The sequence below is a fragment of the Manacus candei genome, unplaced genomic scaffold (genome assembly GCF_025592945.1).
Source record: "Manacus candei isolate 608988 ecotype Guabito, Panama unplaced genomic scaffold, ASM2559294v1 h1tg000050l, whole genome shotgun sequence".
In the NCBI taxonomy this organism is placed as follows: Eukaryota; Metazoa; Chordata; class Aves; order Passeriformes; family Pipridae; genus Manacus; species Manacus candei.
Genome location: NW_026138098.1, coordinates 6,627,791 through 6,909,530, shown reverse-complemented (window position 1 = coordinate 6,909,530; position 281,740 = coordinate 6,627,791). Strand labels below are relative to the sequence as shown.

The 281,740-nt window shown below is 46.3% G+C and overlaps 3 protein-coding genes and 2 long non-coding RNA genes across 6 annotated transcripts; 3 read left to right on the top strand and 2 right to left on the bottom strand.

Annotated features, from left to right (window-relative positions):
- The first annotated feature begins 2,946 nt into the window (after positions 1–2,946).
- BNIP3 (BCL2 interacting protein 3) lies at positions 2,947–10,141 on the top strand. The gene is made up of 6 exons (XM_051801233.1): positions 2,947–3,084; positions 5,458–5,641; positions 6,309–6,393; positions 7,966–8,072; positions 8,179–8,328; positions 9,222–10,141. The coding sequence occupies exons 1-6, from the start codon at positions 3,048–3,050 to the stop codon at positions 9,271–9,273; spliced, it is 615 nt and encodes a 204-aa protein (XP_051657193.1). The 5' UTR covers positions 2,947–3,047; the 3' UTR covers positions 9,274–10,141.
- Positions 10,142–10,980: 839 nt separating this feature from the next.
- Positions 10,981–34,105, bottom strand: PPP2R2D (protein phosphatase 2 regulatory subunit Bdelta). 2 transcript variants are annotated; one of them, XM_051801184.1, is made up of 10 exons: positions 33,953–34,105; positions 33,622–33,720; positions 22,910–23,007; positions 20,591–20,756; positions 19,534–19,646; positions 16,836–17,013; positions 15,531–15,695; positions 14,084–14,253; positions 13,910–14,001; positions 10,981–12,926 (listed from the first exon to the last, which is right to left on the bottom strand). In XM_051801184.1, the coding sequence occupies exons 1-10, from the start codon at positions 33,957–33,959 to the stop codon at positions 12,647–12,649; spliced, it is 1,368 nt and encodes a 455-aa protein (XP_051657144.1). In that variant the 5' UTR covers positions 33,960–34,105; the 3' UTR covers positions 10,981–12,646. The 2 variants fall into 2 exon arrangements, with proteins under 2 accessions (XP_051657144.1, XP_051657145.1); XM_051801185.1 differs by lacking the exons at positions 19,534–19,646; positions 22,910–23,007; positions 33,622–33,720; positions 33,953–34,105.
- Positions 34,106–34,199: 94 nt separating this feature from the next.
- LOC127477215 (uncharacterized) lies at positions 34,200–36,143 on the top strand. The gene is made up of 2 exons (XR_007906890.1): positions 34,200–34,325; positions 35,062–36,143. It is a non-coding gene; the product is annotated as an uncharacterized LOC127477215 (long non-coding RNA).
- A 64,076-nt stretch (positions 36,144–100,219) lies between these two features.
- On the bottom strand, positions 100,220–194,316 carry LOC127477217 (uncharacterized). Its single transcript, XR_007906892.1, has 3 exons — positions 194,249–194,316; positions 121,288–121,324; positions 100,220–100,275 (listed from the first exon to the last, which is right to left on the bottom strand). It is a non-coding gene; the product is annotated as an uncharacterized LOC127477217 (long non-coding RNA).
- Positions 194,317–202,663: 8,347 nt separating this feature from the next.
- TCERG1L (transcription elongation regulator 1 like) lies at positions 202,664–263,315 on the top strand. The gene is made up of 13 exons (XM_051801162.1): positions 202,664–202,982; positions 204,305–204,451; positions 205,296–205,476; positions 213,961–214,116; positions 238,946–239,071; positions 243,325–243,419; positions 244,562–244,650; positions 245,971–246,125; positions 252,519–252,588; positions 255,026–255,161; positions 258,112–258,201; positions 260,248–260,366; positions 262,426–263,315. The coding sequence occupies exons 1-13, from the start codon at positions 202,719–202,721 to the stop codon at positions 262,580–262,582; spliced, it is 1,785 nt and encodes a 594-aa protein (XP_051657122.1). The 5' UTR covers positions 202,664–202,718; the 3' UTR covers positions 262,583–263,315.
- Positions 263,316–281,740: the final 18,425 nt, after the last annotated feature.

The following is a 281,740-nucleotide window of genomic DNA, read 5'->3' as shown; positions in this document are numbered from 1 at the left end:
CTGCAATCGCAGCAGTTGTGCCAGAAGCAGGTCTGGGTTTGGTTTTTTTCTTTAACTCTCCAAATGGAAAAAAATCATAGAATCGTGGAATCCCAGACTGCTTTGAGCTGGAAGGGACCTTAAAGCTCATTTCATCCCATCCCCTGCCATGGGCAGGGACACCTTCCATTAGACCACTTTGCTCCTCACATCAACAGCCTGGATAAGCAGAAGCAGCTCAGAAAGGACTAGAGAGCAGCTGGGTGGTTAATGATGAACTCCATTCCAAGAAATGCACAGCATAAAATATCCGTATGGTTCAATTTCCAGAGGCAGCAGGAAGGTTAATGACTAACCCCTTGGTGGCAGGGAAAAAAACAGATGGAGACAGGTAGTTCTCAGATTCCAGCAGGGATCAACCTGTGACCAATTCTCACCTTGTCAACCAGCCCAGAACACTGAGTGCCACGTCCAGTCCTTCCTTGGACATCTCCAGGGATGGGGACTCCACCACCTCCCTGGGCAACCCCTTCCAATGTCTGACCACCCTTTCCATGGAGAAATTCCTTCTGATGTCCAACCTGAACCTCCCCTGGCATGGCTTGAGGCTGTTTCCTCTTGTCCTGTCCCTTGTTCCCTGGGAGCAGAGCCCAACCCCCACCTGGCTCCCCACTCCTGTCAGGGAGTTGTAGGCACATTCTCCCAAATGAGTCCTGAAATCCCCTGTCTTATACCGTATCCATTCAAATGTGGGATGGATTACTTTAATTTTTATCTACAAGAAACCAAAGAAACTTCAATCAATATTATCCACTTCTAAACTAATGTAAGTTTATCATCAGTTTGGGATTATAAACAGCTTTTGTGCAATGCCTGACACACCCGTCCCTCACAACTGGACCAAGCTGCCCTGTCAGGCCAAACCCTTAGGCTGAAAACCGAACCAAAGTTGAAGCTGTGTGAGTAGCAAGTGTGACTTGGTACCCAAATTATTGTCTTCGTTAGTCCATGGAGGAGGCGGGTCACTGTCCCTGTTTTAAAAGGAATTAATCAACAAATGATTGGTCTGGTGACATACAGGAAACAAAATTAGAGTCCCAGATGGGCAGAGGATCACAGTGTAATGCATCAATAACTTTTCAAAGGCTTCCTCCAACACAATCTTCAATTTTCCCTGATCACAGCACGAGGTGTTTCTGTTAGTAACAAAAACCTTTTACCATAAAGCTTTATATGAAAATAAAAGCATTTCTCCAATGACTAATGAAAGAGAAGCTGTGGCTGCCCCATCCCTGGAAGTGTTCAAGGCCAGGTTGGATGGGGCTTGGAGCAACCTGGTCTAGTGGAAGATGTCTCTGCCATAGGCAGGGAGGTGGAACTAGATGGGCTTTAAGGTCCCTTGCAACCCAAACCAGTCTGGGATTCTGTGTTTCCATGATCCTATGACCCCCTTATTGCTCCTGAGCCTTGCAGCCCTTCATCATGTGAACACAGAATTTCTGTTCCTCTCACATCCCAGTTAGGGCCAACGAGGAGGAGAGGAACACCCTCCTGGAAGGGTGAACTGGCTGTTCTTCCCTGAGGGAAGGCTTCCTGGATTCCCTGCCCTGGTGGGCAGCAGAGAGCAGCAGAGTGCTGTGGGATGAGCTCCAGTGCTCTTCTGTCACCCCGTGGAGCAGGAGCATAAATAAACACACCAACACAGGGAACCTGCTTCTCGTGCAGTTGTTTAATTACAGTTGGCATTTTGTTCTGCCACGAACAATTTTTTATTAAGTTTCTGAGTAGAACAGAATTGATTTTTTAATCATGCAAATGAAATACAAATTTCTTGGCAGATTTCCTGGGCCTGGACACAAGGAAGATAATTTAGGCACTGGCACGCTCAGAGAGGCTGGTGGCTGAAGTGCAGCCTGTTCCAGGCTCTGCCACCCTCCATGGAACCAAGTTCTTCCTCATGTTGAGGTGGAACTTGTTGTGGTTTAATTTATGGGCTTAAAGTGCCAGGAGGCCAGACTGAGGTGCGGGAAATAGTATGTTAAGGATGGACTAAAAGCTGTAGAACTGGCCCTGAAAACTTCTTCATGGGCCAAAGCATTCCTCCTCTTTGTGCAATGATGCATTGGCTGTGCAGATACAACGCACGAATCAATAACAGCCTGACCTTGTCCTTCTGGGGATGTTATAAGCCAATATTCCTCACTGTCACAGTAATTCACTGACCATTCACGTGTATTTCACGTGGAAAGGCACGAATGACAACAATTCCAGCCTGAAGAAACTGCCTGCATGCTCTCATCAACTTAATAGCATTTTGGCTAAATAAAATCAGATTTTATGTGTTTGTCTTTATAAAATCCCAGCAGTAGATCAGTATCTGCTTTCAAATGACGAGTCTTTCCTAAGTGGTTCCCTCTGTGGAGAACCCCGGTGGCACTGCAGAACCAATTAAAGAGAAAAAGGAGAAGGAATTCTTATTAATTATTAATTTTCTTGGGGCGTCCTGTGCAGGGCTGAGTTGGACTTCATAATTCTTGTGGGTCCCTTCCAACTCAGGGTACTCTGTGATTCTGTGACTATCTATTACCGTGATTATCATCTATTTAGGCCACGTGCCATTTGCTGTCGGGGGCTGGTTTAGCGGTCAGAAGTTGTGATTTTGCAACCAGACGTGTTTCCTAAGAAATCCCATCAGCGTCCGTGTGCCCTGTGTGAGGCGCCGTGCAGGGGCCCGACAGCGGGCGGGCGGTGTGTGGCACTGGGCAGGCAGTGAGTGGGATAACACGGCATTCCCTGCCGGAATCATCCCTGCTGGTCCCTGTTCTCCCCCAGAGCAGTCCCCGCTCTCCCCGGGACCCCCCCGCCATCATGGCGGCCCGAGGGGCTCTGGGGGTCGGGAGGGAGCGCGCGCCCCGCCCCGCCGCGCCGACCAATGGGAGGGCGGTGCGGCGTGACGTCATGCCGAGACGCGCGGCAGGCGCGCGGCGGGCGGTGCCGCGGTCAGACCGTGTCCGTCCGCCGCGTCCGCAGCACCACCCGCACAGCGCGTGTCGCTCCGCCCCGCAGCAATGTCGCGACAGAGCCCGCAGGAGGAGAACCTGCAGGGTAAGGGCCGGGCCGGGGCTGGCTCGGCGGGAACGCGCAGGGCCGCGGGCGGGGGAACGCTGCATTGCCGGTCACGGCCCGGGCACTGCGAGTTGGGGCCGCGCGGGGCCTTTCAAGGTCGCGATATTCACGATATGCGGTGGTTGAGGTACGAGGTGTGTGCGCTGCGGTACATCCCCCCACAGGGAGCCGTCCGGGCTTTGGGGAGGCCGGGCCCGTCACAGGGATCGGGGTTTGATCGGGCTGGAAACATCTGGGGCGGGCTGAAATTCCCGGGAAAGGGGCAGGTCCGGGCGGCCACTGACACGGGATCGTAGCGGGGATTTTAACGGGGCATCGCCAGCCCTCTGCTGAATTTGGCTTCAGGCTCTGAAATCTTAACAAAATTAGGGTTTCCAGGGCTGATCAGATACTTGTTAATGCTGGCCTGTGCTCCCAGAGTGTCCTGGGCTGGAATATGGGATAAACCCACTCCAGAGCCCTTCCCCGTGACTCACCTGCCCAGTTCCCATCACCTGGCGTGTGCTTTGGTCTGCTTGTGTTTCCAGCTTCGTAAAAACACAGGCTCTTTTATCTCTAAGTGATGATATCACAGCACAGCCTCACTCTGGGGAGTGTCCAGAGGAAGAGGGAAAAGAGGGAAACGTGTGAAGCACATCCACTGTGCTCCAGCTGTTACAATTCCAGTGCTCTCCCTGTTTTATCCTCCATTCCCAGCACTGTACCCAGTAAGATTTCAGCAGATAATCCTGATTTGAGCTCCAGTGGTTGTGGTTGTTCTTTGGTAACAACTTGAGCTCCCTTGAATTTCGGGGGAAAGGGTAGGGAAGGGTTTGTCTGGCTCCAGACACACCCCCAGGCATGTCACGTGGAGGGGAAAATTCCCAAACAAACCCAAACAACAACAAACCAGCTGTCAGGGAGGAGGGCTTTTGAAGAAAAACTTGGTGACCCACAGTGTGTTTATTCAGCAAGGTTTTGGTGTTTTGGCTGTTCAGGTGATGATCTTTGGATCCTCGGGTTGTTTGTGCAGATGAGGCACTTTGGCTTTGTGCTATTTCCCTGTAATTCCTGGGCCCTTAGTCTTTTCACGACCAGGATATCTGTGGTACCTTTGCTCGTCTGATATTCCTGTTCCATGCTGGATCCCTGCACTGGCTGCTCCCCTCCTGCATTCCTGTAACTGTTCTCTTTGCCATGGAATCCCAGGATGGGTTGAGTATGAAGGGACCTTGAAGACCATCCACTTCCAGCTGTTGTGGTTTTACACCCTGAGTTCTGTCCCAGGGAGCAGGAACAGCCCAAAGCCCACTATCTCTGTCTCTCCCTTTCCATAGCTATTCCTTAGACATCCTTCCTGCTGTGCTCCCCAGAATTCAGGGAGTTCCCCCTGTCCTCCTCCTGTCCTTGCTGCTGCTCCCTGGGCACTGCTGGGCCTGGCCCACATGTGTTCCACGGCACAATTCCATGGGCACTTCTGTAATTCAGGTATTTTCTGTCCTCTGAGCTCGTTCATGGGGAGATGGAGGGACAGGACAATGGAGTGGCTTCCCACTGTCAGAGGGCAGGGCTACATGAGATACTGGGGAGGAATTCTTGGCTTTGAGGGTGCTGAAGCCTTGGCTCAGGTTGCCCAGAGAAGCTGTGGCTGCCCCATCCCTGGAAGTGTCCCAGGCCAGGTTGGACAGGACTTGGAGCAACCCGGGCTAGTGGAAGGTGTCCCTGCTCATGGCAGGGAGTGGAACTGGATGGGCTTTAAGGTCCCTTCCTACCCAAACCAGTCTGGGATTCTGTAAGAGAGGGAACAGCCCCAGGCCCTGCAGGGAGCTGGTCCCTGCCTAGGAGGGAGTTGTTATTGCCTCCCTGAGGAAAACAAAGCCCACGTGACAGTGTTAAATATACTGTGAGGAGCAGACACATGCCAGGCCTTGCCACGCACCCGCTGTTGCTTCACAGCAACACCTACAAACAGCACTGGGAAAGGCTGAACAAAACAGTCCCTGGGCTCTGCAGCCCAAAATAATTTCAATAAGTGAAAAAATGAGCTTTGGCAGCAAAAGACCTTGAGATTATTTTGTTTGGCTGCCACCTATGGTAAGCAATAAAAATGAAATATAACCCAAAATAAAAGATCTTCAGCTGCAGAGGGAGACAGAATGCACTGAACAGCTGCTCCCCAGCCCTGTGAGCCTCCCCAGCTCGCTCCCAGCTCCCCTGCTCTCTGGCATTCCATGGTGTTTATGAGCAGGGAGGCAGGGCTGGCACTGTGTGTCCCTGTGCTGTCACCCTGGGCAGGAGCACCAGGGTTGGTGCTCCCAGGTCCCCCCCAAACCCCTCCGGTCACTCGGGCTCAGTTTTCCTTCTGCCGAGCAGGGTCCTGGGTGGAACTGCACTTCAGCAGCAACGGGAATGGCAGTGGGAGCTCTGCCTCCTCGGGGAGCCAGGAGCAAGTGCCAGCCTCCCTCTCCATCCACAACGGGGACATGGAGAAGATCCTGCTGGATGCCCAGCACGAGTCAGGCAGGAGCAGCTCCAGGGAGAGCTCCCACTGTGACAGGTGAGCAGGGCTTTGCTGGGCACAGGGAAGGTCATGGACAAGGGCACCTGGTGTCCCAGGCACAGACAAACACAGAAATGTCCATGTGTGTGTATTTACATGTGTCCATGTGTGTGTATTTACATGTGTCCATGTATTTACATGTGTCCATGTGTGTACACAGAGGGAGGTTTCCTGTCTAAAGGTTGGTATTTAAATGTTAGGACACAGGGTGGTGCCTGGGGCAGGGAAAGGGGACAAAGTGCACAAAACAGATTTCCAGGAGTGTCACACAACAACTCAGCCCTGGGGCAGGTGGTCAGACAGTGTCAGTAATTCATTGACTGCATTTTGGTGGAAATTCCAGGACTCAACCAGACAGTGGGATGCAGAGCTGCTTGGTCTCACCTGGCTTGTTTGGATTGAATTCAAACCCCTCTGATACCCCTTGTTTGCTGCCCATTGTTATGGTGTAAGTGCTCTGGGGAGCAGGAATCTGGGCAGAGTGTTGGAAATCAAAGAAAATTGACTGTGATGGGTTGTGGCACCCACTGACAGATCCCTTAGGTCGTGGTCAGGGCACTTGGGGACAACGTGCACATCACTGCCCTGAGTGGCTGTTGGTGCAGGAACTGTGTCATGGAAAACTTAATGATCCTTCCTTCCCTTTGCTTCTGTTTTCCTCCAGCCCTCCTCGTTCCCAGACCCCTCAGGACAGTCACAGAGCTCTGGAGATAGAGAGTCACAGCAGTGGGGAAAAGAACAGCTTCCAGGTAAAAACCTCACCTTGCTTTGGGAGAGGGAAATTCTCACTCTCAGAGGATGTTGGAAAAGAACAGCGAGAGCTGCTGAAGCAGAGACTTCCATAACTCAGAATAACTTGGGAGATCCAGGGTGGGAGTGTTTGTTCCTGACTTTTGTGGATATTTTGGTTTGGTTTTTTCAATCTGTAACTGATTTTTCAGAAGGATTTCCCCTCCCCCTTTGGCTGCCAGCTGGGTACATTTCCTGCACCCCCCACAAAAAAATTGTGTTTAAATGCACCTTCACCAGTTTATTAGGAATGAAAAAGCAGCATCAAGAATTTCTGGAGTTGTTTAAATGTGGCAGCCAATAACAGACAACTTCCAAGCCCTGCCATGGGATTCCAGGTTTTTTAACACCTGGTACTTAACCTGAATGCTGCTTTGGAAAACTCAGTTATTTCTGATTTCATTTGGTATGTTTGTTTATACACTTGCAAGGAGAGTGAGTAAATATGTTTGAGACAAGAGTGGAGGAAAGCTTGCATACATGAACCATAACAGGCTGAAATCTGAAGTCTGCAGTGTAATAAATTAGCTTTTAATATGAAAAACATAAATTACAAAACATTTTGAGGAGGGAAGTATTTAAAGGAAGTGAATTTCCCCATCATCTCTGCAGCTCCTGCAGGAGTCCAAGGACCCACCTTTAGGTAGCTAAAAATGGTACTGAAAATGATTATTTTTATTTTGTATTTTCAGAAACACCCCTCAGCTGTTTCAAGATCATTATTTAGATTGAAAACAAAAAATCCCAAGTTAGAAAGCCATCAGAATTCCAGCTGCCTGGGCAGTTTTATTTCGATCCTCTGTGTGTGTGTGTGTGTGTGCATCAAGAGCTGTCTGAATTCTGGGAGCAGGATCTATTTTTATCTCCAGGCCTTGGCTGCATGGAATGGAGCTGTGCTGAGCCAGGAGCTCTGCTCTTACTCAGCGTTTTTGCTGGGATTCACCTGACAGCAAAGCCATGTTTTTTGAGGATTTATTCCCTGCACAGGTGTGAGCACAGCCCTGGGTGCCACCTGGCCACCTAGGATGGCCCCAAAGCCAGGAAGATTCACACGACTGGAATTATTCCCTTGTAGGAGCTTGACAAGGAGCTTCAGTGGCACCTGCCCAGCTCTGAGCATGGGCAGGAAAACCCTCTGCCCAGGGTCCATCAGACTTGGGAGCTTGGAAAAGGCAGGAAACCCATCTGCCCAGTGTCCATCAGACCTGGGGATATTTTCGATCCCGTGTGTGAGGATTAAATGCAGGGCTCTGGCATTTCACTGCCAGGGCAGCCTTTACTTGATCAGATATGGGATATGGATATGGGATATGGAACATGGTCTTTGCCATTCACATCCCACTCTGGGATGGATCTCCCTGCTCCCCATCTTGCTCTGGGATCTGAATACTTCGATAGAAGTGGAATGGGAATGGATAGGAGGGCTGAGTGTCAGAGCGGACCTAGGGAATGGTCCTGGAAGCAGAGCAGGAGCTTTGGCAGCTCGCAGCTGCCCTGTGTCCAAGCACTGTTTGATGGTGTATCTGTTCCAGTCCGAGGAGGATTTCCTGGAGAGGAGGAGGGAGGTGGAGCGGCTGCTGCGGCGGAACGCGGACTGGATCTGGGACTGGTCCAGCCGGCCTGAGAACATCCCCCCCAAGTGAGTGCTGGCACAGCCCCTGCGTGGGCCTCCTGCAGCTTTTCCTGCCCCAGGCCTGAGCACAGATCTCTCACTGCTGGGCCTGTGCTTTCCTCCCCAATCCCAGGGAATTCCTCTTCAAGCACCCCCGGCGCACAGCCACCCTCAGCATGAGGAACACCAGTGTCATGAAGAAGGGGGGGATATTCTCTGCAGAATTCCTGAAGGTTTTCCTCCCATCCCTGCTGCTTTCTCACCTGCTGGCCATTGGACTGGGGTAAGGTTCAATTTAAAAAAAAAGTAGATTTTTTTTTTACCTGTTTTCTGTCAGGCCTGATTCAGATTCCCAATTCCCTCTTTGTCCAAGAGAGGAGTAACTTTTTCTCTGAAGGGGGGACAGATGGTTATTCAGGAAGTGCTTCCTGCCTCTGGTATTGCTGGATGGTTCCAAGTTTTCCTTTGCTTTCCTCACTAGTTGGGAATTTCTCAAAACAATTAAGGGGCAGCGAAACGAGTTTTGTACATTTGTACTTGGCTCCACTGGAGATGAGACCTTTAATCTCACAACTATTGGCAAAGGGCAAAAATAGTATTTGATAGATTTTAAGGTTCCACTGACACCTGAAAGGGATGGGAGACACAAAAAAAAATGAGGACTTGGGGTTTTTTTATGATTTGGGGTTTAGAAAGAGCTCCAGGACACAGAAACTGACCCTTACCAAGGAAGTTGAGGGTGAGGGGTGAAGGAGGTGGAGGGACAGAGGGAACTCTGCCCAAATCTCCCATGGTCCCCACAGTGTCCCCGGCATTGTTCAGGATGGGGAGGGCACAGGTTTTCTTCCTGCACAAAGTCAGGATCTCAGTCACATAATCCTGTAAAAGGAACATCAAACTCACTCAGTCCTTCTAAAATGAACCTGTAACTGTCAGAGACAATTAAAGCATGATGGAAGTTTGGGGCTAAGTGCTGGGCCCTAGAGCTGGGGAGTGGTACCAGACCAGGGTCAGTCACTGGGGTGAGGACTGAGCTCCAGAGCAGTTGATTTCCCTGCTTAACCTGCTGGGAATTCCAGAGGCATTGACCTGGTGAGGGGGGTGTTTCTTTTGTGCTGTACTTTGTGTCAGTGACTCGCAGCCCTCGCTGACCTGACCGTGTGTTCCCACCCCCAGGATTTACATCGGGAGGCGCCTGACGACCACAGCTTCCAGCAGCTCGTTTTAGGGCACCCGGAATCCTGGGATGGGAGCGGAGCAGACTCACCTGGAGCGCAGGAGGTGCAGAGCCGGGAGGGGGAGCTGGTCGTGGCACCGTCGTCGTGTGTGTCCTGTCCGTGTCCTGTTTTAGTTTAGTCTAACGAGTGAGAAGGGCTCCCGTGTCATATAGAGCCGCCTGGATCAATCCCTTCTGGATCAATCCCCTCAGCACGTGGCAGATGCTGTAACGTCCCTTAGTGCTTTGTAGTGAAGTACCTGAGAATTAGAGCTACTCAGTGTTTAAATCAATCCCAGCTTTAACCAGCCCTTGGGAGGGGTGAGTGTCCATCCTGCCCCTCGTGCCTGTGGGTGGGAATGTTGCCACTGCTCCTGCAGTCCTGACAGGGAGGGATCAGCCCAAACAACGTGTGGCCTTATGGACTGATACGGGAATTCCGAGGAGCTGTTCCCTGCCCTGGGGCAGCTTCTCCTCAGGTAGATGTTGCTTAGTTCACTTTGGTGTGAGGTGTGAAGTGTTGAGACACAGAGGGAAGAGATGAGCACGTGGGTAAAAGTCCATCAGTTTGTCCTAGTTCAGAGGTAGAGTTTGGATTTAGTGCCTAATAAAGAGCTGCTTTTGCCAGGACATTTATTTAACCCCATCACTGGTTCCCAGCTGTACCTACCGCAGGCTGGCGCTTCACAGGCTTTATCTGTCAAGTAGTAAATCTGCACCCAACACCCCAGCCCTGGGCACATGTTCCCAGGGTGGCTTCTCCTTGGTTTTTACTGATGCAATGCCTTTTCCTTCAGTGATTTTACCTTATTTAATGAGAAAATGAATGTTTGCCAAAATACCATGTTTTATATATTTAAATAAAAAGGTTCCTGGTGAACTCAGTTTCCTCGTTCCTTTTTCTCTACCAGTGAAAGGGGCTGACAAGGCTCTTTGCCTCCAGACACGAGTTTCACACTGGTCACTTCACAACTGACACAAAAATCAGAAGTTTCTATAGAAACAGCTTCAGACCAGTCTTGCACGTGGCTCTGCTGTCAGCAGGCAACCCCCCCACCCCTGGCCCTGCTGGCTCCTCCCTGCTCAGGCACAGAGGGCTCAGAGGTACTTACACATTTCATGCTTCCTCGTTCTTCATTCATCTAGATTTTAATTAAAATTTCATGGTATAATTATCACTGAGGGGCTGAGCCCACTCAGTCCTGGATCTGCAGTGAGTGAATGCAGTTCCAAAGCTCTGGCATGGGGGGCTCTGCTTGAAGCCACTGGGCTGAAACAGAACCCGGGACTGGCCAAGGTTGGGAGGGACCTTAAAGCCCACCTGGTTCCAATCCCCATGCCCTTCTACCATCCACCAGACCAGGCTGCTCCACTGGGCAGCAATTCTATCAATCTGACACTAAGATCTGGTTTAAGGTAAAATGAAAAGGATAAAATTCCATGAATAGTCAAAAACTATTTAATTGAAAGTGGTACAAGCAAACAGAATTGGAATAGGAGATTCCATCATATCCTTCTTCCCTTTACTCACATTCCACTTGTATTTGCTGAAAAAACAGATCCAGCCCAGCCAGCACTGCTGTGTCCTGGAGCAGGGGAAGCAGCCCTGGCCCCTCCACACCAACCATCCCAACTTGAAACGCACCCTCAGTTGGCCCATCCAGCCAATTCCCTCACACACAAAGGAAACATCATCAAAACACAGGGAGCACAGCCAGGTAAACATTTAAAATTTATTAAACTTTTTGGTCAAAAGAACTGAACAATTATGTACAACCCCACGGATCGGCTCGAGCAGGCATTGGGAACGCGGTCGGATTAACGGCTCAGACCCCCCCGTTCCACATCTCAGGAGTTCCAAAGTGTCACAACCAAGTACAGTATAGGACTGAGTGAATTGAACCTTTCTCTGTAGAACCTCAGGGTTTGTCCTTCCCACCTTCCGGGGACCCTCTGGCTCAGGGGTGGTACCGGGAGGGGTGGGATGGCCATGGTTTGCTCTTGGGAGCGTAACACACCTTCCTTCCAGGGAAAATGGAGTGTAAACCACACTTGGGGCTGCCTGGGGGAAGCTGGGGGCTCTGGGAAAACATTCCCAGGCTGCAGGCACATGGCAGAGGGCAGGCTCTGGCCGTTCGGGGCTGCTGGACGTGCCTGCGGCTCGTCCGGGGGAGGGGGATGTGATTTAGGCCTCTTTGGAAGAAAGAAAACAAAGAAAAAGTACCTAAGGCTTAAAACAAGTTGGGCAGGAGAGTCCCAGCAGCTGCTGTCACACCAGCTGTGCTCGGGGTGTCCAACATCTGCCCTGGGCACAACCTGGGCCCGGTCTGGAACTGCAGGGGACACACAAGGTACTGTGCCAAACACTTAAAATAAACTGTTCCCTTCATGACAAGAACTTAAAAGGTTAAAAACCATAATGCACGTCAGTTCTGCCTCTGGCTGAGGGGGGGATGCACCACAGAAGCTGCATTTTTATCCTCAGGGCAGAGAAGTGTCGATGTTTCGGTTCCCTCCGTGCAAGGCCGACACTTGGTTAAGGCTGTGGATGTTTCTAGGACCCTTTCCATCTCCTACTCGGCACACACAGAGCCTTGGACAACAAATCCAGTGCAACTCCAACTCTATGACAATGCCATGGAAACTCTAAATTTAGAATCTGAAATACTACACAAAAAAGTTCGTATTAGTCTGCCAAAAACTCGGTGTTTTGGGGCAAACCCTGTCAGAGGTGCCACCAGGACTGTTCTGCACCAGCTCAGGACATGCAATACAAAAAGAAGACTGAATACATCCCTTCAGCTTTAAAAACACGTTTGATAGGCTGTTATTTATTAAGTGGTTTACACCAGAAGGTGTGGTTATAGATACAGTTGGTGAGTAAATAGTCATGGACACCTGCCTAGAACCCAACTCAAGCCCTACCTAAGTGATCAAGGTCAGACCCTGCGCTGGCTCCAGGCCTGAGGAATGTGTACAGGCATCAAGCACAAGAAATGTTCTGAAAGGCCCAAATATTACAGCAGAGAGAGCGAGAAATTACACTTTTATGACAACCTTTTCTTCTCGGGTGTTAAATTTTTTGGTCTATAAACTGGAAAGAAGGCTCAGACGTCAATAAATACATTTGTTTTGTGTTGGCCTCACTGAGCACTGTCCATCAATTCTGCCTGGGGAGGCTCCTCCCCGAAAGCCGCCGGGCGCTCCCCCCCCACCGAAGGCAGAACCACTCCAGGGACTCAAAGCCAGGCCAGATCCTCTCCGTTAGCTCAAGGGAAGTAAGTGCATCAATGTTCTTCACTGGTAGGACAACAAGGCCTTCTGTTACAGATAAACAACTGAGCTGAACTATGCGAGACGAGACTCTGTCCACGGGCAGCCATCCCTAGTTAATCTTGTCCTGGAATAAATACAAGTTATTGGTGGCAGCTACGGCGATGAAGTTCTCCGTGGGGTGCCATGCTGTGTGGAGAATCTTCTTGTTGAAGTCCAGACTGTCAACGCTTATTTCGTCCTTCTTCCTCTTCCCCCCTGTGCACACTTTGCGTGGCTTTAGGATGGCACGGGATTTGCTGCTCTCCCTGGAGGCCTCGAGAGTCGTGTCCCGGCGCGTGTTCCGGTCAAACATCCTGAAGAAGTTGTTGTAAGATCCAGTCATGATTGTACTGGTGAAGAGCAGAAGAAAGGTAGATCTTGTCAGGTCTCCAGAAATAATATTCCCCCCTCCTCTCTCACACATGAGGTCACTGTCAGGCCAAGCTCATGGCCAGTCCATTACACTCTGCCAGATGGACACCTCTGCTCAATTCCTCTGGGACTGCAGCACTGCTCCCACTGCACCACTTCCTCTTCCAGGTGTTGCCCTGCTCTCCCCATCCTGCCACTGGCAGTTGGCTGCAGTTTAATTCTTTGTTCATCTTTACAGGAGCAAAGCAGGTTTTCCTAGTGCGACTTCATCCCCTTATCCCACAGCAACAAAACCGACAGACTGCTTTGGACTGGAAGGGACCTTAAAGACCAACCATGGGCAGGGACACCTTCCACTAGCCCAGGTTGCTCCAAGCCCCATCCAACCTGGCCTTGAACACTTCCAGGGATGGGGCAGCCACAGCTTCTCTGGGCAACCTGTGCCGGGGCCTCACCACCCTCACAGGGAAGGATTCCTTCCCAATATCCCATCTGACCCTGCCCTCTGGCATTGGGAGGCCATTCCCCCTTGTCCAGTCACTCCAAGCCCTTGTAAATAGTCTCTCTCCTTCTTTCCTGCCAGCTCCTTCAGGCCCTGGAAGGCTACAATTAGGTCACCCCAAAGCTTCTCTCTTCCAGCCTGATCAATCCCAATTCTCTCAGCCTTTCCTCACAGCAGAGCTGCTCCATCCCTCTGATCATCCTGGTGCCTCCTCTGGACTCGCTCCAGCGGCTCCATGTCCTTCCTGTGCTGGGCCCCAGAGCTGGAGGCAGCTCTGCAGGTGGAGTCTCACAGAGCAGAGGGGCAGAAATCCCACTGCCAAATTTGTTTGTGTAAACCTAGTGCTCCAGTGGGATTTCTCCCCTCAGTAACTCGGAGCCACCTGCAGCCTCATTCTGAGTAACCAACTTTGGAAGCCCAACTCCTGATGCTGAGGGAACCCCAGCCCCTTTTCCTCACCTGTCCAAACCGTTCCAGCAGCACTCGAACTTGTCGAAGATGCAGTCGTTCTCGTACAGGGAGCACAGTTTGCTGCGGAGGTACTCGTGCACCTTGGGGACACGAAATGGGGGTTGGACACAGAAGCAGAGGAAAATGGGGAAAAGGGATGGTTCAGAAGAGGTGAACATGTACCTGATAGGTCTCTACAGGCCTGTTCTCCATGTTGAGGTCCCACACCTTGACAGACAGGTAGTCCCTTGTCATCATGTATCGCCCGTTGTGGCTGAATTTCACATCGGATATCGATGATATTATTTCTGAAAAAAATGACCTGCTGCTAGGATCTTCAGGTTCCTCAAAAACTGCAGAGAGAAGACACAGTTCCAGGTGAAACCAACACCAGGGCTTACAGCTTCTAACATTTTTCAGTATCAGAAAATTTTAAATCAATTACTAGTTTCTTTTTGAAGAAAATAGATACTTTTGAAGAAAATAGATACTTTTTAGCAATACTCTTTTTTAAAGCACTGTTGTGCTCTAGGCCATCAGACTGACCATGTGCATCTCCAACACTCAACTACAGCACAGCTCCAGCAAAGCACAACTCACAGGTCTTGGGGATCAGCCAGAGGAAAAAGGTTAAAACCAGCACGTTGGTACAGTAAACACCACACCTGATCTGCACATCCCATGGAAGAGGAGCAGATGGGAACAGCAGCATCCCAAACACAAGGAGAGTATGGGCAGTGTACTACTTCTCTTTAGACCTGAACCAACACTGTTCTAAACACCCCACTGAAATGTGAGCAGCTACACTTGGAACATTTTGTGTGGGTTTAGAGAGCAGATCAAGACACGTTGTTTAAATCCAAGAGTCAACCTCTGGAATCAGCATTTCCTGACCCAGGCTACCCAGAACTTGCTCTTTTTTGACAGACCCCTTGTAACAGGAGGTGACTGAGTCACAAGCAGCTAAAAATAAAGTGCATTTAAGTGATTTAACGCAACACTGAACTGAATCAATGAAGTGGCCTCGCATTCTCCGCTTCCTATTGCACAAATACTTCCTTCCAGCACCAAGAAACCTCTCTCTGCACTGCAGGAAGCTGACCTGAAACTGTCAGTGTGTCAACCCACAGGGCTGATAAACCACAGCTCTTGCAGGAGGGAACAGGGAACACACAGCTGTGTACAGGGCAGGGAACAGGGATCCTTAGGACTTCCACAGCAATGCCGTCCTTCCTCACTTAGACGAGTTTTCATGGCTCAGCAGCCTAAGGAACATTCACCTTGAACCCCTGGCCACCTGCAGTGTATATCCCAAGGACTAATCCCAGTTTCTAACACCCAAAGGTGGATGAACTGCTCTGAACCGGCCTGTGATGAGCAGATAATTTAAGAGGCACCAAAGCTGAGCGTGGCCAGAAGAAAGGTGTTGTTGGTGCCCAAAGCACTTTCTCCCATCAGTTTATGAGGCAAAAATGGGCAAAGAGGAGCAGAGCCAGGTGGTCCATTGCCTCCTGCCCCCCTTGTGCCCGGTGGTGGCCTAGAACGAGACAAGGCACCCGTTCTGTCCCCGACCCCGGCGTGGCCCAGCAGGACCCGGGTGCCCCCCGTGCAGGGTGTGTGTGTCACTCACACTTGGAGTGGCGGTCGCAGAGGGCCGAGGAGCGCATGTCGCACAGGCGGATGGTGCCCTTGCTGCTGCTGTACACGAACACGTTGCACTGCTGCGGGTGGAACTCGGCCGCCGTGATCACCTCCGTCAGCTCCTCCATGTTGGCCGGCTTGATGTCCACGATGTCTGGGACGGCTGGTAAAGGCAGGGAACGGCTCGCATTTGACCCCTTCCGGCAGGGAATTGGTGACAAGTGTTGGAAATGCCATGGCAGGAGCTTTAACTTCTGCCGTGTGCAAGGCACACGAAGTAAAGTGGAGCCTAGAGAAGTCTGGATTTCACAGATCACAGAATCCCAGAATGGTCTGGGTTGGAAGGGGGACCAGGTTGTTCCAAGCCCTGTCCAACCTGGCCTTGAACAATTCCAGGGATGGGACAGCCACAGCTTCTCTGGGCAACCTGTGCCAGGGCCTCACCACCCTCCCAGGGAAGGATTTCTTCCCAATATCCCACCTATCCCACTGCCAGAGGGCAGTGGGAAGCCATTCCCCTTTTGTCTATCATCACACACTCCTGTAAAAAGTCCCTCTCCATCTTTCTCCATCTGAAATCTAAGACCTGGACAATTTTAGACTCTCAGATTCACAGAATATCCCACAAGGATCATCAAAGTCCAAAAAGTCCTCTCAAGCCTCCTTCTTAATGCTTCCTATTGAACACCAAACATACCTCATCTCTTTACCCAGAACTTTAGAAAACGACCTAAAACTTTACAAGATTACCTCTTTAGAAGACAGTACTTCTGTAACTTTTGTTTTACTGCAGATTTGTTGATGTAAAACACAGTTAGTTTTGGACACACAGGTTTGCAAAAAGATCTGAAAATTCTTTCTGCAGTTAATGAAATCATGTGACATGGAAAAATATTGAAATCTGTTTTTTTTTAAGAGAAGTGTCACTTGGTTAAGAGACCTTAAACTTTGGAAACAAGTAACACAGTAAGAAAAGATCTGGTTTTCAAGTCTGGCAACTCTCATTTAAGTTGACTGATCTTCACAAATTAAGGATGCTCCTGCAATTCCTCAGTTTCTCCTTAGAACACACTCTGTGGTATTTTACTGATGGCTTTCTATTGGAAGCACACTTGCCCTCAGGAATGACTGATCTTTCCAACACCTGCTTTCACTGCATTACACCTCCACACTTACAAATCCTGTTTGAATCCCTGGATTCAAACACCCACTCTAATTAATACCATTAAAGCGATTCTCTCAAACACAGCCAGCTGAGCTGTACCAGGTGTGCCCCGAAGACACCAAAGGATACTAAAACTCCTGTTTGTGATTTCCAGGTGCCAGAGGTTGATCCGGAGGTCATCTGCAGACAGGTACGTGGCGTAGTCGCTGTTGACGGAGATGGAGTTGATGTGGTACGTGTGCGCGTTCGCAAATATCCTGCGGGGACTCGCCTCCACCATCAGGTCCATGGGCTTCAGGGTTGGCACCTGCACAGAGAAACGCCACTCACTGTGGGCAGAGAACTCATTCCTGATCCACAAGAGATTAATGAGAGTCACCAAATCGTTTAGGTTAGAGAAGACCTTCAAGACTGAGTCCATTTCCCCAGCACTGCCAAGGCCACCAATAACCCGTGTCCCCAAGTGCCACATCCACACACCTTTTAAATCTCTCCAGGGATGGGGACTCCACCACTGCCCTGGGCAGCTGTGCCAGGCCTGGACAACCTTTTGGGGAAGAAATTTTTTGTAACATCCAACCTGACTCTCCCCTGGCACAGCTTGAGGCTGTTTCCTCTCATCCTGTTCCCTGGCAGCAGAGCCTGCACCCCCCCTCCAGCTCCCCCCTCCTGTCAGGGAGTTGCAGAGAGTGAGAAGGTCCCCCCTGAGCCTCCTTTTCTCCAGGCTGAGCCCCCCCAGCTCCCTCAGCCAATCCTGGTGCTCCAGACCCTTCCTCAGCTCTGTTCCTTTCCCTGGCCATGCTCCAGCCCCTCAATGTCTCTCCTGTCCGAGGGGCCCAGAACTGCCCCCAGCACTGGAGGTGCCCCAGCAGTGCCAGCACAGGGACAGTCCCTGCCCTGGGCCTGTGACACACCATGGCTGGCACTGGGGCCATTGGCTTCTTGCCCACCTGGGCACATCTGGGCTCATGTCCAGCTGCTGTCACCAGCACCCCCAAGGCCTTTTCCAGCTTTCCAGCCCCTCTGCCCCAGCCTGGAGTGTTCCATGGGGTTAGTGTGACCCAAGGGCAGGACCCGACACTTGCCCTTGTTTTCCCTCATCCCACAGATCCAGCCTGTCCAGACCCCTCTGCAGTGCTTCCTGCCCTCCAGCAGATCAATATCCCACCCACCACGGTGTCCTCTGCGAACTGACTGAGCACTCCTTGTCCAGATCATCAATAAAATCTTAAACACCACTGGCCCCAACACTGAGCCCTGGGAACCCACAGGTGTGTTTAATTAATTGATGGCAATTAGTTAATTGCACACCACAGATTTCTGTATTGATTTAGTGACTAAACAACTTAGAAAACTACTGAGCAAGAAAAATAATGAAAGAGCATATGGATGCTGACTTTGGATACTGCTGACAGGAAACCTCAGGCACCGACTTCTGCATCAGTCACCTGTCAAACCCAGCCCTTTGTGCCTCACCCAACAGGACAAGGGGTGTGTTTGTAACAATATCTAACGGTTAGAGAAACAAGCCCTTAGAAATGTCCCCAGATCTCAGAGGGGTGCTCAGGACATTGGCAAGAACATTTCTCAAAGAAATCCCCAATTTGTTCCTGAACAGTCAGCACAAATTCAGAGACACCTGGGTGTCCTGCTGCCACAACCAGCTGAGCTCAGGGTGCCAGGGTTTGGCAGAGCCAGGCCTAACCTGCCCTCAAGCTGCTCCTCAGTGCCCAGCACTGAGCAGGGCTGTCCCAGCACAACCCCAAGTGGCATCATCCAGCTAAGGACCAGGTCTGACAGTGTCCTGGATAACCCATCTGCCTGGAGCCAGAGACCAGATCATCCCAGAGCTCCCTCACTGCTTCCCTGGGTTTGTATCTCCAGGCTGTTTACATCCAACTAATGATTACAATGAATCCATTACTTTTTATCAGACCATGTCCTATCTCACTACGCCAGTGCTCCCAGCCTGGCTGTGACATCACAGTGCACTAATGGGAAAAATCAGGAATGGTATTTGGAAATGCCACGGTCTCAGTATTGCTTCTCCTCCATGTCCCCCACTTAATAAAACATGGGGACCATATTTCTGTAACAAAACTTGCCATCAAAGCCCCCAAAGCCCAGGCTACACTGGCTCTCTAAACCCACATGGAAGAAGCTCTAGGTGAGGTTTTTCCTCCTCCCAACTGTTGCTCAGACTTGGCTCACTCCATCATCCCTTCTCCCAAGCTGCAGTGCCTGGCAGGGCTGCAGCTCAGCCCTCACTTCCAGTCCCAGAGAAGCAGCAAGTTCAGACGAGTGACTACAAGTGTAAGGGTGGCCCTGGCTCTGAGAGCAGGGAGAGCCCCAGTTCTGTTCCTGTTTATGGTGACAGCAACATAGAACCCAAATAAAAACCCCAACTCTGCATGTTTCATTTCCTGAGCTCCTGATCTAAGCGATCCCAAGTTAGGAGCACTGCCCACTACAGCATGATGTCCAAGACTACTCCAGTGCACTTTAGGTTATCCAAATACTTCAGCTTTGCCTCTAACAAACACACCTTCTACCCAACCACAGAATATCCAGCACCCTGTTCCAATTTTTGAGTCTTGTTCCTAGAAACACAATATTATAACCATGAAAGTTTCCATCAAGCTTTCCAGAGGGATCTTATTTAATAGTTTATATATATATATATATATATAAAAAATGAAGTGTCTTCATTTTTTCTAAAGTTTTCAATGACCCTGACCCAAACATCATTTTTAACCTGCACATTTCAGTTTGGGAGCACAAAGGTAGAGAAGTACATGCAAAAAAATATGTAAAGTCAGAGACGTACCCGTAGTTCTTTGATTCTGACAGGATCCCTAAGTCTTCCATCTTCATCTTTTAAATTATAACCTTCGGCTCTTTTATCCCTTTCACTTATTTTCCATAATTTAATAGTTTTATCTAAAACCAAAAATTCACAGGCTTGAGAATGAGTTCAATTCAAAATAAAAACCTTAAGTAGGGAGTGAGCAGAGTGGACACTATTGACCTGTCTGGGTTTCCCCTGCTTGCAGCAGAAAGGACCCTGGCAGAGTTCTTTACCCTGATGGAGCTCTTTGTCCCCAACGGGATGCGCAGTTCGAATAAAATCCAAAGTTGTGCCTGAGCAATAAGACCTGTGCCTCCCAATCACCCAAAGGACCCTTCACAGGGGGCTTTCACACACCAATTACCCAAGTTCCCCACTAAGCCCTGTATGATTATCTGAAGTACATTAACAGACCAGTGCTAAGGACAAAACCCAACAAACCCATGGGTACACATTTGTTTCACCCATGAGTGAGATCTCTGGCTAACTGAAACCAAATCTCTCCTCCCTAAACTCCTGCAGAGCTTTAAAGCATTTAAGATGACAAAGTTTAAAGAATGCTTTAAGTTTATTAAGACATATCAAAGTAAATGATTTTAATTTCAAGTTCCAGCAGACGGAAGTCACTCCTGCTTTTAAAAGTTTATGATGACCTCACATAAAGTCTTTTAAATACAGGGCAAAAAGTGATCCAAACTGTGAGGAACAAGCACCTTCCTCTGAAAATAAGAGCAAACTTTTCCACAGAATAGTTTAGGTTGAGAAAGACCTTTAGGATCATGGAGTTCAACTGTTCCCCCAGCACCAACCCAAGTCCCCAGTTCTACATTTCCACTTACAGATGCTCCATGATGCACTAAAACAGAATACACTCAATACTCACACAGACCTCACACCCAACATTACAATCAAAACATATTTTGCAAATAAAGACATTAAAACAACCCCAAAAAACTTCAGAAAACCCCCAAGTGGGTCACAGCTGAGACAATATTCCAGTGACAAAGTCTTTTGTGTAAAAAGAAAGGGTCCTTACCATTTGTAGACAGCAGGAAATGAGCAGCATTCTGTTGTGGTAACCACCTAATTTTATTAATTTTTTCTTCGATTTCTAGACTTTTCAAGTAGTCAAACTCAGGCTCGTGACTCTGGAAGGTACTGTAAACATTATATTCTCCCCGAGAGAGAGGACGGGTTTTACTCTGCAAGAGAACAGAGCATTTCTTCAGGCTGATGTCACTGGGGGCACAAATTAGTGTCTAGAAATTGTCCAACAGAAAGTCCACTTCTACAACAGATGGTGAATTTTACATTTTCACTCTGATACTGTACCAGTTTAGCATCAATACAGTGCACACAACCTTCCTCTTCCAAAATGCAGCTTTATTTATAAATATCTGTGTACCCTTCAGGCTTTGTTATCCTTCTCTGTGGATGTGGGAGCAAGGAACAGAGAGCAAAGTTCCAAGTGTCCACAGATTTGCATTATCAGATTTGAGGCAACTTGTTATCAGGCTTTTCAAGTAGGTTAATGTTCATTATTGGCTCATGTTGGAGAACAGCCCCACTGGTGTTGAGTTTTCCCCTGCAGTGTCTCACAAGTTTCCACATTTCCTCAATGCACCGTTTCAGTTGATTCTGAGACTTTAAATGATTTTACTCCCTACAGGTCATTCGACTTTTAAGAATTTTGAAGAGGACCCTCTCAACTGACCCCATCCAGCAGCTCCCCGCCCTTGGAGAGAGCTGCCTTTGCTGGCACTGGTGCTTTCCCTCTCTACTCACACATCAGGTTGGAATAATTGGCTGCTTGCAAGTGAAATCAAGTCATCTGAGCCCAGGGCATGATGCACAGCATTCCAGTGTGCCTTCCCAAATCCAAGTGTCTGGGGAATTGTATAACCACCCTAAGCTGACATTAACCTGGTTAACCTAGTCTTAAATTCACATTGGGTAAAAATATTGTTGTTATATTTGAAGATTATACACTTTAGATTTTTCCTGCAGTTTTGCACATGACAAGAGAAACGTCCCTCATGCCCAACCCTTCCCTCAGTTTCCACGTGCTCCCAAGGAGACAGCTGAATCTTCCTGTGTACTTGGGGTTTGGTTTTCCCCACCCTCTGAGGAAGTGAGGTGACAAGTGGGTTCTGCCTTATGGAACAACTGAGCCCTGGCAGCTGAGAGCCACCCCATAATAGTCCCACTACACACAACATCAGTCCTGAGCAGGGGGCACTTCTGACCTTCTCCCTGGGCCTTAGTTAAGTCTGTACCCAGAGTAAATGATGGATGAGCCCTGAGCTGCCTGGGTGCAGACGGGTAACATTTCAGCACAGTTTTCATTTCACAGCTCCAGAGCCCTCCCAGTACAACCAGTACAGCACCTCTGGGAAAAGGGGTTATGAACAGCACCACAGTGAGCATGAAAGGCAAAATACTGGCGAGGTGTTCATTAACTGAGCATTATTTGAGCCACACAAGGAAGGCAGAGGGATTCTGCCGGGAAAACAACACACAGACTTGTAATATTCATGCACAGACCAGCTGAATTAAAATTCCACAATCCATTCTGGTATTTCTGGTCCAGGAAAAGGCTCAAAACCAAAGGCTCAATCTCTCATCAACTCTGATGCAAATGACAGGATAACCATGCTCTTTGGTGGGGGGACAGAACTGCCAAGTGGAATACTGACTTTTTAAAGAACACAATCCCAGACACAACCATTATTTTCCAGCACTTCATGCACGTTTCCAACCCCTGTTGTTGCTCTGGGTATCCAAGCTCAGGGATGTGACAGCAGGATGAAGGTAGAGGAATGTTACAGCACTGCCACACAGCTGAGCTGTGAACTGCAGGAGGGACAATCCTCCCACCCTCCCAACTGGAAACACTCAGGGGTTTCTGGAGAAGTGGCTGCTCCCACTGGTTTTGAGTCATAGGACCCTAAATCAATTTTTAACCACCTTATCCCATTATCCTTGCAGCTTATTTTATAAACTTTTCTTACATCCTCTCCAAAGCACTGTGATGTATCTCAGCTCAGCCTGACCCAGTGGAAGGTTCAGGAAAAGTCCACAGGCAATCCTGCAAAGTGACACTGAGCACGCCAGGTATACACAAAGAAACCACCTGGATTTTTGGAACTTTTTTTTTGAAGAAGGGAGGAACCCCCATCAAATGAACCCACCGAGTGCAGCACAGGGCACACATTTAGAAACTTGGCTAACTTGGAGTTTTCTGAGAAAACTCTCCATTTGAAGCATTTAAACCTCAGGGCATGAACAGGTGAAGTGAGACTGTGCAACACAAGAACGGTGTAGTAACAGCACTTTTGTTTTTTGAGTCACTGACCTCTTGTTCCCTTTGAAATATAACCACTCTGCCACCTTTGTCTCCTGTTGCAAGAAGATCACCAGAGTAATTAAATTCAACTGTTGAAATTATATCAGCTGTAAAGAGAACAGAAATAAAACAGCACTGTAATGTGGAAAGCAAATCAAGGAGTTTCAAGACTTGAACACAAAACAAAATTACAACTTATACTAATGCAATGACACAATTCTTCATTTACATCCCTAAATTAAGCCACATTCCAAATCCTAACATGATTTTATTGACAAGCTAAAACACTTACTCATCTCAGTGTAAGCTTTGGGGCCTTCAGCCAAAGTGTTTGTTCTACTGTGGACATAATGCTGCCATATCCATGGACATATGTGTGCTCCAAGCTCCCCAAAGTGGGAATCCTCTCCAAAGTGATCCATGTGTGGTGTTCCCTTGCATTGATCCAGGTGAGGCTGAGGCTCACCTGCCTCTCCTGGAGCCGAGCACTCATGGAGTTAGTTCAGGAGCCTGGAATGGGCAGCTCCCCTCTGTCAAAGGGGGGGGAATAGAAGGAGAATTCTTCCAGTGGAGCTTCCTGAACCAGCTCCATGCAGAAGCATCAGCAAAGATACAAGAAACCAGGAGAGCAAAGGAAAAGCCCTCTGGACCTCCAGCTCCAACTGCCTGCAGTGCCCTCAGACTTGGCCTTAAGAGCCCCCAGGTTTATCCCACTGCAGCCACAACTCCAATCAGGAGGTGGCAATAAAGAACTAATCAAACAACCCGAAGCCAAGGAGCAGGAGATAAGGAGCTGGAAATGTCTGTCCCAGGGCTGGGGCAGATGGTAACAAAGCCAACAAAGCACTCAGCAAACACTGTTCCTGCTGGGCCTGCTCACATCAAATATTGCTTTTATGATGCAGATATCAAAACTCTAAGGTTTGAAGAGTATGACAGCAATTAGTTCCAGAGTGTGCAATTGGAGACTTGCTGAAAACCCCTTTTCTGTATTGATTTTGATGTTCTATCTTCGAAATTCCTTTCAATAACGCCCCACTCTCACGAGGAAGGTGATTAGAAACCCTAACCAGTATTCTCAATATATAATTCATTTTTCATCTTTTATTAACAGATGACCTTAAAAGTTTTCTCCTAGGGCATAGGGATAATGATTTACCTTCTTGGATTAAAAAATTTATTTAGAATGAATAAATGAATGAGTAAATATCATCTTTTTACAGATTTATCCCAGCCTTCAATATTGCATTACTAACCTGCTTCTGGACATGTCTAGTTTTGTAGTCACCTTTCTTTAAAGGAAATTATCACTCAATTACCAGTTGTTACCAATTATATACAGGGATTTCAGGAGACACCATGGAAAAGTAGAGAATCAAGGAAAAAGAAACGAACTGATGAGGTAAACAACACACACTGAAATAGCCTGTCACCAACATGCTCTAGGAAACAGGGACATGGGGAGGGCACAGCAAGACAAAAACAGAAACTTCCTTCAAATATTTTCTAAGTTAAAAAATTGGAATACGAGGAATCACCTTTTTCAACATCACTGTACTTGTTTTATATCTAAAAGTATTAATTCAAACCAGTTTTCCCTCTAGCTGAGTTTAACTGAAGCAGATCAATCCCTAAATCATTCCACCCGCTGCCCTCAGCACTCTACCACCTCAAAGCAGGTAAAATAAAAAAATTAAAAGCACAAGACTAGAAGTAAAGCCCAGAATGAATTCCAAACCCATCAGTGTTCTTCTTGACACTTTACCCACCTACATTTGCTCTTTATTTCCAAGTCAGCTTAGAACTTTTAGGAAAGAACAAAGCAAACCTCTGCAGGTTCTTCATCATCACATTAACTTTTGGATTTTTAAAGGTTTTTATTAGATGTTGTAACTTTTTCTTACATGTACAAGCACCAATGTTATTTCTCTGTCTTATTTTCAGCCTTTTTTACATGCCAGCAAAATAATTCCCAATGAAACACAGGAAAGGATGAGCCAAGCCAAGACATCATGATATTTGCTCAAGGACAGCATCCAAAGTTCTCTTCTCAGGTACAGACACCTTGGTGACAGTGATATTCTAGAAACAGAGGTCTGTCCAACTTTCCCTCCAGTTGTTCCCGTGGGGCTGCGACTGTGCTCCAGAAGTATCCATGTAAATCCTCCTCCTGTACCTGTGGAGAGCAGCAAGCCCTGTGGCTTTACAGTAAGATATTAGGCTGGTAATATTTCTTTCCAGACATGAAAAATTCATGTTTAGCCTCACTTCTGGAAATGAGTTCCATCTTGGTTACATTCTGCATCCAGAGCAGAAACTCCAAGCTGGTTTCAAAGGTGGTGTATTAAAAGGATTGCTACATTGTGACCCTGCAGCATCCCCAAATTTAAGAGCACAGAGCACTTCTATGGGTAGGAAACACCCTCCCGACACACTAGAGGCCTACAAATACTCATCTCCACAGTAATATGGTGGAGCCATTCCCTGACCCAGAGAAATGCTGTGAGCCCTGAGGGATGTGTCCAAGTTCAGGGTAAGTGTTCAAGCCTTTCACCATCCCTGTGAGTGTGAACCTCCCTACAGCAATCCCTGTCAGAATTCTGGGAAGTTTAGAACCTCCAAAGCCTCCTGAGCTGGCTCTGCTGGGGGTGAAGAGGGCTGGGATGGCAGAGACCAGCTTTTATTAGGATTTGGAGATGACAGCAAGCTTATACCTGCAAACTAACTGAATTCCCCCAGGATTCCTCATGGGATTTCTGACACTGGTATCAGCACCCGGGCTCTGTTTGAGGTAATGGAGAATGCAAAAGGATCCACACCAGCCACATTAGGGGCCTAAAATTAGCTCCCATGAACTTTTCCTCTCTCAGCTGGCCATGCACTGCTGCTCTGGTGAAAACCCAAACCTGAAAACACAGAATCACTTCATGGCTCACTCAGGAGAGAAGGAATTTGCAGCTGCAGCTCATGCTCAGGACTAACACGAGACACGAGGAGCATCAGCTCCTCTCATCCTTCAGAGCTGTTCAAAGCCTTTTGCCAGGAGCCCTCTCCTCAGACTGAACAGGGAACCACTCCCTGCTCTCTATCATCATCTAAAAAGGAGGCTGCTCCAACTTCCAGGGGATTTTAACCTAGAATCTTCCAAGTACGTAATGGACAATGCCACTTTATGTTCAGCACACAAACAAACAATGCACATCTGCTAACCTGGCTCCTGTCCCACCTCTTGAAAAGGAGTTTAATACACAGCCCCTTCTTCGTGATCCATCCTAGAGATCCAAAGCATGGACTGCTCTAAGGCTGAAGGAACTCGCAGCAGCAGCTCATGCTTTGAGAGGAAATGGCTGGATTGGAAGGCAGATGGCTGGCATGGACTGCCAGGGACACTGCCAGTGGGAATGAGCACAGAGGGAATATTTCTGTGCCTGCAATCAAGCTCAAAGGTGACACACCTTTCATCCAGCACCCTGTTGTCATACAGCACTGGAGTTATCCTGTGGACAAAGCAGTGAGAGACACTGTGTGGTCTCCTACAGTGGATGGGAACGAAGCAGAGACTGCAGAAGGGGTCAGTGCAGTTCTGTGCTCCTAAATCAACCTGGAAAGCAGACATTGGGATGTCCCTGGAATACTGTGTTGAGCTGTGGAGGAATAGGACTCTTTTGCAGCAGGCAGTGACAACAGACCATTCTGAGGGACCACAGGTGACAAATGGGGGTAGTCAAGAACAGCAAGGAACTGCCACTTCAGAGTAACTCAGCAAAGAATCACCAAAAAAAAAATGCAGCAAATAAGATTAGTGAAAAAAAAATAGAGATACCCTTTAAAGGGAGCAGATTATCACAGAGAATGAAAAAGTTTAGAAACCAGCGCCTGCTAAAGAGCAAATCATAGAAAAAACGTTTTAAAACCCAAAATCCTATTGGAGCTCAAGTTCTAGACTCATGGGGCCTCAGAACTGCTGGTACTGAGTTACAGTAACTGTACTCCCCAAACATTCCCTGGGTATCCCGCTGCACTGGAAGGCTCCAGGGTGGGCAGAGGGAAGTGTGACAGTTCTCCAGCTGGGATGGCTGCAGTCACCACACTAGGGGAGCACTCCAAGCCACTGGCAGGCACCCTGCTCCCAACAGACCCTTCCTCTTCCTCCTTGTCCTGCGGCAGGCAGGCAATCCTGGAATTTCAGTCCCAGCAGGATTCTGACTCCAGCACTGAATTCCATGATTCAACCTCTCCCTCCTTCCTGTACCTGTCACTGACTTGCTTCCAGGTGAACAAGGGTTCTCCACTTGAACTGTGGCTGCCAGGACAGTCAGTGGAACAGAGTGGTGTTACCCTGCAGTGGGGATGGACTCAGACTGGTATTGCTGCTATTGCTCTGAAAATATGTCCTAAAATACTCTTTTTTAACAGTTGGTAGAAATTAGAACTGTACTGAAACGTGAGCTGAACTTTTCAGCTACCAATAACCACTGATAATCTATGTATACATAGAAGTTACTCAAAATCACCCGTTTTTCAGAATACGCCACTTTAATACACAATTTTTACATTCCACTTTTAGGATTTCTTTGAAGAGTTAAGACAGGAGTGAGATGTACCAGAAGTCAGGACAATAAACCAAAGGGGTACAGTTTTGCTCAGATCAAACTTCTCTGAACTTACACTGCTAAACACTCTGCCAACCTAAAGCATCCATAAGGTCTAACAACGTTTTATGCCCTAATACTCAATCCGCTTGCAAAATGGCTTGAATTGCCTTCAACTGAACCTGGTAGGGTTTAGCTGAGTCCAAAATAACTCTGCTTTTGGAACTAATTTAAATCACTGAACAGATTTAAGGTTAAGCAAGGGCAGGAGCAGGGCACCCTGGCCGCTCCTCAGCGGCTCGGCCGGCACCGGCCAGCCTGGAAGCAGAAGCTGTCTGAGGTCAGAGCTGCTGCTGACAGGCTGTGGCAAACTCCAAACATCTTGTTTGGAGTTCTCTGGGAAAGCCTGCCAGCTCCTGTGTGTCCTGGATGGCTGGAGCAGAGCCACTTGGCTCCTCTGAGGAGTGCTCAGGCCATTCTGCTCCGAGCACTGGAACACGGGGGAAAAGCAGCAGCACAAGGTGCCACAGTGTTCCCAAGGCCTGCTCCAGAGCCTGCCCAGCAAACCCAACACTGAACCCTCCTTCTAGGATGCAGCAGCACCTCAGAGTTCCATCTTGTAAAAGACAAGATTCCTTCCCTCATTTAGTTAAATTTGCGTTTTCTTGCCAATGGAAGCAGACTGTGACTTGGTACTGGAAGTCCTTTAAATTACATCCTCAAAGACTGTCTCCACTGAGTTCAGAGTGCACAGAGTTGCCTGGATGTGTCAGTACAAAGCAAGCAAGGAAAGCATAAAGGAAGCACAGCAAGAAAAGGGAGCAGTAAAGCCAGAGTTCAGTGAGACAGATGTAAGTGTTCCCTTCCTGCCTGCAGAGGAGTGTGTTCCCTTGCTGTGCCTTCCTTACAAGTCATGAGAAATTAGGGAAATTGTTTCTAATATTCATGACATAATTCAGGATTCTCTGTCCAAACCTATTGCCTCAGTACTATCTTTTAACCTCCAGAATAGTAATTTCAGTAAGCTTTCTCCTACTGGAAGTATATTTAATTAATTCATGCTATTGTTAGTTTTTCCTAAGAAGCTCATTGTCATGCTGTTCATCGTACTTCTAGTAGGAGTTCAGAAAGGTCTTAAAATGATGGGAGAATCAAATTTTCCTTCCACTTGCAGCTTTCACCCCTTCCTGTCCCTTAAAAAAAAGCTTTTTGTCATTTTTGATTAAGCTTTTCCCCCAGATGTTAAAACACTCCCCAAGCGGCCCAAGCATGAGGATGCACATGGGGACTATACCCAACATTTCCCAGGTGCACAGGTTCCCCAGGCTGCTGCCAAGCATTTATCATTCATCAGCTGGGTGTTCTGAAGCTCCACATTTTCATGAAAACATAATCACAGAATCCCAGTCTGGTCTGGGTTGGAAGGGACCTTAAAGACCATCCAGTCCCACCCCCTGCCATGGGCAGGGACACCTTCCACCAGCCCAGGTTGCTCCAAACCCTGTCCAACCCGGCCTGGGACACTTCCAGGGATGGGGCAGCCGCAGCTTCTCTGGGCAACCTGTGCCAGGGCCTCACCACCCTCACAGCCAAGAATTTCTTCCCAATATCCCATCTAACCCTGTCCTCTGGCAGTTTAAAGCCAAGTAATTTATCTTCTCTTGTAGCCTAGTGGTTGTTTAGTCTTTTAAAAGACCTTTTAATCTGTTCTTTAATGTCCCACTTCCCATCTTTCACTGGTGCCGAGGATGTTTTCCCCCTTAATTCCCATAAACCTCCACCTGTGTAGTTTTCTGACAAGGCTGTCCTAACATTTTATGTGTCAGAGTCAGGAAAGAAATGCTAAATCCAAAAGCTCTGGGAAAGCTTCAACAGCCAAAAAAAGGCATTTCTGAACCCCTTCCAACTGCCTCCAAGGTCTCCACCTGGACCATAAACTCCTCCTTTCCTTTACAAAAAAGACAGATATCACTGTCCCAACCCTCACAATGCTGAACATTTCTGTACTTACATGCACAGTCCCCCCCTCCTGTCCCTGCAGTTCCATTAACCCATCATCTGCACATGCCAGAAAAACCACAAAAATCAAACTGTGATCCCATGGTAAAGATCACAGCTGGAAATTCATTGCACGTGAGCAGGCAGGACACATCCTGTGCTCCACAGAAAACTGAATGACAACACTCACATGACCACTTCAACAAATCCTGAGGATCACCTGGAGCTTTTTTTTTTAAGCATGGCTATTTACTTGTAAATCTAGAAACTTCCCAAAGTTCCCTCCTGTTGCATTTCTCACAAAACACACCTGTTCTTACTAGTTCCCAGAGTTATGGACATGTTACTGTACAGTAAGACAGTGGAATTTACTTTCCAGTGCCACAACACCCTGGGGCTTCTGTTGTCTGACACCACTGGAATTCAAAAGAACACTTATTAAATACCGATTATCTACTGGCTGAGCACAGTTTTAGGTAATAGGGTGTTGTGGAACTTGGGGTGAAGACAAATTCTTGGTCCATGGGTTGTACGAAACCTCTGGAATAACATGGCCTGCCTGAAGTGCTGACTCTGCTTTCTCCAGCTGGAACCCAACACGTGCTCAGGGCAAAACTGTTTGTGAAATACTATCATGGAATAGTTTGGATTGGGAGGCACCTCAAAACTCATCTCCGTCCACTCCCTGCCACGAGCAGGAACACCTTCCACTATCCCAGGTTGCTCCAAGCCCCGTCCAACCAGGCCTTGGACACTTCCAGGGATGGGGCAGCCACAGCTTCTCTGGCAAACTCAAAACGAGGGGAGGGCAAAGATCATCTGAAGTCCTGCTTATGGCAGACCACTGGTTTTTAAGGAAAAATCCAAACCACAGCTTAGAGCCCATCTTCTGCCCCCCTCCAGCATGAAGTGACTCCAGAGACAACCAGAAAGGAGACAGTACACATGGCTCAATAATGGAGTCATTAGTCCCAAATTTTCCAGTTCATACAGAAAAAAGATGATCTTAAAGCTGACCAGAACCAGGTGTCATAGAGCTGCACCTCTACTGGAATAGTTTTTCTAAAGGCAAGAAATCATGCCAGAATTCCCTTTCAAAACAGTGGGAACAGGCCAGTTAAATTCCTGAACAACACATGAGAACATTTTAAACCACTGATTTACAAAGACAATCTAACAGTAAGAGCATTTCTAAATCACTGGTATCTGCACTTGAGAACAGGTTCAGGATTACAGGCCAATATATTTTTATTAGATTGTGGTTGTCTTTGCTCCTGGTGTTCTGCTTTCTGGCAAAGTGCTGAGGTGACCCAGCACCCCATGGGCTGCAAAAGCAGAGTTTGCTGAACTGAGGATAACAAGAGATCTCTCACTTTATCAGGGCTGACAATACCAGTCACTATATGAAGAATTAAAAAACAAAACAAAACACAACAAATTCAACACTGAAAACATGAAAGAGATAAGGTCTCAGGCAGTATTTGTATTCCACATTTAGAAAGGTCCTTCCTGCAGAAAGAGGCAATCCAAGAATCACAAATTGCACAGGCTATCAGTGTGGGGTTTGGAGCCACGTGGTTTATACTAACAACACTATTACAACACATCTCAAATTACCTTTGTTTTTAAATTATGCTTATTGCCATCCTCAATATTAAATGTTTCACTCAACATCTGTTTTATTCTCCAGTCCTCCTCCATGAATCCAACCAAAGTTTTCTGCTTTAGAAAACTCACAGTCAATACTTTAGAAAGTCCACATTCAGTAAGTGATGGATTTTCCTGCTCTCTGAACACTGCCCTTCCCTTCACTGACACAGAGCCTGTCCAGAGTTCAGGGATCTCCTCCTGAACAAAAGGAACACAGACACACAAGACAAAGATGAGAATGTGATTTTCTGTATTAATGACCCAGTTAGGAAAATCCTGAAAATGGAGCTGGCAGCTGCCAATCTAATACAGCCACTTGTCACAGTATTTTTATTAAGCAACACACCTGAGAAATGACTACTCAATATAAAATGTATGTTAGACCTGCCCTGTAAAGGAAGTGATGTTTGGGTAAAGCTGCCTGAGCACCAGGCTTTGGAGTTTCAGCTACTGAATGACCCTTCTGTGAGGAGATTTAGCAAGACAGGCTGCATGGAATAGGTTGGACATGCTGGCATTTTCCTCTAGAGAGCTTAAAAACTGAACAAAAATTGACAGAAACAGAAAGTTTTCACTATCACAAAAACTTAGGTGAAATCCCAAGGCCATTTCAAGGCAACAGCTGCCCATCAAGCAGGTTTGGATGTGCAGTTTGGTAAGAGAAGATTGAAAAAACGGTAATGAGGAAATATGTCCATAACTGGAGCCAAAATTCCAGCAGTGTTATTTGCACACTTGCTGCATCCCGCTGAATTAAATTCGGGCAATTATAAGAAAATAAACTGTTTATTTTCATTATCGAGCTCCAACTTCAAGGCAAAAAGTATGGGGAAGGGAAAGGCCACAATCCAAAATAAAAACAAGGAGTCACAAAAACTGCAAATAGTTTTGGTATTCCCACAGGAAAACCAAACTCTAGCACCAATTCTGCAAAAACACAGGTTCTGCACGATTCCTGGAGCCTTCCTGCTCTGCACAAATCCACATTGCTCAGGAATTGCTCCTGGGAAGGGACCCCAGGAGCCAGATGCCCCCAGGAGCATTTCCTTAGCAACTTCTAGTCACACAGATGACAGATCCCAAGAAAAAAGGACCATCTGACAAACATAAAAGCTACTTAAATATATTTCCATAAGAATTCTGGGAGCTTCAGAGCAATAGTAAAAGCTACAAAATATATTTAGGGGGGGAAAAAAAAAAGAGAAGAAAACAACTGAGTCTAGTTTCTCAAGCAGTTTTCCAGTCAATTCCTCCCATGGCTATTATTTTAAATGGAATGCCAAACAAGTGGCATGAAAATGAAAACACTGTCAGCATAATTCCCCAGTAGCAGACAGAAGGGAAAAATATTTACTGCATCCAGTAAAAAAAAAAATCCCAAACCCAAGCTGAACACACACAGCCCTGAAAGTCTGTTCACACTTTAGAAAGGAGCAGTGCCAGCCTGGACAGTTTGAACACAGGAAATTTAGGGAAAAAAAGGAACTTTCTCATCAAAGTCAAGCAAAATGCCCCCTTGGTTCTGCACTACAGAGAAACACTTTTCCCAATTAAAACATTTCTTGTTTTCTACTCTGTCCAAAACACACCACACTCAGAAAGTTTCAGAGAAATGCGAAGGTGTGCCCTTTTTCCCTGCTTAATATCCCTATTTATAGCTCTCAAACGTTAACAAGTGGGAATAAAATCTCTCCACAGCTGCAGGAAGCCTTTAAACTGCACTTTTTAATGCAGCACAAATGACAGAGCTGCACTCTCTGTGCGTCAGAGCAAAACTTGACAAGCCTGACAGACTCCACTGGGAATTTTTCCCCCCTCTCCCTGTGTTTTATCACTGTCAGTACCTTTTCTCTCGAGCCCAGAACTGTGTCCAGTTCTGGGCTCCTCACTACAAGAAAGACAGGGAGCTACTGGAGAGGGTCCAGCAGAGGCCAGAGAGATGATCTGGGGTTTGGAGCATCTCTCTGATGAGCAGAGATTGCAGGAACTGGGCCTGGTTAGCCCAGAGAAGAGAAGGCTGAGGGGATCTCATCAATCCACACAAATATCTCCAAGGGGTGTCAGGATGGTCCCACACTCTGTTCAGTGCTGCCCAGGGACAGGACGAGGTGCAATGGCCATAAACTAAAACACAACAAGTTCCACCTCAACACGAGGAAGAACTTCTTTCCATGGAGGTGGCAGAGCCTGAAACAACTGCCCGGGGAGGGTGTGGAGTCTCCCTCTCCGAGGACATTCCAACCCCACCTGGACTCGTTCCTGTATTACCTGCTCCAGGTGACCCTGCCTGGGCAGGGAGATGGACTGGGTGACCCCCAGAAGTCCCTTCCAACCCTAATAATTCTGGGATTAGCAGAAAAGCCCCGGAGGAAGGCGCCGTGAGTTGTGTGTGATGCTCTAAAGGTGGGATGAGAGGCTCGCTTAGTCACGGCCCACCCCCGGCCCGGCCGGGAGCACTCGGGGTGTTCGCGCCCCCCTCACCTTCCGCCACGTCCTCGTCGATCGCCCCCTTCACCTGCGAGAAGCACCACTGCAACTCGTTGCTGCTGCCGCCGCCGTCGCCTCCAGCTCTCGCCACCCCTGCGGAGGGAAGGGGAGAGGGCGATGAGGGAGGGAAGAAGGGAGGGTGGGGAGCCCGCGCCGCCCCCGGTCCGGCCCGGCGCCCTCAGGGCCGCCGCGCTCCCGCATCCCCCCCGGTACCGCCCGGCGCGGCCCGGCCTGCGCCCGGCTCCCGCGGCCGCGCGGAGCGCACCCGCAGCCCATGGCGGAGCCCAGCCCAGAGCCGAAGGCGCGGCCGAGCGCGGACACCGACCTGCCATGGCGGGGGGAGCCGCGGGAGCGGGGCCGGGCGCGGGGCCGGGAGCGGGACGGAGCCGCCCGGAGCCGCGGGAGGGTTCGCGGTTTCAAAATGGCGCCCATTGCCGGGCGGCCCGGCCGTGACGTCACCGCCGGCTCCCCTCGGGGAGGGCGGGCCGGGCCGGGAGCCGGGGGCGCTTCCCGGCGCTGTCCCGGAGGGATCGGGGCACGATGGAGGGCGGCCGGAGCAGGAGGAGGGGGACCAGGACCAGGAGCAGGTGGCGCTGCGGCCGCGGAGTCGCTCCCCGGGCGGCAGCGGGGACTCCACGCGCGCCGCTCCGAACGCGCCTTTACGTGAAGGGACGGGGCGGGATCGCCCCGGCTGGGGGGTAACGCTGTGCTTCCCGATTTACTTCTGCTCCCTCCGGGAGGGGTTAATGGGGATGGCTCCTAAAAAAAAAGAGAAGGTGCTTCTGTCTGGTTTGCGCTCTCGGCGAGCGCCGGACCCGTGGCGAAGGAAGGGCGGGCAGCGGGGGCTCACGGGGGCGGCCGTGCCCTGGGACACATTTAACACAGAACCACAAAACCAGTGGGCTTGGAAAAGACCTCCAAGATCATCGAATCCAACCTGCGACCCATCACCCAGGTGTTTAAACCAGCGGCAGGTACTGCCCCTTCCCGGATTCTGGAGAGCTCCAGAGACACACTCCTGTCTCATAAACTGAATATTCCCGGTGCTCCCTTTATTTCAACCTCTTCCACCGACTGCTGTTTTCAAAGCACACATACTGGAAGCTGTGCAGAGGCGATTTTTGTCCCTAAATCCCAAAGAGCAGAAAGAAATCAAAATGAATTTTTTTTTTTTCCCAAACCCCTATGTTGATGTATTTTTGACCTCAAAGTCCCCTCAGAAAGTGTTACAACTTAATGAACTCTAAAGCCCCAAATCCTAGGGAAGGGCCAAGCACTTGGAAAGGTAACAGGGCTGCGTTGTTATGGCTTAAATCCAAGGTAGTTTCCAAAATAGTGTTGGTCATAGGAAATACAAGGAAAGGGGTTGATGAACAAACACCATTAATTGTGATCTTGAACATAGATGAGTAAAGAATATCTGCTTTCTTACAGAGCGAGAGTCATGTTCGTGATAAATCGAACTGTCTGCAGGGATCTTTGTCTCTCACTGAACAGAATTCCACCTGTAGGTTCCTTGGGATCTCTCTGCAGAAGGACTGCGGTCTAACACTGCCCAAGTTCAGGATAGTTCTCTCATAGATGTCTCTACTCTGGGCTGGTAGTCTCTCCCCAACACCTTAGATCCAGAAATACATTTGACTCAAGTTTTCTGTATTTAATTTCTTGGTGTGACGTCTGTGCCCATTTAGGAATTCATTACTTGATTTGTGTTTATTCTTTATGCAGTGTGTTGTGTATTTAAGAATTTAAATGAAATTATTTTCGGCCTTGTCTCTTGGATGTCTCCTCTGTAGCTATAGGAGAGTCATCTTTTAAGGCAAGGGGTATTAACTGTGGTTCATTTGTTATCTGGTCTCTGCTCTTCATAGAGAACTTAGGGAGCAAGTTTTGTGCTTGGAAAACTACTTTCCTGTTGAAAGTTTTGCTGTTTATTATCTGATTGACTTGCAGATTCAGCCATACTGATTATCCATCCATATCCATATAGAAAAGTCATGTTATACGTGCAACATAATTCTGTGGGTACCCAAAAATGGAGAGTATTTCATTACTGGAAATCCAAACTGTATTTATTTTATTTTTAAGGGAACTCAGACTTGAAGTTTTTATTTTTGAAGATTTTATTACTTTGTGTTAATGACAGAATCATTAAAAATAATGAGGTTTATGCATGCTATGAGGTGTAGCTGAGCTGCAGCCTTGGCCTTGGGCCTTGAAATCTTATTTCATCTTGAGCTCAACGCTGTCTGTGTTCTCTTACAAGAGGGGAGGTTTGATGTCACACTGTTGGCCTGTGTCTGCTTCAGTTTTGATGACAGCTCCTAGTCATGAATCAGGTTTATGACTGGAACTTCTAGGAATTCTTTAATGAGAAACATCATTTTAAAAGTAAATAAAAACCCAGTGGAAGCTCAATATTCTTACCAGCATTTTTGCGTGTGTCGTGTTGCCGTGATGGTGAGCTATGTGTGTAATGGTGGAGTTCTAAAAATAAATATAACTGTTGTCCTCTCTTGTGTCTGTTTTGGGTGTTTTCAGCCTTCCAGGGAGTGACTGGGAGGGCAGAGGAGAGCTTATGCCTCACGGGTACAGCTGAAGTCGATCCATGGGAGCTGCAAACACAGAATCCAGGTTAAACTAAGGAAAGGGCCAGGTGAGCCCTGCAGGTCCCTCCCAGGGAAATGGTTGGAGTCTGTGATATACACTCAGTCTTAATTCTTACCTTAGTGTTTCTGTGGGTGGGGAGGATTTTTTTCCCCCTTTTTTTGAGCACTAACATGTGCTTTTGGAGTGAACCGGATACCTTTATATGCCATACGCTCATGTAAATTAATGAGTATGTACAATCTCAGTGAGAATCAAAATGCCAACAAAGGTAAATTGTTTTGAGGATATTCTGCTTATTTGAAACCTGAAGTTAAAATAGCTGATAATTAAGTTAGTCTCTTGAAATGGGTATGTGCATTTGTGCATTTTCTAATTTATGCAATTATGAGCAGCATCTTTTTTAAAGTGTTGTTATGTTCTTGTGGAGCACTTTAAAAAAAAGATTCATATGCAGAATGCACCGGCTGTCATGGATTATATTCAAATAAGAGGTTAATTAAAGTGAAGAAACTAGTTTGTTTAGATGGGATATTGGGAAGAAATCCTTCCCTGTGAGGGTGGGGAGGCCCTGGCACAGGTTGCCCAGAGAAGCTGTGGCTGCCCCATCCCTGGAAGTATCCAAGGCCAGGTTGGATGGGGCTTGGATCAACCTGGGATAGTGGTCTGTGATTTTGTCTAAGGTTCTTCCCAATATCCCATCTAACCCTGCCCTCTGGCAGTGGGAAGCCATTCCCCCTTGTCCTGTCACTCCAGGCCCTTGTAAATAGTCTTTCTCTGTGTTTCCTGTCGGCTCCTTCAGGCACTGGGAGGCCACAATTAGGTCACCCCAAAGCTTCTCTTCTCCAGGCTGATCAATCCCAATTCTCTCAGCCTTTCCTCACAGCAGAGCTGCTCCATCCCTCTGATCATCTTGGTGCCTCCTCTGGACTCGCTCCAGCGGCTCCATGTCCTTCCTGGGCTGGGCCCCAGAGCTGGAGGCAGCTCTGTAGGTGGGGTCTCACCTGAGTGGGGCAGAAGGGCAGAATCCCCCCTTCCCTGCTGCCCACGCTATGGGATCGGCACAGGGGTGGGTTCTGGGATAAGAGTGCTGGGAAAGCTTCCATTGGAGTGCTGGGAAAGCTTTCCCTGCTCAGCTCTGGGTGCGCGGGGGGCCCAGGCAGAGGGTGTTGTGCAAGGGGTGGGACGGGGGTGGGTCTGATGCTTTCGTAGGATTCCCAGAACTGAGGCACGGAGTGACTGTTCCCAGTTCAATGGGTCAGTGCCGTGTACTCAGGAATTGCACTAAAGGAAAGTGACGTTCTGCTCTTGCCACACTTTGCGAGAAAAGCTCCTGAGAGCGAAGTTTCCAAATGTGCTCTGGAAATAGGATCCCCCCGCGGGCAGCTGCTCCGTGCCCCCCTCGTGTGCTGGGGGAGGTGCTGCCAACCTCGCAGCAGTTGTTCCTCAGCGTATTTTCCGTTCTCTGTTCAGGATTCACAGAGCCCCGAGCTCGGCCAGTGGTCTCTCACTGCTATTGCTCTGCAAACAGAGCGTGCTGGAAGGGTAACTGCAAAAAACACGAGGCAAGCTGTGGAAATAGCACTTATGCTAAAGGAGAGTATGGCTGGTGGGCTCATAGAGCCAGGTTTCATTAACAGATAACAATCACACGCATATCACATGCTAATTGACATCAAAACACCTGATTATTCTTAGGTGAGAAGCGCAACAAAGTTTTTTTCCCATGGAATTTTTGTCAGTCTTCCAAACTTCTGAGAAAACCTGTGGTTTGGCAGTCAGTGGGCTGCCTTATTAGCCCTGTATTCAGCCATTTTATCTGTATTTTTTACAGTGTGTATCCCTATCGTGTATAAGCATATTCTTTCCCTTATGGTGTATAAACATCCCCTGGACTTTGTGTTGCCCCCACCCCAGTGTGTGGTACCTGCTCATACACCCGTCCCAGCACCGAGAGCACAGACCCCGCTCTCTCTCTGCAATATTGTCCTTTAAACTCTCTTTTTACATACCAAGGACTCCTTGCATCCAAGCCCCTCAGTAAAGTCCCTTTTTCATGTCCAAAAATGTCTTAAACCTGGTGGTGGAGCTTTTCCCTTGGCTCTCTGGTCTTCTGAGGTGCCAGTCCTCTGGCAGCGCCATCACCTTCCTGCCTGCCACCAGCCTGTCCTGTGCAGAGCTCCCTGTGATGTGCAGCCCCCTCTGCCAGCCTGGCCCTAGCTGATCCATGACTCTGGAAAAGGGAGCTCTTCCAGGAAGGACCTTTTTCCTGGAGCATTGCATGTGTGTGTTCTGGATAGCTCCTGTATGAGGAGACGGGAGGGATGAGGGCACGTGCTCTGCTCTCTATTTCTGGCTGCAGAGGCACAGTGTGCCCTGTTGGTCACATTTGTTGTCCTGCTTTCCTGGTGGCATTTCCAGGTGTTCCACACAGTTGTCAGAGAGGTCAGAGTGTGAGAAGGGAGGAATCACAGAGCACTTTGACAGCCCTGGTGAACATACCCCGGGAATGTCAGTTTTAGACATCTGAAAGCAGTGACGCTTTTTTTCCTCCCAAAATAGAAACAAAAGAAACTCTTTGATAGCTGAATCACCTCCTGACTGAAGAAAGTGTCTGTTCTATTGTGTTCTCCATGCTGTGATCCAGTAATTGCTCTCTGGCTTTATAAGGAAAGATCTTGAGCACTCTCAACACTCCAGGCAACTTCTCCGCACTCGGGAAGCACTTCTGTAGAAATCAGTTGTGTCAGAAATGTTGCTGCTTGCAGAGGATATTGGGAATGGTCCTTTCATAAGCCTGGCTAAGGAGCCACGAGAACTGCGGATTTGGGAATGGTTTTGCCTGTCACTCAGCCCAAGCCAGGGATCACATCTCGTTTGGTGCAGTAAGTCGCTGTTCCACAGAGCAGTAGTTGGTAGTGGCTGAGGTGAGGTTTGCACATTACTCCTGGTTTGGCCCAATTTGTGGAGACTGGGAAAATAACGAGTGACTTTCCCTTTCCTCCTCTCAGGCACCTTTAGCATATTGCAGGCAGCTTTGCCAGCTTGGCTGGCAGGAGTTTTGACTAATGCTCTACCCTTCTTGTTTTGTTTTGTAATTTCAGTCCGCATGGACTCAAGGCTGGTCGTTGGCATCTTTATTTCATTTCATTCTGTGTTTGCTGTAGCCCTACACCACCCCCAGCACATCCTAGTCTCCCTTTCTAGCAGGTTCCTCCTCCTGCATGGAATCCTTCTGCTGTTTGCCTTCATCCCACAGCCTCTGGTTGTGCCTTGGCAGCCAAACCCTCGTCCGAAAGTGAACAACCCGGTTTCTCCACGTGCCACTGTCAGCAGTGTCAAAACTCTGCCTGTTTCCCCCATCACTCCAATACAGGTTGTTGGGACCCTTCACAGAGGCCTGATTTTCAGCTTCTTCCTTCAAAAATGATGTCCTTTCTGTGAATCCTCTTTCCTGGCTCCTACCCACAGTATGACTCTACAGAAATACTGTGGTTGGTGGTGATGGGTAACAGTTGCTTTGGATTCTCCTTGGAGGTGGGTTACGACTCAGGAACATTCAGCAAAGTCTTCTTATGCCAATTCTTTGTGGGTTTTGCAGCTGTTTTTGCTCTTTCTTCTGATCAATTTGGCTCATACAAATAATTTTAAGGCATAAAGAACATGAAGTCTGGTTCTGGATGTGCTCTACTGGAATGTAATGAGGTGGTAATCACTTCAGTCAGAGCCACCCTTAATTTTTAGCACTGAGATAGAATCACAGAATCATTTGGATTGGAAAAACCTGATGGCTTAAAACACCATCCTTAAAACACCTCCCCTCCATGCCCTTCCCATGCACAGTTTTCCATGTTACTGAACACTGTGGGGGCTTGTGGTTTATTTGCCTGAAAGCTGGGAATTCTGTCTTGTTTCCAATCAGATTCATCTCAGTTAAAGGTTATTATTGCCTTTTTCACAAGTGGTTTGCTGCTCTGTCCTGCTGAGCCCAGTCCGTGCCAGTTTGCTGCAGGGCTGGTTCATGGCATCACAGAGGTTCCACCTACTTCTTTCCCAATGGGAATTGCTGTTGGAAGGAACCAAGTGTGCCATTGTAATCCTTCACATTAAAAGGGGAGCCAAATGTTTTCTATCTTGTTACTGTAATAACATAAATCTCTGCCTTCTCACATGCTGTGCTATCTGATTTTGGTTTCTCCCAGTTTCTCCCAGCTTCCCCCAACACAGAGTGTGTCTTCCCTAAGCAGACTTTGTTTTGGGGACAGTGGATGTGACTTCTCTGTGCCATGCTGTCCATCCAGAGAAGGACCTTCATGCTGTTCTAACACCCCTGCAGCAATGAACTATGAATATCTTGCCAAAGGATTCATTTTCCAGTTACCTTTAAAGGGAACTTGTATTATAAATGAATGGAATTGCTCATCCTTCTGCTTCTCTTGGATTAAAATGAAATTATCTTGATCTCAAGTTGGAGAGAACGGCTGTCAGGCACAGCAGAGGGTGACTCATATCTGTGACAGCAAGATTTCTGTTCACTGACACTTCCCTAAATGTCAAAGTCTCATTCCCACCCCACTGCAGCTGCTCTGCTCTCCAACTTCAATTAAAAGTTCGGAATAATTCCAAACATTTCTGGGTTTGTCCAGCCTCACCCAGATTTTAATTGCAACCTGTGCGTTTTTCCTTTGGAGAAGAAAAGTTATAAACCTGTCCCAGCAGAGCTGTGAGTCACTGCCTGGGCAAGGTGTGCCTGCAGGGACTGCACTCCCTGGACTCTCCCTCAGTCCTCACCCATGAGGAACAGGGTGGACATCCAGGACTTGTTCCCAAACTGTGTCCTCCTGCATGAAACCAATGTGGATGCTTAAGGTGGGATGAAAAGAGAAAGAAACACTGCTCTTTGTAAAGGAAATGTTTGAATTCTAATGTGAACACTCCAGTTAGGAAAACATCTATTTATTTCATAGAATCATGGAATATCCTGAGCTGGAAGGGACCCACAAGAACCATCAGTCCAATCCTGGCCCTGCACAGGACAGTCCAACAATCCCACCCTGTCCCTGAGAGCGTTGTCCAAACACTCCTTGAGCTCTGGCAGCCTTGGGGCCGTGACCACTGCCCTGGGGAGCCTGTTCAGTGCCCCAGAACCCTCCGGGGGAAGAACCTTTTCCTGAAATCCCCTCTAACCCTCTCTTGGCACTGCTCCAGCCATTCCCTGGGTCCTGTAACTGGTCACAGGGAGCAGAGATTGGAGCTGCCCCTCTGCTGCCCCTCAGAGGAAGCTGCAGACACCGAGGAGTCTCCCCTCAGTTTGGATCAACTGCAAGGAGAAGCCCTCAGACCTGTGTGTGGGATCCACAGAAACGCAGGGAATGGAACTTTTTCTTGATGCAGCTTTTCTAATTTGAGATAGCAGAGGCTTGAGTGAAGACTATTTTATTACCATGCTGATTGCAGAATGTAATTTCAGGAGGGTCAAAGGACCAAAGGACCATATGGGCCAAAATCTGGGCTTAAAAATAAATGGGATTAACAAGCCCTTTCACACTCCTTGTTGGCTGCTGCAGGAAATGCACATCCCAGCAGCAGTGCCATAATACACCCTTGGGGTGCTCTGCTCACCAGGCTTTGGCTTTGTAAAAGTGTTCAGCAAAACTGGATAGGACAAGAGGGAATGGCCTTAAGCTGAAGGAGGGCAGGGTTAGATGGGATATTGGGAAAAAATCCTTCCCTGTGAGGGTGGTGAGGCCCTGGCACAAGTTGCCTAGAGAAACTGTGGCTGCCCCATCCCTGGAAATGTCCAAGACCAGGTTGGATGGGGCTTGGAGAAACTTGGGATAGTGAAAAGTGTCCCTACCCATGAAAGGGTGTGGACTGAGCTGAGCTTTAAGGTCCCTTCCAACCCAAACCATTCTGGGATTGATGATTCCATAAATGAAATATTGAAACTTTTTCACAGCAAGGTGAGTGTGCTGCCTACCCTTTGTCCAACAGGGTGCTGGTAAATTTGGTTGGCGTCCAGACCCATCATCCGCTTAAAATGTTGTTTGGGTTTTTTTTTTTGTTTGTTTGTTTGGTTTTTTTTTTTTTTTTTTTTTTTCAGTAAGCTTTAGAAGTATATTTGAAATAAAAAAAGAGTGTTTTAGCTGTAGTGAAATAATGGAGAAAATTCAGTGTTGAAGCAAGTAGCACTAACATATGGTGAAGCTAAATTGGGTTGGAAGGCTCAAAAAGAATCCTTGAGCTGTTGGTGGATGTTGGTAGCAGAATATGTTACTACAGGCTCCACAGAGTGAAATCTTAAGGATTGTAGAACTCTTCTATCCCCAACCTGTGTGCTCTGTGCCCCTTGTAGCAATAATGGTGTGTGAAGTGAGTGAATTCCAAACCAGGGGCAGCTGCCATGTGTATTTCAGATATTTTTATTGCCCCACTGGGGCACTCCAGGATGGTCAGTGGAGACAGAGCCGTTCCCTCTGGACAGGGAAGTATGTTGGGACAGACAGGCTGTGTGGGACAGGAAGGCTGTGTGGGACAGGCTGTGTGGGACAGCTCTGTGACACCGAGAGCTGTGGCACTGAGGGTGCTTTGTGCTCCAGCCTTGTGTCCCACAGAGAGCTGCTGTCCCTGGGCATGAGCTGGTGCCACAGCAGCTGAAGCCATCAATGCTCCCCAGTGATGCCAGGGAGGTTGGGGCACAGCTGTGTATCCTCCTGGAGCCCTCCTAAGTCCCTATTATCCAAAATACATGTGCAGTCATCCAGAAGTTTGCTACAAGCTTCACACACATATTGCAGGTCTTCCAGAATGTGAAACAAGTTTCTATCAAAAAGAGAACAGGAATGTTGTTGATTATAGTTACAATTTGAGCTGTAAAACGTGGGAGGAAATAGACTCACAAGCCTTAGACGTGTCCTGGGCTCCAACTGCTGTGGAACAACCCTGGGAGTGCTCCTGGGAGTCATGCTGTGTGTTGTGCTCAGGCACAGCCAAAGGCAGGAGCATGAGCAGGAACAGGGGCTATCCTGGCTGGAGAGACCCACAGCTCATCACAGGTCCTGAGCTGCACAGCAGGAGCCCTAAAATGTTCATCTGCCAGAACATGGAATATCCCAGGTAATCTCAGCGAGGTTGGAGAACTGTCACTGTAGTGTTGTTATGTGGTGACCACTTCTATTAGTGGTGAAATGTTCCTGCCTGAGCTGCTCAGCTGAAGGAGGATCCATTAGCTCTGTCCTGCAGTGCTGACAGGAGCTATGTCCTCAGGGAACAGCACGAGCTGTTAAACACAGGCTGGCACTGGGACGGGAGCCAGGGCAAACAGCACTGCAGAAAACAGCACACATGTGCTGAGAATTTGGTTCAGTTATTTCCACTGCCCTGTATTCCTTGCACAAGCTTATGAAGTGTTTGCAGCCACTTCCCGCCTGAGGATTGCTGATGGAAATGGAATATACTCTTAAAGATCACAAGTTTTATTATGCAAGTTGTCTCTACTGTTAAACTCTTTTAAGTCATAATTGCAATGTGAAGCCTTTTCTGTTGATTCACTTACATTTGAATGTCATAAAAGCTACCAGCTAAGGCATACCCATAAAAAAATCCTATTGATGTTGTTGTTTAGTTGTATTACAAGCCCTGGCTGGTTACCTGGGCAGATACAGTCAGAGAGCTGGGCTGTGATTGGAGTCACTGAGTTCCAGTTCATTTCTCTTAGCTAGTTTGCTTTGCTGGCATCCACATGGGGTTACACTCCAGAGGGGATGTACATCTTAGCTGTACCTTCAACTTATTGCAGTGTTGCAGCACACACATGGTTAATAATTTTAAACTTTACTGATTTTTGCACAGTGTTTCCAAGTTTTAACCTTTCCTCTTTATCCCCAGGTCAATATTTTTGTCAGAACTCTCTTGGAGTCTGAGCTACTGGAACCTTCTCCTTGGTGGTGAGCAGGGCAAGCAAACATCCAGGGTTCTGGTGTGGAGGGGCTGCGAGGGTGAAGGGCGTGGGGAGTGTTGGTTTGGTGTTGTGATGCACCATCAGTGGGATGGTATGAGCTGTGCATGTGTCAAGTCCTGCTGCTGGGGCTGCCTCAGGCTGTACAACACTGTTAAAGGTTGTGCAAACACTTCACAGCTTCTCTGCACTCAGCACACCCAAACCAGGCATCACACTCCTCATTTTACAAATCTCCTCTTGTTATCTGAGGCATGTTATAAATATAAATTCTTGAAGCATCCCAAGAAAACCCCAAATCCCTCTGGAGGGCTCCAGCCCCAACCATGGGCACAGGGGAGCAGAGAATCCCTAATTGACAGTTTGTAGAGATGGAGAGAAAGCAAAGAGCAATTCCAAATTAAACTCGATTGACAAACATCACTCATCAACATGGCTCAGGGTACAGCTTTCCAGCACTCAATGGGAAGGTGTTTTCCAGGGCCTTGAACTGAGCTGATTTCACTGACTGTTTTTCACTGGCTGTTTTTCACTGGCTGTTTTTCACTGCCTTTCCCAGGCTTGGGAGCCCAGGACTCTCTGCTCCCCTGTGCCTGTGCTTGGGGCTGGAATGCACAAGTACTGGGTCTCCATCCCAAATTCAGCACTGGGTTTCAGGTACTCTGATATAAACTGGAAGAGAAGGTGTTTTCCCTCTAATCAAAGGAAAGTTGTTCTCTCCAGGGATTCTGAAGATGTGGGAGGCAGTGGGGAGAGTTGAGATTACTAAGCCACTGCACCAAAGTCTCTTTATGGCAGAAATTTTTTTATAGGAAATTGAGCTTCTTGAAAGTCAGAGAAGGGAAACTTTGAAGTTAGAAGCCATGTAATGCATGTGAGAACAGGTGCTGACCTGGGGAAGAAGGTGCTTTTAGGGACACCTTGCAGAAACAGTCACAGCAATGAGAGGGGTTTCTCTAGAAACCTGGGAGTGCTGCTTCTGCCTGAGAAATCCGAAGGGAATTACTGTTTCTGCTGGAGAGATGGACTGGTGGGGTTGAAAAAGCTGCAATCTCCCACCTGGGCTGCTGAAAGCTTCTTGTTTCAGAGGAACTGGGTGAGTTTGATGCCTCTTTGTGAAGGCGCCTGCCTGCAAATGGCTTAGCAGCTCCTGGGGAGGTGGTGTAGCTCCTGCCTGTGTTCCTCTCCAGGAGAGCCTGTGGCTCTTTGGTAAGTGCCAGGAGGAGTGTGCTGAGATGTGGAGATGGTAGAACAAAATACCTGCCAGTTCATCAGCTTGAGAGTGCCCAGGGATGACAAGTATGGGTGGGACAGTGGAGGAGGTCTGGGCCACACCAGGATGTGCAGAACTGGGCAAATACCTGAAGTGCTGGGGGTGAGTTCTGGAGGGCCAGGCTGTCAATGGGGAGGGGTTGTTGTGTGACTGTAGATGTGCTGATGGTGGCTGGTGAGGGCTGGGATGACCTGAGATCCTGCTGTCAGCTCAGGGGCTGACCTTGTCCCTGCACCTTTCCCATGCTGCTGCAGTGCTTTGCCCTTGCCCTGGCTCTCAGGGACTGGCTATGGAGATTTATGCCTGTCCTTGTGTGGAGCATTTAGGCCATGGTAACAATATCCAAACTGCCGTGTACCCTGACAGGAACATGGATAGATGTGCATCCCAGCGTGCGTGTGCAATCACACAGAAAATGGAGCTGGCTGCTGGCAATTAGGATGTAATGCCAACAGATCCCTCCTCATTTGGGGCATTGTTTGGGTGCTTCCAATCAATTCAGTACTGCTTAGGATGAATAAATTATGGGCAGCACATTCTTAAACCTTATCTTTCACTGCACTGTGGCAAGAACGTTTTCAGTAAGGATGAAGTGTCATTGCTCTTCTGGGTCCATGGGCCAAGGCCAACGGGGTGAGGGACAGCAAAGCCAAGAGCTGGGTCCTGCCCTTGGGTCACAACAACCCAATGAACACTCCAGGCTGGGGCAGAGGGGCTGGAAAATTCCCAGTGGGAAAGGCCCTGGGGGTGCTGGTGACAGCAACTGGACACGAGCCCAGATGTGCCCAGATGGGCAAGAAGCCAATGGCCCCAGTGCCAGCCATGGTGTGTCACAGGCCCAGGGCAGGGACTGTCCCTGTGCTGGCACTGCTGGGGCACCTCCAGTGCTGGGGGCAGTTCTGGGCCCCTCAGACAGGAGAGACATTGAGGGGCTGGAGCATGTCCAGGGAAGGGAACGGAGCTGGGGAAGGGTCTGGAGCACCAGGAGCAACTGAGGGAGCTGGGGGGGCTCAGCCTGGAGAAAAGGAGGCTCAGGGGGGACCTTCTCACTCTCTGCAACTCCCTGACAGGAGGAGTGGAGCTGGGGGGGTGCAGGCTCTGCTGCCGGGGAACAAGGGACAGGATGAGAGGAAACGGCCTCAAGTTGTGCCAGGGGAGGTCCAGCCCTGGCAGCTGCCCAGGGCAGTGGTGGAGTCCCCATCCCTGGAGGGACTGAAAAGCTGTGTGGATGAGGCACTTGGGGATATGGGTTAGTGGTGGCCTTGGCAGCACTGGGGAACTCTTGGGCTTGATGACCTCAGAGGGCTTTTCCTAAATGACTTGGTGATTTTATGACTCTCAGGTTGTGCGTGTACACTGATGTCAGATCTGGCTCACCCTAGGGTTTGGGAAGCTCACACAGGCTGTCATCTACAGCTCTGATCAGGTAGTTTTAAATATTGATTAAAGTTATAAAGTTTGTATTTTGATTTATTTTGAGCTACTCAGCAATTACAAACTCACACAAATACCCACCCAGCAAATTTGATACTCAGTTGGTGCTTACAAAACCTTTTGGTTTTTTTCCTTTGCAATGCTGTAGTTTATCTTTAATTTGTATGTCACTGACTTTGACCTTTTGTCTGTGAGCTCTGGAGTTCCCTTAGCACTGCTGGGACACTGCTTAGAGCAATGTTTCCTGCATGCAACCTGCTTCCTGTCTTCTCCGGAATTAAACATTGAGGTAACTGTAAACACCAGAGTTTTTGTGCGAAGTTTAGCCCTTAGGCTTTCAAGTATTCAAATATACAGGATTTTCCTAAAGTGCTACTATTAATGTGTTTCAAATATTTGTTTTATTACACGGCACAATTGTTTGGTGCTCAACTATCGCAAGTTTCAGCTTTTTTTTTTTTATTTTTCTTTTTTTTTTAAAGATGGGAATGACTTTTGGTCTTTACTGTCCTGCTTACCTCCTCCTGACTGTGAGTGCTCCTGCTGGGAATATCTCGGTGGTTTCCCGTGTGCAGCAGTGCTCCCTGCTGTCCTGGGCTACTGCTGCAACGAGACATTAAAGCCCATCCAGTCCCACTCCCACCATGGGCAGGGATACCTTCCACTAGACCATGTTGCTCCAAGCCCCGTCCAGCCAGGCCTGGAACACTTCCAGGGATGGGGCAATCACAGCTGCTCTCTGTGTGGAAAGAGAAAGCGTTTGGAATGGGAAGGACTTTTCAAACTCTTTTAAATTTTTACGGTTTTTTTAACCCTATGGTGCTTAAAATGATGAATAAGAGATATAGAACCTCCAGATCTGGGGATAAAGGCAATGTAATGGCCATCACTGAAGTGGCTATTTCTGTGACTTTCCACCTCAACTGAAAATTACAGAAATCTCTATTTTTTCGCCTGCAACACGTCCCCACTTGGTGGCACCATTGTTCCTTATTACACCAGACTTACAACTGCGTTTCTATTCAGAAACTAAAACTTTTGGGGTCTCTCAGAAACAGCTTCAACACATGAATGAAAATAGGAACAAGTAGGATTTTTTTTTTTTTCAAATCACTACAAAATGATGGAGATTATCCTAATGGACCGGATTCTCTGGGTCATGGTTTTTCATCTTTCTTTAAAGTGAAAAATGTGTAAAACACAGGGAAATGTCTCTGAACCCGTTTCCAAGCATTCCCACACTCCGAGTCCGTGGGTAGAATACTGATAGAAGAGGAGTGTTTTGTATGGAAATGCTCCATCACAAGGTAAAGGTTAAGGATTCGTTTTGATACCCTGTAAGAGTGGAGGATTAATTGCTACCTCCTGATTCAGAAAATCCAGGGATGGTTTAATGACCACAGGATGGCAGAGAAGACAGACAGCATGGCTGGTTTAAAACAGAAATTCCCTAGGATATCCATTCATATTCCTTTTTTCCTCCCTGACTCTTCTCCTGTGTCCCTGTTTCTGTGTGTGCTGAGAGAGGGCTTGTCCCCACAGTGCCGTGTGTTCTCTGGGCACAAACCAGTCCCAGCTGCAGCTCCAGGCTCCAGCTTCCAGCTGATGGAGCCTGAATCGCCCCAGTGCCTGCTGGAGGTTGTCTTTGAACTCTGATTTGCAGCATTTTTGAGCTGTAAAGACATTTTCTCTTAAGGAGACATTGAAGTGAAGAAAACCCGTGATACACCCGTGAATGCCATGATGAGAAGCTGCAGTTCACAGTGGAGCCCTTCTCAAAGTAGGTGTGGAATTAAAGCCATAATAAAAGTACTGGGAGTCGTGACATTGATGACATTGTCTCTCTGTGACATCTCTGCCTCAAATCCTCTTTGTTTTTATTTCATGCCTCAGAAGATGGATAAAATGCTTCTGGCTGATACTGTGGAGGGGAGCCAAGTCCCCACCAAGGTCCAGGTGGATTTGGACCCTTTGTGGAGCAGGGAATGGCATCAGGTTAGTCTGACTCCTGGTGTTGCTGCCTGGGCTTGGCCTCCCTGCAGCCCCCTCCCCTCCCAGACTGGTTTGTGTTGGAAGGGACCTTAAAGCTCATCTCATTCCAACCCCTGCCATGGCCAGGGACATAGGGTGGGTTGGTTTGGGATTTTTTTCTTGGCAAGAGAACAAAAAAATCTAATTTAAAAATAAGGTACTGTGAGGGTGGTGAGGCCCTGGCACGGGTTGCCCAGAGAAGCTGTGGCTGCCCCATCCCTGGAAGTGTCCCAGGCCAGGCTGGATGGGGCTTGGAGCAACCTGGTCTACTGGAAGGTGTTGGAGTAGAGGTTGGAGCTGAATGATTTTTAAGGTCACTTCCAACCCAAACTATCCTGGGATTTGATGATTCATTCCCCAATCCCCCTTCCTGCAGGTGAGATGGGTTGGGGAGCACAGCCCTGAACAGGCAGGGGGGATGGTCGAGTGAGTTGCCCAAGGAAAGGATCAATAGCAGAGGGCAATCACTGATTTGTCTTGGATCCTGTTACTGGGGAACCCCTTGGCTCTGTAACCCTGTGTAGGGAGCTGCAGGCACCTCTGTATTAATCTCGCTTAAACTGCATCAGTTTAGCATTTTTTGTCCAAGCTGGCTGGAGTAAATTGGGTACTCGCTCCCCTAATTAACTATTGAATGGGAAGTGTCTGATCTGCAGAGATACAGAGGACTTGTTGCTCCTGGAGACACTGAGCTGAGTGATGAGTTTAGCATTGGGCTGATTCTTCCCAGGGACAGCCCTGTGCTGTGATTGACCCTTCAACACTGAGCATCGACCGCATGAATCAATGTGCTCTGAACGGCTTGTCCCAGTGTATTTGTCTTGCCAGCCCCGAGGTCTTGTAGGGCTTCCTGACACAGCACGTGGAGAGCTGTTCCTGGGAAAATCCATTCAGGAGACAAATGCAAGTCATAGATCCAGCTGTAGAAAGATCTGTAAGCAGCTGCATGCCCGTATTCAGGGCTCAGAGCATCTGTGCGATGCTCTTAGTTGTGTGGTTTAGGTTTAGATAAGCCCTGCAAGGAGAGGGAGTTGGATTTAATGATTCTTATGGGTCCCATCCAACTTGGGATGTTCTATGATTGTATTCCCTCTCCCAGTTTACCATCTCCCTCTTTCAATCACAGGATCACAGAATCATTAAGGTTGGAAAAGACCTTCCAGCCTATCGAGTCCAACCTGTGCCTGATCCTCACCTTGTCACCCAGCCCAGAACACTGAGTGCCATGTCCAGTCATTCCTTGGACACCTCCAGGGGTGGGGACTCCACCACCTGCCTGGGCAGCCCCTTCCAATGCCTGACCACTCTTTCAGTTAAAAAAATTTTCCCAATATCCAACCTGAACCTCACCTTGAGGCCATTTCCTCTTGTCCTATCTCTGCTTGCCTGGAAGAAGAGGCTGACCCCCAAACGACTCCTTCTTGTCTCCTGGGACCTCAGGATTCCTCCTGGGAATGATTTCCCTGCATGGGCTGGGGGGCTTGATGAGCTGAGCTGGGGGGTGTTTGCTTGAGAGGGATTTTGCTTCTTGCTGAGACAAACCTGAATTGAGCCATCAGGAATACTGGGCTCATTTGCAGAGCTGCCCCCTGGCCAAACCCGAGGGGATGGGGGGTGATTCCCCCTCTGTGCCAGCTGTGGGGTGGTTCAGCAGCCCCTTGTATGGCTGGGGGGTTCCCTGCCCCATTCCCACCTAGCCTTCCTTGGGAAACAGCGGCAGTGGGAAGTTTCCCTGTGCTAGCTGCAGTCCTGATAATGAAAAGTCCAGCTCAGCGCCTCCAGGCATCGGGAAACGTGCTGTAAACGGGAAATGCAGATTAATACATTTGGGGAGAAAGAGTTCTGATAAATCGAATGTAGGGAGGCAGTAAAGTGGCTGTTTCCACGATGCCCCCGACGGGCACCGCTGGCTCCGAGGCTGGTACCAACCCCGCGGGCAACAGAGGGCAGTGCTCCCGCACCGATGGAGATCCACATCCTCCATCCCACATTCCCCGACCTCTCGGGTTCGTTAGCAAACATGGGTTTGTCAGGTTTTTAATAAAAGAACAAAGACTCTTCTCAATCTGTTAACTGCCTGATGCTCTGGGGCACATTAAATGCACGGCCCCGGTCAGAGCTGCTGCCAGGGAGCCGGGCTGGGTTTAATGTTTGTTCCCTGCTCTGCAAAAAGCAGTAATAATAAGAAACCAATCAAGAAAAAAACATTTCCTTAAATTATTTTTTTAATTAGTAACTTACAAAACATTTCTTATTAAAAAGATTTGACCTCCATGAACGGGTTTTAGCTGCTTAGAATGAAACGACTGAGGAGTGACGAGTCTTCCCAGGCAGCTGTAATGAAATATTAATTGGATAAAAGCTTTAATATAGATTTTTAAAGCAGCTTTTTTCCTTTCAATATAACGTATTATAGCTGGAAACTGTTCTCATCCGCCACTGTAAGAGCAGATAAGAACCTGACTTTCTGCCGCTGTGGACATTTCCTACTGGTTCTTCAGTCATTATTTATAGGAGGAATTAAGAAAGAATTAGGAATGGAACAGGAGAGGAAATGCAAAAGACAAATCAGAGGAGAGAAATCAAATCAGAGAGAGGTTAGGTGTGATAAAGCAGAAGTGTTGGATGAGGAAATGAACTTGGGAGGATTTTGTATCCTCTGCTCTAAACAGAAAAATGCATAAACTCACTCCTGATTTGTTTCACATTGAAACACGTGAAAATCAGCCTTTTACTCCTGCACATGCAGTTTTAACCCTGGCTTTACCACTGGAGCCCTTCTGGATCACTTCAGGTCACAAAGCGTTCTGCAGTACTGGTGGTGAGTTCACAAGTCCCAGAGAGGTGTAGGAGCTAACTGGGGAGAAACATCAGTTCTAATTTAGGAGTTTTCTGGAAGGATCTGTACTTGAAGAATAACAGCAGCAGAGCTTGCAGAGAGGGTAGAGCTGCCTCTGAGCTGAGCCAGGAGTGCTCAGAGTGTTTGGGACACGACAACCCAACACAGCCTGCAGCTGTTCATTGTCATAGCTAAGGGTTCATGAGTTACCTCTAGGTCATAAAATCCTAGAATCTGAGAATGGTTTGGCTTGGAAGAGACCTTAAAGATCATCCAGTTCCACCCCCTGCCATGGGCAGGGACACCTTCCACTAGACCATGTTGCTCTGAGTTCCATCCAACCTGGCCTTGATTGATTTTGAGCCTGATTAACCATAACATCTATTGTTACAGTAGATTAATTAATGCAGGAAAATTTATAAATGAATTTTTATGCTTCATTTCCAAATAAACTGTTTGCAAGTGATCAAAGTAATCAGAGCAGTGGAGGCAATGGGGATGGACTCAACCTAATTGGCTGTCAGGCTCAGCATCCTGTACTGAAATGGAGAAGTCAGATTGGGCTAAAAGGGGGATGTTTTAATGAAGAAATACATATATGTGTCTTACCTAGGTAGGTAAATGTCCCATTTTTTGTAGGTAGGTACTTAATGTCCCATTGTTCTTATCTCCCCCTTCATCCAGACACTTCGGAGGAATAGGTACTGGAAAATAGAGATGAAGTGTTTGTTCTCCCAGCCCTTCCAGGCCCCCATGGCTGTGGGTGTGTCCTCAGCACAGACCCCTCCATATTCCCCTGCTCTCCACAGCCATTCTCGACTGGCTGTGGGTGTTTGCAGACAAGTGTCTGCTCCTGGCCCTACTGGGAAGAGGATGTGCTCAGAAATGTGATATTCCTGTCTCCCTGTTTGGCTCCCTCCCACTGCCCTTCCCTCCCAGAGGTGCTGGGTTGCATCATGGTCGGATCATGGTGGTGTCTTTCAATGGTCTGGTTGCTGAGGAGGAACTTTTTGTCTCATGAGCGACTTTTGGTGAATTTCTTCTTTAATCTTCTACTAATGTTCATTTGCTTCACGTTGAGAATCTCATTCTAACATTTAAATTTAGTTGATATTAACTGAGTGTATTAAGTTTTAGTGTTCTCCTGCTGTGCTGTCACTGCCTCTTTAATGTCTGTGCAATTGGGATTTGATTTTGTGGTCAGATTGTGACTGGGGTTTGATTTTTTGGTCAGATCCCAATTTTGGTTTGATATCGTGGTCAGGCCATGAATCTCCTGTGGTCTCTGGAGGAAGGGGTCAGGGTGGCCTTGGTGAGGGCTGTTCCCTGCTGTTGGCATCACAGGTGGCTGGGAACCCTCAAGCTGGGAATTGATTCTTATCCATCATTCCTTGCTTTTTCACTTTCTCCTCATTGCCAGTGTGGTGATATTTTCCATATACAACACTTCAAACCTTGTTAGCAATCAAGATGCAGCGAGACACGAAACCCAATATTTTGCTGCAACTCCAGTGTATAATTTTTCTTTTCATCTTCCAGCTCTGTAATGCTGTCAGAGAGTCGATCAAGTTTCTCCAGAAAGATTTTTTTTCTTTAGGAATTGGTGTTTATTTCATGCTATCATGCTGCTGGCTTGATTTGAGAGATTTGGGTTTTTTTCCCCTCTTAAAGTTCTCTCCAAATGGAGCATCCCCTGCTGAATAAATATCTGAGTGTGTTGCCCAAAGGGTTGTTGCTGGTTGTTGCTGCTCCTCAAGAATTTAAGCAGAAGAACTGTTGAAAAATCCTTAAAGAAATAAACCATTGGCTCATTAGGACAATCTTTTGCTCTGTGGCAGTTTCAGGAGAGAGAAGAACAGGCGTGTAGGCATAACCTGAGCTTTCTCCCAGGGGTGGAGGGGTTGTGTAAAGCCGGGACAAACACGAGCTGCTGCTTTGGATTCAGCTCCTGCGACTGTAAGAGGTGGTAATTTCCATCTTATATTAGTCCCTAATGAAGATATATCAAGGTGGCCTCAGTATTTCTGGTAATCATCTTTTTTAAAAATTACATTGACCTTTAGCGAGGTCAGGAATATCAGTTCTTGTCCTTGATGGGATGAACGGTGGCTGTGGTGCTGGTAGGACAGCCCTGGCAAGGAATGAGCATGATGCCTCCCTGCCCAGTTCTGACAGAGCATGCCACCTGAATATTCCTGAGGAGCTGGGAAGGGCAGATCCCCTGAGCAGGGTTGTTAAAACTAATGGAAAAGCACTGAGGTATGTGCTGGCCATGAGCTGGGGGACAGCTCTGAGGAGCACTCCGGAGCTGCTCTTCCCTGCTGGGGCAGCAGCTCTTTTTATGGAAAATCCTACTTTTGTGTCCTGACCCTGAGGTCCTTACCAGAAGTTTTGGGCTCCCTTTCCCACATGGAAGGCATCTGCCTAGTGCCCCAGCTGGATGTAAATGGTGTGATAAGGGCTGAGGTGCTCGTTCCTGCAGCTGCCCCAGGGATGGGATCATCCCACACCAGTCCAGTGCACCAGAAACTCTCACTCACAGCCTGATGGGGTGTTTGCTTTAGCATTGCCCTCTCCTCCAGCTGCTCAGGCTCTCATACACAAGCAGATGCCCTTTGGCTGATTTGTGCCTTCCCGGAGTTTTTCCAACAGAAAGATTAAAGTGAAGGATCAGTAGAGCCAAACATCCTAATAGAATTCCATGAAGGGACACCTTCCACCAGACCAGGTTGCTCAGAGCCCTGTCCAAACTGTGCTTTCCTGGATCTCCCCTGGGTATCCTGATCCCTGGCACTGCAGTGGCTGCCCAGGCCGGGCATCACTGTGGCTTCACAGCAGACACAGCCAACAATGCATTTAATCAGCCTTAAGAGTGTTCTGAGGGCAAAACTCAGTTATTTCCTCCTGTTCGGGGAGGATTGGGAAAATGTTTGGAGCCACTTACGTTTGAGACTGAATGGATTAAAGGTTTCACTTGTATTGATGGCATTTCCTTGGCACAGAGCTCGGCTGCCCAATTCAACACTGTTTTGCTGCATTTTTAAGCCAGTGTAAATTGGTGCTGCTTTTTTGCAGCCATATGCTCCATCCAGCTTCATCCTCCTCGCCCTGTTTAAATGTGCTTTCCATGAGTGTTTTTGCCTTCTGCAAAAGCACTTTAATATTTCTGTTTACTCTTTTGGAGACAAAATCAATATTTGTTAGATGCAATTATGAGGAATGATGGATGCGCTGTCAGTGGCATGAGAGTACGAAAAATAATATTATGGCACAGGCCTGCTCTTAATAAAAGCAGAGAGGAGATACAAACAGGCTGGCCTGAAAACCCCATCCCAAATAATGAGTGCTGGAATAAACAGGAAGCTTGTCAAGCGTTGGTTTAAATTGGAGTTGATTGTCTGCTGCGGGCTCTATCTGAACATTTGCTTAAATAAGAGTTGAGTTTGCTTGGGCTGTTTGTGCCCCTTTGGGTCTGTTTTGGTGACGTCCTGTGTGTGTCACACGTGGCTCTGCAGATCTCCACCACCTCCACCCTCCCCAGTGCCAGATGTCAGTGCTGGCTGGAGACCTGCTCCTGCTGCCAGACCCTTCAAATTCTTTCATTTTCCTTCCATTTTAGTCTTGGCTTAATTCTAGATGAGGTGGAGGCTTGTGGCATTGTCCTACTGTGACAAGCCATGCTTCCCACACTTCTTCTGGGTGACAAGGGACAGGATAAGAGGAAACGGCCTCAAGCTGTACCGGGGGAGGCTGGAGATTAGGGAAAATTCCTTCATGGAAAGACCTGTTCAGCCCTGGCACAGCTGCCCAGGCCAGGGGTGGAGTCCTCATCCCTGGAGGGATTTAAAAGCTGTGTGGATGTGGCTTTTGGGGACAGGGGTCAATGGCAGTGGTGGGGGAGCAGTTGAACTGGATGGTCTCAAGAGGCTTTTCCACCTGAGCCATTCTGTGATTCCGTGATTTACAGGTTATATTTTTACACTTGTAAGGGAAATCTGGCTCAACAGAATCAAAATTACAGAATGGTTCAGGTTGGAGAAGCCCTCTGGGACCACCAACTCCAACCATTCCCCAGCACTGCCAACCCAGCATTAACCATGTCCCCAAATCCCACAAGCTGCCTTCGGGCAGGGCTCGGTGCTGTCACTGCCCTCTGAGCCTGCAAACAGGGCACAAGAAGTGGGGCTAAGCCCTGACTGAGGAATGTTCTGCTCTCTGGCTGCTGCAAAAGCCTCTGGGAGTTTATGTAAGAATTGATGGGCTAATATTGCTGGCAGTGGAGATAAAGGACAGGGGCACAGCTCCGGGGGGGACACAGCCTAACAGGAGCCCAGAGATTCAGATTTATGAAGCTGCTGCTTTTACCTAATAGGTCATTTTTTCTCCTTATTCCTTTACTGCCTCAGAGATCTTGCCAAGAAGTGAAAGTCAGAACGTGGTTTTCCCAAGGAATTTTCCCAAGATGGGTGAGGGGATGGAGAAACTTAGCCCAGCTGTATCTTTGCAGGACCTGAACTTCATAGTGCTAGTTTGATTTGGTTTTTGTTTTTGGTTTGGTTTTTTTTTTTCCTTCTCTGTGTTCAAGGTTAAACTTTCACTAGAGAGAATTAGTTGGTAGGAGACAAAGAGCACTGCTCAGGAGGGGTAGGGAAGATAAATTTCACAAAAGATTTTCAGCTGCAGTACCTGAAGATAGATCAATATTTTCTATTTGCCTTAGCACTAAGCTTATTTTCCTTCATCACTGAAGAGATACTCACTTGTGCCTTCTACCAGAACATTAAACTGTTCTCTGCTGATAAATGGTTAAGAAAGACAAACAATAGCACTTTCCAGGAGCTGCTTTATCTTGCAGAACTACATCGGTCCTTTTGATAAACAGAAAACCCCACATTTCTGTCTTAACTTCAGGAGTCCCTGCTGGAGCTCAGCCTCTCTGACTTCCTGCTGGGGGAAAACCTTAAATTTGCACCATTTCTTGGAGCCTCTCAGTGTCATATCCCTGCCCCCTGCTTATCCTGCCTCTCTGGGAACACACTTTTATTTCCCAGCTCGCTCTGCCGCTGTGCACATGGACACAGGGATCTGGGGACAGCCTTGCTTGCAGGTATTTGTTTGTCCCTGCTATAGATCAGTGAGAGCTGTGGCTGTGAAGGTACAGAAAAGCTTAGTAAACCAATTTACCAGAGCTGGAATTAAGCCTTGTATGTGTTGACAAATGTAGAAGCTTAAGGCAAACTGAAAGGGAAAGAGAGCTCAGAATTTCTGATCCCCTCTGCTCTCTGATCCACTTTGTTGTCTGAAATTATGAATTATTAGTGCATAAGATGTAATATGCATTGGGAAGGGGGAGTGGCTTCCCACTGCCAGAGGGCAGGGTTAGATGGGATACTGGGAAGAAATCCTTCCCTGTGAGGGTGGTGAGGCCCTGGCACAGGTTGCCCAGAGAAGCTGTGGCTGCCCCATGCCTGGAAGCGTCCAAGGCCAGGTTGGACAGCGCTTGGAGCAACCTGGGCTAGTGGAAGGTATCCCTGTCCATGGCAGGGGTTGGAACAAGATGATTTTTAAAGTCCCTTCCAACCCAAGCCAGTCTGGGATTCTGTGATTCTTTGATAAGACAGCAGGGCATAATTCCAGCTCTTCCCAAAGCGATGCTCATCCTCCAACTGGGAGTCTCAAACTGGGAGAAGAGAGTGGATCAGATTTTGAACATGGGAGGACTGAGTATCATGAAGGGAAAACATCATAAAATGTTGGTTTCCAAGTTGTTCCTTGCAAGGTGGTGGAAGTTCAAGTGATAACAGAATGGTGGAGTAGTAAAGAGATTACCATAAGTTGTGAAGTATATATATATTGTGGTTTTTACTAAATTTCTGGATTTTTCTAAAGAAATCCACCTAAAGAGCCCCAGAGTTTAACTCCTCTGGGTCAGCAGCACATGACCCAGAGAGAAACTGAGCTGTAGAGCAAAGCAAATTAGTCATCTGGTTGAAAAATAAGTTCAAAACACTTGACCCAAAGCCACTTCGCTTTGCAAAGAATGTCAGGGAGCATTTGTCTGTCCTTGGTTTTAGGCTGTGTTTTTCATCTGCTAAAGCCAGGGGTAACAGGCTTTACCTGCCTCCTGCAGGATGTGCCGGGGGGCTATGGACAGGCCTGGCATCTTCAGAAGGTCACTGGACTTTGAAGAAATATTGGATCACCACCAGTCTATCGGTGCTCATGTCCCAGTTGCAGGGCTGTTAAAACACCTGCATTGGTATTGTCTGATCACCTCCAGAATTTATCTGTATGTAAACTGTGCTTCCAGCTCCCTTCTCAGCAAACATTGCACTTTCTTACTCAATTGTGTGCATGTTTCAAAAGCAAATCACATTTGTGTTTTTGTGCAGCTTTACAACCCTGACAGATGGAGGGCTGCACAGCCATAGGTAATAGTTTGCAAAGTAAAAGTGGTTTTTTTCCTGGAGAATGGCTTGTACCAAACAAGAGACAGGATTTAGGTACTTTTCAATGGCATTTGGCTCTTTAAACCTAATTTTGGTACGGAATTCTAGCTGATCTTCAGGTGCAGGAGCAGAACGTCATGGAAAGGTGGAACTGTGTTAATGACTTGGAGCTGCAGAGTGTTTGAAGGAACACGGTGGTGCTTGTTCAGCTGTGTCTAAGTAGTGACACATTTGTTGTCCCCTCATAGAACTTCACAGATCCATAATTACAGGATCAATTCATCATAGTTATCGTTGTCATCAATCTTTGCCAGCAACAACCAATGCAAACAGTCACTCGCAAGGGTTTTTTGGGGTTTTGTCTGGAGCTCTCACACACCAGGTGCAGTTCCACCAATATTCTCTCTTTTTGGCTGTTCTCCAGCCTTTGGAGCCTTGCCTTGCCTGTCTGCTCGGGGCTGTGCTCACTGCCCTCCTCCAGAGGTATGGGAGGAAGCCCAGCCTTGCTTTCTGTGGGCATGGAGTGAGATCTGGGGGTGAGTGAGAAGGTGCTGTGGTGACCCTGGGCAGTAATTCTGGTGAGCATTGAGAGCAGGGAGCCCAGCCCCCCCTCCAGTGTGGGTTAACAAAGGTACAGGTATGGAAATGGGCACCAGTTGGACACCAAAGGTTCCACATGGAACAGCTTCCATGGAGATGTGCCCCAGAACATCTTCCTGAGCTCAGCCTATAGCCAGGGAGGGAAGAGATGAGCAGGTTGGACACATTTCATATTATCCCGGAATGGTTTGGGTTGGAAGGGACCTTAAATCTATCCAGTGCCACCCCTTTCCATGGGCAGGGACACCTTCCACTACACCAGGTTGCTCCAAGTTCTGTCCAGCCTGGTCTTGGACACTTCCAGGGATGGGCAATCCACATCCCTGCCTCTCCTGAATAAAGTGGGGAGGTAGCGCAGACATGAAATAAAAATTCCAAGAGCTCTGTGTTGTGCTGTGTCCCGTGACCAGGCTCTGGTTCTTCAGAGTCAGGAGAGAAGAGGTGGCTGTGATGTAATAACGTTTTATTTTAATTAAAAAGTGTTTGGTGCCAGCCATGGCTCAGGTCCCGCGGCCTCCGAGAGGCAGCCGAGCACTGCACCACGAAATCCTGTTCTGTGCCACTGGAGCTGGTACAGACTGAGCAGTGCTGCAAACAGAGCTGCATTTCCCCAGGGGACTGGGAACAGATGGAGTTTACACGACTCAGGAAAACAGAAAGATGCAGACTTTGAGCTTGATCCAGCTTCGCTGAAGGCAGGGAGAGTTTTCTTTTGACTTCAGAGTGTGGCAGAGCAGGTCCTTTTCAGGCTGCTTGGGTTTGGTTTGATTTAGAAGAACAGATAATCTCTGCTGCCCATGCTCTGTGCTGTTCTCAGAGGTACCAAGCACTCACTAGTGTGTCTGTATGTGATGTATAAACTGTGTCCAGGAACATTTGAGTCTTAAATGAGGGTTGTTTTTGTTTGTTTGGTTTTTAAAGGGGAGTGATAATGATTGAAAGACTTAAAATCCCTTTGGATTCTGAGACAATCTTCATTTTTGTGATGCCAAGCGTTGTGTAGAGGCCTCTACTCCTCCAAAAGGAGAAGGAAGTGTAACTTGTCCAGTAGTGTAAAACTACTGGACTGCGCTGCCATGGAATATACAAATGCAGTATTTTGAATAAAAATGTGCATTCTTATAATCTGTTATGATTGGAGAGCTGTGCCCACATCCTGCCAGGGGAGAAAGAGTAGCGTTGGGCAGGAGATCAATGACCTAAATGTGTTTATTTTGGATAATGGCCAAATTAGTGGACAAAGCATTGTGAGGATGGGCCAGTCCATCCCAATCAATCTGTTATGGCAGCGTGGTTTGGAGACATCTCCCTCTCCCTCTCCCTCTCCCTCTCCCTCTCCCTCTCCCTCTCCCTCTCCCTCTCCCTCTCCCTCTCCCTCTCCCTCTCCCTCTCCCTCTCTCTCTTCCTTTCCTCTATTTACTAACATTTACCATTTCTCTTTCCAAGGCAATTCCTTAAACACTCGGGTGCCCTGAGCCTCCTGACCCTGTTTAGTGTAATCAGATAAACATTGATTGCACTGAACCTTACAGAGCCTCATGACTGAGAGTTCCAATGGTTAATTAACGATTGTTAATTGTTTTAACTGTGGAAGGATGGTTTGTTCCTCCCCAACCCTCATCCCTGCAGTGTGTGCCTAGTGCCAGGTCGGACCATGACAGGGGTCACACACGGTCCCCACTGGCACCATCCTCCCACCAAAAAACAGGGATTCAGTGCTTTTTGCATAGCAAAAAATAGGAATTTCCACTTCTCCAGGGGACTTTCATATCTGCTGATTTTATTCCTGTCATGGTCCTGCATGGTTCTGCATGACCATGAACAGCTTCCCTGGGGCATCTGCCTGAGCTCAGCCTGTGGCCAGGATGGAAGAAACCAGCAGCTTGGGCACCTTTCATGGAATCCTGGAATGGTTTGGGTTGGGAGGGACCTTAAATGTCATTTAGTCTCACCCCTTGCCATGGGCAGGGACACCTTCCACTAGCCCAGGTTGCTCCAACCTGGCCTTGAACACTTCCAGGGATGGGATACAAATAAAGAAATAAATATATAAATGCAAAATTCATGTCATTACATTCAGACAATATGCTTCAAAGGAACTGCTCCGTTTAGGGAAGTTATTTTTAAACACTATTAATTTCAGTTGTTGCTGCAAATGTTCTCTTGCACATCCAATTAAAAACCATGTTTTGTGTAATTTGTAATTTAAAAAAATCAATTTCAGCGACAAGTCTTTTATGTTTAGTATTTTAGTATCAGGTGTGAGGCTCTGAAAGTGAATCACAGGTAAAGCATAACATTAGGAATTGTAGTTTCTCAGGGCTTGGGGAGTTTTTCTGTGATCCACTTGAAGAGTTTTCCGGTGCAGCTGATACGAGGCAGAATTTATTAGAAATAAAGAGTGATGATAGTGCCATATCTGCAAGAAATATCACTGAGTCCTTAATTAATTTAAATTGTGGTGCAGTTGGAACTCAGAGAAAACAGATAAATAGAGTTTGAAAGAGTCATGATCTGAGGCAGATGAGTGAGGGTGCAGGGCAGGGCGGGTGGCACGCGTGGCTGCAGCTCAGCCCTGGGAGAGCTTGTCTTCCAAGTGCCACCTGGTTGGTCAGAGGATTTGTGGGACATCACGGGTGATGGGCACAGGCTGGGGGTGGATCACCCCCAGGAATAGTGAGGGGAGTCAGAAGTAGATTTCTTGGCTAAAATAAGGGGATTTATGTTGCTGCAGAGGCAGTGGAAGTTCATGATCAGAATTATGTTCGTCGTCATTAATACTGTTCAGGTGCCTTCCCGCTGCGGCAGGGAAAACTCACCCATCTACTGCTCACTGTTAGAATCAGGGAATGTTATAGGATGGAAAAGTCCTCAGTTCAACCATTCCCCAGCAGTGCAAAGGCCACCACTAACCCCTATTCACAAGTGCTACATCCACACTGCTTTTAAATCCCTCCAGCTATGGAGCCTCCACCCCTGCCCTGGGCAGCTGTGCCAGTGCTGGCAGCCCTTACCAGGAAAGAATTTTCCCCTAATGTCCAACCTAAACCTCCCCTGAACACTGGGCTGGAAATCTCTCAGCCAGCAGCTGAAGGCTACTTCCCTGAGATCACTCTGCTCTGCTGTGTCCTGTATCCCACTGGGAGGTGGGTGACAGGCAGGACCATGTCAGTGCAGAAGCCAAGGTGCCACTTTGATGGTCACCATCCCTCCCCTTTCCTTGGTCACCATCCCTCCCCTTTCTTTGGACACTGCTGAAATATGGGCAGGAAGTGTCTCAGGGTGAGGTACCTCTGCCAGGCCTGACCAATGGGTAAAACTGAATGTTTGATCCTGAACTCTGAGTGTGACTGTGGGCTCTGGGATCCACCAGGGACTTGGACTAAACCTCCTGCAGATCCCCAGGATGTGGAGCCTTCCCTCCCTAACCCTAACTCTGCTTACACAAGGATGTGAGACCATCACCAAGTGATACAGGTGGGATGTTACAGTAACCAGGGCACCTTATAGTGCTACTGAGGTGTCTGAGGAGCTGAAACATTTGCTTGTGTTGCCAGCACAATTCAACTTGCCATTAGCCCAGGGCTTCTCAGGTCCCAAACTGCTGAGGAGATGGCCAAACAGCTCTCCAGCACATGCCAGAAACACCACAGGTGGGAGGGAGAATGTGCTGTAGCACCGTTGTGCAGCAGTAATGTTCCCATATTTCACCCTTCCCAGACATCTCAAAATCTGCTGTCACTCAGGGCCAGCTTCCCAGCCTTCCTGGTTTTAACATCACACAAATATTTTTGTCACCTCTTCCATCAACTTAACAAAAAAAACGTCACAAGACTTTCAGTTTCTCCTTCCTTGCCTGATCTTTTTTGCAGGCTACACAAAGCAAATGTCTCCTCTCACTGCCAGGCTGTTCTTCATCCTGACTTTATCTCTCCCTGTGCAGAGCCTCTCCCCCTGCGCTCCCAGCTCCGTGGTGCTGCTGCAGTGACAGCTCCATCCTTCTCTTTTCCCCCCTCCTATTTATTCCAGAAGATGCAGAGACTTCTGTCACAGGGGGGAGAAAGGAAAAAGGTAATTGTGAGAGGAACAGAGCAGATTTTTCTCCTTGGTGTGAGCACTCACTCTTTTTTCCCCTGTTATTTGTATAAATTATCCATCCTTGCCCAGCCACTTTGCACCTCCAGTGTTGCCTTTACATCCTGAGGATGAAAATAGCTGAGTAAGGCTGGTCGATAAAGGATCTGAAAAAGGAATGTCAGTGGGAGTGTGGCTGCCCTATTTTTTTTGTTAATTAAAATGTGGGTGTTTCCTTCGTCTTCAGCACTCAGTGAGTTTGTTTCTTCTCTCCCAGAACACTGAACGGGTGGTGCTGCATGAATTTGTCTTGGAATGGGACTCTGAGCCAGGTAAAATCCACTGTCACCTCCTTCAGAGCCCCAGAGCCCCGAGAGTTGGGGTTGGCAGGGGCTGGGGGTCTCTGTCCCACCTGCTCCCAGCAGGTCACTCAGGGACCTGTCCAGGTGGTTGAGCATCTCCAAGGACAGAGCCCCACAACCTGTCCCTCTGTCCAACCATCCCCCCAGTAAAAAGGTGGGTTTTGGGTTCAACCAGACTTTCCTGTCTTTAATTCATGCCCTGTAGAGTAGGGCCTTACTCACCATGAGGCCCCTTTACTGTATGGGGTGGAGGATGTTTCTAGTCTAACTGCCAAAACTGCTCCTTAGTTAAAATACTGACATTAAAAATGAAATCTGGGGTCTGATCCCAAACCAGGTCACCCCTCCAGCCAGGGGGCACCTGGGGACCTTCAGTTAGATGGATCCTCAGATGACCCAGCACTCGATGGTGCATTGTAAAAGCTCTGTATTACAGATTTATTGCAGATTTGCTGTCACTTCAGCTCACTCGAGTTTCCATTTCAAGCAGTTGGTGCTGCAGATGGTTTTGCAGCTCCGGTTGCATCTCAAAGGGATCCCAGGTGGCTGAGAATCAGCTCAGTTCAGAGAGGCTTTGAACCCCTGATGTGCCCGGGATGCACTCAGTGCTGGGACTGATACACACATGCTCTTCTACTGATCTGGCAGTTTTTAATAGGTTTGGACCAGACTGGCACTTTTTGGGTATTTTTTCCTGAAAATATACCAAAAACCCCCACCCTATAATAAAAACAAAACCAGTTCTTTTTGTAAAATGTGAAGTGAATGGTAAAAGGTCACCCTGGGAGCTCAGGCAAACCTGTGTGAAGCTGTAAGTACTTTTCTAAGTCCCACTCCCAATCATGGGTGAGACCTCAGCAGGTTTCAGTGATGTGATGGATGTTCACATGGGCAATAAAAGTGTTCAGTCCCAGAGAAATTAATAATAAAGAAATAAAAGAAATAAAGACAAGACTTCCAAATGCAATTGGAAAAGCTGTGTTTCAAGTGAGAAACACATTTCTGGATAACAGGGTTGTAAAGAAGATTTTTTTCAGGTTTTCTTCTTGAATTATTCTCCACCTGTACCTGCAGATCCCTCCAAATCCCCAGGATCTGGTCTTGCTGGAGGCAGGTTTGGTTGGAACACACTCCAACCTCATCAGAGGTGCAGTTTCTGGTCTCTTCAGGAGCATAAATGTTTTATAGGTCCTTTGGACAGAGACAAGACTTTCCCCTTGGTTTCCTCTTGTTTTGCACCTCCCAGCCTTGGCACCTGACAGTTATGGCTGGTTCCCCCCCGTTCAGCAGAAGGAAACGTTCCATTTCTGCTCACTGGGGAGGAGGTTTCACTCCTGGGCTTTGGTGTGTTGAGGCAGCAGCTTCTGATGAGTCATTTCCTCACAGTGCTTTTACCAACACTTCAGGAAGTGTGACGGGAATTGTGTGTCTGCACAGGTCCTGGGGAGGGGGAGGAAACGTTTCACTGATGGGACAACATGTTGGAGTATCTTCTGAGAGTCAAAATCCCCGGCCTGCAAAGCACTGGTGCCAGGGCAGTTTGACAGTGCAGAGTTTCACAGGTATCAATTATATATCAAAGGTATCAATAACACAGTTATAAAACAATATAATCAGGTCTCTTAGACAACTCCCTTTGAAGAAAATGGCAATTTTAAACCTGGAGACTGGCAAAAATAATTAAACAGGTTATCTGGAAATCTAGAAAATGTACTGCACTACCAGGCTCGAAGAAATTCTGTCAAATGTCTGAAATTGTGCAGTTTTATCAGGTCAGGCCTCTTCTGTCACTTGGGGCAAAGGTTGGACTTGAGGATCTTTGGGGTCTTTTCCAACCTTAATGTTTCTGTGATTCAGTCATTTACATCTCAGAACAGAAGTGGAATTTTTGTGTGGAATTTTTTAGAGTTCTCTGACTGCTGGCTCTGCAGTCTGGGGTAAATCTCTTTGTGGTGTAATACTGGGAACTTCAGGATATTTTCTCTCAGTCCGTTGGACTCCCAAGGTAATTCTTGAATTGGAGTCAAGTGGCTGCAGCCCAGGTGGAGAAACCCTCCCGGGGCACAGGAGATGTCTCAGTAAAAACTCTTTTCTTTCACTGTTAATTCCTTCCTACTTTTCTAGTTCAGGTGCATCTGAAAAAGAGTTAGGAATTTCAATCTTGAGAAGGGTTTGAAAGGTGGAGGGTTCTGTGGTCGTTTGTGTCCCTGACATGGAGGCCTTGCTGAGGTGATCAAAAGGAAGGTCCTGCACAGGTGGTCACTGTGTGCTTGGAAAACCTGAAGAAAGGCTAAATTTCAACTGATTATAAAAACCAACCTCTAGTGAACTGAGGTCAGGGCCTTCTTCCTTTATGGTGGTTTTGCTCCTTTATTTAGAGAAGTTCTGTTGATTAGACATTTTACCACACAATATAATTATGTAAATGAATGCATAGTACCTGTGTTTAGATTAATATAATTTTCTTCTGCATACATTCGATTTTTCATTTCTTCCTTATTCTAAAACTAAACTTAGAAAGGAAACAAAGACTCCATAGAACGAAGATAACACTGAGCATCCTTCTAGCATGATGTGCTAAATCAGAGTTTAAAAAATTGTCTTTATTCTCCCATTTGTTAGATGACAAAACCTTCTCTTTGCTGCTGTGCCAGGGGAACAGACATTCGTTCCAGTAAGGTTTTATTCCTTGTGGCTCCAGATCAATGTATTATAAGATTTCTTAGAATAATGAGGAACGACTCTTAAATCCTCAGAAAAAGACAATATAGCAGCGAAAAAATAGCCACAGAAAATTGGCCAGAAGGGCAATTTCCAGCTAAGGGGAACATACATTAATCTCTGCTCTGAGAGTCAAGTGTTCTTGTTGCTGCTGGCGGGTTGTTCACTATTGCGTGTCCTTACAGTGTGTCAGTTTAATTCCCAGGCTTTTAAAAAGCTAAGGAGAAACCAAGTCAGTTCATAAATGTCATGAATTTAAGGTCATGGAGCAGGTAAGTTCAATTATTGCTGTTCCTACATCTCCCCCATATGCACGTGGGCTTGAATAAGGACACAGCTTTAAAAGAGACCAAACTAATTTGAGCAGAGAAAGAAATCAGGTTTCCAGAAAGCTCTGCAGGAGCTCTGCTTCCTCCTCCTCAGCCTCCTATAAAGCCAGTTATTATCAGCATTTGTTTATACCTCTGTAACACTTGTTCAGATTTTGGAACTGTCCACTTCAGGCACTTCACGAACACAAAAGAGAAACAGCATTTTGACAAAAACAGTTTAAAAGTTCCTGTGTTCTCTTTTGGAACCTTGATGATTTGATCCAGCTCTGCGGTCCCAGCACAGGAAGGACATGGAGTCGCTGGAGCGAGTCCAGAGGAGGCACCAGGATGATCAGAGGGATGGAGCAGCTCTGCTGTGAGGAAAGGCTGAGAGAACTGGGATTGTTCAGCCTGGAGAAGGGAAGCTTTGGGGTGACTTGATTGTGGCCTTCCAGGACCTGAAGGAGCCGACAAGAAACACAGAGAGAGACTATTTACATGGACCTGGAGGGACAGGACAGGGGGGAATGTCTTCCCACTTCCAGAGGGCAGGATTAGATGGGATATTGGGAAGGAATCCTTCCCTGTGAGGGTGGTGAGGCCCTGGCACAGGTTGCCCAGAGAAGCTGTGGCTGCCCCATCCCTGGAAGTTTTCAAAGCCAGGTTGGACAGGGCTTGGAGCAACCTGGGATAGTGGAAGATGTCCCTGCCCATGGCAGGGGGTGTTACTAGATGGGCCTTAAAATACCTTCCAACCCAAACCATTCCGGGATTCTGTGATTCTCTAAATTGATAATCATTGGATTTACTCATAGGGGGATTTTATCCAATGAAAAAATTCAAACAATGACTTCACAGAAACAAAACTCCTCCTCCACCCTCCTCCTTTCCTGAAATCATTTATCCAGCCCCTGACCCAGATCCCTGTTTGATAAGCTCCAGTCCCTCAGGTCTGTCACTGTTCCACAAAATAATCTTACACTTAAGAAGGACCAAGTCTGTTTATTCAAATTTTAAGATCATTCCTCTCATAAGGAACATTTGGACAAAACCTCATTCCTAGAAATCATTTCTTGTGGGAAAATGCCTGATTAAACCCGGAGACTTCCCCAAGCCAAGCACAGTTAGGACTGATTTGGACTCCGGTTACTTTTCAAAGTTGAGAGGTATTTTGAGTCTAATCCTTACAGTATTTACTCTCCATCTTATGAAAACGTTTACCCTGGGGAAGGCTTAACCCTGCAAGGCTTTGTGGAGTACTATGAGAGTAATTCTCCTTTTCACACTTCCTTAATAACCCAGGCAGCCATGCAGAAGAGCAGGATTATTCCAGACAGTTCCCAGGAAATGCCTGTACATGTTAATGAGGGGAAGGAGAGCACGAGCTGGAGTGCAGGAGACAGGAACCCTGAAAGGAGGCAGGAGAGGCCTTTGATTATGTAAAAGCACCTTGCACAGGACAGAACATGGAGCCTTTTCCACTCCAGGCAGAGGGTGGGCAGTGCAGTCCCAGTGAAGGGGGACTCTCCAGGTGTCAATAAATGTTCTGTGCCTGTGCAAGAGCTCCTGGGCACTGGGCAGGTGGCCCATGGGGGTTGTGAGAGGAGGCTGGACAATATCTGGGGGGAATGGTCCACCTCTTTGTGATCCCACTGAGAGCATGGGGCACTTTGGGGGATTTAAAGACCCTTTCAGTCACTTGTCCTGCTAATACCTCACTGAATTTTTCCTGTATTGTAGTTATGTGGAATCACAGAATCACTGAGGTTGGAAAAGACCTCCCAGACCATCAAGTCCAACCTGTGACTGATCCCCACCTTGTCAACCAGCCCAACCAGAAATCAATCCTCACACTTTATGTATTAGTAGCAAAATTTTAGTGGTGACACACATCAGTCCTAACCTGTCACAACACCTCTAGGATCTCCAATGTGCCTGACGGGATGATCCAGTGTTATTGAAAGATTCACTTTATTTTATTAAAAGAGGAATGAATTATATCAGATCACTTTGTCAAAGTGGTTACACTGTACTGAAGTATTTGAGTCCTAATTTGATATTTCATTCCCTACTTCAGACAGGATTATTACTAGTGGGACATTTTATGAGTAAAGATAAATTTGTAATAAACCACAGTCCCTACTTAAAACCTCATTATCCCCATCCTGTGCTTTCTCTGAAAAGCTGCAGATGAGCTTTTTGGCTTATAGGTGGAGAGGAAAATGGGATTTCTCTTGTCTCTTACACCTTGTACATCTCAGTTGGAACCCTCTGGATTTGGGGTGAGGAAGGACCAGTGGAAGGAGGGTGGAACCAGGTGGGGGTCAGGCTTTGTTCCCAGGGAACAATAGCAGGATGAGAGGAAACGACCTCAACCTGTGCCAGGGGAGGTTCAGGTTGGATATTGGGGAAAATTCCTTCCTAGAAAGGGCTGTCCAGCCCTGGCACAGCTGCCCAGGGCAGAGGCAGAGTCCCCATGCCTGGAGGGATTTAAAAGCAGTGTGGATGTGGCACTTGGGGACACGGGTTAGTGGCGGGCTGGCAGTGCTGGGGATGGTTGGACTGGATGGGCTCTGAGGCTTTCCAACCTCAACAATCCTGTGATTCTGTGAAATTCAATTTAGGAACAAAATTAAGCCTGAGCCCCAGTGGAGCTTGGTGACTCTCTTTGCAAAACCAGGAGCAGTCCAGGATGGGAATGCTCTGGACAGTGTCGGGAATGGGGCAGGATCAGCCCCACTCACCGTGCTTTGAGCAGGGCTTTGCAGTTCAGCCTGGGCTCAGCTCAGTCCCTGCACAGCCTGGGGTGGCTGTGGCCGACAGCTCACACTTCCTAGACCTTCTGGTAACCTGGACAGTTCTGTTTTTTGGCTGTTTTCCCCAGGTTCTAAATAAAGCTTTTCCATCCCCTGCTGACGGTGCTGGGAATGATGGTTCATGGCTGCACTGCTGGCACAGGTGCAGGACAGTGGTGCTGCCACCCCTCCTCAGCTCCCTTTGCTCTTCCTCTCCCTCTCACACCAACACTTGCCCCCACCCCGGGCCCTCCCCCCAAAAAGCTTTGGGGAGGGTTTCGCAGCTTTGGGGCCACTGCCACGGTGAGTTTGGGATCGTCCCTTTGTGCCAGCCCAGGAGCTGCTTTTCTGCTCCACCTCAGTTTCACAAGATCCTTTGACAATCTGTGAAAGGGAACTAAGGAAAACAGATTTGTGAAGCTTCCAGGCGCCGTCACACGGTGAGAGATGGGGAACTTTGTAGCACCTTTTATAATGAGGCCATTCCTGAAATGTGAAATCCTGGCACACGGAGACGGGGAGTGAGAACAAGTGGGAAACAAATTGTTGGCACAAACAATATTAGCAATTTTTGCTTCCATATGGCAGAGAAGAGGCATCTAGATATTGCTAGGTCCAGGTGAGGCAGCTTTCTCCCCTGGATTTGAGAGGGTTTGGTTACAGCCTGCAGGAATTACTGACGTGCTCTTTGGATTTAACACACTTTTCTGTACAGGGCTCTGAACAGGTAAGAAGTTAAAGGTTTTTCAATACCCCCTTCACCTGTGCTGTGCTCCACTGCCAATCACACTGCACTAATCTGGGTATGCTCCCTCTATGAGATCTGTTGGAGGTCTGGGAAATCCTCAGGCTAAATACCTGGCTCCGGCTGGATTGTGTTTGGAGCACTGTTCAAGGCAGGGTGGGGTTGGAAGGAAACTCAGTTGCAGGTGGGTGGGTTTTAATAAGGTTTGGCTTTGGGGGCAGGCTAGAAATAAGTGAGGATTGTACTTGGGTTGGGTTTGATGAGGTACAGTGGGGTGAGTGTGACAGGAAGCAGAGGTGGTCATTCTGGATCAAGTCTGGAATCAGATGGAGCTGAAGCCCTTTGGGGGTGCTCACTGATGCTGTGAGCAGCTGGGTAAGAGGAGCAGGGAGATGCCCTGTGGATGTGGATACGGACACCAAACCAGGCACTGGGGGAGTCTGGCAGGAGTCATTTCCTTGGGCACATCCCTGGGAGTCCTGCTGACTGCTGTGAGTACCTGAGTTATTTTTGCTCTGAAAAAGAGGTGTCTGCACTACTGTTCTCTTCTGCTTCCTGACTGCTGAGTTCCAAACTGTCTGAGCCTGATGTGATGATGGATGTGGGGATGTGGAAACCTCTCTTGGGGCTGGATTTTTAACAAAGCAAACTTTCTTTCTCTAAAACTCTCTACTTGTTTTGTGTTCAGCAACATTCACGTATCACAAGGGTCTGAAAACACAACAGAGTTTTAATTTAGTGAAAGAGAACCTCTCTCCTGAGCCCAGCACAGAAATGGCAGTTTTTTCCCTCTCTGTGGGGTTGGTGGCTCCCAGGGCACATGGTGATGCACAAGCCTGACCTGTGCCCTGTAAATGATAAATTAATGCTGAAAGGCTTTGCCTGGCGTTCCCTCACAGAGCTGGGTCAGTGACTGAAGCAGCCCTTGCTGAGCTGAGCAAATGGATCTGAGCTGTGCCAGAGGCTGCTTTCCCTTAATTAGATTGGGATCTTCCCATTAAATGGAGCTGGAGAGGCTTTGGAAGGCAGCAGTGTGTGGGTTATCACCTCTGTGACCCTCTTCACCCAGGCTGCTCTCACTAAGTGTTATTTACAGGCTGGGAACAAGAATTCCAGTATGTTGGCAAAACCCTGTTTCCTCCTTAAGCACACACAGAGTTAGTGGGGGTTTTGTTCTCTTTCAGGTGTCAGTCTGAAGGTGGTGATTTTACTTCTTTCCCAAACACAGGTTTTTTGAAAACCTGGCTTTTGGAGATAGAAAAATATGCCAGAATAAATATTTTTTTTCATAACTTGTCTGTACTTAGAACACAAATAAAGACTCTGTGGTTAAATCTGATTTTATGTACTGATTGATCTGATTCATGTTGAATCTGTGTTTTTATGTAACTCTTTCAATTCCCAACAAGATGATTCCTCTGGCTGCCTCTGAGCATCCACTGTGGTTAGTGCTGGGCAGGGTGAGCTCACCCCTCCTGCCTTTTGCCCACTCCTGAGCCCCAGAAGCTGCTTCCCAGTTTATCCTTTCAGTGTCTTTGCTTTCTTTCCTCTTTCACAGCTTTGATGCTGTTTCCTGTACTGAGTTACACTTGCTGCCTCTTGTAAAATGTGCTTCAGATTTGCTGTGCCAGAATTAAACTGCTAAAACTTGGTGTTCAGAATGTTGCTGTGGTGAGGCAAAACACTTGAGATCCCTGTCAGCTGCCTGAGCAGCAACTTCTCCTGGGAGTTACAGAATCATCATAGAATGGCCTGGGTTGGAAGGTACCTTAAAACCCATCCAGTCCCACCCCCTGGCATGGGCAGGAACACCTTCCACTAGACCAGGTTGCTCCAAGCCCCATCCAACCTGGCCTTGGACACTTCCAGGGATGGGGCAGCCACAGCTTTTCTGGGCAACCTGTGCTGGGGCCCCACCACCCTCACAGGGAAGGATTTCTTCTGTATAACTAATCTAAATTCCCCTCCTTCAGTTTGTACCCATGACTCCTTGTCCTGTCACTCCAGTTCCTGAGGAACAGTCCCTCTCTGGCTTGCCTGTAGCCCCTCCGGCTCCTGGAAGGTGCTCTAAGGTCTCCACATAACCTTCTCTTCTCTAGGCTGAACAATCCCAACTCTCTCAGCCTTTCCTCACAGCAGAGCTGTTCCATCTCTCTGATCATCCTGGTGCCTCCTCTGGACTCACTCCAACAGCTCCCTGTTCTTTTTTTGGGATCCCAGAGCTGGATGCAGAACTCCAGGTGGGGTCTCAGCAGAGCAGAGGGACAGAATCCCCTCCTCTAACCCTTCCTTTCCTGCTGTCTCTAGGGCAGGAGCCACTCCAGACTGGTGTTGTCCATATGTGAATCCCCTGAGCTCTCTGACTCTCTCTGAGAGCACTCAGGGCTAGTTTGTCCTATGTAGTCACTGCAGAGCTACATTATTTCAAGAATTAAAACCAAAACAATTGGGTAAAATAGTTTTTTTTTTCCTTTTGCTTAGAGACAAAAATTTTATTGCAGCAAATGGAACTGAAATCAATATACATGGAAATGACTTGCATTTGGGGACCCTGGGTATTGTTGATTTAATACTATTTATTTAACAGCTTAGCAAATGTGTGGTTTGTCTGTCTCGATAGATTTTGAAGAAAATGATAATGTTTTATAGTAAACAGTATAAAAATTCAAGCAAAGGCATCTTAATCAACTCCTATAAAAATTAAATGAGCAATTGAACATGTCATAAGCTCAAGTCTATTTTGTCATGCTACTCATATTAATGCTGCAGCTTCTTTTGTGATGGTCTCATTAATATTCATAAGGGCTTTAGTGCAGAAATGTGCCATCCTTCCTGGGGTTTCCTCCTTCTTTGGCTCCATCCAAAATTTAAACCTTCTCCAGCCACTTAGAGAAAGTCGATTATCTTCAGAAAGTCTGTTTAATGTAAGCAGAAGTGACCTCTCCTGGTACCCTGAATTTCAGTGTTATCCTGGATGCTCAACACAGAACAATTTTGCTATAGGAGGTAATAAAACTACTGATTTTTCCCTAAATTTGGGGAAAAATTTGGATTAATCAATCCAGTAGGTAATGGCAGCCAGGACTGGCCACCTGCCCTAATTTGAGTATATTTTTGCAAATGTACCCAGTATAATGTACAAGAAGCATTTGGGCAGGTGAAAAAGTGGTTGCCCATGGGTAGCTCACCTGGCTGGAATGGCAGGAGGTGGGAGCCCCCTCTGAGGGCAGGGTATGGAATGGGAGGGTTTGAAAGGGCAGAAAGCTGAGATTTAGTAGAATAAATGAGACTAGACCTGGTGGCCTTTAAGCTGGGAGCTGTAAGTGTTTGTGATGAAGTCCTTGAATTCTGGAAAGGGTCCTGATGGCATCAGCTCTGAAAATCAACTTTTAAAGCGTTGCCAGGAATGAGGGTTTATTTCCTCTTTTAGAGTGAGGAGGCAGGTTGGTGGCTCGTGCCTTCCCCTAGTGTGGATGACTTCTCGCTGAACATGAAATAAGCCTGAATAATATTTTCTTTCATGTATTTATTTTATTAAAGCCAAAAAGGTGTAGTGGAAAATCAAGTATCTGTCTTTGGAGAGATGCCTATCAAGGAGTTTGTAGCTGAAGGTCTCTCTTGCTCCATGGCACTGGTAATGCAGTGAATGACAAATCACGAATGAATAAATTTGCATTCATATTTATTAAAGGCAATCTTGAAATATCCCCAAGCAAGAGAGACTCATGAAAGAAATTAAGGTGACATTGGTAATCAAAGCAGAGACTGTGGGGTGGGAGGTGTCACTGCTGGGGGCAAACCTGACAACTTCAGTGCCATGTTTCTGTGCAAACCAGTGCCAGGACAAGGGGAATGGCTTTCAGCTGGAGGAGGAGAGATTTAGGTGGGATTTTGGAAAGAAATTCTTCCCTATGAGAGTGGTGAGGCCCCGGCACAAGTTGCCCAGAAAAGCTGTGGCTGCCCCATCCCTGGAAGTGTCCAGGGTTATGTTGGATGGGGCTTGGAGCAACCTGGGCTAGTGGAAGGTGTCCTTGCCCATGGCAGGGAGTGGGACGGGATGAGCCTTAAAGTCCCTTCCAACCCAAACTAATTTGTAATTCCATGAAAACACACACTAAGGGTGCTTGGAGCAGGCTTCTGATATTCCACTCCATCCACAGGGACAAGAGTGTGGCCTTTGTTGTTACTGTGAGTGTTGATGTGAGTTGTCTCTGCTGGGGAGGATCTCCCTCATTGCTCACTCACGGTGCTGTTCACTGAAATGAGTTTTTTCCAACATATAAACCAAAGCTGCTGTTCAGTTGAAGCTTGGGGGTATTTCTCATGCTCTGGGAAGAGCTGGGTGTCTGTCTACCTCTTGGTGCTGGCTGGGAGCATCTTCCCTCCTGAGGGTGCACAGGGGGCTGAGTGAGGCCAGGACATTCCTGGGCTCCTGGCAGTGCTGATGGGCTCAGAGCTGGAAGTTCCCAGCTGCTGTGGGCTGATAGCTTTAGTTATGTTTAGTCCTTGCCTGGAGTTTTGAGCAGAGTCTAATTTCTAGATTCAATCCTGGCTTGGTTTTGTACTCTGTAATGTTCCATGTTACTTGGATTAGCAGAATCTGCTGTGGCAGAAGGTAGATTCCTTAATGCTGCACTCAAACTGTGAAAGAAATTGTTCCATTGGATATTGAATATTTTCCAGGGTTGAAAGGAGACAGAGGGAAAGCCCAAGCCAGCTCAGGCTGAGGAGAGAATGGGCTGCATCATTCTCCCTTTTTTGCAGCTACTGAACTGTCTTTGTCAGAGATAATTTTTGTGGAGTGGTTCAGATTTTTACACCCCACCTCAGGCTGTGCTGTAATTCCTGTTCTCAGGAAAACCTGTGCTAAATCCTGTCTAACCACTATTGTACTGACATGGAGAGGGAATTGCACTGGGAATGAGAGTTTGGGGGTGAGTTCCTGGGTGTTTAATTGGCATGTATAGGGAATTACCTTTGCAGCCACAGAGTCACAAATTAGGTGTGAACCTCTGTCCCTCTCTAATAACTGGTGCGGGTAATGGCATCGAGGAGATGGGAATTGCACTTGGCAGCTTGGATTCAACATGTCTCTTCTACTTCCCCTTGGCTTTTATTTCCTCCTGCATTTGCCTTTATTGCTCATCCCAAATTCCCTCGGTACCGTGGGGAGGGAGGGGCAGTGCCTGGGGGAGTTTGTTAATGGAGAAGTTCTCAGGTGGTGGCAGTATAAGACATTGAATGGAATGGACTCCTATGCCAGGGATCCCTGGGCTCTCTGAACCCTGCATGCAGCTCCCCATTCCTCAGGGAACACAGGGCTGGTGTGTGCCTGGGGCAGGCACTGGTGCCACCTCACTGCACTGTCCATGTCAGGTGAAAGTGGCTGTGACTCTGAACTCAGTTCTCTTTTACTCTGGAAACCCATCATTTCTACCTGTTCACCCCTGGCAGTAGGTCAGGATCTAGGCTGGGCTCAGCTGCAGGTCCCTGAGTCACCAGGGACCAGGTCTGAGCAGTTACTCAAACCCTGAGGTGTGGAGCAACCTCAGGATTATCATGTCCCAGACAAATTTCAACCCTCCTGCAAAGTTACCTGAGCGTGGGGTGGAGCAGGTGTTGAATGCCAAACTCTGGGTAAGGGCAAGGTCATGAACAGGATTTAATATATTTAAATTGCAGGATTAGTGCTGTTTATTCCTGAATGCAAATCAGGATCCTTATCACAACCTGGTTTCTGTGCTGCTTTTATGAGGCATACTTATCTTCCTTACCTCCCCCTTGCATTTCAATTTTTAATTTACAAATTATGAAGCATTTTCCTCTTTGTTTCTATTCATCAGACTCAACTGACTGTTGTTCATCTACCTGTTTTCATTAACAGTTACCCACCACCACCCCTCACCTCTCTGAAACATTGTCCAGGTGCACAAAATGGATTTTGGAGCCATGGCCCTGGACAAAGGGTACAGCACTGTGACAGTGCCAAAGCCTTGGGGGTACAGAGGAGGAGCTAGGGGTCTCTGAACCACAAAACTAGATGTCCTAAGGGTAGGGAGAAAGTTCAAAATGTTATTTTCCCCCCAGATGGCAGGAGTTGTGTCTGGACTCAAGGGATGTGGATATTTCCAAAGGAAATTCCTTCTGGTCTTACGGAAGTGAGTATATCAGGCACTGCTCATGGGAAGAGCCTGAGAAAGATGCTGAGTCTGGAAGGTCTTCCCCGTGTAGTGGGGGGATCTTGGATCCAGAATAGATGTTGCTTGTGGAAAGACTTATGGAAGTGCAATAGCCATGGGGCTGTTTGGGAATGAAAGGATTTAAATGCCTCCTGTGGCAGCACTTTTCCCTCCTGAACCTCATTCTGTCTTCCCTGGAGCAAAGAGAGACACTTTCTAGTGTTGCTTCCTCAAGCCTGGGTGACTCAGCTGGTGGGAAATCAGGATCCTGAGCCAAAAAAACGTCATGAATTTAGAACTGAGCTGGTCTGTGGAGACTGAGAACATGGACCTGGAAATCCACAATCATCCTCATCCCCAGGGTGTGGAGTCCAGTGCTTTTGCTCTGAGCACAGGGAATGAATGGTCTGGAGTGGAAAGACTTCAGTAGAATTTATACCACTGGCTTGAGAGTTTTCTGTAGAGTTAACACATTAAGCAGACCAAGGTTTTCTCCTCTGCTGGGCACTGATGCCAACAGGGCATTTCCCAAAATTATGGCAGTCCTGGTGTATTGTGGAGCAGATAAAGAAGCAGATATATGTGGTCATAACAAAAACTGGGTGAGGAGTTAAGTATAAAGGCAGAACCAGCAAATCCACACAATCCCTGTCATTCCTGGTGACCTTCATGGCTGTGCTCCCACCAGGAGCTGGAGCCTCTGGAGTGCTCACCCTGGTGCCTGCTGGAGTATTTCTGGCTCTTAGTTTTGTCCCAATCCCTGAAAGGTCAATAAACTGCTCATTTATTTAGGAGCTGACGGTTCACTGAGCCGACAAATCTCACGTCGTTCGGTGCAGCAACACAACGGGGCTTCATCTGCTCTGACACCCCAGGTGCTCCTGCAGGGCTGGGCTGGGGCTCTGCAAGTAAAACTGATACCAGTTAATACCCTCTTAAGGGTAGCTGGACCTTTCCCCCCTTAATTTCCTTATTTTTCCATGTTGGCCCGATTCCAGTGCTGCAGTAGCTCCTGTTTCAGTCAAACTCTGGGACTTTTAGATGTCACTGGAATTGATTCACAGCCATTTCTCCAAAAATTCATCTTTTATGGTTGTCATGTGAGCAAAATCCAAATCAGCTATATTGATATGATCTATTTGATATATATTTACATATTAAAGTGAATATATGATTGATATGGTATTTATATGACATATATTGATATATGTGGTATTTGGACAATGCAGTCTGAAAAATGGAGAAAGGGATGGTGTTAATCTACCCAAAAAAATGCAGATATCTGACCTATTTTAGAGTCCTACCTCAAGATAATACCCCTGATTTTCTTCAGGTCATTAGGGATTCACCTGAAAAAAACAAAACAAAACAACAAAACCATGAAAAACACATGTGCTGTATGAAAATAATGGGAAGGACACTGGAGAGACCCATCCTGCCCCTGCATGTTGGTGCAGCTCCTTTGCTCAGGGGAATGACCAAAAATGGGGCCATGTTTTGGGTGACAGTGCCCCAGCCAGGGCTGCATCATTTGTTTAAAGCTGAATTTATTTAAATTGCCTGATTCTGTCACTGCAAGGGGGATCTCAGGTGATCTGCTCCCAGAACCAAACACAGCCAAGGCATCTCTTTGCTCCAGGCAGTTGTTGAACCACCCAGAGCCAACAGAGCTGCTGTTTAAAAACAAACCCTCAAACACAGATGGCCAGAGCTGCCTCACTTAAAGCACATCTCATTTTCCCACCGGCATTTTGGAGTTTAAATGCCACTGAACATATTGAGAATTGCAGAGGCATTAAAAATAAAAGATGTCTTTAAACTTGCAGCAAAAATAACTTGCAGAGAAATATTGTTAAAGATCATCAGCTCATTAAAAGAGATCTAGAAGGGAAATTTGAGCTTTGCACAGTGGAAAATAGGAGGAGAATGTGGTCAGAAGTTCTGTGATGGTTGTGGAAGGAGCTGTTATCTGTGGGGAGGGATGGGGCATTAAAGGTAGGACAGACAGCCTGGGATGTTTGCTATGGCTTTTAAAAATGGATTTCTGCCCAACTGGACACTCGATTTCCAGGCTGATGTAGAAACTCAATGCTCTTACCTTCGTCTTGGCAAGCAGGATTGATTGAGGAAAAAGTGAGAATATTTGAGTTAAGGTGTTTCATTTGTGGATTAAAAGTGCCCAAATACCAAAGCAACAAGAGGTAACAGAATCGAGTTACACAAAGATTGTCTCTTTAAAGGTTTAACTTGTTACACTTTAGAGCAAACTCTGAAGGATCAGAGGGTGTAGGGAAAACAAATCTAATTTTAAAATAGCAAAGACAAGCCAATAAAGCTGATCCTACCAAACAGTTTCAACAGTGGAATAAAATGCAGAACTGCTTTAACCAGTCTGAACACATGAAAAAAGCATGGATTAAATGTATGACCAGCAGTGGATCAAAGAGAAGTGGAATCAGTGGGATTTCTCATAAATTTCAGGAGGGTTTTCTGAAGGGAGGACAGAATTCCACATCTGACCCTCAGGAACTGCTGTGGGGTGACCGAGCGCTGGCTCAGGTTGCCCAGCGAGCTTGGGCAGCCTTTGTCCTTGGATCCCAAGGGTTCTTCCTAACCTCAGCCTGGAATCCTGTGGGGGCTGAGGGCCAGGACCTGCTGCATGGTGGGAATGATGCACTGCACCCGGTGTGGTGCTGTGGCTGCCTTGGTGACAGGCACAGGATCCCAGACTGGTTTGGGTTTTGAAGGGACCTGAAAGTCCACCCAATTCTAGCCCCTACCATGGTCAGGGACATCTTCCACTATCCCAGGTTGCTCCAAACCTGGTCCAACCTGGCTTTGGACACTTCCAGGGATGGGGCAGCCACAGCTTCTCTGGGCAACCTGTGCCAGGGCCTCACCACCCTCACAGGGTAGAATTCCTTCCTAATTGTGTCTGTTCCCTGGATGTTATGAAAACTGCATCCTGAAACAGCACCAAACACATTTGTGGTTCCAATTGCTCTTTTTTCAGTAACAACTTGTAAAAGACCTGACTCTTACACTTTCATAGTTGGCATTAAACTGCTGAATGGAGGAAAAGATTCCCTTGGTTAAAAAAATGAAGTGAAACATACCTGTTTGCCTTTGGAAGGTGACACTTGGAGCAAGCACAACCATTTCCTCCCTCCACCACGTTCCTGCCATTTCAAAATTTGCCCTTTTCAAAAATCCATCTAAAATCTCATATTTTTCTAGGTTTACCTAAAGTGCTGATTCTAACCTTCATCTGACCATGCTGTATTTGTTTGACTTGTGTGAACTAACACTTTTGCAAGTTTTTTTCACTGCTGTTGTGTACTTTGCATCTCAGCACAAGCCAACCTTAAGCATTTATACAAGTCCTTAAAAATACAAAAAGTCAGACTAAAGACTAAGCCAAAAACTGATCAATCTGTTACACCACTTAAAATCCTCTGTGGAGGGGAGATGAACAAAGCAGCACAGGGAATAACGGGATCCAGAGATGTGCTTTTCTAAAGAAAATAACTTGTCCACACCAGTAACTTCTTTTACAGAGTCTGGAGAATTACTAGTGTGAAAAATGAAGGATTATAATTTAACAGACAGAACTAATTGGACAAGGCAGGATGAGGACCCCTTACAGTGTTTTAATGATTCCCATCACTGGATGTGTGAATGGGAGCTGTTGCTTTGGTGCTGGAGGGTTTTGGGGCTGGTGGGAGCCACAAACAGATGTTGAGGGACAAAACTCTTCCTTGGGAGAGATGGAGCTGGAGGGGGGTACGTGTGGCTGGGGGAGATGCACAGACCTGCAGGGGCTGAGATTGCTGCTTTTTGGGGCACAGTGAGTAGGGTTTGTGGATGGAGGTAAAGAACCAAAGGAGGGGAAAGAGGTGGAAGGTTTGAGAAGTGGTACAAAGGTCTGTCATGTTGCTCTGAGGAGAAAGAAGTGGAGGGAGCAGGACTGAGAGGAGATGGAGATGCTGAACAGGCTGGAAATGAGAGACTGAGAAAGGCAGCTCCAGATGGAGGTAACACTGCCTGTTTGTGAGGGAGGGGAGCAGGACATCATGGTCCTGGTCTGAAGGCCGTGTGCTTGCAGCAGCCAGGGTTACATGGGCTGGGATCCTGAGCCTGTGTGGTGGACACTGTCTCTGACCAGGGACATTCCCCTCCTGCTTGAGGGAGATAAGTCTTTATCTGAGCTGAGGGGAAAGGAGACAGAACTATACTTCAAAACTGGTAATTATAAGGAGCTCAGATCCTAATAGGCCATAATAAGGAGGTCTGAGTGATAAATTGAAAGATAAATATTCATCAAAATGAAGTTAAACTCTTCTCTGAGCAACCTGATCTGGTGGAAGGTGTCCCTGCCCATGGCAGGGCAGGTGGAATGATGTGAGCTTTACTGTCCTTTCCAATCCAAACCATTCCATGATTCTATGATTAAAATATTCAGGTGTGTGAGGAGTCAGTTCTGTGTCCCCAGGCTGGAGGTTGGTCTGGCCTGGCCTTAGTCTGGACTGAGGAGCTACGGGTGGCTCTGAGCTCCTGGGACAACCTCAGGGCACGGCATGTCCTGGGGAAGGGACACATCCCCACATCCTTCCCCTCATGCTGAAGGGGCAGAAGGCTGTTTCTCCCCCTAAGGGCATTGCTCTTGTCCCCTTCCCTGCAGGATTCACACCCCTGATGCCGTGGGAGCAGAATAAAGAGCAGGCTGGATAGTCCAGGATAAAGGAGCACCAGGCCTTGCAGGACTGGGAACTCGTAGCTCTTGCAGTCAGTGCCAGCTGCCACTTCAGGAGCATCAAAAACACAAGAGAGGACACCAGAAAGTAGTTCAGCCTTTGAGCAGGTTTGTCCTTCAACCCACGCCCGGAGGGCTTTGCTCAGGCAAATGTGTGAACAAGGCCCCTGGGGCTGGTTGAAGGGCAGGTGAAGTGCACTTGCTGCTGAACCTCTGCTCCTGCAGTTGCTTTATGTAGAGGAAAACACTCATGTTGCAAATGCAAAATAAGGTTTTTATCAGACTGGGTACTTAAATACAGAAGTTCTAAATCTTTTTTTCTCAGGTCAGAAGGAAGTAATTCCTTCAGGTAGAAATAAATAAATAAATTAATAAAACCAAAAATCAGAAGGTGTCCTGTCTTATTCCAGAGATGGAGAGCTGATGCAGAATCTACCCTTGTCCTTTCACAGGTACAATGATTTACTTTTTTCCCAACATCATCTTTAATTTGAAGGCCAGGTTTACTCAGGCTTTTCACCTGCCCACTTCCCTGCCCAGATGTCACTTTATCCTGGAAAAAGGTATCCCACTATTTAGGTACACGTATGGCACATGCCATTGCTGCGGCAGGGAACAAGAGACAGGACAAGAGGAAACAACCTCAGGTTCCAAAAGAGGAGGTTTATTTACAATATTAGGAATAGAAAGGGCTGTCCAGCCCTGGCACAGCTGCCCAGGGCAGGGGTGGAGTCACCATCCCTGGAGGGATTTAAAGGTCAAGTGGATGTGGCACTTGGGGACAGGGGTTAGTGGTGGGAACTGTTGGACTCCATGTTCTGAGAGGGCTTTTCCAACCTAAACAACTCTGTGATTCAGTGACGTATTTCACAAGATTAGCTAGAAAATGAAGGACCAAAAAACCCCCTTTATTTATTTTGTTTGCTTCTGGCAGTGTTGCTGTTCTGTTTCTATGGAAATGAGAGGACTGGCAAAGGCTTTCAGGAACTCCTGGCTGTTGCTGTGCCACAGTGCTGGGTTTGTTTTTGCTGATGGGATGTTTTGCTTCTGTAGAATCTCACCAGCAACGTGCAACTGGGGAGGACATTTAGCTGGATCTGTCCTGTCTGAGGAAGCTTTTGTGCAGAGCTCCTCAGCTGTGGCGGGCACAACTTTGGGTTTGAGACAACAACAAGCTCCAAAAGCCTGTATGGCTGTGGTAACAGGGGTGGAAAATATATTATCTGAGTCTGGAGAATTCAAGAGAATCCCAGAATAACGTGGGTTGGAGGCACCTTAAAGCCCATCCAACTCCATCCCCTGCCATGAGCAGGGACGCCTTCCACTAGCCCAGGTTGCTCCAAGCAACCTGACCTTGGACACTTCCAGGGATGGGGCAGCCACAGCTTCTCTGGGCAACCTGTGCCAGGGCCTCCCCACCCTCACAGCCAAGAATTTCTTCCAAAACTCTATTCTAATCCTGCCCTCTCTCAGTTTAAAGTTTGAATTTAAAGTTTCAGTTCCCCCCTTTCAAATAAGAACTGTCCTCTTGCAAAGCTTGATGCTGCCAAAACAGTGATGTTGGTTAATCCAAAGATCTTCCTCTTCAGCTTTCAGGTGATTCTGCCTCAGTCCCTCCCCCAGCCTGTGCACAGAACTGTCCTTTTCTCCCCCAGGATTAGCAATTCTTCATGCAAATGGGGATTTAAAAATACCACTGTTTGTGCCAATACCCATATTTTGTCAACCATTGAAGGCTTGGATGAGCAGGTCAAATATCTGTGGCAGAGTTTGCATCCAATATGATTAGAGTTCAGTTAGAAACTGAGTGATACCCAGAACTGAAATAATACTTTGAATTCTGTGAGTGTTCCCTTGGCACCTGCTTGAAGCTGTTGTTCAAAACCAGAGAAATCATCACAATGGAAAGCTTTTCAGTAATATTAATTTTCCTCATTTGCACAATACAATTTCCTCTAAAACTAAGGATTTATTTTTCATACAAACAAACAAGAAAGGCTTTGCAGTGCACATTATGTTTGGATTTGCTAGAAAAAAAAATGAATTCCAGTAAACTATTGATTAGAAGATGGATAACTGACAAATCCAATACAAATACAATGTTTTAGAGCTTTACATGCCTCATTGAATTCTTTGGGATTTTTTTTTTTTTTTGCTGGGCATATTGGGTGTGATGCAGGACATTCTCCTCATTCCCAGAGGCCACCTGACCTGCACTGCCCTTCTCTTGAGCATGGTATGGAATTGATTGTCTTAAAACAGTTTATAAGTTCAGCCTAAGTTTCCAAGTGTATTCAGAATTGAGGTGCATGGAGGTAAACAAATAAAGCCAATAAACTTTCTTTCTGAGGACACTTCACAGAATTCTAGAATCATTAAGGTTGAAAAAGGCCTCCAAGGTCGAGTCTAGCCCGTGCCCAATCCCCACCTTGTCACCCAGCCCAGAGCTGCCTCCAGTCACTGAACAGATAATAAATTATTTCATATATAATAGTTTCACATTAATATTTTTTTTCCACACACAGTAAGTTATTTGCTGTTTTAGCAAATTTAGATGTCAGATAACTTGTTTCTCCTCCTGTTTTCCCCTGCTGAGCATGTGCTGTTTCTGCAGCCTGACATAGTCTCATTTTCACTTGGCTGTGGGATGTGCTTGCAAGGCAGAGACCCCCTTCAGCACTGATAAGGACTAACCCACGTCCCACATCTACACAACTTTTAAATCCCTCCAGGCATGGTGACTCCACCACTGCCCTGGGCAGCTGTGCCAGGGCAGGACAGCCCTTTCCATGAAGGAATTTTCCCTAATATTGAAAGTAAATCTCTCCTGGCACAGCTCGAGGTTGTTTTCCCTTATCCTGCCCCTTGTTCCCTGGGAGCAGAGCCTGACCCCGACCCTCACCTGGCTCCCCCCTCCTGTCAGGGGGTTGGAGACAGTGCTGAGGTTCCCCCCAAGTCTCTCCATCTCTGTGCTGAGGGTCATGGTCTAAGACTCGAACATCCATTAATTTTAATAAAAGATATAGTAGCATAACCTCTCCTGTGTTCAATTAAACAGTTATAACAACCATTTTACTCTTTCATAATCAGGCAAGTGTTTTTAAACTCTGTGTGCCAGGTAATCCAAAGACGTTCCAATACTGAGCTGTGTTGGTGTCAAGACAGAAATAAAAGAATAAAAACATCTGCTTAGAATTTTTCTTTTAATTGATCTTGGATGTGTTCTTTGGATCATTTATTCTTAATAGCTGTTTGATTACAAATGTTACTTGGTGTGTTGCCCCAGTAATGCACTGCTGGGTGGCACTTAACGGGGGATAAATGAGATACGGGATTATCCTGCTCTCTGTGAGTTTAGGGAGTTGTGCTGGGGTTTGCTTTATTTTTGTTGTTTGGTTTTTTTCCCCCTAGATTTCCCTGTCTTGTTTATTCTGTAATGCCTGTTGCCGTAATAGGAACCTTGGCTGTGTCAGGGCACAGCTGTCCGGTGAAGCCTCCGGGTTCTGAATACAAATGGTCACTCACCACTCCATCATCGATTTGCATGTGCAAACATCGATTTCCATATCAATGGACCAGAATCAGCTCTGGATTTCTGATGACTGATTTAAGTTGTAATTATTCAGAACAGAAGAGAAGGCGTGTGACTAGAAAATGCAGCTTGGTTTTGTGTGTGACTTCTCGAGTTTTACTGGCAGGTGCTTTCATGGAGATACTCTCAGGAAATGACTCAAACACAAAGATAAGCAGTACTTAGGGAATGCCTAATTAATAACTGCAATCATAATATTTTGGTCTAAATATTAACAGAAGCCTCACGAAAGGAATGCAGAGGCTGATTTTTAGGCTGACTTGGCTACAGGAAAACCAAATTTGTCAGAATAAAAACTTTCTGCAACAGCTTTGATTGTACCTAAAAAGTATTTAAACACAAAGTGGTGTTTGTGCATCAGTGAAACTGATGGTTAGTGCACCAAAATGGGAAATGGGTCAACCTGCAGCAGGACCAGGAGGGTAAAGGTGCTGTGAACAGTGGAGGGGGAGATGTGATTTCTGAACCAATGTTCTCCAAAGCCACGGCTGATCCAGGTTCCACTTTTCTTTTTTATTGCCTGTCCAGCTGTCATTACACTGAGGTAAAACTGAAAACAAGAGTCCTCTACCCATCCTTTGCTGACAGTGCTCCAGCCACTGAGCTGCCCATGTGGGATTTGGGAGCTGCTCCCTTTTCACCTCTCTCCACAGTCTCCATTTCAAGCTTTAATCTCATGTTATTAGGAGAATACTTTTTGTTTCATGTTTGTTGGGTGTCAAGAGAAACAGATTCGCATCCTGACAATCATTTCAAAAATACTCCTTGTGCTTCTGTAAAACAAATCCCTTTATTGCTGCTCCCAACATCCCTCAGTGGGCCTGGCTGGAGATATGATCTGTTCCCTCAAATAATAACACAATTTTAGTTGTAGCTCTTTAAGATGAAGCAATCTTTGTGGAATATCTGCTTTGAACAGCTGCAGCCTGAAGCACCACTCTATCCCCTTTCCTAGAGCTATGCTGGACAGTGTTTTGGGTTGCCTGTCTTGACAGGGATTTTATTCCGAAGGACGGGAGAACAAGCTCTGAATTTTGAGTCAGTTTTTAAACCTAGCTGATATTTCTTCCCCAGATCCCATATAAATGTCCCCTCCTTCGGCTTAAGGACATTATTGCCATTTAGAGCATATTTTTCTGAAAATTCCCTGTGCTCACAGTTGGTGCCTCACTGGTGAACAAAGTGTTTCTCTTCAGGAGAAGTTCCTCCTCTGTCCCATCAGGCTGTGGCAGCAGAACAGATCCAGGCACAGAGAGGTGCTGTGCAGGATGTTCTTTAATTATAAGTTAATTTCATTAATGGTTTAAGATGTTCTCCACAGACCTCCGAGGAACTGGAGTGCAAAGAGTTTTTCTGGGGACACTTGTTAGGGATTGTCATGGGCTTCAGATAGAGAAGATAATTATATTAGGATAATTTATTTATTTCCTTGCTAATCACAGGCAATTTGCCATGGTTTTAATAACTATGACTTGTCATTTCAGACCAAAGGAAGTAATGTAGAGGAACAGATAAGAACTTTATCTACTAATTCAGTATATCCCACGCCTATTATCTCCTTTGTGGCAGGACTTGTGTAATGTGAAGTGTTACAGTGTGAATAGGAGATTCCATGGAGCCATTAGAATTAATTTTCATAAACAGCTTTGTACTGAGCTTTTTGGGGGAAAAAAATCCTGGAGGAACAGGAACAAAAATTTTTGTGGTCCCAGTTTCAACCAGCATTTCTGAGTGGTCCAATAATAATAATAATAACAATAACAATAACAACAATAATAACAACAATGACAATAACAATAACAACAATAATAATAATTTTCTACTTCCACTTGTGTCTTCTCTAAAGAGCTTTGTGTGCATTGACATGGGACACACACTGTCCCTTATTCTGTTGATCTCATAGGCAACTTCACACAAACACACATGGAGAGACACACTTTTTTCCAGTTGAGTCTTAACATGGCTGTTTTGCATTAAGGTGGATGAAGAAGGGATAAGGAAATGAAGAGAAAAAATAGGAATTATTAAAAAATATTCCTACTGAATATCCCATCTAACCCTGCCCTCTGGCAATGGAAAGACATTCCCCCTTGTCCTGTCCCTCTATCCCTTGTAAATAGTCTCTCTCCATGTTTCTTGTTGGCCCCTTCAGGTCCTGAAAGGCCACAATTAGGTCACCCCAAGGCTTCTTTTCTCCAGGCTGAACAATCCCAACTCTCCCAGCCTTTCCTCCCAGCAGAGCTGCTCTATCCCTCTGATCACTCTGGTGCCTCCTCTGGACTCGCTCCAACAAGTCAGTGTGGTGGAGAATGGAGGAGGATGGGAAAATTTTGCTGTGTGTGACACCAGTGTGATCAGGATTAGTCCCTTCTCCAGCAGGCACGGAGTTGGAACTAATAGGAAGCAATGCCTTTCAGAAATGGATTAAATATGGAAAACAAAGAGGCAAAGTTAATTGAAAAGGAATGTGACAAATGAGCTTTTTAATGAGTTGGAAAGGCATTCTCACTTGCTATGTGGAAAAAAATAGAAGGAAAAAAGTATAATTTGCATTTTTCCAATCATGAGATATGAAGCACAATTCTGCAAATTCCTGAGGACAAACAGTGTCAGTTTTGGATTAGTGGGTGATGATACAATTGTTATTAAAAGTGTGCTTTGTGGGGCTGCACAGCAGATTTTCAGCCCAATATTCCTGCAGGTACTGTTATGCATATTGAGCAGCAAAGAAAACACGAAATCTGAATTTTTTTGCTTTCCTTTTTTTTTTTTTATTTCATAAAAACCCATTTTGCCCAGTGGTGTTCAGTGGCTGTTTCTGTGAGCAGCAAATACAATTATTTTGACTGCTATCACTGAAAAGCCACTAACAGGCTAAATTTGCATATGACACGGCACCCACTAGAAGTAATTTTGCATGTACTTATCAGACAATTAGGTGATTCTTGTGCTGAGCCAAACCAATATGAGGAGAATAAACTTTTAAGTGGTATTAAGACTGTGAGTAACGTGCTCGTTATTCCCTCAGCGTCTGATGTCCTTTCCATTCCAGTTCTGTGCAAATCTAGTGGCTGCAATAATTCCTGAAGAATTAGTTTTGTACAGTTTGTTCCAGGTTCCAGGTTGGCTCATTTTCCTCCTGGAACATCTGTGGCCCTCTCTGAATTTGCCCGAACATATTTTTCAAATTACAGCTGAAGAAATGCACGGCACGTAAATCTCGTTTGCATATTTCTCTGAATAATGTAGTAAGACCCTTAATTATGCATCCATGCAGATAACAGAACTAAATATAGAAACACTCCTCTGGAGGTTTATCCTGGTGAGGTGCCACTAAAATCAGTTACTTCTTAGCTGAGGATCTGCCCTGGAAATGATCAAATCTTCACATTTCAGAAGTAGGACTTTTGAAGCTTCCAGGAATATACCTGTAACTGGGTGGTTCTTGCAGGAGTTCAGCTGCTCCGTATCTTAGATCAGAGGGAAGTCTTGTTAATTCATCCCATCAATGGGACTTCTATGGAGAGTTTTCTGAGTTTTTGGGCACTGGAGCAGACTGTGGGGGATGAGCACTCCCTGGCACCACGGCCTCACTACCCCGCCCCACCCCACCTGATCTCATCCCATGCCCATTCCACCTCCCACTCCCTGCTCAAACACCTTGTCCTGCTCTGTGTGCAAAGGCACACAAGAGAAGGGACATCATTTCACATGCCCAAGGTCTCCATCAGTGTCTGTCCCAGCCAGTTTGTCACTATTTCTGTCTTTGAAAAAGTCACTGATTGGAACAGGGGGAGCCTAAACTTTGCTGAATGTTGACTGTCCTTGTATCTCCTGTGCTTTAAAGCCTTGAATCCACCTTTTTGGAATGAGAAGCAGCACTTTGACTCCCTTCAGTTAGTATTCTGTACCTTGAAGTCCCCACTCATCTCACATTGCTGTTCTGAGATGACATGGGGGAAGTGCTGAGATGTCAGGAGTAATTGCTTTTTTGTTAATGTGTGCCCAGCTCTCTTGTTGAGTAACTCAAAATTAAAATTTAAGCTTGCTTAGAGAACCAGGCTCCCAAGTATCCCAAACCCTCTCATTAAACCTGCATGCTGCCAACTGGAATAGCTTTTGGCAGGAATACGAATTCCACACAAGTCCAGTTTGGTTTTTCCCTTTCTAAGTGTTAAAATATAGATGTAGTTTGACATTAGTGTGGAAGATCCACGAGTAATATTGATGTTAGAAGGCAGCCAGGAAACAGGTCCTGCTGCTAAGAGGGTGAGTGGGTGGCCTTTATATTAATGTAATAAAATGTTGGCTTCATGTGTAATTTAAGATGAATGAATCACTGAGACTCACGACTCAGAGATAAACCTTCTGGTGTGGTTGGGTTGGGTTTGATTTGACCTTTCAAATGCAGTTCTACAGTTTGTAACCCAACACAAACGTTGCTCCTGGCACAGAGAGACGGCAGCAAAATATCCCTTTAAATAAAGATTTCAAGTTTTCAAACATCACTGTCATCCTGCCAGTTTAGAAGCAAACTGGGAACTGCTTCCTTTGAGAACACAAACCCACGTCAGGCATCCTGGCATCTCTGTGGGGGTGCTACCGGCTTTAAAGGCTGTTGCTGTGACTCAGGCTCCTGTTTCGGGATTCAGACAGTTTTTGGTGACCCTCTGCAGGCTCACAACTCTCCAAATGATTAGCAGCAAACCAGGAACAAATCTACCAAAATTCAGGCTTCTCAAAAATCACCTTCTAGTAAATCTAGGAATATATCACACAGATTTCTCATAGTACACACTCTTTGCCAGGCAATATTGCTCAAGTGAGGTGTCTGAGCTAGAAACCAGTTCATGCTTGGTGTTGCTGGGACATATGCTTGGATGTCTGGGACATGTGTTTGGATGTCTGGGGTGTGTTTGGGTGTCCTTCTTCAATATTCATTCCAAATCTTACATTTTTAGACCTCTCCTCCCTGCAATACCATTCTGAGCTGTCACAGAGAGAGGCCTGATCCCTGCAATATGTTCTGGTCAATGCTTCCCAAAAAAGTCAAATATTGTTGTGCTTTGGGTGTCTTTTTAGTTTCTTTTTAGTACAGACTTGTTGATAAGTATTTTTAGCAATAATGGAAAGATTTATAATTCACCAGCAGCTCAGCCCCTGCAAAACCACTTGCATGCTGTCCATCAGACCTGGATGTGGGCAGATCCCATAACTGAATCCTCTTGTCAAGGGGATTTAATGGGGAGCTTGTGGCTTGTAAACTGTAAGGCTATTGAGGGAAATTTCCTATAACTGTAAAACCTCAGTGTGTCAAGGCTACAGAGAAATTCCTGCTTAAAGCAGCTCCTGTCCCTCACTCCATCACCCCAGCCCTTACTGGGATCCAGCACTGCAACTGAAGCTGAGGCAAAGCACTGGCTCCTCTCCTGATCTGAGCAACTAACAAGAAATCTGGGTAAAATAAAAAAAATGAGAGATAAATGAGTGCCATCACTGGGTCAGGTCCTACTCCAGGCAAATCCATTATCCTGGGTGAACTGCATCGATCTGCCTCTGCTTGGGATGTGGCTTCCTGGGGCTTTATTGGTTTCTCCTCCCTCTGGTGAGCCTGGATTCTCTCAGCAGGATGAGCTGCAGATGGTTGTGCCCCACAACCCCCTGGGAATGCAGTAGGAGCAGCCCAGCCCTTTGAAGGAGACAGGATGTGTAACGTTATTTATTGAGAGCAAAGCACCGACGCCACTTCAAATAAACCTGGCAATCTACAAATGAAGCAAAGAACTCTGAGAATCAGCTGCTTTCTTATAAAATGAGTGTTTAGCCATTTATTATTTATAAATAATTAGGGGAACAAATTGCTTCTTAATCAGTTCAACTGCAAGTACTTTTCAAAGTAATTTTTTTTGCCATCAGAGCCTGAAGCGTGCAAGTTTTCCCTTATTCCCTCTGCCACGTTGTGTAAGACTTTTTATTTCCTGGGTGCTCTCTAGAAAGGAACAAGGTAATCTGAGCTCTGATAGCAGTTGTAGATGGAGCCCCAGGACTCTGCCCTCCTGTGCTCTGACTCATAATTTCACAGATTTGCTGAGGATTTAGTTGACTATCTCAGATCTTCATGAGGGATGTGGGTTGTCTGTTTTGCAGGAGGTAAAGATTAACACAGGAATTCGAAGTCTCATGTGTTAGAGTTATATGGACAATATACAGTGACTGCAGTGTTGAGTCCAAGTAACAATCAGCAGGAAAAGTCCTTCCTTGGGCCAGGGGAGGAAGCTGAGGTGGAACTTGGCCCCTGAAGGTCTCCTGTCTTCCTGCTGGCAGTGGAATGGGAGGTATCTGTGTGTGAGTCACCCTGGAGCAGGGAGGAGTATCAAGTTCATGAAGTCACAGAATGTTTAGGTTGGAAAAGCTCTCTGGGAACATCAACCACTCCCCTAGCACTGCCAAGGCCACCAATAACCCATGTCCCCAGGTGCTACATCCACACGGCTTTTAAATCCCTTCAGGGATGGGGACTCCACCACTGCCCTGGGCAGCTGTGCCAGGGCTGGACAGCCCTTTCCACAAAGACATTTTCCCCAACATCCAACCTGAACCTCCCCTGGCACAGCTTGAGGCTGTTTCCCCTTGTCCTGTCCCTTGTTCCCTGGGACCAGAGCCTGACCTCCCCCCAGCTCCCCCCTCCTGTCAGGGAGTTGCAGAGAGTGAGAAGGTTCCCCCTGAGCTTCCTTTTCTCCAGGCTGAGCCCCTCCAGCTCCTTCAGCTTCTCCTGATGCTCCAGACCCTTCTCCAACTCCATTCCCTTGTGTGCCTCGGGGGAATGTCCAGTGTGAGGTGGGGGAGGTCAATCCACACCCACAGCCGGTGCTGGTGGTGTGTGGTGGAGCTTTGAGCCCTTCCCTGCCAAGCTGGCTCATTCCCAGCTGCTAATAGTGAAATTATGGTGGGCTGAGCTCCTGCCCTGACAGACAAACACAGTTTCCATCCAATAAAGACAAATGACACACTTAAAGCAGTAATATGTACGAATTGCACCCACGCACCCCCGATCCTTCTGTGTCTACCTTGTAAAATTAAAGCTCTGCTTGTGTTACAATACTCAGGATGCACTTAGTGCTGGAAATCCTTGTGCTTAAGGCTCATCCATCTTCGCTGAGTCAAGCAGAGATTTGCAACGAGAGGTTTGGCTTGTGTTCTACAGAGTGCAGGTTTGTGCAAAGTCTGTAGTGAAATTACAAGTCAAAAGTACAAAGGTGATAAAAATCTGTTGAGAAAAATCCCATTAATAAAAGTAAAATAGAGATAATTTTGTTGATTTCTATGCAAAATCCTCCATATTTTTATAAGTGTGCTACATGGTTTTCGTTTCTTCATTGGACATGCCAGAGGGATCTCTGCTGGTATCAAACTTCTCCTCTGAAGTAGCTGCTTCCATGATTTGACACCTCATTTGTGAGCAGGATTATGGTGTAGTCAGTTCCTGGACACTCAGAAAGAGCATGGGCTCTACACGGTCAGGCATCTCCTCATGGGCAGTGGTGGCTGCCCATCCATCCCTGCTCACTCAGATTTTTGACTGTCCATGCATGTATTTGCTCCTCAGTGAACACTATCTTTGCTCCAGGTGGACCCCTGTGCCTGCAGCTCCAAGGGGTTTATTTTGGTTTCCGGACTCCCAGTCCACTCTGTCAGCCCCCAAAAGGTATTTTCCATCGAATTTATTCATTTGCAGAGGGAAATGAATGACTTGAAATGATCAAATTGTGCCTGTCAGTGGCCCAGTAATGAATTATTTTTCAAAGTTTGCCCTTGAAATTTCTTTTTGGTGCCTTACAGGCAGACCTGGGAATGCCAGGGACTTCGTAAAGAGCTCACAAGCAAACCCACCATTATCCAAGCAGCAGATGGTTTGCCAGGTCCCAGGGCTGGACAACTCACACAGCACCTTCGGTTCTGGTTTCTCAGGATATGTTTGAGCCTTTGGCAGAGCCGTGGGGAATGGAGGAGCTGCACATGCAAATCCCTCTGCAGCTCAGCCTTCTCCTGCAATTAGTCTTTGTTTGGGCTTTGCCCCTCTCTTGTCTTTAATAAAACATTTGGCCTGTGTGCTGTGCTTTCCCCTGGACAAGGCTCCGTGTCCTCTGGTGCTTTGGCTCTGCCGGAGGCACATTGGGAAGTTGGGAATTGGCTGCAGCTCCAGTGGCTCCTGATGTAGAAGCACCTCCCCCCTCCCCATCTCTGGCTGAGGGCTCAGTGTCTGTTTAAACTTTCATCAACATAAAACCAGCATGGTAAATTTGTAATAATCTGCATGTCATTAGCACATTTTAATTGTCAGGGCTTTGTGTACAAAAGGCTTCTGAGCACAGACATGTTTCAGTGTTGGATTTACGATGAACAGCCTTAAATATTGCATCTCGATTTAAGAATAGTTTTTATTTTAAATGACACATAATCCCCTGATGGTTCACCCAAGCAGGAGGAGAGTACAGGCCCATAAGACTGTGGTATGTCAGTTAAATGGATGATTTTGTACTACAGTGTATTTAGTTGTATAGATCAAATGTTTATTGAATGCCTGTAATGGACAGAAATAAAACTTGATTTAAAATACACAGATTTACAAGTGAAAAGATGGAGGAATCTCATAATTGGACTATTTTTTTTCTCTGCTGCTTTCTAGAATTGGAGTAATACAAGAACTGCCTTCAGCCATCAATTGTAATGTTATATGTGGTATAAGAACCGAGAAAAAAATAAGTGGCAAAGAAAATCAGGGTTTCTGGGCTGATGGCAGTAGCAGGTAAACCTTTGTGGTGTTTGGAGGCTGTGGTATCATCTCAGCTGCTTTCAAACACTCTACTTTTGCTTTTCCATATCAGAATCAAATCCCAAAGATTTTGCCTATAATACAATATCAGGAGAGAGACTCAGGGATGACACAGAGACAAAGGTGTCATCCCTGCAAAGAGTGGGACTCCAGCCCTGCCCTGGGCAGCCTGTGCCAGGCTGGACAGCCCTTTCCATGAAGGAATTTTCCTTAATATCCAACCTAAACCTCGCCTGGTATAACTTGAAGAGGTGACATCCTGTCCCTTGTTCCCTTGGAGCAGAGCCTGACCCCTGCTCTGGCTCCACCCTCCTGTCAGTTGTAGGGAGGATAAGGTGGGATGCTCAGAGGTAGAAATGTGGAAGACTGGGGAATTCAGCCTTCACAGGGGGAATATAAACTGTTTGAATTTAGCCCTGACTGAGAAGCAGGCCAGTTGAGTGTCACAAAGTGAGATACTTTCTGGAAACTGGGCGAGCAAGTCTAGGAACGTACGTCTTAAATGAGATTAAACCCACTATTTATCTCACAGATGCAAATGTGACAGGAATTATCTGACTGACTCTGGATTTGAATCTCTCAAGTCTGACATTCAGGTGCATGTCCTCTCCCTGTTTGAGACTGCATCATTCTCCTATTATAAATTTCTGACAGAAAGACTTCTCCTATCTACTTGATGGCTGCTTTGTGTGTTCTGATACTGAACTGGAATAGATGAATAGCTTTAATAAGATGCTGAATGTATCACTTGAAGGAGCCAAGTGATGGCAGATGAGGAGCACAGGGAAACTGGGAGAAAGGGCTTATCAGCTGCTAAGAGTAGACTGGGAGTGGAGTTGTAGAACAGAGGTGCAGGTGAACACAGACACCTGCACAAACCACCCCTGCTGTCCTGGAGAACAACGCTGTGCTGGTCACAGTGGCTGTGGGACCACTTTCCCTTGATAATATTGACCCATAATATCATGGAGTAGAGTAAAAATAACCTTTCTCAGGATGGTCTAAATATAATATTGATTGGAAAACAGCTCTTTGCTTCCAGGTAGGAAAACTGTAAGAAATTAATCTAGTAAAGGTAAACCATATTGAAAAGATGGCACTTTAAGATTTGGAATTACAGGACATCTAAAACTTGATTATTCCTTCCCAAAGCTTCAGGCTGATACTGAATACATTGCCTGTTGACTTCAAGGAAAAGAGAGTTCACCCCTGGTAGACATCCAGAATTTTATGTAATTAATGATCAATGTTTTATTAAAAATTATGGAATCCCAAGATGGTTTGGGTTGGAAGGGTCCTTAAAGCTCCTTTTATTCCAACCCTCTGCCATGGGCAGGGACGCCTCCCACTAGATATAAATATAAAGGAACTAAATGAAAATAAATACAGCTGGTAACAATTTCAAATAACTGATTGTTATTGCAAGATGTGCTCTTGAGCTACCCAAGATGTCAGCACCCTCCTGGGTCATGTTAGTGACTCTTTGAGCTGTTTGCAGCATTTAAACAGAATCTGGTGGGTCATTAATTGCCTTTGAGTGGATCCTTCTGCACTGCTGGAAGTAGAGATCAGCATCAGGGACCCCAAAATCCATAGTGTCCCTGGGAGCATCTAGATGGAGGCAGGAGCAGTTTCCAACACCCCACCTGAGGCCAAGAGAAACTTTGATCCTGCTTTAGTCTCCAAATATCAAACCAGTGAAATGAAGTCATGGTTTAGGCTGGCCCAAGAGGAAATCTGTTCAGGTTTCTTACAGTAAGAAAACAAATGTTGTATCTTTTTTTTTTTCTTCTCTTGTAGCATTTTAAGAAAAGAGGCAAATCAATGAAAGGAAATTCTGAGCTTAAGAACCATTAAAAAGCCCCAACAAACCCCCTGCAGCTTTCTCATTACTTTCTTAGTAATCCATTTTTTAATCAATTGTTGACCCTTAACCAAGATGTTTTTATATCTCCTTTAAACGTTTCCTCTGCCCGAGATATCTACTTCATGAATATGTTTCTGCTTCCTCTCTGTTCATCCCTCAAACAGGGGGAGTCTGTGGGGAATTTGGGCACTGCCACCCTCCCTGTGAGGGTGGTGAGGCCCTGGCACAGGTTGCCCTGAGAAGCTGTGGCTGCCCCATCCCTGGCAGGGGGTGGGATTGGATGGGCTTTAAGGTCCTTCCAGACCAAACCATTCCATGATTCTGTGATCCCATGGTTTGCTGGGGGGGTGTCTCTGTGTATCCTCATGATGTACATGAGGAAACAGGCTCAGGAAGCCCTTTCCTTGTGCCATAACATTTAATTCCCAGCCTGGGCCCCACACGGTGCTGAACACAGAAATTACTCTGAGGCCAGACCCGGGCACGGAGCACTGCAAGGTGACTGTGCACTTTTTGACTTTCCACCAGTCTGAGTTTTTGCTGGAAAAGTAATAATTTAAAGAATTTGAAGAGTATAATGCAGACGCTGAGGAATTTGAGCTGCCCATGTTGTGACTGATTACAGGTTCACTGGCAGTTCATGCTTTCACGGGCGATTTCATCCATGGCAATGGAATTGCAAGGACATAAAACTGCTGTGACAGGAGACTGAACCCCTTGTAAAAATGAGTGAACTTGACCAAAAAGCTGGTACATGTGGGTCAAAATCCTATCGAGCTTCGTCTGTTTCCTTTTCCCTTTAGAACATAATTGAAGTGGTTTTTTGTTGCTCCAAAATGGAAAGGTTTCAAAAAATATCTCCCTCTGGTGGGGATTAACCTCTTTATGCCACCTGGAAAAGGAGGAGGGAGTGGGTTTGGTTTGGATGGTGGGTGAGGTGGAGGGTGGTGAGCAGTCACACCCCCACAGTGCTGTGATGGTGGGATGTACCACGTGGAGTTCTTGTAAAATGGTGGGAGATCTCCATCCCAGGGGGCCGCTGAGGGATAGGTCAGAGGAGGGAGCTGGAGCTGCAGCTGGGCTCTGCTCTGCAGAGTCTGGCCAGAAATCCCACCCTGGGCTTGGGAACCATTTTCCAGAAACGTTTCACTGAGCTGAAGTGCTTTATGAAAACTTTTTACTTTGATGAATAAGCATTTTCTGATGGAAAAAGCACTTTGTGGGAAAATTCTTGATGAGAAATAATTTGCAGTGTTATTGAGTTCCTCCCTCAGAGCTTCCGTTCCCAGCTGGTCTCCATTGCCACTGTTCAGACATTCCCCTGAAACTGTTAGTGGTATTTTGAAAGAGAAAAAGAAAATTTAACCCATTTATGACTTAATTGAGAGCTGGCCAGTGTATAATATCACAAGTTATTATGTGTGCAAATGAGGGTCTATCCTGAGCCTTCACAGGGTGATGTTTGCTCTCTCTGTTAACGGCAACGCTGCTAAAAACAAGATAAATGAGGGGGGTGGAGGCAGGGGAGCCCCAGCCACCCATGTCTCCTCCAGCTGTGAAATGCTGGGTGCTCTTTTCTGTGCTCCACTTTCTGCCTTGGGTGGGATTTGGAAGGGAGGAGGTGATGATATTCCAAAGGAATCACCCAGGGCTGGCTGAGCCACACTGACAGCTCCAGTCGGCACCAAAAAGGGCTCCTGAGGGGATGGGAATTGAGGGCACTTCACTTTTTGTAGCAATATCAGCAAAATTTTAAAATAACCTTTGAGGTGGGGGAGCAGATCCCAGTGTGCTCCTGCAACACAGGAGAGCTGGAAAAGCCTTTCCTGTGGCAGGTGGGGCCCTGTCTGCAACTTAGAATAGGAAAATGCAGAAAAAAACCTTCCTTCTTGTGCCTGTGGCAATCTTAGCAAAATGGAATTATATATTCCCTTCATAAATATTATTGTTTTAAAGCTCTTTGTGCTTTAGGGCTGCTCCCCTTCCCACTGGAGTCTGTTATGGATAACCTTATTTGCGTACGGATTTTCACTTTCCCAGAATTAAAGCACCTTGAGAATAAAAGGAACAAAAGAGCAAAACAAATAGAAGCTGGAAGCAAAGCCAGAGGGGAGCTGAGCTGCCCTGATCACTCAACGTTCATGTTCTTTATTCTCCAGTTTGCTTTGGAGGCTGCCCGAGAGTTCCTGAATCCTGAAATTAAGCAAATAGTTCTTGGAAGTTGGTTATTGCATTCGAGTGGTTTCTAACTTGGTTCACCACCAGAGTCCCCTCTGTGTGGTGCTGGCTGAAGGACACACATCCAGGAGTCAGATTTACACACAAACTCTGGTGTTCTCTGGAGGATTTGGGAATATCACCCAGGGACACACACATGGCCAGGGCTGTGGATGCTGCCATGGCTGTGAGAGCTCAGACAGCAGCTCCCAGCCCACAGTAAGTGGATTAGAGAAAACACAACAGCTCTGACAATGAGATTCCTGAGATTCCCTGGGCCCTCAGAGATAGTGCAGATCCAACAGAGAGCACAAATCCTCCTGCTCCCCGTGTGATGTATCAGCTCCTGGTTGTTTGAACAGCTTGAGCTCACAGACGGTGTGAGGGTGTCCAGGGACCCGGGGGGTGGAGAGCCCAGGGAAGGGTTGGGGAGCTGGAGAACAGCACCTGCTGCTCGGGCCCAGCGTGCCCAACACACCTTCTGCTGCGCTGCCGGGGGTGCAGGCAACGCTCCAGGGGCTTTGCTTTGCCCCTTGCAGTGCCAAATGTGCTTGTTCCTCTCGTAAAACATGCTGAAAAATTTCCATTAGAAGCCTCAGTCTAAAAAATCCTCCACTGAAACATGGAGATGCAGTATTTTAGGGCATTACTTGCTTTCTGACAAGCTCTTCCCTGATAAATGGTGAGAAAACCCCACCACTTAAATCTCTTAAGAAATTCCTACTTAATTAGAGATACTTTGGGGATTCCTCGATGTTCAGCTGTGTGAGTGCATTAAGCCATTTGCACTGTTTTGTTGTATTAATGATACAACAAAGAAAATTACTTATAAACCCCCCTTTCTCTCGGCAAATATTCTGTAAGTGACAGGATGTGTTCAGGAGAAGGGAAGAGATGTAGTTAGAGGGGAAAAGCCTCACTCAGAGTGAGCCCATAAACTTTTCAGCAGGTTTAATAAAACATAATGTTGGCCTTTCAGTGAACTGATCACTCTTTGAGCTGTCACTTCTCTAGGGGCAGTTCAGTGTTTGCGTCAGGGATTATCTGGGCCTCCACACCACCACCACAATGTGCAAAGAATCACCAAAGCCAGCAATTCCAGTCCATGAAAGCTGTTTTCTCATGGCATTAAGAGCAGGATGTGTTATCTGGGTAGGAAAAGTGTAGAGGCAGCAGAAAGAGGAGCAGTTTGGGTGGTGGAGGTGGCTGAGCACTGCTGGTACCTCCCCTGCAAAACATTCACATGTGGGAGGGACGGAATTCCCCTGGATTTGATGAGTTTGTTTAAATTTGCTCCTTGCACAGCTCTCTAGTTGTTTATCCAGATAATATTGGTTTAAATAATCTCCCTGTCAGAGCTCAGTGTCCTGCCTAAATGTCTTTCCAAGTATCTGAATATTAAGACACACAGTTTCTTTGTATTTTTACCCAATCCATAGAAACACAATAAATGCTTTTGTCAAATCTTTCTACAGAACAAGCCTTCATCAAATATTAAGCATATAAAAGAAATCTCACTTCTATAAGAACAATGAGAAGACCCTGCTTTGGGATTTCCATGGTGGGGAATGCATGGTACAAACTGTATTGTACAGTTGGATTGCTTGTCGTGCTGCCACAGTTATGGAATGACTGGGAGAACCTGTTTTATGTGGTTGGCCAGATTTGAAAATGGATTTCATCCCCCCTCCTTTACAATCAGGCAAACAGAATGAAGGGTTCTCAGACCAGGGGCAGAGGAAGGCTGGAGGCTGGGTTAGATGGAACACGGGGTGGGTCCCCACAGCCAAGTGTCCAAACAGATCTCTTGGCTTCTGCTTTAAGAGCATTAGAAAGTGATGAGGTTTAATGTTACTGTTCAAATGAGCAAACTGGCACAGGATGTCCTGGGATGCTGTGACTGCCCCATCCCTGGAAGTGTCCAAGGCCAGGTTGGACAGGGCTTGGAGCAACCTGGAGTAGTGGAAGGTGTCCCTGCCCATGGCAGGGGATGAGACTGGATGAGCTTTAAGGTCCCTTCCAACCCAAATGAGTTTATGATTCTATGATAAACTCTTGAAATGCACCATGAAAATCAAGCTGCTTTCTAGGAAAGCAACTGTCTCACTGCAGGTGAGACACTGCACTTGAAATGTCTGGATGAAGAGAGTGGGATGGATCATGTCCGCATTCTACTGTGAGGGGGATATTTCTGTATCATGGGAGAGGTGATTCAGTTAAAGTTCATGCAGGTTTGTTCTCATTTCATGGTATTTACTGTCTGAAGATGAGGCAAGAAAATCATAATGTTCAGGGACATTGGAATGTGCAGCTGCCGAAATCCACGGCATTGAGCTCGCTCCTGTTTAATCCTGTGAGGAGTGTTTGATGAAGGAGGGAGGTGTGTATTGCTCTGTTGTACTGGCTTAGAGCTGTCCCCAGTGATTGTCTGTACACACAGACTCAGGAAACATCAATAGATCCAGAATGGCCCTCAATAATTCCTTATCTGTTTATCCTCCTGGTGCACTGTACCCTCACTAATTCCTCAGCCTCCAAATCTCTCCCACCGTCAGAAATATTGGAAAATCTATTTGTAAGAGCTTTCTTTTGGGAAAAAAATCTCAGAAGATCTTATACCAGTACTGATATGTTTTCCCTCAGAGTATACTAAAAAAAGAATTACTGTTTTTAGCAGGGAAAGCCCTTGAGCAGCCCAGCCCCATTTTGGGGACTGCAGGAGGGCCCCTTGGGCACTGTGGAACAAAGGAACTGATGGTGGGAGCTCATCCAGTGCATGGGCCTTCCCACTGAGCACTGCAAACCAGCCTGGAAAGGATAATACCTTCTGACTTGGTCTCTTGAAACAAGAAGACGTTGCCTGTGGGAGCAGAGGATGGAAAGCTGTTATGGGCATCTGAATTTTCTTGGCCTCAATGAGGGTGGAAGATCATGGAGTCATGGAATGGTTTGGGTTGGAAGGGACCTCAAAGCCCATCTCATTCCATCCCCTGCCATGGGCAGGGACACCTTCCACTAGCCCAGGTTGCTCCAAGCCCCGTACAACCTGGCCTTGGACACTTCCAGGGATGGGGCAGCCACAGCTTCTCTGGGCAACCTGTGCCAGGGCCTCCCCACCCTCACAGCCAAGAATTTCTTCCCAATATCCGATCTAACCCTGCTCTCTGGCATTGGGAAGCCATTTCCCCTTGTCCTGTCCCTCCATCCCTTGTTCCAAGTCCCTCCCTGGAGCCCCTTTAGGCCCTGGAAGGGGTTCTAATGTCTCCCTGGAGCCTTCTCTTCTCCAGGTGAACACCCCCAGCTCTCCCAGCTTGGCTCCAGAGCAGAGGGGCTTCAGCCCTTGGAGCATCTCTATGGTCTTCTCTGGACCTGCTCCAGTAGCTCCATGTCCTTATTTTGTTGGTGGCCTCAGAGCTGGATGCAGTTCAATGTTCTTAATCTGGGGTATTTTAGAAAAAATAAAGGAAATCTTGGAAAAAAGAAAGTAAATCAGTAAGTCTGGGCATCCATGGTTATGCTGAGCTATCCTGGTGTGCTTTGATGCCAAGTTTATAAACACTAGCTCATGATCCTTGGGTAAAAAATGTAATTTGAGATGAAATTATTATTATTAGCATTGATGAGTGTGACAGAGAGTGTTCTGGAACAGCAGCTGAAGCCAACACATCGTTATCCACAATGTCCATGTTTCATCTCTCCTTGGCAATAGTGAACTGTGTTTGCTCTTCAGATTGTAAGTATGAGATGTAATTTGAATTTTTAGGATTTATTAAAGTCAAAGAAAAAGACAGTGGTTTAGGAATCACTGAGAACACTGTTCTTAAGAGGGAGGAATTCACCTGAGCAGCAGATTAAACCTTCCAGGTGGAATTCATTTGTGGTCAGTCCAGAGGGTTATAAACAGCTTTGCTCTAAGATCTTAAGATTTCCAGAACAGAATTCCCATCACTGGTGAGCCCAGGGGAGAAGGCATGTGAGCAAAACACCACGGGTATCTCCTCTATCTGCCTGGGAGGCACAAGATCTACATTTGGAATGTGGACTGGAGCGTGTCCAGGGAAGGGAACAGAGCTGGGGAAGGGTCTGGAGCACCAGGAGCAGCTGAGGGAGCTGGGGGGGCTCAGCCTGGAGAAAAGGAGGCTCAGGGGGGACCTTCTCACTCTCTGCAACTCCTTGACAGGAGGGGGGAGCTGGGAGGGGTTCGGGCTCTGCTCACAGGGAACGAGGGATAGGACAAGGGGAAAGAGCTTCAAGCTGTGCCACGGAGGGTTCAGGTTGGATGTTGGGGAAAATGTCTTTGTGGAAAGGGCTGTCCAGCCCTGGCACAGCTGCCCAGGGCAGTGGTGGAGTCCCCACCCCTGAAGGGATTTAAAAGCCATGCGGATGTAGCACCTGGGGACATGGGTTATTGGAGGCCTTGGCAATGCTGGGAGTGGTTGGACTTGGTGATCTCAGAGGGCTTTTCCAACCTGAACAACTCTGTGATTTTCTGATTTGCCAGTCTGGGAGCTCTCCTGGCTCTGTGCAGGTTTCTCAGCCACCTCCCAACACATCTCCAGCAGAGCCTCCCTGATAATGAGCCCTGCAGCCAGTTTAGGCAGTTGAGCCAGTTCTCCACCCCAGTGCCTCGGGCCCTGCCCCAGGTGAACAGGACACCTTTGCTCTCCCAAAGTTCCTTTTCCCCTCCCCAAAATGGACCTTTTGCCCAGTTTTTCCCCCCTCAGATTGGGGAGGAGGGGGGGGGGCACCAGGAGCAGCACTGCCAGGAGCTTTGATGGCTCAGGCCTCTGCTGGGAGCTGAGCTGGCATTTTGCAGCATCTATTTCTAATGCTGGCCAAATCTAAATAGGTCCATTACAGTTCCATTGTGGTGAGAAGTGAATGACTTGGTTTAGAGCAAACAGAGTCCAAGATGCCTCCTTGGCATTGCCCCTGGAGTTGTGGAGGGAGGCTGGCTCTTCTTTCCCTGACAGAAGCTCTCGTGCTTGTGGGCAAATTAAACTGTTGTGAAAGAGAAATTAGTGTTAAACAGCACAGCCTGGGCCAGCTGAATTTGTACTTTTCACTGGTGACTTTTTTGTTTTGCACACAGGAAGGAAAATTTTCTGTAAGAATCAACATGAGAAGTTTTTTGTCAGTGGAAAAAACTTGACTATGGAGCACCCCAGGATATTGACTAATGAAAGTTTAGGTGCTTCTACTAATTTCTATAATATGTATATTTAAGTACTTACTAGATCCGCAGTAGTTACTGGAACTTGATGGCCTATGAAGGAAATAAAATATAAAGCTTTGACCACTCCTCAGAAGAGGAAAGTGGAAACATGGAATCTCTAGAAACAAATGTCTCTGTATTGTAAATGAAAATGTCTTTATTATAATAACAGGAAAACATTTTGGCATGTAATTGTAAAACATAGTATGTACAATATATACATTTGCATGTACATATGGACAATACAGTTAATTTATCTGATTCTGCTTCTTAAGGCAGTATCCCTCCAAATCTGCCAGCTCAGCTCCAGGGCTTTAATAGCAGGACATACCTTCCCTGGGTGTGAATGTGGTATAGGTTTGGTCATAGAATTGTGGAATGATTTGGGTTGTAAGGGACACACAGTCCTTGCACCCTCCTGTACAGCCACAAATTCCTTCAGGAATTTCCCCATGGGATCTCCTGCGGTGCTGTTCTTGCTCATGCTGGAATGCTTCAGAAAGTTAATTTATTTTCTTCCGTGGACGTTATCCATGTTTTGTAAATAAAAAATAAGGTACAGAAAGACTGAGATCAAAAGCATTAATTTCACACATTGTGACATGCCCCAGAGCAGCTTTTTCAGACAACATGGTACTATAATTACTCCCATATTTAATAATAGAAATTATAAAATACAGTACTGGAAGGGATATCAGGTCATGTAGTAATTCCTCTTGCCCTGGGTACAAGAAACCCTGGGATATCCAGGCAGGAAAAATGACTAAACTTATTTATCTAAAAGAATTATTTACAATCCCTTTTTTTAAGATTTGTGTACGATTTATTTTTTAAAATTATTTATTTAAAAGAATAAGTTCTGATATTAAAACTTAGGATGTAATTTCATCTTGGCTATGTCTTCGCTTCAAGCACCACACAGAAATTATATTCCAGAAGCTCCTTTCCCAGCTGTATTTAGAGCAATCTGTGATGTTGGGGTTTTTGCATGTGAGAGCTGAGCTGCCACATGATTGTGTCACTAATAAAAGCTCATCCATCCACAAAGGTTCCTTTAAAGTTCTCTGAAGTGAAGGCAGGAAGGAAAATCTGCACTGAGGGAAGTGTAGGCCTGATGCAAATGTATTTTTCATTCTAGCACCATTCTCACTAATGATTATGACACTGTTGTTCTTTCGGGGAGATAAAGCCTGACTGATACATAAATATCTTCCCTTTTTTGGGATAACTTTGATTCACAGCCACCAGACTTGCTGTTGCAGTTGTGCCACAGGCTTCAGTCCTTTTTTCCTCTCCTCCAAATTTTGCCAGTCACCAGGTTTTTTGGTGTGGACAGGACTGAGGGCTGGTGAGGAACTACTAGAAGACATTGAGGGGACAAGGGGGAATGGATTTAAGTTGAAAGAGGGTAGATTTAGATGGATATTGGGAAGGAATTCCTCCCTGGGAGGGTGGTGAGGCCCTGGCACAGGTTGCCCAGAGAAGCTGTGGCTGCCCCATCCCTGGAAGTGTCCAAGGCCAGGTTGGATGTGGCTTGGAGCAACCTGGTCTAGTGGAACATGTCCCTGCCCATGGCAGGGGGTGGAATGAGATAAGATTTCAGATTCCTTCCAACCCAAACCATTCCATAATCCATAAATCCTGTGCACCACTGAGCACTGCCATGGGGTGTCCGTGACCAGCTGGGCCAAGGAAGTTCTGCATTTCAAACTGACATTTGGTATTGAAGGGACTTTGGTTCCTGACAGCCAGGACACCAATTGTTCTTCAGAAATCTACCTAATTTATTTGAAACAATAAATGCACTACTGTTCTTGTAAGAAAGGCAAAGAAAAGATTTTGCAGACTAAGCAGAGCCCAGCACTTTATCTCAGGCTTTGTTTAAGGGAAGGGAAAAGCAGATTAATAGTCCAACGTTTGCTGCCTCTTTTGTGGTAAAGGCATAAATGCTATTTCAATTCTTTTAACTTATATAACTATCTATCTCTGTGCTGCCTGTGAAGCTGTGGTAAGTGCACATCTAAACTGACTGAAAGGGTTTTTTCAGGGAAGGTTGTTCATCATGAGATGTATCTGAGAGTCGGGGCAATGAGAGACTGCTGGGGAGGGATAATCAGTAGCAGACAGCAACAGAGCCATGGCCCTGGTTCTTGTACCTCTCTGCTGAGCATGTGGTGACTGTATGACCTGAAGTACAAAAAATGAAGTATCTACTTGTGAGCTAATAATTGGTACTTCTGAGAACCTGCCCTCGGTCAATCACAGAATTGTTAAGGTTGAAAAAGACCTGTAATAGCATCAAATCCAACGGTCAACTCAGCACCACATTATACCTTGTCCCCAAGTGCCACATCCATGCATGTTTTCAACACCTCCAGGGATGGCGACTCCACCACTGCCCCTTCAGTGGAAAATTTCCAGTGCTGTATTTACATTTTCAATTCTTTCCACGGTTATTAGTGACTGTTGCTCACTGTAGTAAAGTACTGTTTGCCTAAAGTAACACCAAATCAACAATTTCAAGGTGACACTGAGAGTCCAAAGCCAAAGTTAAAATGTTCAGGAATCTGCTCTCTGACTCAAAGACATCTATAATAACGTCCAAGACAGGTAAACGATGGGATTGCAATTCAGATGGTGAGCACACGTTTGGGAATGCCCAGGTCAGCAGGGCCTCTCTCAGGAGCAGAATGGTTTGAACGGGCAGGACAAATGAATCCAGTTGTTAATAAACCAAGACAATTGCAAAGGCAAAAGCGGCCAAAAGTGGCTACAGGATTTCTGTGAACTCCAATGAGGTGTTGGAAAGACGTCTAATAGACAAATGTCATCTTTGAGCAATTAAACCAGAATATAGTAAAGAGAAATTGTTGAGTAAAGAAAGTCCAATGATTTTTTTTTTCAAATGTTTAAACTTAAAAAAAAAATAATAATAAATGCATCAGTCATGGTAAAGGTGGTGTTTTACCCATCAGCTTCCACCCACCCTGCTGTGGGGCGGAGGGTTTGGGGAGTGAATTGTAAATCTGACACAAACCCCCTGTTTGCTGTTTGATCCTGTGATCACAAAGAAGAGGACTGACAGCACGAGCAAGTATTACAAGATGGTAACAACTCTGCTTTAATACATTTTTAATGCTGAAAAAGAGGTGGTGTGGAGCCAGTGGGAGATTTTACGAGGGAGTTTTAGTGCCTGTCGCTGTGGCAATAGGAAGTTATACCCTTCCTTGCACAGGTTAAGAATACTTTGCTGTGACTTACACCTGCATTTGCATTGCATTGATGGCATTTCCAAAGATCATAACATCAGCAGATAAGAGTTTTACTTCCATGGCAAAGATAAAATATAGTGTGTGAGTATATGTTTTAATGATATCGGTGTTAGCTCTGGTTATAGAAACAGCTGAACCAGTTTTACAGGCATGGAATCATGGAATGGTTTGGGTTGAAAGGGACCTCAAAGACCAGCTAGTTCCAAATCCCCTGCCATGGGCAGGGACACCTTTCAGAGGATCAAGCCCCATCCAACCCAGCCTTGGACACTTCCAGGGATGGGGCAGCCGCAACCTTTTGCTGAAGTTTTTGAAGCAGATGCTGCTTAAGGATATTTAAACACCAGTGATGTGGAAATACGGATCTGGAGAGATGGGAGAAATCAGTACTTTTTCTGGATAGAAACTCTGTAATCTTCATCCCTCAGACTGGGATCAGGGGTGTGTCCCATGGGAAGAGCCACTGCAGGGGTTTGGGAGGCCTCAGCTGGATGCAAAAGCTCATTTGGGGTTCCTGCCCTCACCAGGGCACTGAATCCCTTGGGAATACACAGTCTGGGCAGGTACTTGGTTCTGCCCTGTTTTTTGCAGATATTCAACATGCTGGAAAAACAAGGAGGAAAACAAAGTATACAATTGCAATATTAATTTTATTTCCTGTCCTGAACATTCTGTTTTTAGGAACAGAATGAGGAATTCACCCAACTGGAAAATAGACCAACATGAGGAGATACCTCTGCTTTTAGGAGTTAGCAGAAAAATCACAGTTTAAAATTCCTGTTTATTCATTGCACATATAGAGCTACGTGGGTTTTTCTTTCCATAAATTTATCTTGTTCACACTTCATTATTCTCAGAAACATAAATACAAGGAAGCAAAGGAAGAGCAGAAGTGGAATGCACCAAAAACTGCTGCTGAACCACATCTGAATTATGCAGCATCTCTTTAAAGGTTCATTAGCAGTTGTTACACACAGCAGTGGTTGGGCTCTATTTGCCAGCCCCACTCATCCACGGAGGCTGCACATCCTTCACTGGCTCTGTTTAACATGTATTTGAATAAAAACTGCACAAGGCACAGTCAACAATCCTGGAGCTAAAGCTGCTGCCAGAAATATCAAAGTACAAAGTTCAATGGGGTTTATTCCGAGACCTGGAATTGAGGGATCACAGAGCCATGGCCATGGAGTGATAGATCACAGACAGCAAGGAGTGATGGTGGCTGGAGATCCCCTTCTAGGGCAAAAAAGGGATTAAAATTTCACATACAGTGACGTTTTGTGGCCCTGCATATGTTGGAGACACATTTTTGTGGGCACTTGGGCAGTGGGGGATCCTTCCAAGCACAGGGACTCCCAAAACCTGAAGATTTCCAGAGATGGGAAAGTTCATAGAGTTATAGAAGTGCAGAAGACTCAGGTTGCAAGGGTCCTTAAAGCTCATCTTGTTCCACTCCCTGCCATGGGCAGGGACACCTTCCACTGGACCAGGCAGCTCCAAGCCCCTTCCAACCTGGCCTTGGTATTATTAGTGGTTGCTAATGAGTTCATACAAGGCAGGTTGCTCAAGTTCTTCCCATGGACAGTGAACTGGGTCTGTGGACATGGATCCTGCTTTCATCCTTTGCAAGTGCACAGAAAAGCCCCATCAGTGTAGTGGGATCCAATGGCTTTCCAGACCCCAGCAGTGGGACATAGAGTGTTACTATCACAACAGTTTAGGGAGAAACAAATTCCAAGCACTTTGTTTCACTCAGAGGAAACCTATTAGCTTCTCAGTAATAGGTGGAAATGAAATTTAAATCCCTGTAAAAGACAATTGCATAGTTAAAAATACATTTGGTACTTTGCAGGTTTTCTTTCATTATTCTGTTTAAGAAAAGAGCCAAAATGTGTCTCTGTGTGTGTGTATGTGTGTGTGTGTGTGTGTATGTGTGTGGTCTGAGCCTCCTACCAGCTCCACCAAAGCCAGTTTGCAGCACCTGAATGACATTTATTTCCTGCAGAAATATTATTTGTCTCTCATGCTCTGGAAAATGTAAATTTTCCATGTGTTTTATCCATTCAGAAGTGCACTCAACACTAAAAGCCAAAGAAATACCCAACCTTCCGTGGGCATGAGGAACAGTGTGGTGGGAATAACTTAGGAGCCAATGCCCTGAATCAGGGGAATGGAAGTTGGTGTCTCAACAAGAGGTGGTTGTGCTGCTTATTTGTCACAGATCCCCAGGAGGAAATTGGCCCTGAATTCCTTAAAAGTTTTTACATCTTCTCCATTCAAGAGACTGAATAAAAATTAGCAACCCACCAATATTTGGTTTTGATTTTCAATACAAACTCTCTTTTGCTGCTATTTAGAGGGTTAGATGTGATCCAGTGATTTTCTTCCTTTTGTGAATTTTCTGCCTTAGATGAAATAACTGTTGTTGGAAAAATTTCTCCTGGTTGGCTGCCAAATCCTGCACCAAATAACTAAACATTGATTTTTTTTTTTATTTCTCACAGATTATTCTGAGGGAGAGATGCTACTTTGTAGTGAATGTATGCAAAAGGGACAAAGGCATCTGTAACCATCAAAACAAGAGCAAATAAATGCTGGTTTAAGAGGTAGATTCCTGACGGATCTTTGTGAGCAGAAAAGCTGATGGAAGTACAGATAATGCCAATAACTGACAAAATGCTTGGCCTCTGCAGGAATCTGCAGCTCTGAGATCAGCTCTGTGTTTTGTAATAGAAATGGGAATTGTAAGAAGTATCCAAAAGCAGAATAAATTTCAAAATTCATTACAAAATCCATTGGCTTCATCTTTTTCCCCTTCTTTGCTCACCCTGGGGTTGCATTCCCAGTGCTGGGGAGGCTCTGCCCTGCCCTGGGGTAGGAAAAGATGGAAAAGCAAAGCAGCTCCATGCACAGAACTCCTTCCTTCCTTCTCCTCTCTCCTCTGCCGCTGCTCCATCACCAAAACATCCATCACAAATCTTCCAGGTTCCTCCCCAGTAAATAAAGACTGATGAGGCCCATTTCATTAATAACCTCCCATTGATTTATTGCTCTCTCTGATTGAGGGATTCATCTCTCTTTTTAGGAGAGAGGGATAGTTGTTTTTTTTCTTTAGAGAGATGGAAATACTCTGCCTTTTTTATCAGCAGTGGAAACAAGGTTTATTCCATTATTCCAGGAATATTCTGGTGTCCTGCACAGCAATTGCACACTGATTTTTTTAGCCACACTTGCATTTATAGTAATGTGATGGTTATTATTCCTAAAAATGAAAAGAGGTTCTTGGGAAAATAACACTTTAGGTACCTTTAGAATTGAAATGGAGGGTTTTCCCCGGGGGGGGCTGGTTCCTGCTTGGGAAGCACTATAGGATCACTAGAAATTTCCTGCAAAAGGCTCCTGCAGGGATTTCTGCTCCCTGGAGGTGAGGGTGAGGTTTTGTCTCCTAGAGCCTGAGCTACCTGAAAGTGCCCCGGGCAGCTTCTCCTGTGGACAGGGGGGAGTCAAGACACCTCTGAGGAGGAAACCGCATTGTTTCTAGAGCAAAGCCAATCCCAAAACTCCATGGGACTGTTCCTCTTTTGAGACAAATAAATGCACTCTAGATAACAACAACAGACTTTTCCCTTTGGCAGAGCGAGGACTGAACGTCACATGGGATACTGGGGAAAATTCCTTCACTGAAAGGCACAGCTGCCCAGGGTAGTGGTGGAGTCCCCATCCCTGGAGGGATTCAGAAGCCGTGTGGATGTGGCACCTGGGGACATATAATAATATATGCCATAAGCCTAAATAATTCCATGATTCTGTGACTCTCTGCTGAGTGCACTGCTGGGGCGCTTTAAGGATCTCCCATAAATAATCCCATTTCCCCCACACTCACTCACAGCCCAGTGACTGGAGCCAAGCTTTGTGCTCCAGGGGGAGACCCCAGTCCCACCTTGGCACCAAGGACTCTGCCAGAGGGTCTCCAGGCACTGGCAGGTGAGGGTCACCATAAGGGCAGCCTAGGGGTGGATGTGGTTCCTCTGTTATGCATTCCCAGCGGTTCTAGAGGCACATCCATGTCTGTCATAATCCCTCCACGCCTGAGAGTGTTTAAAATTCTGGATGAGGCTGGTGATACTCACACGTGAGGAAAGACAGTGTTTCATACCCCACCTTTGTTCCCCACATCCATCACAGCTGCGGAAACTTCCAGATTGCTCTTGACACCTGCTCTCCATCTGCTTTTCTCTTTCTTCTCGGGAAGGGTTGGAAAGCTCAGGAGCTGAGCGTGGCAAACTTAATTAAAGCCTGTGGTCTGACAATGTCTCTCTATCCCTCAGCTCTCAGATGAAACAATTCTTCCCAAACTGAAAGCACTTAAAAGTATTGTCTTTGTTCTCTTGTTCAGAAAGATGATAAAGGCCCCAAGTCCCCTCAGCTGCAGGAGGTGAAATTGTGTTTGGCTTATTTTCCTTTCTCAACAGCGCTGTATCATGTTCTTGAGAGTCTCTGCCTCTTTTCCGGGCGTGATCCCACGATCTCTCTGGGAATGTCTCATCACACGCAGCATATGCTGCAGCTCCTCCCCACCAGGGAGGGAGGCTGAGCTGAGAAGTGCTGGGCACAGGGTTAATAATAATTTAATGGGGCTCCTTCCTCAGGAGTGAGTGTGTTCCACCAGCTCCCCCTACTTGGGACTGGAACACCTCCCTCTGCCCTTAACGAGGGGCTTTGCTTCCAGCTATGGGGAGAGAAACATGAGGCTTTCCCTCCTCCAGGCTGGATGATGGAAAAATAAACAGAGCTGGATAAGGAAACCCAAAGGAGATGAGCTAAAGGCTGAAACCTAAAGAAGACAGGAAAAAAAAAGTGGGATAATAGCAAGGGAAGGGTTCTTTTCTAATTTTGGAAAGGGAAGAAAAACCCTCTCCACATCTCCTGGGCAGGAAGTGGAGGCACTCCAACAGGCTGGAGGAGGGAAAATCCCTCAGGACCTCTCTGGCTGTGGCAGTGGTCGAGGACAGGTCCTTATGGAGACTTTTATGGATTAAATAAGGACGTTTTGGGGAAGAAAGGACTGCTGGCACTACAGGCTGCTGTCCATGGTGCTCGGGCCGTGTTTCCATTCTCTTGACCTCCGGGAAGCGGAATTGCTCAGCAGCACGAGCCAAGTGTTCTGTGCTTTACTGCCTGGTAGTTTTAGGCAAGTAGTTTGAGTTTACTGCCGACTTTATTGGGAGATTTTGTTTCTCCTTGAAGTCACCCAGCTTTCCTTCTTTTTCTATTTCTTTCCCTTTTTTCTTTCCCTTTTTTTTCCCCTGCAGTTTTGCTTTTCATTTATCCTTGAATTGAATGAGATTTCCAGAACTGGGAAGATTCCGGGGCTAATCTGGAGAGCAGAACATGTTATATTTGGGTATGTAACTATTGAATATTACTGCTGAGACTGGGAAAAAGAAGAAAGGGAACACCACCTCTCACCTCGTTTCCCCTCTCTGGTTGCTTCTTTTTGAAACAGTTCCTTTTCTCTCTCTCCCAGTTTGGGTATAATACAAATATCTCCATGTACCACTTGAATAATGAGTATTTCATTAGCTAATTGTCATGGGAAAAGGGATTTTCCTCTGTAAACACAACACAACATTTACAAGTTCATCAGACACTTCTGAAATTATTTCTATGAAACACAAAGCAGCAGCAAATTTCTCTGGAGGTTCAACAAGGATCATTTCTGCCCCAGTGCTGAGGATGCAGTTGGGAACTGCAGTGGTTGTAACTGTGCCAAAATCTTTGTCCAAAAATGGAAAAGGTTTTCATAGAATCACAGAATTGTTCAGGCTGAAAGAGACCTTTGACATTGTCAAGTCCAACCATTTCCCAGCACTCCCAAGGCCGCTAACCCATGTCCCCAAGTGCCACATCCACAGGGCTTTTAAATCCCTCTAGGGATGGAGACTCCACCCTTGCCCTGGGCAGCTGTGCCAGGCCTGGACAGACCTTTCTAGGAAGGAATTTTCCCAATATCCAACCTGAACCTCCCCTGGCACAACTTGAGGATGTTTCCTCTTGCCCTCAGATGTTTTAAACGCCTGAGGGGACATGAAGATCCACTGAACTTTCATCCTCAGTTGAGGGAATGTTTCATTGGATCGTCTTGTTTAAACACAAATCTGGTGTGTTAGGAGTTCTGGATACTTAGAACACATGGAATTGACAGATTTTGAGAAGTAATTATAACCTTGGGCCCAAAAATATCTTACCCAGCTTTAGTGCACGATGCAGTTTTTTCTGAGGGACTAAATATATTTATTTCTAACAAGCTTCTGAACTAAAACAAGGGTCCCAAAGAAAGGCAGTTGCCCAAACTGGCACAGATTCACAGAATTTATGCCTTAATTCAGAATAACAGCTCCCAGAGCTCCTACACCCATCTCCTGCTGGGATCCCCACTGGTCAGGGATGCACAGGCTGGGCAGTGGGACACAGTCCGGGAGGCAACAACAGTCCTGGGGTGTGTGTAAAGATCCCTGAATTCTGAAAAACCTTGGCTCTGCACATAAGAGACAACAAAATGACCCAGAAAAGTTAAATTTAATCTCTACACTGGCACAGAGAAGGGTTGGGCAGCCAAAGCTGGCAAGATTTACTTGTAACTGAGACCTAATTGCTGCCACAGGTGCAGATTTAGGGGAGACCATGGGAAAAAGGATATGGGTGGGCTGAAGTGATTTTAAGCAGGTGACAGCTTTGCTCCTTGGCTCATCATGTGGAATAGCATTTGCTACTGTATCAATTAAAAGTGAAAGCCCTTTTCACCCGCTTTTTACCTCTTGGGTCAATCCGATCACAAAAGGAAAAATATGCTCAGGTCAGAAGACAACGTGGATAGACCTTGCTGGCTGTGATTTATTGTTTTAATTAAAAGCTTTTTAAGCTTTAATTAAAAAGGTACATCAGCACTCAGTATTCAAGAAAAATGCCTTCGTGTTTAGGTCAATTGAATACTGTAAAATATAATGAGATACATATTTCTAGTCTGCAGTTTCCCATGGAAAAAAAAAGCAATATACATAATTAAAAAGTAAATTCGAACTGATAGAAGGGAGCTGTTGGCAGGAAAATAAAAGCTTTGCTTTAAATTAACACCAGTAGAGAGGATGTTTTTTTTATTTCCTCACTGTAACATCCCTTAAAAATCCTGTGGTACAACTTGAGTTGGCTTCATGGATGTGCATCAAAGTCCATGTGCTAAACTAGGAGCAGGTCATTAGTTCTGATCCTAATGGTGCTTAGGACAGAGCAGGGAGTAAAACTGGGGAGTGACAAGCTGTGGCACAGAAATTGGGAAGCTTTTTGTAACGGGAATCATCCAAAGTGGGAGGTGTCCCTGCCCATGGCAGGGGGTGGAACTGGATGAGTTTCAAGGTCTCTTCCCACCCAAACCGTTCCATGATTCCATGAGTCTATGAAGTTGCTCATACCTCTCTTAGTGCCACCACTGTGGGGATGTCCCATGTGTCGTGTTCCCCCCACTTCTGGTGTCTTCCTGGCTCCTGGGGAGCTCGTTTACCTGATGCCCCCAGTTTTTGGTGTCTCCCATTCCCACTGGCTATGTCTCCCCATGGCTGGTGCAGGGAAGGTGCCATGTCATGTCCATCATGGCAGCCCCGTGTCTGTCTCACCCCTTGTCCTCCCAGTGTGACCCAGTGAAGGGGGTCTAAAACAGACACACTGAGCTTTGGGAACTGTCTGGAGACTGGAATTAGAACCGAATGCAGATAGTGGAATGAAACAACACTAAGCTGTTTACAAAGAAATTCCGTTTAGCTCTACATGCAAATCACATTCCAGATATCTAAAGGTGCAGGAGGCGTATTTTGGTCTGTATTCCCACTGAAGGCTGCAGAAAGAATCAAATATAACCTCTACCAGTTCTTTCGTGACTATCCATGCATTTACACTTCCCAAATGCTCTCTTTCTGCCCTTGCTTCTCCTGGTGCTCTCAGGGTCAGTACCTGGGAGAGGGCAACATCTGCATCAGCCACCGAGCGCTGAGCACCAGATGGGGACCAAACCTGCCCCCCCAGTACCCCTGTGCTGGCCATGACACTGGGTCAGGTCACTCCTGCTCAAATACAGAGCTGATCCTTGCCCACCTCAGCCCCAGGGAGGCAGTTCTGTGCTGGGATATCACTGGGGGAAGGCAGAGCTTGCCTGGATGCTCCAAAAAGGTGTCAGGGTGACCTGGGTTCGTCACATCTCACTTTTCATGCCCCACACCCAAGAGTGGGACATCAGTGGTGAAACACAGCCCAGCAAACAGCTGGGTAATGGCTCTGCTGCTCAAACCACATTTATGATAAGTGGTGGAAGATAAACATCAACGGCTGGTTGGCTCAACAGAAACATCGTGTTTTCATAGCTAAGCCCAAGGAAAGTAAAATAAGATTATATTTTCCTTTCACTTAAAAAACATGATCAGTGTCTGCAGCAGATTTCCAGTGTTGGGAGTTCAGTTATTAAGCCACAAGGGGCCATAAAATCTGCATCAATCTCTAATTCTTGTCTTGTTTATATACGTTCTTCAGAGCCATCATGAAATCCCAGTTTCTATGGGTTTACAGGGGGAAAACCTTTCAGTAAAGATCTAGATGCAGTGAGGGGAAACCATTTTTCAACTTGACTTTTTTTAAACTGGAATCAACCTTACAAAGGTCTATGGAGCAATTTATCAATTTGCTAAGAACAAAATATTTTGAAACCTTTTAGAAAACTCTTGAAAATTTAGAGAAAAAAATCACTTTAAAATGTTAATAATTAATATTTTTTTTTTATTTTTTGAATTTGCTAATAAACTATGAGTAGAGTTTTCTGTGCCTGTGGTTTTAGTGGTCCAGGGTTTTTACGGCCAGAGTCTTTGAAGTTCACATGTACAATTTGAAGGTCGGAGGAATCTGAGTGAAAAGCATTTCTAATTTATTTTATTTGTCATTTTCTTCTCTTAAAACTTTAATTTTTTTTCATGAAGGCATCATTAAGTGTCAACATTGTAAACAGTAAATAAAAGTGTTAAAGTTTATGAGGATTTGTTTAACCAAATGACTACTGTGGCAGTTTGAGCCACATTAGAAATCTAAAATCCAATTTTAGTTTTCCCCCACCCCTTCTCAACAATTTTTCCTAACACCAGAGAGAAACTTTCAGACCAGAGGCTTCTGTAGGGGAAGGGGGAAGTATATACATTTATTTACACAAATAAATACTATACAAACTAAAGGCAACTATATATATAAATTACATTTCTATCAGTCAGTCCTTTCAAGCCCCTCCTTTAACTTTAGTCCAGGAGCAGCCTTTAAGGCTGATATGTGACACAGTCTGCCATGGGAGTGTTCTGGGCTCCTGAACACTCCCTCCTCACCAGGTCCCAGCAGTTGTTTGTTGCAGTTTCTCCTCATGAAGTCCAAGAAGATAGCTTTGAGTCCTTGCTCTTCTGCTGCTGTGTGATTTCTCCCTCTCAGTGTCTCACCTCGGTTCATAGGCTGCTGCAGTGTAGCTTATCAAGTGTCTGTGTTCTGGAATCTTCATTCCTCCACATCAGTTCCCAGCTGCCCCCGGTCAGCTTCGGCAGGCAATTCCTGAGCTCTTGGCTCGCCTCCAGTTTCGCCTGGGATTCTTCTCCCAAGCACCAAACTGATTTATCAGCCCGTCCACTTGGCTCTGTTCAAATGCTGAGCCTTAAAATCCACCCCCCACCAGCCTAAATGTAGTGGGGTGGAAAAAAGCCCCCTAGCCTTGGCCACAGGCAGCTCGGTTCAGTTCTGCACTGTCCCAAGCATCCCGCAGCTGCCGGGGGGGGAAAGAAGGTCTGGCCTCCTCCCTCTTACCTCAGGTGCTGTGAATCTCTTCCTTCACAGCACACACTCCAAATGCTGACTAACTCTAGCCAAAGGCTGAATTGAGGGGTCGCAGGGCTCCACTCTCCCACCCCGAGGGGAAGAGAGGGAGCCCAGCCACCCCCTGGCCTTGTTCACCTACACGTAGCAGACACCAACAGCAAAACAACCAAGACAGAACTTGCCAACAGCTTCCAGTGCTGTGATATATGATTTTGAGCAGAAGTGAACGACATGAGTGGTGGTTGGCTCTCCAGGGAACACTGCCCTGGCACCCAACCACCTCTGAGCCCCCCCAGCCTCTTAGCGGGGGCAATTTCAAACTATGACACTACAAAGGCTCATTCTGATTTTTATTTGAATCAACACTCAAGCATTCCCTGTACTGCAGGTAAAATGGAGAGATTTCCTCCAAAACCAAGTTTTCTACAAAAATCTCCTCCTGTCAAGGTTAGTGCTGGGGGTGGGGGACTTTAAGCAGGGGAACATGGTTATTTGAAGTAGCTCTTGATTTCCTTCATTGTGTTCCAAGTGGCAGAAATACAGAGCATATAACAGCATAATTTTCATTTACATGTTTAAATTAGGAAGGAAAATCCTCTCACAGTTTTTCCCTGTGCTTTTGTTTGATGGAAAAGTCGTTCCTTAAGCAATCAATTCTTTCTGGACTCTGCAGCAAAATAACCTGGGACTGGAGGGCTGTGCTTGTCCAACACAGCTGAGAGTGATACCTGCATCAAGGAAGAACCAGCTGGAGCAAATGCAGAATGAAAGGCAGGGTTTAAAAGGAGTGAAGTTGAAGGGAGAAGGTGTTCTTTGAGGTCTTACTGGAGGTGGAGATCACTGGAGCTCTGGGGTCTGTGCTGATGGTCCAAGGTGCAGCTCTGGGGAACAGGTAGGTTTCCATGCATTAAAAAAAAATTTCTGATAATTTAAAAGCAAATAGTTTGAGAAGTGGGTGACCCAGCTACTTTTTGGTACAGAAAACCCTTGGAAATGTTTCAAAAAGCCCCTGTGTGGCTCAGCTTGGTGTGGTGGAACCAAGGCTGTGGCTGAGGGCTCTGTGACCTCTCTGAAGGTGCCTGTGACCCCACCCAGCTGCATCTGAGGGGCTGGAGCTGTGCTGCACATGGGGTGTTCACAGCACTTGTGAGGCTTGAGAGAAAGGGGAGGGATATGGAAAACTGGGCTGAGTGAGGGGTAAAAAGAGCCAGAGAGTGTTTGAAAGCTGTAGACTGAGTGAGATGGTGCTACTTGGCTCAGGTTGGGCTTTAACAAGGGGAGTCCCCTGCAGAAACACAGGGAATGGCAGGAGAGGAGGAGGGATATCAGGTGCTGTCCCAGGGGATCTGTGCAGCCAGAGGTGAGGGCTGCTGCTATCTCCCCAAAATGAGGGATTCCATTCTTTTTCATATATAAATATATTTGTTTGTTTTGTTTCCATACTGCACATGTGGTTGGTGTCCTGTCTGTTAATGCCATTTGCCCATACTGGTTTTACTGTGTAGCCTGACCAGAACATGATTTATTTAACCATATGCACAGGTTTTGGGGGGTTGGCTCCTCTACTTTGGTCCCCTGGAGAAGTGGGGCTGCTCATGTTATCAATCATCCCCCCAACCCTGAAGTCATCTCTGTTAGTCTGTATTTATTTTTTCTTTGTAGCCTCTTCCTCTCCTCTAGTTTATTGTCAGAGCCCCTGTTACCCCAAGGGGATTAATTTCCTTGTAGATTATCTGCCTAAGCTAAAATGAGACAACGGCTAAATTAACCACTCTTTATTTTACTGTTAATTGCCACTTGACCAGCTACTCCAAAATTACACTGCAGAGCTGCATAATGAAAGAATTCACAATTAAGAACAGAGTTTTTTTCTAATTTAAAATCAAACCAGTTTTTCTTGTTTGCATTAATGTGGCTTCACAGGAGCCACGAGGGGCTCTGGAAAGGTTGTGCTGGGGGAAGTGTTGGGTTCACCCTCCCCCTCCAGTTGCTTTTTATAATTTATTTTAGTCCTTTTATGTATTTTTTCAGTTTCTTGTATATTCTGGTTATGGGTGTATTTGGCACAAGGGTATTGACTGTTCCTGTTGGCAGCTCTGCCATTTATCAGCTGATTTCTGTTATCACCCACCCCTCACACGCTCCCTGAGTGTGTTTTAGCAAACACCCAGTGCTCCAGCTTGGCAAAATCCTTTTCTTCCTTCTCCACTGAGTAGGTCACTTTAACCTTTCCAGTTGTGAGGCTGCACTTACTATGCAGTTCACTCCTGCCAGGAGAACTCTTTGGGCCAGTGTTTTTCTTGCTTACATTTCTGTAAATTTAAAATGACTGCATGGGCTCAGCAATCCGTTCCTGTTTAGGGGCAAGTCAACTCAATTTTCCTCTTCTTACAAAGTGCCTGGGTCTCCAAGGCACACAGAAAAGCCGATGTAACAATCTTGTAAAGCTGAAGCTTGATTTTTTTTTTTTTTTCCTGAGGTCTTATTTAGCGTTGCAGTTCCCTGCAAAAATACTACACGTGAATTCTGCATAAAAACCCAGCAGGTGCTTCTGCTCTGCTTTGTCTCTCTTTACTGAGTTGTTATTGTTAGAAATTAATGTTTCTAGGATTTTTATGGAGGTCTGTGTTGTTGAGGGTCATGCAGCCCTTCCAGGATGACATTGCTGCCCTTCAAACAGGGTTTATGTTTTTTTTTTTAGTGTGCTGGGGTGGGTTGTAATTAGTACAAAGCCATCATAAAAAGAAACTGGTTCTAGTCAAAATCAGGGACTGTTGTACTCTTAGACGGTTCCTTGAGGTTGCTAGTCCTGCATCAGGACAGCTGGAGAGATACTGGGGAGATATGATTTCAGGTGGACTGACCTTGTGGTGTCATATACAAGCAAGTGTTAGAAATCCTGACTAAAAGCTGTCACTTACACCCAAGTCTGTTCCTGAGGGAGTATATCCATAGTTAACTTAAAACTGCAGAATGTGCCAAACCAGGCAGACATTGCTCAGGCTCTGCCACCAGCTGACTCTGCCAGGGTGATTAGGCTGAAGAGAGGATGGGGTGTGATGCTTTAACCCTGGTTGTGGCTGAGCACTTAGTCAACCATGACGAAGCCCTGCCTAACCTTGGACTGATGAAATCCCAGCCTACATTCTCCTCCTGATTTTCATTGTTGTCTCAAAAATCCAGCCAGGGACTGTTTGAGGATTGTATGAGCTTGGGCTCAGCTCAGAACAGGTCTGGGCCACACTGGGACTGCAGTGGCTTCATATAAACCCAGAGCTTAAGGAGTGAAGCTGCACCAATGCAGGGCTTGCCTGTGGAGTGGCAATGTCACATTCCACAGTGGTCTTGTGCCTGTTTCTGCAAAAATGAGGATGAAGTTGGAACAAACGGCAGCAGCTAAAATTAAGACAAGTTCCAACTCCTTGGCTGGTGGGTGCCCATGGCTGTTTCTAGGGAAACAGATAATAAGGTGGTGTATAAAGAGATTTTCTGAAATGCCCAAAGTTATTTGGAGCCCAGGACTACTGGGCTGTGCCCTGGGGGCTTGATGGCAGACTCTTTTCTGTTGGAAATCTGGTTACAAACTTATAGCTGGGATTTCCTGCACAGTGCTAAGATAAGCTGTGAACAAAATTTGAACTCTACTCCACTTGAATTATCTTTCAAATTGACATGATTTTGATGGTTTCTCCTGGTCTGATTTACTGTTCTTATTGTGTGCTTGTGGGGTTTTTTTGTCAAAAATTCACCAAATGTAGAGCAGGAGAACTTGCAGACCTTGTTTTAGCTCCCATCCCTCCCCAGGCATGAACTTCTTCTACCCCTGGGAAGGTGCCCAGGCAGGGTCTTTGTCATGGTCTCATGTTCCATATCTGAGGCTCAGGTGAGTGGCTGTTGATGCTGGAATGCTCAGTTGGAGCCCTGTCTAGGGGTGTCCTGCTGTTCTTTCAAGAAGCTCATTGTGTTTCTCTTCTGAAGAGACTAAATAACTTTTGTCTCTATTTTAGCCTGGGACATGAAAAAAAATTAATTACTTGGGCAACCCTTGTTTTACAGGGCAGGATACCACATTTGTTGTTGGGTGGGAGCTTTTGCTGGAGTTGAATTTGATTCTCCATGTAGTGGTTTAATTGGTATTCAAGTTTCAGAGGACTGAAGGTTGACACAAACAGATTTCAGAGCAGAGTGACAAGTGGGATTTCAGGTGGGTTGCAGAGCACAGGAGGGTGGGTTTTGGTAGCATGGACTGCCTGTGGTTGGAGTGTAGGTGGCACAGCCAGAGCTGCTCCTGGGCTTGTTTCTCCCAGTTCCCTTTGCCTTTATCCTTCCCAACAAACCTCACAACCGTAGGCTGAGGGATAACTTTGCATGCACACTTCTTGTTAAGCAAAGTTAAAAGCAGCTGTTGGATGTTTATTGAGGGGTTGTGTTTCCAATCACTCTCCTCTACCCTGTGTCAGTGTCACACAGCTACTTCTCTGATTTTATTCCATCTCTAGTCTGTCACACCATAAGGTGTCAGTGCGTCTTTCCCACCCTGTCCTTCTCTATCATCTCTATTGTTCCTCAGGGCTGGATCCTCTGATTTTGAACTGATCTGCTATTTGTTCTCCCTGCTCCTGTCTCCCACACTCCAGCATTCATTTCAGTGCCATCTTCCCTCACGTTTTCCTGCTGATGCTTATTTATGCAGATCATATTTGTCTGGGCAACAGCCACATTTCTGGTGCCACAGATCCTGCAGCAAAATGCAAAGGTACAATTTTTTCCTGCAACTGGTTATTTATTGTTTCCTCCTTGTTGGCAGCTTGTTCCTGGGGCAGCATAATTTTGCATACAAATGTATTTTTTTTTCTTTTTTTAAACCCAAAACTATATAATGTGGATTCACTAGAACTGCATTTTGCAGACTGAAGGCCTAAATAATGTTGTGATCTTGTTGTTCATCCCTGTTAATCCTCACGTGTCCTCCACTTCAGCTTTTCAGGGCAAAATGTCACTGATTTTTTTTCTCTGTATGCCCAGGTGGCTCCAGCCCTCCTGAGGGCTTGGGGTATCATAGTGGCTGATTTCGGGAGCAGGTGCTGGGGACAGAGTGAGGCATATATTCCACATTACATCTGTTGGCTGTGTGGAGCACAGACTTTCCTCCCACCAAAATCTCTCCTGCTTCCTTCTGTGCTCGCAGCAATAAAAGGAGTGTGGGCAAACTCCTGTCTGCCCAGCACCCCGTGGGAGTTCTGTCTGCTCATTTCTTTTTATCTGGGAGTAAGTACCCACCTCCTTATGTCCTTTCAACTGCAGCATCAAACTGCAGAAGTGAGTTAAAATCAGCTTCATCCATTAGGTCCTTGAAAAGCACTTAAGGGTTAACATCAAACTCTTACTACACTTGAGTGTGGGAGGGTTTTTAATGTGGTTGTTTTGCAGGCATATACTTCAGGGGAACAGCACAGAAAATACTCTGAACTATGAGTAAGAGCCAGTGATCACCAGGGTGATCTCCATCTGGTTTGCAAAGTAGTTCACGCTGCTGCTGGCCAGCAGAACTATTTTCAAGTGAATCACAGAATTGTGGAATGGTTTGGGTTGTGGAAGGGACCTTAAAGCTCATCTTGTTCCACCCCCTGCCATGGGCAGGGACACCTTCCACTATCCCAGGTTGCTCCAAGCCCCATCCAACCTGGCCTTGGACACTTCCAGGGATGGGGCAGCCACCACTTCTCTGGGCAAGCTGTGCCAGGGCCTCCCCACCCTCACAGGGAGGAATTTCATCCCAATATCCCACCTAACCCTGCCCTCTGGCAGTGTGAAACATGTGCTTCCAGTCCTCCCAGCAGGTCTCTGACACTCTGTGTTTGCTCGGAGGTGTTTAACTCAGGCCTCTAAAGTTGAGTTCCTGACAAATGGAGTTTGATTCCCTTGTTAAATGAAATGGAAGCATCAAACAAAGGCATCTGGGAGTCAGAACCTCTCAGGAGCTGGTCCACGTGTACAACAAATAGTAACAGATGTCCCTTCTGAGCTTGCTTTCAACATACACCAGCCTGGGTTTGCAACCACCTTGTTGTGACAGGAACTGGTGTATGAGAAGACTAATCTTTCAGTGAGATGGTGATTAAAGTACCTGGAGATGGTGGGGAAAATTGCCTGAGAAGTTTCAGCTGAACACATCTCACCCCTTGGGATCTGCCTGATTTACACCTGCTGGTTGCTGGGAGAGGGATCCCCACCCATCCTGTTATGGGAAAGGTGCCAGAGTCCTTTGAGCTGAGGAGAAGCAGAAGGAGAAAATATTGATGGAACAGCACAGGGAGTTTGGGGGTCCTGGTCCATTTAAATGTAAAATATCTTAAGAGTCCTGAAGAAAAAAAGGAGTGGCTGCTTCGTTTTTGTTTTGGAGTATATTTAAAGCTGGTTCTTACTAGTTAAGTCCACTTTCTGGCACCTGTGTATATTTAAGGAATCTGGCCCCAAGTTGTTACTCTGCCCTTTCCTCAAGAGTGGTCTCTCTGGCCCTGCTGAAAGGAAATATTCTGACTGATATGGGAACACAGGAGGAAAAACCTGTTCCCTGTATGAAGAAAGACTTTATTTCTTTAACTTCTCTCAGCTCCTACCCTGAGATTTATGTTATATAAACCCCCTAAACCTGCATATTCCAAGAGTGGCAGATCCTGAGTTCTGCCTGGTCCTGAGCTGGGGTGCAGGTGCTCCTCCATGGAGCTTTATTGAGATGTCCTTTGGCTGCAGCTCGAGCCACTGCTTGGATTTCCTGGATGTTTCACTGGACTGGGAATTGAGCTTATTTCTTGCTCGTGGGTTTTACAACTAAAGGACATAAAATAAGTATTTGCTGAAGTGCAGCCAAATGTTTTGCAGCTTCTATAACCCCCCTGGGTTGTGATTCTGTTGATAATTTCAGGTTCATTTCTTACTGTCCTTGTGCTGGAGAGCTCAGAGACCTCTTAGTAGTTTTTAAGCTTGAGCAGATGGCACAATAAGAGTGGCAATGGCAGTGAAACCCTTAAATCACGACAAAAAAAGTGGCAAATATTCTGAGCATTAATTTATACTGATTTATTTTCTACCTCAATCGTATTTAATTTTTGCCAGTGGTGAGAGGTTGTGTGTGGAGAGAAGAACATGCCTTGTAGTACAAAATCAAGTGTCAAGGGACAAAGGAACAGAGCCTGAATTATTTTGTACAACCACTTGATGAAGTCACTCTATTAAAAAGTGTTTCCTTCCCTATCAATTATTCAGTACTTCAGTAACCATGAGTCAAATGAGGTTTCCCACCAGAGCCAGACTACCACCATTCCCTCCTGAATCCATTCCAGGATGGTTCCTGATGGTTCATGGTGTCTCCTGGATGATCAGAAAGGTGCCATGTTTTATGTAGGCTGCTGTGGGATTCCTGCAGTGGGAAAGCCATTGACTGGCAAGTGCCATTCCATAATTCCTTTTGCCAGGGTGGATTCAGGTTGGACATCAGGGGGGATTTCTTCATGGAAAGGGTGGTCAGGCATTGGAAGGGGCTGCCCAGGGAGGTGGTGGAATCATCATCCCTGGAGATGTCCAGGGAATGACTGGACGTGGCACTCAGTGCTCTGGGCTGGGTGGCAAGGTGGGGATTGGGCACAGGGTGGACTCCATGGGCTGGGAGGGCTTTCCAACCCTAATGATTCTGGGATAAAATTATTGTGACTAATCCCATATGGCTCAATCCTGGAAAGCTCAGACTGTCCATGAAACCTGGGCTTGAGTCCTCCTCAGAGAGGGATCAGGTGTTGTGGAGGTAAGTTCCTGCCTCTTTCACAACCCCAGTGCTGTAACAGCCAATCCTCTGAATGCTCCCAGGAAAATTTGCTTTCTAGTAAAGATTCTGTAGAGACTTTCATATGCCAAAGCAGCTGCTGCTTAGTTCAAACCTCTGTAGTTTTTCCTCTTGGATATTTGATCACACAACCCTTTCTCACTGCTGTTGAGGTCAGTGAGAAGAGTAACACTGCCTGTCTTGTCTGTGAGACAATTTTGTGTCCAACAGCTATTCTGAAAAATATTGGATGAGAAACTTGTATGGGCTCCCTTCCCACAAAGATGTCAGGTCTGCCAGTATCCCTTCAGGGACTTTGTGTGTTCACTACCAGCACCCAACTGGGCACTGGCTGTGGAAAATCTGGGTTTGCAGGAGTGAATTAAAAACTTACTTTGCAGTAAATTCCATGGGGCAGAGGGCTCAGAAAGACATTTTCCAAATAATGGCATTGCAGCAGCTGAGCTCTGTAGCATCTGAGTGTGAAGGGTGGCTGCAGACAGTGCTGTGGAGAAGATCCCATCAGTGGGGGGCTCTGGTTCCTGTTCATTTATATCTGTTAGCACTGGGGTCAGAGCAAATAAATCATAGACTCCACAAGCTGCAATAAACACATTACCTAGGCAGAAACTACAACAGTGGGGTGGGCCATTACTGAAGATAAATTATCAAGCTCCACGGGTGAGTGCTAAAGCTCCTGAATCACAAGGGTGTTTTCTAAGTCAACACTTGAAAGGTAAAATTAAAGTCTTTCCAAAGACTTCATTCAAAACCTAATCTCAGCATTGCTGCTGCTGAGCTCTTGCCTAAAGATGAAAACCTCGATCTAAACAATGCTTGAAACTTGAGTCAACCCACTCACTGGGGAGGAGGCTGGAGCTGGAGTCCTGCTGAGCCTGAAATAGGGATGTGCTGGGATCCAGAGCCAGTCTGTAATTCACGTTAGCACAGCTCATCAGATGCTAATCCAACCATTCAGAGCTGCTGATCACATCCCTCTGGGACAGGGCTCTGCAGCCTGGACACCCCCACTTGAACTGCATTAATTCCAGATGGATGACTGAAGGTAATTGTTTAAGTGAAAAATGAAAAAAGGAGATGAAAAGGTTCTTACTTTCCAGGTGAGACAGAATGTATTCTTCTGGAAGAGAAAGCCAAGTGAGTGATGTCTGTGTGTGGATGTGCTTTGAGCAAGGAACAGGTCTCCAGTCTGTCCCTGAAATGCAGCAATAAGACACCATATAGTTACCACATCATTACAGTCATAAAGGAGGTGGAGGAAAGGCTTGGAGGGATGTGGCAGTGATGGACTGGGGATGACAACCCATGCTGTTTGCAGACCTGCTGCACACTAGGTGAAGCCTGTTCAACACAGAACAGAAACAACATAAAACTGAGATCTCAGGTCTTGTCTAACAAACAAGATAACAAAGTCCCACCAAATGAACCCCTCAGGAACTGTAAAAAACAAACAAAAACCCCACAAAACAAATGAGCCTTAGTATCATAAGGAACACATTGATGTCTCTCCAGGCAGGTGTTCTCTGCTTTTTATTTCTTACCTGTGATTTCTGAGCAAGACCCTCAGTGAGGCTTTAGTCTGATTAAGGAGGACTTAAACATTAAGGCAGTAAAAGTGCCTCTATTAATTTTAGAGAGCTTTACCTGGCAGGTTCCCTCAGATGTGGGTTTGTCCTGTTCAGCAGAAGCAGCCCTTCATGGCCTTTGCAGACTTTGTTCTTTAAATTGTTCATACAATAATGTCACTGGCTGCAGGAGGCACATCTTGCTTTGCTTTCTTTGTTTCTGTATTACCTCCCTCAGTGATGTTCAAGAAAGAAAATCACCCTATGGTGTGTAAATCTGTAATTGCAGGACACCAGAAAGGGTTTTGTCTAATTTTCCAAAAGAAAAAAGCACCTTTGAAATGCTGTTTAGACAGGACCCTTGAGGGCTGGTGGTGGCTTTAACTTTACACTTGATCCAACCCCACTGAAAAATAGAGGCTGTTTGGAGGTCGTTGCCAAATAATGTTCCTGTTGTAGTGGGGAAATAGACCTCTGACTAATGTGGCATTTCTTTGTGCATTTAAGTCACAAAAAAGCTCCCCTTCCTGAAAGGCTGCTCAGAAGAAGTCAAAATATTGTTCCTCTTTCCTGTAAATAAATGCTGTAGATTTGACAGCCGTCATGGACCTGACTCTAAATTTATTCTTTGTATACACAGTTTATCAAAAGGGGTTACAAACATCATTTTAAAACAATGTTTTGCTGCTCTCTGAAAATGCAATGTGTAAATAATATTTCCTGGAGCATTTCATTTATACTTTGGCTTTTGAATTCAGACTTTGGAAACCTCTCTCTGTTTTAATACACATTCATCTGACTGACCTGAATTACCTTTCCTTACTGACACTTTCTTTGAGACCACTGGAAATTGTGATGGATGCAGGGAGAGTTTCTGGGCTCTGGTCCATGTTTGGGGGTTGTATGACCTGGGAAAGCCTGGCTGTGTCTGCACAGGGGTGAAGTTCACATCCCTGCAGGGATTTAAAAGCCCTGTGGATGTGGCACTTGGGGACATGGGTTAGTGGTGGCCTTGACAGTGCTGGGGAAATGGTAGGACTTGATGATCTGAGAGGCTTTTCCAACCTCAGCAATTCTGGGATTCTCCAGGACTGTGCCCTTGACTAATAGAGGAGTTGCCCTTCTTTAGTTTGCTCAACCTTGACCATGTACTAAAGGTCTATGTTAAATATTCCTCTGGCTCTTCAGATTGTAGCAGATTCCCTGTTCCCTCTACGCCAGAATGTGGACAGGACTCTGCATTTGACACTGGCAGAACTATTTAACTTGGCTGCCTCGGAGCAGTTTTTGCATTAATCACATCTCTCCCTCCATTTCCTCGTGTTTATTCCTTTTTGCTGCCTAAATAATGTTAAAATACACTTGTGCCTCTCCTTCCCAGGAGCAGTGTATCCTCACAACTCTTATATAATGCAGTGGGAGCTAAAATTATCTGTGTGCTGCAGCAGCAGGGTGAGACTGAGGTCCAGCTGGAAATCCCTTGGGCCTGGAGGCAGTTCTGGAAATCAGCAATGTGCAGTGCCATGGTTTCCATGAGGGAAACACTGACCACTCTTGACAGGACATGCTGCTGCCCAGATTTCATAGCAAGGGAGATGTACGGATAGTTTTTTCTGAATTAGTCTAGCGAGAGTGGATTTATTTTCTTTCCTTTTGCACAGTAATCCAGCAGCTGCTCGTGTCTTCACAAGGAACTGGAGATGACAAGGGTGGTCCAGGAGGGGTTTTCCACATTGTCTGCAGTGGGCACTGTCCCCAGTGTACCCATGGCTGGGTACCAGCACGTACCCAGTGGCATCATGAGTCCTGTTGGTATGGCTGTGTCTTTACCAGGCCTCCATCAGGTGGGGAGGTGGCAGAAATAACAGGACAAATGGGAATTCCCATCATAAAAATCAAGTTTATAGATGGAAAAATATTTAGAAATGGAGGGTGGATATTCACGGTGCTCTCAGTGTCAGGTAACGTAGCTCAAGGCAGCTGCTTGCAAATCCTGTTTTGTTCCATGTTCCTCAGTTTCAGGTCTGTGTTTTTTTTCTGGTTAAGTTTATTTTGGGCAATATTTACCAACTCAGTGGGCAATAACAGCTTGTAGTCCTGTGGCTCTGTGGGATGGGGTTTAACTGCCCCTGGCAGGCATTTGCTTTTATTTACTGTGTCAGAAGCACGTTTGGTGCAGCAGTAACTGGCTGTTCTTTTGGGAAAGTGCAGCACTGATGTTAGAACACAGTTAGGTTTTTTCCTCACCTCCTGTGTTTGTATCTGTTCTTACCTGGATTTTATCCTAAATGAATGAAAGAGGCTAAATCTATTAAAATGAGATTCTATCAAATACAGTCAGGAGAGGGTTAGGTTGGATCTCAGGAAAAGGTTCTTCTGCCAGAGGGTAGTTGGGCACTGAATAGGCTCCCCAGGGCAGTGGTCACAGCCCCAAGGCTGCCAGAGCTCAAGGAGCATTTGGACAATGGTCTCAGGGATGGGGGGGGATTGTTGGGGTGTCCTGGGCAGGGCAGCTGGACAGGATGATCTTTGTGGGTCCCTTCCAACTCAGGAGATTCTGTAATTCTTATTTGGTGCCTTGACAGGAGAGGAGCTGTGTTTGAGCCTGACTGGGGCTCACTGGCTCCGTCCCCCACTGCTGAGGTGAGAGCAGAGACTGTGCTGTGCAGACACCTTGTGTTGTCCACCCCCCTGACTGAGTTCAGCTTGTTGTTAGAACTTTTTTTTTTTTTTTGTCCTATCTGCTTCCAAGAATGGGATCAAACTTTGGAGTTTTATTGGGGTTTTTTAGCACAGGAAGAAATAAAACCAATAAACCCCTCTATATTTCTCCCATAAACTTGCCACCTTCCAGTGGTGACTGGCTGGTAAAACTCAGGTAATAATTGTCAGGTTTGATTTTTCTCGTGCACTTACAGTGTCCCCATTTCATGGAAACAAATGGAAAGAGGAGTGAATGAGCAGTGGAGCAGTGAGGACAAAGCCATGGGGTCCCAAGGGCAGTGCAGTGGTTGTACTGTCACCAGGAGCTGACTGTCCCTGAGATGTGATGCCCAGAGCCACCATAAGTGGGGACTCTCCTGGGTCCTGGAGTTACTTCTGCAGCTCCAAAGATATTTCATCCTGTGTTTTCCAGCCTGTGCTGTTCCAGCCAGGCTGGAATCAATAACTCTGCTGCTGCCTCACATTTATTGCAGTTCTCCCCTGGCAGGGGATTTTGGGGGGGTGGTTTTGTTTTGATCACCTGCTGTTGATGTTCCTGGAAGTTCTGATGTTCCATTAACACTGACCTCTTTTTTCTTATGTGTTTTCCCTGTTGCCTCCTTGTGAGGTTCCACTGGCTTTGCAGCAGCTGGGTCTCCCCATCTGGCTGGTCCTGGGCAGCAAAGCAAACAGGCACCTGGGGCTTTGCTTCCTCCTCATGGTCTATTTTTCAGTCAGTTGAGCTCAACTTCCACCCTGTGGCACTACAATTACCCCTGGTTTAAACACCCCATCTACTTTCTTAATGAGAAAATAATTTCATCCTGTTTAAAATCACCTTTTCTCTACTGGTTAAGAGATGGAGGTAATGTGAACACTGAGGGTCAGGTGTGTGAGGGGACTCAAGGGATTTGACAGCATCAAGCAGTATTTTTTTTGGCCTGCAGGCTCTTGGCTGTTGTGAGGGAGTGAGGAGTGTTGGTGTTAAAAGTGATGGTGAGAGGAGAAAACATCTAATACAGAGACAAAATATCAAAGACTGGGACCACTTAGAGTAAATAAATGCTGGTAAAATAATATCTTTAACGTCTTTAATAGGATAATCCTAGTCATGGAAGTGCACATATATATATATATATATATACACCACACACACCCCTTATACCTCTTAAAATACCTTGAAAACTGTAGTTTGATAAACTGTGAGTGGGAGAGGGGGAATCTTCCAAGTGTATTTAAAGCCAGCCTTTATCAATATTGATCTGACTTCTGGCCTGGATCGCTTTCTTGGGATTTGTTTTTCCTTCTCTTAAAAGAAAAAAATGTAGCAGCTCAAGGAGCATTTGGCCTGTGGAAATGAGTTGTCTTTCTTTATACCCAGGCTGGCTTTATCTCAGACCAAATAAACATCTGTAAAGATGCTCTCACCAAGTTTTGGGGACCCTCCTGAGTGTTCCTGCCCTGCTGATGGGACAGAGGGTGACTGGGTCATGTATTTCCCCTGCCCAGGACACAGGGTTGGTGACAGTGCCATGTCACTCTTGGGGTGTCACTGCCATGTTTGAGTGCACCCACCTGCTTCTGCTGATCTGGGGTTTGTCTCATGGGACTAAAAATCAATTGTTTTATATTTTTAAGTCCTGTAATCTGCTACTTAATGTTATTTTTATTATGATGTCAATGTTTTGAAAGTCAGAAAGCACCTGCTTTCACTTGGGACAGGTGTTAGTGATGGCCTTGGCAGTGCTGGGGCAATGGTTGGACTCCATTATCTCAGAGGGCTTTCCCAATCTAAAAATTCTGTGATTCCGTGCTCTTTGAAGTTTCCCACACAGTCGTAGCACCTGTAGTAGATTTTAGGCCATTTTCCTGTGAAACCTTGTTATCAGGCTGTCCCAGCCCATCACGTTTATCAAGGGTTGTGTTCCCCAAAAGCCCTGGACAGAGCTGAGGTTTTATGGCCGTTTAGGTCCTTCTGCAAATCCCACTGCACATGGGAACATGCAAGAAATAAAACCCAGCTGCAGCATCTTCTCCAGAAAGCCTCCTCAGTGCTTTTTACAAGTGAGCTGGTTTACCTGTGGAATAAAATCCCTGCTGATGCAAAACAGCCTAGAGTGCCTCCAGTCTGAACCCAATTAGAGAGGAATTGGGAAGCACTTTCACCCAGCAGGTTAATGTGCTTCTCTTATTTCTGAATTACAAGCAAAATGTACTTCATTAGAGGTGCTCTTTTGCTTACTTCCCAGTGTTATTAACTGCTTGCTAAATCTTTCTTTCATTTGTTGATGTATTACACATAAAATGCAGAACAGCTCTCAGGCAACTCCTGAACATAGGCGAGCCCTGAACGTGTGGTACCTTGTTACCCAGGTTTTGGGTAATCTGAAATTCATACATTTGCCCTGAATCCAGAGTTCATACAGAAATTACATGTAATCCCAACGCTGGTTATCTGAATCCTTCAGCCATCCCTCAAGTCACACAGCTAATCAGGATCACTGGGATGCAGCCTTTAAGTATCCTAATTTTATTCAGTCAGGAAAAATATCACTTAAGAATAAAACCTGTCGCATGGCAAATCGTCTGGATCCTTTTAGTAGGGTTTAACATTATAATTCTCTCTTTTTTTAGCATTTTCCATTAGGATCAGTGGGAAGGATTTGACTTGTGCACTCATGGACACCCCTCCTCTGCAAGAAGTGGCAAAATCAAATCCATAGGTTTAAAAATCTGCTCTACAATTACATTTTCAGAAAGACCTATTGATTTTGAGGAGGATTTTGGTTTTTGGAAGCTGATGGCAATATGTGTTGTTAGGCACACATTATTCAAAGCTCAGCTTTGTTGAATGACAGTTCATTTCACAGTTTACTGCAATTTCTTGTGCATCTGTTCAGTGCCAGGGAGGGAGAAGAGAAAGAGGAGGACAGAGCTCTGAGCGCAGGGTAAACTGTCAGCTCACCACGAACACCCAGGAAAATATTTACAGAAAGCAAATCTCCGTCAGTGGCACTGTGCTCCTGGGGGGGGAAAGGGGGTAGGGTGAGCCCAGCACCCCAACCAGCCCTGCAGACAATGGCCTTCCCTGGGGGTGTTTTCTCTGGAGTAGGGGCTGGGGTTGGGGTGTAGGGATGTACAGGGGATGCAGCTGGGGCTTGAGCCCAGTCCACCCTGTCACTGCAAAAGGTCTTGTGGCCTCCTCTGGTTCCTTTGCAATCAATAGGAGCCAAGGTCTAGCTGTGCAGTGCCTGCAGACTCTGAATGTGGGAGAACTGCCTGCAGGAAAAGCGTCTGGGGCATTCCTTGTATTGATCCATCCTCCTGGAACGTGCATTCCATAGCAAGGCTTTCATGTGGCAGCAGCATGTTCTGGGTACCAAAAACGTGAAGGAAGACCTGAGGCATGTTTGCATCCTCCTGCTCAGTGATGGTGCAGCAGACTCAGAGTTCAGCTCACTCCTGTGGTTTCTCTCTTTGCCCTGGGGCTGGACATCTTCTGACCTTGGTCCTTCAGGCTGGAACCCCTCTGCTCTGGAGACAGGCTGGGACAGCTGGGGGTGTTCTCCTGGAGAAGAGAAGGCTCCAGGGAGACATTAGAGCCTCTTCCAGTGTCTAAAGGGGCTCCAGGAGAGCTGGAGAGAGACTTTGGAAAAGGGAGGGACATGACACAGGGAATGGCTTCCCAGTGCAAGAGGACAGGGTTAGATGGGATATTGGGAAGGAATTCTTGGCTGTGAGGGTGGTGAGGCCCTGGCACAGGTTGCCCAGAGAAACTGTGGCTGCCCCATCCCTGAAAGTGTCCAAGGCCAGCTTGGACGGGGCTTGGAGCAACCTGGGATAGTGTGAGATGTCCCTGCCCATGGCAGGGGGTGGAATGAGATCAAAGAATCACAGAATGCCTTGAGTTGGAAGGAGGGACCTTAAAGATCACCTAGTGCCTGGGGGCTGTTCTGTTTCCCATGTGCTTCAGCACTTTTATTTGGCAGCCTAGTGCTCTTTCCATGCCCCACAGCCTCTGTAGTGACAAAGTTCTGTCTTCTGGTTTCCCTATTGAGATTTGTTTTGTTTAGTATTCTTGACTCAAGTCTCATTAACATAATTTTCCCATCTTTCCTACCACACTTGCAGTCTGTGACAGAATTGTGCACGAGCAACTTCTTGGGAGGGATGGCACAGATGTAAAATTTGAGGTGGGTTATTCCCTCAACCAAGTGACTTGTGGTTTTATTTTGGCTTTTCTTTTCACCATCTACTTTCCTTTCTCTACCTCATTATTTTTGTTAAGGGGATATCCCGCCAGGCTGTGGTTTGCTAGGACCCCTGTGGGGTTGTTTGAGGCATCAGAAAACTGTCGGTGTGTCGTGTTTTCTCCCATCTTACCTGAATATTTGAAGTCCTGAGCTCAGTAATTCCTCTGGACACGTGGCTCCTGTCAGCTGCCAAGCACAGCACGTCTACACCATTGCAAAGTGTTCTCTTCAGCACGTTATTTAATCCAATTTGTGTTCTCTGTGCTTGAAAGGCAGTGATGGAAAGCAAAGAGCTGAATATTGGAATAACTCAGAGGCATCGCAGTCCACGTGTGCGTGGGGAAGCGGGAGGACTTTCCCATCTGGATTTTGCTGCTGTTCCTGTAATGATAATCCTTAACTGGGCTGATTATTCATTCTGAGATGTGGTTGTGGAGTGTACAATTTCCTACATGGCACTGAGTGAAGGACTTGACCTATTTAAATATGGGAAGGAAATACAGAAAATCATGGTGTGTTGTCCCATCCACCCAGGGATAGCCAGACTTCAAAAACTACTTCTGATTTGGGCTGTTCGTGTAGGGCTCCCCTGTACCTTGGACTGTCACACAGCACCAGAGCTGCACACCACCCCTGAACTCACCCTTCTTTTGCTACAGGGATCTCTGAGGAGCCAAACCTCTCTCCACAGAGATGTTCCCAAAGTTCTGCACAGGCTCCTCCAGCTGCTGCCGGGTGGGTCGGGGTCAATTCTGGTGATTTCCACAGCTTGTGTTTTAGATTACATTTGAGGTGCAGTTCTTTAGCTGTGTGACAGGACAAGGGGAAATGGCTTTAAACTAAGAGGGGTAATTTAGAGTAGATAACAGGAAGGAATTCTTCCCTGTGAGGGTAGTGAGGCCCTGGCACAGGTTGCCCAGAGAAGCTGTGGCTGCCCCATCCCTGGAAGCGTCCAACGCCAGGCTCGATGGGGCTTGGAGCAACCTGGGATTGTGGAAGGAGTCCCTGTCCATGGCAGGGGCTGGGACAGGATGAACTTTAAGATCCCTCCCAGCCCAAAGCAGTCGGGGATTGTGACATTCATATGAGGGTGTTAGATGTAATAACTCTGTCACAGGAAGCAAGAGGTGTAAAACTGTTTCCCCAGGCAAAGTAAAGATCCTGGTGGACTACAGCAGGTAGTGGAGTTGGAGGGATACAAGTCTTTGCCCACCTCATGCTCTCATTTTGTGAGTGATCACAGAATCACAGGCTGGTTTGGGTTGGAAGAGACCTTAAGGACCACCTAGGTCCAATTCTCCTTCCATGGGCAGTAATGTCAGTGCATAATCTGCATTGTGTGCTGATTTATGACTGAAAACTTCTAAAGGGAAATAAAATGGAAGTTTTTGAGGTTCTTTTGGGGAAGAAAAAAAAAACTGAGGAAAAAATGATTCTTAGTGAAGCTGATACCACATTGTTATTTTTTGAACTCCCAAACACAAAACTCACATATTTGCATAACTCTCTTCAGCTGCAGCAGCAACACAGGAAGGTGGCAAAGCTTCAACACTTGCATGTTGTATGACCTGTTCTATGGGAAGATCAGTTTCTCAGCACTTACAAGCAAATCTCTATGGAGAATTGGGAATATGTAAGTGAACATTTGTGTGGTGGAGATAGCTCAATCACATATGGGTGGGGACTCTGCTTGTGCATGACAGGAGGGAGAATTTTGAAATCACGTGTGTGTCAACAGATGGTTAAACCTGACACCAAATGGGAATTTCTTAGTGCAGAAACCACCAAGAACAATTTAAAAATCACATTTTCATGAAATAATCAAAAAAGCCCCTAAACTTTAATTCTGGATTATAAATTACCTAATTGAAGAGAGATTGTCTAATTTAAAATACTGTGACTTCAGGAGCTCTACAGAAGCTTGTGTTGGGCTGATCCCCAAGGGCACTAATGTGTTGAGGGTGGCACCAGCCGAGAGCCACCTCAGTACTTGAAATCACTTTGTTCGGGGTCTGAAAGCTGCAGACATTTATGAAGTGCCTGAGCTGTGCTTTTCCAGGTAGGAGCAGAGGTGGACTCATCCCTGTGCTGTGGGGCAGGAGCATCACCAGCCACTGCTGCCTCATCCTGGCTCAGCCCAGGAGGAAAATGGCTTGGAAAAACTCCACTTGAGAATCATAGAACAGCTTGGAAGGGACCTTAAAGACCATGTAGTTCCAACCCCTGCCATGGACTGGGGCACCTTCCACTAGACATGTACCCAAGGGAAGACAATCAGAACCGCCTGGGTTGGAAGGGACCTTAAAGACCATCTGGTTCCAACCTCCTGCCTGGTTCCTGTGTCAGTTCCAGAAGCCCTGAAGGCTGTTGGGTGCCTGTACAGCTGCTTTTGCAGCAGATGTGCCCAGGTATAATGATTTAATGTAATACAGTTGTTGCCCAGGGGCTGAGAGGACCACATCCAGCTCAGGCCATTGCATCAGGTGCAATTGTTTGAGCAGTTCCCCAAAGCCAGATGTGTCTGTGGGTCTGCTCCAGCTGTTCACCCTCTGGAGCAACTTCCCCGTGGTATACACCACCAGTGAGAGCTGGGGCAGGTGTGGGACTGGGGCAGGAGGCCTGTGGAAACAACTCTGGAAACAACCCAGTGTCACTGCCTGCGTCTGCATTGGAACGGGAATCATTGTTCTGCTCTGCACCCAAACAGCATTTAAAATACCACAATTATAATTTTTCAATGTTTGTGTTTGTTTTTTTTTTTCCCTACACTGGAAGTATAAAGATTAGTGCATAATTTTCACGGTGCATTGTAGCTTTTCCTTCTTTCCCAGTGCAGAACAAACCTGCTTTAAACCCAGCAAACACCAGCTGAAGGTTCGCATGGTTACACAGCCTAATTATAAACATTCAGTGTTCCAAAAGCACAGTGCAGTAAATAAATGTATGGCCCAGCTGAAGAATGGAGCATCCCTGAGAGTCAGATATTGAATTGGCTGCAAAGTAATTAAAAGCCAAGTATCCGTTCAAGTCTGCAATTTAACAGGAGTTTAGATTCTACTTTGGAAATTGGGATGGAGTTAAAGAGAACCCCCCGTGCAAAGAATAGCCATGAATATTCAGGTTTATGGAGTTAAAAAATGAGCAATTTCTGTTGAGAAGAGGAACAAAATGATTTCTTTTTAGTAATTTTCAAGGAGGAAAGGCTGCATTAAAGAAATAACTTGCATTGTCACTTCTGTCACAGTTTATTACTTGGGGGACATAGATGGGGACAGGCCTGAGCTGCCCCTCCTTAGAGCATGGGGAGCCTTTGAATCTATTAATTCATTAGCAAAAGTGCAGTGTAGCATCTCCCTGCTCTGTTGTTTACTTTGAGCAGCTAAAGTCCATTTTACTGCTGAATTACACTTGATGCTGGAGGAGGTATTCTCAAAATAGCCAATATTATCCACAAGAGACTGATAGGAGCTGATAAAATCCATTTTATTTATGGCATTTTCAGCTCTCTTGTCAGGATAATGTATTGCATCATCGGGGAACACTGGATTTAGTTTAACCTTGCTCTGAGAAGCTGATTTGCCTCGTACCTGTCCACTGAGCCACAGCTCCCAGCAACCATTCCCGAGACTATGATTTATGGGAAGCTTTCTGGGTCACAATAGCTGGGGCAAAATATTACATATTATGCCTCTTCTGGAAGTGTAACTAGGAAGACAACATCACTTATTTCAGCACTAACATGTGCATTCATTTCCAATTGGTTCAGGAGGGGCAGAGGGTGTTTAACTCTTGCCTGCTGAAGGTGGTTGTTGTTGCAGCCGATGTGTTGATGGTCCTGGAGTGAAACACCCTGGACAGACTGGATCCTCCACCCTCTGCTCTGCTGAGGAGTGAGTCTGGCACTTTAAAAGGAAATGTTTCAGATTAGGAATGGCTTGTAATCAAAATCCACTATACCCCCTTTTTAATTAAGAAGTGCTAATGGATGGTGTTGGCCAGACAAGACATTGCCCAAGCTGGTTTCTGGCTTTTCTGATGACTCAGGTCTGTTCCCTCACCCTGACCAGCCAGGTATGTGGATTCCTTCTAGGCTTGCTTCTGGAGGAACTCTGTGGGAGCATTCCCTCTTGAGAAAAGCCATGGGAAGCCATGAATCCATCTGCCTTGGACCTTGACCTGGTCAGTGCCCCTGGGATATCATCACTGTGGTGTGATGTTCATGGTGATGGAGGAGGTGGTACCACACTGAGTCTGGAGAGAGACCAGCTCCTCTGCTCCAGAGAAATTCCATCCCAGAACAATGCCCATGGATAACAGACTACAACCAACCACTGACTTGGGAGGTCAGTGCTGGTTTTACTGGGGATATTTCCTGGGTTTCCCTTCCTGGTTTTCTGCTCAGCTCTGTGCTTCCCAGGAGCAATGTTGGCATGGCACCAAACCAAAACCAATCTGCCTTTTAACAGCAAAGAAATACTAACTGTTGCATAAAGGGATGAACACTTAATTAAAAAAAAACCCACCCCAAACCCACCCACCTCCAGACTGTGGGTTCAACACAGTTCCATTTATACCCAACTCCAGAACTGAGTGTATAATTCAGTTGAAATGAAGTCTCCTGTCAAAACATCTCCTCACCTGCTCCCTGCAAAATCTGCACAAGTTTCTTGTCTCTGACCTTTTCTTTTTGGTTTTGTAGTTAATGTTTCCTCTAATGAGTAGATTTTAATTGTTCAGGGTTTGGAAGAAATTTGTGGCGATAAGATTTGAAAGGCTGGGAAATTAAAAGGCTTATCAGAAATATCTCAAAGAGGAGACACAAACACCAGACTATGAGTAATTTATCTTTTTACATTGTTTCCTTGTCACTGTATAGAGCATTCTGGTTTACACCTTTCAGTGTACGTCAAAGTAAATTGGCTCAGAAAAATTTACTGGTGTTTTATTTAGTCACTGTGTTGTGATTTAATAGTGACAGTAAAGATATTTAGTCTCTGTCTAATACTTGAGGATACTTTTTCTCTTTTGCCCCTAATGCAAAGCCCTGATTTCTCAATTTCTGAGAATTTAAATTCTCAACTCAATTCATGAGCTTTTAAATTTGTACCTTTGGGAAAACTGGCTTTCTTTAAAATTTTGTTTAGAAACACCCATAGCTTCTACCAGAGCACACGTGTTATGCTTGTGGATTCAAAAAGGTTTAAATCTCAGCATCTTAAATGAGGTACCTGTTGAGTTGGTTACAGCGAGAGGGAAGTAGAACTGAAATGATGTGAGAGAATGTGATATATGAATATATTGTATATATAAAACATGATAGACTATTTACAAGGGCCTGGAGGGACAGGACAAGTGGAATGGCTTCCCACTACCAGAAGGCAGGGCTAGATTGGATATTGGGAAGAAATTCTTGTTTATGAGGTGAGGAGGCTCTGGCACAGGTTGCCCAGAGAAGCTGTGGCTGCCCCGTCCCTGGAAGTGTCCAAGGCCAGGTTGGATGTGGCTTGGAGCAACCTGGGCTAGTGGAAGGTGTCCCTGCCCATGGTAGGGGGTGGAATTAGATAGGCTTTGAGATCCATTCCAGCCCAGGCTGTTCTGGGATTCAATGAAAACACAGTATTTTCAGTGATTAAACTGCCTACAAAGGTCTTGAGCAAACACCCCTTCTGTGTGGAGTGGGATTGTTGGGGTGTCCTGTGCAGAGCCAGGAATTGGAGTGGATGCTCCTTGTGGGTCCCTTCCAACTCTGGAGATTCTATAATTCCATGATTAATTACTTGGGAAGCTTGCTGGCAAAATCTCTCAGGAAATAACACCCAGGATCCCTGAGCTGGCTGTGAAATTATACAAGCAAATACAGTAATTACCTTCAAGTGCCTCCTCCAACCATGCTGTAACACTGATTTTTTTGAAGTAAATCTGTGTTTCATTTGACAAATACATAAGAACGTTTTAATTCTCCCTCTCTGCAAAAGATACGTGTGAGCTGACAGAAATTATTCATCATTTGGAACTTTTGATGATCAGGCAAACTACTGAATTTTCTAAATGGAGGTTTGAGGTCTGATTGAGGAGCTGAAGTTGTGACTATTCCACTATTTCTTTGTTTTACAAGTGTATGCAGGGACATCACCAAAACTGCTGGTAAAAGCCTTCAGGACTCTGTGTGAGGAAAACCTGCACTTGGCTCTGGGTTATCCTGGAGAAACTGAGACTTCTGAGGGTTCTTCAAAAATCCATATATATATGTGGATTGAAATGTATGTATTTATGTCTTAGCTTCTGTAACTGACTGAACTAAGTTGAAATCTGCAGGAAAACTCTAAGCCTGACTAAGCTCAACCTCACTCTTCAGAAGATGCTGAACCCCAGGCTGTAAGCAGAGGTCAAAGCCAACTGCAGTGGGTGGCCTCAACAGGTGCATTGAGACAGGAGGTATTTTTTGGAGATGTTTTGAGCAGAGTCCATGTTACAGGAAAGAAACCTTTGGGCATTCTCAGATGGCATTAACTTTTCATTCCCTGCTATTTGGGAGGCGGCAGAAGCTCCTTTTCCAGGGAAGAAGCAGCAATCCTGCTGTGCCTGTGCATGGCAATGAGGAGCATTTGCTCTCTAAGAACATCCTTGTCCCTGTGATGGGAGCTTGTGGATCTGCAGGAATGCCTGTGGATCTGCAGGAATACTTGTGCACTCTGAGCACCTAACAAGACCTTGGTGTCCCCTGCAGGAGGCAGATCTTTGTCACAGCTTCCTACCCTTAGAGTCCTTCTGCAATGCTCCTGCTCCCAGTTATTCTTTCCCTCAAAATCTATGTGTATCAGTAACTCAGGGGCTGGATGGAGCTGGTGATTTAAGCTGGTACTTGAACTGAAGATGTGGAAGATAAAATCTGACACAGCAAAGCAACCTGATGACTGCAGCCTGATCAGCCAAAGATTGAGAGGCTGATCCTACTGACTTAGAATCCCAGAATGGTTTGAGTTAGAAGGGACCATAAAACTCACCTTGTTCCACCCCCTGCCATGGGTAGGGGCACCTTCCACTAGCCCAGGTTGCTCCAAGCCACATCCAACCTGGCCTTGGACACTTCCAGGGATGGGACAGCCACAGCTTCTCTGGGCAAGCTGCACCAGGGCCTCACCACCTTCACTGGGAAGAATTCCTTCCCAATATCCCATCTAACCCTGGACTGTTTTTTCAGGAAAAGAAAAGGATATATTTTCTATTTTAAGGGCACTGGCAGGATAGAGGAGGCTCCTGGCTCTTCAGAACCCCTGGTCTGAGTCGTGAGCAGATCACTGGGTGCCCCTTCTCCCCATGCTGTTCCAGGATGGCTCCATACTTTTCAGCTACTTTTGTCAAAGTTTTGTGTTAAGTGAAAGTAAACCCAAAGAACTGAATTGTCTTGGTTTTCCTTTCTCTGTCTTGCAATTACATAAATCTAATGGAAGATAACTGAGTACTAATTTTGAGGGGTTTTATAATTTTGGGGTTCGAAAAACCGCTGTGTGTTTCAGGAAGAATTTCCTCATAGAAGAGGTGTTCAGGCATTGGAAGGGGCTGCCCAGGGAGGTGGTGGAGTCCCCATCCCTGGAGGTGTCCAAGGAATGACTGGATGTGGCATTCAGTGCTCTGGGCTGGGTCACAAGGTGGGGATCAGGCACAGGGTGGATTTCATGGGCTGAGAGTTCTTTTCCAGCCTTAATGATTCTGTGTTGTTTTGTTTTGTGTTTTGTTCCTCAGCCCACAGGAATTCTCTAAGTCTTGGACCTGCTGGGCTGAATACTGTTGAAATTATGCTTTTATTTTAAAGAGTTTTACATTCTGCATCTCATTTTATTGTGAACATACATCAGCTATTACTGAGTGTGACTCCAAAACTCATTTTTCTCCTTCTTCACCATTTTTTTCTCCCCTTCACACTACTTGTGTTTTACGGCACACCTGACTCATGCCCTTTAGTTATAATTTTAGAGGATTGTCACATATTTCACACTAACTTTTTCCTGTGTTGCTGGGAGAAAGGTTAAGTATGTTCTTGATTACTCCTGTAGTTCTGTTTTTTATGGTGCTGTTGAATTAAATGGGTATGATTTGTTGCATGGCTCAAGCATCAAATGTATACACTGAATTATTTCTTTACATTTAGTTGAAGCTGGGAATATTCTAGAGGGTAAATATGTATGCAAATTACCTATATTGAGAAAACTTCCTACACTTTCCGTTTACAGAAGATGTATTTATTCCTTTGGAAATATATCTACGAAAAGACCAAAGTCTTTCCAGTTTTAGAATCCATTCCAGATCACCATGGGAGAGGGGCAACTTTATAGCCACATTAGAATGAAGGATGGGAGGTATTTTTTATATCGTATTGAGTCAAAAGACTCATATGTGCTTTGATTCCTTGTACTCAATTCATATATTTGTATTTATTATTTATTTATTACATTCAGTGGTACTTTGTGACTTTGTCTTGCCTAATGTGCCTTGGCATGTCAAAATTTTTTTATTTTTTTTTAAAATCTAATGAGAAGATACTTTGTGTACTGTGAAAATTCCGTTCCCAAGACAGAGGGAGTGGGGGGATGCTTTTTCTGGGTTTGCAGGAGTTAGAAAGCAGCCTGGTTTGGCTCTTTGAGAATGCAAATGATTGCGTGTGAGCAAGATTTGCTGGTACAAAAATAAAATATTCCACATCCTGTTTGGGAAATAATAATCTATATCCAAGCAACACGTAGTAGGTGGCTAAACCAGACCCTGGCCTTAACTTGCAGCACAATGTGAGGAGCTACATTAAGTTGATGGTGATTAAAAATCAAACTGTCAGTAGCAACTAATAAAGGTCTTATGGCATTGGGGGAGGAGGTGCCCAACTTGCTCTGGAAGCTTGAAATTCCAGACACGTTTTCCCACGAGTGTTTCAGTCCTGTTTCTGATTAACTGTATCTGACAGGAAGTATTTCTTCTTCAATGTTATCTCAATGTAGTTTGTAATGTATAAATTCATAATGTATAATATAAGGAGTTTTTTTGTTAAAGGCAAACTTTGGTAAGTCTATAACTTCGTTAAGTGAAGAAATCCTTGGCTGGTGAGGCCCTGGCACAGGTTGCCCAGAGAGGCTGTGGCTGTGCCATCCCTGGAAGTGTCCAAGGCCAGGTTGGACAGGGCTTGGAGCAACCTGGGCTAGTGGAAGGTGTCCCTGCCCATGGCAGGCATTCCACACCTGTGGAAGGAGGTGATCTTTCAGTTTCCTTCCGACCTAAACCAGTCTGGGATTCCATGATTCTAAGTCAGTAGAGTCAGACTTTCTTCCTATGAGATTTGGCTCCTGTGGAGGTCAATCCTAATATTTTTTATAAGCTAGGGAAAAGTGTGTGCTGGCAGCACAGGAGGTGAGCTCTGTAATGTAAATATTCCTTTTTGTCTGATGTTTCCATTTTATTCCACTCAGCTCCTGTAAATCCCACACCTCCAGGGCTGCCCCTCAGCTGCTGTAAATCTCACGTGTCTGGGGTTGCCCCTAATGCTGACACACCCTCTAGGAGAGCTGTCCATCCTGTCCTTGAGCCTGCCATGGAAACTTGGGATAAACCCTACCCTGGTGCTAATTTGAGCCCTGCTTTTGCAGTGGCATGGACAGAACTGAGTGGGAAGCCCTGGGCTCTTTCAGGAATGATGACTGTGAATGAGGGATGGAGTGGTGGGATGTGCCCCAGGTGTCCTGCCCCAAGGAACCCCCAGTGAACTACTGAGACTGACAAACTAGGCCATGGAAAGAGTCCATTAGTCCTTTTCCAGTTAAGAAAGGAAAAGCAAATTATATACATAGTTTTATAAACAAAGCCCTCACAAGAGTAAAATGAGCTATTCCAGATGTACTATTGCTCTGTGCACTAAATAGGGGTGGTTTATTATCATATTTTTGATGACTTGCCATTGTTCTCTGTTTACTTTTGCCCAAAAATATATCCTTGCTCTACTGCAGCAATTTCCAGGTTCCTTAATTTGTTTTGTTTGAAGTGCATTTCTCTCCATCACACACTCCAGCATAATGATGGCAGGAGCTTGTTACTGAGCAACTCATTTAAATGAGAATAGACATAATTTAAATAGACGGAAACAGCCTTTAATACTATTTTTAAAGACTAATGCAAGTGCTGTGTGGGGCTGTGGCTGAGCTGTGGAATACAGAACAAACACAGTTGTTCAGATGCATTTAGATGATTCTTTCAGCCCTTCATGGGGTTGTTTCAACTCTGCGGTGGTGAGATTTATCAAAGGGGCTGGGAATCACTTTGATATAAAAGAGATATTTATTTCACTGCAGGCTGCCTTTCCACGAGGTGATGGAAGCATTTTTCCTTTTCTTGAAATATTGCTTTAAAAAATGCCAGTGGTGAGAATGCTTTATGTGTTTGTAACTTCTTTCACATACAGTGCCCAAACGATGACTGATTGTTTTGATTGATTAGATTGCCTAATTTCGATTCGGGGTCGGGTACAGGGTTGTCATGGCCTCAAGTTGCACCAGAGTGGGTCTAAATTGGGTATTTGGAATTATTTCTGCATGGAAAGGGCTGTCCAGCCCTGGCACAGCTGCCCAGGGCAGTGGTGGAGTCCCCATCCCTGGAGGGATTTAAAAGCTATGTGGATGTGGCACCTGGGGACACGGGTCAGTGGTGGCCTTGGCAGTGCTGGGAATGGTTGGCCTCCATGGGCTCAGAGGCTTTTCCAACCTCAACAATTCCCAGATTCTAAGACATGTAGCTGAGACACTGATGTGTGGCTGATGATTCCCCCAGTCAACATCACTCAGGAGCACCAGGTGCTCAGGAACCAGAAGCGGGGAAAGCTCTCCAGACTAGTCAGAAAAATCCCCGTGACTCTAAATGCAGACATTATTATAGGCAGGGCTTTTTTATATTTAATATTTTTCTTTACATTTCTTCCTGTTATAATGTAAGAAGCACCTTTTGTTCTTTCTGAATTCAAAGAATTTAACAAAGAATCTGAAGTTTTTGCAAGTGAAGAGAGAGCTGATGGGTGCCCTGATCCTCTCTTTCATCTCTCTCTCAGCATTCAGGAGCAAAATTTCATAAGCTGGGGCAAGATAGTAAAAGTTTAAGCAGGGCTTGGGCAAAGAAGAGAAAAAGCCTCATCAAGTCCAAGCTTTTAGTTTCCTACTTCTTGGTGAAACAAATGTGATTTGGAGGGAGTTCAGGAGCTCTGTGTCTGAGAGGGATGTTTTAAAATAATATTTAAATGATTTTAAGTGAATTGAGGAGGTTTAGTGAATTGAAAGAGGAGGTTTCCGTGCTGTGCCCACTCTCACAATGCAGAATTCCTTCCCAGTGGTCTTTCCACAAAATGTGGGAGCGTTGGAGCTGGTGGGATCTTCGCAGGCTGCTCCTCTGGAGGGGTTGTATGGCCAAAATATTCAGGAACCTCCCCACTCTAGCTCCCCAGGAGGCAGGTTGGTTGTGGTGCAGCTCTAGTCACATTCCAGCTTCAGGATGTAGTTTCTGCTCAAAATGAGGAGCTGTTGTTACTGACCCAGGGTTGCAAACCAGAGGTGAGTCCTCCTGTTTCAGAGCAGAGACATCGAACTGGATCCCCCCCAGCTGAGTTTATCACACCCTGAACCACTGATTTCTGTGGCCCAAAGCTGACTTTGCTCTGATTTTTTTAGGTTTTCTTTCCCAAAACACTTCTGCAAGTGTTTTCTTGGTCTTTCTCTTCCTGCTGATAGATTTTTTTTTTGTTTGCTTTCAGTCTTAATTCCCTGGGAGTCGAATTCCAGTCTTCTGTGCCCTTACCTCTACACAGGGATTTCTGTCTGGCTTTCCCCACAACTGCCCATGTTTTCCTTCTCAATTTCCCACTGTTGCATCCTCCTGTACCTTATTCCAGCCCTCAATAGCCTGCTTTGTGCTTTCCCAGCTCTTCTGGAACTAAAAAGGTTTTTATTCCTATCACCTCTTTGTATCACATGTGCAAAAATGTGATTTTTTTTTTCTTAATTCTAGTTTTTAGCAGACCTTGACCTTCCTGTGTGCTGTGCATTTTTTCCAGATTAAACCCTTTTTCCTCTAGTTTATCTTTCTGAGGCATCGAGGGAAATTTCTGTGGGTATTTATTTAAAGCACCTGCTCTGAATTTCCAGCTGCAGGTGCCCACAGCAGATCCCTCCTGGCTGCTTTATGGGAGGAGCAGGAGGAAGGGTGGGTAAGACACCCCCTTTATTGGTGTAACTGTGTAGAAGCACAGAGCTGTTGGATCCTTGTTTGCACATAAAATCAGGGAGCTGATTCCTTTCTCAGGTAGAATAAGAATCCCAGAACCTCCGAGTGATTTGGGTTGGGAGGGAGCTTAGAGCTCATCCAGTCCCATCCCCTGCCATGGGCAGGGACATCTTCCACTATCCCAGGTTGCTCCAAGCCCTGTCCAGCCTGGCCTTGGACACTTCCAGGGATGGGGCAGCCACAGCTTGTGCTTCCTTTCCTCTCTCCCCAGAGAAGAAATTTCTCCCCCTCTGTAGACACGTAGTTTTTAAACCATGACAGTTGTATAAATTAATTTTTATGACCTGCAGTATTTAATCTTATTAAATAATGACTTTAGGAGTCCATCCCCTTGTGTAAGAGGATTAGACTGTTGCAGACTTTGTTTGTAGTGCAGCGTGGAATCAGCTTAACACAAGTTTTATTGAATTTGTTTCTAACTTATCTTTGGAGAAGTGGTAAAGCAGAACCACTGCCAATTAATCTGCCGAGATGTGGTGACCCCAAGTGCATCAGGGCTTTGTTGTCCCTGTGGGTGCTCAAGGCTCTCTTGGGTCCTGCTGTCCCTGCTTCCACAGGGAGTGAATATGAGGTCTGCAGGAGGGACAGAATCACAGAATGGTTTTGGTGGGAAGGGACCTGAAAGATCACCTCATTCTACCCCCTGCCATGGGCAGGGACACCTTCCACTAGCCCAGGTTGCTCCAAGCTCCGGCCAACCTGGCCTTGGATGCTTCCAGGAATGGGGCAGCCACAGCTTCTCTGGGTAACCTGTGCCAGGGCCTCACCATCCTCACAGGGAACAATTCTTTCCCAATATTCCATCTATCCCTGCCCTCTGGCAGTGGGAAGCCATTCCCCCTTATCCTGTCCCTCCATCCCTTGTCCAAAGTCCCTCTCCAGCTCTCTTGCAGCCCCTTTGGGCACTGGAAGGGGCTCTAAGGTCTCTCTGGAGCCTTCTCTTCTCCAGGTGAACACCCTCAGCTCTCCCAGCTTGTCCGCTCACCTCAGTTTGGGTTCCCTCTGTGCCAAGCAAGAGGATTTTATCAGTAATTATCTGTAACTTATTTGCAATTTAACTTGTACAAACAGTGTTAGAAGACCAAACCATGAGCATAACACACCCTGGGTAACTCTGGAAAACAGACATGTCCAACCCAGGAAATCTTATTTTTATTTTTATTAATTTACGCACTACAGTATTTCTAAATATTATATTAAACCTTGTCTTTAATCAACAAATCTAACTGTGCTAATAGTCTTTAAAATATTGCTGGTTCACTAAAATCTGAGCTACCTGGGAGAATAGACCTCATTGCTGCTACCTGCTACAAGTTGCTTTTTTCATAGAATCATAGAATCAACTGGGTTGGAAAAGACCTCAGAGATCATGAAGTCCAACCCTTGCTGCTGCATCTTCCATTTTCCAACCTCATTCCTATTCTTAGTTAAGCAAACTTGGGAGTTATCCAGAAATACAAAGAGGAGCGGCTGAACTGGGAACCACTAAGGAATTTTTTTATATGGTCCCACTTTTTGCCTCAGAACCATATTCAGGTGAGGAAAAAGTAGAGTTTTAGAATCTTTAAAAAAGTGGATTTTTTTTTAAAATTCTCTACATCTTGCACTGTCAACTGCAATTACAACACATCAAAGCACATTAATTTTCTGCTTTTAAGTCTTCTATGGCAACGGTTTGTTGAAGTAGTTGGATTTGATTGTATTATGCCAATACCATACTAGTGGAAGTTTCAATCTTCTTAGACAGAAAGAAGTGCAAAAATTGCATTAACAACACGCATAAAGAAATTTAAACTCTCAATGCTTTTAATTTATGCTATTTTTCTGTGGGGTTTTTTACCCATCTTTCTTTTAACAGCTTGATGCCGCCTCTCTAATGCACAGTTTGCATTTTGCAAGGAAAACAGCTGAATGTTTGGAGAGGAGAAGGGAATCCAAGGGGACCAGTGTGCCCACGCTCCTTCCCACTCTTCCTCCCACACAGCACGTGGAGGCTGCACAACCCGTGCCTGGACACGGGAGGCACTGGAGAAATGGCCACCGCCCTGTCAGGCCGTGGGTGGGTGGATGGATCCAGGGCTATCACCTCGTTGGGCTCCTGATGGGCTTTCAAGTGGCTTTGTAAACCTGGACACCTATTTCTGCTTCTGCCTCCAGCTCTGGGGCCCCAAACACGAGAAGGATGTGGAGCTGCTGGAGCAAGCCCAGAGGATCCCGTGGAGATGCTCTGAGGGCTGGAGCCCCACTACTCTGGAGCCAGGATGGAAGAGCTGAGGGTGTTCACCTGGAGAAGAGAAGGCTCCAGGGAGACCTTAAAGCCCCTTCCACTGCTTAAAGGGGCTCCAGGAGAGCTGGAGAGGGACTTTGGGTAAGGGATGGAGGAACAGGACAAGGGCAATGGCTTCCCAGTGCCAGAGAGCAGGGTTAGATGGGATATTTTGAAGAAATACTTCCCTGTGAGGGTGGGGAGGCCCTGGCACAGGTTACCCAGAGAAGCTGTGGCTGCCCCATCCCTGGAAGTGTCCAGGGCCAGGTTGGATGGGGCTTGGAGCAACCTGGGCTAGTGGAAGGTGTCCCTGCCCGCGGCAGGGGGTGGGACTGGACGGGCTTTAAGGTCCCTTCCAACCCAAACCAATTTGTGAGACTGTGAGTTCTAAGAAAGAATTAGAAAATCACTTTTCAAACCAATATTTTCAGGGTCACATATCACTTCCTCTCTTCTCTGTGCAGTGAAGCCCTTTCAACTCCTCGAGCACTTACAGATCTGTGTGAACAAGGGCTGTTATTCACAATAACATTTAAACTGAATAATGTCTCTTTTTTTAAGGGAAAAACTGAACTGTTTGATCTAACAGGAAATCTCTCACGTTGCATTTCTGGGACTGGCACTGAAAGCTGAGCATCTGCAGTGAAACAGTCCTGGATGTGAGTTCAAGTGGGAGCACCTTATCATTTACTCCCTGGATTTGTGAGGAGGAATGTATCTGATTAATTCTACCAAGCCAAGCCAGCTGTTTTAGCTCTGGGAAATGTCACTCTCTGCATCCCTGCCTGTTGAAAGGAGCTCAGCTCTGCCCTGCAGCCCACTGTCCCTCCCCTCTGGAGAGCAGCCTAAGCCTATGACCGTCCTGGAGGAACTTTCTCAGACCCTGCTGGACCTGAGGTGCAAGACCTGGTGCCAGGTCAAAGATTAGCACCTATTTCCATGGAACAGGAGAAAAAGAGGCTGTAGCAGCAGGTCTGGGCATCATGGAGGCACAATTCAACTACTGAACTGCCTCTGTGAAGAGAAGCCCAGAAGAGAGGCTTCTCTGGGTGATTTCAGCTCTGGCTGTCATTGAACTGGACAGGGTTTAAAGCTCAGAGAAATTCTGATCTCACAGACCTACAGAAATCTTTGAGCATTGGCTTTATTCTTTACCTTCAGTTCTGCAGGAATGGGAGGGTTGACATCCCCACAAATGCATCTGCACGAGCTGCACAGCCCCAAAGGCAGCTCGGAGACAAACCATCAATATTTATAGATCAGAACTGCTCCCTTGTCCAGGGGCTGGGGGGAAAACTGCTCTGGAGCTGCTGGAGAGGAGCATAAGCAGAGGGTGGGGTGAGAAGAGTAGAAGCTTTCTGGGATAGAAGAGGGAACTGTGACTCCAAGCTGTGGCCCCAGAGGAGGGACTGAGGCCAAAGCAGGCAGGGCTGGCAATGTGCTGCTTGATGCTTTGGTGACTGGAAAATACACACAATTCCTCCTGCTGGAGGAGAATTCTAGCAAATTAAAATAGGACAACAGGAGATGGCAAATGACATCCAATTTTCCATTTTTAATTTTTTCCCCCCATTGTTCTGCAGATTTATCAATTTATTGGTCGTTTTGACCAGTTCTTACTAGAGCTTTTGCTACTGATTTGATATAATGATAATTTCAGCTTACTTGCATGTAAAATTTATTAAAATGTTGATAGTTCTCTTCCCAATATGGCCAACATAGATCTGCCAGGACAAGGCAGCCTATTTCTGAAAGCAATGTTTAAAATTAACTTCAGAATTTCCAAGCTGGACATGCATTGCTTGTACTAATTTTAGTACTTCAAGTTCAGGAACCCTATTTATAATTTAAATAACACTAAGGAGAATCCAGCAATAAGCACCAAAGTGCCTTGGCTAATTTTTAAAGACTCTATGTGTGTGTTCATAGGCAGAGGGAGGAAAAGGAGAACGACTGTGAGAAGAAGGGAACATTTTCTTTCGTATTTGCTCTCCCTGTGATTTTTTATGGTCTCAGACCAGTTTCTTTTTCTCTTCATCCCTCCTTTTTCTGGGTCCATCCACATAAATGGAGGAAATTCTTTCTCTAGGTTTGATGTGCCAGAGCCAGTGGTTGGACAGCAGCAGCACAAAAGGCTGATTTAATAATCCCACTTTGCTTTGCTTTTCTAAGTGAGTATGTTGGGGTAAAACAGGTTTGTGTAGCCAGATAACTTGGGTTTTCCACTTTGGGATGGACCAGACATCTCATGGAAAGGATGACTAACCCTGATGGTCTCCAGATTTCACATTGAACCTGTGCCTCCCATACTCTTATGTGATGACTTGTGCATCATTGCATTACTAATTTGGGCTCCTACATTCATTCTTGGGTAGTTTTGATCCATAAAGCCATTGTTGGGAAGCCTTGGATAGGAGAAAAGCTGTGATATTTGTTATTGCTCTTGTAGGGGAGCTGCTCCCTGGGAATTTTTGAAAGACATTAATTACTTTTATACGCTTTCAGTTTGAATTCTGTTAAAATGTTTTGAGTTTTACTCCCTCTTCCAAGTTCAGTGTGAAAGAAGATCCAGTTGGATAGGGTTTGGGCTCAGATTACTACCTTTCCCAACACTTACCACTTCAAAATGCAAACCTCAACTTTGCAGAAACAACCTGAGTTACATTTCAGGTGCTTCCGAGATCTGACTGGACAAAACCATAATTTTCATTTCCACTTCCTTTTATATCTGGAACTAATTCAAATGTATAAGAAGAAAATAGGTGCCAATAAGCATTAAATGTCAAATAACAACCTTGAAATAGGTTGGTTTGGAGGAGAAGCAGGAGCACTTGCACAACAACTCCCTTTTCAAGGAAATCCCCTGGGAAGGAGAGAGAACCTCACATATCATCACTCTGGAAGCAGAATTACCTTATTAGATAGCTCATGAAGGTGGATGTGATGGCTAAAAAAACCCTCTCCACACAGCCCCCTGTCTTGATTAATGGCAGAACAAAATTCACACAAATTTCCCACCTTGCAGAATGGAGGAGAGTTGTCATCTGGGACACATCCAATTAATTATGGCCAATTCACAGTTGTTCAGGTGCACCACTGTGGTTACTCTGCCTGAAAACCCACCGGGCTCTTCATCATTTCACTGACAGTTCCTTCAGTGGCCACTCATGGACTTTTTGTGCCCATCTTCTATACCTTAATGACTTTTCCAAGCCTGTCCATCAAGGCTTGGCTCCCTCGTAGGTCTTTAAATAGACTCCATCGGGGTGTGCAGCTTCCTCCTGAGGGGCAGCTCTGACCTCTGCTCTGTGTCAGCAGTGACAGGACCCAAGGAACACCTGGAGCTGTGCTAGGAGAGGGTTAGGGTGAATCTCAGGAAAAGGTTCTTCCCCCAGAAGATTCTGGGGCACTGAACAGGCTCCCCAGGGCAGTGGTCACAGCCCCAAGGCTGCCAGAGCTCAAGGAGCGTTTGGACAACACTCTCAGGGACAGGGTGGGACTGTTGGGTTGTCCTGTGCAGGGCTAAGAGCTGGACTGGATGATCCTGGTGGGTCCCTTGCAGCTCAGGATGTTCTATGACTCGAAATAAACCCTCAATGTTTTACAGGAACAGCTTTCTGGGTGAAGTGGCTCCAGCCCCAGGAGCTGCCCCATCCAGCCCTGCTGGCAGTGTTGGCAAAGGCAGCACCTCTTGGAACCTTTGTGCAAATGTTTTGGAGGTGGTTTTTTTGATCAAAATTTAAAGTATGTTTTACTACCTGTGTTTTTCCCAACTCCTGGTCCCTGAACATGAAAATACAAATAAAGCTCTATTTCCTCCGCCCCTCAGGCTCCCTGTGCTCCTGCACTGAGGGTGCAGCCCTGCCGAGCTTCCTTGGAGCTGTTCATTTGTTTCCAAAGATCAAAAGGTCAGGCAATTTGGGCTCGGTGAAGCTTCAAGAGAATTACATCATGCATAAAAATTGGCTATTTTTGAGCTAACAAACTTCTCCTACGAGGATATTTTGCTCACTTGAGCAGAAAAGAGGCTGTGTTAGCAGCTTTTGGGTGCACTGTTCTCTGATGGCAGATCCACGTGTGGATCCTCCAGACTTTCCCTGGATTCAGCACCAGCTCCCCACTCCAATGCTGCCCTCAGATCATCCACAGGTTTGATACCTGTTTATTCAGCAGCCATGGGATCACAGAGAAATGAGCTCTGTGTGCAGAGGTTGAGATGTGCACAGTGACTGCCTGTCTTTGAGGTGTGTTGTGCACAAAAACAGGGTCTTGAGTGTCTGCTTAAGTGCCCCAAACCAAGGCTGGGCAAACAGATTCATGGAATCAAGGAATTGTCAAAATTGGAAAAGACCTCCAAAATCATCAAGTCCAACCTTCAAGCAAATCCCATCATGCCTGCTAAATCATATCACAAATTCCCATGTCTGCTCATTTTTTGAACACCTCCAGGGATGGTGACTCCACCACTGCCCTGGGCAGCCCCTCCCAATGCCTGACCACTCTTTCAGTGAAGAATTTTTCCCTCATATCCAACCTGAATCTCCCTCTTGGGAATTCACCTGAGTGTAGAGAGACACCAGCACTGAGGGGAGGGGCGAGGAACTGCGGTGCTTTCTGGGACTCTGGTGAGGAGAAACCCGTTTTATCTCCTTGTGTTCAGGTCTATTAAGTTCCCCCATTCCTTTAACACTGTTGTTTAAGGATGGCTTTGCAACAAAACTCGGTGCTGCAGCAAGATAACGCACCCAATTTCCTTGGTGAATAGCAGAACTGTGTCATTTGATTTAAACCTAACCAGCACAATCTATGGATGTGTGTGTTTGGGCAGGGCCTGTGCATTTTAACTTTTATCACTCCCAGAATCACATTTCCAATTATTGCAAAACTGCAAATCCAGCCAACACTAATGAAAAAAACGTGTGGAAGATACTGAGAAAATGAAGGTGCTGTGCTTGTAGCATCACTGCCCAAACTGGGAGAGTTACACACACCTTCTCTCTCAGGGATGGCTTTCCTGTACCTCCAGGTTGGATGGGGCTTGGAGCAACCTGGACTAGTGGAAGGTGTCCCTGCTCATGGCAGGGGTTGGAACAAGATGAGATTTAGGGTTCCTTCCTATCCAAACCAATCTGGAATTCCACTGCTCTCTCAAGCATCGTTTTCCAAAAATGCCTGTTGGTCTCCTCTTGCTTTCACTGTTTTCCCCGACATTTAATTTTCCCTCTGGCTTTAGGCAGTATTTGCTGGAATTCTGCAGTCTGGACATTTTCTAACTTTCTAACAGAAACTGAGGGCACTTGTTAAAAACTTTTTGTTTTCCAATGCCCTCAGATCTAATTCCTAATCATGTCACCCAAATAGCAACAAATATCAAATTACCTTTAAACAATTTGGATTTCTGTATTTTCTGTCCTGGCACATCCAAGGATGTGTTAGAAGTGTGAAACACCTCTGAGGTGAGAACAGTTGATTTTTATTCAGTGTCACTGAGCTCATGTGTCTCCTGACCTGGCCAGGAAGGACTTTCTGTGAGGGCATGATCTGGGTGTCACTGTGCTGAGGAGCTGTGACAGTTGGATATGGAATGTACCCCCAACCCAGGGGGAGTGGCTGAGCATCCCTAGGGATGTGGGGACCAGAGCAGCCCTGCCCAGCAGGACTTGGGGGTGAATGAGGGGGTGGACATGTGCACTCACAGACCAGAAAGTGAACAGGGTCCTGGGCTGATCCCACAGCCTGAGCAGCAGGGGAGGGGGGATTCTGCCCCTCTGCCCCCTCAGCTGAGACCCCACCTACAGAGCTGCCTCCAGCTCTGGGGCCCAGCACAGGAAGGACATGGAGCTGTTGGAGAGTCCAGAGGAGGCACCAAGATGATCAGAGGGATGGAGCAGCTCTGCTGGGAGGAAAGGCTGAGAGAATTGGGATTGTTCAGCCTGGAGAAGAGAATCTTTGGGGTAACTTGATTGTGGCCTTCCAGTGCCTGAAGGAGCTGACAGGAAAGATGGAGAGAGACTATTTACAAGAGCCTGGAGTGACTGGACAAGGGGGAATGGCTTCCCACTACCAGAGGGCAGGGTTAGATGGGATATTGGGAAAGAATTGTTTCCTGTGAGGGTGGTGAGGCCCTGGCACAGGTTACCCAGAGAAACTGTGGCTGCCCCATCCCTGGAAGTGTCCCAGGCCAGGTTGGATGAGGCTTGGAGCAACCTGGGCTAATGGAAGGTGTCCCTGCCCATGGCAGGGGGGTGGGATTGTGTGAGTTTTAAGGTCCCTTCCAACCCAAACCATTCTGTGATTTTATGATTCTAGGTAATATTATGAAACCTTCCTGTTTTTTACAAATTCTGTCCTGAATTTGAAAAATAAGTCCAAATGAGTTTATTCAAAAATGAATCCCGGTCAATTTTAAGAGGAAAAATGAGACATACCAAGAAACCATTTCAAGCCACAGCAACAGTATAAAAATTATTATTTGAGGGGGATCTTTTACAACTTAATTCCATCCCTATTTTCTATTTTTAACCTTTAATCAAAGCTTCTGGCTTGTAGGGAAATACAATAAATCTTTATATCTCCAAAGCTTTTAAAGTATTCAGTGCACTTGCTGTTCTCTTTCTGGCAGGAGATTATCCTTTTGAGTTGGAAATTTTCTCTTATTTGTGTCTGAAACAGTTGAAAGTGGAAGTGTAGCCTCAGATACTATAAATAGCAGCTCTAATGAAGGTGGGGGGTGCATGGAAGCTTTTCATTGCAGGGATATTCACCGAACCAGCTGCTGGAACTGCACTCAGAGCACAAAGTCCTGCTTTTGTTCTACTGTTTCTTTTCTTTTTTTGGTTGCAGCCCTCCTGTCCTCACACAGCCCTGTAATGGGAACTTAACCAAACTTTGGGATTGTTTTCTCCATTATGGGCTTCCTGACCTGTCAGTGCCACCTTTAATCACCACTAAAACACATCCTGACTGTCCCCGGGCACACTGAGGAGTGCCCAGCGTGGGTGGTGCTGAGCCCAGGAGTGAGGTCTGTCCTCAGCTGGATTTGCCTTTTCTTCAGCCTCAGCATCATCACCAAACCTCAACAGTGGGAATTTCATGGAATCACAGAATCACTGAGGTTGGGAAAGCCCTCCCAGACCATGGAGTCCACCCTGTGCCCGATCCCCACCTTGTCACCCAGCCCAGAGCGCTGAGTGCCACGTCCAGTCATTCCTTGGACACCTCCAGGGGTGGGGATTCCACCACCTCCCTGGGCAGCCTCTTCCAATGCCTGAACACCCTTTCTGTGAATAAATTTTCCCTGATATCCAACCTGAACCTCCCCTGGTGCAGCTTGAGGCCATTTCCCATTCTCTTTTTGCTGGTTCCTGGGAGAAGAGGCTGACTTACCAACTCCTCCCTAGTTTATTGTTGACAAAAATGTTTAAAATCATTCTTAGTCACTGATTTTAAGGCAATGGATCCCAGGATTTCCTGCCTAACTTTTTCTGGACGTTATTTCTCACCTGCTCAAAAGCTGCTACTTCTTTCTTCCTCTTCTCACTTTGAAATTAATTATTCCTGTGTTTCACTCTGTTGGATAATCAATAAGCACAAGAAAGAAGTGTAAAATACAGTCCTTCAGCTCCAGGATGCCTCATCCAATACAATTTTCACTTGCTGAGCTGGAAGTGGGAAGTTGCTTTTACCTGGAGAGCTGGACTTGAATATTGCATTTATTAGGGTATTTCCTTGCATTTATTTATTTCACTGTAGTTATTAGGGTACTTCACTGCATTTATTGGAGCATTTAAATGCATTTATTACGGTATTTCAATCCATTTTTTAGGGTATTTCACTGCATTTATTTATTTCACTGCAGATATTAGGGTATTTCACTGCATTTATTAGGATGTTTCAAAGACTTTTTAGGATATTTTCAATGCATTTTTAGGGTATTTCAAAGAACAGTCAGTTTAGAGAATTTTGTGATGTCTCTTCACCCAAGAGGCAATAACTGCATCAATCACAGATGTGAGGCCACCCCTGAGGGCCTCCCTCGCTGTCTCTAAATGATGTAAATTAGATCCAGCACCACCCACTACGAAAAGCTTCAGGGAGATGCTGCCCCTAGACAGGAAAGTGGAACCCATGAGTGATCATCACCATGGGAGGAGTGGGGGGACAGGAGACCCTAAAACTGCTCCCTTGAGCCACATTTACTGAGATCATTTTATAGCCTGGAAATTCCAAGGGAAGCTGTGCTCCACATTACCTGATGCCCCCTAACATCGTGAATTTAGCTTTGAATTTTTGTCATCGTCAAGTTTTGCTTCTGAGCACTTGTGAATTAATTAACTATTGCCTTAAAAGTAGGAAAATGCGGCAAGGATTCTGAAATACTTTGTTCTGAACTTAAAAGGCTTACTTGTTTCAGATGTACCACCAACACTTCCAGTGAGTAATGCTCCTAAAAATAACCTGTACCTGAAGGGAAAGGGAATGTTTTAGGTGAGTCAGTCTGTGGACTTCAGAACCACCACTATTTCTCTACAGCAGGTGTAGGACTGCATCACATTCCCGGTGAGATTGAGAATCATGGAATCACAGGGTCCTTTGAGTTGGAAGGGGCCTTGAAGACCATCCAGTTCCACCCCCTGCCATGGGCAGGGTCACCTCCCACTATTCCAGGTTGCTCCAAGCCCTGTCCAACCTGGCCCTGGACACTTCTAGGGATGGGGCAGCCAAACCTCCTCCATGGGTCACCCTGAAGGTTCAATGGAGAATAAATCAAATGTACCTTCTCCTTGTCAACATGGGGGCAGTAACTTATATTTAGAAACTTACCCAAGTATAACAAATATCTCAGATCTCTGCTCAGGTGCTGGGGCCACATGTAGGAGAAGGCACAAGAATAATAGGATTGTTTTTTCTTTGCAAATAAACAAGTCACTAAACACAGCTGTGAAGTTGGACCTCTCTGTGCTGAAATCCAGCTCATTAAAGAAGTGTTAAGTACATATATACCTTCACAGATACTGATTATTTTCCTACTAGCTTTCAATTTTCAGCAATCCCCTAGAAAAACAATAAGACTATGCAAAAAAAAAATGTTGATTTTCCCCAGAAAATATGGGGATTTTTAAAAAAAATCAGTTACTGATTCAGTCTGTATAGGTTAATCTGCCTGGGAGAGGAAAATCACAAAATCACTGAGGTTGAAAAAGACCTCTGGGATCAGTAAGTCCAACCTGTGACCAATCCCCACCTTGTCACCCAGCCCAGAGCCCTGAGTGCCATGTGCCAAGGTGGGATCAGTCACCTATTGGATTCAATGGTCTGAGAGGGCTTTTCCAACCTCAGTGATTTTGTGATTTTCCTCTCCCAGGGAGATTCTGGGATTCTGAGATTCCATGCTCTCCCCAGCCTTGCCTCTCCAGCCATCACCAGCTTTCAGCTGCAGTATTGATTGCACTTCATATTCCCTCTGCCTTTTAGTCCATGGAAGTCCCTTTTTAATTCTCTGAAATTAAGCTTCCCTTGTTTCAATGAAGAGTTCTTCCTCACAGTCCCTCCACTGGGTAACATCTGGAAGTCTGGTTCCACAGAGGATGAACCAGCTGGTGGTTGGCTTTGGGGCATGATCTCAAACCCACCCCAGCCCTGCTGACTCTGAATGAGTGCCAGGAACCTGAAAACAAACCCCCTTCAGTAAGGAAAGATGGCTTTGTTCAGTTAGATGGCTTCGTGATGGTGCTTTAACCCGCTTCTCAAAGCTTTGGTTTGTTTTTCATGCAGAACCCGAAAAGCTTTCCCAGGTATCCACGTGCTCTGAACCTCTTGAGCTGAAAATGTCATGAGAACATGCCTCCTGATTTTCTGCTATTTCATACTGTCTCTCTTGATGGCAAATTGCCTTGAGAAGAGCCTCTTCTGCTGGTTTCAGGAGCCTGCCTGATTTGTGTTGCTCCTCTGTCGTGTGTTCACTGGTGTCTCCATGCACAGGGCTGAGGAACGGGCACTGTGGGGAAAAGAGATTCAAAATGTGTTTGAATCCAAAGCAATTTGTTTTGAGCTGATGGTTCCAGGCTGGACACTCCCTGGCTTCCTACACATTCTACCTTTTTGGCTGCCTGTGTGTCCATGCACAGGCTCAGCTCTGGCTGTCCAGGCTCAGCACAGAGTGGAGCTGGCTTTGCAGGGTGGATGTGGCACCTGGGGACACGGATTAGTGGTGCATTGGTGGTGCAGGGGGAATGGTTGAACTCAGTGGTCTCAGAGGGCTCTTTCAACTTAAACCTTCCCCTATTTCTGTGAATATGGAGCTGAAATCTTTCCTTGTCCTGGCTTTCAGAAAAATACTTCAGAGAGCTCCCCCTGAGAAGGTTTAAGACAGAGGTACCTGGAACAGACAGTGAATTAATGAATAGGATGGACTAATCTGGCACTGCATCAATGGGCCATTGAGTGAAACTCCTGCCAGCAGCTTTGAACTCTCATGCCTTAAGTGACCATATCTCACCTGTGAGTTTGAATGTCAGAAACAGAGCAATTCCTGGAAGGATGCACTGGAGGAGTTTTCCCTGAGCAGGGAATTTTTCCAGAGAGCTGTTGCTCAGCACAGCCCCAGCATTACTTTACAAAACACAGGACTTTGACAAGCCCCCAAAGCTCAATGTTTTGTGTCCAGCCCACTGTCAGGTGCTGCTCTCACGGGCCGAGTCAGAGCCAGGTCTCACCTTCCCATCTCCTCGAGCTGCTGAAACCCTCCCTGTGCCTGTTCCCCTCCATCCCTGCAAATTCTCCCCTGGGACCAAGTTCAGGGCTAAAAAGCTGCAAGCCTGTGTGGGTGAGGAGTACTTTTCCTCCTCCCTAAACTTCTGTTCACCCACAAGAGGAGTCAGGAAGAGTCTGATATCTACCCAAACCCCTCTGAAATGCATGGCACGTGTCAGCAGGCAGGGAAGGAAATCCTTGTCGGGATGAGAGGGTTGGAAATGAAAATAACAAGATCAGAATGAAAAATTTCAGGCTTCAAATCCAATGTGGGACATGGAAGTTTGGAATAGTGCTGGAAAATTCAGCAATGCCAAACCTGTGTTTGTGTCCTAGGCCTGGGTGGAGGTTGGTCCCTGTGGAGCCAGAGGAGGGGCCGGGGATATTTGTGGTTTCATTAGCACAGGGCTGGTCTCTACTTTACTCTGTCAGTGCCAGCTGGCACAATGCCATGTCCTGAGTGCCACAGGGAGAGCAGAGCCCCAGGAAGGGAATGTTTTGTGGAGAAACCACATCCCTCAGTGGTGCTGCAATTCAGAAAATGGAACTCTGATTCAGTATTACAGCAGAGCTTTAAAACAACATTTCCATAAAAAACCCTCCCAAGTTTTACAGTCTAAAGTCTACAGTGCACAGGGGGGATTTGGGAGGGGTTGCAGTTTATTTTTGGTTTGTGCTGGAAACAAAGCCATTGAAGTTTTCAATGTCACTTAGTATCCTTTGAATACAATTAATCAATATGTTAATAACAGATGCACCTTGTGCCTGCTCAGTAATTATGTTTGAATTCCCCAGCTGGCTGGAGCAGATGTCACTCCTGGAGCCTGGGGAACAGGGAAAGGGGGATGAACAGCCGTGTTTTCTGGGGTTGGAGGGGGCACTGGGGACTCTGCTCGCAGAATTAGTTTTAAGGGTGTTGTCTCAAGTGTGTCTGCCTGCTTATATATAATGGAGTTTATTCATATATCATGGACATGACAAAGGAGAATGGCTTCCCACTGCCAGAGGGCAGAGTTAGATGGGATATGGGGAAGGAATTCTTCCCTGTGAGGCCCTGGCACAGGTTGCCCAGAGAAGCTGTGGCTGCCCCATCCCTGGAAGTGTCCAAGACCAGGCTGGATGTGGCTTGGAGCAACCTGGGACAGTGGAAGGTCCTGCCCATGGCACAGGGTGGGACTGGATGTGCTTTAAGATACCTTCCAATGCAAAGCAGTCTATGATTCCATGATTTACTGTATGTGTAACACTATAAAATACACCTCTGTGCAAATTTCAGAAAAGCTCATTCTGGAAATACTGTCAATAGTGTGAAACCTGCTTTGGAACTAGTGGTGTGAGAAACGTCTTCCCAGAGGATTTGGGTGGCAGAGGATGCTTCTGTTCCCTCTGTTTCCCTTCTCTCCATGGCATGAGAAGCAGGAGGTGTAGGCAGTGCTGTCAGGCTGTCAAACAGGATAACCCCACTACCCCCTGACTTCTCCTGCACCTCTCACTGCCAAGCCCAAGCCCACGGGTGGCTGTGCCAATCCTGCCCCTGCCAGCTCTGCACAAATTCAGGTACAACAGGTGTGTGGATATTTTTTTGTTTGCTTGTAAAACATGAACTATAAGAGTATATACTCTTATATGATTATGGTTGGAAACATTAAATTCAAACAAATTCAGCAAAGGAGGGGCAAATTTATTTATAGTTGTTGGCCAGGAATCTCCCACCACAGCGGTGCCTCCAGGGGGGTCTTATGGGGCTGTGCAGAGTCAGCAGGGCCAGGAGCTCCACAGCCACCCTGGGAAGAGTTATTTGATGGAGATCTAACTCTTCCTTTTGCTCCTTTATGTGTCTCATAAAGCCTGAGCTCAGGGTGGCTTTATTTTATATATCCCACTTCTGGCTGTGCTGGTCGATATTGGCAATATTTGGTCACAGGGAGATTTCAGGGTTTCCTTACAGGGGAGTGACAACGAGGTACAAGCTCAGCTGCAAATCAACAGTGCAATTTTGGGTGGGGATTAGAGTCAGCTACATAATATTTTCCAAAGCCCAGCTCTCCAGAGTGTTCACTGCTCTTCGCCTGATATTGATTATTATTATTATTATTATTATTATCTGCAGTCCTGGGTAATGATGGGAACTGGAAATCCTAGATCCTTGAGTCCCCCTCCTGAAAGTGTCGGCTCAAACCATCTGGGATGCAGAGGGATATTCAAGTACCTTGGAGATGTGCTCCAAGGAGAGATGGTTTCTCCAAGGAGAGTCAGCTTCTCCAAGGAGAGACAGTTTCCTGTGCCATCCTGGATGGATCTGTGAGTGTTCATGGGCAGATTTTCCCTGTGGGCTCTAGGATACATCCTCACATGTACACACACACACACACACACACACAGGGTTTTGCCCAAGGACATGTGTGCTCTGCAGTGATGCCATAACCCCCCAGCCCTCACTGCTCCCCATGCAAACGATGGGGTTTCAGGCTTCAGAAACAACCCCAAAATTGAAATTCACAGCCAAATAAGTAATTGTGTTGCACTGAGCAGTTAAATTTGAAACTGGATTATGTGTTCTCTACTTCTGTTCAAATAGGAGATTTGTTTTTCAAATAGGAAATTTGCTTTTCCTTGCTCTAAATTCTGTAAAGGAAATATCGATGCCCAGTGATAAATTCAATAAATGACACTGTAAATCCTCAGCCTGTGACAATCATTACACTGAAGGAGGTCCTGCTTTTAAACTCTTCCCAGTCCAGGTGATCTGACAAAAAGCTGCCACGAAACATTTGGCTCCCTGAGGTATCCAGCCTTTTCTGAGTGGTCCTGCAGAATTTTTGTGGTTGTTTTAGTACTGACATTTAAAGCAGCTCTATAGCAAGGTTTCACCATAACATTAAAACTTTATTATAGCAATTTGGAATATACTTTTCTATTATTTTAATCTGTGACATAGGAATAGAATAAATTTTTGGAAGAATTTTGGCACCAATTTCAAGTGAGCACCATTTACTGCTACCGTAGCCAGATCACAATCATGGCAAGGAAAACTCATCACTGTAGTGCCACGTGATCCTTAAAATACATAAATTTTGGGCAAAAAAAGATCAGTTCTTATAACAAGGCTATGTCACATGTTATATATATATGTTATTATATATACATGGTTATTAGTTTTAATGTTACCATTCCAGTAGTACCTGTAAGTTGAGTAATACCTGTAAAGTTTTTTCAGATGTTGATAAATGGCAGAGCAAAAATGCTGCCATTGGAGGGGATTTGCAGCTGTTTATAAAACCTGCAGAGCTCAGGAAAACACACAACTCAGTTTCAGTATAAGGAGAAGGCTATGGAATAATGTTTCCACGGAATTCCACACTGGGAGTGAGTCTGGTCAACATAAAAAAAATGAGTCATGCAAGTGTGAGCTCCAGCTGAGGGTTTGTCCAGCCTCCTTACAACAAAATGCTTAAAGTTCATCAACTTTTTCTTGCATACAAATTACAGTGATTATAACCCACACAGATTCTGTGTTGTTTGTCTCCAGCCCATCCACACTCACACCATTAAAATTCAAATGGATGTAATTTCAAATTGCCTTTATAATGTGAGGTAAATAAAACCAACACTCATGTTGGGTGGCAGCTCCTGCTTGTTTTTAATGGATTTTGCAATTACTGAGATGGATGATTTTGTAGCAGGAGGGTTGGTCTATAGGCCCGTGAAATGAGTGCTGTGGATGATGGATTCTGATGCCTTCACTGGCTGTTTTCTTGTTGCATCAGCTGTCGCACCCAGTCCCTGCAAAAACTCAGCTCCTCATTCCTTCAGGTTCCAGGATGATGGGGAGGGACAGAGTAGCACAGTCCTCAATTCCTTGAGTTCAGCAGAGGTGTTCTATGTCTTAGTGGTCCATGAAGCCAAAGTTGTCACTGTCACCCAGCTGTGTGACACATGAAACAAGGAATTGTGATTAGGAGCCTGTGATGATCTCACAACAATGAGCCTGGCCCTGGCACAGGTTGCCCAGAGAAGCTGTGGCTGCCCCATTCCTGGAAGTATCCAAGGCCAGGACTTGGAGTAACCTGGGCTAGTGGAAGGTGTCCCTGCCCATGGCAGGGGGTTGCAATAGATGACCTTTAAGGTCCCTTCCAACCCAAACCATTCCATAATTTTATTTGCCCTCAGGCTTTCCCAGGCGATACATTCCAACTTTATTTTTTAACACCTTGCTGATTTTAGAAGAGCAAATTTTCAAAGCCAGGCTACTGCCCTTACTGAAAGGAAAGCACAGCTCAGCTGTCAAATGACAGAACTAAGATCTCCAGTAATGATTTCTTTTCCTGAATTGCAAACAACCCAACCCATGTGCTGTAAGCACAGTCCCCCATTCCTCTGCCCTGCCACTCCCTCCATGCAGCTACAGCTCTGGTTTGCTTTGGCCCAGTGGTGTTGGCTCAGCACAGGTCTCACACCCATGGGTGACCTCCAGCTCCCACCACACTGAGGTGGGACTGGTTAAACCCCTTCCAGCACTGCAAACTCAATTAGAAAGAGAGAAACTCTCAGTTAGAGAGAGTTTGCTGAAACTAAAATATTGTAGAGTATGAGGATCTCACCTATAGAATTGTAAGGCTGGGGAATACATACATTTAAAAGATTAATTATTTAATATTACCACACTCCTTACCCTGTAAGGAGGAATAGTGGGTAATGTATAGCAAAGCAAAGGCTCTGCCTTCCCCTCCAGCCAGAATTGCCAGTATTTATTTATTGCCAATATCATCAGCAATGTCCTGACACTGTGGGAGGCTGTTGCTCTCACACAACCAGAATGTTTCTGGATAAAATAGAAGATGGATAAAAAGGATCTTTATTCTGTCAGTTTGATGAATAATTACAGTATGGTGGCAACTAAAGAGCTGTGCTTGAAACAGGTTCCGTCATCAGAGTTAGGGCTGAAAGAGAAATGCTTTATTTTTACTGTATTAAAAAAAGCTGTGTTTACAATCCGAAAATTGACTGGATGGCTACAGTCCTTTATAGGGGGATTAATGCATGTTTAATTCAAATATATGGCATTGATCTCACAGTGCTGAATATAATGGTGCTTCCAGCAAATGGGCCTCTCTTAAATCCTCAGACTCCAGATATTTGCCTGACTACACTTTTTAAGTATGTTTTTTTTTGCAATTAATTACAATATATGAACTTCCCTCAGCATGAGGTTTGTCATTGGAAATCAGTGGGTGTGATGAAGTTGTTACACACCCAGAAAGGTTCCCTGTGGGTCCACAGCTCCAGCCTTGTGCTGTGTTTTTATGTAGCTGGTGTGATTGAACACTGATGTGGGAATGATGTGGGGAAACGTGCAGGCTCCTCATTTGCCTGTCCAGAGATCCCAGTTGCAAATATAATCCTGGAAATGAGTGTGGGACTGGCAATCACTCAGCCCTGCAGGGAAGGGCTCTGCCTTTTGTACAGTCGGGGAATAAAAAACTCACTGGGAGTGATCCCCAGAGGGTGGGAGGGCACAGCAGCTCATGGGGCATGTAGTGATGGGACAAGGGGGAATGGCCTTCAGTGAAGGAGAGTGGGTTTGGATTCAGTGTAGGGAAGAAACTGTTCCCTTTGGGGGTGGTGAGACTCTGGCACAGGTTGCCCAGAGAAGCTGTGGCTGTCCCATCCCTGGAAGCGTCCAAGGCCAGGTTGGATGGGGCTTGGAGCAACCTGGTCTAGTGGAAGGTGTCCCTGCCCATGGCAGGGAGTGGAATTGAATGGTCTTCAAGGTCCCTTCCAACCTAAACCAGTCTGGGATTCCATGATAGACAATGAAAACATCCAAACTGAGCTTTTGTGGTGAAGTCAGGAATAAAAAAACTGTGTCTCATGGAAATTTAAATGAAACCCCCTCCCTGCCATTGCTTTTCACTGATGGCCCTGGTCACACAGAGTGGGAAGGTTGTACATTAATCACGGTGATAATCTGGCAAATACCAAAAACAAGATTTTAAAATGATAGTGGTGGTATTTGGGATCAGAACCACCTTTGGTGTCTATCTGAGGCCCTCACTGTGCTCCTCATTGCTGAGGAGCCCACAAATAACTGTATTTCGATGAAGTTTAGGACATAAAGGAATCTCATATTAAACTCCCTCCACAGGATTTGTAACTGAAGAGCCAGGGCTGGTCCAGGTTGCCTTGGTTCATGTTCCTGAACCACTAAAGCTCTGACTGATCAACCTCTGCTCTTTGCTGAACTCAGGACTTTGATCTCAGGGTACAAAATCTTCCAAAATCGGATTAGGAAGAATATGGGTAAAATAAAGTCACCAAAGCCCTCAGGATGAGGTGGATTTAATGGGATGTGTTAAGTGCCTCCTCACTTTCTGAAGAACATTTAGTTTGGAATTTAGCCCAGAAAGTGCATCTGCCCCAGCAATTTACACCTCATTGGCTCAGGCTAAGGAGGGGGAAATGAAGGTGATTAATTAAGGACAAGTAAATTAGTCTCACTTCGTATGTGGACTGTGGTTGATTTGCTTTTGTACAGAAAAGCTGTTTGGGGGCCGTTTTGGCCTTCGATTCTGAAATAACAACGAAGACTGTGTGTGATGAACCCGGCGGGGAACAGCTCAGGAGAGTTGATCAGGATTTTGTTAAGGATAGAAAATATGCAGTTTATCTCAGAAGGACTCTTCCCCCGGGTAGCATTTGTCTTCCCATAAGGTTTTGTTCTCACTTCATTCTATGCTAAGGATGATGCTAAAAGTGCTATTTTTGAGACAGAAGAGTCTAAAAGAAAGTTAATCGCTCCTGAGAACAGAAAAAACTTTCCTGAAAGTGTATTTATTTGGGAAAAAAAAATCCTCTAGTCGTGTAAAGGCTCTGGGTATGATTCTGTCTTGATCCTGATATAAATCAGGAGCATATCAGGAGAGTCTGGTCCACTCTTGGGAACTACTGAGGTTGTTCGTCGAGTGCTTCAGATGAAACTCCCTGTTGCCAAATGGGAGATGCCCTGGTTTCACCAGGAAGAAGAAATTAAGACCCTAAAGAAGGCTGACACTGTACTCCAGGCAGGCTCTGCTCCAACCCCCTCTCCCTTTCCACACTCTCTGATGGGAATGTGGTTTGTCCCAAGGAAGAACTGTCTGGATGCTCCCAACTGTAGTGCATTCCAAAGAGGGGGGAGCTGATGGATTTTGGGGCACATCTGCATACAAAAGGGTATGAAACACTGCTGGAGACTGGGCCAACTGGACACACTGGTGTCTCCAGGCTGCAGGCAGTTCCTGGGTGGGCCTCCCTCCTGGCAGGGACACATTCCAGCCTGAAGATGGGGAACACTTGCTTTTGGATGGGGGAGTGAAAAGTGCCAAGATCCAGTCAAATACAGAGATAAAATCCTAAAGTAGCTCCACAGGGCTTTTTTCCTTTGAATTGTGAATTCTGCAAGACCAAAGTGCAAACCTGTGTGTTTCCAGCCAGGCCTGCTGATATATAACCCTTCAGACACAGACTGTGACCAAACCTGGGCCAAAGGGAACTGATCCAGGCCTGGGCTTCTCTGAGCAATTCAGGCACTGACAGGGGTCTCAGTGGAGCTCGTGACTCACCAGAAGGGACCAGGAGTTGATGACACCATAACCCCTTGTAATAGATTATTTGTTATTTGGATACTGCTCTGGCAATATTTAGACACTGTATTAGCAATAAATCCGATCACAATCATCCCCATCACCACCATGTGCCACTTCTCACACCTGGCCAAGAGCCTTCCCTTGACTGCTCTGCCACACTGGAACAGGAAAATGAAGCATAATAATTGCAGGTGCAGGAAAAGTTATATTAAAGCAGGGACATCACCAGTTTCTTTATTGTTTGTAGCAGCTGAAGAATAAAGCTCTCGTCAAGTGGGAAATGAGAGGTTTGGCTGGGTTTTAATGCCAGCATTGGGATTTTGCTGCAGTTTCCTAAAAGAAATGATTGAAGATGTCTTTTCTTCTGTCTGTGAAATTTGTGCCCCTGGGCACAGCCTGTGGGCTCTGACTTCAGGCAAAATCTGGTGTAACCCCATGTCTGGGTCACCACGGGGCTCCCACCCCTCTGGGGTCCATGGGGTATCCGTGGGGTATCCAACTCCTGTCCCTGTGCAGCCAGGGAGCTCTCCCTGAGCACCCAGCAGGGTCCCTGGCCCTGGGATCTCGTCCTGTGGAGCTGTATTTTCCAGCTCCTAGACAATTTATGGAATGCAGGGACCTATGGGGAGTGCCCTCCCCTTGCATGGCCAGAACAAGCTTGGATGGAAAAGGGACACAAGCCATGAGGCCATGATGGGAAATAAACACTGTGCCAAGAACTCCTTCCCAGAGGCCTTGCATGCTACCAAGGCTGTAAAGACTCTGCAGCACTTGTAATATGTATTAACTTAAATTCAAAGAGCTCTGAGGCACAGCTGAAAGGCTGTAGTTTGGGTCTAATGCAGTTTGTTTATCTGGGCATGTTCCTGGGTAACTTTTAATTTCCTTTAGCTGTGTCCTGATGCACCAGTCCTGATGCTTCAGAAAGGACTCACAGTCATCATTTCTCCTTTCAGATTTTAACGTGGTTTGATTCTGGTCATGGTTGGTTATTCTATGCTCCTCATTATAGTGAAAGAGCTTTTCTGAGAATGCATCTAGGCTCTCCTTTGTGGAACAGCAAAGGTTTGAGTTCATTTTGATTTATTGTAGTTAGGAAAAAAATTATGAAGATTAAAAGTTGTATGACTGTGTCCTTTGGACTTTGTTCTCCCTTTACCAGCAGTAGCATCCTTATTGGCTTCAGCAGGAGAAAAAAAAATTCTCTGAAATAATGAGACTGGCAACTTATATCTAAATATTGTGGCTTTTGCTTGGACCAGAGTAGAGGTGTCCCTGTGTAAATGTTGGCACTTCTTGTTGCCTGAACCTCAAATAGCTGAACTTCATCTGATATGACCTTCAAACTCACCTTTAGGTGAGTGAGGTAAGAATGAGCAATAAGTGTCCTGAGAGGGGGAAGATGAGAAAACTTGAAGCTGATCAAGCATTTTTGAAATTATTTTTGTTCTCTATAGACAGAAACTTGTTAAAAAGTCAGTCAATTAAGGTAATAGGCAGCACAATCTCGTGCTCGGAGGGGTCTGTAAATGAGCAGCACAAAAAAGAGAAGCATTTTCTTCTGTGAGACCAGGGGTACTTGGATTAAACAGATCAATAAACCACCTGTATCACGGGAAAAACAGTCATAAATTACTCAAAAATTCTGTTTTTGAACAAATCTTTGGGCATATGGGCAAAGACAAAGCTGCGAGTGCTGCTGCTGGAAGCCGTCCTTGCACATCGCAGGCCTAATGACTCTGTCTGTTGTCACCAGCAAATGAGGCATGGGGTGGAAAAAATGGGCAAACAGGGATAAAGCCTTAAGGTACCACGGAATAAATGAAGTAAGTAAATTGTGTGCCATGCACTGTATTTAAAATCCAGCATCAATTATGTGTGTGAGTGCGTGCAAACCCTGTTGACTGACATGTCAAACACCATAACAGGAGGAAAACATCAGTTTTCCAGTTTTCTAACCACTGGAAATCTAGGAATTGTAAGTGCTGTTTTCCTTCTGGCTGAGGGTTTATTGCTCTGACTCGTGGTGAGGGGTATTCCCAGCCTTGGGTGGGTGCAGGGTGGGGGATCTGGGGGGCAGTGGGACAGGTAGAGCAGGTGCCAGCAGCCTCCCCCAGCAGTTCCACACTTTCCCTGGGAAAGCCCATTTCCAAAGGAAAGCTGGCCGGCTGCCTGCCATTCCTTTCACACTTTAAAAATGAGCTCATGATAATTTAAAGGACTAAACTTGGCCCTTTGTCCCTTTGCCAGTTATTGTGGTTTCTCAACACACACTGACAACTCCAAGGGTTTGCCCTCTTTGCTGTGCTGGGAGATGAAGAGAATAAGGACAGAGGGGAACAGGAGGCTGCACAAGTCATACTGGGAGCACGCAGGGAAACAGAGTTGTTTTCTCCTCTGCTCTCCAGTTCTCTTCAGGATAACAAGAGCTGGTGTTTGCCAAACAATCAGAAGGGCTGTTCAGGGTGTGTTGTCAGCAATGAGAGGAGTGGGACCTCAGAGGGAACCCGTTATCTGGGGCCTGGGCAACATCATGGCACTGCAGCCCCTCAGCCAGCCCGGAGCAGAGAGGGCTCTGGGGACACCTTAGAGCCCGTTCCAGGGCCTAAAATGGCTCCAGGAGAGCTGGAGAGGGACTTTGGACAAGGGCCTGGAGGGACAGGACAAGAAGGAATGGCTTCAAACTGAAGGAGGGGAAATTTAGTATAGATACATGAAAGTAATTCTTTCCTGTGAGGGTGGGGAAGCCCTGGCACAGGTTGCCCAGAGAAGCTGTGGCTGCCCCATCCCTGGAAGTGTCTAAGGCCAGGTTGGATGGGGCTTGGAGCAACCTGGGCTAGTGGAAGGTGTCCCTGCCCATGGCAGGGGCTTGCAATAGATGACCTTTCAGGTCCCTTCGAACCCAAACCACTCTATGGGTCTATTAATTCTGCTCTAAAGACCAGAGGGCCTGAAGAGATACAGAATTTTTTTTCCTGACTTCTGCTAAATGAAGTTTTATGGCAGTACTGCATTGGGGCAGGATTTCTGCTGAAGATACTTTGCAGTGCTGGATGATTCCTTTGGGGGATTGCTCTGCACTTGCAGCCTCCTCCATGAATCTCTCCTGTGACTTTAAAGGGAGAAGCAGCAGAGGGGAGGGCGGGATTCACCCATCAGCGACTTTATCTCTTCCTTCCAAAGCCGTATCAAGCAAACGTTTTCTAGTTGGCTGCATTATCTGCCACTCCATCTCCATATTACATGAGATTTCTTAGCAGGATATTATAATATCCCTTTTTCTTTGCTTACCAGAAGCTCTTATATCGGACAAACATGACACATGGCTCACAGCTGCATGGTGGGGTTTATCTGAGCTCAGAACCAGAGTGTAATAATAGATTTTAATAATGCAGGATGGGGCTGTCCCTTCATGATTTATAAACTTCATAGACACAGCAAGTCACTGCTAACATGGATTTACTGCTCCCTCTGCATGAACAGCACAGGAATAATGGGGTGAGCAGATGCAGAGTTAAAAGAGAGTCACCATTTGTTTCACCAGGGCTTGGGATAAATCTGTCTTCCCATGTCAAGGATCTGAGTTTTGCTTTTGGGCCAAGCAGAACTTGGAGTCAAGAAATAAAAAACAAGTTCTGTGAAGAAGAAAAGCAGATGGGGAAGGGGCAAGAAAGCGTTTGCAAAGGATTTCTGGGGCTATGGAAAGTCTGTTTGGAGCTGCAGTGCCAGGAAGCTTCTTATGTCCATCCTCCTAAATGTTGTCCAAGTTCCATCTCCACATGTGAGAAGTTGGTGTAGCAGTTGGAGACAAATGCCAGGATTCCTGGCTGAGGCAGGAGAAGCCATTTGAGCCTTCTGGGCCTTGTTGGCCTGTACCAAGAACCACCCTTTACAATTCTTCTATAGTCTGATCTCACCCTGAAGTGCTGCCTGTGGCTTCCACCCCAAAAACTGATCCTTGCTTGTCAAGTCTTGTATAAGGGGAGGCTTTGGGTGTGTACGTGTTTCCTCATGGAGCTTCCTAAGAACAACAGGAAGGTTTGTTGAGAGGGGAGGGAAGATGCTTTGGACTGGTTTAATCCTGTTCCTGTGGACTTAGCCCTTTAGGGCCTGGAGAGCATTGTCAGGCCCCTGCTGTCCAGCCCAGCAGCTCTTTTGACCCAGAGATGCTGCAGGAGACTTGGTCTCAGTTACCAAAAATCTCCCCACCTCTGGCTGTTGCTGTCCAGGCCAGTCCCTTTGGGAATCCGTCTCACTCCAGCCTCACTATCGATAGGGACAATTTCTCAGCACAATTTTATGGAACCCGAATCCTTCAAGTGTGTGCAGCCAGCTGGGCTTTCACTGCTGATAATCCATCCTCAGGGTGACACTGCTGCCAACTGACTAATAACAGCTCTGCCCATGAAGCCTCTAGAAATCTTAAATATTTTCTATGAAAGGTACATTCAGTCCCTTTCAAGAGAAACAGGTCTGACATGTGAAGGGGTTAAATGTAATTCAAAGCTGGAAGAACTCAAGATCTTGGGCTTTGATGTTTTGCATCTGAAGGGGAAGGAAACCTGCAATTAGGTAACTGGGACAAAAGAACTGGGGTTTTCCTCTAAAACACCTTGTGTTGTGTTAAAGCATTTGTACAAAGCGATGAATGAGGCTTTTTCAACATCTTCACTCTCTGCTGCTTTCACAAATCCGAATGTTACAGCCAACAAAAACACTGAGGGAGTTGGCTGAAAACCTTGAACTTATCAGAGGAGAGAAAGAAATTATGACATTATCTACAAATTCCCTTAAAATACGTTAGGAATTCTAATGCTCCCAGTCGTTTATGGAAAGAGGAGCCTCTTTCCCTTCACTGGAACAGAAAGGAGTTAACTGATGAGAGGATGAGCAGAGCTTTTAAACAGGTTAGGGAGAGAATTTTTCATCCACCTGTTTTCATTCTTCAAACAAACAAATGGAAAATAAACAGATTGTGGTTTCTCAGTCCATTATTCTCCCCTCCTTGTTAGGGCAGATGCTCCCTCAGTTAAAAAGCAAGGAAAGGGCTGTGCTTCCTCTAAAGGGCATCCTTTCTGTTCTTCTTTTCATGCTGGCACTTTAAAAAAGATAAGGAAAATGAGGTTCTATTTTTCCTGGCCAAATACCTGTTTATCCTCATTGTCATGTCTCTACTCTGCACTATTGTGATGTGGTGGGAGGATTTCTTTCTCTCCTCGCTGGGTTGTTGCACAACTAAATCACAGCACAAGGCAGAGGGTTCTGGCACAGCCTCTTCCATCTCACTTGTGCCTCTACAGAAAAAAATAGGCAGGTTCACAGTCAAGCCTTGAATTCAAAGAATCATGGAATGGTCTGAGTTGGAAGGGATTTCAAAGCCCACCCCATTCCACCCCCTGCAATGGGCAGAGACAGATTCCACTAGCCCAGGTTGTTCCAAGCCCTGTCCAATCTGGCCTTGGACATTTCCATGGATGGGGCAGCCACAGCTTTTCTGGGCAACGTGTGCCAGGGCCTGACCACCCTCACAGGGAAGGATTCTTTTCCAGTATCCAGTATCTAAACTTACTCTCTGCTCATCTTCCAGAAACCCTTGGTGATGTCTCTGCTGGTTCTTTCTTCAGCACACTCCTGCTCTTCTGCTACCACTCCATTTTGCAGCCCCAAAGCTGTTCTCTCTCTCTTTAAAACCAGGTTTAGGGCCCTTGGTTCAAGCAGGAGGGCTAATTCTCTTTGCTATGTTGGCTTTTCTTTCAAATATATGGTTGAGAGCTTTAATCTGCTGCAGGCAGGTGCCACCGCAGGTGAGCTCTGTTAAAAGCATATGTTTAATTATGCTGCTGAAGTCTGAAAAAGCTGTTATTTTAAAAAAACTTCCCTCAATAGTCTGTGTAAGCACTGGCAGCCAAATATTCTCAGCTGCAGATGTATTCAACTTATTATTTTAAAACAAATTTCAGCCTTGCAGAAATAATGAATTAAAGGAGTTTAAGTACAAAGTAAAAATTATAGATGTTTCATTCAGGGAGATGGGGTCAGGTCCCTGAATCCCCTGATTCCCTGGAACTGAACTGAACAGAGAAGCCTCAACCCTACAGAGGGAAATCTGGGGTGAGAAGCTTTGGGTAAGTGGCTTTAGGAGATCAAAGGATGAAGGTGAATGTGCTTGAATTCGAAGAGCCCACGGTTTCAACATCCCCAAGTGCCACATTTACACATCTGTTAAGTCCCTCCAGGGATGGGGACTCCACCACTGCCCTGGGCAGCTGTGCTACTGTTTAACAACCCTTTCCAGAAATTCTTCCTGGTGTCCAACCTAAACTTCCCCTGGCACAGCTTGAGGCTGTCTCCTCTTGTCCTGATCCTTATCACCTGGGAGAAGAGACTGACCCTCACACAGCTCTGCCCTCCTGTCAGTGCTGCTCTGCCAATGCATCAAGGCTGGACAAGTTGGGACGAGATGGGATCGGGGTAGACAGGACACCCCTCCCTCCAAGACACTCCCGAATTCCTACAGTTTTCTGAGAAATAACAAGCCACAATTAATTCTGCTCAGCCCTTGCAGTGAGATCTCTCTCTCTCTCTGCTTCCCAGGGAACATCGGGAAGGCACAGGCAGCCAGCCCCGTGTGGGAGTGTTTGAGCTGGATCCCATCCGGCTGCAGGGAAGGCAGTAATGGAAGCACTGCAGACTCTGAGACTACAGTATAATTTTATTTATGGGTAAATAATGCTTAGCACTGAGCTCCTGAGCATTAATCTCCAAGCAAGGGTTTTACTTCTCCATTTCCTGCTATTGTAAAATTAATGACAGGTAGGATGCTCTGGTGAATGCAAAGGGCTGTTACACACTGGGAAGTGCCTGGCTTTGCTGTTTACAGCCACAGCTGCATTCTCAGACCTCTCCCCAGGCAGATTTCCTGAGAACCTTGGCTGTCTCTGAGTTCAAGCAATAACAACCAGGTGCAAATCCAAGGTGATGTTTCAAATGTCTCCTCTCCCACTGAATTAGAGCCCTCTAATGATACAACACTAAATCCATTCTGAAGGCTTCCAGCAACCAGAGTTTCACTGTGAAGTGTTGAATCATCACGGTGGGAAAGTTGTGCTGGAACAAAAAAAGGTGATTTTGCCTCTCTGAATGTCAGTGATCCTGTACCAGTGTATATGGATCAAATATCAGTTACCAAATATCTCCTGGGGTGCATTAGGAGGAGCATTTCCAGCAGGTCAGGGAGATGATCCTACCCTGGGAAGGCACATCTGCAGTGCTGTGTCCAGTTCTGGGCTCCTCAGGACAGGAGGGACAGGGAGCTCCCGGAGAGGGTCCAGCAGAGGCTGCGGAGATGCCGAAGGGACTGGAGCATCTCCCTGACCAGGAAAGGCTGAGGGAGCTGGGTCTGTTCAGCCTCCAGAGGAGACACTGAGAGGGGACCTCCCCAATGTCTGTCAGTGTCTGTAGGGAGGGGCCAGAGCACGGACCAGGCTCTGCTCTGTGGGGCCCAGCAATGGGACAAGAGGAATGGGCAGGAACTGATGCCCAGGAAGTTCCACCTGAACATGAGGAAGAACCTCTTTGCTGTGCAGTGACCCGGCATTGAACAGATTGTCCAGAGAAGGTGTGGAGTCTCCTCCCTGGGGATATTCCAGAACCATCTGGACACAATCCTGTGCCATGTGCTCTGGGATGGCCCTGCCTGAGCAGGGAGGTGGGTCCAGATGCCCCACTGTGGTCTCTACCAGCCTGACCCAGCCTGTGATTCCATAAAACTGAGCACTGCCAGCCTGCTGGGTGTGAATTTCCTTCCTGTCCTCATTTCTCAGGAGAAAGTGCTGCTTAAAATGCCTCTGAGCAAATGTCTCCATTCACCCTCATCTTGCTCTTGACTTTTTGGCTTCTCCTTGACTGCAGGGTCCTCCTGTGAAATGCCCTCTTGCCAACGACACACTTCCATCCCCAAATCCTTACTCATAAATGTCAACACTTCTGGAGATAAGAAGTAAAAGTGGGCTCTAAACCTTTATTTCAACTCATAATGACACTTCTGATTTTAAAGAGCCCAGTGTTAAGCAGTTTCATTGGATTTTCAGCCTAAATCAGCAGTAATGGGAGAAGTCCCACCCTTGTCACACAGTCTTTCACCCCACCAGGAATGGGAAGTTTGCATCTCATACACACACAGGTTCGCAGCTCTCACACCTTCCAATCCATATTCTGAGATTTACTGGGCATTAACTTGTCTTTAAATGTCTTTTAACGATAAATTTACTCATTTGCTTTTGTGATGAGATGTGACAAGGTGGTGTGACATTTGTTTGATCCTGGTAAAATAGGGAAGCTTTTCAAAGATGAATCGAGCGAGTGGTAAATTATTCATATGCAGTGTCTGGAAATCTTTGCATTGGTTTCCTAAATCACAGCAACCAGGAAAATTGGAAACCTCAGCTAATACCCTCGTAATAATGTGTCATCCAGAAAGGAATTAGAACTAATATTTTGTCACTTTTCAGCACTTTTTGTGAGCGCTGCTGCTGTAAATGCTTTATGCTGCTTGATGGAAAGCTGGGGATGGCATATCCTGCCCATTGTGGAGATTGCAAGGCAAGGAATATTGCAAGGCTCACATCCCAGCACCAGTGATGGGAAAGGATTGCTGGGAGCATATCCTTATTGTCAGAGTGGTGGGAAAAACGAGGTCTCTGTGAGTGGAGAGCAAGAGGGAGTTTGGAAGGTGGGTGGAGCTGAGCAGGGACAGAGCCAGGAGGATTTTATCCTTCTGGAGTGGAATTTTATCCTTGACATTCAGAGGTAGGGGAGCAGCAGCCTCCAGGGGCTCAGTCACCAGCACTCAGGGATGGAGAGCTGGGAGAGCTGTTTTCTGCTTAAATCTCACCTACATCATCTGAGCCTTGGGATAGCCCTCGCTGGGATTCCTGAAGGTGGCACAGGGAAAAAGGAGGCAGGTTTGGAGCAGCAGCAGACATGGGGTCCATCCTCTGCAAATGGCTTGTTCTGTGCAGCCCTGATGTGTGACAGGTGAAACACTGCAAAGACAGCGACAAAACTTCTCTGGTTGTCCCAGCACAGCTTCCCAAGGGACACTGAGAGCATCCTTTCACCAGGAGCATCACTGGCACCACTGTAAAGTCACCGAGGTCACATCACCAGTGATTCCCCAGCCCCACATTCCCATGTGTGTGTCTCTGTGCTTTCCAAAGCCTGAGGAGGGCAGGCAGCCAACATCAGAGGTGGAACACTGAAATACCACCCAGGAGAAGGGACTTCTTCATCTTATCTCTCCACAGGAATGTTTTTATTTTATAGTAATAAGTGATGCCTCCTTAATAGCCTTTATAAGGCCATGTTGGACTGTGGGAATCCTCAGGCACTGTCAGAGCTGCCAGTGTTTCACTGCAGCAAGTGAAGGGGTTCCCTAAAGATACATTCACCCTTTAACCCACGCCCAGGGCCTTTCCAGCCCCTTGGCTCCTTCCAGCTGCTTCTACAATGAACAGTTTCCTGAAGTGCCTCCAGCCTAAAGAACTTTGAGATGATTCAGGCCTTTTAGTCAGATGTCTCTCTCTCTCTCCCTCTCTCTCTCTCTCTCACTCTGTCTGTGTGTGTTAGCAGCTCTCTCAAACATTTCTAACCCTCCTATTACAAAAACATCCTGTTGTGTAACTGATTGGATGAACATCACAGTTTTTTTTAGGATCGTGGAATCCCAGAATGGTTTGGGTTGGAAGGAACCTTAAAGGACATCCAGTCCCACCCCCTGCCATGGGCAGGGACACCTTCCACTAGCCCAAGTTGTTCCAAGCCCCATCCAACCTGGCCTTGGACACTTCCAGGGATGGGGCAGCCACAGCTTCTCTAGGCAACCTGTGCCAGGGCCTCACCACCCTCACATTCCTTCCTAAAATTATGCTCCCACATGGTCTCACAATGCAGGAGCCTTCCTGTGACCCCATAGTGTCACTTTAGGTCACAGCAATGACCTGGGAGCAGCAAGGCTTGACTTTTGAGAGCAGCTGATACTTTAAGCTTCCAGCAGTGATTCCTTTAAAAGTCCAGTCTCTTGCTCCAAGTTGTTGTTGTTCAGAGGAGCCTAAACCAGATGGAACCTGCCTAGGTAAACATGAAAATAAAAAGCTCAGAAATGGCTTTAATGTTTACTTTGAAGCAAAGTTATTTTAATGAATTCCAATTAACAGTAAAAAAAAAAAATCCTTTTGCTAGACAGTCCCTATGGTTAACAAGGGATGCAGATGTTTTTTGCACTAATTGTTCTAATCTAAGTGTTTCCCTACTTTGCATTCCAAGGGCACCAGCTCACAGTGCCCCATGGTATTTAAATAAAAAAAAAGTGATTCCATGTAGCTTTATTCAACAAAATGCAGAAATAAACCTGCTACTCTTTGCATTTCAAAGTTATCTGGCAAATTTTATGACCTTCTGAATTTAAAAAGAAGAGACAGTATTCCAAATTTTGCAACACATTAACTAAGACATTCCAATTTATTTTTTTGTTTTTTGTCAAAAAATTTATTTCACCAAATGCTTCCACTCTCTCCCAAAAACTCCTCACTTGAATCTCTTGTTAAGTGATGGCATCAGACAGATTTGAAGCTAAGATAAAGTAAACTCGAGGCCTGGATCTCTTGGTTGTTGAAAAGTCATTGTAAGTCAGAGCATCGTAGAAGTGGGTTGGAAGGGACATTAAAACCCATCCAGTCCCACCCCCTCCTCCCTGGGCAGGGACACCTTCCACTATCCCAGGTTGCTCCAAGCCCTGTCCAACCCAGCCTTGGACACTTCCAGGGATGGGGCAGCCACAGCTTCTCTGGGCAACCTGTGCCAGGGCCTCACCACCCTCACAGGGAAGAATTTCTTCCATATATACCACCTAAACCTGCTCTCTTTAACTTTGAAATCATGAAGATGCATCAGAAATTAAACTGCTCTGCTCCAGAAGAAATTTCTCAGCTTCACTTGACATCTTCAGTTGCTTTAGAAAGGAAAATGTTCCTGGGGAAACGTTTCTCTAGTTAGAGGAGAATCATAAGGCTGCAAACCCAGTGAACCTGTCAGAAACTTCACAGCCACGCTCTTGGAAAAGCGAGTTTTGGCTGGTTTTGTCTCATCCCTCTCAGATCAGTGTCAGGAAGGACTATCTGTGGTGGTGCTTTGCTATTTTCCCTCAGGCTCCAGGATCTCCAGCCCCTTGCTTTCATTTTGGATATACTACAAATGGCACTGCTGAGGTTCATCTGGCTCCTGCCAGCTGTAGAATTGTGGAATCAGGGAATACCTCGAGTTAGAATGGACCCATAGGGACTTTCTTTTAAAGCATTCCTTTATTTGAAATATCCAAGCCAGTGTTTCACCTGGTTCTAGTTTCAATTGTCCATATAAGCTTTGTTAAATATAACCTTAACCTAAACCTGTCCTCTCATAACATAATTATATATTGGAAGGTGCTGCTGCTGTAATCAGAATTTCAAAGGAAAGTCTCCCTAATCATGGAATTGTTTAGGTTGGAGAATCCCTCTAAGATCATCAAAGTCAACTGTTAACCCCTCACTCAAAACCCCCTGTGTGTACATGTGTATGTATAGATACACATAAACACACAGAACATTGTAACTGGCAGCTATTTTTGCATTATTTAATTACACTGATCTCTACCATTATTTATGGTAGATTTTCCTGAGCTGGTTAATGATCCCGGGCCTTTGACCTGGGATCTGCCTGTGACCTTCAGGGTTACTGCCCCATCCAGTGTCCTCTCACCTTCTGAAAATGGCTTTTCAAGGAGAGCAAACGGGGTTTTGACACAGAGCACTTAAATATGTCCCTGGACATCAGTGTAAATTAATGTTTGTGCTTAACTGAGGGACACAGAGATTGGTACTGACCTTGGAGGGGCTTAACAGCAACCTAAAATAGACCTTGTGCAGTTCTCAGCTTAGTGCTGTCCCCAGGTGTCTCTGGATCTGGGAGTGGGGTCTCTCATCACACTGATGGGCAGGATTTGGCCCCCAGCATTTCTCCCAGTGCCAAAGTGCCAGGCAGGGCTTCACTCCTGCCCCAGCCTGGTCAGAGTGCACAGGGATGCCCTGGGCACTGCTGCCCAGCTGGGCTTTCTGCTCAGGCCCGTGTGGGTCTTCAATACATAAATTCCTTTTTCTTTGTTCATCTTCTGGTTCTTTTGTGTGTTATAACACTGGGCATAAGGGGATGGGGGGATACTCAGAGTCCTTCAGGCATCATGGAATGGTTCAAGTGGGAAGGACCTTAAAGCTCATCCAGTCCCACCCCCTGCCATGGGCAGGGACACCTTCCACTAGCCCAGGTTGCTCCGAGCCCCATCCAACCTGGCCTTGGACCCTTCCAGGGATGGGGCAGCCACAGCTTCTCTGGGCAACCTGTGCCAGGGCCTCACCACCCTCACAGGGAAGGATTCCTTCCCAGTATCCCATCTAACCTTGCTCTTTCATTTTGTTGCAGTACTACAGTTATCTTTTGAAGTAGGAAATGTGCATGTAATCAAAGTGTATTCCTGCTTTTCCCACTTAAACACGTGTCGTCAGGGCAGGAATTGTTGCTGTAACTCAACAGGTTGAACCATCTGGTCCAGTGGAAGGTGTCCCTGCCCATGGCAGGACCTTTCAGGTCCCTTCCAGCCCTACCAGTATGTGATTCCCTGAGTTCCCAGGCACTGTGCCAAGCCTGGAGCTGCAGAGAACTCTCTTTGCTGTGGCTCATTAGCACGGAGCAGCTGTTGGTTCATCCACTATTAATGGCAGGATAATGAGAGACACCCACTTGCAGAAGTGAGGAATTTGGAGAGAACTCTAAAGCAGGACTGTGCCAAACTGCACAGCATCAGTCAAGGAGCCGAGTTAGAACAAGCCAGGCTTTGGGAAGCAGAAAGGAATAATGATAACAGTAGAAAAGATGAACATGCCCCTGACTCAGCAGCCTTTGGCCATAACATGTGTCTTCAGCTTGGAATTAATGAACAGAAAAAATTAAGAGGACTTTTGCTGGGATGATTTCAAATGTCAGAACCTGATATATATATTTATATACATGATACTCTTCATGCTTGAGACAACCTGACTCTGCTGCTGCTGCATCAAAATTTTGCCCTGGGGAATATGTGAAAAAAACCCTCCTGAAATGAAACTCCATTTATTTTCCACTTCTGAAAATAACGGAGAAGAGTTTACAAATCCTTAACCATTTTTGTGCCTTTTAAGAATTCAAAAGGAAACACAGGATCTGCAGTGAACCCTCAAAACCAGAAAACATAAAACCCAAAGTATTTGCCAGAGGAAATTATTGTTATGCAAATTATATTTTTTAATACAAATTACAATGTTTATACAAATTACAATTTGTATACCAATTAAAAATATCTTGCAGAAATATAAGGGGACAGGGCTACTAAATGGGGAAAGGGCAGAAAATCTGAGCAGCAGCTCAGAGCAAAGGGGAAAATCTCTGTACACAGGCCATGGGGATTGGGAAGAAAGGAGATGGAACACTGGCTCAGGAGGCTGGGAGCACTGGCTCAAGCTCAGGGTGAACTGGGGATCTCCAGGGGTAAATTCTGTGACCAGATAAAGGTCTAAAATGCCTTCTCTCGGTCCTGGAGAATGACTGTTGTGAGGTCAGGCCACCATAGGTGCATTGCCCAACTCCTGGGATACCCAGAGCTGCTCTGGTATCGGGTTTGGAGAAATGTAGGGTTTGTTAAAATGACAAGAAACAGCAAACAGCCAAGAAACCTTTTAAATTAAAATTATAAAAGGACCAACCCCAGCACATCCAATCACAGACTCATGTCATGCTGTGCCTCAAAGCCACCATGACCAGTGTCACCCCACTCAGGCTCACCCCCTGGCTTTTCACACCTCCTGGATGGTGGCAGCTGTCAGACTGGATAAAGGAAAGTCAAATTAAAGGAACAATGACTTGGCCACTTAAAAAATCCATTCCGAACAAAAAACAGGTTGGAGGTTTTTTCTCTGTCATTTCCTGAGCTCCAGCAATTAAGATCCTTTCCCTGCTCCAGCTGTCCCTAAGGCAGAACAATTTCCATAAGCAAAACCCTTCCCCCACTTTCATTGTCATGGGCCATGGTGACACTCACATGAGTCACATCCAAACAGTGCTCTTACTTCTCATTTTTGCTGTATGTTTCCATGCTGGAATCCCAGAGGGATTTCCAAGACCAGGTTGGATGGGGCTTGAAGCAACCTGGTCTGGTAGAAGATGACCCGCTGCAAAGGGTGGGACTGGATGGGCCTTAAGGTCCCCTCCCACCCAAACCAGTGTGTGATTCCAAGGCAGGGCAGGTTCTCCCTGTTACCACCCAAGGAAAGCAGGAGGGGAAGGGCCAGGTGGTCACTGCCTTCACTGCCAACACCTGGTGGCAAATCCCACCCCTGAGGGAAACAAGGCACAGCCAGAGGGGGCAAAAGGAGTGGGGTTGGATCTCTGCAGGATGCTGGGTGGAAGGTCTGTTCTGCTGTTGTGGTGAGTGACTCTGAGGGTCTGGGGGGGTTTCACAGGGTCCTCAGAAGCTGCTTGGACATGTTGACTCCTGGTAATGGTTTTGTTGTTAATCACAGAATCAGCCGGGTTGGAAAGGACCTCTGAGATCATCACGTCCAACCCTTGATCCACTCCGACTATGGTTACTAGACCATGGCACTGAGACATCCCATCTCATCTTAGAAACCTCCAGGGATGGAGAATCCACCACTTCCCTGGGCAGCCCATTCCAATGTCTGATTACCCTCTCTGTAAAGAATTTCTTCCTGATATCCAACCTAAACCTCCCCTGGCAGAGCTTAAGACCGTGCCCTCTTCTCTCACTGATAGCTGCCTGGGAGATGCCACCCTGCCTCCTCCTGCAGCCTCCCTGGTCCTGCAGAGGCTGAAATGGGAATGTGGCTAAAAGCAGCCTATTTGACGTGTGGGATCAGGGTGGCATCAGCCCTTCTCATACCTGGGGAAGGAAGTCCTTTTCTTTCCATGATGTGGGTGCTTTGCCTGTGTCTGTCATGATTTTAGACAAGTTCTAGGAGAGGGGGTGCCTGGAATGGGATGTGTCCTCTGACAGGGGGTTTAACCCCACAGTGCTCTGTGCTGGCTGAGGAGGTTCTGTGTGCCCCCTGTCCCTGCAGCTCTGGCACTGTTTGGGTTTGTGGTGAAGGAAACCATCCCTCGGAGTGTGTGGAAATTTTGGCCACTGAGTATCTGCTGTTTGCTTTTCCTTAGCTGGGGAGAAGGTTTTAGATACGATGCCATAATGAACTCATTAACATCAGCTCCAGTCACATACTTTATGCAAAGACTGGATAAATTTACAAACTGCTCCTTCTTTTCAATTTGGGATGGGATAGTTATAAATACCTAGACCAAAAATAGCCTTATTACAAAAGCTCTGGTCTCATTAGGAAATTCAAATGTGCGTTGATTTTGCATCTACATATATTAAGTTGTCTGGTTTCAAAGATTCCCATGGAATAATGTTATGGAAGTAGTTAAACTATGTGGGTCACAAGTGGTGGTGGGGGAAACCTCAAAGCTTAGGTATTAATTTTTTTCTCTATTGTTAATATTCCAAGAATTAGATCCTAATTTGAGCATGCAATGGGCTTTCCATTTTATTTTGACCTGACCCTGTGTAGCTCTGTGCCTTCTCCTACCTCTCCAAACCCCCATGGTTTTGGGAGAGGGGATGAGGTGAAGAGGGTCCTTTCTCAGGGTGTGTGTTCAAGCTTAAAGGAAAAAAACAAATTCAAAATGAGAGTCATCTTCCTGCTGCTCAAGGTGAAGTACTGACCCCAATGTCCATGATTTTATATTAGAAAATGAAGTCAGATGTGGTGAAATACCTTTCCTGCAGTACTTTAAAGTTTGCCATTTCAGGAGCTTTGTGACTTTCCCTCCTGAGCAAACACCTTGTGTGGGTGGGGATGTGCTGCTGGGGAAGTACAGCCATGGCTGGGGGATAGCAAAACACTTTTCTCTAACAAAGCCACAATCAGAGATGATTTTTCCTGCGTGGAGCCCCGTGTGATGCTCTGAGCTGCCTTCATTTGCTGCTGTCATCACTAATTACATGGCAGCAGGTAATTGTCCCAGTGTGATTTATGCAGCAGCTGTGAAGTGATGCATTAAATGCACTACTGAGAGGAGACCTAAAGGTGAGCTCTGAGAATCCCAGTCAGAGGAACAGTGGATTTCACAGGGAAATCTCCCTGTGCAGGTTGTGTGGAAGGTGCAGTTGCTGTGCTTGATTTGCCAGGGAATTTTCTGTCTTCATTGTGGGGCAGAACCAAAGGACAGAAAAAGCTCATTTAGGAGTGTTGTGGTGCTGTCAACTGAAAAAAGGGTGTGAGTCAGTGAAAGGCTTGAGCAAAACAGCCATGACTAACAAAAGATTGCAGCAGTCATGGCATGAGGCAAACATCTGTAATCTTGGAGATTTCTGAATCAGACAATTCTAGAAGCACAAATGGTTTTTTCATCGATCCAAGGCATGTTTTACTGATTCCCTGCTGTCTCACAATGAGAGCTTTGCTGCAGTTTCTTTCTGTATGTGGCAGTTTTCTATCTGTTCTCCCTACAATCCCATCCTGATGGCTGGCAGGTGAGGGGGAAGCAGTGAGACCAGGCATTCTTTATTTTCCATTTGATTGCCATGATCAGCTGGAGCTGTGTGTGGGTGGATATCCTGCCTAGCAATTATTTATATATAGCAGTAGACAAATAAATAATAGGTATTGATGGATTAGTGCTGAGATGTACTTTTAGGCTTTCTTTCCACAGGAAAAGTAACCCATGGACTTGTGCAGATGTTGGGAAGGAGCTGTTGGGAGTCTTGGGATGTGTTCTGTGGGTCCTGGGCACAGGGCAATGTGTTGGCTGCCAGAGGTCACCTCTCACACCCTCCAATTCACAACTATCAACCCACAGGAAACAAATCACTTGTTTTTGTGGTTTTTTTTCTTGTTTGAGTTTTGCATAAGGGCTCCCTGGTGCTGTCCTGCTGATTTTTAAATGCTTATGTGTTTCCTGGTGTGAGTTAAACAACCAAACTCGGTGTTTGTGGGGATCCTTGGAGCAGATCCTTTGGCAGACCTGGAAATCCCAGGGTGGAAGTCTGCTGGTGATGTTTGTTCTATTGACTTGCCAATGATTTAAGTGAATGCAGAAACAGAGCAGAGTAAGGAGCTGAACTTGTACAAATCCCCTTGAAACCAATGCCCTGCTAGTAAATAAGGGCTGTGTTGTGGTCATCCTGGAGGAGGGGTGTTTTGGAGAGCCTGGACAGTGTAGGTCTGAGTGTGGAACCTGCTATTTCTGAAGTACTTCGGGAATTGGCTCTATAAAGTTTATGGAAAGCAAAAATATTACCTGTAACAAAGTGTGTCTCATTAGTGGTATGAACACCCCCCAGGCCCTACTCAGGGCTGTAAAACACGGGCTCAGGGAGCTGCTCTCACCTGACAGCCAGGTACTGATTAACTGAAATGATGCCTCTCTGCACCCAGTGTTTCAGTGTCTAATGAACTCCTGGATAATACTGATTGCAATCAGTTCTCTGCCCAAAGCTCCCAGAATGATGGCTCTGTTCGTTTGCTAAACAACCCCAAGATCTGAACATACATCTTCTGCCAACTGCCCAATGAATATTAATCTGCTTGTAATAAACTGTCTCATAAATAATTCCAGTTTCACAAAATGAGTGAGTTTAAGATATTGCAAAGTTAAATGAACCATTAGTGATGTCTTTTATAAGTATCACCAATTATTGGATGTTGTTTCAGAGAGTTTTCCATCACGTACCTTTCATTGATGAAAATGCTACAAAGAACCTTTAACTTCTGATCCTTATCTGTCTTTTTATTGTCTCTATTGAAATGTTAGATGGATTTATGTTGGATTACAGTGCTTATGACACAATTCTAAGCATAAAAAATACTGCAATGCTCCCATTCAGTGAAGAACAAAAAGTAGGAGATGACAAAGTACTTTGATAAAATGAGGGCTAAGGATGTCTGAGTAAAGATTTTTACTCCTTAAATTACCTGCCTTACCCAGGACAAGACTTTCAAGCTACCTCAGTTTCCCATATTATAAACTAAGGATGACATTCCCTATTATGTTTAAAAAAATCTTTTCTTGAAGAGAATTCTATGGCATGAATGACCTTTCTGGATGAAAGTGCTGCTCAGCTCTGGGTAACAAGTTATGTTACCTGATTTTTTTAATACCAAAAAGGTTTGCAAAGTTTGCCAAATTCAGCTTAGATAAGTAAAAAAATAAAATGCTGGAATTGTTTGGGTTGAAATGATACCATGGGTCCCCCCATGGGCAGGGGCATCTTCCACTTCCCCAAACTTAACATGTTTCCATTGTTCTCTTATTTTGAAATATAACCCACTGTTGTAGCTGAGCATCAGGTGGGCAAGCTGAAGATTTGCCTTTAGAAATCACAAAAATAGTCAAACCACATGAGCTTAATTATCAATCACTAAAACTGCAGTGAAAAATTTGTTCAACTGCTTCCTTCAAAATAAAAGGTCTAATAAACTGTGCAAAAGGCAATTTTAAGGGAAGTGTTTATCACAGTGAGATGATTTATTCCCTAGAAACTACTCTCAGCTTGACTTTTTGGAGGCTCTCAGTACAAAAAAATAAATTACTACTTTAAGTCATAAGAAATTTTGAAGCAGACAAAGTCACAGTGACAGTGGCCTACTTCAATCTGTTATTTAAGGCATATTAAAAAACAGGCTCCTTGCATTTATAGTTTCTAAAGCTGTTGTCATGTCTGGTTACAGGAATACCTCCATGATAGCTGAAAATCCCCCTTTATTTTGTGGGAGAACCCAATTTCTGTGTGGGGAACACAGTGCCCAAGTTTTTGTTTGCGTGATCTGATCCTGTGGTGGAGGAAGGTTTTCCTTGAGTGAGCACAGACAGGAAGATGCTGTGTCAGCACCTTCCCCCCTCCTTTTTAAGATTCTGCCTGGGGTTTCCACACAGTGTCAGTGCCTGGCTCTGTTATTCACACACCTGGTGATTCAATATTGCAGAGGGTTCATCAAACCCACTGAGCCGAGAAGCTCTGACTAATTAGGAGGCAGCTATACAGTGACCATAAATCCATTTCCTCAGAGAAACAAGGTAAGATGTGAATCTCTTGGCTCTCAAACCATGAATGGTTAAAGAATTTAGCTATTTATAAGAATATTCAAGCTGTACCAAGCCAGATAAGATATGCTTATGAATAACATTACCCTAAAATCTTCATCTGACGCTTCATCCCTTCTCTGCCATTGCTGCAGAGATTGCAAGAGATAACAACCATTTGTAAATTAAACTAAATGTTGTGTATGAATTATTCTAACATTTCTTTATGTCTCTTTTCCCACTTTGGGCTAATTTGGGCCTGTAACTCTTAGGGACTTGCCCATCTCTCACCATCACCTGCCTGGGAGCCTTGGGGTGCCATGTGGGATATTGTGAGAGACCTCTGAAGAATTTGGGCATTAACAGCAGGTTCAGGGTAAAGCCCTCTTTCTAGAGAGTTAGAACTTGTATGCAAATATTCTTCCCAGTGAGAGTGGTGAGGCCCTGGCACAGGCTGCCCAGAGAAGCTCTGGCTGGCCCATCCCTGGAAGTGTCCAAGGCCAGGTTGGATGGGGCTTGGAGTAACCTGGTCTGGTGGAAGGTGTCCCTGCCCATGGCAGGGGATGGCTTTGAAGATCCCTTCAAACCCAAACCATTCCATGATTCACCTTGCAGGATGATGGTTTTGAGCACAGACTGCACCTCCCGTGGGGTGAGGGATGTGCTGATATTCTCCACACCCCCAGTGGGTCTGACTTTGGGCACTTGCAGCTCTCCAATTTGGTGAGCAATAGCTCTGGTCTCTGCAGGAGTGGCAGTGTATTTCCTTCAAGAGGCCTCTGGAGCTTCAGATGCTCGTTTAATTCACTCAAGGACCTACAAGGTCCTTGTAGGTGACTTGTCTGTCCCCCAGGCTGTGGAGGGACCAATCTGTGCTGGAAGAAAACCAGCCATGTCCAACTGGAGAAGTCCTGTGCTTGGAGAGGGAGTTAATAACAAAATCACAAAATCATTGAGCTTGGAAAAGCCCTCCCAGCTGATCAAGTCCAACCTGTGCCCAATCCCCACCTTGTCACCCAGCCCAGAGCACTGAGGGCCACATCCAGTTGTTCCATGGACACCCCCAGGGATGGGGACTCCACCACCTCCCTGGGCAGCCCCTTCCAATGCCTGACCACCCTTTCCAGGAAGAACAAACATGCTGCAACTCCAAGTCTGTACAAACCCAACTCTTGCAGCACTGCTCTGATATTTGCCCTGTCCCAGGGTGATGTCCATCCTCTGCGGGAATGTTGGGAAGGAGCAAAGATGGAGCTGGTTTGTAGAGGTGATTTTTCAACTTTGTTCTGTTGTAGAGAATTAATTAGCTGTTATCGGGGGCTCAGCAGCAGCAGGTTGCCATGTGGTTCTTGGGTGTGTGGGTGTAGTCCTGGAGGTTTTCTGAATCTTTTAATTACCAGGCAGGAGTGGAGCAGAGCCTTGAGGAGATTTATGCCTATGGAGGAAAATATTAATACTGTCTGGATGGGGGGCTGTGGGGAATGCCTCCAGTGCGTGCAGCCAAACCTGCTTGAAACAGGCTCTGAGAGAAATAAAAGCAGAGAGAACAATTCCACGGGTTGACTCAACATTACACCAGTGGTGGGGATATGTACATTAGGCTTTTAATTTTAACAGTCTTACTAAACTTGGCTCCCACAGAAGGGGTTCAGAGGGCCTTTGGCATTGCCAATAGTATTTTCTCCACTAAAAGCACCTTTTTGTGTGTTCGCCTCTGGTAAAAAAAAAAAATCCTTTCTGTTTTCACTTGGTTAATTTTATTTCTTATACAGATTTTAAAGGCTTATTGCTTAAGAGCAGCAAACACTTCATGCACAGACAAGCTGTGTGACATTCCCCAGCTATCACTGGCAAAGAAAAACCTTTGTTATCTCCCTCGGGAGCTGCCTGGACACATCACCCAGGACCGACTTCCACCCTCTCCATCAGTTTGCAGTAAGATGTGCTGAGGTCTGGTAGGGGCATCCCTGGGTGAGAAATGAAGGGTATGGCCCATTATTCTTATTTATATATTTTTATATAAAATAAAAAACCCCAAAACCCTAAACCCCAAACCCAACCAAACTTTGATGTGTGGTTTCCCAGGGTACAGCTCTGCTGGTGCCTCAGTAGGGTCTGGGTTGGTCCTTGCAAGGTGTGGGACCTGTATAAGGTTCACATGTCCTGTCTGTGCCACCAGCTGGGGCTTCAAAGGGAACATCACTGCCAACATCCAGTGTTGAGTTTCTGCAGGCTCAGCTGCAATGGGAAGATAGAAGCAAGAACCCAGATTTAAGCCAAACCCAGAGCTCTACAAACACCTCCCTTAGTCTGGGTTTATTCAACTTGTCAGAGGACCCTCTGTCTTTACCCCACACTTGATGCACAGCTCTGTTTGGTGGGCAAATAAGGCATCTCCTGTACTTTGGGACACCATATTTCTCCCAAAAATATAGCGTGTAAAGCCCTGGGGATTCTGTTAATTTGATAACTCAAAAGACTGAACAATTTAAGTGTTTCTTTTGCCCAGGAGCTCTGAGCTCCCCTGGCCATGTCATTAGTTCAGGTTGGCACATCCCAAATATTGATTGTGCAAAGCTGCAGAGGAATGAGATGGGAAATGGGCACAGGTACCAAAGGCATTCAATCACTTCCCGTGGGGTGAAAAATGGAGATAACAGGAGTGGTGGTAAATGCATTCATTTGGGATTTTGGACCACCAACTTTTTTGTTTCATGACAAATTTTAGATTATCCTTGTACAAGTGCAGGTAGAAATTGCTGCATATAATTTTTATTCAGAGGACAGGCATTAGTTAAGAAAAGAAATAAAAAAACCCTCATCTAATAGCCTGTAATAACTCATAATGTCAACTCCTAAATTGTGTTTCTGTGGCATTGAGATTGGCATTGAGATTACACAGAGGTTTTCTTCCAACTGAGGGTCTGAAAGATCTGCATATTCTATGTTGTTGATGAAGACAAATTTTCCCAATGTTCAGTTGCATTAGGGTGATGTCTGAGGGTGGTTCCTTAGGAATATGATAAATTAAATTGGTTGGTGTTGGGCAGGAGCATGTGCAGTTTCAGGATAGGGAGATGTTTATACCTAGAAAGATTTTCTATATATAAATTCATATCATGTGTTGCGATCATAACTGCTGGGTTTTCTCCTCCTCCAAGTTCAGTTGTGGGGTTCTGAGCTTTTCCAGAGCTGCCTGTGCTCAGGAATTGATCTCAGTGATCCTTGTGAGTCCCTTTCAACTCAGATATTCTGTGATTCACCTATTCTGTGCAGAAATGCAGCTGACTTCGAAAGTTCACTTGGAACAATCCAGTTCTGCCCAACCTCAGTTTCACTGTGTAAGAAATGTTCATTTGCAAGATGGTTTAAAATTTGTTTTTCTGTTACTGTGTTTCTTTGTTCTCTTTCTTTCATTTTTTTTCTGTTGTCTGTTCTCACTTATTTTGTGACCCTGTGTTTTACTCATCCTTCTTTCTCTTTCTTATCCTTCATGGTGATGGGACAGGACCAGGGGAATGGCTTTAAGCTGAAGGAGGGTAGGACTAGATTGGAATTTTGGAGGAAATCCTTCCCTGTGAGGGCGATGAGGCCCTGGCACAGGTTGCCCAGAGAAGCTGTGGCAAGGCCAGCTTGGATGAGGCTTGGAGCAACCTGGTCTTGGAGCAACCCATGGCAGGGGCTGGGACTGGATGAGATTTAAGGTCTCTTCCAACCCAAACTATTCTGTTATTCCATGATCTTCCATCAGTTCTCCCTCTGCCCTTTCTTAACATTACTTTCTTCATACGACTTTCTGGATACACATTTGCAAAGCCCTGCTGGGAGGGTACCAGGGTGGTAGGGGGTGGTTGGAGTGAGGTTACATCTAATCCCTGTCTTCCATCTGGGCAGGAAGCCAATTTCTGCTCCCAGCCTTGAATTCAGCTGTACCTTCCACAAATCCAAGCCTTGGTCCTGCATGAAGAACATGGCTGAATTCCCAGATGAACCTGGTTGGGAATGTTCAGGGTCTCCTTGGTTTGGCTACAAGAGGGAAGGGGGAACCTGGTGATGCTCATCTGCACAGGTCAAGGGTTGGTTGGATGGTTAATGGAAATATTCCTTGTAATGTCGTCTCCCTAATTCTGTACTGCTATGAAAAGGAGAGAGGGGGAGAAAAAAGTGATTCAGAATGTATTTGACTGGAGATAATGTGGATCCCTCTGCAAACACAGCTTGACCATCTATGGAAGAAATATGATCTCTTTAGTTTTGTGTTTCAGACTTCTGTAGTCAGTGAGTGCAGCAGAAATGAGTCACTGACCCCAGCAAAATATCACTGATTTGATTAATTAGCACTTAAAAGGACTCCTCAGAAAGGGAATTTTCAAAGGTTGGAAATAATGCTGGTATTTTATTTGTCCTTTCATTAGCTGGGATACTCAGAGATTCTGACATGATTTTTATGGTGTGGCTTTCCAGCTGGTGCAGTGCAACCTCTGACGAGGCCACTTTCAGCAGGAATATTGTCATACACAGATCAGAAAAGAAATTCAAAGGGAAGCAGGTTTTATTTGACTGAGCTGGAATTTCTCTTTAAAATTAATTTTTTAAAATTAGAAAGCAGGGGGTCCATTCAGGATAGATAATGTACACTTTCCTTTTTATTGATAAAGATGTTATTAAATCATATTTCACTGTTTTCAGTGAGATACATCACTTGGATGCTTTAGTGATTTAATCCTTCAAATCCTTCACAACTGCATGAAAAGGAAGGAAAGTCATGTTCTCCTGTCTTGCAGGAGCTGTTCATTGGGGGGATATTTGGTGGGGCTCAAAGTTTCTGATGAGATCAGTGAAAACGTGATGTTTCACAGAATCACAGACAGAATTGGGTTGAAAGGGACCTTAAAGGCCATCTCTTTCCCTCCTCTGCCATGGGCAGAGAAACCTTCCACTAGACCAGGTTGCTCCAAGCTCTGTGCAACCTGGCCTTGGACACTTCCAGGGATAGGGAAGCCATGGCTTCTCTGGGCAACCTGTGCCAGGGCCTCACCACCCTCATTGTAAAACATTTCTCTAGAGACTTTCCAGAGAGTCTCAGTCAGTGGAACAAACTAATTAATGAGTTAGAAAAGCCTTCCCTTAAGTGTAACATTTGCTGTTGCTCCAGGGAGTGCAAAGCCTTGGACGTGACCAGTAAGTGGAGATGTTCCTGAGCAGGGAAGCTCAGCAGGTACCTGGAGGTGTTTTGGCTGCGATTAGAGCTCTCCCAACAGGGAACAGGGGTGACGGTGTCTGTAGCAGCCTAGAGAGACCCAGTCAGGAGTTTGGGGAGAACAGGCAGCTCATCCTTGCTCGCTGCCCTGAGGGTGCTCTGGGTCAGAACTGGCCTTGCTGCACCCTGGGCACAGACACCAGAGTAGAGAATAAAGAAAACTGGGTAACCTCCAGTAGAATTGAAGAACACAACATTATTCCAGCCTCCACCTGCTGCAACTCTCCATTTCTCTGTCACTTTACTCCCTTCCCATCCCTGCATTTTATGACTTTTTTTTTTCCCCCTGCCCATTCACCAGACCTGGCTTGTACTGAGGCCAGTTCCTCATCCCCACACTCACAGGAGTGATGCTGTCAAGGAAACATCCCTGAGAGCACAAGGGACCCTTCCCCTTGGGGCAGTATTGCTGCTTAGAAAGGGATCTTTAGATTTTCATGCCTTCAGTAGAGCAAAGCAGAATTTTAAAGAGGGTGGTGTGACATGCAAGTGAACGTCTGGCAGTAGAAGGCCTGGCTGGAGGCACCTCACTGAGATCAAGGAAGTGATTCCCAGTTTTCTCTGAGCACTGGGAGGCTGGGACTGGGTGATGGGCTCCAGATAAACTGCTTATGTGTGGGGAAAAAAAGTCAGAAATAGCAGGGGGAGTGTCAGAAATGGCAACCTTTGATTTGGTTACCCTTTCTGATAGCTGATGGATGAACCACTGGGCTTGAATCTGATCTGATCACGTCAGTGGGATGAGCCAGGTAGGGCCAAGCCAACCAGCCTGGGAGTGTTGTCATGTCCAATTTCAAGCACTGGCATCTGCCCTTAATGATTCAAGAAGCACATGAACAGTCTTAGATTAATCAACATCTCTGGATTTCATGAATCCCATAAATTCACTTAATGAATTCAGATTTCCAGACCTCTGCCTATGCCTGTTCCTGAAAGGAGCTCAGAAGGAAAGGGAGAAAAGCAGCTTTTACTTGCATTTCATGTAGGACTAGATGTGTTCTGCAGTAATTTAGAGTTTAATCTGAACCCAAGTTATAGCATTATGTGTGTGTGATGCAATGTTATTACGTGCTAATTAAATTAATTGAAATATGCTAACTGGTGATTAGTCAGACACTTTAATTGGATGGATGGGGCTCTGGCACAGGGAACAGAGTGACACACGCATCTTGCACAGCTCCCACCTTTGGGTTGCCTCTTATGCAGTAACAAGCTTTGCATTTTATGGGGCTGAACTTTATAGGAGCAGTTCCCATCCTGTGCCTCTGGGATATCCTTTGATCCATGCTGTTTATGTTTTATTGGATTAAAACTGCTTTAATAACTGCAGAAAGCTGTGTTTGGATTAAGGAGGGAAATTAATGCTACGAGGAAGGAAATAATGAGATGATCCTACTGCTTGTGCCCCTGACTGGCTCAACAATGAACCAAATGTGGCTGTCAGGGACTGTCGGGGGGGGGGACTGGTGTTGTGGGGACCATGGTGCTGGTTGATGGTTAGACTTGATCTTACAGGTCTTTTCCAGCCTTAAAGATTCCCTGATTTTATGACTGGCTGGAGCAGATGTTCCTGGTTTCTGATGAATATCAGAATGCAGAGGACAGGCTGTGGCTTCATGCAGCTTGCTCTGTTCATGGACACTGGATAATTTTTAGCCACGAACTATATAAATGTAAATTTTTCTGAGTGCTTTGATTCAGCAGATTGCAAGTCTAGGGACTGGAGCAGATCCAAGCTTCAGGGAGAACTCAGAGCCCCTTCCAGTGCCCAAAGGGGCTTCAGGAGAGCTGGAGAGGGACTTTGGACAACAACCTGGAGGGACAGGACAAGAGGGAATGGCTTCCCACTGCCACAGGGCAGGATTAGATGGAATATTGGGAAGGAATTCTTGGCTGTGAGGGTAGTGAGGCTCTGGCATAGGTTGCCCAGAGAAGCTGTGGCTTCTCCATCCCTGGAAGTGTCCAAGGCCAGGTTGGATGGGGCTTGGAGCAACCTGGTCTAGTGGAAGGTGTCCCTGCCCATGGCAGGGGCTGGGACTGGATGTGCTTTAAGGTCCCTTGCAACCCAAACCATTCCATGATCCTGTAAGTTTGGAGGAGAAGAGTCCACTGGTGTAAAGCCCAAGGCTGATGCTGTGGGATACTCCATCACTCAATAACCATCAAGAGATACCTCAGCTCTTGCTCCATGAACAGACTCTGGTCCCGTGTCTGGTCCCATCAGGGGGCTAGCAGTGGAGCTCTAGGGGCTCAGACAGATGGTGGGAATTCCTCCTGCTTAGCCTCATCCCATGGGAAAAGAAAAATTCCTCCTCTCCTTTTAGTGGCCCATCACAGTACATCTTGCTGCTACAATCAAGCAATGAAAAGAGTGCTGGGTTGGGCTTTTTTTAAAGCTTTTATTGGTATTCAACAAACAATAATAATGTAATCAGAGCGATCAAATCTTCAAGCACTGTCAAATTATTTCTGGGAGATGAAAGCATGAAATGTTCTGCGCTCCTGGCAGTTTGTGCTACAGACACTGAACAAACTGAAGGTTTGATAATGCATTAATAGTGCATTTTTTGAGAGGAGCTGCATGAGATGCCACATTTCCCTGTCACAGGATCGATGGGATGTTCTTATTGTCTGATGTGTTGGAGGTTTTCTCTCCTGTTTCTGCACAAGCACTCTCAGTTCTTGCACAAAGCCCTGCACACTCCCAGCAGTGCAGCATCACCCCCCGGGCCCTCATCCTGCTCAGGAGCAGTTGGAGCTTCACTTATAGTTAAAAAAACCACCTGTCCCTCCCTGGTAAAGTCTCAGATTTGGGGAATCAAACCCAGTTGCGCTTAAATGTTTGGGTGTCTGTAGAAGTCCTAGAGAATGGAAAAAGAGTAGTTAAAATACCTTTCATCATTTGTTTGTCCATACTCATAAGACTTTCTGTGTTTTTTAAGGGGTATAATGTGGAATAAGGAGAGGTGAAAATAAAGCAAGGCTTCAGAGATGCAGTGGGAGCTGGGCTGTGGTCTGGACTGGGCTGTTGGAATTCAGGATAAAAGATGGTCTGGAAGGGGCATTGCTCATGGATCAGGGGCGGGGCAGCTTTCCTGCTTGTACTAAAGGAAACATAATTGACAGATTTATAGTGAAGTAAGAAAGTGACAGAAGAGTTACAGCAACAATTAGAGGGGCTTCAGAGGAGTGTCAAAGAGTTCTGGTGTTTTGAGAAATCTTTAAAAGATATAGGTAACTGAACTTTTGAAGTATTGTGATATTTAATATCTCCCAGTTCAGAGTGCTCAAACATGCAGGACCTGCTCAGATGTGAGAGTTGCATCACTTGCAGGACAGACACCTGTGCTGTGTCCCCATGGATGGAGAGGTGCCACCACCTCTCTCCTCACTGGGGGCCTCAGTGAGGCTTCTGAATCTTGAGGTCATGAGTGTCAACCTGGGCAGTGGGACCAGGACAAACCCCTGGCCAAGCTCTTGGCTGGAAGCCTCCAGCTCCAGGATGGTGCTGGCTCTGCTGGACATGACTGGGAGATGATGTTCATCCACCAGTGGTGCTTCTCTTTGCTTTTAATTTGTTAGTGAAAGAGCTGCTTCATTTAGTCCAGACCAAACAGCCCCCACGGCAGTGGAGCTGTCACTGGAAACATCCCCCTTGCCTCACCTGAGGAGAAACCTTTGGAGTTCTGCTGGCTCACTCCCATAAATCTGGGGGATTTTTAATGGGAGAGGAAGCCACAAAGTTAATTGTGTCATTATCTGAGTGATAAATATTTCTCCAGGAATGGCATAAAGCTCTCATGGTCTGCTGGCTGTGTTGATGAAAGGGTTGGATGTATCACTTAGAAGTATTTTTGTTTGGGCTGTTTTTCCATAGGAATTTACAGGAGAATGCATTTCAGCTCCTCTTCATGCCCACACCCTTCATGGTCTCACAGGCCATCAGTATATTGAATTCTCTCTAAAAAACCCTGTGAGAAGCTCAAGAAGGACTTAAATAAACCAAGAAAAAAACCCAAACCAAACCCCAAAAGAGCACACAAAAGAGTGATGACCCCAGTGACCTCCCTACACACTTTTATGAGCATCACAGGAGACCCACACAACTCCATTCCCAAGAATTCCTGTGGCAGATGTAATTGTCATCTGCCAGCAGGACCCTCTGCGACTGATTCCCTTTTCTCTTTAGGATTTTGCTTGTCAACTGAGCATTAAACCATTTCTTTTTCTTTCAATTTTCATCTGATCAAAAAATATCCTAAAAAGAAACTCAGGGTGTTTTTTACTTTCTCTAGTAGAATAGTGCTACCAGCAGTTGCTCAGGCTATTTTTAAATTACACAGAGCAGAGGAATTGTCTAATAAGAAGGGAGGATCTCAATCATTATTAGTCTCCCTTAAAGCCCAAGCCCAAAGCAGGAACTTTCCTCAACTCTTGGGAGAAGGAAAGCACAAGACCAGCAAGCCAATGCAGGGTGTTGTGGTTGGTGGTTTTCTTTTTGGGGTTTTTTTGAGGTTTGTTTTTTTATTGTAAAACTGTCTTAAATTTGCAGTGTTTGAGGGGTCTGTAGAATTCCTCTCTTTTACAAAGTCAGTCAGGTTTTTACTCAGCAGTAACAGTGTTTTGTTTTTTTTTTAAGGGTGGATGTGTTTTTTGTCCAAAAAACTGCATTAGCTGATTTTTTAAAGTTGTTTAGAAATTGGAGAATCACAGAATGATTTGGGTTGGAAAGGATACTAAAGGCCATCTCATTGCACCTCCTGCTATGGGCAGGGACACCTTCCACTAGCCCAGGTTGCTCCAAGCCCCATCCAACCTGGCCTTGGACACTTCCAGAGATGGGGAAGCCACAGCTTCTCTGGGCAACCTGTGCCAGGGCCTCACCACCCTCACAGCCAAGAATTCCTTACCAATAGCCCATCTAACCCTGCCCTGTGGCAGTGAGAAGCCATTCCCTCTTGTCCTGTCCCTCCAGGCTGTTGTCCAAAGTCCCTTTCCAGCTCTCTTGGAGCCCCTTTGGGCACTGGAAGGGGCTCCAAGGTCTCCCTGGAGCCTTCTCTGCTCCAGGCTGAAATCTTTTTCTCATGGCTGAATTCCAGCCATGGTTGAGCCATTTCTCTCCCTAACCTGGGCTGTCCAGTTGTGCCCACATCTGCAAATGACTCTCCACAGCCTGCCAGGAGCACCAGTGGCATCTTCAAACAGGGAATCCATGCTTGGCTCTTTAGAAGATGATTTAACAAGTTTTGCAGTGTTTAGTCTAAATTCCTTCTGAGCAACGAGTTTCTTATGTCACCAGAAAACTGCCTTTTATCGTGTTTTCTGCCCTAACTAAAGGCTGGCAGTCACAGCTCAGTCCGTGCCATTCGCAGCCTGTGAGGAAAGGCCTGATCAGTAAGAGGATAATTCTCTCTCTCCCTCGGAAATGTAAGAAGGTGCTGGTGAGCCCTAAGGAACAGCTCTTCCCCATCCACAGCCGGCCTGGCCGCGCTCAGCTCTGTCCCTTGGCTGTGCTGCCCCCTGTCCTGGCACAGTGACCACCTCCTGTGCTGGCACAGGGAGCTCGTGCTCCCCACGGAAAAGGGGGAGGCACCCCTTCTGCCCAGCTCGGTCTGGGTGGGTGAGAGCCCTGCAGGGATGGATCCTGATGTGAGGAACCAGCAGCACCTGCCCTAAGGGACGGGGCTGAAAGCAGCAGTTGTCCTGTGCTCTCAGTGTGCAGTTCCCAGGGGCATCCATCACTGCCTGCCTCACCCATTCCCGCACCAGGGCTGGGAACTGGATCCAGGAGACGAGTCGGGGCCTCCTGAGCATCTCCTTCTCTCCCTCCTGCTCCCTGGGGTTCCTGGTCGGAGGCGGGGAAGCTCCGGCGGCTGCTGAGAGTGTTGAGTTGTTGCTTTGAGCTGCAGCCCCGAGAGCTGGGGGAGGCTCCGATGCCTCCGGGGCATGCTCTGATCCCTTCAGGGAACAGAGCACAACTGCTTCGGGGCTACCGAAGGCAGCAGGACCGAGTTCTACCCCCAAAACCAAACAGTGAGATATAACTGGTGTGTGCCCCACACTGTGGTGGTGTTTGCTCCCCATGTACGATCTGGGAGCTGAGCACTCACTGGAGAGGCTTGGACTGGGATTTGTTCTTTGCCAGAGACATCCGAGTCCCAGAAGTTTCTGGTAGACCCCAGGCTCCTCTTCTCCTCACAGCAGCGCATCCCAGCTTGGGGGAGGGATTTTGATGCAAGCATTTGTTTTTAGGAGGGTTTTGTGTCCTAATTCCTAAATGACTGTCTTAGCACTTTCTGTGGATGAAAAGCCGGTGCTTTTTCTCCAGCCCCAAGCTGGTCGCACGGGGGGTGGCTGTGTCACTGGAGGTGACCCTGCCTCCCTCTCCAGCCCCTCTGTGAGCGCAGGGAAAGCTCAGGCACGGGAGGAAGCAAAACGCAGCACCCAGCCCTACTCCAACCCTGGGCTACAGGAGGACTGGAGGTGGAATAAATGGCCTCAGCGAACAGCTCCAACTGCGAGGGAAAATCATCCCTGAAATGGGTAATTAGGCGGCAAGGAAAAGTGGCTGCAGCGAGGAGGGAGCGGGAGAGCACTGTCCTGGAAAGGCTCCTGCGGGAGTGGAGCAGACCCCGTTCCAGCTGAGTGGCTGCGGAGAGACACCGGGGATTTAGTGCCGGGGAAATTAAATCGGAAGGTTTCCAGATGAAATAATTAGTTCTCGGTACGTTTTTTGTAGCTTGACACTGATATTCCCACATTTGGTTCCCCAAATGGGTTTGAAGGGAAGTGCGTGATTTGGGCCACTGTCTCCACCGCTGAATCCAGAATAATGGGGATTTTACTTAAGAGCAATAATCTGGGAAGGGAAATAATTAAGTAACAAAAGTGTATTAAAGTTACTGCAAAGAGGATAAATCCCATAAAAGTGTAATTGCTTCACTGATAAAGTGAAGTTTAAAACTTGCAATTGGCTCTGACAAAGCTGTGTTAATGTGAGGAGGTAAAAACACCTAATTAAGAAGCCAAAAACATATTTTTATGGTGAAAAAATGTATAAAAAGCAGAGGTAGTTGTGATTTTCCCCCAGTGTGAGACTCAAGCGCCCACGACTCCCCTCCCTGCCCTGATGTATTTTCAGCCCACTCAGCTCTGGTGCAGGAACCCTCGTGAGCCCCTGTGCACATGGAGTGGGCTGATGGAAACTGGTGCCTCAGGAGAGGTGTGTCCCTGGCAGGGAGCTCTGCTGGCTCCTCACTGGCTGGTTTGGTTTGTGTTGTGTATGGCAGGGGTGTGTGGGTGGATGCAGCACCTTTCCAACATTCCCACTCAGCATCCAGAACATCCCTGTGAGGTTTCACAGCAGTGTGAGAGCCTCATCCTTGTCTAGTGAGGGTTCTGTGCTGGCACTGGTAAGGCTGTGTCTGGAATTCTGGTGTCAGAAGGACATTGAGGGGCTGGAGTGTGTCCAGGGAAGGGAACGGAGCTGGGGAAGGGTCTGGAGCACCAGGAGCAGCTGAGGAGCTGGGGGGGCTCAGCCTGGGGAAAAGGAGGCTCGAGGGGGACCTTCTCACTCCCTACAACTCCCTGACAGGAGGGGGGAGCCGGGGGGGATTGGGCTCTGCTCCAGGGGAATAAGGGACAGGACAAGGGGAAGTGGCCTCAAGTTGTGCCAGGGAGGTTCAGGCTGGACATCAGGAGGAATTTCTTCCTGGAAAGGGTGTTCAGGCATTGGAAGGAGCTGCACAGGGAGGTGGTGGAGTCCCCATCCCTGGAGGTGTCTAAGGAATGACTGGACATGGCAATCCTGACTCCCTACAGTAGGGAGAATTTTTTGTCCCTCCAGGATGAAATGTAACTTGCTTTTGAGAGTGAAAACCCAAGTTGCTGAGTATGTGACAGGCATTTTTGCTGGACTGTGGCACCTTCTGCCTGCCCTGCTGGTGCTGTGGAGTGTGTTGATGTGATCACTGCTCTTTATTGATAAACTAGCACAAAAAAAGTTGGATCTTTCTACTCTAAACCCTACTGTGAGTCTGCCTATGAGGGGCTTCACTGACTATCCATCAAGTGTCCCTTCAGAGCAGTAGGTAGATATGAGATGACACCATCTGTTGTTGTTGTTGTTTTGGATTCCAGGGCTGTTTGAGCAGAAGGAGGTTTGACTAGCAGGATGTTTGGAGCTTCTCACATAAGTATTTGCTGAAATTCATGAAACAGTTAATTTCCAGACTAGTTATTTTGAGTGAACTCATTGATCTGACTTCACTGAGAACCTGCAATGCTCAAAGTTTCTTCCTGAGGTACCTGGAATGCTTATGAGATGAGAGGTGATGCAGAGGACCAGGTCTCCAGGCTTTCAGTGATGGCTGAAGAATGTAAATCGGGAAAGCATCCCCTAAAAACTTAAACATTAAACCCCTCTTCTGATTCCCTGCTGGGCTGTACCAGCTGCAAACCAGCATCTTCTCCTCAAACCCTTGATGCTTCACATCTTTGTATTTTAGAGGACTAAGAAGTTTCAGATCTAACTCAGAATGTTGTGTTTCTGCAATAGGTCTCCTTGGTGATGCACAGATTGCTCCAGACAACCCATTGGCTCTGAAGGTCAGAAGGGAATAAGGAAATTTGTCACTTTCTGCTAACGGTCAGCAAGGCCTCCCAGGAGTGTCTCCCATGCAAAGGAGATGTGGTGGCCCCCAGGGAAAGCCTCAAGGGCTCTTCTGGAGCATTGGGCCAGCACCACGTCAGACACTTCATGGAATCCCAGAATGGTTTGTGTTGGAATGGACCTTAAAGCCCCTCCAGTCCAAACCCCTGCCATGGGCAAGGACACCTTCCACTATCCCAGGTTGCTCCAAGTCCTGTCCAACCTGGCCTTGAACACTTCCAGGGATGGGGCAGCCACAGCTTCTCTGGGCAACCTGTGCCAATGTCCCATCAGCAATGCTGGGCTGGAGGGAGGTGCCCACCTCCCTTGTGTCTGTTCCCCGACCCGACAGAGCAGCTCCCTTCCCAAATTTCACTACCTGGCACATGATGTGTGAGGGCATCACTGACTGTATTTTGTGAATTCCAGGTGTACTGAGGATGGTTCTATCCACCCTCACCCTTCTTCCTCTATGCAGAGGGGAGATGAGTTGCTGCCTCTACAGACTGCTCACCCCCAGATTTAGCATGGAAACTTTTTTGGAGTCTTTTAAATGGATGCCCATATCAAAGTGAGAGCAAAGCATGCTCTCAGAAGTGCTCTGGCAGAAAGGGGAGTCAGAGGTAGATATCTTTATCCTGTGTTTCTTTTATCCTTCTGCTACCATGGAGTGGAACTGGGAATGACTCCCAAAAAAGCAAAACCTTAAAAAGCAAACCTTACCTGAAATGACTGTGCTCTTTGTTCTGCAATTCACAAAGAAAATGTTTGCAGCCTCTCAGTCTCGAGCCTGCACACACAAAAGATGCCTTTTTTTTTTTTTTTTATTTCTCGTGGTTTGAACATTTTCTGTTTCTTAGCCATCTGAAGTGATCTTCCTGTATGCAAACCCTGCAGAGCTTTTCCCTGGATCTGTGCAGCAGTTGTGCTGTTTTTAAAGAAGAGAGGTTGGTTTGACTTCTGAATCCAACAGGATGAGAAGAAATTTGGGATTTGAGTGAATGAATTTAGCTGTCCCAGCAGCCTTGGCACAGGTTGCTCAGAGAAGCTGTGGCTGCCCTATCCCTGGAAGTGTCCAAGGCCAGGTTGGATGGGGCTTGGAGCAATCTGGGATAGTGGAAGGTGTCCCTGCCCATGGCAGGGGGTTGAACTGGATGAACTTTAAGTTCCTTCCAACCCAAACCAGTCTGGGATTCTGTGTTTGCCTGTGCCCTCTTGTTCCTGCTTTCAGTTGACTGTGAATGGAAGGGCAGCAATTCCTCATTTGTTTTCCCTTCCTAAACAAGAGGTTGAAGTATTGGTATCAATAACTCTATCTTTGTATAAAACCAGCTTGTGAATAGTGAAGAAGAAATCAGAAAACAAATTCAATGGAATATAATGGAAAGGAAACTGATATTTTACAGAGGGAATTTTACAGGGGGAACGATGCTCTGTCCTTTTCTTCACCCAGTTTGCCATGGGTCATGTCCTGCCAGAAAGACTGGGAAGTCTCTCAGGGAGCCAGGTGTTCCAAGGCAGTTCCCACTCTCCACAGAACCTGAAAAAGGGCTCTAGGGAAGGCTGAAGTCAGGTGTCACACAGGTTTTCCTGCAGTGATTTTTATTGCACTGAAGCTACTCTTCATTTGCCTCTTATTTCTTTGATATCTTTAATGGGGTTGAAACAGGCTCATGGAAATCAATGGAATTCAGCAAAAATCAAATCAGAGATTGGGTATTTCACACGACAGGAACAGAAACGAGGTCATTTCATGTCAGGATTTTCAATTTGATGTGTTTCCCTTGGGTACTCCGCTCACTGGAGGGTTGACTTGTGCTCCAAGGAGCAGTGGAAGCTGCTCCCCCATCCACCACACGCACGTCCAGCAGCTGTGAAATCCCATGGGATCCACACTGGTTTAGGCACCGGGGGTTAATCCCTCTATCCAGCCACAATTTCCAAAACCGGGGAATTTGTCAGAGCTTCCAGCGAGCTTTGTGAGAGAATAAAAAGCATCTGTCTGGAATTAAAGACACAGGACAATCAATTCTCCTGCTCCAGGAGCCGATCGCGAGCAGACTCAGAGGCTCATTTCCCTTTGTCATGTGGTGTTGCACATTTAGGGGCACAGTGGGTTTATTTGATGCATTTCTGAAGTAGCTGCTCTTCACCACTGCTGGAAACAAATGAGTGAAGCAGCAGATAAGGATTAACCCGAGGGACAGACTATTGGTCTGTGCTGGTGTGAGGAAGTAGAACAATCACCTCACAGGCTCGTTTGTTTGCCCGGGGTTTGACAGCTCTGCTGGAGGAGGAATGAGAGCTCCTGGGACAGGGTCCTGATTGCTGTCCTGCCGAGAGGGAGGGAGGGAAAGGGGGGATTGGTGCCTCAAATGAACGAGCTCTCTGTGCTTACGTTTGCTTTCTCACCTAGCACTAGATCCCTGTGATCGGGGAGGAGATTCCCTGTCCTTGCTCCTTCCCTGGGACTCTGAGCTCAGATCACACATGGAAACAGGGAGGAATTTATTCATTAGGGATTTGCTAAGCGTGTAGCTGTGCTGGGATTCTGGTCAGTGCTATCACCTACAGGCAGCTTCAAATGTTCATGGCTCCAGAAACACTTGGGGTGTTCTACACAATGCCTTTGGAATGTGGCCTGGGATCTGCTCTGTTTGTGTTCATCAACCAAATCAAATGGATCCCTATGGATGGCTGCTGATTTATGGCACCTGTACTTTGAAATAGTCAGTGCATTAACAACAGAAAGTTTGGTCATTACCTGATATTGTGTCACAAAGACAACCCTGTCATTAATAACAGTGGCTAAGAATGTCCTCAGGAAAAAATATCTGTAATTTAGATATAAATGAAAGGCATGTCTTGTTTGAGTGCTTAGATGCATTTTTCAGAAATGAAGATGATGGGTCTGAACCTTTTATTTCAGGGCTAAATTGGCTTTTTGTCTTTCTAAAGTGCTCTTTGCAGTATCCAAGTGCTTAAGGTGTGCACCAGGGGTGAGACTGAACTGTCTCAGGTGCCTTTTTCCCCTATTGCATTTAAACCCAACTACTTGAGGACCTCTGCATTTCAGAGGAAACAAACATTTTTGTTTTTTGGTTTTTGTTGTTGATATTGTCATTGCATTTCTGTTTCTCTTGCTCGGTTACTATTCCCAGAATGTGGTTGAGTTTTACAAACACACTAAAATATTCAGCAGTGATCCTCTGTCCATCTGACTCCTGTCACTTTGTACCTTACTCAGATCAGTATTTCAGTGTCTCTCTGAGGGTAATTATGAGCAATGTATTTCCCTGATTCAGTGTTCAGCCACAGATCGTCGAATTTGGTTTCAAACCTTTTTGAGTATTACCTTTACTCAGGTTGTTCTCTGCCATAGGAGATCCAGTTCCTCTGCAATGATTTTAAACTGTGAAGCTGAAACACTTGGTGTGATCTCAGGCTCATTTCACTGGTATTCATTCCTTTAATTTTTGCAGGAGTGCCTGGAAGCTGGGATGCTGTCAACAGCTCGCAGGGGTTTGTTCAGCTGCTTTATTTCCCAGCGTGGAGGAGAAGGCAGGAGAAGCAAGCCCACAGGTTGTAAAGAACACCTTGCTTGTCCTGCTGGGGTGGCTTAGCCCAGGATCACCCGAGCTGGGTTGGAGAAGGGATCTGCTCTCTGGTGGTAGCAGTGGTACCAGGCTTCTGTATGCCGGAAAATCCTTAGAATTCTATGCTGGTTTGGTTAGAAGGGATCTTAAAGATCATCCAGTTCCACCCCCTGCCATAGGCAGGGACACCCTCCATTAGACCAGGTTCTCCAAGCCCCATCCAACCTGGCCTTGGACACTTCGAAGGATGGGGCAGCCACAGCTTCTCTGGTCAACCTGTGCCAGGGCCTCCCCAGCCTCACATGGAAGAATTCCTTCCCAATATCTAAGACAGTTCTCCCCTCTTTTAGTTTAAATTCAGGTTATTTCCACTGCAGACAGAAGGGTCATGTTTGAGGGGGCAGCTGTGGGATATCTGAGCCTCCTCCTGCTGCTGCGGCTGCCGTGGCACATTCGCGGGCTGAGAAAGGTAGAGCGACTGGAGGGGGTCGGGCAGGTCGGGGGTTTGGGGCTGCTTGGGAGGGGCCGGAGAGGTTTGGGGGGTCGAGGGTGTTGGGGAATTGGGGAAGGTTGGGGGTTCGGTGAGGTTTTGGGGAGGTCGGGGGGATTGGGGAAATTGAGAAGGTTTTGGGCATGGTGGGGGGCTCTGGGAGGTTGGGAGTGTTGGGGTGTCGGGGGTGCTGTCGGAGGGGCCGTGCTCAGCCCAGCTGTCTCTCCCATCCCCACGCATCCCCCTCCGCCTCTCCCCCCGATCCCCCGGGCGCTGGAGAAGTGGCCGAAAAGCCCCTTTTATTCCCCCACGGCACACGGCAGCGTCCGCGCTCCCGGGGGGGCTGTGCCGGGGGCCGGTCCCGGCGCCCCCTCCCTCTCTCCCTTCCCCGGGGCGGCTCCGGCGCCCCCGCCCCGCTCCGCGCCCCCCCCGCGCCGGGCGGAGCCTGCCCGCGGCTCCCGCCGCTCGGAGTTCACTCGGCGGCGGTGCCGGAGCGGAGCCGGTGCCGGAGCCGAGCGGAGCCGCTCCCGCTGCCCCCGTGCCATGCGGGATGCTCCCGGCCGCCGCCGCCCCCCGCCCGCCGCCTCTGCTGTGGCCGCCGCCCGCGGAGCCCCCCGCGCCCCCCTGGGCCTGGATGCTGCCCGCGGCCGCGGGGCTGCTCCGGGTGGGCGCTGCCAACGCCGGGGGTCCCCCCCCGCCCCCGCCGCTGCTTCTGCCGCCCCCCGCCCCCGCCGTGCTGCGGGGCTGGCGCGGCCCCGCAGAGCCGCTGCTGCCGCTGCTGCCCGCGACCACCGAGCCGCTGCTCCAGGGGCAGGTAAGGGCGGAGCGGCCCCGCGACCCCCGGGGGGCACAGCTGTCCCGGGGCCGTGCCCGTGCCCGGCGCCAGCCCCGCCACCGGGACCCCCCCCCCGCCGAGGGGACGCGGCGGGACGGACCCCGCGGGACGGCGGGGACACCCCGGGCTCGGCATCGCCCTTCCCCGAGCTCGGCATCCTCCTTCCCCCGGCGGTGCCCCCCCTGGGCTCTACAGTCCCCCTCCCTGGGCTCTGCACCCCCCGGGCTCGGTCTCCGGTCGCGCCTCCAAGTGTGGAGGATCGCGACGCTTCCAGCGGCTCTAGAAACCTACGGCAGGGTTTTCCCCGGGAGGAGAAGGGCTGGGAGAGGGGCTGGGGGTCCCTTCGGCAGGGCTGGGGGTCCCTTCGGCAGGGCTGGGGGTCCCTTCGGCGGGGCTGGGCTCCGGCTCCCCTCCCCGCCGGCTGGGGATGCGCTTCCCGCAGATCCGGCGGGAACGCGAGGGATGCTCCGGCAGCCGGGGCAGCATCGCCGCTCTGCGTTCTTTGAATATTTATAAAGACGAAAGTTTTGAGCCGTGTCACTGGAACCGGTGTGTCGCGCCAGTGCTTCCCCTGATGAATATTTGAATTATTAATTGCTGCCGTGAGCAGCAGCAGCAATAGCCTCTCGGCCGGGTGCTCTCCCTGTCACAGTGCAGGTGCCGGAGCTGTGCTGTAGTTTTGCATCGTCTTTATGTTTTTCACCACGCAGAGGTAAAAATAAACCTGGGATGTGAGCGCTGTGGTGTCCGCGCGATTTCGTGTGATGATTTCCAGCCGTTTCGAGCTCGAGCGTCTCTTGTGGTTCGGGAGAAAATAGTCGGTGCTGGGTCTAATGAAACGGGAACATCAATTATTCCCCAGCGTGAGACCACTTGACTAATCCGCAGAGGTGGTTTTGCTGTGGGAACCCACTTGCCAAGAGAATTTAAGTTGAGAAAAAATACGTTTCTGCCATTTCCTTTGGTTCTCCAGACTCGTTTTCAAAGCACTTTCTAGCGATGTTTGGTTTTGTGCGTGAGGTTCAGTCTGATCAGAGCAAACCCACTGCAGCCATTACCAGTGCTGCTGTGCTCCAGGCTACTGGTTTGTGGCTTCCTAAAGCAGTTTATGATGCCAGTGCCATGTGCTGCTCACCGTGGGATGCCCAAAGAACCACAGATTCTTGTTGGACTGGAGGAATGTGCTTGAAAATCTCAGTGCTCTTCTGTAACATAATTAGGAAGTCATGAAAAGCAGCAGTTTACTCGGGATAAAATCCTCTTGTTAACTCTTCCTCCTGTTTTTTTTTCCCCCTCCAAAGTGGATATTTGGAGCTCATTCTCCAGTCATAGGATTTTCACCTTCTTCGAGCATGGAATTTGTCCCTGTTTTCCCCCCTGTGTTCACGGCTTCAGTTCCGCCTCACACTGGGAAAAGCTGGATCGATAAAAGGCTGCCCAACTGCAAAGTAAGTCTGATCTTGGATGTTGAAGTGGTTTTAAGGCTGAAGCACATAAAGTACGGAAGCTGAGGAATGTTATGGGTTTAGTGGATTGTGATAGAGTGTGAGAGGTCAGTGGTTTGTCAGGAAAACCCTGTGGAGGAGGAATGTTGGGAGGGAGGGTTGACGGAGCAACGCTCACGCAGCTTTGCTTTTCTGAAGCTTAAAAAAACTAGAATATCTCCAATATTAGTCTTTACTCTATTGAAGAGAGTGTCTTATTTTTAAAATGGGATGTGATTATGGGAGTTTTCCCTTTCTTCCTGTTTTTTCCCCTATTTACCCCAGAGCGATGCCGAGGTCCAGCTCTGGCAGCAGCCGTGTCACTTATGAGTTCTGCCATGTCCCCAGTACCCAGTCACTCGTAGTCCTGTGTCCTCATCCCACCCTCAGTTACCTTCACCTGACCATTTACCATCTGAATGCTGAAAATGCAGCTCTGTGCCTTCATCCCATCCCTTCCCTCACCTCATGTCCCCAGTTCGGAAGGTGGCTGCATTCCCTGAGGTGCTGATGGGTCTCTCTGGAGTGGCTGTGGCTGTGTCCGGGACACTGTTTCCTTCAGTGATTCTTTTCTCTTTGTGATGCTGCATCAGCTGATGATTCATGTTAAAAGCCAATTAATTTTTAAATAGTCACTTAAGCTCAGCCTCAACAGTGAGGGACCAGAAATCCATCTAGTTTGGCAGATTTGCCCCCAGGTGAGACACCACCTGTTATAATACTGAGTTAAAGGCACTTTAGTCTCAGTTTTATTAACTGAATTTTTTATCTCAAGCGGTAACATTTTTCATTTCTCCCTGTTGGACAGATATACTTGAACAATGCATTTGCTCTGGATTCAGCCTGGATACATCCTGAGGAGTCCAGGCTGTTCCAAGGAGCTGAGAAACCTCTGCTGATGACCAACCAAGTAGCTCTGGCTGTAGCCAGGCCAGCTGCTGCCTCCAGGCCACTGCCCACACTGGTGTTGGCACCTCAGCTGGTACCAGGTCAGTAGCATGTAAATAATTAAACACTTGTCTGTTACTTGGTGTTTTTCCCTTAATGCATCTCCCAGAGAAGCACAAGCCATTCTCTAGAGTAAAGGTTTCCTTCCATTCAACTAAAAATCTCCTGTTTGAGCTGAACCTTGATGGCAAAGTGCATTTCATCCTCTAAAATTACTCCGAAAGAAGGAAAAGACTATGTGTAATTACAGGAGGTTGTAACAGGTTGTTCCATAGCCTGTTGTTGACCTCTGGAACGAAGGGACCAGCCACTCCCCAACTGCACAGTTTATTTTTCAAACAAGAAATTGCTGACAACCTGAATGATTCCATGATTCTCTGGCACAGCCCATGCACAGTTCTGTTGGCTGCTCATTGTAAGAGTTCGGTGTGGTCTCTGTAGACCGCTGGCAGTAGAGGGGAGGAATTGATCAGTCAGCTCATTAAGGCTCAGTTATGCACAGGGATAGTGTGAAATAAATTCCATTGATCTGCATAAATCATTAATAGGACTAAGAGTTATATACTTATAAATATATTTATACTATTATGTATATTTTCTGTATAAATATTCAGGGATTCTGTAAGTTATAAGATTTATACTTGGAAAAGAACGGTTACACTTGGAAAAGAGCAGGACATGCATTTCTGTAGAGCTGAATCTCTGTTTTGTCACTGCAGTAGTAACATAGCAGTTGTTTCAGAGAAGAGGTTGAGAAGTAAAATGCTACTGATGTTTCAACCTCTAAATATATTCTTAAATTGAGAATTAGAATAAATGGCTCACTGTCATTTGTTTCTTCCTCCTCTTTACGTGGTCTCTGCCCCATAAAGTGCTTTTTATTTTGCAGCTGAGCAGCACATGGGATGTTGTGTTTTGCCATCACTGTTGAGATTCAGAGTGTGCTGGAAGAGATTGTTGCTGTTTGGGCTCATTTGCCAACCTGATTAATTAGCAGTGAATATTGTTCTGCACTGAAACATGTTGAACCACTCGAATGGGTCCATATTTTGGTGTTTTAGCAAAGCCATGTCTATCAGCTGCCTCCTCCTGCCAGGATCTCCAGTGCTCAGCTGGGGGAGTGAAGCTGCTGTGGGGAAACCCTGTTTTTTATTTATTTATATTAATTATATTATTTATTTGTATTAATTATCCATAAAACCCGCTGCATCCTCCCAGCACGACATGGGGAAGCGTCAAGCTGTGTTCCCAGACAGGAGAAAGTGGGGTTTAAGGAAAAGTATGATGGTGAGGGAGATGTTCTGGGCAGGGGAGCAACAGCCCCTCCTTTTTTATGTATGTTTAAAAGATTTCAATATTTTAAAATATTTCCCAACAATGTTATTTAAACATGCACAAACATTTTATTACACGCATAACACAAGACTGTACCTGGCAGTGGGTCAGGGGGATGTACTGGGCAGAAGCAGGACATTCCCAGCCTGGTGCCATGTCTGAGGTCTGGAAGTAGCATGGAGAAGGGAAGGTTTTCTTCTGCCTGGATAATATATGCAAACACCAGCCTGTTTGTACAGGGTATCCTCAGGTGGATCCAGCTCTTCCTGCTGCAGTGTGTGCAGCACTGTCTGCCTCTTCAGCACTCCCTGAGCTCCACTGGGAGGGAGAAATGCAGGGAGGAGCACAAAGACCCCCAACCACCTTTCTAAATCATAGAATCCTGGAAGGGTTTGGGTTTGAAGGGACCTTAAAGCCCACCCAGTCCCACCCCCTGCCACAGGCAGGGACACCTCTCACTATCCCAGGTTGCTCCAAGCCCCTCCAACCTGGCCTGGGACACTTCCAGGGATGGGGCAGCCACAGCTTCTCTGGGCAGCCTGTGCCAGGGCCTCACCCCCCTCTGAGTCAAGAATTCCTTCCCATCTTTCTCAAAATCTCATTTCTGGTTGCTGTGGTTGTGCCAGTCCAGTAACATCCCAGGCCGTGTGGCCTCAGAGCTCGTGCAGGACACGTGTGGGGTGGGGCCATCCCTGCAGGACGGCACCATGAGTCCTCCAGCCACAACCAGAACCTGCCTCTCCAAGGGTTATGGTGGCACTTGAAATATTTGCTGTGTAGTCTTTACACTTAAGGTGGAGATTAATAAAAACCCTGTGAGCAAATGGCTTTGTTAAGTGGTACAAACGGAGCAGTTAATAAGGGTTCTGCCGGCTCTGCGTTGGATTCATTTCGGGAGCCGCTCGTACGACGAGTCTGCCTTGCACAGTTATCAGTAATGATATAATTGTTTCCTCAATGGATCTGTAGTTCCAGAGATAAAGGAATGAGCACTGAGTCTGTGGAGGGAAATATGCATAATTTACCAGCTGCAGCTCCAGCTACTATAAGGTGTTATTTTCTGTAAGGAAAGGAAGCTCTATTATTATCTCACAAACTGCAAACCATGAATTTATGTACTTAGTGGTTTGTGTATCTGAGGAGAACTGTGGACTTTGCCCACCTTGGAATGATGGCTTGTTTTGTGTCTGCTGGATTTGGTGGGTTTGGGTGGAAGGCAGCGGCTGGATGTTTTTCAGAGAAAGGATTGATGTTTTTTCAAAGAAAGGATTGATACTTTTCAAAGAAAGGATTGATATTTTTGCAAAGAAAGGATTAATGTTTTTATCTCCTGCATTGTGCTCTCAGCCATGTGGGTGAGGTCAGGGCTGGTTTGGTCCTCAGTCAGATGTGCCCCTGTGGCACCTGCACATCCCTGCAAGGTCGGTGACTGCTGAATTAGGGGTGAGGAAGCATTGGCAGGACCCCTTGGTGGCACCTGTTAGATAAAAGCTGTCACCTTCTGGTACCTGATATTCTGTGCTTTTATTGTTGTTAATATTGGTTTAAGTGCTTGAAGGGGTGTTCTTGTAGTTTGACATTGCTGGCTCTCAAGAGCTTCACCAGCAGTGATTACTTGCAAAGGGTGTGTTCCTGTTGGTGTGTTTGAGAAGGTTTTCACAGAATCATGGAATGGTTTGGCTTGGAAGGAACACTAAAGTTCATCTTGTTCAACCCCTGCCATGGGCAGGGACGCCTTCCACTAGACCAGGTTGCTTCAACCTGGCCTTGAACACTTCCAGGGATGGGGCATACACCAACACCCCCAAGTCCTTCTCCCCAGGGCTGTTCTCCAGCCATTCTCCTTCCAGCCTGTGATGGGATTGCCCTGACCCAGCTGTAGGACCTTCATGAACTTGGCACAGCCCCACCTCTCCAGCCTCTCCACATTCCTTTGGATGCCCCATCCCTTCCCTCAAGCATGTGACTGCACCACCCAGCTTGGTGTCATTGGCAAACTGACCAAAGGTCCATCAATCCCACTGTCCCTGTCACAGACACAGATGTCAAACAGCTCCAGTCCCAATCCCAACCCCTGAGGACACCACTCCTCACTGGGCTCCACTTGGACATTGAGCCATTGACCACAACTCTGCATGTGACCTTCCAGACAATTCCCTACCCGCTGAGTGGTCCATCTTTCAAATCCATGTCCAGGTTAGAGACAAGGATGTCACGTGGGATGTCCTCAGTAGATTAAAACTTTGATCCTCCCTGTCAGTGTCCTTTCTTTCTTTTAACCCCAGGAACCTTTACAGAACCGAGCCAGTGTCTCTTGTAGCAATTATCAGCATTAGGATTTATATGCAAATACACACCTACATACAGGCACAGTTTTCTGGGTAATTTCAGTTTAGATTTCAGACATTACAAATCTCTGAATTAAGTGAGGTTACTTTGTATTGAATTTGGGTTCTACTGTCTTACGTTTTTTAGCAGTTCTGAAATACAGGACCCAGGACCTCCAGCCTTCTGTATTTCCTGAGCACAAGCTTTGATTGGAAGCCCATTTGCATATACAAATAATCAGGTTTGGGCTTCTCAAATTGGATTATCTTGTATTTAACATGCGTGTGCTGGGGCTCCCTGTTTGGGAAACAACAATAGCACTGCAGGACCCTCTTCATGTCCCTGAAAAGCCATCAAACCCCTCTTTATTTGTGGAGTGTTCAAGCATTGCAGAGCCAAATGCTTTATTAGGTCTGGGAATGCTTGACTTTAATCACAGTCTTCACAAAGTTTTTGTTTTGCTTATTAAGTTTATGGTTCTTTGGTGCTTTTTCTTGTTATCAACCCAAATCAAGAGAAAATTTAACCCAGTTTGGGGTTGTTTAACACTTCCATTATATAAATAAAACATAAAATGCGTTATTTATGGGCAAGGCTGGTAATTCTGACCCTTTCATACCATTGTCCTGCCTGAGCACAGCCCCTTTGGTAAATAAATGCAGCTCTCCTAGTGCTTTGCAGGGTGTTGTTTGTGAAGAGCCAGGGATTTTTGTTTATTGCAAATGAGCAGAAAAGTGGGGGGTTGGTGAGGCTCCCCCTGGCACGCTCATACAATAACTGGAGTTTACAAATGGAAGTGACACAAGCTGTTTTCCCCCGTTGGGTTGCAGGAGACAGGGATATCAATATGTTTTCCTTTGCAGAGGGATAAATATGCTGTTTAAGTCAATCCATGGCTTCACTTATTGAAGGATCGATGTTGCTGCAGGAGCTCAGCAGGTGATGGTTTGGAGCCTGTAGGATGGGGGTGGAATGGCCAGATGGGAATGGAGCATCACCCTGTAGGTGTGGGGGCTGGGATGGGTGGGGCTGGATGGTTGGAAGGGCAAAGTTCCTTCCAAGAGACATCAGAAGTTCCTGTTAAAGCATGACTGTTGTCAGGCCTTGATGATGATTCTTCCTGATTCTCAGGAAAAATTTATTTCGGGAAAGGGTGTTCAGGCATTGGAAGGGGCTGCCCAGGGAGGTGGTGGAATCCCCATCCCTGGAGGTGTCCAAGGAAGGACTGGACGTGGCACTCAGTGCTCTGGGCTGGGTGACAAGGTGGGGATTGAGCACAGATTGGACTGAATGTGCTGGGAGGGCTCTTCCAAACCTCAGTGATTCTGGGATTCAGCAGACAAATCTCACCTCCCTGCCCAGGGTGTACCCTGACCTTCCAAAAACAGATTTGGGAAACCACCATTGCTACGAAAAATATTGCATATTTTCCCCCTCAAGGATATGTTGACAGCTGCATTTTACTCCTATTTTCAAGGCATTTGACTGTTGAAATTCCACCTATAAATGTGGAATGGTTAATGATGATTCTAAAAAACTCTTTCAAGAACTTTTTCAAAAATCTTATGGCAGAATCTGGTTGGTTTCTGAGAAGAACTTCTCAGATGAAGGTCCTCAGCCCTCAAGGAGTCGTGTCCTTGGCCAGCTTTGGCAAGTCCAGTGTTGTGTTAGAGCTGATAAATTGCTGAGTGATTGTTCAAATAGGAGAGGGGCTTTGCTGACCCACACACCCCACTCGTGTCTCCTCTCCCGGATTAACAATCACAGGGATAGTCCTTTCTTCATGGAGTTATTTAGCAGGAGAGAAGGAGAGAGAACTTCATCAAAGGAGGGGAAATCACCCAAACTTCTCTTTCAACTGACTGATGAAACTTTAATAAGGGGATTGATGAAAGTTTAATAAGGAAGCCCTGCTCCAGGACTGTTACTCACTGGTGCTGGCAGAAGCTCTGGCTGGCCAAGCAACCAAGGCTCACATTATTTTCCTGTTTTCCTGGACTCTTTGGGGAAATTGCATCCTCTTCTCCAAAATAAAATAATCAAATGAGAAGTAAAGAACCTTTCTGCTCAGGTACCCTGTAGGAAGCCAGTAGAAAAGCCATTTTTCCAAACAGCATTAGTTTTCATAAGAGCTACAGAAGATGTTTTGTGGGTTTTTCCCAGTTGCAGACAGCTGGAATTAGGAATGAACCTTGACTCTGGGAGGCCAGGTGTTTGACCTCACTAAATGGCTGTTCTAGTCCCCAGGTGAATACAAAATGAGGTTGGATTTACCACTTGGATTAGTTGGACACTGATTTTTATTTATTTTTATTTAAATGTCCGTCATGACTCTGGCAGAAAAATTTGGTTTTGTTTATCCATCACTGAGTGATCAAAACTGAAACATTTGTGAGCTTTTTTGGCCCGTGTGCCTGTTAATTAGTGCATCTGCAGGTGTTTCTTGGCATTGAGGGATACAGTAGAAATAACAAACTTTTTTTTTTGGTGATGATTACTGAAAATATTTAAACGTATATTTTACTAATGCATGGCTTAGTTGTTGAAAAATAATTGTCTATAAAGGGTTAGAACAAAGCTAAGAGAGCTAGGGGTGTTCACTTGGAGAAGAGGAGGCTCCAGAGAGAGCTTAGCACCCCTTCCAATGTCTAAAGGGGCTCCAAGAAAGCTGGAGAGGGACTTTGGACAAGGGCCTGGAGTGACAGGACAAGGGGGAATGGCTTCCCACTGCCAGAGGGCAGGGTTAGATGGGATATTGGGAAGGATTTTTTGGCTGTGAGGGTGGTGAGGGGCTGGAATGGATTTCCCAGAGAAATTCCCATCGCTGGAAGTGTCCAAGGCCAGGCTGGATGTGGCTTGGAGCAACCTGGGCTAGTGGAAGGTGTGGGATAGTGGAATGGGGGGGACACTGGATGAGCTTTAAGGTCTCTTTCAACCCAAACCAGTCTGTGATTCCATGATTCTGTGATTCCACCTTGCAGCAGTGATGTTGTAGGTGCTGCATCACCCCCCTGACAGTCCCCCTTCCCAAACACCGATTCCATGTTTTCCTCTCAGTGATATGCAAGGATAAAGGAACCCCCCAGACTGACATTGTGCCTGGGGTGAGGAGTCTGATCAAATAGTGATTTTTTTGGATCACCACAGTTGCCTCCTGTTGCCTGAAGGATTTCCACAGGAGCTGGGAGTGTTTGCTGAATGACATAATAAGCTAATGATTGCTTAATTCTGGAATCCTTAGCTCGGTGTGGAGGGAGGAACAGCTGCTGTGTGTCAAATTAGGTTTTCTCCTTAAGATTTTTACTTCTCATATTCTCATTTATTTAACATATTTAGCCAAGATTGAGCTCTGAAGGTCTTTCCTGCAAGTTTGTCAGACAAGGTGAATAAGACAGAGTCTAAATGCTGCTTGAGCTTTAATTTGGAAGACTCCTTAGTTCTCACATTAGACCATTGGAAGTTTCCTGCATGTGATGTTTCTGAGATGAAGGATATGAATGTACTACTTGTAAAACCCAGGTATTTGTGTGCAGAACAAAGCAGAGCAGCCAGGAAGGCAAGAGGAACATTGGGTTGTTAATATAGCAAGTAATAAAAAAAATCAGGTTTGAAATCAGACAGCTTATATTTAGGAAAGTTCAGAATAATTGTGTTCAATGTGCTCAAATATTTGGCTTTTTTATTGAGGTTTTTTCATTTATATTTAATAACTCTGCACAGTTTGGATATGAGTCACTGCTGCCTTGTCCCTCTGGGTTATAATGATGTTTTCACATCTATGGGGTTTTAATATCTAAAAATGCTCCAGCCATGAGCTGGGACTTCAGAATAAGGAGTAGGAAAGGGGCTTTGGGAGTCCTTAGGAAATATATCACAGAGCCACAGAATAGTTGGGGTTGAAAGGGACCTCAGGGGATCACCCAGTCCATCCCCCTGCCCAGGCAGGGTCACCTGGAGCAGGTGATACAGGAACAAGTCCAGGTGGGGTTGGAATGTCTCCAGAGGGGGAGACTCCACACCCTCCCCAGGCAGTTGTTTCAGGCTCTGCCACCTCCATGGAAAGAAGTTCTTCCTCGTGTTGAGGTGGAACTTGTTGTGTTTTAGTTTATGGCCCTTGCTCCTCATCCTGTCCCTGGGCAGCACTGAACAGAGTGTGGGACCATCCTGACACCCCTTGGAGATATTTGTGTGGATTGATGAGATCCCCTCAGCCTTCTCTTCTCTGGGCTAACCAGGCCCAGTTCCTGCAATCTCTGCTCATCAGAGAGATGCTCCAAACCCCAGATCATCTCTGTGGCCTCTGCTGGACCCTCTCCAGTAGCTCCTTGTCTTTCCTGCTTCATCTCCCAGGCAACCAGTAACAGGACAAGAGGCAATGGCCTCAAGCTTTGCCAGAGGAGGTTCAGGTTGGATATCAGGGAAAATCTCTTCACAGAAAGGGTGTTCAGGCATTGGAAGGGGCTGCCCAGGGAGGTGGTGGAGTCCCCATCCCTGGAGGTGTCCAAGGAAGGACTGAACATGGCCTTCAGTGCTCTGGGCTGGGTGACAAGGTGGGGATTGGGCACAGGGTAGATTTGATGATCTGGGAGGCCTTTTCCATCCTCAGTGATTCTGGGATTTTTGAGCCTGGAGACCGGAATTGAACCCAATACTGCAGATATGCTCTCACTATATAATATATACATATATTATATATAGTATATATTCAAGCTCCAATGTCTCTGACATGCAGCAGGGGCCAGGTGGGAAGTGTTGCAGACTTCTGTTCCATCTTGTGTTGAAACTGAGTGCTGGAAACGTCCTTTTGCTTAAACCCACTCTTTCCCATCCAGATAACTCTGCTGTGCCTCCCTGTCCCACAGGTGGTTGCCAGAACAGCCTGAAGGCCATGGGTACCAACCAGACCCTGGCTCTGGCCACGGCGGCCGTGGTGTCGGTGGAGCCCGAGGCCCCCCAGCCCTGCCACCTCCTCACCTTCTCCCCGCTCAAAATCCCGCTGGTGGCTTCTCCCTTCCCAGGTAAGGTCCCTCCTGGGACACTGATGAGCAGCTTTTCATGTTTTCATGCAGCAGAGAGGCTTCTGTGTGCGTTGGGTACATCCTGAGGGGTGCAGGGGGTGTCGCTGCAGTCGGGGGTTGAAGGTGGGTTTTCTGGGGCAGTTTGAAGGCGTCCTCTGAAATGGTGTCAGAGGTGAGTTCAGAACTCTGTGGACATTTGCAGTGGCCCTCTTGCTGTGGCATTTACGGGCAGTTGATGAACTGAACGGGTTCCTCCATCTCAGTGAGTTCTGTAAGGAAATGTTTTCTGAGCTACACCAAGCCGTTGGAGCTGATCCTCAGCTTAAGTGTTGGTGTTTGAAAGGTATCTGCTCAATGTACAATAATATTTGATTAAGACTTAAGTAGATTCCTTGGCTGTTTATCATTTTAAAGCACACTGAGAGACCCAACCTGAGTCTGTGGTTTTTTTCCAATAGGATGTGACGTGGTTTCTGACTGGAAAAAAACACTGTTTTCTTGGTGTGGTGTTGAGTAAAAACTTTCTGTATGTGGCAGCTGGGGAGGTACTGGGCCATCTTTGCCTCACTAGGGCTGGTTTAAAGTCTTACTGGTAATTTTTGAGACTGTACTTTGAATGCTCAAGGCTATATTTAGAAATGTTATGTGTTGATGAAGTTAAAAAATGTAAATTGGGGTGTGTTTTCCATATAGTGAGATTGGATTTCACAGAAGGAGTGTGGCCATGGCTTTGGTGCTCAGACGAGATCTTTTCATAAGAAATGTATCTCAGAGATTGTTGTTCCTGAATTAATTCTACTGTAAGGCAGAGAGTTGGTGGTGCTTCCCATGGAATATTGTATTTGACCCATAGAAAACACTTTGCCTGTTTATGAGTATCTTGGAGGAGAAACCAAAGGAGAAAAAAATCATTCTTTATAGAAAAAGTGAAATTACTTGTTAGATGTGTTCTTCCTTGAGTTGGAGTTCATTTTAATGCAATTTATTTTACATTTTGTAAAAGAAAATCAGAGCTATAAGAGAGCACAGGATATTTAGGGAATTTAAACCCATGTGTTGCCTTTTACTGTGAAGGATCCCAGCTGGGGATGGGGCTGAGCAGACGTGGGTGGGATGTGCTGGGTGGTACAGGTTTTCTGTGCTGTGGCTCTGCCACGAGAGAAGCTCCTGTGATCATTTTTATTGTTGGGTACTTGTTTGCCACTGTCCTGAGCTTGGAAAACTGTAATAATGAAATAAATATACGGGGAAAAAAGCAGCATAAAATACTGGGTTTAGTAGCAACATAAAATTTTATTTAAAATATTTAAATTTGAGGAACCTATTTCTACATGAGTGATCTGTGACTGGACTTTCACTGGACTAAAACTCAGGTACTGGGGCTGGAGCAGTCCAGCAGCACTGAGAGGGAGAAGGGGCTTGGCACAATATTTTTCTGCTGTCACATCAGTGACTTACATGGACAAGGTTCCAGCAATGCTGTTTCAGCTCCATTTCATGATTTTATTCCTTTTTCCCCCCCTTTTTCTTCTTTCTGCATCTACTCGTGGTTCTGCTCATGCATCTACCAGGCAAAATGTTCCCTTAAATATTTAATGCCAGCCTCTCTGTTAGCTTAGTTTTTGTGCCAGGTTTCATATAAAGACTAAATAGGAGCTTGTGGAGATGCAGCTCCTCACTGTGCTGCACCTTTGTGCTTGTGAGCTCTGCTGATGGAGAGAAAACTGAATTTCCCAGCACTGTCAAGCCAAGGCTTTGAAAATGATCTTAAAGAAATCTAAATGCAATAAACTTTGGGAACATAAGCAGTTACATGGAGTATTCAGGTATAGGATGTCTAGTGACCTCCAATACCACTTTTACAACTACTCTATAAAGAATTGGGTATTTATTTTCTTTATGTGCAATTTTTTAATTATTGGAGTGAAGAAGGTAAGAGCTGAGTCTGTGGTTATGGACTCCCTAAATTAGCAGTGAGTACAAATATTAAAAAAGGCACCATCTGCCACCTAAACCATTTGCCACCTGTTCCTGGCTTCCCGAATTATTTAAGGTTTCAATGCACTGTTTTACCCTGCCATGGAACAGCTGGGAAGTGACTCAGTATTTTTCCTCTCGGCACCTAAACGGCCAAACAACGTCGTGTGTTAAACCAGCTCTTAATGCCAGCGCTTGTCTGGGGCCTTTCATGTGTCTGTCACTCCTTCATTAGCTGGTTTAAACCACGTTTTCGTAAGTTATTCAGTGATTTTTAACGGTGTTTTGGGGGGGAAGCTGCTCCTCTCCCGCAGCAAACAGAGGTAATGGCTGTTTGAATGGTCACAGCACTTAGCGAGGGGTCAGTGCTGGGGAAAGGTAACGTGACAGTGGAGTTACTCCCATTACACCCTTAAGCTCAGCCTAATATCTTCATGGAATCATAGAATCACATAGAATCCAATCCCTTCTGGGTTGGAAGGGACCTTAAAGCCCACCCAGTCCCACCCCCTGCCATGGGCAGGGGCACCTTCCGCTCTCCCAGGTTGCTCCAAACCCTGTCCAGCCTGGCCTGGATGTTGCCAGATGTTTTCTGGCCAACCCCTTCCCTCCCCAGTTTCTTACTACTGTCAAAGGTGAGGCTGATTAACAGTGGGACTTGATGATCTTCGAGATCTTTTCCAACCTATACAGTTCCATGATTCTGTGATTGTGAATGAGTGGGCTGGGAATTTCCTGCAAAATATTTGGAGCACAAGTCTGTTGAGGAGCAGCTGAGGGAGCTGGGGGGGCTCAGCCTGGAGAAAAGGAGGCTCAGGGGGGACCTTCTTACACTCTGCAACTCCCTGACAGGAGGGGGGAGCTGGGGGGGGTGTCGGGCTCTGCTCCCAGGGAACAAGGGACAGGACAAAGGGAAATGGCCTCAAGTTGTGCCAGGGGAGATTTAGATTGGAAATTAGGGAGAATTCCTTCCCTTATAGGTCTGTCCAGCCCTGGCACAGCTGCCCAGGGCAGTGGTGGAGCCCCCATCCTTGGGAGTGTTCAAAAACCATGTAAATGTGGCACTTGGGAACATGTTTTAGTTGTGACCATGGTGGTGGTGCTGGATTGACATTTGGACTTGATGATCTTCGAGGGCTTTCCCCACCTTAACAATTCGGTGATTCTATGAGATAAAATTTGTCTGTAAAAAATATTTGTTTTCTGGGGAATGGAACTGAAGAAATTAAGGAGCAAGGCCTGACATCTCCAGTACCTCCCAGTTACCTTCTCCCAGTGCTTGGGCTGGTGGGGTTGGGTGTTCCAGCAGACTGCAGGGCTGGGAAAAGCTGGGCTGAGGACATTTGTCCAACCTCTGTGGAAGCTACAGACCCTTTTCTTTCTTGTCTTTACAAGATTGATTAAAAACTGTGATCCAGTGAGTAAATACTTGGAGAGCTAACGCAGTTCTGGCACTGGGATTGTTCCTGCCTGTTCTGCCAGGAGCAGAGCCCCTCTCTGCTGGGCTCATTCCCATCAGGAAGATGATTCATTCAGTGGTAATTTAAGATTAGTCTGGCCATCCTGCATACCAGAATTCCTAGGTATTAGGTGAGCAAAAAATAACAATTTTGGAAAAATCACAAATATTCTAATCAGAAATGTGATGTTCTTCTCCTCAGGAAGCTTTTCCTTCTCTTTCCTAGGTGTCCCACATGCCTGGCAGTAGAATAGGCTTGACTTGGAATGCTGAGTAGTTCTAACAAGCTTGTTGTAAATGATCTGCCCAGCTTTAATGCTGTGTAACGAAGCAAGATAATGAATGTTTATAGTTATTAAAGTGATAACTTCCTACTGGAGCTAATATTCAGCATAAAATTACTTTTCTGTTCCTATCTGTGTTGGCACATGCAAGGGAAGTCATGATTGTACAGTGGGATAAATTAATGCCCAGAATCACATTGAAATGAGCACCAATTCTCTCCTCCTGTTGGACACGAAATCTCTGTTGGAAACTGGAAGCGCTCTGCTGCCCAATTAAGACTCTCTAAGAAGTGGGGTGATGGTTCTAATTGTGTGAAAATTCAGCTGTTTTTTGAGTTACCAAAGCAAACTTCATGAAAAGGACAGGCAGAGTGATGGCAGGCAGAACGTTTTAATATTGCAAATTTGAAAAAATTCAAAAAATGAAGTCAATCATGGAGCATTTATTGGTGAAAATATGTGGCTGGACCCAACTGAATTTATGGATCATGATGCACTTGGTCTGTGCAAACCGACTGGGATTCCCAAGGTATTCAGAGAATGCCTGGGGACCAGTGACAGGACCCAGGGAACACCTGGGGCTGTGTCAGGGCAGGGTTAGGTTGGATCTCAGGAAAAGGTTCTTCCCTCAGAGGGTGGTCGGGCACTGAACAGGCTCCCCAGGGCAGTGGTCACGGCCCCAAGGCTGCCAGAGCCCAAGGAGCGTTTGGACAACGCTCTCAGGGACAGGGTGGGATTGTTGGGGTGTTCTGGGCAGGGCCAGGAGTTGGAATGATGGTCCTTGTGCATCCCTTCCAACTCAGGATATTCCATGATCTCATGTACGTATAGAAAAAACGCCTCTCTAATCCTCCTTTTCCTGGAATATCATTGGTATGATGAACCAGAAGTAGAAGGAAAGATCTTCTGGCAGAAGGACATTCCCTCCCTTGTGGGAGGGAATGTCCTGCTGTGGTGCTTAAGGACAGGACTTGGCTTAAGGACAGGAGTTGGAATGATGGTCCTTGTGCATCCCTTCCAACTCAGGATATTCCATGATCTCATGTACGTATAGAAAAAACGCCTCTCTAATCCTCCTTTTCCTGGAATATCATTGGTATGATGAACCAGAAGTAGAAGGAAAGATCTTCTGGCAGAAGGACATTCCCTCCCTTGTGGAGGGAATGTCCTGCTGTGGTGCTTAAGGACAGGACTTGGCACTCAGTGCTCTGGGCTGGGCGACAAGGTGAGGGTCAGTCACAGGTTGGACTTGATCTCAGAGGTCTTTTCCAGCCTCAGTGATTCTGGGACTCATCACGTTCGTGGCCTAACAAACAGCTGTTTCCTCAGGTGTGAACCAGAGGGGCCTCATTCAATGTCTCCCATGTAATAACAAGATATTGCCAAAAGAGAAAATATAAATATTTCCTGTAGTTACAAAAGACAAACAACCAAATCCTTTCATTCATGCTCGGCTCTTTGCTTGGTAAATGTCATCGAAGTCAGATGTAATTGACTTTAACTGCTCAGTAAAACAAGTACTAGGGTTTTTTTTCTTTGAAAAATGCCAGTGCACTTATAGAGTGTTTAAATCAGGTTTCACTGTCAGTAATAGCAATTACACAGTTAAAACACCTGCTGAGGGGGGGTTTCCCCAACCAAGAGCCAAGCAAGATGTGCAGGCTGAGGATTGTCTCTGCTGGTACTTGGAAGATTAGTACTGATACAGCAGTTGGTAATTTTTGCTGTGTCCCTTGGAGGAATTTTATCTGAATTGGTCACAGTTTGCTTTTTCCCCCCAGAATGGGCCTCTGGGCTGGGGGGGGCCAAGGTGCTGCCACTCCCCTGCTATGCACATGGAGAGGCACCTAAAAGCACTAGAGATCGCTCGTCTTCTTATTTTATGCTTTGTGGTTACTTGGGCAGCCTTGAAATGTTTTGGTCTGAGTTGAAAAAGACATTGAGGGGCTGGAGTGTGTCCAGGGAAGGGAACGGAGCTGGGGAAGGGTCTGGAGCACCAGGAGCAGCTGAGGGAGCTGGGGGAGCTCAGCCTGGAGAAAAGGAGGCTCAGGGGGGACCTTCTGGCTCTGTAACTCCCTGACAGGAGGGGGGAGCCAGGTGGGGGTTGGGCTCTGCTGCCAGGGAACGAGGGACAGGACAAAGGGAAATGGCCTCAAGTTGTGCCAGGGGAGATTTAGATTGGAAATTAGGGAGAATTCCTTCCCTAAAAGGGCTGTCCAGTGCTGGCACAGCTGCCCAGAGCAGTGGTGGAGTCCCCATCCCTGAAGGGATTTAAAAGCCAAGTGGATGTGGTACTTGGGGACATGGGTTAGTGGTGGCCTTGGCAGTGCTGGGAGTGGTTGGGCTCAGTGATCTTAGAGGGCTTTTCCCAGCTGAATGATTCCGTGTTTTGTGACATGGATGCACAAACTCTCTTGATCTGACACTTGAGACAAGGGGCTGTAATGGGTCAGGACTGGTGGGATCTTGGCTGGTCCTGCTCTGCTTTTAGGGGTGAATTCCTCCCGCCTGCGGCAGATGGGACTACTGGGAATCCGTAGGGGAAAGGTCTCATTTTCCATATGACTTCTGAATTTCCAACCTGCCCACCAGTGCTCCTGAAGCACCATCCCCAGCTGGGCTGTGTCAGTGTGAGTGTTTCCCACCCCTGCTCAAACATCTCACTCAAATCAGTTCAGCTCCTCCTCAGGAGCTACAGGAGACACCATTTACCCCTTGGAAGACTTTTCATAAAGGATTCCCCTGCCTCCTATTTTTCTGTTGCAGACTCAGATTTAGTTGAGATTTGTGTAGCTTAAAACAGTTTTCTCTAAACATGATATATTTCCTGTAAATGGAGCAGCAGTCTGAGAAGGAAAAACCAAATGAACTGAAATGAAGAAATAAGTCTTGCAAGGATAATGGACCAGTTCCAAGAAGATTCTTTGGCTTGTCCCTTTCCAGGAGAAGGGAAATGGATGAGAATTACTGTGTGTGATCATAAGTTTTAAATCAGAGCTGAGGGAACACCTTGTTTTGGAGGCTCCTGCTGTTGTTTCCTTAAATTTATTTACACAATTAAACCATCAGGAACTTTGTGTGTGTGGCCAACGCTCAAAGCAGCCAGGATGGAATGTTGTGTGATACCAAGTAATTCCCAGTGCCATGATCAAACCCATCTCTTCTGTCCCTGCTTGTTGGTACCTACTAGGAATATTGGGGAGATTTGGAGAGGGAGCAAAGGAACCAGTTTTCCTGAGGTCTGTGTAAAAGGAGTGACATTGTTTTGTGTGCATTTTTCTTGCTCTACGTAACGTTTCAGGTGCATTATCAGTGAGAAAAAACACATGGGCTTTTGAAATTATTTTTCAGATGTTCAGCCAACTTTATTTTTGAAATATTGTTTTTTTTGGTTCTTATTTTGATATTGTAAAGAGAAACCACAGAGTGGGTTTCAACCAACATGTTCTCAGTGTTTGACCTGAATTTTCAGTCCTGAATCAGGTCTGTATGTGGTGTAAACTCAGTGCAAAACTAATGTCTGATGGAGGGAGAAATTCCATGGTCTCAGTGGATTAATATTTTCTTTTAGGATTTGCATCTCAGAATCTGGTGGGAAACTCTCAGTGTGGTGTGTTGGGCAGGGAAATAATTTCACGGCATTCCCTGGGATAGAATGGGACCTCAAAAGGCTGAGAGTTTCATTTTCCCCTAAACATTCTGTCTAATGGAACTGTGAGCTGAGGAAACCCTGTGCCACAAAAACATCCTTGAGGTAATTAAAAAATTGCATTAATTACATTTAATCTCAGAAATTAAAATTAATACAGAAATATCTGATTGGAAGTTTATTATAAATAAATAAAAATATAAATTTAAGTGGCAGTATGTGCCCAGGAGCAGCTGGAGAGCTCAGGGAGGTTTCCTGGCAAAGGACCTACTGGTCCTTGTGCTGGTGGCCTTGGTCCTCCAGCCCCAGGGACATGTGAGTGCCTGGGGAGGACATAGGGAATGGGAGAAGGATGATGATGATGATTATTCCAATAAAACAGCTATTCCTGTTCAACTTCTTAGATGGTTAAACCACATTTTTAGGGATTTTCCTGGTATTTGTAACCAGTTGTAATTTGGAGCCAGTGGATGTTTTCTGGATGACTTCATGTGGTTCTCAATCAAGCCCCTCTATGTCACTGTAAATAAATGTAACAAGCTAAAGTGAATCTTAGTCCATTGCCAGAATATAAATAAGGAAAATTAATTGAAATCCCTAATTTTAAGTATGCCATAGATGCTTCCCTGAAGTAGCTAAATGGAATTTCATTGATTTTATTGCAAATGTGGTTGTGTTTGCTGCATGTAGAACATGATGTTTGTGAAAGGAGATCCCTTCCAGCCCAAACCAGTCTGGGATTCCATTGTTCCAGTCAACTACAGGTTTACCAAAGCTATGTGGCCTGAGAACCTGGCAGCAAATATTCCAAAGCAGAACCTTTCTGTCTTGGGTTTGTTCTGGAGATGGATAAAGCAGCAGAGAAAAGTGTGAGCAGGCCCCCAGGGTTCCACGGGGATAAACTTTTCAGCAGGTCCTGTTGTGATAAGACAAAAGTGGATGGTTTAAAACTGAAATATGGTTGATTTAGATCAGATAAGATGTTTTTTTCAGTTAGGGTGGTGAGACCCTGGCAGAGGTTGCCCAGAGAAGCTGTGACTGCCCCATCCCTGCAAGTGTCCAAGGCCAGGTTGGACAGGGCTTGGAACAACCTGGGATAGTGGAAGGTGTCCCTGCCCATGACAGGGGGTGGGAGTGGATGGGCTTTAAGATCCCTTCCAACCCAAACCAGTCTAGGATTCTGTCATTGCAAGAAAATCCCCACCCTGCCAGGCCCTGTGTGCTGTTTAACCTCAACTCAGAAACCATCATTAAAACTGCACAAGAGAATCACATTTCTGGTTTCTACTTCACTGGTTTCAAAATTCCAAAACGTAATTTATAACTCAAATCCTCCTAGAAATGAGCATTTGAAGATTCCACTCAAATACAAAGAGTTGGTTCGTGCAGAAATAATCACTCTGCTATGATGCAGAGAAAGTGGAAGTTCCAAAGGTTTGATACTACAGAATTTAGGAAATTCTCTCCGAAATACATCCTATTAAACCAGGAGATTGATATTTTGTGTTGGAGTTTTCATGAGGCTGGAAATAAAGCAGGAAAGTTTTGTAAATGGGGCCATATGGAGCAGCAAGAAGCGTTACGGGAGGTGAAGGGTGTGGGGTGACCATCATCATCGTCATCCCTTTCCCCTCTTGGTGTGGGCAGATGATTCCCAGCCCTGTGGCTCTCATGGATGCAGGATGGTTTCCCCACAATCCTCCTCAGTGTTTGCTGGTGCATCGCAGTGCCCCTTGTGCTTGGAGAAGCTCCGTGTTCCAGCCTGGGACACTCCAGTTCCTGCAAAATGTGCTGAGGTACACTCAGCACAAATCACTGCTGCGGGTTTGGGGACCTCCAGCCCTATTTTCCAACTTGATTGGATGGATCCCATGAATAATTCAAAAAGAACCTTTTATCCAATAGCAACTGCCACGTTCCAAGCTCGGGAGGTCCCCATGCGCAGGGAGGTCACCCGGGTTAGGGGCTACTGCCTGAGAAACTCGCCAAAAATCTAATATTAATTTCCCTCCCCTTATTTTTGGGACTACATTATGCTCTGTAATGCACCAGGAGCCAGCAGTGCCCAAAATGATCTCAGTGGAGCTTTAGACACACAGGAACCACGGCTGGAAAAATGTGGCAGCCCCTGCTCTGAGCCCTTGGTTACACCTCATTTGTGTTTTACTGGAGAGGGAAATAGCAATGCCACAATCAGGGCCTTGTAAAGGGGAATTGGGAGGAAGGAATCCTCCAAATGAGATTCTAGAAACATTTAAATTGTTGAGACTTTAATACCAATTTTAAAAATTGCTTGTAATACTCCTCTCTGTGTGAGCAGGGACAGGACCAGGGAAAGGCTGAAGCTGTGCCAGGGCAGGGTTAGGGTGGGTCTCAGGAAAAGGTTCTTCCCCCAGAGGGTGGTCAGGCACTGAACAGGCTCCCCAGGGCAGTGGTCACGCCCCCAAGGCTGCCAGAGCTCAAGGAGCATTTGGACAACACTCTCAGGGATAGGGTGGGATTGTTGGGATGTCCTGGGCAGGGCCCAGGGCTGGATGGTTCTTGTGAGTCCCTTCCAACTCAGGAGATTCCATGATTCCAAAGCTATTAAATCAAAGCACAGAATAGAATCAGCCATTCCTCCTTGTCTTTGTGGTGCTGAAGATCCCTGGCACAAAATACATCAAGGCCTTTCCCAGGGCTAAAATCTCGGGGGCATCTCTGGGTTCATTCATGGCCACGTGACCTGTAAAGCTGCAGGAAAACCTGAGATAGGAGAGGTGGGGAATTCACCTTCATGGCTCAGGTGGGGATTAGTGTCTGACAGCTCAGGAGCTGAGTGTCATTTATGTTCATGGAATCACAGAGTATCCCGACTTGGAAGGGACCCACAAGGACCATCGAGTCCAGCTCCTGGCCCTGCCCAGGACACCCCAACAGTCCCACCCTGTGCCTGAGGGTGTTGTCCAACATTCAACTGTATATCCTTAAAAATAAAAATGGTAAGAAAAAGCTTCCAGGCAGGATTCGTATTTTCAGTCTTCCAAAGCTGTGGGATCTGACCCCAGGCAGAGGCTGGAGCAGAGGGTCAGCAGGAACCAGAGCTGAACAGTCACATGGGGACACGAGCTGGGACTTGGGATTTGCATCATTTGCTTTTCTAACTAAGGGGCTTAAAGTGGTGTTTAATAGTCCTGCTATTTTTGTTATTAAATATGTCAGTTTTAATACCGTCATTATGAGTCCTGCTTTTACAGCTCCTGTGATGAGAAATCTCATTAAAAGTTGGAAATGGTTTCTGTTAACTGTGCTGGTCACAGAGTTCTCATTCAATTTGGACTTTTTTTTCCAATTAAACACCAATGTCAGGAGGTGGCAGCAAGGGGGTGAATTCCTGCACTGGATCCTCCAGGCGGGACCAGGGAAGGGGTCAAGTGTGGTCAGGGCAAGGTTTGTCTGGAATGGGTGTATGGCCTTGAAGAACCATTTCTCCCCAAAAGGGCAGAAATGAGAATGCCAACCCCCCATTTTAAATAATTCCTCTGAGAAATCTTTTAGATTGAGACACTTCAGCTTCCGAAAAGCAGCTGCAAGACTTTGAGGAGAGAGTCTGCCTGTGATTAATGGTAGAGGGTGGAGAGGGGAGGGGGGAACTTTCACATGGTTTTTGGGGGGGATATTTCATGCCCTCTGAACCCAGTGGTGTGAGACTGTGCTCAGTGGTGCTGGGGAAGCTGGTGCCTGGTGCCATCGCTGACACGGAATCACAGAATGGTTTGGTTTGGAAGGGATCTTCAGAGGTCATCTAGTCCAACCTCCTGAAACATCCCCCTCCCTCAGGGCAGGGAGAGTTTCCTTGGTTGGTTTTTAACTTATGGTGTTTTTCTCAAACATCAACAATACAGGATACAGTTTTAAAAAAAGGCTGGATATGACATTTCAGCTTTTAGGGAGTTTTGATTTGTTTTGATTTCACTTTGGTTTTGAAGCAACTTTTTAACTCGTTTTGCTGCTCATTTGCTGGGAATTGCAAAAAACCAGGTTGTTAAAGGAAGAGAAAGTAGATAGAGAAATGTTCCCCCAGTAGAGCTCATTGCAGAAGGTGCTCATTGACACTCAGTCCTGACTCTGCAGATTTACAGAAATACTTGCTGACTTTCTATCGCACATCTTCCCTTCCCGCTCCAATAAGCAATTTACTTCAGCATTTACTAGTTCCTGAAGTGGTTATGGCAATGCATATTGAAATGAGAGCTGAAATTATCCTGCAGAAACAAAAGTGCAGCTCCTGCTAGTGCTGTGGGGGGAGGGTGGGGAACTCTATGCCAGCAGGAATTTTGGGTTTGCTGTTGGACATAGAGAAACATGGAATAGGTTGGGTTGGAAGTGACCTTAAAGCCCATTCAGTCCCACCCCCTGCCATGGGCAGGGACACCTTCCACTAGCCCAGGTTGCTCCAAGCCCTGTCCAACCTGGCCTTGGACATTTCCAGGGATGGGGCAGCCACAGCTTCTCTGGGCAACCTAGTCCCCTCTAGACTTACTCCAGCAGATCCATGTCCTTGTTTACTCAGGTCTTGTTTTGTACTGGGAGCAAAATAATGAAAATCTAGACCTGGCTGGAGCTCAGGGTTTGCAGGGTGTCCAGCTCTGCTGCTTGGTGGGCTGGTAGGTGGCCGTGGAATTTTTATACCCCCAGGCTTTCTGATAAAATCATTTTAATTGCATAAATTGACAGAAATGGGTAGTTGTAAAGTTCAGCAAACATCCTGAATCAGCTGTCCTGAAAAGCTGTAGATGCTGTCCCTGTCTGTCTGTCCACACAGGGTCTGCCATCCTGTAAGGCTCAGGGGGACAGGGAATCCAAGCTGGAGGACACCAATAACTTGCTGATGTCTCATCATAAAAGTGAAGTGGCTGATTTCCCTCTCCATCCCTCAAATTATTATTAGGGTATGTGTGCAATATCTACTTGGTATCAGTACAGATAATTTTGAAGGAAAAATGTTCCAAGGTGAGGTGTAGTGGAGGGGAAGTGATGTAAAGCCATGTCAGCCCAACATAGATTGGGATCTGATACCTGTGGCCATGCTGTCAGTGTGATTTGTGTCCTGTAAATACCCACCTGCATGAAATGAGATGAAATTGTGTTTTCTCTTTGCTTCTAAAAATCAATTGTCCTGTTAAAATCATAGTGAGTGAAAAGCAGACACTGCAGAGCAGCTTCGTGATTTGCAACAGTGTCAGGTCATTTTTTATTCTGTTCCTGAAGACAGGTGGCTCCAGCCTTCCTGTACATGGACCAGGGATGTGGGATGTAGCTGGGGACGCCTGGGCATGGCTCTGTACCAGGTGGGTTTGGGGACACACCCCAGCCAAGCTCCAGCAGGGACCAACTCCTGTTTCCACAGCCCCCACTGGAACCAAACGTGTCCTCAGAGACAAACTTGGAGCTTCGTGCCCCTCAAAACACAATTCCAGATTTGTGGAGTTACAGCTTGTACAGAGCTGCCCCTGGAGAACCTGCTGTTGGAGTATAGGAAGAAAAGCAGTGACAGGACTTGGGAAATGGGAACCCAAACCGATGTTCCTGGACTTCTCCTGGTCTCCTGAACCCTGGTGTGGCTCCTGCAGAGCAAGCAAAGAGGAGGTGGAGGAGGAGTAAGTGCTACCAACCCCATCTGTGCTTCGGCCCCTGAGCCTTAAGATCATCCCAATGTGGAAGATTTGCCTGGGAGCCTCCAGGATGGGAAGGGCTGTTGGTCCATCCACCTCCAAGCCTGGAATGGGTTGGCCCGTGCTGGAATGTTGCACTTGACTGGGTCACGTGCAAGGTCTTCCTTCAGAAGGAGGACACTGTGATGGGAAAGCAGGGGGTTTGTTTTCCCAAAAGCTCTTTGGATAGTTTAAGACCCAAATTTAAGACAGGCCAGTAATGGAGATGCAGGAAGGGAGTTCTGTGTGATCTTAACTGGGCTCTGCAGAACTAATTGGCACATCCCTGGGATTTGGCTCTGCTCCAGAACACATCTCACTTCATTATCCCAAACGATGGTGACACAGCCTGCCAATTGTTCAACAGGCTCATTTATTTCTGGTTTCATCTTGGAGGGAATAAGGGATCACTGCTCATGAAAATATAACAACCATAAACTCACAACTGTTGTTTTTTAAAAATTGTAGCAGTTTCTCTTTGCACCTCATATTGTTTTTGTTAGATTTGCTGCATTTCTAAGGAAATTGTCCTAAGGAAAACAAACAGTGATTCAGATCTGATGTCACCCGGTGCTTCCTGGACAGGAAATGTTAAAATACTCCTGGCAGTGTCCAAGGCCAGGTTGGATGGGGCTTGGAGCAATCTCCTCTAGTGGAAGGTGTCCCTGCCCATGGCAGAGGGTGGGACTGGATGGGCTTTAAGGTCTCTTCCCATCCAAACCAATCCATGATTTTAGGAATTTTCTTCAACCCCCCAATAGTGGAAGTGTTTTGGTTCATAAGTTACTTAGGGAGCATTTAGCACTGACTGGTACTTGGGCTGCTGCAGGTGAACAGACCCTGGGGCTGAGAGGTCTGACCCTTCCAGCCTTGCTCCGAGGGGGTCATTCCCCAGGACACCGGTACTGGGGCAGGCTTGGGTTATAAAGGAACAGTTCCCTTTTCAACTTTACATGAGGGTGGAGGAAAGGTTGAATTCAGGATGGAAAGCTGTAGAGTGGAAGGATGGAGGGTGGAGGTGCTGGTGGCAGTGGGGAGATGTTATGGGGTGTCCAGCACGACCAGAGAAGAGAATTTAGGTTCAAGGCACTGTCAGTGCATCACCCTGTTGGTGTTTTCTGGCTCCCAGAGATTTAAGAATTCTGATTCCCAGAGATTTTCATGAGTCAGGATTTAACCATATTAGCACTCCTCGTTCTTCAGCTGGAGCTGTTTGTCTGAGCAGTGTCAGTGGTACAAGTACAATGGGCAACTCTGAGCCCCAAAATTCCCATTTCTGTTCTGTTCATTTCTGATATTGGAGCACTGCTGGATGGGCTCTCCTGCTTTGTCATGAACATGCATTTGCATTTTGTTTCTCCCCTTGGTTTTTTTTTAAAAAAAAAAAAAAAAAAAGCAAAGCCAAAACAACCCAGGAAACTGCTGTTGCTTCACTTTTGGCCTCAAAGGTACAGAGTTGGTGGCAGTGAAACAGCCAAGTTCCCAAAGCTGCCTGTGGATCTGACCTGGTTGGGTGGTGCAGCAATGGCTCCATTCCCAGATCAGTTAATGAACCTCTGCAGACCAGTCTGACAGTCACTGGGGAAGATTTCCAGAGGAAGGACCCCCTGTGCAATAGAACTGTGACCTGGGAAAATGGAATGATGAGAACCCTGACTTTCAGTGAAGAAAGGGAGTTTTCCAGCACTTCTGGCTCCCTGCCTTTGGGAGAGGAGATCCAGCAGCAATGATCTCCTGCTTTATTTCCATTTTGGTACCAGGTGGGACATGTTTTGTTTAAATTTCTCTTTACAGTTGTAACTACCTCATGTTCTGATTAAAGATTCTTAATTTCTCTTTAATGAACTATAACATTCTGCATATTTTGAAGCACACATTTGGATGTTTTTAAAAGGCATTTTGCAGAAGAAAGCAGAGCTGTTGCCTACAGCTCCAGCTGATCTGGGCTTGGTGCACTGCTCTGGGTCCTTTAAAATTTCATGATAAAACCCTGTTTGCAGCCCAGAGCAGCAGTTGTTTTGGAGCTGGCAGAAAACCCAGCCTGGAACACCCCAGTAAGTTGGAGTTACTGGGGGTTGCTTTGGCTCAGGAAGGATCCCTGGGTTTAATCCTTTTTGGCACCTTACAAACTGCCCTGATTTTTTTTTTTTTTTTGTCTTCTGTTGCTGATACATTTCTTCAAACAAATAGTGAGGAGTAATGGCATCAGTGTGGGCATTAGTGAGGAATCCAAGGCGTTTCCACAGGCATTGCAAAGCAATCAATTAATTTCAGAAAAATCCAGAGATTTCCAATATTTCCAAATATGGGAAACTGACAGAAACATGTTAAGAACATAATAAAGCTGAGGACAAAGGAACTCAGTGAAAATTCCTGCTGAAGAGATTTCCCTGGAAGTGTCCAAGGCCAGGTTGGACAGCGCTTGGAACAACCTGGTCCATGGAAGGTGTCCCTGCCCATGGCAGGCATGGAGCTGGATGGCTTTTAAGGTCCCTTCCAACCCAACCCGGTCTGGGATTCTCTGAAAGTGGGAGTTCTGTATCTTAGGTTCTATTTTGCATATAAACATTAAGATTTGTGAGGAATTTCCACAGGAGGGTGGGGTCATGGCTGATAAAAACACAGAAAATTGTGTTGAGCCTTATTATGAGCCAAAGTTTTCCTATTTTTTTTTTAAATACCCCATTTCCAAAAGAAGGAGCTGGAGAGAAAAGAAGTTCAAACAATTTGATTCTTTACTAAGTGTGTCTGAAAATGCTCCATCTTCTTAAACCTTTGTCCAGGTAATAGATTTATGTCTAAGGGAGGTTGTAGCAACAGAATCTTTTTCAGAAGTGAGGTGGAATCTGAAATGATGCTCAAAACCCCCGGAGAAATAAAGTTTTTCAAGGAAATTGAAATTAGAGTGTAGGAGGATGGAAGAGTTGGAGAGATCTTAATTTTAACCCATTGGTGTCTGGCAGCTGTTTGCTGAGGTATAACAAGGGTGGGCAGCTCTTATTGTGCTGAAGTGTTTTATCTCTGTAGAAGTACTGAAAGAGTAACTGATGTGAGATTAATTTCTGATTTTAGGAAGACTGAAGATTTTCTCAGAACCCTGAAGGGTCAGCATCCTGTCCATGGATGTTCTGTACAGATGCCCAGGTGACTTGGGGACTTGGAAACCAGAGATCCCGAAAACATGTCCCTTGAAAATTCAAATATAGAAGTATTATTGATTTTTCTTGTGGGATGCAGGGAGGGATCAGGGTGTGTGAGGTACCTGGTCACTGGAAAACATCAGAGGACTGAGGTAGATTCCCAGGTTGAAAAGCTGCCACAGTCAGAGCCGTAAGTAGGAAGAACTAAACAAAAACAAATGTTGTTTGTTTTGGAAGCCACCACGGCAAATCCACCCATTTGTACTCATCCTAAGGAGGCATAATCTCGTTTAAACAAACAAATGTTTGTTTTCTCTTGTTTAACTGTGTGCTGAGAGCTGAATCTCCCTCCTCAAGTCCCTTTTTCAGGCATCACTGCCTTGTCCTGTGTAGATAGTCCTGAAAATTCTCCCCGTGGGTATTAAGCAAATGCTGGGCTGTGCTGCAGCTCTCACACACTGCTGGGGGCACTGTCCGTGTTCATCATCCCTTCAGTCCCTCATTACACACCAGGCTTCCAATGCAGAGGAGAATATTTTCCAATAATCCGTGTTTTATGCCACAGTCAGTGTCCAGCCTGGCAGTCAGAGCTGTAACAGGATCATTGTAATGAGATGCAAATCGTTCCCAAACAGGGCTTTTCTTCCAGAGCTGCTGCTGCCTGTGGGATGTACCCACACCCTGCTGTTCCTCATGCCTGGGCTGCCCTTGGCACAGCAGGGCTGTGTGCTGGGGCATGGCTGGTGGAGGTCCAGCAGGGCAGGGATGTACTGGGGACATCCCTCACCTTCTCCTTGTACCCAGGAATTAAATCTGGGCAGAGTCCTGGCAGCTGAAACCAGACAGTCCTTGATTCCCAGGTGATAAAGGACAGTACCCAAGGCTGTCAGAGCCTTGGGTGAGTTGGTGGCAGTTGGAGATGACCCACGTGGTGGCTGAGATGGTGATTACCTCCTTCAGTAACTGACCTAACAAGGGCTGGTTTCCCACAGACTTGCGCCTCCAGGTATTTAAAGAAGTGCAAACTTCAAGTGAAGCTTTTTTTGACGTCCAGCACCCTTTCCTTCCTCATGGATGTTGAGCACTGAGTCCCTGAGCAAAGGTGGGGCTCTGCTTTCAGTGTGAGCACTCACAGCCCTCCTACTTCCTCCCTGCCCTGCTCTTCGTGGGAATGGAGGTATTGATTTGTTCAGTCTTTGAATCGTGGAATCCTAGTCTGGTTTGGGTTGAAAGGGACCTTAAAGATCATCTTGTTCCACCCCCTGCCATGGGCAGGAACACCTTCCATCAGATCAGGTGCTCCAAGCCCTGTCCAACCTGGCCTTGGACACATCCAGGGCTGGGGAAGTTTCCTATAGAAAAGATAGTTCTCAGTATTGCCTTTCTGCTGTACAGTTACATATCTGTGAGTGTGTGTGTGTGTCTCTGTCCCTCTGTAGTTTTGGGTCTCATGCCTCTATTTTTCATTTAACCAAAGAGAGAAATTTCTACCCTAATTTCCTGACATCCTTCTAGGGCAATATATTAATTGGATGGAATACAATGAGGTGATTAAGCTTCTGCATTATCAATTTAAACTAAAAAATAAAGCATTTCCATGCCAAAATCCATAAGCAGCTCATGCTTCTTGCAGTGGCTGTGATGCCCTGGATTCCCTGGTGTCTGTGCCAGGCTGGACCATCCCGGCTGGGAGCTCTTCCTCTTCAAAAACACCCATTCATTCTGGAGTCACCCTTCACCTTCCAGCTCATTGTCATTCTTCTGGGCTCCATCTGGGATGACTGAATGTATTATTTGTGTTACTTCCCAGTACAGCAGGAAAATAGATCTTCAGTAGCAATTTCCATATTTTTTTTTTCTGATTTCAAAATAGGAAAACTCAAACAAAAATAAACCACAGGAAAGCTGGATGAAGAACTGCAAAGCAGTTGAGGTAATTCTGCCAAAACCAGTGATGCTGCCAAAATTCAAAGGTTGGATGGGGCTTGGAGCAATCTGGTCTAGTGGAAGGTGTCCCTGCCCATGGCAGGGTGTGGGACTGGATGAGTTTTAAAGTCCCTTCCAACCCAAACCAGTCTGGGATTCCATGATTTTCTGGTGTAAGTTCTGTTTGTGTATGGTGTCTCCTTCTCTTCAAGCAAGCAAAAAAATCCTGTTTGCATCTAGTTGTCAAATTTGCTTCAGTTTCTGGTTTCCAGCTCGAGTCGAGGGGCTGTTGGCAGCTTCCCAGTGAGGAGGACTCAATAGGGCAGAGCTGTGTTCCATGAATCACCATTGCCCTTTGTAACCACCTTCATGGTGCATTCCAGGGAAAATGATAAACAGGGATTGCCATTCTCACCGGTTTCCTCCAGCTTTTGGCAGTTTTGGGGCAGCTGTGGTTCCTGGAGCACCAGAAAGTATTGCAGCGTGTGGAGACTTTCCCCGGTGCTGAAGGGGAGGGGAGCATAGGGGAGCTCCACCGCACCCAGGGGACACGGTGGCTTTCTCCTGGGGAAATTTGGGGTAGGAATGAGGACAGGGCAGGCTTTGCTGAGTGTTCCAGCATCTGTGCTGAAGGTGTCTCTCATGAGGCCTCACCCAGCAGCACTTCAGCAGAGCTGTGAGGGCAGCGGCTGCTCAGAACACACCACACGTTTGGGATCTGAGGGAGATAATCAGATTCAGAAAATGCTGAATCTTTTTAATGAATGTGTCTGGGCCCTTCAAAGAAACAGAGGAAGGAGAGAAAATTCCTCAAAGGTATGTTCTAGGCAACCTTGTGTTTACCCATCAAAAATTGCCTTGAGGAAGAGCAGGGTATGTCCTTGAGGAGAAGGGAAGAGCAGAGCTGAGGGGTTGAATGGGGTTAGAGAAGGCTACATGGTTGGTAAAAAGTCAATTTTTTAGTATTACTGCTCAATTCTTCCTTTTTTCAAGCAAAGAGACCTCTCCTGTCCTTTGCAGAGAGGCAGAATTGCCCCAAATTACCTCATCAGGACGGATGGTGCTTCTAAATGAAGCAAGTCCCTGAGCCCTGATCTCCAGTAACTTCTGGGGTCAGGAAATGATAGCAGCAATAATAGAAATAAATTGGTGCATTTCTGTGTCTGACTGGTACTGGCTATTAGACACAGAGGCTGAAATTACTAATTTCATTTCTCTCCTCTTTTCAATTAAACTCTGTGTTTATATCCCAGGAATTTTACAAACTCATCCTCCCTGTGGCTGAGAGTAGTTTGATTGCACCAAGACAGGAAAAGAGGGGCCAGGGTAACAAGTGTCCACATCAGTGGAGGGTTAGATTAGATATTAGGTAATTTTTTTCATGGGAAGGGTTGTGAAGCATTGGAACTGTCTGCCCAGGGTAGTGGTGGAGTCTCCATCTCTGGAGGGATTTAAAAGTTGTGTGGATGTCGCAGCTGGGGACATGGGTTAGTGGTGAACATGGTGGTGGTGCTGGTTGACAGTTGGAGTTCATGATCTTTAAGGTCTTTTCCAGCCTTAATGATTCCATGATCCCATCCATGATGCTGATGTCACTCACCTGGCTGAGCACCCTTGGGGCTGGGAATGGGCAAATTCCTTCAGAGCAACGTTCCAGTAGTGAAAAAGTTGGACCAGACATGGATTTGTTCTGATTCCTTCTTGCCAAACCATCTTGCATCCCGGTCTCTTCTGCCCAGGCCCACCCTCAGCAGCAGGAAGGCTGGATTTCTCTGCTGGGCTTGGTTTGTATTGGGCAGAAGCTTCGTGCTGATGCTTTTGCCCGACCTGCTTCATCCTGGTCACAGAATTCTTAAGGTTATGCCCTTCCCTTCCAAGATGTTTAAACTCTACTTGTTTCTTTGTCTCAGTTCAAGTCCAAGTCCCCCAGGAGGCATTAGAGAGGCACCAGAGCTAAATGTGAAATGCTGGCCATGACTTTTAAAGTGAGATGTGGTTTCCCTGCAGTATCACACACTGGATTTTCATTCCCAGCGTTGCCTGCTGGAGCTCCCCATGCAGAGCTGGGGATTACAGGCATTTCTCACATGGGCTGGGGGAGTGCCTGGCATCAGATCCCTCTCAGAGGATTTAGTGCCTTGAGCTTAGTGTCAGCAACAGTGAGGGGGGTTTGGAGAACAGGTCAGACACTGGAGTGAGCGGTGATGGAGGTGCTGCCATGGGCTGGAACCCCCTTTCCTCTCACCTTTCCCTGTCTCTGGTCACCCCTTCTCCTCCCACCTTTCCCTGTCTCCGTGTTGTGATGGCTGTTCCTACATAGCAGAGCATCTTCTTCCAGGTATGGGATGAGGCTGGTGAGTGCCTGCCCTGCAACCCAGACATGCTCATTACCTGCTGCTCAGGAATTAATTACTTCATGGCTTCACTCATCTGTTCCTCAAATTTCTGTTCCAGGCATTTGGGTGAGATTCCTTCACACTGGAATGCTTTTCTTTAACGCAGTTTTGTAATTCAGTGGTGTTAAAATAGGGTCACAGAATTCCAGAATGGTTTGGGATTGAAGGGACCTTAAAGCTCATCTCATTCTACCCCCTTGCCATGGCCAGGGACACCTTCCACTAGCCCAGGTTGCTCCAAGCCCTGTCCAACCTGGCCTTGGACACTTCCAGGGATGGGGCAGCCCTATTTTCTCTGGGCAACCTGTGCCAGGGCCTCACCACCCTCACAGGGAAGGATTTCTTCCCAATATCTCATCTAATCAAATGTGCAACTGCAGGGAAATATAAAGTATGTCATAAAGGGGAGAAAATGTGAATGGAACAAGGGTGAAATTGGGTATGTGAAAAACAGTCAGTCTTTTAAATTAAAACCTTGGCATTTTTCTTACTGAGCAGGATGGTGGCTCAGGATGGCGGCTCAGGCTGGGCCATCACTGGTGCTGAATCCTGATCCACCCCTGAATGGGTGGCTGGTGCCTGTGTGGAACCTCATGGCTGTGCTGTGGTTTGGTGGGACTTGCTGGGAGCAACCAGAGGCTGTTGCCTGGAGGAGCCTCAGGGGTGACCATGTCACTCTCTAGAACTACTGGAAATGAAGTTGTAGGTGGAGGTCAGGCTCTTCTCTCAGAGAACAAGGGACAGGACAAGAGGGAACATTCCCCGGGGCTGCAGGTGCCTGGGCAGCCCCTTGGCTGGGTCCCCCACTCTCCATGGGGAAGTATTTGCTGAGCTGGGGGAGCAGCTCTGGGGATGGAGCTGTGCCCGGTGGGATCCTTCTGCTCCAGCCCTGCTGATGCCCATCTGTGGCTGAGGTGGGGTTGGACATTGTGGCCGTGGGGACCAGCAGCTGAGGGGGAGCCTGTGGAGACCCTGAACCCTCTGCAGGAGGGTTGAGGGTCCCAATCCAGCCACAGAGCCTCCAGCACCCCCACTCTCCCCTCTGCATTCCATCATCCCACACACCAATGAACACTCTCTCATCAGGGGTGCAAATCAGGGCACTGTTTCACTTGCAAGAGGATCTTCAGCTTTCTGAACCTTCCATTCCTGTGCCTTTGTCCTCCCTTGTCCTTGTGGTGTCCTTGCAGTGTAAGGAGATGTGGATTGCTCTGTGTTTGTAAAATGCAGGAAAACGTGCTGAAATAATCTCAAAAAGGGGCAGATGTTCTCTGAACACTTGGTTTGCTCGTCAGGCCTCCCTGACTCTGCAATAATCCAAAACTTCACAGGGAAGAGCACTTTTATCCTCCCTCCCACTCCACAGGATTGTGTTAGAGTAAAATTTGCCTAAATTTAATCGTAAAATGCTCAGAGTGTGGCTTCATACTGGGGTGTAATTCCAGCCCAGGTTATGTTCAGTTCAGACTAGAAGCTGATATTGCATTGTGACATTCAACTCAATCCAGAGTTTATTTGTATTCCAAATCCATCTATTGCAAAGGCTGCTCTTTATGAGCTCAAAGAGCTATAAAACATAAATATTTATTCCTTAAAGGTTAAGATTGCCTTAAATCATTCCAGCTTATTTGGTGAGCAGCACTTATAATTAAAATAAGCAGTTGAACTCGATCTGCATGTATGAAATGCATATGAAATAAGTATATATATGTATATGGATGTATATACTTGACTGTGATATGGGTGGAAGCTGTGGGATAATTGCTTCCATCACATCAAAAGATGCACTGATATTGTGTTTGGATTTGGTAATAAATCAACATAAAGAAGCAGCTGAAATTATATAATGGCAAGTCACATTTCAACAGGCAGCATAAACCGTGGTAGGAGAATGAGCAGAGCTCAGCTCAAATGTGTGTGTGGAATTACAGAGAGATAATTATGCATGTTATGAAAATTATTCCAGTTTTGGGTGTAGAGAATTCATAGAATCCCAGACTGGTTTGGGCTGAAAGGGACCTTAAAGCTCATTCAGTGCCACCCCCTGCCATGGCCAGGGACACCTTCCGCTATCCCAGGTTGCTCCAAGCCCCATCCAATCTGGCCTTGGACACTTCCAGGGATGGGGCAGCCACAGCTGCATAACCTTTTCCAAGGATATTTTTGTAGATAACAGGTGATTCATGTGCACAAACCCCACTAGCACAAGGTGGTGAAATTCCATTTTAATCTACCTCTGATACTTCTGAAATCAACAGGATTAAAGTCTCCTTTTTGTTGTCATTAAAATTAATTTGAAAAACTGAAGAAACCCCAAACCCTCTTGCTTTATAAAATATTATTCCTGGAATTAATTGTGTAGGAGTGTACACCTAAGGTACAGATGTAAATGGTCTCCAAGGATGTGGAAACCAGAATTTCCATGTGCTCACATGTGTGTCCTGCTGAGGGGCTGTTGGGAATCTGCTGTTGTGCCATGTAATTAGAGACACCTTCGACTCCAGAGTTGGAATTGCTGGTTCCTCCGTGTTCCTTGATATCCAGAGAGCTCATAAAAGGTAATGGTTTTGCCAGGGGCTTTGACAGAAGCAGAACTAAGGAACTGTCATTGCCTGAGGTCTGAACATGGGCTCGAGCTGGAAAATGGTTCAGTTCTTGTTAGAGGTGGCCGAGGTACAAGTGCCTCCAGTCACGCTGTGGTGCTGTAGGGAGCACAACAAACATCTCACTGACCTGCTCCTCTTCCCTAAATGCTTTATTTATCGTTCTTTCTTCCCAGCAAGTCTGGATTCCATTTATCACAGCACCATGCAGGGGAATTTCTTTATTGTGCTGTCGATTGTGTCTTGCAGGGATTTCTTTATCCTGACTTAATGTTGGGGAAAAAAAGAAGGGAAATAATGAAATGTTTCATTTCCTGATGTTTATCCTGTAGCTGGTAGTTCATCTCCTCATATCCCAAGGAAGTCCTGCAGGTCTCCCCTGGGAGGGTGGTGAGGCCCTGGCACAGGTTGCCCAGAGAAGCTGTGGAAGCATCCCTGGAAGTGTCCAAGGCCAGGTTGGACGGGGCTTGGAGCAACCTGGGATAGTAGGAGGTGTCCCTACCCATGGCAGGGGCTTGAAACTCTCTAAGGTCCCCTTCAACACAAACCATTCTAGGATTCCATAGTTTTGTGTCAGTGAGAGTTATGTTTAATGCTGTGCTTTGGCACCTGGGATTGTAGAAACACAAATCATAGAAGGGGTTTAAAGTGTGTTAGCGAGTTTTTATGCGTGGAGGTTTCAGAAATTATCCATATTATTCCTAAATTCAGAGAAGTTGGGATGGGAACTGTTTGATAGCCCATGAACAGTTAGTGAAATGAAGGGTCAGTAAATCTAGCAGCTTGGATTGTGTTTGGGAAACACATTCTTCCCAGAGTTTAAATTAAAGTAAAGGTATGTCTGTACTGACAGGTCAGTTTGGAAATGGTGGCTTGTAAATAGAACATGGAACTTCTAATGGGACACCTGAACTTACAGCTGAGAGGAGAGGATGTTGTGTGGGCCTTGCATGGGATTCTCAGTTTCTGAAAAATGGTTTTGTGCATAATAATGGGAAATTAATACTCCAGGTTTGACCTTAAATTTGGCAACAGCCATGAATTCTCCAGGACTGAGTAGCCTGGTTTAATTAGCAGCAAACCTGGGTTACTGATTTACCACGAATAATGTACATGTGCACATTAGTGATTTTCTGCTTTGGGCCCTGTCTGAGCAGACTGTGGTTCCCTGGATAAAGCTGCAGTTTTAAATTATTTGCAAAATCATTTCCCATGGATAGAGTGGGACACAAAGAGTTTGTGAAGAGTAACAGTAGAAACCAGAGGTGTGTTCTTTAAAATAAGAAAACTGGTCTCGCTGTAATCTGCTCTGAAGGCATTAATCTATCCATGTAAATTCTCATTTTGAGGGCTATGTTTTCTTTCATTAATTTCAAATCTCTGGCAACGCTTATTGTCTGAGAATTAGTGGGCAGGCTAGAGCAGGAACTGAGCTAAAGACAAACCTTCTTGTTTTAACCATGCCAGTGGCTGTAGGGGGAAGTGTTTAGCAGGAGATTAATAATAGTCATTCAAGTTGGAAAAGCTCTCTAAGGTCTCCATGTCCAACCCTCAGTGCAGCACCACCATGTTCACCACCAGCCCATGGCCTCGAGTGCTGAAAGAAATGTTCTGTGAAATACAGTTGGGAAACAAGCTGAGTTTTTTAAAGGCATATTTTTTTTACAGGTTAAAAATGGGTTTCCTTATGGTTTGCACACAGGTTCTGGCTCCAGGCTGGATGCCCACGTGGGTCCCTTGATGCCAACTCAAGTCACCCGTGTCACCGCGGTGTCCGCACCGGCTGTGACGTTCATGGCCACCAACCTCATGGACCAGGCACTGACAGGTGGGTTGTGTTTCCGTGTCCTGGAATGATGGCTGAAGCACAAGTTGTGGATTTGTGTCCTCCCAACCAGCCTGAGCTTCCTGTGCTACACAGGGATGGGCACTCTCAATGAGTCTCCTCCAGTTTAATGACATTTGCTTTAGTTAATTAGGGGTGTACTCGGTGTGTTTTGAGTCCTGTTTTCTCACTCCAGCAGTTGGCTGTAGCTTTGAATTTGATGACATAAAAGGCAGATCTCTGACACATCTTGGACTTTCCCTGTCCTTCACTGGTGGTTTTCACAGCCCTTCAGTGACAATGTGTTTGTCTTTGGGGTAATTGCTCCACAAGGCCTTGTTGGCCAAACCCTCTGAGGGCTCTCTGTGCTGTACCTTGTGATAAACCAGGTTTATTTATTGCCATTTAAACGTGTGTGTGTTGTGAGAGAAGGGGCAGTGCTGTTTCCAAAGGCTAGAGGAAGTCTCATGGCTTTGTTCAGATTTGTGTACACTCAAATCACCATCAGATTTTGCCAGGAAATTGGGAACATCATCTCTAACAACAGGACATTGTTCTCGCAGTGCTGCGGTGTGAAGGCAGGAGCTCTGTTACTGCAGGGGAGATGCTGCAATGGGGTTGAAGAGGTGATTCCTCTGCCTGAGCTGGGGCCACACAGCCACAGAGGGGGATCCAGCCACCCTTGCTACCTTTATGGCACCGCAGGGCTGTGAGTGCACCTTCCCAGCCCTGTTCCATGGAAAAAAACGAGCGTTTATCAGGAATTACTCTAGGGATCAGTTCAGGAGTAATTTATCTGATCCTTCAGCCCTAAAGATTAGACTTTGTTGTCCAAAGAGGTTGTAACTCCCCATCCCTGGAAGTGTCCAAGGCCAGGTTGGGCAGGGCTTGGAGCAACCTGGGCTAGTGGAAGGTGTCCCTGCCCATGGAAGGGGGTGGGACTGGATGGGTTTTGAGGTCCCTCCCAACCCAAACCACTCTGTGATTTTATGATTTTCAGGGCAGTGACAAATAGCACCTCTTGGGCAGTGCTGGCTCTGTGCCTGGAAAATGCAACCATGCGATGAGTTTGTCCTTGAACTCTGCACCAACAAAGAATTTGTCCTTGTTATTGTACTGTTCCCATTACAAATCTCCAGAACAATAAAGGGGAGGGTGAGAAGTGATTGCTGGAGGATGGAGAAAAGCTCAGGTCAAGTAGATTTGTTCTAAGAGGGGAAAGGAGTGCTTGGAGGGCACAGCAAAACTGGTGAGAGCAGCAAACAGACACCAGTGACAGTGGAAAATACCATGTGCAGGCAGGAGCTGGAGTGGGATCTATCTCTGAAACTGTGGTGATGGGGTGAAGTGCCATTGGGAGCAGGGCATGGACCTGGCTGGTGTAGCCAGCACTGAAATCCCACACTGGGATTGAGTGAGAACCAGCAGAGGAGGAGTTGGGAAACAGTCAGGGAGGGTTTTAGGCCAGTCTCAAAAAACAGAGCGATAGGGTTATGAGGAGAGACAGAACCAACCTGTGGAGATACTGGGGGATGATAACACCTGGAGTATTCACATGTGTGCACTTGAGTAAATCCAGTTCTCAGAAGCATTTGGAATCAGAACTTTAAACTTCTTTTGAGATTAATGGTGGTTTGGCCTCTACATACCTTTGCAAAACGAATTTTTATTATGTCTTGTCCACAGCTCCTCGTGCCATGAATCAACCTTCCCTCTTCCCCCCCTCTCTCTAATTCTGCTTTTAATCAGCTGTTTATGATCACACACCGACATCCTCTGTGATTTACCCAAGGTAGTTTTGCTACTTCACCTTTCCTTTTCACACTGTGAATTATTCATGTCTCTGTACCTGCCGTGGAGCAGGAGAAGCCTCTTTGATCAGGTATTTCATCCTCTGTCTGCAGCGCATCCTTGGGCAGCAGCACAGCAAAGGGATGATGATCACACCGCTGGGTTTAGGGGCAAAAAGAGGGTTGGAAAGATGTTGTGGTGCCTGAATTGTCAGGCAGCAATTTAGTTTATGCACTTAAGTAAAAAGGGAGAGGAAAAAAAGACTATTTAATGAGAAATGAGTAAAGCTGAGCAAAGACATTCCCAAGCTGGCAGTGGAGGGTGAACACAGGCTGTGCTGGATGTTCTTTCCCCGTGTGAGCAGAGGAGGGGAGATCTATAATGATGGAAAAAGTCCTAACAGGGACCTGCTTGGTGTCCTCCATGGGAAGCACAGAGGGTTTGTGGGGCAGTAGACCACCCTCCCCCACCTCTGTGCTGTTTGGGGGCTCAGCCCATGGGGTTGGTGCTCCTGTCCTGAGCTCACTGGGGATTCCTGAGCTTGAGAAGGGAGTCACAAGCTCGGATTATCTTTCTCTTTACATTATACTTAGGAAAAACATTCAGTGTTCAACTGTAGACATAAAACTAAATGACTCCTGCAGTGCACAGGGACTGTCAGGACTTTCCTTTATTTTATTTTCCTTTTTTTTTTTTTTATTCACATCTTTTTTTCTATGTGCTGACTGTCCCAAATGTTGTGTTTCCCACGTGAATGCCTAAGGAGCTGCCTGCTGCAGAAGCTCACCCACATGTTCAGCAAAAGCTGCAGCACCCAAGTCTGTCCCTGGGGCTCTGGGGATGCTGTGAGGTAGCTTTTCAGAGCTGCAAAAAAGAGATGGAAAAAGAGATTGAAGAAGAGATTGAACAAGAGATTGCCTCGGGCGTTTGCAGTGTCTCCTCCAGGAAGGTGTGAGGTTCAAAGAGGACTGAGAGTGGCTGTTGGTGTGGGAGAGCTGCCCATACCAGCCCCTCCCTGCTCTGGGCTTCATCCTCAGCTTCATTTACTAATGAGCAGGGCAGGGGAAGCAGAGACAAAAGCAGTTACACTGTGTTGTACCTTCCTGTGCATCAAACGAGAGCTCCTGGAGTGTGTTTAGGGTTTCTCTCCTATTTTAGTTTGCTTAAATCTCCCAATTGACACTCATATATTTCCTGTGAGGATGGTGAGGCCCTGGCACAGGTTGCCTAGAGAAGCTGTGGCTGCCCCATCCCTGGAAGTGTCCAAGGCCAGGTTGGACAGGTCCCCGTGTTATCCCTCCAGTGTCCCAGAACTTTCTGAGCACACTCCTGGGATGTCCTTCCCCTTTCCAGAGGCCAGGCAGGAGAAGGCAGAGGTGGACATTGACTGGGTGTGACTTCACTGTGTTCAAAGACCAGCGTCCCTGGTAAAGCTTTGATTCCTGATTACCAGATACTGAGGGAAGGAAGATGAATTTAGAGCCCTCTTTGATATGTATTAGCTGCTCCCTACTCCTGGCTCCTTTAATGTGGAAATTAATTGATCTGGTTTGTAAATGTTCTCTTTCTCTACCCATAAAAACTGAGTAAGTCATCTTCTGAGCAAAATGACATGGATTTAATTTTTTATTATTCTGAAATATTCCAAGTGAAGCAGAGTTACATATGTTTTTAAGAGGACGAGAAGAAAAAAAGCCCTCCACAATTAAGAAAATTACGTATTTCTTAATATGTTTTACTGCAAAAACTCCCTTTTTTCTGATGATTTGGTCTGTGTCTCACACCTGCTGCCTTTTTGCCTTTCCCTGGGGTCCCTTAAGGCCTCTCTGTTCTGGAGACATTTTGTAGCAGCAGAAACTTCAGGTGTTTAGGATTTCAGGATGGAGACAGGAGTCTGGAAAGGAGAGGAAAGTGTTCTTGTACTGCTTCCAGTGGAAATGCAACCCAGCACTTGGTGGTGGCTCCTATGGAGGTTATCCCAGAGCACAGGAAGATCACAGCAGGATCTCTGGGCTGGGAGGAGAGGGGGTGGCCAGCCCCAAACCCCAGGGGGGAGAGGGCTACTGTTCCCAGGGGGGCTGTGGTCCCCACAGAGAAGAGGATCATAGAATCAGGGAATTATTTCTGTTGGAAAAACCCTCTGAGATTGAGTCCAACTGTTAATCAAACATCACCAAGCCCCCCACTAAGCTGTGTCTCTCAGGATATCCCATGAGAAAAGATTGTGGGTTCAGGGAGAACAGGACACAAAGCTCAATGCAATAAAAACCTCCTTCTAAGGTCTTGTGAATGATTCCCATTAAAAGGTGATATTTGGAAGGTATGTGAGTGAATAAAGAGCCAAGTGAGAAGGAAGAGGTGGAGAGAGGGGGCTCAGAGCTGTAGGGGGTGGTTTGGTTTCTGTTTACTAGTTTTGGTTTCTTGCAAGTTTATTTGACGTTAAAAAAAATGCTTTCTCCCCACAGATCATGGCAAAGAATCGAGCAGATCCTCCTGCCCCCCAACTCTGATCCTGCACACGGACAGGAAGAGTGTCCCTGTGGACAGCGATGGCAACAAGGTCTGTGCTGGAGCTTCTTAAAAACCTCTTTAAACCATCGAACTGCACAAATTGGAGTCAGGGTGTGGGGCTGTGCTGGTGACACACAGTCATTTCCTGCAGCTGATTTTAAAGAGCCATAGACTTAATTTACCTTGGTGTTTTGTAGGAGCTCTGTCACTGAGTGTCAGAGTGTTAGGGAAGGGACCTTTGCAGCTGGCTTGCTCCCCATGAAATCCCAGAATGGTTTGTGTTGGAAGGGACCTTAAAGGTCATCTTGTTCCACCCCCTGCCGTGGGCAGAGGAGATGCCTTCCACTATACCAGGTTGCTCCAAGCCCCATCCAACCTGGCCTAGGACACTTCCAGGGATGGGGCAGCCACAGCTTCTCTGGGAACCTGTGCCAGGGCCTCACTACTCTCATGGCCAAGAATTCCTTCCCGATATCCCATATACCTCTGCTGTCTGGCAGTGGGAAGGCATTCCCCCTTGTCCCGTCCCTCCATCCCTTGTCCCAAGTCCCTCTCCAGCTCTCCTGGAGCCCCTTTATGCACTGGAGGGGGCTCTAAGGTCTCACTGGAGGGGGCTCTAAGGTCTCCCTGGAGCCTTCTGTTCTCCAGGTGAACACCCCCAACTCTCCCATCCTGTCTCCAGAGCAGAGGGGCTCCAGCCCTTGGAGCATCTCTGTGGCCTCCTCTGGACTCACTCTTGCAGCTCCAAATATTTTTGTGCCATTTTATGGGGGAGAGAGTGCAGCTGGGTCCCCTTCACCCCCTGTTTTTTGCCTTTTGGAAGTCAGGAATCAGGACCAGTATGATGGCCTTGAGGAGCTGGGCCCTTCGAGGCACCTGCTGCTCCCTGGGCTCATTCCTTCCTTGTTAGTGCCATACACAGAGTAATCCCTGCTCTCCCAAGGGAGTCATTGGCATGGACAGAAGTGCATTGGCTGCTTTTTCACTTATACTGCTGGAAGTGGGGTGACATTTTTATCATTCCTGTTTATCTGGGCTATTCCCGAGGCAGCTGTTTGTTCATAAAGCCACTCATGGGATAATGGCCCTAAGGGGAATCCACTCCAGGTTAAAGGGGTGATTTGTACAGCAATAACAGTACAAATAAAGCCCGTGCTTTATTTGTTAACTCATCTCTGTCTGCCTTTCCAGGGTCATTCCTTTAAACTGGTGGCTGAGGGTGACAGCACAGCCAACGGCAACAAACCCGTGGCCTCCACCCCTGTGCCAGGATCACCATGGTGAGCAGGGGGGGTCAGACTGATAGAGGCTGTTCCTCAGTGCCATTCCCTTCCCAGACATGTGTTAGTGGGAAAGACAAAACTCCCATGGGCTGTCTTTCTGATTGAAGCCACAACTGGGTTTGTGCAATCACTTTGGTGGGATGTCTTACCTGTGGTGCACAGGGTGTGTGTCAGATTATTTTAATACTCTGCAGTGGTGGAGCACTTTTCCAATTTGGACTCTTTTACCCAGACCAGACTATTTTTTAACCAGCTTTATTCCCTGCTTTTAATAACAATTAAGCAGCAGAGCTTCTAATTATAGGATTTGTTCCTTCCAGATATTTATGCTTCAGAGACACCAGCATTTTCCTCCTGTCAGTGTGTGTGTGTGTGTGTCAGTGTTTGTTAGTTCTCATTGTGATTCAGAAACTGCTGGCTTGAGATGGAAATTCTGTTTGTTTATTTACATATAAATTTAGGGAAGTACAGCTCCCGGATTTTGAATGTCTATTAAGGATAGTGCAATACTTATTTTCGTATTGTCTTGGCTGATTCCAAATGACTGTCAGGACAAAGAGCTGCTCTGCTGCCATGCATCTCTTACCTGGCCAAGCCATGAGACTGCACTTGGTCACGTCTGTCAGATCTGAAACAACCCTAAAAAATCAACCTAAAGCTTTGGGGCAGTGCTGGAGTGGTGGTGGCGACCTGTCCAGTTGGGGGGACCTGTCCAGAGCAGGTGGGAGCTGGCTGGGATGACATTGAGGATGCCTTGGGGATGTCCCAGGAATGCCTTTGGGATGCTATGGGGATGGCCCAGGAGTGCTGTGATTACACCTCCTCGCACCAGCACAGAGAAAAAGGCTCCCATGGCCACCTGCCAGCAGCAAGCAGAGCCCTGGCCTGTGGCATCAAGGTTATGGCTCCCCTGTCCCATGGCTGAGGTTCCTGCCACTGGCTGCTCTCAGCCATGGCTTTGGATCAGGAAATCTCTTTTCCTGTGGCTGCTCATGCTGTGAGCACACAGTGAGCTCTGTGCTTGGCTCTTTCTCCCTTCTGCGATAGGATTTCCCCTTACTGCTTCTGAGGAGGGGCATTTTTCAACCATTTCTGTGATACTGTGTTGGCAAGGAGAGAGTTGGCATTGGGGTGGGCTGGCAGGGCATGGGCAGAGGGCAGTCCCAGGAGGTGTCACTGGGCACAGCAGATGGGCAGAGGGCAGTCCCAGTGCGTGTCACCAGGCATGGCAATGCAGATGCAATACCCAGCTGGGGGGAATGTTTTGCTGGTGGATGTGTCTGACCTGGTCTAAACCCGGTTTATCTCCTGGCACAGGTGTGTGGTGTGGACTGGAGATGACAGGGTGTTCTTCTTCAACCCCTCCATGCAGCTCTCGGTGTGGGAGAAGCCGCTGGACCTGCGGCACCGCGGGGACATCAACCGGCTGCTCGAGGACCCCCCGCACAAGCGCAAGCTGGAGGCTGCTCCAGGTAACTCATTCCAGGTTATTGGCCTCTAAACTCCAGTGTCCAGGGAAGCCTGGGCGCTGAACATGCTTGGTGGAGGTTTGGTAGCCATAGTTAGAGCGGGTTTCCTTTGGAGATTCCACGTGAAGTATTGCAGGAAAATTGCTGTTTGTTGCAGAATCCTTGTTTTCACTGGAATGCTGAGCTGTTCTCATTACTGGCAGGGAAGGAGCAGGTGGCTCCTTACATGAGATGAATCTTTGAGGTATAAAATACGTCTCAGAAGACTCTGTCTGTATGTTTTATTGTCCTGAGTTCCAAGATGTACATTAGGAGACCATTACCAACACATCACTCAGCTGCTGCACAAGGCAGATACTCCAGAGCTAATGATTATCCAACCGAGTTGTAGAGGGGGGAAAATCCCAGGAGTAAATCTCTGAGTGCTAAAAGGTTTGGTGGAAAGGTGGGTGCTTCCATCTAACCATGGCTCTGCCAGGCACCTTCTGATCACCCTGGATTCCTGAAGGGAGGGTTTTCCCAGCTGGACTTTCCCATCCCATGCTCCAGCTTCTTTTCTGCTCTCCATACCTTATTTGCTCAGTCCAGGTGTTGTCATACTGGTGCCAGTCCAGGAGCAGCCCAGTGTGCCAGCCTCTGCTTGCTGTTTCTATAGTGGCTCTATAGCTTGTTCCACCACATTTCTCTCCAAAGATTATGTTTCACCAGTTTAATGGACTCCCTGTTCCTGGGAACAGTTCCTTCCCATGCCAGTGCTCCTTTTATGTACTGAGGCTTCACATTGGCTTTGCTGGGTGCAGGGTCCATAAGACCTGCCCTCATGGGGGAGGCACTGAGTCATGGCAGTCACTGGAAATGCTCTTGGTCTTGATTAGCTGCTTGGAATTCCTGAATGTTCTGTTTTTTGTGGGGAAAAATAGTCATTATCCTTCAGTTGCTGCTTGTTCTTTAGTGGTGAGGTCTAGAAAGATGGAGGGGGGGAAAAGTGAGACTTTAGTTATTGTTTTAAAGTGTAGTTTTTATTACTAAAGGAGGATGGCACTGCCAGTCTGATAAGGGGACCTGCCTCATCCCCTCAACCCAGCGGGGCTGGGTGTTGGCTTTGAACCAGGGGCACAGCTCCCAATTAACCCCTGTGTCTGCAGGGGATAAAAAGGAGTGATAACCAGGATTTGTGTCAGCAGTATGAGCAGGAAAACAACCACAGAGGCTGTTTGCTGTTGGTGTGTCCTTATCAACAAAGGCTATAATTACATTTTTCAATATCAATTTCAATCCACAGATGCCTGTATATATATTTATGTATGTTTTGTATATGACTTGAAGAACTTCAGCAGATACCCTTTGGAATTACAGCTAAAATTCGTTCTTCAGGAGAAAAAGATAGCATATGCTTTTTATTACAGCTCAGTTAATTCCTGACAAGGGGGAATGATGACCAGAGACAAAACTGAGGTCATTGTTCATGGTCTATATCATAATTCATGGTCTGTAATTAATTAACAGGAGGGTCTGAAGTCATGGTTGGTACATCCCACTTCAAAACTCTGTTTTTTGCTGTGTGTTCCATCCTTTTTATTTATTATCTCTATGTCCCACGAAGACTTGACTCATGCACCAGTTTTTTTATGGCCATGACTTTCATTGTTGCTAATTGTCTTAATATTCCTTGATATAATTGGGCCTTACTTGGTGTTTGAGCAAGGCAGGTTATAATTAGTATATATTGGCTGCTGAGGTGAAAGGGATTATTTGTTCCCACTTCTCTTAGTTTATAATCTGGAGTAAACAAATAACACAAATGAGCTGTGCGTTCCCAGCAATGGTTCCCAAATTTATTGAGCTGAGTGGCTGCTGCTGAGTTTTAATTAGAATCTTCAAATCAAAGGCATGGAAAACAAGTTGTCAAGTGAAGTTGTTCATGGGGTGCTCTGGGTTATCTCTGCTGAAAGATCAAGTGCATTTGTAATTTGGGTATAAATGAAAAATTACTCATTGTCATGGTTTGAGAGTTCCAAAACCCAATTCCCTAGTCCAAGCCCCCTCCCACATCTCAACCCAATATGAGATGGGTTTTCCAGACATCACACGAGACTCAAAATGGGGGAAAGGGAATATATTACAATGACTGTACAAATAAATACTACAAAACATTATATACAATCTCACCTATCTCTACCATGACAGAATAGTATTTACAATGGATCAGATCTCTTCTCCCCTCCAAATAAAAGTCCAGGAGGGAAGAAGGAAAGATCCTTTTCGCTTTCAGAGCAGCAGTGTTCCTAAGGCAGCAGGCATCTCTTCTGCAGCAGCTGTAGCTGGATCTCTGCCAGTGCACACGAGGGGGTATCCAAGCCCCTCGGCCACTCATCTACAGGCGAGGGTCTTCTCTTCCGTGGGCTGCATTCACCCAGACAATGGTCGCTTCACCATGGTCATACCACGAAGCACGGGGGTCTTCGTGACAGTCTGTATCTTCAGGGGATTCAAGTCCCCTTTGCAGAGCTCTGTGCTCTGTCCCAAGCAGTGGGGGGGCCAAGGTCACCCTCTCTGCATTCCTTCTCGGAGCTGTTCAGCTCCTTTCTGCAGTGCTGTAGCACTTCAAGACTCTTTCAAGTAAGAGTTCATCATCCTCCTCTCTCTGGGAGGGGTCTCCAAGGAGTTTGAGGGTTTCTGGTTCAGTTTCTTACCCCAACTCTGTCTCTGTAGAGCCTAATTCTCTCTCTGCTGCTGGCTCTCTCTCTCTCTCTCTCTCTCTCCTTCCAGGAGTTCTCTCTGTGTTGCTGCATGCCTGTCGTTGCTTGGTCTTATCTCTTCTGGCTCTCTGCCACCGTTTCTTCGGTCAGAGCTGTTGCTGCTGCTGCTGCTCACAGTGAAGAAACATCCCCCAGCTCTTAGCTACAGATACTTAGCCCATTCTTACACTGTTCCAAGTCTCTGTAGCCCCCCTGCCGGGGACTGGGGGGGGGCCCAGAGGCCCCAAGGGCTCCGAGCCCCTTGCCTGTGGCTCTACAACGTGGCTACTTCTTCCCAACAACAACTACAACTACCTTCTCTTCATTCTGCTTGTGATATGTTTATATTTTGCAAAAGCGCTCATTGGATCAGAACTTCAAGAGTCACCACCCCCTGGGGATTTATCATTTTATAACTTCAGGGGGAAAACTGTTTCCCCCCACCACACTCATTTATCAGTTCCTCCACCTCCCCCAAGTGTTTGTTCTCAGGAGATTGATGGACGTGGCCCTTCACTAATGGTGCCCATCAGGCCATCCCGCGGGATTGGAGAGGAGGGGCAGCTCCTCCTGTGTCCCAGAGCAAATGGATCTGTTTTTATCTCCTCCTCTGCCTTAACTCCTCCTATGGTTTGTCCGGATGTTCAGGCTGAGGAAGTTTTTTCAGCTGATTGGAAGAAAATGGACATTATAGAATCATGGAATCACAGGATGGCCTGGGTTGGAAGGGACCTTAAAGCTCATCCAGTCCCACCCCCTACCAGGGGCAGGGACACCCTCCACTAGATCAGGTTGCTCCAAGCCCTGTCTAACCTGGCCTTGAATATAGTTGGTAGAATCCACCAGTGATGGTTCCATTTACTCAATTCCCACAAATATTTTGGACCCTTTCACATTCAGACAAAAATCTGAAGCCTGTTCCTATCACAGGGGAGCTCCTGGGCTGACAGACAATTCCAAAACTGCAAATCAGAGTTTTGCATGGGAGCAATGGATCAACAAGGATCTGGTAAATGCTGTTTCCTCTTTGGGTTGGAAAATGAACCAGAATTCCTGACAAGGCTGGGATTAGCTGAGTGATTTAATTAATCAGCACTAAGCTCAAAAGACCAACAGACTGGGGCAGTGCTCTGCTTTGTGATTCTGTGGAAAGATCCCTGTCAAGAGATGTTCTTCCTCGAAGCTTTACATCAATTACTCCATTTTGTGCTTGGTTGCCTCTTCCCTACGCCGTGGGTTTGTAACTCACAGAGGTCCAGGAGCATGATGTGATTCAGTGGATTTCTGAGTGAGAGCACAGACACCATTTGTCATGTTTTCCTGAGTTTTCCATTGCACTGAGGTATCAGTGATGCACTGGCTGGAATTGTGTCCCATTTGCCCACAGCGCTGTGCCCCTGGCAGTCACTCATGTGGCAAAGTGAAGAGGGTTTGGTCTGTCCTTGCTCTCTGGGGGAACCTGAGGTGTGATAGGAAGGGTCAGACGGAATCAAACTCTGAAGCTGGGATGTTTTGTGTCAGAGTTCCTTTACTTGAAGGCTCTGTGGTAGCTAAGATTGGGTTTTATTACCCGGTTCACAGATTTTTCATGGCAAAACTTTAAAATGATACCTCCTTTTAAGAGAGCTGTGAGAGATCTTGTCATAAAATGATTTAGAACTTGAGTTCTTCTTGAAGTAGCTGAAGAAATTCACATAATTTATCATCACCAGAGGGTTTTTCTTGTCCTGTGGAAATGTGGAATGTGAAAGGCTCTGCTGCCTTGGTTGGACTCTCCCCACTTGTTTTACTAAAAGAACATCCCATCAGGGTTCAGAGTGTCTGACCTTCCCACAACATCTGTCCTTGAGCCGCCTCTGGAAGGGCTCCCATGGCAGGTGCCAAGTGCGGGGGGGGGATTTTCCTTTTCTTTCATAGAATCACAGAATTACTGAGGTTGTAAAAGCCCTCTGAGACCAATGAGACCAACCATTCCCCCAGCACTGCCAAGGCCACCACTGACTCACATCCCTAAATTTGGTAGGAACAGAGTTGTGCTTGCCCAGTCACCCAACTCTCCTGGAAAGCACCAACAAATAGTCTCATTTCATATTCTTACCCTCAGAGTTAAATTAACACTACTGCTGCCTTTGCAGGATGTCCAACTCCTAATTAATAGCTCTATAATATCTCTGTTGTGTTACATTCCACCTTCTGAGTTCACAGGTTGGTTTTCCTATTTCTTCATATTCTTAATTGGGTTTTAATTCTTCTCTCAAAAAAGAATTTACTGAGAAGGGGTAATTTATGACCTAATAATTTTACGTTTATTTAAAACATTATTCCATTTATTTATGTTGTCATAATGCTAATTTATTGTCAGGACTGTTGAGATCAATCTCTCCTTATTTTGGAATTCCATCCCTTTCTCCTTATTATCCTTTAGGGTTTTAAGTAGACTGTCCTTTTGCACCTGCCATGTTTTTCCTCCTCATGGGGTCCCTGCTCCCGATCTTTCCGTGCCACAAAGTCACAGCTGCTCTTTGCTTTTTATTGTTCCTTTGAGCACTGAATTTAAATAGAAAGTAACATTTGCTGAAAGAACACAAATAAACATGTAATTTCCTTCAAATAGGGAACCAAAGGGAGCTAAGAGCAAGATTCTTAAATTGAAACTAGAAATAAATGACCAAATTTCTGTTCCCTTCACTGGTACAGAGACTGGGCCCATTTTCCAGCAGAAGTCTTGGAGTTCTGTTGGGTTTCAGTGAGCTCAGATCTTACCATTTCATTTATTCAAACCTTTTCTCTCCATAACCTCAGTTCGATTTTATATTTACCTTTAATTTATTTTTTCATAGTTTCCTAAAGAGCAAGACAAGTTCATTACCAGGCTAATCCAAAAGGGCTGAAATTGGTGGTTCTGATATTCTCAAGGGAACCCCTTGCAGTTTGATATTTACATTTCTCAACCAATGTGTTTGGGATGGAAGAGTCACAGCACAAACCAAGCACTGGGTGGTTGTGGCTCCTGGTGTTCTGTCCAGTGGAATTTGGATGAAAACTGCAGCTTATGTGGATGACAAGAAAATATTTCAGAAGTAAACGTGTTTTACAACTGAAATTCCAACCTCTGGGTCCTTCAAGGACGTGTGTCCAGGTCAATCCAGGGGAGTGATGTTGCCTTGGGAGTTATTCCCAACATGAGGAGTGTGGAGGTTGTTGGTTTCTCCACAGCCTTGCCACACTGGTGCTTGTATTCCTGGGAAAACGGGGGTGTATTTGCTCATATTTGAAAGAAAAATGGGCTAAAGGGGGAGGTTCTGGGGGAGTTCCCTCTAGTGAATCCCTCAGGCTGCCAGCACGGAAATCATTTTGCAGGAATGTCTTTGCAGCTGCATTTTTAAGGGAAGGGAGGAGGGAGGATCAGGTGAAACAATAACAAGATTGAAACCAATAATGTCATGAATGAAAAATGAGTGATTTTGCTGAATGAATGAAAATGGTCAGTTTATTTCTGTCCCTTTCCTTTGGATGAAGCAATTCTGAGGATCTGATAAAATACGTAGTATATTTTTAAACACTCTGAGCAGCAAAGACAAGGAGTGAAAGCTCAATTGGAGGAATTTGTGTTCCCATTTCTCTGGTTCCAATCTAGTAATGATTTCTCTCTTTTTAGCAGACAAGTGTGTTAGTTCTTGCCCAGGGGATGAAAACGATGATCTCAGCATCAAAACTAAGAGAAATAAGTAAGTTCTAAAGTTTGCTTGTCTGTATGTAATGGTGGGAAGGGAATGTTTGGTGCGAAGGAGGGCAAAGAAAACACAGTTTTTCTGTGTGGATAACTGCACCACTAAATTATAGGAGTCATTCTGTGGGTATCCAGTCCTCATCAGACTCCAGGTCTCTCTGTAACCTCTGTTTCCCATGGACACCATCCATTTTTGTCTGAGTAGCTTTTCCTTTAAAATGGTTAAACAAAAGACTGCAAGGATATTTCAAGTTATTTCAAAGACACTGGATAAAATCTTTGTCTCTGCTGAAGTGAAGCAGTTTTTTCCCCTGGTCTTAGGTTTCCAGGCTCAGAAGTAGCCTGCGGTGTTGCTGTTATTGACCTTTATTACCATTTGTGCTTCAAATTCTCATGAAATAACAATTGAAGAAACAATTTTGAGACATTCAGGCTTCCAAGATCCATGGCCTGTGTCCTTCTGAGCAGGCAGTCATGGAGTGTGATGTGCAGATTGTTGTATGTTTGCTAAATTAAATTTTTTATTGTCTTTTTTTGGCATGAGAAAAAAAATCAGTGTGATTCACAGCATCATTTTCACTTGTGTGAAGGCTGAAGGACAGAGGAGCCTTCCTGGTGTTTGGCTGGGGGAGCAACGGGATGTACTTCCCTCAGTTTTGGCTGGACACAGTTCTTTGTGTGTAGTAGAAATTGGATTGGGCCTTTCATGGGTGATGTCACCAAATGAAATTTGCTACTTTGATATCACACTCATTGTCATTCTGTGAAGGGCACCAGTGTGGTCCCTCTCAGCTCACTGGTGATGCTGCACCGTTTTGGGATGAATGTCAAGTGGAATGCAATTGTTTGCAGGAGGATAATGGGCCAGAGCTCAAGTTACACAATGATCAAATTCCTCTGATTGGAAGTAAACCAAATTGGTCTCTTGTTGAAATTTCAAACTGAGTAATATCCTGTAGTGGTGAAAGTTGTATCAATAGAAAATGCAGTCATGTTTAGTAGGAGGCTAAAAATCAGATCACCTTCCTTGAATTACCCTCACTTGAACCTTGTGATCCTTTAAAGATTCCTGGTCTTTCCAGAAAGAACCTGAATTTGTACTGAACTTAATCATAGAGTCATAGAACAGTTTGGGTTGGAAGGGACCTTAAAGCCCATCCAGTCCCACTCCCTGCCATGGGCAGGGACACCTTCCACTAGCCCAGGTTGCTCCAAGCCCTGTCCAGCCTGGCCTTGGACACTTCCAGAGACAGGGCAGCCACAGCTTCTCTGGGCAACCTGTGCCAGGGCCTCACCACCCTCACAGCCAAGAATTCCTTCCCAGTATCCCATCTAACCCCACCCTCTGGCATTGGGAAGCCATTCCCCTTTGTCCTGTCCCTCCATCCCTTGTCCCAGGTCCCTCTCCAGCTCTCCTGGAGCCCCTTTATGCACTGGAAGGGGCTCTAAGGTCTCCTTGGAGCCTTCTGTTCTCCAGGTGAACACCCCCAACTCTCCCATCCTGTCTCCAGAGCAGAGGGGCTCCAGCCCTTGGAGCATCTCTGTGGTCTCCTCTAGACTTGCCCCAGCAGCTTCACATCCTTGGGGGTCCTTTGGGGATCCCAGGGCTGGATGCTCCAGGAGGGGGTATTTATCCTGTGTGAAGCAGCTCAGCTCCAGTGATGACACTGGTTATGTTGGGCTGCACCTGAGGGGAGCATCACTCTCAGGGTGCTGTGACTTTACAGTTGAAACCTGAAGATCCTGGAGGTCTTTTCCAACTGTAATGATTCTGTGATTCCATGATGAACTGTCCCTCCCGACAGAGAGCCCCGTGGTGCTGCCCACCTGCTTTATCCAGGAATATTGTGGGCAAAGGCACTCAGACAATGTGTGGGATGTGATTTCTCAGGAACACCTATTTATTCCAATCAGATGCAATCTTGGAAAAGGCTACCAGTATAAACACAGACCCTCTGGCAGGGTTTGTGAACTCGGGGTGTTCCTGAATTACTTCCCTTAGGAATGAGCTCCTGGGGTGCACAGGAACATAAAATAAAAGATGAACATTACCTGTCAAGTTCCAGGCCACAAAAATAGAGGGGAAAAAAGAATAAACCAAGATGAGTCTTTTTGGTCCTTCAAAGTCTGTACTCCTTGGCAAGGTTTATTTAAAGCTGTCACTTTGCTGTAGCTGGAATTATCATGTATTGTTTGGCTGCTGAGTCCCTCTGATGTCCCTGATGGACCATCCTTCCTCATAAGGAGCTGCCAGAGGTCCCTCACAGGTCCCCCAAAGCCCAGGGTTTAATAACCAGCTGCAGGCTGGGGGAACTTCTCATCCATCAGCGTCCGCTCCCGGCGGCTCCTAGATCCTCAAGGATGTTCTGGGGAGGATTAAAATCCCCTCCCAGGCTCACAATTGCTGAACTCTTTTCTATCTTACCTTGTTAAAGAACAGAAGATTCCCAAGCTGCTGGCCTGGAGAGGGCTGGAGTGGAGGAGAGGAATGAGGAGACATCTGCCCCCCAGATCACCCCTCCCCTGGAGGAGCGAATCACCCACTTCCGAGACATGCTGCTGGAGAGGGGGGTAAGGAACTGCTCCATTCCTGACATCCCATCTCTCAACCAGGGCATCAGCCAGGGTGATGCAGGAGTCATTTCATGACTATGGCTCAGCAGCCAAGTGGAGAATTGGTGAGAGGGAGTCCATGACCATGTTGGTTTGGGACACTTTCTGTGCCTTTTCTCCCGGTGCCAAACACTGCCATGCAGAACTGAAGCCCTTCCCAAAGAAATTCCTGGAGACAGACCCACGGATAACCAGGGGCAGCAGCTCTTCCAGCACAGAGCAGTGGCTCAGCAGATCATGGGGACTGTGGCCATGCCCCATCCCAAAGAGCAAATGATGTGTCTTGTACATCACCTGGAAGGCTTGTCCTGGAAAGGGCTTTGCTTTTTTTAGTGTTCATCACCACAAATTCCAGTGATTCCAGCAGACTGAAGCCAAGTTCACTTACTGGCCATCCAAAATGATAGAATCATGGAATTACAGACTGGTTTGGGTGGGAAGAGAACATACAGGTCATCCAGTCCCACCCCTGCCATGAACAGGGACACCTTCTACTATCCCAGGTTTCTCCAAGCCCTGTCCAACCTGGCCTTGGACACTTCCAGGGATGGGGCAGCCACAGCTTCTGTGGGCAACCTGTGCCAGGGCCTCACCACCATCCCAGCCCAGAATTCCTTCCCAATATCCCATCTAACCCACTCTCTGGCAGTGGGAAACCATCAATGCTTATCCAGATCCCTAGAAAAGGATGTTCTGGAGATGTTCCAGCTGAGGCTGAGCTGCGGGAACATGGGATGCTCAGGGATGAACAGGGACAAGGAGGGTTTATAATGAGCAGCGTGTGCAGTTTTTCTCCCTCCCTCTAACTCTCTGCAATCTGTGTTCTCTAAAGATAACTCAGTATGTGTTCTATAAAGATAATGTCATTTCTGTAACAAAATAAAACCCAAGGTGTCTGTTGTTAGGCAGTAAAGCCTATAAAATTTATCCCTGGTAATCAGCAGCTTTAAAGGTGCATAATTAGAACTTCAGCAGCTCAGCAGTAAATTATCTCCACGCCAGCCCTGCTTTATTAATGCATTTTGTTATTTATGCATAAAAATACAGAAGGGCCATAAATGAACCCTGGTTGAGACTTCTGTTGGCACAGTTTAAGTTGGGGGTTAATAAGTCAATATTTGGAAGTATTAGGGATGTTCTAAGGAATAGGATCCTCAAGTGTTTCTGTGTAAGAGTCAGATTTGCTCATAAAACTAAGAAATTTGGGAATTTTACTGTTTTGCTTTGCTATGATTTAAAAATGTGGAGATAAGGGGGGATTTGGCTTTTGCCCTGAGCGATTTTTAAATGTCCAGATGAGCCCTGGGTCAGCACCAGCTGCTTGGCATCACTTGAGACACAGGGAGGGCATTAGTGCTGCTTTAATCTGATTATTTAATGACCATCTCCTGCCATTTTCTCCTCATGTTGTTGTTTCTCAAGGAATTACTTGATGGCATTACAAAGAGCTGAACCAGATGGAGTTTGCCAGGGTAGTTCTGCATCTTCCTACGTAAATTATGTCAACAGAAGAATATTTATTGTAACATTTCAAAAATAGATGGAATTTTTGGTGCTGCTCCAAGACAAAGGCGCTATTTATTCTGAAGTCTGGGGCAAGTTTTTCTGTGTAAAAAGTGTAATCCCTGATACACTCTTCGAAGTTTAAAAGTTTACACAAAATCCTGAGAAAATTTAAGCTGCTTTCTGGCTCCTTCCCAGCCGCAGCCTCAAAATATCCGTGTTCTACAGCATTCCTAGGAAAGTCTTCTCCTTGCTGGGATTCTGGCAGCAAAACAAGGCTTTTCAAAGGATTTCACGTGGTACTTTTTCCTCAAGATTTTACCTTCCTAATACTGGAGAGAAAGGGGGTGTTGGGCTTTCCTAAACTCCACCTTCCCATCTCAAAGTCTGAGCTTAACTGGCTTTGAGTTTGAAGTGGATTTTGTGCTGGTAACAAAGCCAATGTCCAAGAGAGTATAAAAGACACCCTGAAAAGGGGATTTCTGCTGCTGAGCCTTTTGAAGGGGGAACCCCCAAACCTCAGGGCATGGTAGGTACAGGGAGGGGACATCAGGAAAGGAGATGTTGGGAGGAGATGGCCTTGAATCCCCAAAAGGAGCTTGAACTTTGAATATTCCAATCTCTGACCACTCTTAAGAGGAAAATAAGTCCGTTTAAACCCATTTTGCTTCATCAAACCTTTCCTGTTCGAGTGTTAATTACTTTATTTAATTATACTTCACATACCTAATTTTGTTAAAAGAGTTTACTCTGTTTTGTAATTAGATGGAGTGATTAGAATATTTTATGTTCCTCCAGATTGTTCTGTAGCAAGTAATTCCCAGTGATGTTCTGTAGCAAATAATTCCCGAGGTCCTGAAATAGTGGAAGGTGTCCCTGCCCATGGCAGTGGGTGGAACTGGCTGAGCTTTAAGGTCCCTTCCAACCCAAACCATTCCATGATTCCACGACTTTGTGAAGATGGAAGAACCTCTGTGGGATGTGATCTCCTCATCTCCTGTAGCTGCAGGGATGTGGTGCTTTGAAGATGTTCACTGGTGGTTCCTCAGTCTGTGCCTCAGTTGGGTCATAATTTCAGCTTTGGAATTAAAGCTAATTCCTTTGATGGAATTGATTTTTCTGTTGCTCAAACAGGATCATAAAATGGAATTTTCCTTTCTGCTACAGATTTTTTCCACCAAAAATGTGGAAGGAACATCTCCCAGCTCCTCACTGAGATATCCTACAGAAAGTCAATGGTGTGGGGGTGACCAGAGCACTGCCAAAATCATTAAAATTCCCCTTCCAGCCGCTCTGACATGTCCTCCCGAGGGCTCATTAGCTCCTCTTTGGCTTTACCTTGGAACATTTGCTTCTTCCACATACTATTAAGATTCCTTAGTGCAACTCTTGGTGTGCTTTGCAGGTTTCAGCATTTTCTACATGGGAGAAGGAATTACACAAAATAGTGTTTGACCCCCGGTACCTCCTGCTGAACTCAGAGGAGCGGAAGCAGGTGAGTGTTTCCCTGGCCTGGCTCCTGATTGGCCTCAAACATCACCCAAATTAACCGGGATACCAGAGGAATTACCTTGGGAGGGTAAAAATTGCATAAAATTAATATTTCTTCGTGGAAACTCCTGGTTTAGGCTCAGCTCACTGGGATATGATGCTCCTCATCCCAGGCATAGATTGGGATTGTTGAGGTGTCCTACGCAGGGCCTAGAATTGGACTTGGATGATCCTTGTGGGTCCCTTCCAACTTAGGATATTCCATGTTTTAAAGTGTTGTCTCCTTGGAGAAGGAAGTGGTACAGGGAGGTTTGAACACGAGGCAAGCTCTGGTCTCTTGGGTTGTAGGAACAACTCCTGAGCCTGGGAAACTGGGCTGGAAGGAAGGAAATGGCCATAAGGCAACGTTCCTACCCTGAATTATTTAAATATTGAAGGGAGACTGCTTCGTTTTTATTTTTTAGTACATTTTCTAGGAGTTTGGCAGGATTTACTGCTGGATTTGCAAATAACTGGGCACAGCCCTGTGTTGTGCTGGTGCCTGTTAGAAGGGTTGGGTTTTCCTGGTGATGCAAAGGGACGTGGATGTTTAGCTTACTTGATAATTTGGGTGTTATTTATCACAAGGGATCCAAAAGTCTGCAGGTTAGTCTAAAAAATTTAGGAGAGATGCAAGGATGTTGCAGAGAAGGTGGGGACTTCTGTCCTGTAGTTATTGCTCTTCCTTAGAAGTCTTTTATCATCCTGGAAAAGGAAGAATTTTGAATATGGAACTGTCCATTTTTTAAATGAACACGATGGAAAAATGGACTTATTCCTATTCCATATTGTCCCCTGGTTCTCCAGAGAGCTTCCTGTAGATATTTACTGAGGGACTGGGCACATCCATCTTCATTTACTGACTTGATGACTGTGACCTCAAGAGCAACTGTTGCAGGCTTTGGGAATGATGGAAATTCAGTGAGAGGGGGAAAAGTGGCTCAAAATGAAAGGGAGGAGGGAGGGAAGGAGAGAATAATGGAGAGAGGAGGTAAAGGGATGAAGGAAGGAAAGGAGAGCAAAACCAGTGTTACCTGTTAGTTCTGTTTTTTCCATCTTTACTGAACTTACTCAATTGCATTTAGATTTCCTTGAGGTTCTTTTTAGTAATTCTTTCATGGCCATCTTTTAATATTTACTTTTCCAGTGCTACTCCTTCCCTTTTCCACATTCCTCCTAAATCCCACCTGTAGTTTGGTTACTTCAGCTTTCCTGGGGTGTAGATTTGCACCTGAGCATCCTCGTGCTGGGGAGGGAGCTTGTGGTGGTGTCATGGATTTCGTGTTTAATGTGTGTCATTTGTGGTGAGAAGGATGTTGACCATGGAAAACTCAGGGAATTCTGAGGAGCAGCTCCTTTGGTTGAACAGCTTAGTGTGTTACAGTGTTTACAGCATGAAACCAGCCAGGGTTTGGGGATTAAAAATGGGATTAAAGTACTTGGCAGAATTTTGTAACATAGTGAGCTCCTTAAGTCCCTTTCAAGACACCAAAAGTCCTGATGTGTGTCCTGCCACCTGCTTTGCTGCCAAATACTATTAGAGGAAGGTTGTTGCTCATTCCAAAGACATTAAAGCTTTTGGGTGCATGAGGATCATGTGTAAACTCTTGGTGTTTGGAAGATCTTCAGGGTTTTTTTGGGATAACGTACAGAATTGCTGTTTGGTATTATAGACATTTTCAGGAATTCCATCCAGCTGGGAATGATGCAAGACTCAAACTAAAGGCCTGCAGGCAGTTGGACAGCAGACAAAACTAATGCTGGAGGCATGAAAATGCAAGCAAGGCACTGGAGTGGGGAGATTTTGATTTATGTTGCACTGGATGGAGATGTTATCTCTCCAAATTGTGCCTTTTCCCAGCTCCTTCCTTTGTGGGAATGCACAGTCAGTGCTGCAGGAACCTCAGGCAGATAAGAACTGCAGTCCCTGGACTTGGCAGCTCTTGGGCCAGGCCCCAACACCACAAAGGCTTCGTTAATAACTCTGTGTCTTCTTCCCTTTCTTGGCAAGATCTTTGAGCAGTTTGTCAAGACCCGGATCAGAGAGGAGTACAAAGAGAAGAAAAACAAACTGTTGCTGGCCAAAGAAGAATTCAAAAAGCTTCTTGAAGAATCCAAGTTGTCACCAAGGTGGGCATTGCCTTAGGAAGGTGTTACGACCCGCCCCAGGAAAAGGGGAGGGGGGTAACTCAGGTTTTTATCAATAATTCCCTTGGGGTGGATTAAAGTGAAACGACACTAAATAATCGGTGTCTGAAAACAAAGTTTATTTTAACAATTCTGTATCAAAAAGTATGCTAGCATTTTGGGTGTTGTCATAAAACAATGCAACATAGAGATAACTTTTTGGGAGGGAGAAGCTGTTTAGGGGAGAGGAAAAACAGGATGAGAGTAAGGGAAAAGAGAAGCTGAGAGTGCAAAGCAATGGACATAGTCACTACCCACCGGATCCAGCGATGCTAGAGAGTGATGGTCTTGACTCGCAGGTGGTGGGGGAGAAGGAGAACCCAAATTCCCAAAGTCACCAGTCAGTTTATATACCCTCAGCATGCTTTTGCACCTCCCTGGGATGAGGAGTTGTTTGCCTTTTTAGGGCTTAGCACTGCCCATCTGAGGTATCTTCTTGCCGTTTTAGAGCTTAGCACTGGAGGGATGGGCCCAACTACCCATCTGAGGTATCTCCTTGCCTTTTTAGGGCAAAAGTCAAAGCCTGCAAACTCCTGGAATGCATAAATCATTAACCATTTCAGTTTCTGACAGAAGGCTTGGAGAGATAAGATTTCTCATTTAGGCTGAGCTTATCAGCCCAGAGTGCTGGAACACTGAGCTTAACTCTTCATAACAAGCTCTTCCAATGCTGTGCTGATGTTTCTTCCCTAATATTTTATTACATTTCCTTAAATTGCTGGGAGAGGGAACGTTCCTTCTCTCTCCCTCTCATTCAGTATGTGTAATATTTTGCATAACATACGTATTTTATATTTATGTATATGCTTTGATTGTAGAACACACACATACATATTAATCACATAAAATCAGTCCCTGAATGTTAAATCTCATTTATATTACACATACAGGTGGAACTAGTCATAAACTGTATTTAGGTTTGGTTTTTGATGGAAGAGAAATATGATTTAACAAATTTGCTGTTAATGCTATGTCATTAAATTAGTGCAAAGTGTCCCTACCCATGGCAAGGGGTTGGAACAAGATGATCTCTAAGGTCTCTCCCAACCCAAACCATTGTTTAATTCTATGAGTAATTTAAAATAAAGTGCCCAATGTGTAATTTGTTTTTTTACATTGTTTTTCAAGTGATGGATCCAAAACCTAGCAAATGTATAGCAAATGCAGTGCTTAGGGCAGTGCTTTCTTATTTGTAAATGATATGAAAATGAGTGTTTATATATTATAAATTTATAGTTGGAAGCAGTAAATTAATGTTTTCTCTACTAAAATATGCGAGTATTTAATTATACAGCACAACCTGCCAAGACATGTAGATACAAACAGCACGTGGGGCTGCATGGAGATAGAAATAATAATTATTATTATTATAAGAAGGATTTTGCAACAAAACTGGGAATATTCTGAGGGTAATGTAGCACTTAAAAGCTGGTTCCAGCAATGATATTTCCAGCCTGCAAGGGAAAAACTGTCCTGGCCTACAGGACAGGGAACATTTAGCCTGTGAATGGTTTTGACACAGCAGGAAGGACGCTCGTTTCCCTGCAATAGTCTCTGGCTTGGTTTAGGTACACAATGAGATAAATAAAACACAAATCTTTCCTATAAAAAGAAAACATCACGTTGGGAGTGCAGCCTGAAAGGAAATTAAGGGAGAAAATGCTGCTAGGAGAGTGTAATGTAAAATATCCAGTATAAGATAAAAAATCCCCTGTCACTGGTTTGTGAATGACATGGTAGTGATTCAGCAATGTCCATAGTGCCAACTATCACCCCATTTTTCCATAAAAAGTGGACCTTAGCCATTGCAGGGAGGTCTGTGCGTCCAGAGGTTCAGTGGTTCTGGCATTGTCCTGCTTTCCCTCACCATTATATATTCCTGTCAGATATTCCCAGAACACCCCTCATTTTTGGTGGCTGTGTGAACAACTGAGATCCAGGTCAAAGAGCCTGAGAGTGGCTTGGCCAAGTCCCAGCTCTAAAATGTCTCTGTTTCCTGCAGGACGACATTTAAGGAATTTGCAGAGAAACACGGCCGAGACCAGCGGTTCCGCCTCGTCCAGAAGAAGAAGGACCAGGAGCATTTTTTCAATCAGTTCATACTTATTCTTAAAAAGAGGGACAAAGAAAACAGGATAAGGCTACGGAAAATGAGATAAGAACTCCTGAAACTGGCAATAAAGACACGAGTGAGCTGAGGCTGTGACTGCGGGGAGGAACTTGAAGGAGAAGGAGTTCAGGGTTCAATGTTCAACAGCACGACAGCGAGTGGGTTTCCCAGGGAAAAACTTGCTCTAAACGGAGTTTCTTGACTATCTCTGGGATTTGTGAAGGCTGTTCTGCAGGAATCTAAAGGATATTTTGTTCTCAAAGAATTAATGTTTCATATTGAAGCTCTCTTTTGTACAACATCCAGAGTTTGATGCATTTCTAATTGCCATGATATGTCAATCCCTTAATTGTTTTAATTATGCAAATTACTTGTAATATACACAAATTATGAATCCAGTGCAGGTTTATAATTAAGCAGAAGCAGATGCCATCCATAACCATCCCAAGGTATTTTCATCATTTAGGGGAATTATCTCAAGCGACCTTTTGGCAACTTTCTGCATTCCAGTGTGTGGGGGTCTGGTGGTCACAGGAATCCATTCCCCGCTGCTCATATGTCTCTGTCCAGTCCTCTGAGTAGTAGTAATCAGATATTAATTGTTAATATTGGTGAAGAGTGTGAAAATCTTGGCATATGTCCCATAGGAAAACTCTCTCAGAACTTCCCACCCCCCGTGACCGGTGCTCCAGGCGGGTGAGAGAGACACTTCTCCCTCAACGTCCCCAAACCCAAGTTTTGTAAAGCCATCCCAGTCTGGGTTCTGTTACTGTCTGTGAAAAGTCTGCATGAGATTTTTCTCATCATATTTGTATAAATAAATATTTAACTTTTTTAATTAATAAGTATGTTAAGCCAATTTTTAGAGGGGTTTAAGTTTCAGGACTGTTTTAATAGTTTCTTTGCCAGAGCTCAAGGAGTGTTTGGTGGGATTGTTGGGGCTGTGCGGAGCCAGAAACTGGGCTGGATGATCCTTGTGGGTCCCTTCCAACTCAGGATATTCTGTGTTTCTATGAAATAATGGGTAAAATGTTGTGGTTTTCACTGGAGAGATGGAAAACCGGAGGAGTGGGAGGAGCCTCACTCATGATTCATGTGCAAATTCCATTGGGATCCATCAGAGTTCTGAGGACATTGGGAGCAAAAGTGTCACTCTGGCTACACAGATAGGATTCATGGCTGGATTAAACCAGCACAGCCCTGCTGGACATCAGGGTATCTCTGCCTTTGTGCTGCTTCAAAGACACTCTCTCTATGATCATCACTTTCTTCTCAGTTGACCCAATCCATAGATTTTTGCTTGCTTGAAGTGAGGGGGATATTTTCTCCAGCTAAAAGGAATTATTCTTTACGTGTGTGCTACATATTTTTATAATTAAGGAGATACGAGGTATTTTCTAATGCCTTGGAAAATTGAACTCTGAATAATTCAAGGAGTGCCAGGACAAGGGGGAATGGCTTCCCACTGCCAGGGGGCAGGGTTAGGCAGGATATTGAGAAGAAATGTTTGTCCAGGTCCTGATTTCCTCGCTTCCCGTTGGAGTCTCCAATTGTTCTGTGTTTTCCTTCGCTTGCTCCATGATTTCCCATCTGTGGTGGATCTTCTGCATGTTCTTCTGCCCAGGTAAGTGCCTGGGGGGGGGGTTGGATATCTGCTCTTTTTCAATTTTGGAGTTGGAAAAGTTTGGAGTTTTTAGTGGTTCTGATGGTCTCCAGTTCAACCAACGGCCCTGAAACCCCCCCAGGACACATGGAGCAGATTTGCCTATAGTTGGTTGGATCCTTGGGAAGGAGAATGAACTGGAGCTGAGCATAGGATGCATTTCCAGAGGGAGCTCTGCTTTTGGCTTCCCTATGAACAAGACACTAGAAATTAAGGATGTTGTAATTCGAACTAAATTAAGGTGGAAGGGGCTGCCAGAGGCTGGAGCTTGTTGTGTTTTGGCTTCACATGCCAATAAAATCCTAATAATCACTTTGTTTGAATAACTCTGTTTGAAGAGCAATTTGTGTGTTTGCATCCTTAGCAGGATTATGTTTGGCTGAAAACAAGATACATAGGAGGAAAAATCAAAGGTGAAAATGTTGATTTTTTCTCTTTAGGAAAAGTGCAAAATACTCAGTAAATAAATTCTGAACAGTGTGGGAAATATGAAGATACACAAAGGATGGTTGTTGGGAGGTTTGGATGAGTTTTGGATGGGTTTTTTTCTCTGCTTTTTGGCCTCCTAACAAGGCTACAGATTTTTGGGTGAATGTTTAGTAGTTCAGCAACAGTTAAAGCCATTTTGTTTCTCTCTCCTAAATACTTTGTGACTCTGCTTGTTTTAAACTTCTCCATATTTTGATTTCTTCGCCTGTGTTTACTTTGGTAAATATTCCTTTCATCCCATTCCCCTGGGAGCAGGTTTTTGTATTGCTGTGATCATTGTTGGGAGAGCTAATCTCGAGCCTAAATGAAGAGAAGTCAGAGCAATGAAAACAAATGATGGCAACGTTCCCAGGAGACTCAGAATTGACTTTTCTGGATTCACAACGAGATGCTTTGGGTTTGCTTCTGTGAGCAATTCAACTCAATTTATCCCTCCAAGCACCAATGAAATCTCCATATATTGTATTTCTCCAGCCCTGGTGGAGACACCCAGAATTGGTGTCTCTCCACTTGCTTTTCCTGATGAATTCACCCCTGGCAGGTTTGCTCGTGTTGTACCCTGAGAGATTGTCATGGTTTTCTTCCATCTCCTTGTCTTGAGGTTGTTGTTTTTAAAGCCTTTGGGAAGGAAAACAGGACAGCAACTGGAAATGCAGAAACAATGGTTTCTCTTGGACAGGGAACTGAGTTTCACCCCTTTCAACAGAGGGGCATCTGGAGATGACTTGGAGTAATTTGCTTTTGAAGAGATTGTGAGACGTTCCTCTAAAATGGTAAACTGGCCACTTGGTGTAGCCCTAGAAATGCTTTAGGGTTTGTCAAACTTGCTGTAAATTGGACTTTATTTTCCTCAGGCATCCTGTACTGGACATGAGGGGGGAGCTCACAACTCATTCCTGATCCACTGTATTTCTATACTTGGGTGCTGACCAGGTTTAGCTTTGGGCAGAAAAATTAAGGATATTTTTTGTTGGTTTTTATAAACTACAGTCAGAGACCTGGTCCTGTCCTCTCATCTTCCCTGCAGACCACTAACCATCCTCTTTTCTCTCTTCCTGTTAACAGAACTGCATAATTTGCCAATATTTAAATTAGAATGATTTTCAATATAAATATCACAAAGTCTTCTGTTGATTATTTTTGAGTTACTGTCTGGTAAAAAAAAAGGTACTGATAAAAAAAGGGCAAAAAAATCTTTGCCAATTCCCTGAACACTCTCTGAACACCTCCCCTTCTTTTGACCTTGTTATTTATCTGTAGAGAAAAAAAAAAAAATTCTGTTCTTGGGAGTTCTTGTTCTTGCCTGAGATGCAGATTTCAGGCAGCTTTTCAGTGGAATTGGAGTCTCCAGTTCTACTGCACATAGGAGTTTCTGAGCTATAAGGACTGGTGCAAGCATTTCTAAATTAATTTTTTCACATTTACCTGTTGGAGTCAATTCTGCTTTGGCCATCCTTGGTTTTGAACCAACGAAACCAGACAAAATGCCCAGAGCAGCTGTCACTGTCCCATCCCTGGAAGTGTCCAGGGCCAGGTTGGAGCAACCTGGTCTAGTGGAAGGTGTCCCTGCCCATGGCAGGGCGTGGGACTGGATGAGCTTTGAGGTCCCTTCCAACCAAACCAGTCTGGTATTCTTAGATCAGGCTTTACCCAATGAAACAAAATGTCATTTTATTATATTTCCCCTTTTTTCTACTTTGAAGAGAAAACCTTTCCCCGGAATCACAGGAAAGCAGTGCTTCTGTTTGGAACAGAAACTGAAAAACAAGAATATATTTAACTTTAAAGAGCATTTTTAATAAAGACCTTCTCCTTCTGAGAAGGCTGTGATTTTAAGCACGGGAGGCTGAGACTTTCAAGGCTCGTGTTTTGTTTGTATTAAAAATAATTTTTCCGTCAGATGTGATGTTTTTCCTCCTCAAAGAATAAAATATTGATTTAATAATTCAAACCCAGTAAACTTGAGGTTGATCTGTCTGGATCTTCCACACAGATCTTACAAATTACCACTGTATGTTTTTATTTTTAAACAAAAGCTGCTCATGTGTTCTCAAAAATATCCAGAGTAGCTGTGATGTTCCAAAATCAGGGGAAATCCTCTTCCTTGTAGCACCTGATGGTGATTTCAGAGTGAGGAGAGCTCAGAGTGGGGGAACAGGGACAAAGACATGGAGGGAGCTGTGCCAAAACTTGCCTATGGTTAAAGGAAATAAGTCTGGGTGTTTTGTGGTGGAGCCCCATCCCTGGAGGGGTTTAAAAGTCATGTGGATGTGGCACTTGGGGACATGGGTCAGTGGTGGCCTTGGCAGTGCTGGGAATGGTTGTGCTCGTTCTCAGAGGACTTTTCCAGCCTCAGGTATCTGTGATTCTGTGATTCTAAGCAGATATTACTCTCAGCCCTGGCAATCTCCATGTACTGTTCCAGCCTCAAAGCAGGTGCTTAAAAGGGATGCTGTAACTTTTTTCCCTTGGGATAATTCCCATCCCAGGACCTCCAGGATGTGCTGGTTCATGTGTGTTTTACAGCAGCACATTCATTTAATTGTGGGCAGGAAAATGTCAAAAGGAAAAGGAAAAGTGAGCCCCTGCAGAAGCCTCTTGATCTTGTGGATTTCCCAGGTCTTCCAGTGGGACACCAAAACCACGCAATGAAAAAGGAATTTTCTGGGGATCTACTTTATCCAGGAGCATGGCCCCGGCTCTTTCCAAAGGTACCTTTTGCTCACACAGCTCTCTGAGCCTGTGCCTAAGGCAGTCCAGTGTGGAATATTGCCATTAAAAGAAGGGATTGTCTTTTACAGCAGGAGGGTGTGTCCCCCCATGCTCATCAAGGGGGTCCTCTGCACTGTGAATGGGGAGTTCTGTATTTGTTGCTCTCCAAAGTGAAGGTTGGGAAGTGAAAAGGCAGTATTTTCCTCTCAGTTTTGCTGCTCTCTTTAAGTATTCCACACTTGTCCTCTGCCAGGAGAAAAGTTTTGCCACAGGGGAGATCCTGGGGAAAAGCAAAACAAAAAAAGCTGTGAGATTGTTTACTTTATACCTTGGGAATTATGACACAAATTATGCAGAATGCAAAGAGAAAGTTGAAACAAGTTCAGGAGGAGGATGGTGGGTTTCCATCCCAGCTCCAGTTTATCCATCCCTGTCCTGGATACAAAGAGCCACCATAAACCTGTCTCATTCTCAGAGGCAGGATCCTCCCAGGGCTGGTCTCACATTCCTCAGGGATTCGGGCAGGAATTTTCTCTGCAGGAAAAATATGTGTTTCTAGCTCTCTGTCCATATTTCTGGCTGCCTTTAATCCTGGTTGTTGGGCTGGCACTGTGAGAAGAAAGGAGTTTATTTCCCCTGGCAGAGTTTCAGCTCTTTCTTGGGCTGTATAAGTAGCTTGTGATTGTCTTTCCATGATAAAGCTTCGTGGTGATAAACCCTTTGTGTTCCCCAGCTGAAGTCTCGTAGTGTTGGACAGGATAAGGTGTTTTCTTTAATATACTTATTTTGAAGCAGCAGACAGGATGATGAGTGTTCCTACACTGGACTGTCTGAAACGCTCAGGGAGACAAGGCATGATATTCCTAATCTCACCTCTTTTCTCCCAGTGCCTCTTTGATGTGTATTTAGCAGCCTGGCTCCCAACAATGGGACAAATGGGCAAAAATCAATGTATTCCTTGAGTGGGGCTTGTTGTGGGATCAACCCTAGTGCAGGTGGGGACCTGAGCATCCCAAGGGCTACCAGGGGAACCTGCTGCACGAAGCTGATTTCGGTCCAAGGGAATCAGAAACACTGCTTTTCCAGGCAGCTCCAGTCTGATTCCCAATTAAATAAAAAGACAGCCAAGTAAAACAAAACAAACTGGATAACCCATCCTGGATGATGCCCTTGATAATTCCAATCACAGAGATGCAAACCTGTGGCGAAGCTGATGGTTGGGTGGCTTGTAATAATTTAGCTCCCTCTGACAGAAGCAGATGGTTTTGCACATGGGTTTTATTTCTGTTTCTATAAACAAACATTTATTCTGCCTGCTATGCTAAATATATATATTTTATTGAATGGTCTTTGCTGCTGCTGTGAGTAACAGTAATTATCCCATCCATGTGTTGGGTTTACAGCCAGAGTCTGGCACCTACTTTACAGCAAATGAATATGTGAGAGATATATTATAGAAATATATGAATGCAGTGTCATCACTTCGAAATTTTAAAAATAATAATGAATTGAGCCACCTTTAGTTGATGCTCCACAGCCAGAATAATTCCCAAAGCAGCCTCACGTGTCTCGTGTGCTGCTGAGGGTCGAATCAATGAAATATGAAACAGCTCCACTTCTTCCTTGGACCTCTCACATGACTCTTCTAATAAGAAAATAGACAATATGCCTTCACAGTGCATCTTCCCAGGATTCCATGGAAATGTTTCAGTTAATGAAGATGCTCTTCTCTTCCATGGAGACAGAAACTCAACTAATGAGAGGCTGGGAGAGGAGAAGGGGCTTGACTGTGCTGAGCCTGAGGGACAGGGAGATGCTGGAGATGGGGCTTCAACAGCACTGAAAAACAAGGAAAACTCCAGATGATGGAAAAGGTAATGGAGGATTGTGGGTCCCCCAGCCACTCACTCAAGATGTGTGGGCTTGGTCCTGGCTTTGCTGCTCCCCACAGCAGACAGGAACATGGAGCAGGGAGTGGCATCACCTGAGCTACCTCTTTACTAAGGCAGTGGCTGGTGGCATTTCAAAGTCATTAAGAAATAACCCCTTTCCCCACACAGATGCTTTTCCCTCTCTGAAGGCTGTGGCTCAGTTTGCCAGAGTTTGGAATTTCTGGATGTGCTACCTGTTGAGCCTGTGGGAGCAAAGACTCCCTTTTTTTTTTTTTTTCTGCTGTAGCCACTGAGCTGCACACCAATATTTTGCCCAGGAACACCCAAATTTCCCAAGTTTTACTCTGGGCAGAGTTTTTTGTCTTTAAGCAAATTATCTCATGAACCAGCACATCCAGTGACATGACCCAGAGAGCAGCTGAAGTTGTTTCAGGGCAGGTTTAGGTTGGATCTCAGGAAAAGGTTCTTTCCCCAGAGGGTGGTTGGGCACTGAACAGGCTCCCCAGGGCAGTGGTCACGGCCTCAAGGCTCCCAGAGCTCAAGGAGCGTTTGGACAACGCTCTCAGGGACAGGCTGGGATTGTTGGGGTGTCCTGGGCAGGACCAGGAGTTGGACTGGATGATCCCTGTGGGTCCCTTCCAACTCAGGAGATTCTATGATTCTGTCATCATTTGGTAGCACCCTAACAGAGCCCATAACACTGAGCACTGCCCCAGGTGAGGAGCTGGCCGTGCCCTACCCATAGAATTGCACATTCCATGTGAACCTGGGTACTGGCCGAGGTGGCAGGCAGGGCTCCAGGGTGTGCTCTCCCCCCTGAGCTGGTTTATCTCCCCACAGCAGGCAGCAGCAGAGGAGTTACAAGCCCTTGATGGTGGAAAAAGTTTGTGCTGGGCTCTGCTGGCCCAGCTGCTGTGATGGAACAGGCACAGCCACATGTCAACATTCCCATCCTCGGGAAAGCAGGTATGAAACCACCCGGCTCAGTCTGATCCCCTGCTGGGCCCAGGCTGATGTAAAAGTGCTTTGCAATCCACCTGCAACACATTAGCTGTGGTACAGCCCTGTCAGAGCAGAGCACTGGGAATGAATGCTAACAAATTGGAAATCATTCCGTGTTATGGGCATCAGCAGGAAAAATGATATTGCCTCTGCTACCTCCTCTGCTCCCTCTCCATTCACAGTGCTCTGGGACTTGCAGCAGGAAAAAATAGCAGGAACACAGGGCAGGGGCAGAGTCCCCAGCCCTGGAGGGGTCTAAAAAATGTGGATATGGCACTTGGGGATGTGGGTTAGTGGTGGCCTTGCAGTGCTGGGGAATGGTTGGGCTGGATGAGCTCAGATGGTTTTTCCAAATGATTCTGTGATCCCTGCTGCTCTGAACCCACTACAGGCATTGCCTGGGCAGTTTTATGTTTCAGTCCCCTGTGCCCACACTGCCCCAAACACCAGATACCCCCAGTAAATGTGTCATTCAATTTAAACTCTGGAGCTGAATTTTTGATTGGTGTGGGACTGGCTGTCGCTGGAGGCTGGGGGGGCCTGTTCTCACTGTGCTAAGGCACCTGGTTGCTCTGCCATGATCCATCCCAAGCTCCCATTGTTCCACAGCTCCGATGAAACCCATCACCACACAGGGAATGTGACAGCATTGAACAGCAAATAACAGGGAGAGGGAAAATAGCCCTGAGTGTTTGTGGTTCAGCCCTTTGCACAAATCCTGCTGGGATGGGATTATCCTCGACTCGACTTTCCTGATCCTTTGTATGCTGTCAGCAGACGTCCTTCCAAACTCCATCTCCTGTTTTTCTCTCTAATTCCTGAACTCGATTATCTGCTCTCCCCTGTGTTTAAGCCAGTTTTGGTTCATTTACTTCACACTTATCTTTTTCGAAAACTGCCTGTGTTTACACTTTAACTCATTTAACTTTTGTTTTGCTGCCTCTCGCCACAATTACATTACAACTGATAATTTATGCTTGGGGGATCAAAAAAGGGATATTTTGTTCCAAATCTGCCTGGCTATTTAGCAAAGTCGCCTCCTTCCAAGGTGGGCTACACCACTGGAACAGCTCTTGCAGAACCACCTGGACACACCCGCTCAGGTGAGACCCCACCTGCAGAGCTGCCTCCAGCTCTGGGGCCCAGCACAGGAAGGACATGGAGCTGCTGGAGCGAGGCCAGGGGAGGCACCAAGATTATCAGAGGGATGGAGCAGCTCTGCTGTGAGGAAAGGCTGAGAGAACTGGAATGGAGAGAGACTATTTATGAGGGCCTGGAGGGACAGCACAAGGGGGAATGGCTTCCCACTGCCAGAGGGCAGGGATAGTTGGGATATTGGGAAGAAATCCTTCCTGGGAGGGTGGTGAGGCCCTGGCACAGACTGCCCAGAGAAGCTGTGGCTGCCCCATTCCTGGAAGTGTCCAAGGCCAGATTGGATAGGGCTTGGAGCAACCTGGTGTAGTGGAAGATGTCCCTGCCCATGGCAGGGACTGCATGAGCTTTAAGGTGGGACTGGATGAGCTTTAAGATCCCTTCCAACCCCAATCATTTTGGGATTCTGCCCCACATTTGCCCAGTGCAACAGCCCCCATGAGCAGACAATGGTCTTGAGGAGACCATTTCATACATAAAACTCACTGCCAAAGGAACTATGGGAAATCCCCATAAACAGGGATAACAAAACAGATGAGTGATTTAGGGGAAATATAAATTTCTCATCTCCCAGATTCATTAGGCAGCCCAGTGTCCTTATCCACATGGATAATCAACATTTCCAACAGCTCCTTGTTCTCTTCATCTCCTGATAGAAAGGGAAACATTCAATTAGCAAACAGAGACTTTAAAAGGGTGATTAACCAGAGCTCAGGAAATAATAAACCCATTTAATTAGCAAGGTCTTTCTAGACTTGCCATTTAAGATACTTTTGTTCTTTGAGAGCAGGAGAGCTCCAGCCAAAAATGTCTCCCCATTGTGTTAACCAGGTCTGAGACCTTCCAAAGTTGTCCTCTGGGTTTACAGTCACTGGTGGGGTTTTGGCTGCCTGCCTTGGAAATGGTAAAATTCCAAACCAGAGGATGTTGGAGAAAGACATTAGAGGTACAAGGCAAATTATATTTTGCCTTTAGACTCCTTTCCTGCAGCACTTCCACAGCTGTTTTTCCCTGGCTGCTGCTGGGAGGGTGATCACAGAGCTGCTGCCACAGCCCTGTCCTGCAGAACTGACACCTCATTTATCCCAGATAAGGAATTGCTGCTGTCACAGCCAATTAAGCAGGAGGTGAAGAGAGGGGTGATGGAGATGAGCTGCTCCCCACAGCTGGTGCCTCTGCTCCTCTTCACACTCCCTCGGGGTGGAATGTGCCAGATTCCAGGAAAAAAGCTCCCTGGTTTTAAGTTGCTGCTTCTCATTTTGGTTGGACTGTGATTTCCAGTTGGAAATTTCAGTTTCCTTGTTCCTGACACAGTGAAGGGCTGAGCCAAGACCCTTCTCTTTGTGCAGCCCTTGCCTGTCACCTTCTCTCATCTCTCTGAATTACTATTTTTCCTTTTTTCTATCCTACCATAAGTAGAAAGTCTCCTTGGCTTAGGTATCCCATCTTGCCATGGAGGTTGGTGCCCCAAACTCCCACAGTGCCCCGTGGGATAAGAACCCCCACAGGCCAGGCAACAAGTGTTTTCCAAGTTTGGGTTTTAGATTTGCCTCCCTCTCCTGTAATGCTCATTTTTATTGTCATTGTGCTGCTTGGAGAAGCAAAAATCTTCCTCACCCTCTGCATTGCTCCTGTCCAAGCTGCTCCTTCCCAGCTGAGCTGGATCCCTGGAATCTTTTACTCCTGTGAGAGTTCTGTTAGGTTGATTCTTCTATCCCTCTGCAATACCTGGAAGTGTGTATTAAGTGAAGCCCTTTTTCCTGCATCCCTCCTCCATAATCCTTTTCCCAAAATCTTGCTGTTCCTCCTAAAATGCTCTTACTTTGCCTTTAGCACCAGTGATGTCCCAGCCAGAGGCACGTCCTGGTCCCCCCCAGCAACACCACTGTTCCCTCCCCTTGGCTTTGTGGATCCAGGTGTCCAACTTCCCTCTTTTGCTCTTGGTCAGCTTGACTGCAATAATTTAAAAACCTCCAAACCTGACATTTGAAGCCTCATTGTTCTGGTTAAACAGGAGGATGAAGAAGGACGAGGCAAAGTGGTTCTGCCCAGCCTGGGGCTGTGGAGCTCTGTTCCCACCAAACCCTCCCCTGGGCCACCAGATTTTAAGGAGCTGCACCAAAGCCAAGCCTGAAGTCAACCAGCTCCAGGTGGGGATGAAAGGGGTATTTAAAACCTAAATTTTAACTGGTGGTACTCCCCTCTCCCTGCATTCCACTGGCTGTGGCAGTGCAGGGATCAAAGAGTCAGCCACCAGGACAGCACAACCCCACTCTCTGGGGATTCTTCAGGTGACCTTTTGGTAAAGGCCATTTTACATCCAAACACAACTAACAGTGACTTTGCTGTTTAGGACCAGAAGAAATATCATTCTATTATTATTAATTTACATACCATATATACCTAACTGTGCATATAGAAACTGTACAATTCTCCAGTTCTCAATTAACCCGGGCACTAATTCAACAACTCTGTGCACATTAATCTTTCTCATAGTCTGAAGAAGGAATGTTTAATCTTTGGTTGTAATGGAGTGTCCTGGCTGTTTTCCTCCTGCCCTTGCCCTGGGAATGCCGTGCTGTGAGGGCACTGGTGGCTGCTCAGCTCAGGGAAAATGCCAGATGCTGGGGATAGATCTGGTTGAAATATTGTGACCTGGAGAAAGTTCTTGACACCTCCAACACACGTGGCTGTGGGTGGAAAGCACAGTGTTGTCTGAGGGCATAGAAACGTGGAATTATGGAATGGTTTGGGTGGGAAGAGACCTTAAACTCATCCAGTCCCACTCCTTGCCATGGGCAGGGACACCTTCCACTATCCCAGGTTGCTCCAAGCCCTGTCCAACCTGGCCATGGACATTTCAAGAATGTGGCAGCCTGGAATAATTTCCAGGTAGATTTCTTGCTCTTTCAGACAAATTGAAATGGAGTTTGTTTCATAACAGAAAAACAGTTTTTCTCTGTAGCTGTTTGGAAAGTGTCAAGTTTGTGACCTAATGCACCCTTGGGGGGGTATGACTGGAATGAGCAGGACATTGAGATGCAGGTGCTGGGAGAGGGACTCCTCACCCTGCCACAGAAATCAGAAGGCAGGGCCCGAGCTCACCCGGAGCTTGGGAGGGTTCAGAAGAGGTTTACAACACCAGCCTGTAGTCAAATGTCCTGCAGAAGCCAGATCAAAGGAAATTGGATTTTGTTATCACTGAAAATTCTCATTTTTGCAAAGGAGTTTCACTGTAAAGACTTTTTTTTCTCAGTTGGAGAAAATATTCTTCCCTGATTGACTGTGTGGCTAAGCCAGGTCCAGGAAGGGGAGCAGATTATGCTTTATGGAAGTAATTTCTTTAATCTTGTGGGTTGCTTGCAGGCTTCAGCCTCTGTCGTGGGGATCACAGAGAGCTGGTTTAGTAGTGCTGCTATTGCTGATCTGGTTGGGCTTAGAGACTGTTTAATTGAAATCCCAGGGGCCCTTTCCTGGAGATCACATCTCCATTGTTAATCTTTTAATGTGGTTCAATGAGAAAAGAGAACAAGACTGGGCTTTTTTTTGTACCAGGGTATTTGGGAGTCATTTCTTTACCCTTTCCATGTACCAGCAAAGTCCCATAAAGCATCACCAGAGCACAGAGGATGTGCTTGAGCTCCTTGCTCTGCTCTCTTTCTCAATATCTACAGTTCCATCAGTTTTCCAGGACATTTAATTAGGAAAAACCCTCTGTTTCAGCTCCCAGCAGCACAGACACCTCCCAGTGCTGGTGTCCAGCTCCTTGGTGATGCCAAGGGTAGCAGTGGGAGGTGCAGGGTCAGCACTGGGAGGTGCTCAGAGGTGCAGGTTCACCTGCTTTGTTGTGGTGTTGGACATTTTGCTTCAATAAAGGTGAGCATTTGTGGAAAAACCCTCAATTCCCTTCTAATTCCTGTGAGAAATGAAAAATTAAAACATAGTCCTTCCCCTTAAATGCAGAGCTCTCCATCCAACCTGGGAAGCACCCGTGATGGAAAGGTGGGAGGAGGTGAAGGACTTCCAGGAGACTGAGAACTGTTTCCCAGGGACAAATCCAGCTCCATCCCAGAGAAGCAAATTGTGAGGATTCAAAGCTTGCAGCTCACAGCTAATCCCCTGCTTTCAGCAAAGCAGCAGAAAGGGCCAAATGAAGGTAAGAAACATTTCTGTGTCTCTTCTAACTAATACTGAATAAATTGATTAACAAAGTGCTTTGCTCTGTGGTTGGGAACACGCAGATATCTGATATTTCAGTGCATGTGTGCCCTAAAATTGATTTCAGATGGAAGGTCCCACATTCAGGTATCTCTGTTTGTAAACTGATTAAATGAATATGGTATCACAGACTGCTTTGGGATGGGAGAGACCTTAAAGCTCATCTTGTTCTACCCCCTGCCATGGGCAGGGACACCTTCCACTACCTCAAGTTACTCCAAGCCCTGTCCAATCTGGCCTTGGACACTTCCAGGGATGGGGCAGCCACAGCTTCTCTGGGCAACCTGTGCCATAAGTTATAAATGAAATATAATAAAATAAAAATCTATGAATTAGCAAACGTGAAACAGATTTAAAACCAAAACTAAATAAAACAACAGCAAAAAAACCCCCCAAACATTTCTGAGTTAAGTGAAGTGTATGTATTTCCCTGAAGGGTCTGCAAGCAGTTTGGCAATAAAACTGATTATTTTGGAGGAGCAAATGAGTGTCAGCAAGGTCGTTGCTCCCATAGCTCAGCAGATTGTTTAATTGATCCCACAATTGATTGGCCTCAAAGGCAAGGCAGAACTATGCCTTCCTTTCCCCTTTCCCCGTGTGCAGGGGGGCTTTGGGAGGCACAGACCTTCAGCTCCCTGTGGGCTGTGTCCCATGGCAGTGAGAAAGGGGAAAGAGCCTGGAATTCCTGGGCAGGTTCCATTCCATTCAGTGAGGCATCACAGGTATCCACAGTGAATGGAATGGTTTTTAAAGTGATTGGTGAGCTCTGAAACACAGAGCCCTTGATCCTCTCCTTGGGGACACAGGGAAATGTGCCTTGAAAGGATTAACTTTTCACACCCAATGAGCTCACACTGAACCTGGGAAAGGCTCTGTGAAAACACTCTGTGTCAGGAATTTATTCCTCCTGTTGTGGAAGCTGGGGTGTAATAAATCACCTGCAAACACTTGGGGTGGGGGAGGAAGAGAAAATATGGGAGGCAGATAGGACAGGGGTTGGGATAACTTGAGAACTGGGAAAAGTTGAAAAAGAGATTTGTAAAATACTCTTTGCGTGCACTCGTGTGGCTGCATGTGACACATGGCATAATCATGGAATGGTTTGGGTGGGAAGGGACCTTAAAGCCCATCCTGTCCCACCCCCTGCCATGGGCAGGGACACCTTCCACTAGCCCAGGTTACTCCAACCTGGCCTTGGACACTTCCAGGGATAGGGCAGCCACAGCTTCTCTGTGCCAGTGTTTAGATTAATAATTACATTAATTAAGTATTAGTAATTAACCTTGGTCTTTGGAAACCATGAGAGGCTCTGCTGCATCCTGGGGTCTGAGGATGGGGGGAATGGGCTTCTCCCATCCCTGGGCTGCAGGAGCTGCTGAGTGCTGGGTGTAAATCATGAAAAAGAATCACTTCAAAAGCACCAAACTGCAGGAGCTGCAGTGGGAATGAATCTTTCAAATGGGTCAATTTATCAGTAAATTCACAGTTCCTAATTCAAAACAAGGGAAGTAATTATTGAAAGAAAGTCATTAATTGTAGTAAAGCTCATTATTGAATGTGCTGCCAAGTCAGTCTTGCACACATTTGTGGGTCATTGCATTGTTTTTGGGATGAAGAAACTCGCTGGGAGGTCACTGGATGGAGTCAGTCATGGGGGTGGAGCAGGTCCCACCTGAGTAGTGAGAAATAGCAAATTTGAAAAAATTGAAAAAATTGAAAATTTTGAAAATGAGAGTCCGAGGCCAGGTTGGATGGGGCTTGGAGCAACCTGGGCTAGTGAGAGGTGACTCTGCCCATGGTAGGGGGTGGGACTGGATGGGCTTTAATGTTCCTTCCCACCCAAACCATTCTGGGACTCTGTTTCTAGACCATTCTCCAGGATGACCAAAACCTGTGGACTTGAGGGAAGTGGGTGGTGTGGAGCTGCAGGATGAGCTGCAGGAGGGGCATTTCCTCCACCTCTGTATCCTGCTGTGACCTCCTTCCAGCACAGGGCTGTCCCAGCCGTTTCCTCCTGCTCTGCACAGCTGAAATTGGGCTGCATTTCTTACACTTGAGTAGAAAATATTTTATACTTTCCTGTTCATTAGAGTCACTGCAAAGCTCACCTGGAGAGACCTTTAAAGAACCTCCAGCTGGAAAGGTGACCCGGGGAGGATGTAAGGAATCTGTTCTTCCCACCACCCATGCCTCCAAGAACAGAGTTTTGAGAGAGTGTTTTGAGGGGAAGAGTAATTTTCTACTTTGTGAATAAAAGAAATGAGAGGATGAAACAACCTGTACTCTCATTCCAGCTTGATCTGTCTGGGGTTTTCTGCTGCTGGGCTCTGTTATTGAGTGTGAATTTATTCCCTAATTATCAGCTCTGCCTGGCTCCCTTCCCATTTTGTTTCAGCTGCTGGAAAGAATCGAGTCATCCCTGTGTCTATTAAATCCCTCACTGCTCCAGCCTGAGCAGCTGGAAGGGCTGGGATGTGTCAGAAGCCAAGGAGAGCTTGGAGCAAAGTGGTGTCTGGCTCCAGGGAAAGTCCTAGTGCAGCTGGGGTCCCAAAATCCTTGTTTACAGGGGAAGCAGTTGGGTATTTGCTCAGTGGCAGAGATGGAAAGAAGTGATCTGAAGGCTGGTCAAAAGGAACAGGGAACTCCAGATGTTAAGATGCCTTTGGGCAGTGGTGCATTGTCCCTGGTCTTTGTTATTAATTGGTGGCTTTCTGATAAAATTTAAGAGACATAGGTGTCCCTACTCACTGCTCAGGGGCAGGCGGAAGAGTTGCTCTTTGATTTACAATATGCTGGATGTTTTCCCGAAGAACTGGTGGAGTCCCCACTCTTGGAGAGATTTAAAGGCCCTGTGGATGTGGAGCTTGGGACAGAAGTTGGTGGTGGCCTTGGCAGTGCTGTGGAACAGTTGAACTCAATAATCTGGAAGGTCTTTCCCAACCTAAACGATTCTGTGACTCTATGGCTCTTCTAGCGAGACTTTTGCGGTGTTTTGTCAGGGTATATGTGATCAAACACCCCAAATTACTCTGTTTCAAAGACAGCAGCTACATGTGCTGTGCTGTGAATAGAACATGAGTACATATTTGTAATTCATCAGCCTTGCAATCCATGCACAGCATCCTTTTAGGTTTGCTGGAGAGAAACCCAGAAAGGAGCAGCCACTTCAGCATCTCGTGTGTCTGAACCCGGGGACGTCCAGGGCACAGTGTAGCTCGTGTTAAGAGACTCACTCAGGGACAATTTGCTCCTGGTGATTTTAAAACACAAAGAAATCAATACCAAACTAAACAGCAACACAAGCCACCAGTCCCAGAGCAAAGCAGCAGGAAAATGCTGCTGTAATGAACATGCTGCTTGAGATCTCTGGGTCTGAGACTGAGCAAAATTTTGTTTTCAGAGGGTGATGAATTAGGAGGCCTAGAAAACCCACCCCATCCTTTAGTTGGCTGTTCCCAGTAGCACCAGTTTTGTATTTCATTTACTCTGTCAATAGTGTTTCTTTATGTTGATTCAAAGCTCTACCTGCTCTTGCAATCACTAATATTAATTAATTCCCAAAACAGAAAAGTTACAGAAAACACAAAGCAGACCTGGAATTTATTCAGAAAATACATTTCACCTGCAATGAGAAGATTGATCCAAGGTCCCCCTGGCAGGGGAACTGCCTGCCCACCCCTGTGAGTACAATGATCTGTTCTAAAGATGTGTGATCAAGAATGACACCAGGAAACAAATTAAGAGGGTTGGGAACAGCCCAGGCAGCCCCCGAGCTGATTAACATACACATTCCATAGCTTCCAAGGGCAGTGCTTTATGTGCAGCACAGGCTGGAGGAATTAAATCATTTATTGCTGTGACTGTAATGGAGAGAAAAATGAGACCATGAGCAAAATGGAATAAACACTAGAGCATAATTTAATGATGTTTTAAGCAATTCTAATTTCTATGTTGGCAGTTTGGGCACAGTCACTAATTTATATTTCCCATTCTTTTGGCTAAAAGTGAGTAATTTCCAAAGGAAAGGATAAGGGAGAGCGTGGCAGGATTTTGCCTGGTGTCCTCAGGGATGTTTCCCCCCTTCCTGCACCGACCTGAATCCAGAAGAAATTTCTCCCTGGAAAGGGTGTTGAGAAGTTGGAAGGGGCTGCCCAGGGAGGTGGTGGAGTTCCCATCCCTGGAGGTGTCCAAGGAAGGACTGGACATGGCTCTCAGTGCTCTGGGCTGGGTGACAAGGTGAGGACTGGGCACAGGGTTGACTCAATGGTCTGGGAGGGCTTTTTCAACCTAAATGATTCCTTTTAGTTATTCTTCTTGTCCTGTGATGCCTTTGGGACTACCCTAAATACTGAGTTTCTAACTCTTCTAGACTGTACAACAGCCCAGACAGGTTCTTTTTGGGAAATACAGTTTACAGGGGCCTTAATTGTACCTTTTTCTGTCCATCTCTTCTGATCATCCCCTCAGCTGTTGGGGAGAAAATCCTCTTAGTTGGGATTAGTTCTTACAAACCCAATTAGTTAATCACGAAATTTTACTGTGCTGCAGGAGGGTGTGTGTCCCTGTTTGCTGTAACCTGATACAGCATGTAAGGATATTTACACTGCTGGAAGTACTGGATTTAATTTAATTTCTTTCTTTATTTGATCTTATGGAGCCCACGATCCCAGTGGTGCCCTGCTCCAAAGCATCCATGGGACTAGACCATGGCCATCCCCACGGAAGGGGAGTGGGCTGGAGGCTGGAGACACCACCACCTGTGGGCTCAGGGGGTGATTTCTGTCAGGTCATTTTCCATGGATATCTCAACTGCTCTTATTGCAGGATGAAATGCTTCAGTCCATGGGAGGCTTGTTCTGGAGTAAAACAAAATAAGTCAGAAGTAAAATTAATTTTGTGTTAGAAATTGGTGCTTTATAACAGCAAGGCGGATCAGGTGTCAGGTTCGGTGTCTCTTCCTCTTCTCTTTGTAATTCCCTAAATCTCTACAGGATGCTCTCTGATTTATTTCATCTTGAATCTAACTCTCTCATCTTTTGGAGTTTTCATGCCTTAACTGATTATAGCAACCCTCTGCCCAACTCTTTTGAGGGTAAGAAGTACTGGGTGCATTTGCCAAGTAAGGCCACTCTAATTTAAAAAATACAAATGTAGGTTGGGACAAAGAATCTGCAGCAGGTAGTACACAATTCTTTGTGTTGTTTGACTTCTGCTCTGTTTTATGCTGCTCAGCACTTCACTGGCAATCAGCAATACCACACACAGAGAGAAAATGAGCTCAGAAATGATTCCCAGGTCTGATCCCTGCACAACTGCAAGGAATCTAAAATTAATACTAATGTGTCTTTGGTAAGATGTGGATTCCTCCACCATCATCCTGCCAATTGAACTGGACTTGTTTGGACCCCTCTAAATGTCTTCACAGTCTGTTCTCTTGACCTTTGCCTCGTTCAAGTGATTTGTGGCATCAGCACTTCCCTCATTGTATCACTCAGACTTTCCAGAGCTCAGACAGCAAAAGATGAGAATTTAAACTGTAGAAAAGCTTGGCCATTCACATTCTGACCTTGATTTCTGTTGGTCTGTGAGTCAGGAAAAATAAAAAGCCTGAACTTTGTGAGGAATTTTCAGAAGTGTCTCAAAAACTGTCTGGGGTCAGAGGGCTGAGAGCTGTGGAAACAGCTCCTGGGGGTGGCTGCTCCTCCTGCTGTGACTCTGAGCAGGAGGGCCCTGAACACTCCTTCCCTCTCCTCTGGATATCCAAATATCCATGGAACTGTGGTTTTAACACACAGCCATGTCTGTGACACCCATCTGCTGCTTCTCCTTGGGGAACTGGGGGTTTTACACTGCTGGGGACCAGGGAAGCAGCAGCTGTGCTGAGGACACCATCTGTCACCTCGGCTGTTTTTAACCACTTTTTATTTGGACTCAGTTTTGTGACTCAAGCTTGGGAGATGAGTTCAGTTTTACTAATTAATTTTTTAACAGATAGTACCTAGGTGGGGAGCAGAATAATGGCCGTGAATATTCATTCGCACTCTGTCGGGAGCAGCCAGTGCTCCCTAAAGGGGCCCAA

Bases quoted from the DNA above. Each gene is read 5' to 3' on its own strand.
- BNIP3 (XM_051801233.1), top strand. From the start codon at position 3,048: ATGTCGCGACAGAGCCCGCAGGAGGAGAACCTGCAGG. The intron at 3,085-5,457 runs GTAAGGGCCGGG...TCTGCCGAGCAG, and splicing joins GCAGGAGGAGAACCTGCAGG to GGTCCTGGGTGGAACTGCAC. The intron at 8,329-9,221 runs GTAAGGTTCAAT...TCCCACCCCCAG, and splicing joins CTGCTGGCCATTGGACTGGG to GATTTACATCGGGAGGCGCC.
- TCERG1L (XM_051801162.1), top strand. From the start codon at position 202,719: ATGCTCCCGGCCGCCGCCGCCCCCCGCCCGCCGCCTCTGCTGTGGCCG. The intron at 243,420-244,561 runs GTCTGTGCTGGA...CTGCCTTTCCAG, and splicing joins TGGACAGCGATGGCAACAAG to GGTCATTCCTTTAAACTGGT. The intron at 246,126-252,518 runs GTAACTCATTCC...CTCTCTTTTTAG, and splicing joins CAAGCTGGAGGCTGCTCCAG to CAGACAAGTGTGTTAGTTCT.
- PPP2R2D (XM_051801184.1), bottom strand. The intron at 20,757-22,909 runs GTCAGTGACTCA...GTTCTCTTGCAG, and splicing joins TATTTCAAAGGGAACAAGAG to AGTAAAACCCGTCCTCTCTC. The intron at 14,002-14,083 runs GTACATGTTCAC...CGTGTCCCCAAG, and splicing joins GGCCTGTAGAGACCTATCAG to GTGCACGAGTACCTCCGCAG.